Below are 288,358 nucleotides of genomic sequence, written 5' to 3'. Positions count from 1 at the left end.
TTAAAAATTATACCTTAATGATTTGCGCTTTTTTTTAATTGTTATAAACAATCGAACACAAAACACATTTACCCATTATGATTTTATTATGTTGGAGTCAGAGGAACCTTATCAGTAAACCAAACTTGTGATCTCTTTATTATAAGAAAGAAGGGCTATAAATCAGTTTTTCCAAAACTAGATTGTTCCTTTCTGATACACATCACCTAACTTTTCACTAGATTACAGATTATGTTTTATCTTCTTATCTTGGGGTTTATTTTACAACCATATTTTTTGAAGAATATTATTATAAAAATTCAACACTTTGTGGGTGTTTTATTATTTTTTGCTTACTTTATGATTAAGATGGGCCTCTAGTTTACCTAGAGAATTTTCCATGCTTACTGGACATTGCAGTCATGGCCCACTCAGTACCTCCTGTTAGCAGAAATTGCATAGCCCACAGATCAAATAATCCTGCCCTTCAGCTTGGGGAAATAGATGCTCTACTTAGGAGTGAGTACATATTGCATTAGGCATGAGCACCTGACCCAGTGATGGTTCATCCATAGACGGATTTTAAACCCATAAGGCGGCTGGTACATTAGCTAAGCCAAGCAAACTAGTTCCCTCTGAATTTTGGATTAGAAAATAAGCAGAGTATTAGTTAACAGGCAGAGAAGAGGGCAGATGAAGAGAGAAGCAGAAACACTTGGGTCTGGTTAAGGATTAGCCCACGTTTTCTTAATCGCAGAGCTGCGGCTACAGATACCCTCTCATCTCTCTACCACTCTCCAATCCAGGGAAGACTGTCCAAGCTTCAATACTACTAACACCAGCAGCAGTATTGATAATGGTATCAGCAGCAATTGTGGCAGAGAGCATGATGTACTAGGCAGGAAACAGGTTGATGGGAATAGTCTACTCCAGTAAATGACAGAATTTCCAGCACATGGTGATAAAAAATCAGATCAGTAACCTAGACATGAGTGTTCATAACAGCTTTATAAGTAATAGCAATAATCTAGAAACCACTCAGATATCCTTCAATGGGTGAATGGCTTAACAAACCGTGGTACATACATAGAATATTACAAAAAAAAAAAAAAAACCTATTGATACTACAACAAATAGCATGAATCTCCGGGGAATTATACTAAGTAGAAAAGCCAATCTCAGCTGGGCGCAGCAACTCAGGCCTGTAATTCCAGCCCTTTGGGAGGCCAAGGCAGGAGGATCAGTTGAACCCAGGAGTTTGAGACCAGCCTGCGCATCATAAGCAGACCCCCATCGCTACCAAAAAAATAAATTAAAAAAGTGGCCAGTGTGGTGGTGTGAACCTGTGGTTCCAGATACTTCGAAGGCTGAGGCAGGAGGATCGCCTGAGACCAGGAGGTCCAGGCTGCAGTGAGCTGTGAGATCATGACACTGCACTCTAGCCTGGGAGACAGAGAACTTGTCTCAAAAAAAAAAAAAAAAAAAAAGCCAATCTCAGCAGAATGCATACTGTATGATTTAATCTATATAAAAATTTTTAAACAATAGTTTAAAAATGGAGAACAGATTAGTGGATGTCAGAGGACAGAGATGGTGAAGGGAGAGGAACCTTCTCCATCAGGAGGCAGGAGGGAATTCGGTATGGTTATAAAAGGGCAACACAAGGAATCCTTGTGTTGGAGCTGTTCAGTATCTTGGCTGTGGTGGTGGATACACAAACCTAGACTTCATAAAATTGTGTAGAACTAAATACACACACAAATGAATACAAGTAAAACTGGGAAATCTGAATAAAATCAAATTTTATCAATGCCAATATCCTGGCTATTACATTGTGCTCCAGTTTTGCAAAATGTTAACCACTGGGGGAACTGGGAAACGAATACATAGGATCTCTCCCTATTATTTCTTACAATTGCATAAAGTCTATTTATCAATACAAATTTCAATTAAAAATGAAGGTGAGATAAAGATAATTTCATACCAAAAACATTTTAAAAGCAGATCAACTTTTGGTCAGTTTTATTATTGTCTTTAAATTTCCTCCAGACAATGCACCCTCTTATTGCTTATACCCAGGGAGGACCATTCTGACTACCCTCCTTGGTACAACCCTGGGTAGAGACATAATGAAAGATAAAGTGAGATGCCAGAACAGCCAAGCCATATTGCAGAGGGAAGGATGTGCCATCAGGGAACAGGTAGGTAATATATACAGTATTAGAAAAATTAGCTTCTGTGAATAGAATTAAGCTTTATTTTTTAAGCTTTGATGTCAGTATTAATAATTTGCACAACATTGGAAATTATGTTTTAAATTTGAAATTTAAAAACCAACAGAAACAGGAAAATTTTAGTTTTGCTTTTGTAATGTTCTAATCCTTTCATGTGAGTCTAACAACATTTTTCTTCAGGCCCAAGATGTCAGTGTCAAGGTCTTTTATTTCTCTTTGTGATGTGCAGTAAAGAATTTAGCCTAGATTTCTTTAACTGGGAGCATTATATAGTTCTATTCAGTTCTTAGTTTTGTCCTGAAGAAACAGCTGTTCACAAATGTAGTTACTTCCAAACATGAATAAAAATTTTGCAAAATGGCCCAGGATAACTTCTTCTGAGGCACTTCTAGCATTCTGATTGCTTGATGTCATCATCTTTAATTTTCAACACTGCATTTCATGAATTTTATCTGTTGCTCTTTATTCACTCTATCATTGGTGATAGAGTATGATGTATCTAAAATAATTAGAAAGCATGTTTTCCAATTCAGTTTTCAACTATCCACCATTTGAGGAATGTGGATCAATTTATCACTGTCAATCCTAGAAGGAGTTTCTAGGCCAGATTACTCTTTGAGGTTTTGTTTTGTTCTTTTTTAAAAAAAAATCCTCCAGCCAGTTTCACCAAACGTTAACATTTTGCCCTATTTATTTTTATTAGTTTCTCCTTCTAAAATATAAGATAAACATTACAGATCCGGATGAAGATCTCTTCATGCCCCAATTTTCATTTCTAGCTGCTCTTTTCCAGAGGTGTTCACTGCCATCAATGTGATGCTTAGCATTCCTTTGCATGTTTTTTTACTATTACAATTTTGTATGTACCAAGAAAAAATGTATGGTATTGTTTGGTATGTTGCCATACTTCATAAAAAGAGTATTATTTTTATGTATTACTATGCATTGTATATTATTCTTCAACTTGTTTTTCTTACTGCACATTATAATTTAAAGATCTAATTATGTTGATACATATACTCTATGTCATTCATTTTAACTGAGGTATAATATTCCAGTGCATCCATTCATCCATTCTCCTGCAGAGGGACATTTATGTTGCTTATTATTATTGACCATGCTGCACTAGTCATTTTTGGACAAGTCTTCTTGTGCACATATATGGATTTCTCTAGAGTACATAGCTAGATATTGCTAAATCAACATCTATAGCTATCTCATTCTTTATTAAATGCAGTGTAATGCCAAAGTACCCTCTGAAGTTGTTGCATCATTTTACATTCCCTCTAGAAGGTACTATTTCTCCATATATTTACCAAAATGGTATTGCTAGACTTTTTCATTGTTGCCAATTTATAGGTATCTTGCTATAGTTGCATTTCTCTGATTACTACTGTTACTAGTGAAGTTAAATATTTTTCATATATTTTGCCATGTGTTTTCTTTCTTTTTTCTTTGAAGCACATTTAGTAAATGTCAGATTGTGTTGAACAGATTGGCAGGAGAGAGTGTTGATTGAACAAGCTTTGATTAATAATGCACTGATGGCACAGCCATGAGTAGGAAGGAACTGCCTGCACAACACTCCCCAGGTTTGTATGATGACTGTGGTTCTTACTTCAGAGCCTATAATGTCAGAAGAGAAACATGTGTCCAGAGATTTTTTTTAAAATTTATTTTATTTTTTATTATACTTTAAGTTCTGGGATACATGTGCAGAATGTGCAGGTTTGTTACATAGGTATACATGTGCCATGGTGGTTTGCTGCACCCATCAGCCCGTCATCTACATTAGGTATTTCTCCTAATGCTATCCCTCCCCTATCCCTCTACCTCCCGGCAGGCCACGGTGTGTGATGTTCCCCTCCCTGTGCCCATATGTTCTCATTGTTCAACTCCCACTTATGAGTGAGAACATGTGGTGTTTGTCCTCAGCCTTCCAAGTAGCTGTGATTATAGGTGCCTGCCACCATGCCCGGCTAATTTTTGTATTTTTAGTAGAGACGGGGTTTCACCATGTTGGCCAGGCTGGTCTTGAACTTCTGACCTCAGGTGATCTGCCTGCCTTGGCCTCCCAAAGTGCTGGGATTACAGGCGTGAGCCACCACACCTGGCCACCATTATTACTATTATTATTATTTGAGATGGAGTCTCGCTCTGTTGCCCAGGCTGGAGTGCAATGGCACGATCTCAGCTCACTGCAACCTCTGCCTCCTAGGTTCAAGCAATAATTCTCCTGCCTCAGCCTCCTGAGTAGCGGGGATTATAGGCACGTACCACCACGCTGGGCTATTTTTTGTATTTTTAGTAGAGACAGTGTTTCACCACGTTGGCCAGGCTGGTCTCAAACTCCTGACCTCAAGTGATCTGCCTGCCTCAGCCTCCCAAAGTGCTGGGATTACAAGTGTGAGTCATCAGGCCTGGCCAGATGGAGGCTTCTAAATGGCCATCTGACTCCACCTCAAACTCTATATATGCTGTATCTAAAAGGGCTTCCTGCACAAGCAATTTTTTTTTTTACTTTATAAATAACTGTACTTCCTAATAGCATCACCAATTTGCTTTCCAAAGCAAACACTGTTGACATTTCAGTTCTTTTTTTTAGTTTATTATTTTTATTATTAAACACTTCCATGTTTCTATCATAGTTCTTATGATTTGTTTCATAATGGCACTTTAAGTTACACTCTGTCAACAGACATCTTTTGCATGTTAAATATGCAGTAATGGAATTCACTTGCCGTATAGTTAGAATGCTTTTAATTAACTTATTTGGAAGTCCAGAAATAAAACGTATTTCAGGTTGACTTAATCCTGTGGACTAAGGTCTGTTTCTCTGTGATTGCTTCATTTGTGTCCCACTGTTTGTTGACTTTATCCTTAGCCTAGCCTACTCTGTTAGTTGACTTTATCCTTAGCCTGACTTTCATCATTGTGCAAAAATGGCTAAAGCAGATCCAGGCTTCCCATTCGTATACCATATTGAACAGAGGAAGAAAGAAAATATATTTGAATAGTTAAAAATAAGAAAATTTATTTCCCTTAAACCTCTGCTAAGCATTCCTGTGGTGGATAGTGGCCTGCAATAAATCTCTTCTCCTGGTATTCATGCCCTTGTGTAGTCACTTTCTTCATTGACTCTGAACTTGGACATATGACTTGCTTTGGCCAATGGGACATATGATGAAAAAGCAAAAGTTTATTTACACATTGTATTTTTCTCTTTGTGTTCTTGCATCCTTGTCTCTTGGAATGCTCCTCCTTGGAATCTATTAACCATACCATAAAGAAGCTCAGGTTAGACTACTGAATGAAGAGAAGTCATCTGAAGATGGACTCCAAAGAATAAAAAGCCACCTTTGGAATTTCTACCTCCTGCCAAACTCCCAGCTAAATGTAGGCACATTAGTAACTCTGTTATACCATGTGGAGCAAAAGAATCTTCCAATTGACTTCTGCCAATCCATTACATTTTGAGGTTGTTTGTAATACAGAAACAGGAAACAATTTCACAGACTTGCACTGGTAAAAATTAGGTCACTAGCTAGAAAGAATACAGGAAGAAAAAAAAAAAACAAAATTAAGTCACATGCCCAATATTGAGCCAATCTCTTAATCTGGAAATTCTATTCACTGACTTTCTTAAATTTGGGCTCCTGAATGATTCATTGTAGCAAGGATAGAATCACGTTTAGACCAGAGAAGCATTAGTTTTCCCTAAAGTGTATCAAAGATATGGGAGAGCATTAAATACTTAAACAAAAATCAGAGTACTTTTAATGAAAGGTAAGGGGAGTATTGGATGCTGGCTAAACAATCAGCAATGTAGGCTGGGAGTGGTAGCTCATGCCTGTAATCCCAGCCCTTTGGGAGGCTGAGACTGGAGGATCACTTGGGGCCAGAAGCTCAAGACCAGTCTAGGCAACATAGTGAGACACGGTTTCTACAAAAATTTTAAAAGTTAGCTGGCTGTGGTGGTGTGCACCTGTAGTCCTAGCTACTAGGTAGGCTGAGGCAGTAGGATTTCTTGAGTCAGGAGTTTGAAGTTACAGTGAATGCCACTACTGCACTGCAACCTGGGTGACAGAGTGACACACTGTCTCTTAAAAACAAAACAAAACAAAGAAATACTCTCTCACATTATTACTGAAATGTATAGCCATCTTGATCTAATTTGTTTTCCCTCTTGTGATAGGTGTACCAGTATAAGAAGTGTTTGACTTTCTCCTTAACTTTTGTATTAGTTTCCGATTGCCACTTAAACTTGGTGGTCTAAAACAACACAAATTTATTCACTTACAGTTCTGGAAGCCAGAAGTTCAAAATGGTCTTACTGATCTAAAATCAAGGTATAAGCAGAGATGTATCCTTTCTGGAGCTTCTAGGAGGGAATCCTTTTTCTTGCCTTTTCTACTTTCTAGAGGCTACTTAAATTCCTTGGCTAGTGATTCCTTCTAGCACCCTCAAAGGTAGCAGTGTAGTATCTTCAAATCCCGTTCCTTTCTGACCTCTGCTTCCATCATTTCTGACTCTGAGCCTCTTGTTTTCATATTTCCCTTATTAGGAACCTCATGATTATATTGGGCCCACCCCAGATATTGTCCCTATACTTAATCACACCTGCAAAATCCCTTTTGCCATGAATATATTGACAGGTTCTGAGGATTAGAATGTGGACATCTTTGTGATGGTGGGGGGTGTATTACTCTGTCTACTACAATTTTATTATCACATGAGGCTCAATGTCAATGAAAGGTATCAGATAATAGGGAATAGTAAGGACTGTGATGAGTTAGATAGCACACAATTTGGAAACAAGGGCTCAGGGTTAATCTTCCAGTTTTTTCAAAAAATCCAGAAATATCAATTATGATGCACAATCTCTCAATTTCAAAATTTCCATATTTTAGAACATGGTGTTTGGGTTTAAGGAGGTCCAATAAATAGTACATCTCTTTCCTAGTTTAGTTCTGAATCAATTGGGAGACGAAGATAAAGATAGCTTCAAATAAAAATATTACCTTTCTGTTCCAGAATGGAACTTATCTCAGGGCAGCTAGTCTTTCTAATGTTAAACTCCAGAATTTGAATTATTGCCCAGTTGAAGGCAGAAACATGCTCTTCTGGTGAACCAGCTACAAAGAAAAAGGGAAAAAGGAGCCATTTTACCTCTCATGGAAGGAGTGAGGAAATAAAGAAATATCAGGGGTTTTATATGAATTGATAAATCTATACACAGAGAACGACATGAAAGAAAACATCACAAGTTGGGGATTAAGCACTGTTCCTTTAATGCTTACCACCAAGTCATATTTTTTTACACACTGTGTAGCCCAACATTATACAGGCCAAAAGAAACATGTCTGTGGGTCACATGTAGCCCATGGGTCATTAATTTGTCGGCGTTTCATAGCTCCTGCAGATTTAGTCTTCTAGTAGCCTCTCCCACTCTACCCCAGCTCCCTCTATCGATTGGGCCATCTGGTCAGACGTTGCACTTGTTCCACCAATGGTCAACAGACAAAGGGAAGGAAATGAAGCCAGCTTTCATCTGGACTTGAGGCCCCATCAGAACGTCTGGGTGCAACTGCTATTGTAGCAAGCTTGGTAATGTAAACTAGGGAGTTTACATGGACAGAACTAATGTTCTATGAATCATTAGCGTACTCTTTCTAGAGGGCAATTTGGCAGCATCTGTCAAATTTTTAAGTGCTTATGTTCCATGACCAGAGTATTAGAGATCTATACTACAGAAATAATAACATGAGTGAGAAAAAGAAAAAAAGCAAACAAGAATTTTCTTTGTAATAACAAATTTAAAAAATGAAAGCAACTTCAAAGTGTCCACCAAAAGGGGAAGGGATAAATAAATTATGGAAAAGTAAAGATGAAATATCGTTTTTTACTTTATGTATTATATGATTTGAAATAGTTAAACAATTATATGTTAATTTTTAATACTTAATTTAAATTACACAATACATGATATTGTTTTTCAGCCAAAACATCATGATATAACAAAAGCCTAAAATGCCCCTTGCCCTTCATCTTGTCTTCTCTTTGTCCCCCACCTTCCCATGTACTCCCATGAGGTAAAATATAGTGTCATTTTGATGTATAAGATTCCAGGCTTTTCTGCACATTTACATGAATAAATGAATGTATATTTTTTATTGTAAATAATATATATGATTCTGCAGACTGCTCCTTTTATGGAACAGTATGCCTTGGGGATTTTTTTTTTCATGTCAGTATATACAGACTCACTTTGTTGAGGTTAGCTGCCATATTGTATCTACAGTATGGATAGGACACAGTTTATTCATTTTCCTATTGATGAACATTTAGGTAGTTTCTACTGTTCCACTCTTACAAAACAATGCTGCTATGAATATCTTTGTACAAACTTCCTTGGGTCCATGTATCCACTTTAGAATTGAGATTACTGGGTTATAGGATGTATACCTTTTGAATCTTAATAAATAGTATTTCTTCTGTAATTTGAAAACAATACTTTGTTTTAAGAAGCGAGAAAACAATATTCTTAAAAATAGCAAGTGGCTCTCTCATGTACAGATATACAATGTATACATATATAGCTAAAGAGATCCTGTGCCAGCCCTTAAAATTATCATTCTAAAATGGAATTCATTGTGAATCACAGCTTACCCCCCAAAAAAGCACAACAGTTATACACACTGGGCCTACTGTTTTTGGCATGCTTGGGATATAATACCCGCCGTTCTCTTTACATATACTTATGGGTAGTGTGTGTGTGTGTTTGTGTACATGCAAGCATGTGTGTGTGTGTGTCTCTGTGTGTGTGTGTGTGTGTGTTGGCACATGTGTGCTGCATGGAACTTGCAACAGGGTTTCTTCTAGATGACTCTTCTGAACCACAGCAATTTCTGTGGAAGTTGGAAGAAAATTGATGAATGTAAGAGATATCATGGAGTTGGAATCCCCTGGAAACCATGACTGGTAGGTCTAGGCAGCCAGGCACAGAGCAAAACTAAGGATGTCATGAAGTTTAGTTTCTTGTTTGCTGAGCTGAACGAGGTTTGTTGAACTACCTAAAACTACAGGGAGCACTATTCACTGGGGTCAGCTTCGTCGATGCTCATAGCTTTGTCTCTCTGCTGCCAACAGCAGCATTTGGTAAGGTGTAAGAAGGCCTGCATTCTACTCCTGGCTCTACCTCCAATTGGCTACGTGATCTTGAAGTAATCATTTCACTGCACTTAATTCATCTATAAAATGAATAGGACCTTTTTCACCTTTAATATAATGGACTAACAACTCCAACCCAAGAATTGAACAGACATTTAGATATCTGTTACATATACCTAAATCTATACAAGCTTGCATCTAACGGATATACAATGCTAAATTAATTCTTTTCATCTGTGCAGGATCTATTCTGGTATTTTTTTCTTCAACAATACTTGTTATAGGGCTTTGCAGAACTAAAATGGGACAAATAGAAGTGAATCCAAAGAGGATGTAGATGCTTCCAACAAGTGAAAGCCTGAAGTGGGAAAATTTGGGATGCCCAGACTCATAGACTGGAAGGGGATAGAATGAGAAAGAATCATCATAAAGTTGTAGAATCCCAGACTTTAAGGTTGCCTATACAAACCTCCAAGCTTCAACAGATATCAGTTCTACAAACACACCTGGCAGATGGCTATGAAAGGAGCTTGTTTGTGGTCTGGACTAGGGGGTGTGTTTTACAGCAAAAGGTAGCTGTCAGGATAATGTCTTCCATTCGACTGGTCCCCTTTAATGCTGAACTCAGAGTAAGGCAGCACGGACATGTTTCATGAAGAAGAAACCTTGGGAGATCTTTATGCTAAAACACACACACACACACACGCATTGCACACACATGTATGGTTGGTACAGGCTTTGAAAGATATCACCTTGAAATTATTGTTTTGTTTTCTCTTCAAAGACTTTATCTTTCATGCAGTTTAGCTGTGTGGCCACCAGGGGACAGAAGGATGCCATTGATTGTACTGTGAATGTAAGCCTCGAAGTTTGTGCTCTCCCTAAGATTCAAAATGATGGCTCTCTGCTCATTTTGACCCCCTACCCAAGATATATAGTCACAGATATCCAGCTTTTTCTATAAAACGAATGCCTTTGCTAAGTTGATTAAAATATGTCAAACTTTAAACTCATCACGCTGGAACCACATTTCCTAGGCTCCTGAAAAACAGCAGCAGTCTCTGGTTTGTAGCAACTCTTTTTCAGAGAAATCACTGGAATTCCAATTCCTTCTGTTGTTTTAAGGTCTCTCAGCTGTGTCTCATTTGGATTCCTCAGTGGCCTTTCCAAGGCCTCTTTTGCCTAACTTCCCAAGACTCATTCTCCTTCGCTGGTCTCTTTCTACACACAACACGGGGTTAGGTCAGTAATTCGTGCAGTAAATATTTACTTTGTATTCACTGTGTGCCAAAACAATCCTAAGCTCTCAGGAAACAAATAAAACTTTTCTGTCCTACAGCTTACATTCGAGTGAAACGGCAGACAATAAACAAATATGTTCAGATGGCAATAAGTGCTATAGAGAAGTAATAATAAGAAATAGGAGAGGGAGATTGGGAGTTATTCAAGGAGGGGATGGTGGCAGGGCTGCTATTTTAGATGGTACTGTCAAAGCATATTTCTCTAATAAAGATGGCATTTCAGCTGTGACCTGAAGGAGGTGAGAGAGCAAGCCACATATTCCAGGAAGTTGGGGAGGGGCACAAATGTAAAGATCTTAAGGTGGCACTAGTTTCAGTATGTCTGAGGGGCAGCAAGATGGCCAGTTTAGCTGGAGCTCAGTGAGAAATGGAGAGAGTGATGGGAAATAAGATCAAATAGGTGACAAGGAATCTGATCTTGTAGGACCATATCTGTGAGATGATGCAGCTCTGGCAATTTTGAGCAGAGGATTGACATGGTCACTGTGGCTATAGTAAGAAGTGTGGGAGAAGGGATCATATTCTGGAAATGGCTTGAAGGGAAAGTTGACAGGATTTAATAATGAATTGTATGTGGTAAGTGTGAGAAAGAAGAGTCAGGGGTAGGCTAAATATTTGGCCTAAGCAAATGGAGTTTCTATTTACCGGGACAGGAAAGACTTGGGGACAGGCAGTGAGGTAAAAAAGAAAACTAGAATAGTGTGTGTGTGGTCCTGAAAGCCAGGTGAAGAAAGTTTTGCAAGGAGGAGAGAGTGATCATCTGTGTCCTATACTAATGAGGTGGATGGCATCCCTTCAGGCTGTAGCTGTCGCTACAGGTGTTACCTGCCTCACAGACTCACTGACATTGCTGTGCTTTTCTGCCATGTCAGATACTTGCTGGGTTGGGAAATGGTCCTCAAGTGTTAGAGACAATTCCACATGACCTCAAAACACGATGGTCCTCTATAGTCTGTTCTCAGTTCCCAGTTTCCTGGAGCTCGACTAGATAACAGACACCTGAACTCTCATCCTGCATCAGGGGACAAAGGGACACACTACTCAGTGCTGCATTCAAAAGACTCCTCTCCACCACACTCTGTTCAGCTTCCGGAGCAAAGTCTGTGAGACGACCCCAGCTTTTTCCATTTATAGTGGTTCTTTTCCACCTAGAATGCTGCCTGGGGTTGAGCGTCTACCTCAGCTCTCCCATACAAATCCTAGGGCGTCAAGCAATATTGCCTGCTTCATGGCCATTAAACCTTCATGTCCAATCTGCGCAGATAATCCCAGGCACTCCAGGACTCACAGTGGCCCTAGACATACAAGCTATACTGCACTAAATTAAAGAATCATGCCTTAAGCATTTTGCTGAGTAAATGGAATTACTAAAATAGAGACATGTTATTCTCACCCAATTTTTAGCTGTTTATTTAACATTGTAACATAATTTTGCTTTTATATACTGTCACTAATTAAAATTTTAGGTTTGAAATTATCATTCTCTTCCAAGATCAGTTTTTGAGATAAACCCCTACCCCTTCTTCCCATCCCAGTCAATTTCATTATCTCCATTCATTTACCATGACTCTTCATAAATATCTTACGAAGGTATAGGGTAAGCTTGAGGGGAAACACATTGTCCAGATTCAAGTCCTAACTGATTTGTTTCTTAGATGCATGACATTGGGAAAATTGTTTAATATCTCTATGACTTGGTTTTCTCTCCTAGAAAGCACAGATAATAATTGTTGTGAAGATTAAACAAGATGAAGTATGTAAAGTTCCAGGCACATTGTAGAAGCAAGAAGATAGAGTCCATCTTAGCGTGGGTCCATAAGAAAGAAAAATGTTGGCCCCAGTCAACATGCAATGATCACATAATGTAGCAATAAATAAGCTCTAGTTGCTTTAAGCCATTGAGATTTTGGGGGTTGTTACTTCAGCAGAACTGGATGCTGACTAAGTAAAACAGAAATTGATACAGTGGGTAGGGCATACTATATCAAAAACTAAAATGAGTGACTTTGACAGAGTGGTAGGTTGGTGGGTGTCAAAGAAACATATTGAAGACTGAAAAGATGAAGATCCCTGTTAAGCAGAGGCAAAGCATTTGTTATAAATGTTGCCTATAGTCACTTGGGAAGAAAATCATGTGCCTATTGAATGTGTAGATTTGGAGGGAAAGATGGAAAACATAATGCTAGTAGTCTATTGTTTGCTGTTAACAGAATTGACTGGCTTGACAGTAGAAATGATGGAACCATCTCAGTATCAACTAAAGTTTATGGACTTTGCACATAATGCTGTGACAGGTTGGAAGAGCTTTGAGATTGCCCCCTTGACAGTAGGTATACCATCAAGAAATGAAGAAGTAAAGCAAAAGGAGTAAACACAAGCCAAATCATGAAATATCTTTTAAGCCACATTAAAGAGTTAAGTCTCTTTCATTTTTTTTTGTGAGTGGGGTATAATTTATTAAGCAAAAAGGAAAGCTCTCAGCAAAAAGAGGGGTCCTGAAAGCAGGTTGCCGGTTGCCCCCCTTCAAAGTTCAATACAAGGGCTTCTATATATCTGCTGATGGGGCTGGGTTCCTGTATTAGTCCATTTTCATACTGCCGATAAAGACATACCCAAGACTTGGCAATTTACGAAAGAAACAGGTTTATTGGACTTATAGGTCCATGTGGCTGGGGAGGCCTCACAATCATGGCAGAAGGTGAAAGGCACATCTCACATGGCAGCAGACAAAGAAGAGCGCTTGTGCAGGGAAATTCCCCCTTTTAAAATCATCAGATCTTGTGAGACTTATTCACTATCACAAGAACAGCACAGGAAAGACCCACCCCCATGATTCAATTACCTCCCACCGGGTCCCTCCTACAACATGTGGGAATCCAAGATGAGACTTGGGTGGGGACACAGCCAAACCACATCAGTTCCCTATTTTTGTAAGGTGTGAATTCCTGGTGACTCCACCCCATACTTCCAGTGTACTTGCGGGGCCCTTACCCTGAGTCCCTACACATTGATTTATTTCCCTTACAGCGCATGTGCTAAGGGACAGAATTTTTCACCGTGGGCATGTTTAGGCAAGCCACCTGTGCACAATGAACTTGGTGGGTCAGAGGTTCTCCGGGGACCCTCTCCTATCTGTCTAGGATAGTTCTCCGCCTCCTGCCTCTATCATTAGGTCGGTGTCACAGGTTTAATTGTGTCTACCCTAAATTCATATGTTAAAGTGCTAACCCCACTATATCAGAATGCAATTTTATTTGGAAACAGTCATTGCAGATGTAATTAGTTAAGATGAGGTTATTAGAGAGGACCCCAATCCCGTATGACTGGCATCCTTATAAAAAGGGGAAATTTGGATACAGCAAGATGCACACAGTGAGAACACCATGTGAAGATAAAGGCAAACAGTGAAGTGATGCTCCTACAAGCCAAGGAATGCCAAGATGGTCAGCAAACCACCAGAAAGGAAAGGCGAGGCGTGGAAGACATCCCTCAGAATGATCCAACCCTGTTAACACCTTGATCTTGGATCTCTGTGAGACAATAAATTTCTCTGTGAGAACTGTGAGACAATAAATTTCTCTTGTTTCTACCACCCAGCTTGTGGTATTTCATTATGGCAGCCCTTGAAACTATGGCTGCAAAATAAGTTACCCCAAAACTTAGTGGCTTAAAACAGCCATTTATTAGGCTCATGGATTCTGTGGGTCAGGAACTTTGAGGTAATGACTTGTCTCTATGTTAAAAGATTTGTGAGATGGAAGACAAAGGTTGGGGGTGGGAATCATCTGAAGTCTCATCCCTCACATGTATGGCACTTGATACAAACCATTCACTGGGGACCTCGGTCCTTCTCCCTGTGATTTCTTTGCATGGGCTAGTTTTAGCTTCCTCATAGCATGGTGGCTGGGTTCTAAGAGACAGTACCCTGCAAAAGAGCCTGATGATAGCTAAATTGCTTTCTGTGACTTAAACTTGGAAGTCACAAAGTGTTATTTCTACTTTATTCTGTCAGTAAAGACAGTCACAAGGCCCATTCGAGTTTAAAGACTCCTCTTCTTGAGGGAGGAGTGACAATATTCTAGTGGAGTATATGGGACCAGAAATAATGCTGTGGCCATTTTGGAAAATACAGGAGAAGCCTAGGAAGGTACTCCTTTCATTGAGCTCTTGGATAATAAGCTCATCTCAGGCTCTGCTTCTAGAGAACCCAACTGCGTTAGTTTTAAGTCTCTTTCTTGTAGCCGCAGGAAGCCTTCGAGGGTTTTTGAAACAAGGATGACATGAGTGGCCTGGGATGAATTTCTTATCAAAATTTAGAAGAGGCTAACATCTTGTAAACAATATATGTGCACAAATCAGATCATGCATAATCTGAATTAAAATATTCACAAACAACAAAGCATACATAATATAAAGTAAAAATGAAAATTCCCTTTCACATAATGCAAATTCCTCTTATTTCCCCAGATTATCATATTAATACTTTGATGTGTGTCTTTCCAGATCTTTGATATGCACCCAAACACATGCATGTGCGTGTATGCCCCCATTCCCCCATGCGTGCACACACACATAAACGTAGAGTGTTGTTTTGTAACATGAATAGAGTCACACATATAGATCTAACTATATAACTATTTAACATGTATTCCAGTGTGTGGATGCACTATAACTTCTTTTTTTTAAATTCTGGGATACATGTGCAGAAAGTGCAGGTTTGTTACGTAGGTATACATGTGCTATGGTGGTTTGCTGCATCTATCAACCCGTCATCTAGGTATTAAGTCCCGCATGCATTAGGTATTTGTCTTAATGCTCTTTCTCCCCTTGACAGGCCCCAGTGTGTGATGTTCCCTTCCCTGTGTCCATGTGTTCTCATTGTTCAACTCCTACTTATGAGTGAGAACATGCGGTGTTTGGTTTTCTGTTCCTGTGTTAGTTTGCTGAGAATGATGTCTTCCAAGTTCATCCGTGTCCCTGCAAAGGGCATGAACTCATTCTTTTTTATGGCTGCAGAGTATTCCATGGTGTATATGTGCCACATTTTCTTTATCCAGTCTGTCATTGATGGGCATTTGAGTTGGTTCCAAGTCTTTGCTATTGTAAACAGTGCTGCAGTATACATACATTGCACTAGAAATTCTTACTGATGAACAATTAGAATGTTTCCAATGTTGCATTAAATAACTGCACACATCTACAGTAGTTGTAAAGCTGTCTCCAAACTGAGGTGTGCACGATGTATGACTCTATTTTTCTCTAACAAAGTGTAATTCTCTTTTAAGCACCTTCTATCATGTAGCAGGAAAACTAATCCAAGTCTTTTTAGGATTATGGCCTTACTGTCACCCATGGAATTTGAGTCATGGTTCCAGAATCTTATATAAGTCAACAGGGTTGGGTGGGGCCCTTGGACATAGTGTCATCTGTCCATTTTCCCTATCAGATCCAGTGTATTTCAGCTACTTCTGTGACACATCTGGGCATGTGAAATTCTTTCTATGAAGCTTCCTGTTGTCATATCTACATAAACAGATGACATATCCGTTTTCTCCCTCAGGTGTGGTCAATATTCCACCCATTCCATTGTGCTTTTATATTGTCAAGGTTGATAACTTTACATTCTATTTTGTAATAGTCTAAGTCTTCTGTAATTTGTCTGTTAATTAATTTTAAAATTAGAAAATCAATACACATTTACATTATTATGAAAGACATCTTTTCAACATTGACCTGAGTGGTGTGCTAGGAGTATTTTTCTTTCTCTATGAATCTAATATCATGACTACACCACTCAAAGGGAATATTCCTAGAGTGATGTTTGAATAGATTCTTTTTTTAAAACTCCCACCAAATGCTTTCACCATATGCTCAAGCTGTTCCCAGTTCTCTATCACTTTACTTATTTCACCAAGTTCCTTTATTTCCTGTAGATCTTGTTGGAGAATTGTCCCCTGCTTCTGTCTGAAATAGTTGTTCTTAGAGCCAACTGTCCAGCCATAATCATAGAACATTCTTTGCTCTCCTTGGGTAAAGCCATTGCTTTTTAGGTCTTATTTCTTCATTCATTTTAGATTACTTCCTCGGTTTTCAAAAATACAACCTCAATGACTTCTCAAGAATGATGCAATTTTAGGTAAGGTTAATTTTAGTGTACCTTCCTTCCCTCTATGGTCAGAGCCCCATCTGTGTGGGGTTGCTCGTCTTCTTCCCGATTTGGATGTAATGTCCCAATGCAAGGTGTAAGGTCTAGTTCCTGACCTGTCACTGAGGCTGGATGATGTAACCTAGAAATGTATATGGGTGGGGAGTGAGGGTGTGTATTGTATCATGGAGTTAATCTTGACCAATGAAAAACAGATAGGAAGGGTACACTGGAAAAATAAATTCCTATGCCATTCTCTCTTCCCTAGACTATTTGGAGATCTTCACTGCTCACCGAATGCAGGCCTGTTCTCCCCCCTCAGACGATGATGCCTGACTCAGCCAAATGCCAGTTCTCACCCCTGGTGCCACTGTTCTTGGCCACTCGGGTTTAAACCTTGTAACGAACCTTTCCTCTAATCCCTGCTGCCCATAACCCAGGTCCGCAGCTTTTCTCATGTTGAAATGTCTTTTCATTCATGCTTTTCCCTCTTGACTGAGAGGCCTGCCGTTCGTGGCTTCTTCCCAGGAGCTGTGGGGGCCTCTGAGTTCCTTCCCGCATTCGAGTCTCATCCCCTTCCTTCTGTCCTTTCCAGTCCCTTGCCAGGCTGGTCTCGCCTCACGGGAACCAGCTTGTGTCCCCGGGCTCTGTGGGCCTCAGAGCCGCCCTGTCTGGAGCATGGAACTCGCTCCACTGCCCTGCTTTCTTTTTTTTTTTTTTTCTTTTATTATTATTATTATTATTATACTTTAGGTTTTATGGTACTGCCCTGCTTTCTGCTCTGCGCTGGCGCCGGACGTGGCTGTGGGGGCACCTCCAGCGTTGGGTGCGGCGGCTTCCTGAGAGATTTTCGTGTTGTGCAGCACCGGGTCCTGTCCTTCGGCGCAGCCGCCACGGGTTGTGCTGCCCGGCAGGGTCCCACTCTGCAGCCTGGGTCCGTGACGCCCTGGGGGCGGCGGATGAGGCTCACAGGCCTCCTCACTTCGGGCACCTGCCCTCTCTCGAAACATTCTCTGTCCTCTGCCGGCAAGTCATTGTGTCTCCCCACAGCATTTTGTTGAGTTCTGGGCCCATCAAACATGGAACTTCAGAGATGGGAGGGACATGGGTACAAGGGGCAGCACTGCACAGGGACCCATGGGGACAAATGACCGATGACCCACTGAGCCAAAGCCTCGACCCTGACCAGCGAGGTTGGCCTACTGGTCTTGGAAAAGGAAAAAGGTCCCTTTTGCTTTGGGGAGACTTCCGGCCCCTCCATAAGGCCTCCAGAGTCAAAGCATCATGTTTCTGTGGCCCTTTCAAACCAGGCTTTGCTCAGCCCCTTAGCCCAATTGTTAAAATCTGAGAGCACATTCCAGCAGGGCGCATGGCAGTGAGGCCCCAAAGGTTCTCCTAGAGCCGAGCACGTGGACTCCTCTATTACAAGAAGTTATTTTTCTTTTCTTTTTTTTTTTTTTTTTTTTTTTTTTTTAACAGAGCCATTCTGTAGCCCAGGCTGGAGTGCAGTGGCACGATCTCTGCTCACTGCAGCCTCGACCTCGCAGGCTCAAGTGATCCTCCCACCTCAGCATCCCAAGTAGCTGGGACCACAGGCATACGCCACACATGCGTGTGTGTGTGTGTGTGTGTGTGTGTGTGTGTGTGTGTATCTAGTGTTTTTGTTTTGTTTTGTTTTGTTTTGTTTTGTTTTGTTTTGTTTTTTTTAATGGAGTCTCGGTTTCACCACGTTGCCCAGGCTGATCTCAAAGTCCTGGGCTCAAGCAATACGCCCTCCTCAGCCTCCCCAAGTGTTGAGATTGCAGGCATGAGCCACTGTACCTGGCTTTAAGAAGTTCTAATTCCGGAGCAGACCAGTCGAATGATTCCATAAGCATCAAAAATTATCCAGCATATCATCTTGTTAAAATATCATTTTGTTTTAACCAACTTCAAGTAACAAATCTGCCCCATCATGTTAGTAATTATTAATCAAGTTGATGGCCAAATCAGTTGGCCTCTCCCTGTGGTAGCATTGCTCCTACTGTAGTGTGCTACCTCAGGAATTCAAAGGGTTCAAATTTCTCAAAAGTGTAAAGCAGAAACTTTAAACATCCCCCAAAATGTAAGCTTGCTCTAACTTGCTCACCAGGAAAAATTACAGGTTACATCCGTTTGCCCTGCCTCATCATTTTGACTTTATAGAACCTCACAACTCTCCATAACCTTTATCGCACGTACTATTTGTTAGAAGTGGTGCCATGCGGCCAGGCGTGGTAAGGCCAAGGCAGGTGGATCACTTGAGGTCAGGAGTTTGAAACCGACCTGGCTTGAACCCGGGAGGTGGAGGCTGCAGTGAGCCAAGATCGTGCCACTGCACTCCAGCCTGGACGACAGAGCGAAACTCCGTCTCAAAAAATAATAATAATAAATAAATAAATAAATAAATAAGTAAAGAGATGGCACCATGCTCCTTTCTTGGATTAGCTCACATTCCTGATAGGCTTTTGAAGCCCTTTCAGGAAAGACCCTTGAACTGAACACACACACATGCTGAGTATGGTTCTTTGGGGCTCATTGTGAATTGGTGGCTGTGCGGTGATGCTTCACATCTTCCCTTGCCTCACTTCCCGGGTTTCTCATGCTCACCACCTTAGGCTTATACCTCCCAAGCAAAGTATAAGTATTTTAATCCCTGCCTCGAACGTTGCTTTTTAGCAGAGCGCCTAGGCTAAGCTAGCCAAGTATGGTATTCTAGGTTGAGGCTGGGCACAGTGGCTCACACCTGTAATCTCAGCACTCCGGGAGGCCAAGGCGGGCAGATCATGAGGTCAGGAGTTTGAGACCAGCCTGACCAACATGGTGAAACCCGTCTCTACTAAAAACACAAAAATTAGCTGGGCATGATGGCGGGCACCTGTAATCCCAGCTACTCGGGAGGCTGAGGCAGGAGAATCGTTTGAACCTGGGAAGTGGAGGTTGCAGTGAGCCGAGATTGCACCATTGCACTCCAGCCTGGGCAAAAGGGCGAGACTCCATCTAAAAAAAAAAAAAAAAAAAAAAAAATTCTAGGTTGAATGTCATTTCCAGCAGAACTTTGAATTTCTATGAAACTTCCCATAAGTACATAAACAGATGGCATATCCTTTTTCTCTCCCAGATGTGGTCCCTGGTCCACGGGCCTTGGTCCATAGACTTCTAGTTTCCAGTGTTGCTGAAACAAGTTTGATTCTTGCTACTTTTTGGGTTAGCTGTGTCTTGATTTGTTTTGTTTTGCTTTAATATTTCCTTTCTGGAGTCTGTTGCAAATTTACTTGAACCTCGATGTTCTGAAATTTTGTAATAATATGTCTAGACATAAGAAATTATTTTCAATGTGATGGCTACTCTGTGGACTCTATCCGTATGATGACTTGTATTATTTAGCGCCGATAAAATATCTTATAATTTCTGACACTTTTCTCTTACATGCTATTTCTATACTCTCTTTCTGAAACTTCCGTCAGTTGGATGACAGACTTGACTCTTCATTTCCATGTTTCACTCTTCCCCTTCTTTGTGTCTGATATTTCCATGCCTCTAATTTCTCTGGAATTCTTCAGGGAGACAGGCATCGTCCTGAGCCTTGTCCCTTCCTCACATACTTCTAAGTTTGATTTCTTTCAACTTAATTCATAATTTACCACTTCTCTATCAATTATCCAGCTTCTAGGAACATGGTAAAAATTTTTATTCCTTGATAGTCCTCTTCTATTCTCTTTACACAGGTTATATCATTATTATTTTTATTTTATTTTTTATTTTTTGAGACCGAGTCTCACTCTGTCACCCAGGCTGGAGTACAGTGGCACGATCTCGGCTCACTGCAACCTCTGCCTCCTGGGTTCAAGTGATTATTCCTGCCTCAGCTTCCTGAGTAGCTGGGATTACATTTGCCCACCACCATGCCCACCTAATTTTTGTATTTTTAGTAGAGATGGCGTTTCACCATGTTGGCCAGGCTGGTCTTGAATTCCTGGCCTCAGGTGATACACCTGTCTCAGCCTCCCAAATTGTTGGGATTGCAGGTGTGAGCCACTGCACCCGGCAACCATAATAATAATAACATGCTAATTAAAAGACATGCTTATTATTATTATTATTATTATTATTATTATTTGAGACGGAGTCTCACTCTGTCACCCAGGATGGAGTGCAGTGGCGCGATCTCGGCTCACTGCAACCTCCACCTCCCAGGTTCAAGTGATTCTCCTGCCCCAGCCTCCTGAGTAGCTGGGATTACAGGCGTGAGCCACACGTCCGGGAATTTTTGTATTTTGGGTAGAGACGGAATTTCACCATGTTGGTCAGGCTGGTCTTGAACTCCTGACCTGGTGATCCCCCCACCTCGGCCTCCCAAAGTGTTGGGATTACAGGCTTGAGCCACTGTGCCCGGCCCCATTATTATTTTTAAAATGCCATTTAAGAGTCTTCAGAGAGAGAGAGAGAAAGAAAATTGCTTAGGATCAATTCATCATCCTGAACCGGAATTGTCTGAATTTTTATAATGTAGTTGAATCTGTGTTTTCCATGTAGCTTGTGGGTTTCAAGACTGCTTAACAGGGCTGTATTTTTCCTATATGTTAGATATGCTTTGGATTCATTCAGCCAGTTTAATATTTACCGAGTGATGGGTTTACGGTTTGTTGCCATCTTAAAGCAATAAACACCACCTGCAGCCGACCTTCATCTAGCAGATCAAGACTTCCTCATTTCTGAAAATAACTGAGTTTTTAAATACCATTCAGAAAGCAGAATGTAAAACAGTTGCTTCTGAGTATAATCTGTATTTTTCATTTTCAGCTGAAGGTTTAAAAAATTATTTTTAGAAGAATACAACTTTATTTTAAGTTTTATTTTTCTTAAAAAAGTTTAAATGCCTCAAATAAGATGTATTTTGATTTTCTTTCCCTCCCTTTTTTAAAGCAACCTAGTTCTTTATTTTTATCTTTAAATAAATTGTAAACAAATTTCTACCTTTTTTAGGCACAGTCTTCACAAATTCTTTCCTCCTTTCCTCTAAAACGTGGAGGTTCCTGCACTAGAAATGGAGACATATTAATAATACTTAAGCCATCCGAGAACACCATGAATTGAGTCATTCTCAATGGCTACACTTTTCTGATACTCTTTAAACTTAGGCAAAAATCTTATTTTGCATAAACATTTAGGCCGGCTTAACTTGAATTAACCCTTTTGTGAATGGACTGTTAACAATATCATTGCCAGATTGTAAACTCTAATTCATACTCTCACTCCTTTAGGTTCTAGCCAGTACAATGACCAGAGAAAAATCTCAGTATACGTAGCATTTGTTGAATAAACATGTGAAGTGAATGAATGAATAAATGCAGTACAATGATGCTCTTAGGTTCTATTGAGGCATTGGAGCTGCTTTTCTCTTACACTAACTGGCCCCAAGCTGCTATGCTTTTAAGTGTTTCAGTCTGCTTTGCAGTGTTTCTTTCTTTGCCCTTCCTTAGGTTCTCTGATGTCACTTGTTATCATTGTGTATGCACCTATCTCTAGAAGTCCTTCTCTCTTAACTTGCTACTTCTCATCAACTATGACTTTGGGACCAACATGACTAAGCTGGTTATGGCAAGTACACAACAACTCTGAGTGAATTTCTGACTGACTTCGCCACTGTTTAATGTACTGTTTGTAGATTTGAGCTCCTTTTTGGTTGCCCAGACATTGTCTTCACCCACTTATCCACAGTTCATACTTATATTTCAGATAGTGAGATAGCCAGGTAGCTTATTTCTACATGAATGGAATGACGTGCTAGTTATTGAAGCAGAATTGAAATAAACTACCTGTACTTTCTAGATGGCAACACCTTTTATCTGAGCCCAGGGACTTTCACACTTCCAAAACACGTATGACTCCACATAATTCGTGACAATTCAGAGGATATAGTATTTTACTCATAGCAAAGCTAATATATTATTCATGGCAATCCCCAAAAAAGGGCTATGTGGTATTAGCACAGATACAATCACCTACAGCTGTCACCCTGAACCCCCCTCTCTCTTTCAACAATTTTTGATGCCATTTGCATCAGCGGTTTTGTTATATAACAAACTACTCTGAAGTTAGTGGCTTAAAACAACAATCATTTAACATTTCTCATGCATCTACAGGACATCTGAGTGGTTCTGAGGATGTGAACTGAACTTACACATGTATCTGCAGTCATCTGTGGATGGCCTGGGCAGTTTTGTTAGTCTTGGGCTCTCTCTCACATATCTGGGGTCTTAGGGCTGGGACTAGTAGGCTGACTCTGCTCTGCCCCATAGGTTGCACCCTTGAGCATGCTAGCCTGAGCATTCTGTATGGAAAAGGTAGAGAAGCAAAAGAGAGAAGAGAAGCACACCAGGTTTCCTGAGACCTAGACTCTGGAACTCACACGTCACTTTTGCCACATTCTATTGGTCAGTTCATGTTACGAGAATAGCCCAGATTCAAGGGATGAGCAAAAGGACTCCTCATGATGGAAGGAATTACAAAGTCACACTGCAGAGGATGTGGATCCAGGGAGAAGTTGGAAATCTGAGCCAATTTGCAATCAATTCAAGCATTACTGTTTAAAAAAAAAAAAAACACTATTCATTATAATATTCCTTATCTTGTTTTTTCTATTAATATGGTTACCATTCATTTGTTTTACATTTTCCCCCGATTCCCATCCCCTCACCATTTGATAAACAATATCTTAAACAGGAAACGAATTTCTCAAAATGCATTTTTATATTTACCAAAAGGAAAGGAAAGTTTTGTGATTATTTTCTATAAAGGAAGGGCAAAAACTCATGTTCTTAAAGGCTGTTTTGCATCTGACTTTCTTTGTGAGTTGTTCATGGTCAAGCTTGCTGTTGCCTTCGATCTCAGTAAAGCCATAGGCATGTTTGTCCCAGCAGAATAAGCACTGGGTAAGGAATGCAGCAGGAAGTTGATAACGCAGATGTGAGTGTGATATTTTAGCCGCGAGTTATGCAGAGCCCCCACCTGGAAAACAGGATAATTAGATAGCTGTGCTGATCTCCAATAGCTTTGTCTGGAATAATTCCCATGTTAATAGTGTGCTCTGATGGTTTTCAGCCAATGCAAGCACATTTGCTATTCCCAAGAGATGTTTAGGTAGCATAATCTTTTTTTCTTATCAATCAACATAAAGATTTCTAAGAATTGCCCTGGAATCTCTTGGAAATAACAAAGGCGTTTTCATTCCTTATGCCCTGACTTGCCATCATCTGATCACAAAAAGTGATGTTTGGTGTTTTCTATGAGCATAAGTAGGTTAGTGATTTTATTATTACTGAAAAGAGGAAGTGATATTTAGCAATCAAGGGATCTAACATAATGCTAAACTTGGTGATTTCTTTATAATCGAATGTAATTTTAAGATTTATGAAGATCTTTTGGACTTAATTTCTTATATAAACCAAGTTTGCTGTCTTTGGAGCAGTCCTCTGTGAAGTATGAAGAAAATACTTTGGGCTATTTTCAAAAGTCAGATAGGCACAGTCTTCATGTCATTAGTTCTTCAGAGTAAAATCTAGAAAATAAGCTAACAGTGGCCTCTGCTCATGTACAACCTTTCCTAGTATTTTTTAAATCCAAGAAGAAGTGTATTTCAGGATTTAGTTTCTTCTTATAATTTATAGCATCCCACTTCCTTAAAAATTATGAATCTATTAGCAATAAGTATTAACTGGAATATCCAATTACTTAGACTACCTCATTCCCCAACCACTACAACAAGATAATAAACGCTACAAGTTTAAATGAATCTCAGGCCACTTGGTTGATCATTTTTCCAGATTTTAAAAATCTCTAGTGGTCAGATTTCCTAGCTTCTGTTAACACTTTGTTTTTTGCCCAACTGCATTTACGGTTGAGAAATTTAGCTCCCTCCTCATGCAATCTTATTACACACATACGCACACACACAGACACACATACACACACACACACACACACTATAGACAACAGCTGGCCATTCTCTGAAAGACAGAAATTGTTTATAAATAAAATAAATATAAATGAAAAAGTAGACTTAATAAATATTATTGAGTCACCCTACAGCCTTCTTTTCTCCAAGCAAAATAATTCCATTTTTTGATAGGTTCTATTTTATCATAATTTAAAAGTAAAAATGAGCATGAATCAGATTAACCAGTGTTTCTAAACTAAGATACCAAGCTACTTAAATGGTATAAACTAGAGATTTATGTTACCACTGTTACCCAGCTATTCTTGGTACATAATTTGTACCTAGCATAATTGCTTTGAAAATATCCTTAGTTTTTGGCCGGGTGCAGTGACTCACACCTGTAATCGCAGCACTTTGGGAGGCTGAGGCCGGTGGATCACCTGAGGTTGGGAGTTTGAGACCAGCCTGACCAACATGGAGAAACCCCATCTCTACTAAAAATACAAAATTAGCCAGGCGTGGTAGCGCATGCCTGTAATCCCAACTACTCAGGAGGCTGAGGCAGGAGAATCGCTTGAACCCAGGAGGCAGAGGTTGCGGTGAGCTGAGATCGTGCCATTGCACTCCAGCCTGGGCAACAAGAGCAAAACTCCGTCTCAAACAAAAAAGAGAGAGAGAGAGAGAGAGAGAAAATATCCTTAATTTTTTATACCTAGTGTAATCTGCTAGTGTAGTATAAAGGACATGGAGTTTGTCCCCAGAAAGATGTGGATTGAATGTTGACATCCCAATAGTTATGGGAACTTTTCCTTCTCATTCATCTTCGTTCAGACTGTTTTCTTATCAACAAAATTGGGATAAAACGGCTACCTTGTAGTGTTGCTGAGGGATTAAATAAAGTGTATGTAAAATGTTCGGCATAGTAGGAGGTGTTTACCAAACGTTGGCTATTTCTATTATTGCCATTTATTTTAGGTAATGTCCTTTCCCTCCATGGCAGCACCTGTTGACTCCCACAGGAACATGTCATGCCCACACCCCTATGCATTTCCTAAATAGTGGAGATCGTAACCGGTTGACTCATTTAGAACGAGGGCTATCACAGAAGCATGAACATATATGCCCACAATTGAACTTGATGACACTCAATTGTGAAGTTAGAACATGAAAGTTCAGTAGACGTGGAACAAAGATGTCACACTGGGGCTTCTTCATTTCTGAAATTCTGTCTATGACATTAAGTTGCCCTCCCTGTCCCTTATATTAGTGTTGTGAAGATCAACAGTATTCAGCACAGAACTTAGTCTTCAGCTTTCACTTTCCAATCCATAAACCATGAAGTGTTTGGCATATCATATACAGAAACACAGAGTGTCTCAACCCCACCGGGGTAGAGAAAACTGTTACTAACTGAATTTACCCTTTAATACAAAGATCAGTAACATATACACAAAGAAAGCTCATTCATTTTAATAGTTGAGCACAGTTTTAAGAATTCCCCATAGGAATTATCTCCCAGGTCCCCCGCTAGAATTATTCACATACAAAGCCTGCAAGTATTCAAAATTCACAAACACAATTGCAAAAGCAGAAGAACTAAGAAAAGCCTTCATAGTCTTAAGATTAAAAACAATGCTTCATCATTCTTACAGTACCTGTTAATAAATGCTAAATACTAAGTGCTAAAAAAAAAAAAAAAAAAAAAAAGCTGGGCTGGCAGCTGGCTGCTGGTGGATGGCAGCTGGTGGCTTGAGGGAAGAATAAAGAAGGAAGCTTTTATAATGACAAGCACTCTTATATTCATTTTTTATCTCATAACTGGAGAACACACGGCAGATCTCTCTACTTTCGTAACTTAGTTGGTTTTGAAGATAGAAAACCTTGGAGAAACATTCTTGGAGCAACAAATGAAGCTGGTTTTAATTATACACATAGGTTAGAAAGGGCCAATATTCTCAGACTCCTTATAACTGAGGTACCCTCTCCAGTTCATACTTTGGTGTAACGAATCGAAACAATAAACAGAGCCTGACTCATAGTAATAACACAATAAATATCTGTTGAATAGATGAATTGATACCTGAGGTGCAGTGTGAACAGGCTGGACCTAAGTGTCTCTAAGCAGAAACCATCCTGGTACATTTCAGAAAGGCTATATTCGCACAGCAGGCCTTATTTGTCAGACCTACCCTCAGTGCCCTGAGGATTCTGGGAGACCAAAGGAACAGTAGTATGACAAAGAACAACTGAGTTCTTATTTAGTTCATCCTAGTCCCCTGAATAATGCCCCTCAGCATCAAAATTTGTGACCAGATTTTAAAAGATTCAATACCATAGATAATCAAAACAACATGAATATGTGTATACCTCCTTCAATTATATTCTATACATATAAAACTTTAAGAAATCTGGGGCAGGGAATGACCAATATGAGACCCCCTTCCCCTCTCTCTCCCTTTTGCCTTTTTTATTTTCTCTCACTCTCCCATTCTCTTTTCTCCTTATTTCCTTTTCCTCCTAAACCAGTCTTCTGCCCTTCCCCCAGCTCTTTCTCTTTCTTCCTCATTACCAAAGTTGAAGAGTTCTAAATATTTGTGGCTCCAAGGGGTGGGGCAAATAAAACTGGTTTTAGTTCCCAGAAATGGGAGCAGTTCTAAGAAAAAAAAGAAAACCCTGCTCTTGGCCACACTAACAGTGATTTAGATACTCTCTCTTGAACATATATTCAGAACATACTATTGAGTGTGAATTTGATCTCTGTATAGAGATTTTTGTTTCTGGGTTGTTAATTTTAGGATGATGATGATGATATAATACAAATAAACCATTAGTCACACAGATGCGATCCATTTTGTGTGTGTATTTATGGAAAATAAGCGGTGGGTGTTATTTAAAACAAATGACCATATCAGATACATATTTGTCACAATTCTTAAGTTCAATATTCATAAGGGCTAGCTGGAGAAGACCACTTTGGGCAGGAAATTAGTCTGCATTTATTTTATAGCACAAGGAGCAGGACTAGATGAGCCAGAGTTGTGGCAGGAGGTTAATTCTCCACCTCCAACCCTCTTTTTTCATGCTTCAAATAAGAATGTGCAGAACCCTTCAGGCCATCCTATTGGTTAGTACCCTTAGCCTGTTCTTGACCCTAGGGAGAATCAGATTCCTTTGGTCTATAAGAGTAATAGAAGTTATTTCTTTAGATAAATTTTGTTTAAGGCTTTAAATTAATTCTATCTTGGCATTGTGTGGTTCTAAATTCATTCATTCATTTAACAAAACTTACTTGAGTATCCACTCTCTGCCAAGCACAGTGGTAAATGATGAGTATTACATTATATCCAATCAATCCAATATTCTTTTGTAGAAAGAATATCTGGCCCAGTTACCCTGCTGTATTAGTAAACTGGAGTATGCTCAGATGTCAATACTGTCACTACTAAGTGTTGAGACACTCTCAACACGTATTATGTCCTAATGATCTGGAAAATTTCCTTCAATATGATAACAATGATGGCAAAAATGACACAAAATAGAAATATATAGCTACTCCTTGGTTTCCTTCTTCTTTTGGCGAATATAAAAACTGATTTTGAGGATTCTGAGGCACCTAAGTTTTGTGGGAAGAGTATCAAACCTGGAGTAAGATGGGCTAGATCTGGTCACAGCTTCATAATCTTAGGGAAGTTACTGAACCTTTTGATCCTTTCCCTTTTGATTCTAAAACTGAGTCCAAGAATCTTTTCCCTAACTTCCACTGACATTACTGAGAGGAAAAAAATGAAATAATGTTTGTAAAAGTGCTCTCAAAACTATAGAGCTCCATATAAATGTAACATCACTATCGAACAATCTTTGACATTCCTTTAAGGGAAAACCATTACATTATAGTTTCTTTTTGTCCATTTTTAAGCAGGGGGTATTTATATTATCAATTAGCATTATTTGAGCATTTGGCAGCACAACCCACATTTATTTCCTCCTGGAAGAGACAAGTTAGAAGTTTTCCTTGTTGAAAATGAAATGTACTCCCCGAGGGCCAGACTCAGAGTTGGAGATGCTTTGTTTACTGAGGGTTTCAGCCAAGGCTTCAGGTCCACAGAGGAAAACTCCTATTCTGGTACTTTTGGGAAAGAAAAAAAAAAGACAATATCAAGCTTTGGGATGAGATGTCTACAAAGCAGGTAGGTGAATTTCCCATTAATTTGAGGCCCCAGGGCAGAGTCCCGTATGCTCCTTTGTCTTTTCCACAAATAGCAAAGGGATCATATTGCTCAGAGGGAGTGTGGTTCAGCCTGTTTGTGTGAGCATCTGGATAGTTCAAAAGGTAGTTGACTTCCCTGGCAAAAATAAAATCCAACCAAGGTTTTTGGAAACTTCTATCACAGAGAAAATGGTGGTGAATTCATGAGTCCGTGGGCTACTTTCCTTCAGGACTTTGTGCCCCCTGGCATCTTGAAATTAGGAACAAACCAACTATGCCAACCACTCGGTGTGGCTTCATTTCTCTAAATTTTAGAGTCTAAAGCCCTGTTCAAAGTGTGGTTTCTGATCAGTAGCCTTGGCGTCAGCTTTTTAAAAAGTGCAGATTACCTGGCCCTACTCCAAATCTTCTAAATCGGTATCTGCATTTTAAAGAGATCCCCAGGCACTTCGTATGCTTCTTACAGTGCAAAAAGCAATAGTCTAAAGGGTACATATATGGTGGTCTCTTGAGTTTCTTAGGTGTTCTAGCAAGACAAGGGATCCCCCTCAAGGTTTTATAATGACTAAAGTTTTAGTGAGAGCAGAAAACACCTTGAGATATCTGTCAACTTAAGATTTTAGACCCAGAAGCTTTTAGAACTGAAAGTGGGGACAGTGTCTCCTTAACAATATGTATAAATTATATTGAATCTTTAAAAGAAGTAGATACACTAATGAAATTTAGGTGACTAAAGAAAAGAACCAAGCTGTGGCCCTACTTGGGACAGGCAGGTTGAGAAAGTCTGAGATGGGGACCTGGAAATATTTGTTTTTAATAAATCTCCAGGTAATTTGGTATAATTTAAAGATCCTTCTTAAAGTTGAAGATATCTGGAATCTTCTGTTGGGCATGAATTCAACCTTTATATAGTAATACACATATTTGAGTTTCTAAAATATATAAGTTTAGATATATATAGGGGCTGCCGCTTTAGGCAGATGCAAGCCTCAAAAACATCTTGGTGACTGACTCCTTACTTAGGGTGTTGACTTGCAATTGTCTTGAATTCATTATCCCAGTTGGGCCGTCCATACAAAGTCTTTTGTTTCAGGCCTGTGATCACATCTTTCTCCTCATCATGGTGCACAGCAAAGTGATTGGCCTACAGGAAAGGACATGAATTCAGAAAAAAAAAGAGACATTCTGTAAAAGCACATACAATGTATTTACATCCTTCACAAACTATTCTAACCAAGGCACCCTGCTGGATGCCAAAAGGTAAACAAAGATAAATAAACTGGATCTCTCTCAAGCAATTTACAGTCTAGAAAGGGAGACTTCGAAGTATAAATATAAATAATCCCATATGTCGAACAGGGTATGATGAGTGTCATGAAAGAGGCACAAGCGTCCTAATGAGAACAAAGAAGGAAGGTGAAGTGGAAGAATTGGGGGGGTTAGGGCCGAAGTATTTGAGTCAGGCATTGATGGATGAGTAGTGTCTCACTGTTTTTCTCTCTGCTCTATGTTTGACTTTTTCTCTTCACCCTAATATACTTCCACTCCTTTGGGAGAATTACTAAGAGATGTAACAATTTTAGACTAAAATGCAGCAATACTTTGGTAGCATAATAAGACATCAAATCAAGCCTGAAGCTCGTGCGTGTGTGTGTGTGTGAGTGTGCGTGCACGTATGTGTATATAGTCACATGCTGTTTTTCTGATACCATTCTAGGAGGCTTCAGTTTGAGCAACAGGTATTTTTCATAAAAGTGGTTAATTAAATTTATTTTTAAAAAGCAAATCAGATTTGAAATTCACTAGATGGATGATGGGCATAGAGGAGGTTAAGAAAGGTGGGCACTCCAATTTAATAATTCTATAGAGATCAGTTTTGCAAAGCAAAATAATTACTTTTTCCATACAAATAAATAACTGATTTAAAAAAAAAAAACCTGTGCCTGGCTTTTAAAATAACAGAACAGTAAAGCAATTTATATACTATAGATTTTTTTCCTGAGTTTTATTTTTATCAAAGCATTTTTGTTGTGTTTTTAAATTGCAGAAGTGGCATTTTGAAACCACTTTTTATGGAGCAACAATTCTTATGGTTATGTTTCCCTAATCTATATTTGCTACAAGATTCCTTTAAGACTTGGATAATCTGTGATAAACAATATGTCGAAACCCAAATGGGAATTCAGTCTTCACAGTGACAGGGTGCACATGGAAGATTCCCAGGGTTGTGGAGTCAATGTCTATGTGTACCCAGTTGCTACAGTTTGAATGTATCCTCTCCAAAATTCAGATGTTGCCAATGTGATAGCTTTAAGAAGTGGAGCCTTAAAAAGGTGATTAAGACATGAAGGATCATCCCTTATGAATGAGTTAAGGGCTTTGGAAAAGAGTCATCCCACAGTATTTGACGAGCCTTCCCTTTTTCTTTCCACCATGTGAAAACACAGTATTTCTCCCACCCAGAAGATGCAGCCTTTGCTAGACAACCAAACCTGTTGGTGTCTTGATCTTGGACTTGCCAGCCTTCAGAACTTTGAGAAAATAAATTTCTGTTCTTTACAAATTACCCAGTCTCGGGTATTTTGTTATAGCAGCACAAATGGACTAAGACACCAGCTGAGACACTGGACAGAAATATGCAGAGACTCTTGCCTTAGCTCCTCACTCATGGTGATAGCTTATGCTGCTTCCAGGCCAAATCATTAATGTTTGCTTATTTACAAAGATGTTACCACTCCAGGAATCATTAACTTGTTTCAGGGTTTGTCAATTTCAGCACTGTTGATATTTGGGACTGTATAATTCTTTGTTGTGAGGGGCTGTCTTGTTAATTGTAGGATATTTACATTGCCAACTGTCTCTGGTGTGTATCTTGAGGGGGAGCAGAGCAAAATTGTCCCAGTTGAGAACTACTGGCTACTTTATTATAGTGGTCTCCAAACATTTTTGAAAGAGCACTCTCATTGTACACACACATACACACACACATACATGCATATATATCACCTTCATTAGATATATAGTAATTTATTTATAAATGATAATCATGAACTACTGCAAGATGCTGAGAGGACAGGCTCTGGCACATTCTGTCTCTGTCACTTACTTGTTGGGTGCTCTTAGGAAAATGACCTAACCTGGTCTGAGTTTTTTCATCTGTAAAGTGTGGATAATAGTAGGAGCTACTTCATAGGGTTGGTGAGATGATAAAATTAGACAATCTATGTGAATAGATACATAAGAATAATACCTGGCAATATATATGCATAATAATTATAAATGTAGTGAGTATATCATAAAACATACAAAAACATATAAATTAAATGATTTTATAAATACATATATACATAGTACATATAAATATATAGGATACATATATAAATACATATTAAAATATATATATACAGAATCCTTTATATGCTTATGTACGTTATATAAACAGATGCTCCTCAGCTTACAATGGGGTTATATCCTGATAAAACCATCATTAAATTGAAAATACCGTAAGTCTAAAATGGGTTTAATACATCTAACTTAATAAACATCATAGTTAGTTTAGTCTAGACTACCTTAAATGTGCTCAGAACACTTATATTAGCCTACAATTGCACAAAATCATCTAACACGAAGCCTATTTATAATAAAAGGTTTAAGACCACATGTAATTTATTGAATACAGTACTGAAGTATGTCTTGTACTGAAGTATGGCTTCTACTGAATGCATATTGCTTTCACTTCATTGTAAAGTTGAAAAATCATAAGTTGAACCATTGTAAGTTGGGGACTGTCTGTTTTACACACACACACACACACACACACAGAGAGAGAGAGAGAGAGAGAAAGAGAGAGAGACAGAGAGAAAGAGAAAGCTAAGTTTTCCCCAAAATAACCCTGTGCATCATCTCAATCACCTGGTTTCAGAGTGCCTGGTGGGAGAATTGCTTTAATAATGTCAAAGTGATGGCTTTTATTCCCTCACGGGCTCCTTGGCTTTGATTCTAATCTGAGCAGTCTAAATATAAGGTGGCGATACTAAATGAGAGTGAATGGACCGGATCACCAAATCCACTAACCATACTTAGAAAAAATAGTGCACAAGACACACCAATAACCAAGGGGAAGTTCGTAATCCCTGTACACCATGGGAAGGACCTGAGCCTTGGAGTCTTGTCCTTACCTGAGACTCATCCCAGCCAGTGAGGTAGATGTTGTAGCTGAGGAAGCCGGCATTGTTCCTTTCCTGCATCTGGCTCTCCAGCAGTTGCAGCAGATCTGCAAACCACTCAAAGGCATGTGTGTCCCGGCACAGCCAGTAGAAGTAGATCTGAAAATGGGGTGGATCATGAAGCAGATTATATTTGGCAGGCCCTATCAGCATTAACATGTGAAATTCCACTTTCTGTCACCTAAACTTTTTCCTGATGCTCAGAATGCCTAGAAACATAGATTTTCAGAAGGCTCTGGACATTTCACAGGGTAGTTTACAGGAATCTGCTCTGGCCTTCACTCTAGCAGGGCAGTAAATAAGTAACTTGGCCTCAGAAATACATAGCTTAAGAGAAAACTATTAGCCCACCAAGTTTCTCTCTGAGTCTGCTCTTACTCTCCCAGAATCTCTGGCTTCCTTCGAACCTCTTCTCAGAAAGCCTGATGGAATCTAGACTAGCAGGGATTGCCACAGAAATTCTTCCCTGCCTGCTACTGCCAGACATTCATGAGTTCCTAGGGGAAAAATAAGGTTCTATGCACATCTCCTCCACATGGAAAAGAGGTACAGGGAGAATGAAAAGTCAAGGTAGGCTTAATGTCCCTATTAGAGTTTATCTTTACAGTTATTAGAATGGCCTGAGGTTTATTTAGGATGCCCTTTATTACACAATAAAACCAAATTTATAGGTAACCAAAAAATCTCCTGTGAATTGATCCTGAGGAGATATTCATAAGTAGAGTTTCAGGTCTCCTCTCCTCCCTTTGCAAAAAAAGTATTGGGTGAGTGGGTGGGGGGGGGGGGTTGCGTGGCTGGAAATTGAATCAATCTCAATATCTAACACAAGACGAAAGAAAAATTATTCAATATCCTCTCAATAGAACATGAAGGGATCATTTAAAGTCATCATTATAAAGCCTGTGAAGACGTTGAAAAACACTTTCTATAATGTTTTTTAAAAGCAGGACATGAAATTATACATACTCAATATTTACAACTTTCTAAAAATATGTAAACATGGAAAATATTACAAGAGAATATACAAAAATTATAGCCATTAAGTTGGGGCTGTGAATACTTTCCCAACTTTCTTTCTTCCGAATTTCCAGCAACACTATACAAATACAATATATTCCCTTCACTAATAGGCCTACTTATCTAGAAGCACATTAGATTTAACAGATATTCTTTTGAAGAAAAGCCTGTCTCTCTGGAACCACCGGAAGCTTTTCTTCACTTCCCATGGTCTCTGCCAACCTTAGCCCTGAAAGCACTCTCAGGCCTCACATGGCAGAGTACGGTTACTGCTCTAGGCCCTCCGATAAATGAAAGGACTTACCTTTTTGAGCTTCAGATTGGTGGCGTTATTGCAATATTTGTACCAGACTGACTTGAGAATGGATGCGAAGGGTGTGACCCCAATCCCTGCTCCCACTAACATCACTACCTCATAGCTGAACACATCTTCACTGGCAGTGCCAAAGGGCCCATCAACCGCTATCCTGAAGGGAAATGGGGAGGAGATAGTTACAGAGATGTCTTGCTCTTCAGAGTGAGATGGGACACCCATAATTATTGGGGATGTGCAACATGTTAATTCAAATTGGAATAATGTATCTATTGGGTGCTTCCTTCTATGAAATAGCTTTCAAGTAACCAAACTTAGTGCCAACGTTGGGTTTGGAAGTAAGAAGAGAAATATTTGGCTAACCAAAAACATTCGGTAACTCAGAACAAGTTTTTTGTTTTGTTTTGTTTTGTTTTGTTTTTATCTCCCCACCCCTCTTCACACACAACAACGCCCCCTCCACACACACCCTATGTCTTGCCAGGACATCCCACTCTTGAAATTATTGCATACGCTGCACACTGAAGTGAGAATTTGCTGCATCATTACATCTTGTAGATTTAATGTCTCCACTTTTCATTTGTCTATTCATTGAGTTATTCAACAAACTCTCAAACCTTTCTTTAGCATCTACTAAGTGCCTGATAGTATGTTAGGCATGCAGAGAAAAGGAGGCAAAGGGGCTAATATATGGCATTCAGCCTCAAATAAATTATGCCAATGAAAATTTAAGAATATTTTTTATACACTACAATTATATTTGTTAGGAAAGTTAATATAACTTGGCCTTGACCCTTACATATTTAAAGGAATTTGGGAGTATTTATTTCTAATATTTGATTCAAAGGTTTCATATTTCACATAAGATTTATGAAAATATGCATAAACACACTACACATATGAAACGGTGACCACAGAAATAGCTACCTATATTCCTAGAACCTGTGTGTTTTGTTGGAGACTTGGTAAAACATGGAGGAAGAGGAGCTATTTAGTGCCATTTTTCCTGAACTCATATACTTTGGTAATATGTACTTTTTACTTACTTAGGTAGTTTCCACGCATCTTGAAACTCCTGCTTATCACAGCCACAAGCATTGAACAGCCCCTCTGTCCAGTCCCCAACGATGCGGATATGGATACTAAAGAAGTCTTCCTCAGGGGCAGATGTCAGTGTGAAAGGGTGCCACTCCAGCTTGGACACCTTTGGGCACTTGACAAAAATGTATTGTCCCACTTCCATTTTGAACCCCTTCTTCTTCATCTGTAGCTCGATGGTTTTGAAAGGGTGAGTGACCACCTATAGAATAAAACATGTCTGGAAATGACATTTTTCCTAAATACTTGTCTTTTTAGTGTCCATATGGATAAAAAACTGAGCTAAATTGGCCCACCTAGATCTCTGCTTTAGGGACAACACAGCAGTTCCTCCAGCAGATGTGTCTGTCACAGGGAATTGCCCTCAGTTGTAGCCCATTACTAATGATGGGCTGATTAAGGGATACTAAGGCCTAGTCCCTTTTCCTTAACTTAGGTTAACTCCAAGGGGCCATCTCAATTCCCACACTCCCTGTAGTATCAGCTGAGGCCACAGTTGCAACTAGAAAGAGGGTCAGCTTTTCTCTCTCCCCATTCCTGCCTTTCTTACTTCCTTTCCATGTTTATCTCTTATAGAATTCCTTAGAAACCTTCTGCATGCAGTTATTTCTCAGTCCTTACCAGGGAATCCAACATAAGAAATCAGTCTACTGTGATTTTTTTTTCCTCTCAGAAGTCAAAAAAGTGCTAAAAAATTTTTACAGAAAGTGATGTTTCCTGCTTAGCCTTCCTATCCCCCAAGAGGATGAGAAAGGGCCTTAGTATTAGGTTGGTGCAAAAGTTATTGTGGTTTTTGCCTTTTTTTTTTTAATGGCAAAAACCGCAGTAACTTTTGCACCAACCTAATAGCTGACCAGAAGGAGATCCCATTGACTAGTTATGTAACAACATTCCCCAAAACAAGACTAACTAAGTTGGTCCATCTTTGTCCTGAATCACACCTTGAATCTGCCTGATTCCATGCATTATTTCCACATTTCTCCCTACCTGGGGAGTACACCATCTTTTCTACCCACCCATTGCCATCCTCATCTGTCTACGTACACACATGTTTATAACAGCTTTATTCATAATAGCAAAACACAGGAAACAATCCAAATGTCCATCAACTATTGAGTGGATAATTTAAAAAAATAGAACACAGTGAAGAGCAATACAGAAAGTAATATACTGTTTCTTTGATGATTCCTAAGACTTCTAGAAGAACCTTACATGTATAACTAAACACAAACCAAGGGACATCAAAGGAAAGAAAAATCAATACAAATAAAACAGCAGCTTCCTAACGTTAACTGATACTGCTGGGTTTTCTCGAACAGGGAGTTGTGGAAGAGTGAAAAATTCTTTTTTTAAAAAATATCAAACGTTTCCAGAACTTGTGATTTAAATGCATCTTACGTGATAAAAACTATAACCAACTTCCCTTCTGTTCTGAAATAAGAAGTGGTAAAGCTTCATTTTGAAAACAGAAGATTAAAATTATGTTGAAAATTATTTACCATGTTGCAGTTTTGTGTTGTGGAAACAATTTTTACCATATTACAATTTTGCTATCATAGGCACAAATGAGATGTAACTTGTAACTAAATAAGTGGACAGCATTCTCATTGGGATACTTTTGGATAACATCTTGTTTCTCATATTTATTTATAAGAGAAGAAAATAAATATCTATTTTCTTCAAAGGAAAATAAGTTTTTCTTTTTTTTTTAGGAATTTTTCCACTTACAGTAAAATTTTATTGTATTTTAAGAAAAACCACAATTTATAACACTTGGTTTCCTAAAAACCAAACTGTGTGTAAGTATGTTTAAGAAAAATACTTGTCTGGTTCAGTCATCTCTAGTCTAGTAAGGGAAATTTTGCAGCAACTGTTTTTGCTGATCTGTGGGATTGTTCTTATAAGGCAATATAAATATCACAAAAGGAGAACTGTTGTGGTTTCCTATATTTCAAGACTTCCAAAGCCAGCTGAACTAACAACCCACCATAGACAGCAAATGAGGAAACATAGGGTGGAGGACAGGAAGAATTTGTGTGTTTTGCAAAAATAACCCATAGTAGGGTTTTGGCAAATACTTTTTGAACTGAGTTGAATTGAATTAAATTTTATTTGATAAAGATAGACTTTCCTGGTGTTTCCTGAAATTATAACAAGGAGTTCCATTTACATTTATCTAGTTGGATATTTATTTATTCTGTGATGAGAAACAGATTAGAGTTCAGGAAAAGCCACTCTAGACTTGGAATTAGGAGAGCAAATTTCAGAGGCAGCTTATTTACTAACTTGTTGAAATTTTGGGCACTTTAACTTTCCTATTAGATTATTACATACACAGCACAGAAAAGGTGGTAAAGACAACCTGAAAAACTAGCTCAGCCTCAATGAGACCTACCCTTAGATCTCTGGTTCTTTTGGCATCTGAAAATTTTAAGACTCAATTTATGCCCCTTTGAACTCACCTCTTTTTCTTTTCTGCTCTTAACTAACAAAATAATGCCTCTGTCGCCTTCCCCTCCACAAACACACACACAGACACACACACCCACACACACACATACACAGTGGGTGGGAGAGATTCATGCCCAGAAAGAACTTGGCTTCATTTTAACACCAAAAATGGTAACTTGTAGTTTCCCCAGTTAAAGGCTCAAACATTTGATTATTGAGCTAAGTAAATTGAAATAAATTGTAGGTCTTCTCTCTGCTGTAACATCTGATCAATGATATAGAGGGGTTGGCAGACTTGTCCATGATATAGTTAGACACTGACCACTAGTAATTACTAAACCGATCAATACCTTGGTGATGACCACCTTCTGTTGAGATCGCCAAAACCGCACCAACCTCTCACAGAGATACAGAAACATGGGACCCACTATCCATTTCCAAGTCTGTAATCAGAGCAAAAATGAAAATGAGATACATTAAGTGGTAATAGATAACAAAATATTCAGAGGGAGAAAAATTTTAGAAGCCAAGTTAATCTTTGTAGGCTTGCTTAAATATTTGACATTAGATAAATTTCTTCTACAATGGAATATATGAAAATATCTGAAACTAAGATAATTTTGAGCCAGTAAAAGTAAACATTCTCCTTAGTCACGTTGGGGAACTGTACTGACAATATAAAACTTTCCCAAGAGGAACTGCTCACAAGAATGGGATTTCCTCTCAGTGTTGCAACTACAGTTGCAGGAACCCCATAACAAAGCAAGGTTGGTTTCAGAATTAACATTTTTTTAAAGGATAACACTTCAGCAACACAATATTTTTAATGCAACACTGTGATTGCTTTCTCTTAGTTATGTAGTCACAGTGACAAATTTGCAAGATGACAAATTTTATGCAAGAGTTTCGCTGTTTCTCCAATATTCTGAGAAATTCTGGGAGTATGCAATGCACTTGCTGAATGGAGACAAACCTAGAGCTTTTCAGACTTCTTTAGGTATCTCTTGGGTCAGAACATGCAAAACATGCAGTGTTTCTGAACACTGGAGTTACTCTGTAGCATTATTGGCCATATAAAAACATTGAGGCCAAACAGATCCATCCTGAAACTCAGCCAATTGGATTTCTAGTTTAATACCCAAACTAGCAAAGAATTTTAGACAGCAATATTATCTAAAAGATGACTTTCCGGAATGTATTCTAAGGGGGAAAAAATAAGAGAGTGCTTCCCATAGTCTCGCATATAATCTTTCTACTAAATTACTTTTATAGGAAACTGACTGTTGGAAATTGAGAGCACCTGAATCTCCCCATCTTCAGCCAAACTTGAAGAATATTTGCCCCAAATATAAACAATGTTTTGTTGTTGGCCTTTGTTTTAATGGGATAGTTAAAACAGTCTCAAATCATCCATCTGTTTCCTGAGTGCTACCATGGAGCCCCACTGAATGGAGCCAGATTTGGATATTGCTGCTAGTATACCTAGAAACTCTTTGAGGTAGGTTTCTGTTAAGGTACTAGTACTCTGACTCCAGCTGTCATCGAGGAAATGTGCCTTCCCCTGCCCACAAGAGAACTGGCAATACAGTTCCCTTTTTATCCTTTCTATTGATGTCTGCATGTAGTGGAGCCAGTTCACTGATACGTCTGGTTGCTTTCATTAATGGGAAAGGATGCTTAAAGATGCTACGTCCTCAGATAGTATGCTGTGTCTAGAGGAAGAGTGCTCCTATGCTAAGAGAGTAGGAAAAAAGAAAGGAGAAAATGGAATGGAAAATTTGCCTTTATGTTATACTGTGCTTAGGGAAAAAAAAAATAATCCTCTTCAGAAGCCCTGCACAAATGTTGATTTTTGCCTAGTTTTATACCAATGGCTAGCACAATAACCAACAAAGTATACTGTCTGCCAATGTGGGGAATGATATGAAGATTACAAGGCCCACATCTTACTCTATGGAGCAGTGATATGGGAATACACAAAATGGAGCCCTTTAGAGCTCCCAATAGAAGAAGAAAGTGTTTCACCATGTATTTCCTTGGTCACTCTTGCCACATTTCTGCCCACCACATGATGCCATTGGATGTTGGTATGAACCTGGCTGTCCAGCCTCCTTTATGCCTCATAAACAGAAAACTCCTAATGCCTAAATGTAGCCTTATGTACCACCTCATCAATTTCCTTTTCAAATCTAAAAGCTGTATGGAAAGTATTATGTGCTGATATCTGAAGAGGCCCTTCGCCCCTTATAAGTGATTTATTTGAGCTATCCAACTCAGCTCAAGATGGAATCCCAAGTGTCCCCCTAAAAATCATTAGCTGGCATCGTCATGAAGAAAAGAGATGGAACTTCTTGAACCAAAACAGCACTTCTAAAAACACTGTTTTTCCAAGTTTTATATCAGGATGTTAATAACAGAACAATGCGAAGCTTAGTTTTCAAGAAACAATTCTATCCAATAAGTATAGCAGAGAAAAGTAGACACACGTTTTAGCTGTTCCATGACATTTGTAATGGACATCTATATAGATGTATAACATCTGTACATGTTTCTTAGACACAGGTTAAAGATTGTCAGTAATGAAACTGTAATAACAACAATGAATTGTACATACCATAGGAGGGTTTCCAGCAAACTGAGGGATTGGGCAGTCCTTTATTTTTCCCCATTCTGAGATTTTTTGTTCACAGAATGTTACATTATGCACAGCCAAACTCTCTGCGGTCTGCCCACGTACAATTCGTCTGGGAGAAAAATGTAAGTCCAGATCATTTAGTAATAGGAAATTAAATCATTTTATTAAAAGATTCTGCATATATTTTAAGTGCTCTGATGTAGGCCCTGTACTTTTCACTTAAAAGTGATAGCTTATTGCTCCCTCTGAATAGATGAAAGGAAAGAAAATGCATAATACCCAGCAACAGAAAAAATATATGTGCAATTACCAAAGGGATATTTACATGTAACATTATAGAGGGTAAGTCTTGGATCAAATTCTCTTAAGGGAGAATTTCTACTTCGGTCTCAAGTATCATTTTCATTTACAAACAAACAAAAGCAGAAAAATTGCAAATCTAACAGAGTGACTGCTGGCCCCTACAGTGCCTTTGTGCAAATTAGAAAATGGTACCCTTCCTATGAAGATAGTCCTATAAGCAAAAGGTTCAATCATCAAAGTGTGGGCTAACTTTATTGTCCTTGGCCAGTCACCCACTATAGTAGACAACTGAGACAGTCACATACAGTAGCCCTGAAGCTTACAAGAAGTGCCTTATTTGTGGGTTCGGAAATTATCTAAATCAAACCAAATTTTGAAACCAGTTTGAGATACTTAACTATATAGGGATTATAACATTCTCACAGACATCAACACTAATAGTGTGTACCTTGAAGTGCTCAGAGCCCATTCATTTCAATTCAACAAATGCTAGTTGAGCAACTACCAAATCATAAGACAATTATTGGTGATAGAGAAAGGCACAATGTTGAGTAGACTTCAAGGAACATAAATGACAGCATCTTCAGAATATATAAGAAGAAAAGACACAGAAAACCCATTGTAAAGGTTTGTTTTGGAGACCTAAAATTTATTGTGTCATTTGGTGTATTCTGAGAATGTTTTAATTCAAGTTCATTAACCACTCCTTTCTATCCTTAGGTCTTGGGGAAGAGAATTATCATGTATTGAGCACCTATCATGTGCCAGGCTTGGGGAAAGTCATTTTACACAAATTATCTCAGTTAATCCTCACGACAAGCCTGAGAGGAAAGTATTATTACCCCAGTTTTACATGAGAATGTAAATCAGAATGATTTAGTAACTCAAAGCAGAATGTTTTGGTGAAAACAATTCTGTTTTGTGTCAGACAGACTTGGGTTCAAATCTCAGTTCTACCCCTTACTAGTTTGGTGGACTCAGGCAAATTATTTAACTTCTTCTGAGCCTCAGTTCCTTCAGTTGTAAAACAGATGTAATAGTACCTCATTGAAGGTTCATTATAATAAGCAATTTGCATGATGTATAAAAAAATGCCAGACACAAAGTAAGAGTCCAAAAAATAACTATTAAATTTCAAAATGCCTAAGTTCCCATGGGAAGTAAATGATAGGAAAATAATCTGATTTTCTCCTCTTCTCAATGCCAGGACCAGGAGTCCAGAAACCTGCATTTTAAACCCAATTCAGCTGCTACAGAGCCATGAGACTGTGAGAAATCACCTAACCAGTGTAAAGAGCAGATTCTCTTCAAGTGGAGAAGGAGATAAACATATCTCCTATGTCTGCTTCAAAGGAAGATGAATATCTGCGAAACCATACAAACAGAAAGTGGTGGAATTACTAAATTGGAGAGGGGAATAAATTATTTCTCTTCTCTAGGATTACCTGAAACACTGGATTATGACTAAGTCCCATTTAAAGATACTTGAGTGCTTTAAGAGAGTCATCAGATTCTTGGTCTACATTGATTTCTCCATGCTTACAAAGAGTTTATCAGGGGTCACAGTCAGCAAGTAGTTTAAGAATGCAGTGCCCAATGCAGCTTTCCCCACCCTTCCCCTTTTTCACAGTCATGTCTTGGCCACCAACTGGGCTCTGGGCAGAGTGAGTCTTGAGCTTCTACTTCCTCCACCCCTAATTTCCTGGAGCCCTATACCCACCAGGGAACTTCCCCAGGCCTGCCTTTGTGTGCAGGTGGTATGAAACTGTACAAAAAAGGAAACTTGGTATGAAAGAGGATTTCCAATCAGGCAAACTCTCCTAACCACATAGCCAGGAACTGTGTGTCTCTAAGAGAACATTTATCACAGCCTGCTTTAGACTGCCTGGCTCCAATCTCAGCTGGGCCACTTACCAGAGAGGTGGCTTAGGCTGCATATTTTAACATTTTAGCTCCAGGTTTCTTGTCTACAATTACTATCCCCAAGAAATGGTGATAGTGAGAAATCTATACATTTTGGGGGTTAAAAGAAATATCTCATGTCAAACCCTTAGCACAGACCTTTAATAGAAGTTAGCTGCTACTTTCATTATATTAGAATGTTTGACGGCAACAACCACATATTTTTCCTGCTTGTATTTCCTGCAGTGCCTGAGATAGGTCCTCATACATGGTAGACAACAAATAAATGATTGTGGGCTTAAATCAAAACTTATTGAACTATAACAAACCTCTTCAACTGATTAATCATTAACTCTTCTAGTTTGGAGGTTTGTTTAATTTACTAGTGATTAAACCATAGAGGACATCATTGCAGATATTCCAGATCCTACCAGTGCTCTCAACATGTTTTATACATCTGCAAAGATACTCAGACTTTGGTGTATTTTTCAAGCTTGCTATATATAACTACACTATGAATAGCAATTACATGGGTGCATGAAACAAAAATGCCAATGTTGAGTGGTTTCTATCAAACTGACCTCTGCTATCCTCTCACATTCCCTTAGCAGACAGGCTAACCACACACAGGCAAGAAGGTCACTGTGCCTCTAATGGAGCACCCTGCCTAGAAATTGAGGGACATGAAATCCTTGACTTCGGAATTTAAACACTCACTCAGCTCCATGGATGGCAAGGCCAATGAAGAAGATCACAAAGAGATGATGTGTGTACCAAAAGACTTCAAAGTAAGATCTCCGGATGGTTTTGGTGGAGGAAGTGATAATTAATATGAGGCACAGCGTGATGACAACTCCAGTGATGCCTGCCAACAGGGTCACAGCCAGGTACAGGCCTCCTTCAGGGTTCTGTAAAATATAAATACACACACACACACACACACACACACACACGCACGCACAATATTATAGGTTCTCAAATGCAGGACTATTAGAAAGTGTCCAATGTATAGAACAATAGATATTTTCACCCCCTCTTTGAATAATCATAATCATCCCTCACAGAGAGATATAGATTTGAAATAGATATTTCTAAATTTTAAAATGTCTTACGTGGTTAAGATGTCATAGGAAATGTGAACTGATATACTTAAATAGTTATTTCTAAGGGGGTAGAAAATAAAGGAAATCAATCAACTACAGGATGTCCTAAAAGTGTCTGAAGGCTCTTTCTCCTTTTGATTTTGAAAGGGCCACAGTGCTTAGTTTGCAAATATATTCTGGGAATGCTGAACATCATCAGCTGTGTTCCCCAGAAGCAGATCCTGAGATGAGACTTCATGGGCAAGTGACTTAGAAAACATGTGCTCCAAGAGAAACTGGTAAGAGAGTAGGGAAGAGGATAGAAAAGACAAACAAGTCAAGCAAGGGGGTGAAATCAGGCAAAGTCTCACAGGGGATAGCTTCAGCCTGATCCTGCAAGGGAACTCTGGAGGGTAAGTTACAACTTAGAGTTTATCCTGTCTCAAGGCAAGGAAGCCAGGTTTCATAGTCTGCATCCACCAGTTATTGGCTAAGGGTTGCACAGGAACAGGTAACCATTCAGCCGCCCCCCACCAACCTTCCAAGATCTCTGAGCCTGTGAGCAAAGGGACTCTAGTAGCCCCAGGGCAGTCCTCTGAGGAGGAAACACAGTTACAGGTTATTGAAAATGAAAACATTTAGAAGAGTAGGAGAGCATAGATACAGTAAAAGTGATCCAGGAACAACTGAATAGAGCATGATAGTGTAGATTTACCTAGTTATGTTAATGTTGCCACCCTCATATATCATTGGGCAAACAATGAATAATGTAAAAGAAAAATTACCCAATATATTGTAGAAAAAATCTGTTTTTTATGATGCTGTTTAATTCTGTCCCTAAGTATATCAGGCAAGGTTTTCTCATGTAAGTCTGAGGATAATAATTATTTTTTCCAAAACTAAGGATGTTTTCTAAACACAAGAAAACATTGTTAGAATTCAGTGCATATTAATGTGATTTAGTCATCTTCCCAAGTCATTGGGTGCATGAAGACTTGGAGCTTCTGTCTTTGAGTGTAGGAAGCTTCAACAACTTCTGGGATAGAAGAAGTTCTTACTTCTGAATACCCTCCTGGCTACGCCTAGAGAAATGCTGAGTTACTCCCAGTGCACCTGTGCTTCTCAAAGAATGACAATTTGTAGACACAGGCCATCCCTCAGATGTTGTTGGTAAGAAAAGACAAAGGCATCACACAACTGTCAGCTGGTGGCTGGCCTTACACTAATACTTAGGCCAGGATGTTCCCTACTTCACATAAATAATTTCACAAAACACCAGCTTCCGAGGAGGTCACTCTGTGACTGTGATGGAGTGAGATAAAAGCAAAACCACTCCAAAATCATGTCTGAGCCTAGGCAATGACTACTGCTTCTTTGCCTATTATAGACTTAGTCCCACTCTGTTCCCTCTGCCTCCTAGAAAAAATGATTAAGATAACTTATCTGAGAAATACCCCCAATTCCTGACCATAACTGATCCAGAGAAAATCCTTGCATTCTTAAATCCTCCCCCAAACCATCTAACAGAATCCTAAATTCTAAATCCACTTTACATCCCCTTGAGATGCCAAGAGTTCCTCAAGGTGTGAGATTTCTTTTGCTGTAGCAAGTAAAAAACCAAACCTTGTTCAACTAGACATGTGTTCCCAGCTTTCTTTGACTGGTGGGCATAGTCACAGGTAAGCCTGAGTTACTCCAGGCTTCACATGCACACATTCTCATGGATGAGCTTAAAGACCTGGAAAACATCTAGAGACCTCCACACATGAGGTGAGGAGTGTGGGAGACATTTTTTTCTATACTCCCATTATTGTAACCTACAGACTTGTCCCTCTGATGGTTAGCCAACTTTTTTTTTTTTCTGGCAAAGTAGAGGTCTTCACTCACTGAAATCTAGTCCTCAATTTTAATGGCCTAGAGAATATCTAAATCAGGTAATGAGAGGCTTACCTTGATTTTCTTTCGAGCAAAATTGAGATAACTTTCATTTTTCCCATCTCCAAGTTCAGAGAGTGCTACTGAATAAGGATCAGAATTATTGACTCGGGCATTCACACACCATTCCACATTAAATAGATGTGCAATGGTGTGAATCGCTGAAAAGGGCAGAGAAGAGAAACAAAGAGAGTGAAGGGTATGAACAAATTTATTGTAAGCTGGGTTTCTGGGACAGCCTCTGACTCTATGATAAGCCACAGGGAGGCAAACGGAGGCCCAGGACACTTATAAACAAGAACTGGGTCTCCAGAACCAAGGAGACAAGGCAATTCTAGTGGGTAAGATCCTCTCTAGTTGTGTAATTGTGGGAAAATGACTTAACTCTCTGGTCTTGGTTTCCTAATTTGTAAGATGAAGATGTTGAGCTGTATGCTCCTAAAGACTCAACCAAGTTATAAGATTCTACACAATAGCCTTAGTTTCTGAAGGTGTTTAGATATGCTCTCATTATCTCTCTCCATGATATATTTGGGCTCAAACAAGAAAACGCTCATGTAATGAATGCCTAATTGCTGGCCCATTAACCTGACTCTGAAATTACCTCCAGAGAGAGATGACAAATTTGATTGAATTAATACAAACCTATGGCCATAAGGTATGAATCTCTCTGTCTTAAAAATTGCATTCTTTATTAATAAACACTTACATAGGGCTTAGTAGATGCCAAGTACTGTTATAAGTACTTCACAATGACTTAATCCTCACTTTGACTCAGTGATGTATGTACTATTAATATCAGCTCATCTTACAGATGAGGAAGCTGGGACATAGACTGCTTTAAAACCTTGTTCAAGGTCATCAAGCTAGGAAGCAGCAGAGTTAAGCATCAAATCCAGTACATTTGGCACGCAAATATGTGCTCTTAATCCGTACACTATGCCAGTTTCTAACAAGATTTTATCATATATTTCTTTTGAACTATTTATTTGCCACTGCTAAAAAAGCCTGCCAGATCTACTAGTAGAAGAGGAACTCAGTTAAATGCCTGTAATCTAAGCCTATTTTACTCAGGCTAGGAACAGACTTTTTAAGGGCTGAGTACAAGTCTGCTTTATCACTGTGCTTATATATTCTCTGGCACATGAATGATTTGTTGAGCAAATTAGTGGAATTAGATAAGGGTCCCAAATACAGCCCTTCTTGCACTGACACTACCACCCTGATAATTTTAATAATAACATATAATATCTATATACACACATATATATCCATTGTATGGATACATGCAATAACAATAACACTAACAATAGTAATAATAATAATGAAGGTATTTAGCTGATAATGACCATCTTGAGGGATTCTCAATTTATGGGCTATGGCTCCTGTAGGTTTGCTGCAAAAAGTCCACAAATTCGCACGTGCAACCAAGAAGTTTTTTTAGAATAAATAAGTTTTCATACGTGAATTAACATTTTTGACACTAGAAAGAATAGCAAAGGGTGAGGACACTAGGATTGACTTTTCTGATGGCATATTTTCATTTTTATAGGAAAATCCTGAAATAAAAATGCTCTAAAACCTAAAGGAATAAATCCTAATATTGAAGTGGCAGAAAGTGTGGTAAATACTTTTGAGCACAACTCATTAAAAAAATGCAACATATCCAACCACCACTTAATCTAACTATAAAACTGGTTGATCTCTTATATAAAAAGGTATCTATGAATAGAGGGAACTCCCTGGTTCCAAGTTTTCTTTAATAAACTTACCAGAGTGAAGTGCAATCATCCATGCCACCATTTTATGAAAGGTGAGATTCCTGTCCAGTTGTCTTCGAACTCTTGTTGAGCAGCACTTTGGATTAAGGGGGAAAGAATGGAATAGTAATTGTTAACAAAAAAGCTTGCTATATGTCAAACATTTGATACATATTATCTCATTTAATTTTCATGACCACCCTACAAACTATATCATTATATCTATTTGATAAATGAGGAAACTGAGGCTCAGAGAGATGCAGTCATCTTCCTCAGGTCAAACAGCCAGTAAGTGACATGGCTGGCTTAACTGGTATGTTTTCTGTTCTTATACTGGTGACATAAAGTCTCCTCTGGAATCCATTGCTTAACTGTATAAAAATATAAACTTGGACAAAAAAACATGTCTAGCTACATAGTTTCTAGTTCTGATTAATTTACTCATTAAACAAAGGATGTAGAAATTAATATCACATACCTCATAGTCAAGTGGGGACACAGACAAGTGAACAGTTCTAGAACGAGTGAATAGTTTTCAAACAACACTGTTCTAGGACATACACACTATGAGAGGAGAAAGAAGGGTACGCCTGCCCATGTAGGTGAACAACATCACAAAAGAGATCATTGACCAAATGCTAATAGCCAAAATAACAATAGCTAACATTTACCAAGAGCTTCTGCAACTGTTTTACATGCATTGGCTAATTTAATTCTTACATTAATCTTTAATGTAATTGATGTAATATTTAATTTAATTTAATATTTAATGTAATAATCAAATTAACTCTTTAATTCTTACAATAATGGTACAAGGGAGGTACCATTATTATTACTACATAACAGATGAGAAAACAAAGGGATAGAGAGTTTACCTGGCCTTAGGTCACACAGCTAATAAGTTGCAGAGCTGGGATTTAAACTCAGGCCATCTAATACTAGAGTTTATATAAACATTCTGATATTTCATACTTCACATGATTTCCTTTGTCATTAAAAATACTATTATACTCAGTATTTTAGTGTATTTGACGAACTTACATATGTTAGAAAATGTGAGTTTGAATCTCAATTCGTGTCAATGCTCAAAGAAAGAAAAAAAACTGATTTAAACTGATTTATGGTTGAATTAGAGCTTGGCTTTCCTGAAAACTGGCCAATGTCTTGCTCTGGTTGCTTTGTTCCATAGTCTAAATGCACTGTCACAGAGATTCAGGGAACTTTAAGAACAAGAGAGTGAAGTACCAAAGAAAATTTATGTACTTAAAATATTTGGTTCTAAATGTTTTATTCAATTTAAATATAGGTGTGTTTAATATTTGGCTTGCTTATTTTTGATAAAATACTCTGATTTTGTAGAAAATATAATTGCACAGAAAATTGTGCTTACTCCACCATCTATCTCTCAGTTAGCCATAACTAGGGAGGGCAGGAAGTTTAAACCATGAGGTCAGATTCTTGAAATTACAGAAATAGTAGTAAGGAAGACACTGAGGATTCCAGAAAAAGGAAAAATAAAAAAAAAATGCTTTATTGAATTCCTTCTGTGAACTAGGTAGTTTACCCATAATCATTACTCATTTAATGCAACAAGGTAAGTCTTAATGTCCTCATTTTACAGGTAAGAAAACTAAAGCTAAAATTGCACATTGGCTGGGATCCAAGTCTATTTGTCTATAAAAGGTTAATGTCCTTTTCTACCAAACCAAATGCAGGAATATAGTCACTATTATTCTAAGTGCCTAAAAACCTGTGACAAGAATTTAAGTGTAAGTATTCTATCCGGAAGGTGATCATAGAAAACGAGGGTAGAAACGAGACTGGGAAGGAAATTAATGAAGAGTGCATTATCATATCAACTACCATGATCATATCATATCATTGGGCTCAATCACACCAGGGAACTCTGGGAGACCGTGTAGAACTTATCCCAAAGGGTTTTTTATTTATTTACTTTGTTTGTTTGTTTTGTTCTTTGGTTTTCACCTAACGGGTTAAGAAGCTTGGGTGTTCAACCACCAACTGCCATCCATGATTGGCTGAGGGCTGCTCTGAGGGATGCTCTCAGGACATCAATCCCCTGGGATTTCAGGCTTGCCCCAGGAGAAAGCTGAAAGAAAATCCCCAGGCAGAGAGTGAATGATGCTTGCAAAGGGCAGTTGTCGCATGGATTGGAAGTGCCAGTGCTCAGGGAATATGGTGGAGCACCAATGGCATCGGTTACAATTAAATGTTCACCAGTGGAGCTGAGCAATGACTTAGACTCTCAAAACAATGGTTTCCTATTTTAAATAAAAACTTGTAAAATAAAATTTTTCAAACTTAATGTTTTTGAAATAAAAATTTATTTGTAAAATATATTTTACTGATCTGTTGTTGAAAAGTTGACCATCTTTGTTTTCTTATATAGCCGCCTTGTCTTTTGTGTTCATTACAAGTGCTGAAAGTTATTTTCTACTTTGTATTCCTTAAAATTTTGAGGAAATAACTTTTTCCTGTTTCCCAATTGCCATGTTCCTCTACAGTTTCTTTCTTTCTTTCTTTCTTTCTTTCTTTCTTTCTTTCTTTCTTTCTTTCTTTCTTTCTTTCTCTCCTTCTTTCTTTCTTTGGCTTCTTAAATTTCAACTTAATTTCCTCTATAGTTTCTGAGAGTCCTTGTGGTAGACAGAATTCTAGAATGACCCCCAATGACTTATATAATCTCCTCCCCTTGAGTTTGGACCTGTGAAAATGATGAGACATCACTCTGTGATTTTGTTACATTATATGGCAAAAGGGATTTTGCAGAGGTAAAGTCCCAAGTTGACTTTAATAGGGAGATTATCTGGGCCAACAAACCCAATCACATGAACTCTTTAAATCTGGGTTTAGAAGTCAGAGATGGAGGAAGTCAGAGATTTGAAGCACTGCTGCTGGTTGGAAGGTGGAGGAGGGCATGTGGCAGGGAATGCAGGCACATCTAGGATCTGAGTGGCCCCTAGATGATCACCAGCAAGGAAACAGGGACCTCTAGTGCTACATCTGTAATGAACTGAATTCTGCCAACAAGAATGAGCTTGGAAGAGGGTTTTTACTCAGAGTTTCCAGGTGGGAATTCAGCCCAGAAAACACCTTGATTTCAGTCTTATAATATTCTGAGCAGAGAACCCAGCAACTGGGTGCTGGACTTGTGACCTACAGAACTGTAAACTAATAAACGGGGGTTGTTTTAAGTTATTGTGGTAATTTGTTACACAATAGATGATTGATACAGTCCTTACAGGCATGGTGAAACTAGGTTGGAGTCCAAAGAATCAGAGAATGAGAATTAGTAGGGTTGGAAAGCAGTACTGAATTACATTTCGGAGCAAGTTTTGTCTTCAGATATACCTGTGTTCAGATATACCTGGGGGTCCCAGTCCTCCCACCTAGCCATGTGACATTGAACAACATACTCAGTCTCCAGTTTCCTCACCTGTATAATTATCATAGCTAGTCCCTCAAATCCCTATTGCATGTATTCATTGACAGGTATTTAATCAATATTTGATGTTATTTAGTATCATTATTTAAGTTTTCAGTTAGTAAGGCTGCACTCCCCAGCTAGCAGGTAAGCTTCCTGTGTGAAAAACAGTATGTCATGTACTTAAAAAAATCTTTTAATCATTATTTGGCTGGATAAATGAAGTACATTTTCATTGCCCTGGAACTGGAGATGATTATACTAAACCTATAGAGATGTATTTACCCCTATATCTATACTTGCCACACATTGTTCTTTTCTATTTGTTGACAAATCCTTTTGAAATTTTTTGGGGAAAATTCACTGGCTCCTGCATGCCGAATTTAAAGCAAAAGAATATGGTTTTGTTGTGGAACATACACTGTCTCCATAGTCCTATCCTTATCATCATAATCACCATGGATCATAAAAAATGTAAAATAATATATGTTGATGCCCCCTGATAGCTTTAACTGTAGATCCTTAGAGAAAATTTAACTGAAAGCCAGAACAGTGGAGAGATGTGATTGGAAATACATTGTCCATTCAATGATACTCTGTTTCATCTAAATAGGTAATTTTTAAAAAGCTAGTTAATGTAAAACACATATATTATACTGAAAGGAAAAAGTGAGATTACTAGTAACTAATGGATCAATGGAGTAGGTCCAACCATCAGGGCACAAATCCCTAATTTTTCCCACCTACCCTCTTTGGTGTGGACAGGAATGGCAAACAAATCCAAAAAGAAGCCACAAGTCATGCTGATGCTGGGCTTTTAAGAATACCATCTCCTCACCACTTCCTTAAAAAAGGAGGTGAGACAACCAGTTGGTGGCATAGGAAGGAAGGACTTTACTGTCTGTGACTGCCCGTAATTTTTTGTTCCCCATCATCATGCAGATTGCATTTATATGCTTTGAGTTACTTCTAAATTATTGCCAGCCACTTCCCAATTATCCAGGTTGCCATCATGCCCCATAGCTTCCTTACTAACTTACTTTACTTTCTGCCATTGACTTCTAAAGGGAAGTTTCTCTGTTACTGTAACCGGAAGCCTTGCCCGATTTCAATAAACTACCATTCTAATGCAAGGGAGATTATTGAGTCACTTCAGCAGATTTCTATGCTCTATTGAAACTAAGTAAGAAAAAAATATTTCAAGAAAATGGGAAGTGGAACTAAAAAGAAGTACATATTTTATGGGGTGTAACACTTAACGTTACAGCAACTCAAAAGCTCTATTTTTTGTACACTTGATCTCACCACACGCACCATTAATGTATCTGATCTAGATATTTATATGCAACTGGGAAAAATTACAAAATCCAACTTTGAATCTACAGAACTCAGGCAAATAAGTTGACAGTAATATCCACACCTGCTGGCAGTAGAATATCTGATAAATATGAATAACACTACCTTATTTGCATAGCACTGTTTATAATTTGGAAATTCCATATTTATTCTCTGTCTCTCCTGTAACACTCTAAGCTCCTTAAGTTCATGGCCTATCTATACCTTACTCTTTACTCACCACATGTCCCCAGTGCTTAGCACATAGATGGCACTCAGCAAATATTTATTGACTGACAACTCACTAATTGACAGACTTGAACAATATACTTTTAGACCAACATATGCCTTCTCACATTTGTGTTAGTTGACCTGTTTTTCAACTAAAAAAAAAAAAACTATGAGACAGAAAGCCCAAGAGACTAGTGCTAGACCACATGATTAAAGATAGAGGCACACCGAGTGCCTCTGACTCCCAGACTAAATAAGGTAACAGATAAAACCTCACCCTCTCACCTTCCTGTTTCTTTCTGATATTAAGACTAGGACTGCCATCCGGATAGAAATTAGTTTCTGCATGGCAGGTTGGGGGTTTTTAAGGCTTCCTCAGAGATTTTTGTGTGCTGAGCTTCACCCTTTCTCCATTTTTCTCAACAAAGCAATCTGAGAGCCTTTACCCCTACCTTTCCTGGAGTGGTGGGGTGGGCAACCCTGGGGCTTTCTTTCTCTAGGTAACCAGAAGGATTACAAAGGAAAGTTTCAATGATTGAGACCTCTAGAAACTGAATGCAAGTTCGTGGTTATTTTGCTTATATAGTGTCCTACTATTGAGTCCTTGTATTTATAACATCCTTGTCATTTCTAGTCTAGGTTACTTGGCATGCTCAAACACTCATATATATAATGCCTTTCTAAGATCATAATACTGCAACAGCACAATTTCAAGAAGTTTCAGCAGCATGATTTAAAGTGAATGGGCTCTGGGGACACAATGACCTGGGTTTGAATGCCAACACTTCCATTTAATTTTGTTCCCACTTTACTGGTTTGATGTGCAGATTTCATGCGGTGAATTCCACTAAGCTTCAATGAGTGGCAGCTATATGATTTCCAACATTAGTCACAGCACACTCACTCATTTTAATCACAATCACAGAAGAAGTTTTATTAGAAAAGTTCACATTTCAGGTTAGGAATCCCAGAAGAAAGTACATGCTTGATCTATAAAAGAATGTTGCTTGCTGGTAGTTTTAAAACATATTCTTTTATATAAAGATCTATGTAGTTATACAGCCAAGCTTCTCTGCAATTTGAAGGGCAGTCTCATTTCATCCCTGTCTTTAGAGACTCTCATGCAGATCTTCCCTCCTGGGTCACAGGAGGCATAAAAGCTGGCATTACAACATGTGCTGCTCATTGGACATGGTGCTCACCCGCAGTGCAATTTGGACTTGTGGAGTAACCAAGATTTCTTAACAGGCCATCTTGGTGAAAACATTGCCTGTTTCTCAGGCTTTACTTCCTCTAAATAGAAACTATTCTAATGGGGGTAGGGAGAATAAAAATGAATTGTGTCTCCTTAGAAACAAGGAACTCGCCAGGCAGGTGACTCATGCCTGTAATCCCCACATGTATGGAAGTCAAGGAGGGATGATCACTTGAGCCCAGGAGTTCCAGGCTGCAGTGAGTTATGATCGTACTACTGTACTCCAGCATGGGTGATAGAGAACCCAACTCAAAAATAAGCTATAGTGCATGGGCTTCATTTAGCAAATGTTCACTGGGCACTTACGATATATTAAACATTATACTTTACAATAGGTGGCTCATTAATAAAACTTTCAATTGAGTGTAATTTTACCTCTGTGATTTCTTAAATTTAGAAGATTTTTTGGAAATCCTTGTAATCAATGTCTAATACCAAGTACTGTTGTTAGTTTTTGGTTTTGGTTAGCTGTCAGTTTGCAAGACAACATTGTATGGCATAGAATTTATGGCTTAAGGAAAGGAACCTCATCACAGAATTTTTCAGAGGAAGATATCACGACTCTTTCTGGAACATCTTAAATTGGTTATCAACATTCTTCTTCTTTTGCTGAGGAAGTGAAGGTGTAACAGTTATTTCTGCCAACTTCTACTTTAGATTTGTGAGAGCCCAATTTTGGCAGTTGGTTTAAGATTAAATGGTATTTTGTAAATAGTTAAGTCGTGAAATAAAAGCTAAATTATAGGCTCTAGTCCTATATTAGTAAATTGAATGTTATATGTTCTTAAAGAAAAAAATTCTCTGGATCAGCATGAATTTAGTGTAACTAGGAAAAATGAGGCAGAGTTCAAGGCAAGTTATGCTTGTTATTACAGTTTAGTTCACTGCCTCCTTCAAATATTCTGTAATTGCCAAATTAAGCATGAACTCCTCAACTATACATATGCAGTTCTAGTTTACCAGTAAAATCCTACCTCTTTTCTCCAGCCTTCTGTCAGGCATCTGCCCTGTACAATCCCTACATTCCCACAAAAGTAGTTTGCTTTCTGCGCTCCTCCATAAATGATCTCTACTTAATAAGTATTTTTTTTTCAAAAAGCTTACTATACCTTTTATTAAAAAAAAAACCCAGAAGCTACTAGTCATTAATGAACCATGGAATTGATCCCACCAGGACACCAATCCCTACTTTTTCCCAGCTACCCTCTTTGATGTGGTCACAAGTGGCAAAAAAAATTTATAATAATAATACAAAGAGAAGCCAAGGCTATGCCAATTCTTGGCCTTCAAGAATATAATTTCCTCACTATTTCCTGTGCTTCTGTCCATGCCATCTTCTCCACATAGAATGCCTTTCTCTCTCCTTTACACCTCTTAGAAGCTTATTTTTATATGCTCATCTCTAATGTCACCTTCTCTAAAATGCCCTTCTTCATTCCCTGCCCCACCTGACACAACTTCTCTCTTGCTTCCCCATAGTATTTTATTTGTAAAGCTTTGTGGGACCCATCATATTTTGCTTTGTATAATATTTATTTGAGTACACTTGTAGATTTTAAGTTCCTTGTTTGTCATCTTTGTACAATAATACTAGTAAGAAATTTGTACACCATTTTGTGGGTTACAGAGATTCTTCCTACTTATTTTTTTCCCCCTTCTAGCACAGTACATTTAGTGGCTTACTAAATTGTTGAAGTGAGAGTCAAAGGAATTCTGGACATTTAGAAAGCTCTATGCTCCCCAGTTCCATGAAGCCAACACTTCTTGGTTACATTCATTATAGTGTGACTCTGTCCATTGACTCCATCTCCTTGGGATATTATCCACAGAAGATATTTCCTCTGACTTAAATTTTTTTGAATGACACTGAAAGATTAACTCCCAAATATCACGTCAACTTCCTAAAGCTCTGTATATATGCATATCTATCATATATATATGTGTGTGTGTAAACGTGTACATGTGTGTGCTACTTCATTGCTATTGTGAGGTATAGGTGGTTTTGTGTGTTTTTTCAAAATTTGTTTTCCAAATAGTTGTCTTAGGGAACTCCATCCACAAATATACAGAAATATACTAGATAATGGCTTGGCTCATGAATATTCTACAGAAGCTGGAATCCTCACAAATCATTCATTTGTTTTTACATAAAAAAGGGCATTTTGCTTGATGGCCTTTGAAAATTAGAGGAACTTAGTAAAACATTTTCTCTTACCGCACTGGAACCCCTGAGGAAGGACAGCAGATTTCGACAGACTGGCAAGAGAATCAGCATGCAGTTGAAATTCAGGCAGGCTGCAGGGGCCCTGGCCAGTGCCAGTGCTGACTAGAAGAGGCGGGAAAGGGAGCAGAGTGACGTTTTTGAGCACAGAATATGCCCTGTCCCCACTTACCCAAGGTTCTCAGCATGAGGCCACACACCAGAGACACCAAGTGATCTGTACAGGAAGGTCCTTCAGAACCAACGGTTTTTCTTTAGGGCTAGCTAGGACCCTTTGTTTTCATCTGAAATTGACCTTTTGCCCTACTTCAACATTTTATTATTAAAATGTTCAAACATAAAGACAAGTTGAAGGAAATTTACAATAAATATCTGTTTATTCATCTCCCAGATTATAACTTTTATGCTTGCTTTATCACATATCTATCTACCCATTCCTGTATCCATCCATCAACTCATCTAATTTTTGATGCATTTCAAAGTAAGTTAAAGACAACAGTTCACTTTCCCTTTAACACTTAAGGTGCATATCATTAACTAGAGTTAACTATCAAGACTTTTAAAGATTTTAAATACTTTCTTAGAACTTAGATTGATCTTAACAGTATCTTAAATTGGTATGGTATAATGCTTTGGCATTATAATTATTATATTTGTAATGTCTAAAGAAGTTGCATATTTTGGAAGGAGAAAGCATCAATGTGAATAAGCTAACAACAATTATAATAATCTAGCATACTTATATGCTAAAGTTATTTATATATGATTTATAATACATATAATAATTAATATAAGCAATTAATTCATAGTTTCAGCATGATGTAACAGATGTTTTCTGGAGGCAAGAGGCCTGACAGTTCAAGGAAACTCAGAATACTAAAGGACCCAAGGAAACTGAAGGGCCTTCACTCTACTGGCCTAGTCAACAGATGTGGCCCTTGAGCAAGTTCCTCTAGTCTCCATATGTAGAGAGAGGTTTATTTTCTGAAGATCATTTCATAACATGTGATTAGGAGCAGAGCTCTTCATGCAAAAAAGTAGTAGGAAGTAGGTGACTTAGAAAATGTGGAAAGTCCCACTTGTCCCACATGTGTCACTCCTGGATGGATTGCTCCAACCTGGCCTTCCATTTCAGAGTATTAGATTTCTCCTTTAAGCTAAACAATGGCACATGGTTCTTGGTTGGGGAAGGATGCCACTGGGCCCCTCTGCCCCACTTTTGTTGGTCCCAGACTGGAAGGCTTTAAGTGACTCTTGCCCAGGAAGTTGCAATGGAGGGAGTGAGGCTGATGGTACTGTTTGGGTTGGTCAGAATATTTCTTTAAAATGCTAACAGGAAGATGAACAAGAGTGTCTGATGAGAAATGTGAACCAGCCAATATTGCATGGGATGGAATTTATACTTACCCCAAGAAGTTTTCTTGTGTAAAAGAACTTAGGTGGAATATCATAAACCCGGTAATACCAGACAAAGAGGAAGACGTTCAACCCCAGCCAAACCAGCTGCACAAACAGAAATAATTGCATGAAGTTTCCGCATTTCAACAGTAGATTCCACAAAAGACTAGAGTCAGATAAGGGTCAGGACTTCCCCAAGTCTAACTTTGACAAAGGTAGTGACAAAGCTGGATATAACCAGCTTAGAGCCAGCTCTTTCCTCAACAGTGTCACTACAATTGTCTATAATTAAAACCTCTCCACCTCGTGTTGTTCCCCATAATTGTTTTATGATTTGGCCAGTATACCAAATTATCAGTCTTACATCCCCCGCCACTTTGTTCCTCCTCTCTTTTGCTTAACGTTGGATAGGTAGCTGATAGCAGGCCACTCTACTTAAAATGAGAAAGGAAGGGAACATGTTACTATTGCTTTCCCTCCACCAGTATGACACTGCGTTCTGTTCTCACAGGTGCTAAACACCTCCCTCTACCACACAGTAATCCAGCTAGTGAATTCTCATCAGCTAAAATGCCAAGCCTTCCATTTTCCTTGATTAGTTTTACTTAATGCTTCAAGGAGAGAATATTGAGCATAGTGAGGGGCTTGGGATTTACAACAAAAACAGCTTTCTAGATCATGGCAGTTCATTTTATCCTAAGCACTGACTGGACCAAGTGGTGACACTACCCAGTTCTCTACCTTCAGCTCCATAGTGATCTTTTCTAAACTATGCTTTGAAGCTATTATATGCCCTAGACACTTGATAATATTCTCTCTTTACAAAGAAAAAGGTGCTAAAGCAACTTCCCAATTTCCTGATCTTGTCATTCTTTCTTTACTCTGACTTTCCAAGCTGTGTTTTCACTTTCAAGTGCATGAGTATATAATTTAGAAGGAGGTCATTTCCTGGGAAAAATTGTGGCGAGAGCTAAAAGTTTAATTTGAACTTACTTTCTAGAGAAATTATTTGCTCTTAAAAATGGTGATAAGAAGTTAAGTTCACAGCTTCGAATACTCGGAAGAATTCTCTGTTGCAGTAGAATGTTGGTTTGGCATAAACATTTTTTAAAACAAAATGTTTGTTGTTTTTATTTGTGCTGCTAATTTCTATATTTAAAACTCAAAGACTCATTATTTTTCATGATAAATTTTTACAAATTCATTCATTCATAATTGTTCTTTTTAACATCTGTGTAATGCTTCTATTGGTTATTTAGAAAGGCTATTTAAAAATCATATTTCTATCTACCCAATTTGTCCATTATTGCTTTGCTGATAACACCATTTTAAGAGAATAGTTGATTTTCTTTATTTTAAAAAGTACAGAAATCATTGTGTCCATTTGTAAATTAGCTATATCTTTACTTACATAGTTTCTCCAGATAGATTATATTGATTTATATATATATAGAATTACATATAAATATACATACTACATATTTATGAATCTAGATGACTTATTTCAATTCTGTTCTTTCAAATTTTTATAAATCTTGTAAATAATTCAAGTTCAGATCTCTGAAAAAAGAAGGTACTTGTTTTTGAAAATAAATTTGAGAAATTTTATTATATTTAGTGTAATTACTGAAATAAAGGCCTACTTCCCATACATGATTCAATCTTACATTTTTTATTTAGAAAATGGTATAAAATTTCAATTTGTCATTTTTAAAGTAGTATAAACACATAGACATGTGCATATGAGTAAACATTACTAAACAACTCAGAATCAGAGATCATTAGCATGAAATATTTTCTACTCCTTCTGCGAAATGCTGGCTAATTTAGTCCTCCTAGGAATTCAGAAGTAAGCTGGAAGTGAGCCCCCAGATATGTTCTTTCCATTAAGGAATTTGGAAGAATGGACTCAGTCTGTTTACAGATAGATATAGGTTCACATGGTAAATCAGTTTCAGCACAATTCCTCAAATGAACAAAAAAGCTTTGGTCTATTTTAGTTCCAAGATAACCCCGAGAAGTCAGAGAATTTATAACTTATCTCTTGTTGGTACTTACAATGACAAAAATGGAGAGCCCCTCATTCACAGCCCAGTTCCCCATGGTGGCAGAGGTTGAATGTGTTCTGCTTGCCTTTCTTCTATACTATGCTTCTTCTTCCAATGAGGAAATGAAAACAGCAGCCCTGGGGCAATCGGTTTCCTTTTCTTTTATCAGAAATTGGCTAATAATCATTGGTCAACTGAAAAGCTTGCATCCATAACAAACTTAAATCTTGAAACCTCAACAACTACAAAAAAAGGGTCTATAATGATCCAGTCACAATTAAACATAGTGGAAAATGAAACCAATTTCTACAACTAAGAGATAAATAACAGTGCATTTTAAGGGATGTATTTTACACAGTGAAATAACTTTTTAACTAACCAGCTATTTGCTCACGATTTTTAAGCCACTCAACTAGACATGACTTGGTGCTGGGTAAAACACATTAAACAAGTGTGATTTTGACAGGCTGGAACAGCATTTATAGCCTTGCTGAGAAAAGTAGTAACAAGTGTAATGGTTGATATTTACAAGATGCTTACTATGTGCCAATTTTATGTGCTATATATGTCTATATATGTGTGTGTGTATGTTCATGTATAGATATCATATATATATATATTTTGAAACATACATATATAAATACAGATGCTTTGGCCAATGATGAACCACATGTATGACGGTGGTCCCATAAGATTATAATGGTGTTGGCCAGGCACGGTGGCTCACGCCTGTAATCCCAGCACTTTGAGAGGCTGAGGGGGGTGGATCACTTGAGGTCAGGAGTTTGGGACCAATCTGGCCAACATGGTGAAACCCCGTCTCTACTGAAAATACAAAAATTAGCTGGGCATGGTGGCGGGCAGCTGTAGTCCCAGCTACTCAGGAGGATGAGGCAGGAGAATCACTTGAACTTGGGAGTCAGGTTGCAGTGAGCCGAGATTGTGTCATTGCACTCCAGCCTGGGCGACGGAGCAAGACTCCGTCTCTCTCTCTCTCTCTTTCTCTCTCTCTCTCTCTAAAATATAATATATATAGAATATATTATATAATATACAATATAGTATAATATATAATATATAATATATATAATATATAATATGGTATACAATATATAATATAATATACAATATATAATATACAATATATAATATAATATACAATATATAATATATAATATATGATATATGATATACAATATCATATATAATTTATAATATATAATATGTAATATAATATATAATATATAATATAATATAATATAATATATAATATATAATATATAATATATAATATATAATATATAATATATGATACAATATATAATATAATATATAATATATAATATATAATCTAATATATAATATATAATATATAATATATAATCTAATATATAATATATAATATATCATATATCATATATAATATATCATATATAATGTATAATATAATATATCATATATAATATATAATATAATATCTAACATATAATATATAATATAATATATAACATATAATATATAATATAATATATAATCTATAACATATAATATAATATATAATATATAATATATAATATAATATAATATATAATTTATAATATATAATATAATATATAATATAATATACAATATATAATATATAATATAATATAATATATAATATAATATGTAATATACAATATAATATAGATTATATATTATATATACAATATAATATAGATTATATATTATATATACAATATAATATATAATATAGATTATATATAATATAATGTACATATAATATATAATATAATATATAATATAACATAATGTAATATTATATCATATAATACAATATATAATATTATATATAATTTATATATAATATTATATATAATTTATATATAATATTATATATAATATATGATTTATATATAATATATATAATATATAATTTTATATATGATATATGATATATTTATATTAATATTTATATAATATATTATATATAATATATATTATATATCATATATAAAATATATAAAAAATACATTATATATAATATATATAAAATATATCAAATATATAAAATATAATATATATGATATATTATATAATATATTATATTATATATTCCATAATATATTGTATTATATGATACATATTATATATAATGTAGATTATATTATATATGATATATAATATAGATTATATTATATATGATATATATAATATAGATTATATTATATATAATATATATAATATAGATTATATTATATATAATATGTATAATATAGATTATATTATACATATTATATATATAATATGATTATATTATACATATATTATATATATAATATGATTATATTATATATATAATATATATAATATGATTATATTATACATATATAATGTATATATAATATGATTATATTATACATATATAATGTATATATAATATGATTATATTATACATATATAATGTATATATAATATGATTATATTATACATATATAATGTATGTATAATATGATTATATTATACATATATAATATATGTATAATATGATTATATTATACATATATAATATATATTATATGATTATATTATACATATATTATATATATAATATGATTATATTATATATAATATATATAATATGATTATATTATATATAATATATATAATATGATCATATTATATATAATATATATAAAATATAGATTATATTATATATATAATATATATAATCTATATCATATAGATTATATTACATAAATATAATATAATCTATATGATATAGATTATACTACATAAATATAATATAATCTATAATCTATAGAATATATAATATATAATATAATCTATATAATATATAATATATAATATAATCTATATAATATATAATATAATATATAATATATAAAATAATATAATATATTATATAATATATTATAAATATAATATATTATATAATATATTATATTTATAATATATTATATAATATATTATATTATACATAATATTATAAATATAATATTATATATAATATATTATATTATACATAATATTATAAATATAATATTATATATAATATTATATATTAGATTATATACATAATATTATATATTAGATTATATACATAATATTATATATTAGATTATATATAATATTATATATTAGATTATATACATAATATTATATATTAGATTATATATATAATATTATATATTAGATTATATATAATATTATATATATTTGATTATATATATAATATTATATATTAGATTATATATACAATATTATATATTAGATTCTATATAATATTCTATATAATCTTCTATATAATATTATATAGAAGATTATATAGAATCTAATATATAATATATATATTCTATAGAATATTATATATAACATATATAATATTATATAGAATATAATATTATATATAATATTATACATATTATATATAATATTATATAGAATATAATATTATATATAATATTATACATATTATATTATATATAATATAGATTAGATTATATATATAATATTATAGATTAGATTATATATAAAATATTATAGATTAGATTATATATAATATTATATATTATATTATATATAATATTATATATTATATTATATATAATATTATATATTATATTATATATAATATTATTATATTATATATAATATTATATATTATATTATATATTATATAATATTATATATAATATTATTATATTATATATAATATTATATATTATATTATATATAATATTATAATATTATATATAATATATTACATTATATATACAATATTATATATTACATTATATATATAATATTATGTATTATATTATATATAATATTATATATTATATTATATATTATATTATATATTATATTATATATAATATTATATATTATATTATATATAATATTATATATTATATTATATATAATGTTATATATTATATTATATATATAATATTATATATTATGTATATATAATATTATATTATATGTAATATTATATATTATATTATATATATAATATTATATATTATATATATATTTGTGCATATGTGCTGAAAAATTCCTACTGTCTAGTGACATTGTAGCATAACACATTACTCGTGTTTGTGGCAATGCTGGTGTAAACAAACCTACTGAGCTGCCAGTTGTAAAAAGTATAGCACATGCAATTATGTACACTACATAGTACTTGATAGTAAAAATAGATAACTATGTTACTGGTTCATTTATTTACTAGACTATACTTTTAATCATTATTTTAGAGTATACTCCTACTTATAAAAAAGTTAACTGTAAAAGAATCTCAGGCAGGTCCTTCAGAAGGTATTTCAGAAGAATGCATTGCTGTCATAGATGACAGCTCCATGCATGTTGGTGGCCTTGAAGACTGCCCAGTGGGACAAAATGTGGAGGTGGAAGACAGTGATATGATCCTGACTTTGTGTGGGCCTAGGCTAATGTGTATGTTCGTGTCTTAGCTTTTAACAAAAATGTTTTAAAGGTAAAAAATAAAAATAAAAATTTAAAAACAGAATAAAGCTTCTAGAATATGTATATTAAAACATTTTTGTACAGCTGTAAAATTTTTTTTGTTTTAAGCTCAGGGTTATTACAAAAGAGTCAAGAAATTAAAAAAGCAAAAGTTTATAAATAAAAAGTTACAGTAAGCTAAATTTATTTCATTATTGAAAAAACAAAATGTTTTGTATATTTAGTGTAGCCTAAGTGTACAGTGTTCATAAAATCTATAGGAGTGTACAAAAATGTTCTAGGCCTTCCCATCCATTCAGTACTTACTCACTGACACCTAGAGTAACTTCTAGTTCTCCAAGCTCTACTCATGGTAAGTGCCTTATACAGGTGTACCATTTTTAATCTTTTATACTTTATTTTTATTGTCTATTTTCTATGGTTAACTATGGTTAGATACCATTATGTTAGAATTGCCTACAGTATTCAATACAATAAAAAACTATAAGGTTTGTAGCCTAGTAGCCATAGGCTATACCATGTAGCCTAGGCGTGTAGTAGACTATACCATCTAGGTTTGTGTAAATACACTCTATGATTTTCACACAACAACAAAATCACCTAAGGATACATTTCTCAAAACAAATGCCCCATAGTTAAGTGATATGACTGCATATATGTGTGTATTACACATACAGACACACATGCAAACACACACACATCAATTCATTTGATCCTCACTACTCAACCACTGTAAAGCAGATTCTATTATTATGATTATATTTACAGATAAGGAAACTGAGTTCCGGAGCAGTTCAGTTACTTGGCCAAGTTCACATGACTAGAAAATAGTAGAGCTGGGATTTGAAACCCAAGAAATTTGGTTATACTTTTGACCAAGATACTAGAAAAAAGCCTTACTATGCCTACACTAAAAACCCTACATTAAGTCACTCCACATACAACTATAGGAAATGAAAACATAACAAAATATAAGAAATATACCAAAATGTTTAGATGGCAATCATGTTTCCAGGCAAACATGACATCCTATATGCTAAGTGAGTAAACAGGGTCAGCACAAAGATATGTCAGATACGGTAGATGCCAAAAGCTAAATGTAGCATCATTTCCCTTGTTGCTACCCACTCTTCAAGACATGAAAGAGACAGGAGGGTAGAATAGTAACCCCATTATGAGATCAATATTGACTAATTGCACAAGGGTGGTTGTACAGCAGTTATAGCTAATATGGAGGTAAAAAAAAAAGGAATGAGAGGAGTGAAAGGGAACAGAAGAAGGAAAAAAAAGACATACGTACTCTTTTGATTGCTGTCTATGAACTACTTGGGAAGCTTCTGTAATTATAATTAGCAAAGTAGTAGTGTTTTTCACTTCTTAATATTCAAGGAAAGGTACTTTTTACAATGCTATGGCTCTTAGAGCATGTGTAACCCACATAAAGAGAAGTTAGTCTCGTGATTCTGTTCCACACAGAGATGAATTCAAAGAAACACACTTAGACAATCAAAACATGTGCCAATTATTTGCCTCTTGCTCTCAGGTCTATTCCCCACTTTCCTTGCTCTACTGTGTTTCAGAGAAAATTGTATTGCCAGGCTCCTTGGCCCTCTGGCTTCTAGTATGTTTAGCTGAATTTTAGAATGGACAGAAGGAGATAAGCCATAGTGTTTCTTCCCTGAGCTTTCTGCTTTAAGTGGCATCCATGAAGGGGCTGCATCTGCACTGAGGCTCCAACTTTCACCAGTCAGCCTCTCCCCCTGTGGCATGAGCTACTCCTGGCCATCACCACTGTAGCTCAAGATTCTGCCAGGTGGCCCTGGCTTCTGAACTCAAGTTACACCACCACCTCCTAGTTTCCCTCTAATCCCTAGGGTGGTAACCACTTCCTGTAGTTGTTCATCTTTATGTTATGTTGCCTCTGCACCCCGTGTTGGGATTCTCTACTTTTCCATAATCCATGTAACCAATTTCCTAGTATGAAATTCCCCCTGTTGAAATACAGTGGTTTCTGTTTTTTGACTGAAACAAAAAAGTTACTCATATCTGTGCTTATTTTTTCATGTAATAAAGAAGTGAGGCCTTTACACCCAAAGAAAAATAAAACATTTAAAAATCCACTTTCTCTCCTCATCTCTGCCACTCTCAAACTCCTCTACAAAGATGACTGCTTCGCCATAAGCTCTTGAAACTCATCAGTCTTTTCCTCTGTACTTATCCCCACTGTTCTCTTTCTCTGCCTATTGGATCATCTTCCTTTATCCCACTTAAATTTTCAAGCCTTTCTCATACTTTTCCACCTGCCTCCTGAAGCCTGTGCTCTGCTGGGGAGGCAATGACAAAGGGTTCATGAATCTGCATATACCAGGAAATAACATTCCCAGTTTCACATAAACTTATTTCTTGAACATTTTCCCACTCCCTTTCCTTCCCTCCACAATTTGAGAAGAAAATTCAAAAAAGAAAGAATCTTTTCCCTGAGTAATCAACCATTCCATTCTACAGATTCCCCCCCCCCCACTTTATAAAAGTAATCACAGGGCTATGAGTAGCAATTTCTTGAGAACCTTAAGCACCTCAATCAGTTTTATAGTGGGAGAAAGAGAGATCAGCTGCCATGAAGAGTAAAGTCTTTCTTTTACAGAAAGTTACTAACTTCCCCTTTGAGAACACTGGTTAAGTAAAATGTAAGTGCACTGCTCTTAGAAAGGCGGGCAGAAAGTTTGATTAAAGAGTAACAGATATTAGTTGAAAGGCATTGACTAGACATGGAGATGAAGAAAACTGAACCTGTATGCCTTGACTAACAGTTTATCTTCTCCCACCCTCATTGGCTTTCATTGTCTCCTAAGCTGTTAGTAGCAAACTAGACTGTGGTGAACATAAGGAAGTACTCACCGTACCCATTAGGCAGTAATGTCCAATATCCTCAGGCTTGTGATTGAAATCCCAAACATCTCTGGTTGAGAAAAAAATGAGAGAGGAGAAGTAGACCCAAGTCCAGAAAATTCACTGATTTTGCAGTCTAAGATTTATTCTTGAAAGCTTAAATTAAAAATTATGTTCCTCTGCAATAATCAAGTAGTCTATAGAGTTTAATCACCATTATTCTAGTTAATTAATTTGGCACTGTGAGAAACTGATATTAGATATGACACATATTTTTCCAATTTTTGACTAATTATATCCAAGATGATATAAAGAAAAGCTTAATTTAAAAGAAAAACTCTATTTAAAGCATTGCCTTGTTTATTGTTTCACTGTGGATTGTAAAGCACAAATCTTTTTAGATTTTAGATTGATGCCTGGACTATCACATAGTCACAGGACATGTTTAGCAATTGATATGACCATCATGATGATGGTGATTGATTAATAATTGTTAGAGAAAATGCAAACTTGCAAACACTGCTAGCTAAATTGAGGACTTTCTAGGGAATGCCCTAGAGGGAAGATTTGTTAACAGAGTTACGTGTACTATATTTGAAAAGTTTAACAGGAATATATAATAATATGTTCTTTTCTATTATTAGTTATTGATAACAGAATTTACACTGTGAGCAGGTTGAAGTGGTAACAATCTGAGGTAACCTTCATATTACCATAATCAATAACATTATTCTTGTCTTTGAAAATATATGGATAATGAATGTATTACTTAAAATATTTTCAGGTTATTAAAATGTAGCTTCATACCTGAGAAAAGATTATTTTTTCTATAAGCTTTTTACATTATGCATAACACTTTCATGTATATATGTTATTTTACCTTTATAACTGCCCAGTGATTGCCCAGTGGTCCACATTTTTTTTTATTATACTTTCAGTTTTAGGGTACATGTGCACAATGTGCAGGTTAGTTACATATGTATACATGTGCCTTCTTGGTGTGCTGCACCCATTAACTCATCATTTAACATTAGGTGTATCTCCTAATGCTATCCCTCCCCCCTCCCCCCACCCCAAGACAGGCCCCGGTGTGTGATGTTCCCCTTCCTGTGTCCATGTGTTCTCATTGTTCAATTCCCACCTATGAGTGAGAACATGCCGTGTTTGGTTTTTTGTCCTTGCGATAGTTTGCTGAGAATGATGGTTTCCAGGTTCATCCATGTCCCTACAAAGGACATGAACTCATCCTTTTTTATGGCTGCATAGTATTCCATGGTGTATATGTGCCACATTTTCTTAATCCAGTCTATCATTGTTGGACATTTGGGTTGGGTCCAAGTCTTTGCTATTGTGAATAGTGCCACAATAAACATATGTGTGCATGTGTCTTTATAGCAGCATGATTTTTAAACCTTTGAGTATATATCCAGTAATGGGATGGCAGGGTCAAATGGTATTTCTAGTTCTAGATCCCTGAGGAATCGCCACACTGACTTCCACAATGGTTGAACTAGTTTACAGTCCCACCAACAGTGTAAAAGTGTTCCTATTTCTCCACATCCTCTCCAGCACCTGTTGTTTCCTGACTTTTTAATGATCGCCATTCTAACTGGTGTGAGATGGTATCTCATTGTGGTTTTGATTTGCATTTCTCTGATGGCCAGTGATGATGAGCATTTTTTCATGTGTCTTTTGGCTGCATAAATGTCTTCTTTTGACTGCCTAAATGTCTTCTTTTGAGAAGTGTCTGTTCATATCCTTTGCCCACTTTTTGATGGGGTTGTTTGTTTTTTTTCTTGTAAATTTGTTTGAGTTCATTGTAGATTCTGGATATTAGCCCTTTGTCAGATGAGTAGATTGCAAAAATATTCTCCCATCCTATAGGTTGCCTGTTCACTCTGATGGTAGTTTCTTTTGCTGTGCAGAAGCTCTTTAGTTTAATTAGATCTCATTTGTCAATTTTGGCTTTTGTTGCCATTGCTTTTGGTGTTTTCGACATGAAGTCCTTGCCCATGCCTATATCCTGAATGGTATTGCCTGGGTTTTCTTCTAGGGTTTTTATGGTTTTAGGTCTAACATTTAAGTCTTTAATCCATCTTGAATTAATTTTTGTATAAGGTGTAAGGAAGGGATACAGTTTCAGCTTTCTACATATGGCTAGCCAGTCTCCCCAGCACCATTTATTAAATAGGGAATCGTTTTCCCATTTCTTGTTTTTGTCAGGTTTGTCAAAGATCAGATGGTTGTAGATATGCGGTATTATTTCAGAGGGCTCTGTTCTGTTCCATTGGTCTATATGTCTGTTTTGGTACCAGTACCACGCTGTTTTGGTTACTGTACCCTTGTAGTATAGTTTGAAATCAGGCAGCGTGATGCCTCCAGCTTTGTTCTTTTGGATTAGGATTGACTTGGCAATGCGGGCTCTTTTTTGGTTCCATATGAACTTTAGTTTTTTCCAATTCTGTGAAGAAAGTCATTGGTAGCTTGATGGGGATGGCATTGAATCTATAAATTACCTTGGGCAGTATGGCCATTTTCACGATATTGATTCTTCCTATCCGTGAGCATTGAATGTTCTTCCATTTGTTTGTATCCTCTTTTATTTCATTGAGCCGTGGTTTGTAGTTCTCCTTGAAGAGGTCCTTCACATCCCTTGTAAGTTGGATTCCTAGGTATTTTATTCTCTTTGAAGCAATTGTGAATGGGAGTTCACTCATGATTTGGCTCTCTGTTTGTCTGTTATTGGTGTATAAGAATGCTTGTGATTTTTGTACATTGATTTTGTATCCTGAGACTTTGCTTAAGTTGCCTATCAGCTTAAGGAGATTTCGGGCTGAGACGATGGGGTTTTCTAGATATACAATCATGTCATCTGCAAACAGGGACAATTTGACTTCCTCTTTTCCTAATTGAATACCCTTTATTTCCTTCTCCTGCCTGATTGCCCTGGCCAGAACTTCCAACACTATGTTGAATAGGAGTGGTGAGAGAGGACATCCCTGTCTTGTGCCACTTTTCAAAGGGAATGCTTCCAGTTTCTGCCCATTCAGTATGATATTGGCTGTGGGTTTGTCATAGATAGCTCTTATTATTTTGAGATATGTCTCATCAATACCTAATTTCTTGAGAATTTTTAGCATGAAGCATTGTTGAATTTTGTCAAAGGCCTTTTCTGCATCTATTGAGATAATCATATGGTTTTTGTCGTTGTTTCTGTTTATATGTTGGATTACGTTTATTGATTTGTATATGTTGAACCAGCCTTGCATCCCAGGGATGAAGCCCACTTGATCATGGTGGATAAGCTTTTTGATGTGCTGCTGGATTCAGTTTGCCAGTATTTTATTGAGGATTTTTGCATTGATGTTTATCAGGGATATTGGTCTAAAATTCTCTTTTTTTGTTATGTCTCTGCCCGGCTTTGGTATCAGGATGATGCTGGCCTCATAAAATGAGTTAGGGAGGATTCCCTCTTTTTCTATTGATTGGAATAGTTTCAGAAGGCATGGTACCAGCTCCTCCTTGTACCTCTGGTAGAATTCGGCTGTGAATCCATCTGGTCCTGGACTTTTTTCGGTTGGTAAGCTATTAATTATTGCCTCAATTTCAGAGCCTGTTAATGGTCTATTCAGAGATTCAACTTCTTCCTGGTTTATTGTTGGGAGGGTGTATGTATCGAGGAATTTATCCATTTCTTCTAGATTTTCTAGCTTATTTGTGTAGAAGTGCTTATAGTATTCTCTGATGGTAGTTTGCATTTCTGTGGGATCGGTGGTGATATCCCCTTTATCATTTTTTATTGCATCTATTTGATTCTTCTCTCTTTTCTTCTTTATTAGTCTTGCTAGCAGTCTATCAATTTTGTTGATCTTTTCAAAAAACTAGCTCCTGGATTCATTGATTTTTTGAAGGGTTTTTTGTGTCTCTATTTCCTTCAGTTCTGCTCTGATCGTAGTTATTTCTTGCCTTCTGCTAGCTTTTGAATGTGTTTGCTCTTGCTTCTCTAGTTCTTTTAATTGTGATGTTAGGGTGTCAATTTTAGATCTTTCCTGCTTTCTCTTGTGGGCATTTAGTGCTATAAATTTCCCTCTACACACTGCTTTGAATGTGTCCCAGAGATTCTGATATGTTGTGTTTTTGTTCTCTTTGGTTTCAAAGAACATCTTTATTTCTGCCTTCATTTCGTTATGTACCCAGTAGTCATTCAGGAGCAGGTTGTTCAGTTTCCATGTGGTTGAGTGGTTTTGAGTGAGTTTCTTAATCCTGAGTTCTAGTTTGATTGCACTGTGGTCTGAGAGACAGTTTGTTGTAATTTGTGTTCTTTTACATTTGCTGAGGAGTGCTTTACTTCCAACTATGTGGTCAATTTTGGAATAAGTGCAGTGTGGTGCTGAGAAGAATGTATACTCTGTTGATTTGGGGTGGAGAGTTCTGTAGATGTCTCTTAGGTCTGCTTGGTGCAGAGCTGAGTTCAATTTCTGGGTATCCTTGTGAACTTGCTGTCTCGTTGATCTGTCTAATGTTGACAGTGGGGTGTTAAAGTCTCCCATTATTATTGTGTGGGAGTCTAAGTGTCTTTCTAGGTCTCTAAGGACTTGCTTTATGAATCTGGGTGCTCCTGTATTGGGTGCATATATATTTAAGACAGTTAGCTCTTCTTGTTGAATTGATCCCTTTACCATTATGTAATGGCCTTCTTTGTCTCTTTTGATCTTTGTTGGTTTAAAGTCTGTTTTATCAGAGACTAGGATTGCAACCCCTGCCCTTTTTTGTTTTCCATTTGCTTGGTAGATCTTCCTCCACCCCTTTATTTTGAGCCTATGTGTGTCTCTGCATGTGAGATGGGTTTCCTGAATACAGCACAGTGATGGGTCTTGACTCTGTATCCAATTTGCCAGTCTGTGTCTTTGAATTGGAGCATTTAGCCCATTTACATTTAAGGTTAATATTGTTATGTGTGAATTTGATCCTGTCATTATGATGTTAGCTGGTTATTTTGTTCGTTAGTTGATGCAGTTTCTTCCTAGCCTCGATGGTCTTTACAATTTGGCATGTTTTTGCAGTGGCTGGTACCGGTTGATCCTTTCCATGTTTAGTGCTTCCTTCAGGAGCTCTTTCAGGGCAGGCCTGGTGGTGACAAAATCTCTCAGCATTTGCTTGTCTGTAAAGTATTTTATTTCTCCTTCACTTATGAAGCTTAGTTTGGCTGGATATGAAATTCTGGGTTGAAAATTCTTTTCTTTAATAATGTTGAATATTGGCCCCCACTCTCTTCTGGCTTGTAGAGTTTCTGCCAAGAGATCAGCTGTTAGTCTGATGGGCTTCCCTTTGTGGGTAACCCGACCTTTCTCTCTGGCTGCCCTTAACATTTTTTCCTTCATTTCAACTTTGGTGAATCTGACAATTATGTGTCTTGGAGTTGCTCTTCTCGAGGAGTATCTTTGTGGTGTTCTCTGTATTTCCTGAATTTGAATGTTGGCCTGCCTTGCTAGGTTGGGGAAGTTCTCCTGGATAATATCCTGCAGAGTGTTTTCCAACTTAGTTCCATTCTCCCCATCACTTTCAGGTACACCAATCAGATGTACATTTGGTCTTTTCACATAGTCCCATATTTCTTGGAGGCTTTGTTCGTTTCTTTTTATTCTTTTTTCTCTAAACTTCTCTTCTTGCTTCATTTCATTCATTTCATCTTCCATCACTGATACCCTTTCTTCCAGTTGATCAAATCGGCTACTGAAGCTTGTGCATTCATCATGTAGTTCTCGTGCCATGGTTTTCAGCTCCATCAGGTCATTTAAGGACTTCTCTACACTAGTTGTTCTAGTTAGCCATTTGTCTAATTTTTTTTCAAGGTTTTTAACTTCTTTGCCATGGGTTCGAACTTCCTCCTTAGCTCGGAGAAGTTTGATCGTCTGAAGCCTTCTTCTTTCAACTCGTCAAAGTCATTCTCCATCCAGCTTTGTTCCATTGCTGGTGAGGAGCTGCATTCCTTTGGAGGGGGAGAGGCGCTCTGATTTTTAGAGTTTCCAGTTTTTCTGCTCTGTTTTTTCCCCATCTTTGTGGTTTTATCTCCTTTGGTCTTTGATGATGGTGATGTACAGATGGGGTTGTGGTGTGGATGTCCTTTCTGTTTGTTAGTTTTCCTTCTAACAGTAGGACCGTCAGCTGCAGGTCTGTTGGAGTTTGCTGGAGGTCCACTCCAGACCCTGTTTGCCTGGGTATCAGCAGCGGAGGCTGCAGAACAGTGGATATCGGTGAGCAGCAAATGTTGCTGCCTGTTCGTTCCTCTGGAAGTTTTGTCTCAGAGGAGTACCCGGCCGTGTGAGGTGTCAGTCTGCCCCTGCTGGGGGGTGCCTCCCAGTTAGGCTACTCGGGGGTCAGGGACCCACTTGAGGAGGCAGTCTGTCCGTTCTCAGATATCCAGCTGCGTGCTGGGAGAACCACTACTCTCTTCAAAGCTGTCAGACAGGGACATTTAAGTCTGCAGAGGATTCTGCTGCCTTTTGTTTGGCTAAGCCTTGCCCCCAGTGGTGGAGTCTACAGAGGCAGGCAGGCCTCCTTGAGCTGAGGTGGGCTCCACCCAGTTCGAGCTTCCTGGCTGCTTTGTTTACCTACTCAAGCCTGGGCAATGGCGGGCTCCCCTCCCCAAGCCTCGCTGCCGCCCTGCAGTTTGATCTCAGAGTGCTGTGCTAGCAATGAGCGAGGCTCTGTGGGCATAGGACCCTCCGAACCAGGTGTGGGATATAATCTCCTCATGTGCCATTTGCTAAGACCATTGGAAAAGCGCAGTATTAGGGTGGGAGTGACCCAATTTTCCAGGTGCCGTCTGTCACCCCTTTCTTTGACCAGGAAGGGGAATTCCCTGACCCTTTGTGCTTCCTGGGTGAGGTGATGCCTCGCCCTGCTTCGGCTCACGTTCGGTGCACTGCAACCACTGTCCTGCACCCCTGCACCCACTTTCTGACACTCTCCAGTGAGATGAACCCGGTACCTCAGTTGGAAATGCAGAAATCATCCGTCTTCTGCGTTGCTCATGCTGGGAGCTGTAGACTGGAGCTGTTCCTATTTGGCCATCTTGGCTCCACCCCAGTGGTCCACATTTTACTTAGGAAACTAAGTTTCAGAAAAGCTTGGTTGCTTTCTCGAGATTATAGCCAGTAAGTGAGAGAATGTGCTCTGGATCTTTTTACTTCAAATCAAATACAATTTTTTATTATAAACCTCAATATTATGCTGTCCATAGTAGGTTAAAACTCATAGTCAAAAAATTTCTGAAATGGAATAATACAGTAGTTGTAGACTGTCACGGTAATAAAAATAAATTTCAACCACACAATTATGTTCCTAGTTACTTCAAGGTGCATGTATGAAATTGCTGATGAAAGGGAGATGTGTTACTATGCCAAGGTTCTTAATGAATTTTATTCCTGGTGCTAATGAAAAATGGATTTCTGTTCCCTTTATCTCTGCCATGTATCCTATTCTTTCCAGAACCATCATGCTCCCACTCTATATCCTTCTATGATTTGTGTAGCCCCACATTCCTTGCCTAAGGATGGCTACTGAGATGACTTCATTCCTCTGGACTCAGTGTTTGTCCCAGGGGTGGGCATTAACCCAAGGAAGACCAATTAGTTTTTTGCATGGTGGGGTGGAGTTTTAGGAACTCTGGAGAAGAGAAAGTCAAGCTTTTCTCTCTTTGTGAATGATGTATGCCTGATGCTGCCATAGGCCATTTGGACCACCTTGTGCTAAATAGCTACATAAGAATTATGTCAACACAAACAAATTCATAATCAGTATTTAGGGAAGGATAGAGAGGTCTGGAGACAGATGTGATTACAGTGTTTGAATTGTTGAGTCTGATCTGCCTGAGATACTTGAACATCTCAATTATTCCTTTAGATTTGGTTTCCTGGGAAGCAGATTCTGAGATGGAGTTTAGTGTGCAGGAGTTTCATTAGGGAGTGTTCTTAGAGGTAAATACCTGTAAAAGGCAATGAAAAATAAGAAAGCAGAAGTGGGCAGAAGGAGCAGTTGAATTATCATGTGGTCACAATAAGGCCTCAGCAATCCCACAAGGAGATCTGAAGCTGGGATGACCCTGAGTGATCCTGGGCAAGATCTTGGACCTGGTTGCCACATCACTGTATTTAACCTGGCTACAGAAGCCATAAATTCCCACCACTGCCACTTTCTGCTTAAGAAAAACCGTTCCAGTTGTATTTCTACTGCTTATATCAAGAAGGGTTCTCAGTAAATCATGGTATAAAGAAACTCACTTTTATTTCATCACCAGAATCTCAAGAGTTAATAAAAGTTGAAAAAGTTTGCTGGAATGGGATCCAAATGTTCTATCTCCTGTTTGAGAGAGAAAATAACAAAGTAGAAGAAGAGGTATTCGGGGAAGAAGGGTTAGCGTACTGATCTAGGCAATTAAAGGCATTAAGAATGTGGTTTTTACTGGCATTTCACTTCATAGAAAATGAAAATGTCTGGCGATGAAGATTTACATTGTAACCCTTTATGTTAAATATGACTTGTATACATTAATTCATCAGAATAAGGGAAAAAGGAGGAAATCTCTAGTTATTGATTTGAATTAAAACTTTTCAGTATGCATCCTATGTTATATTGGCTTATTTCCTTGAAAAATCTTTTTTTACAAACAACTTGGTCTTATTAACAACAGCTGACATTTACAAAGCATTTTATACAACCACATGGCTTATGTGCTTTGTCTCATTTATTTTTCACAACCACCTTATGAGGTATGTAAAATTATCATATCCATTTGTAGTAGGATAAATATTACCCCCAACCAAAGATGTCTGGGTACTAATCTCTAGAACCTGTGGATATGTTACCTTATACGGTTAAAGGGACTTTGCAGGTGTAATTAAATTAAGGCTATTGAGATAGAAAGATCTTCATGGATTATCTGGGTGGGCCCAGTGTAATTACAGGATCCTTATCAGAGGGTGGCAAGAGGCTCAGGGTTAGAGAAAGAAAATGTGAGGATGGAATCAGAGGTCAAAGAGCAGAGATGCTATGCTGCTGGCTTTAAATATGGAGAAAGGGGTCATGAGCCAAGAAATGCAGCTCTAGAATATATAAAAGGCAATGAAAGTTTGAATTATCCTCTAGAGAATTCTTAAGTCTGATCTGCCCGAGATACTTGGACGTCTCAGTTATTATTTCAGATTGGGTTTCTTGGGAAGCAGACTCTGAGATGGAGTTTAGTGTGCATTCCAGAAGGAATGAAGACCTGCTGACATTTTGTTTTTAGTCTAGTGAAACTGATTCCAGACCTTTGACCTCTAGACTGTAAGAAAATCAATTTGTGTTGTTTTAAGCCAATCAGTTTGCAGTAATTTGTTACAGCACTCGTAGGAAACTAATACACCATTTTCCAGATGTGAGATACAAGTCCAGGGAGATAAAGTAACTTTCCCAGGGTTGCATGCTACTGGTCAAAGCTGGGATTTGAATCTGGGCAGTCTAATGTATCACTGCTTACTTGAGCCACCAGAATCATTCTATAAAGCTAGGGCTTCATTGTAAATAATAAAATTATTTCATGAGCCTCAACTGCTTTCCCAAAGCCCTAGCTTGAACTCTGCCACCCTGCTTTCAGTTTGCAATATGTAATATAAGTCTTCCCCATTTAACTGATCAGAATGACCCTTGGTTTCAGTTTCCTTCTGACAACCTAGATGTTACTGACAGGTTCTTGCAGTAACCAACGTGCAAAACCTGCTCAGAAGCCTAAAAAAGTACCTTGAGGAAGAAGTGTTAGGTTCCCACGACCAGTCTCTGCATACTTCAGCTGGACCTAAAGGAGAAAGTTCTGTCTCTAAGTCTCCTACATCACTTTTCTTTGCTTCAAGATGTATCTGAGCTCTCACAGTCTCACCTGGGGAAGTTGGCAATGGCTTATCATTGTGAACATATTAACAAGTAACTTGAGTGTTAGCTGAGAACTTCAAGTGTCAGTTTTCTTAGAAATGCTGGCATTGTAATAGGATTTTGTCCAAGAGAAAAGGCATATGGATTTCATATGACCCTGAGGTGTAGCGCATTTAATACTTTCAGCACAATAATGTTTGGCCTTACAAAACTAATAGGATCTCACTGCCTGCTAATGAGAAATTGAAGATGTTTCACGTAAACATAAGTATTCATATCTAAAAATCTGTTAGCATGCATAACAACAGCATAATTGTCAAAATTAGAAAATGTAACCTGGATACAATATTCTTTTTTTTTTTATTAAATCTACAATTCATAGAGTTTGCCAACTATCCCAATAATCTTTTGTTTTGTAATTTTTTTTGGTTCTAGTCCAGGATTCAATCTAAGATCATGCATGGAATCCAGTTGTCATGTATTTTTAATCTCCTTTAATCTGGGCCAGTTCCTCAGCCTTTCTTTTCTTCACGACATTGCCATCTCTCAAGAATACAGACTGGTTACTTTGTAGCATGTTCCTCATTTGAGGTGTGTCTGATATCTCTTAAGGACTAAATTCAGGTTGTGCGTTTTTGGCTATGCATTTTTAGCACCAGAAAGCATGTGATACTGCTTTGTCACCTTACTGGTGATGGCCTTTCTCTTAGAAGATACACACTGAAGTGTGGAAATGTAGGCAACCTATACTCAAATGGTTCACAAAAAAATAATATGGGCTGGGCGCAGTGGCTCACACCTGTAATCCCAGCACTTTGGGAGGCCAAGGTGGGTGGATCACCTGAGGTCAGGAGTTTGAGACCAGCCTGGCCAACATGGCGAAACCCCGTCTCTACTAAAAATACAAAAATTCACTGGGCGTGGTAGCAGGAGCCTGTAATCCCAGCTACTTGGGAGGCTGAGGCAAGAGAATTGTTTGAACCCGGGAGGCAGCAGTTTCAGTGTGCCGAGATCGCGCCATTGCACTCCATCCTGGGTGGCAAGATCAAAACTCTGTCTCGAAAAAAAAAAAGAAACAAAAAAGAAAGAAAGGAAGGAAGAAAGAAAGAAAAAGAAAGAAAAAAAGAAAGAAAGAAAGAAAGAAAGAAAGAAAGAAAGAAAAAGAAAAAGAAAAAGGAAAATAGAGAAAAATAATCATATGGAGAGAGAGAAAATGACAATGTAAATGTGACAAAATGTTAATAGTTGATGAATCTGGATCAGGAGTACCTTGGATTTCTTTGTAATACCTTTATCTTCTGCATGAAATTATTTTAAAAGAAAATGGTTTGTAAAATCTAACACTTCAGAAGCTATCTTCAGTGTGTGCACATTTCTCTGGGAATTGGGGAATTAGTTTTGAGGAGAGGCTGCTCTTTTGGTAGGGCAGACACTTTAATGGGCTTTTTGGGAATTAAAAGGCATTGCCTAGTCTAGGGGTTAGAGGCTGAGTCAGAGAAGAGTTAAACTGCTCAGTACAGTAAAATGAAAGGGTGATGTTCTTGGGTGGAGAAACTTACAGTGTTACCTGATGTGAGGCTTGCTCTGGAGTTTGTGGAAGAGAATGTCATGGTGGATAGAAGTGGTTCTCACAGAGATTAGGAATAGGTCACGGAATAAAACAGAATATCTGTCCTAAGAAATGAAATGGCCGATAAGGGGCTTTCCTGTTCATGATGATGATCATGGAAAAAAGGGATACACAATAATTATTGCTGGTTTTCCTTTTCCTGTTTTATAATCACTTTCTGTTGTTTATATCTTCATAAAGCTAATTAACAAGCACAACACAACACCAACCTTGAATTAATGGTCATTGTGGGGGATAAGGCAGAAGCTAGTCCTAAGTTGAAGTAGATTAGCTTCCTATCAACAACATTTACAGGCTTCTATTTAAAAACAAAATGAAACCAGATCCTTGTGGTGTGCACATGTCTTCCTAATCCCAGCCAAGCTCTTTCTTCCCTATCACAGCCTCAGCCATTTTGAGGCATTTCACTCCCTCACCTCAACCAACAACATCTGCTTCCCCTCATTTCTCTCCAGTAAGACCTTACTGAGGTTGCTGTCAACTTCCTATTGGTAAACCAGGGGTTATTCATCAGCCTGTTTTATAGTGGATATAAAAAAGTAAAGCAGATAATGAATATTTATTATATTTTAATATGAGATTATTCATTTGTGGCCATTTGGGAGATTTACAGAATTGCTTTCTGAGACTGAGTATCTCAGTAATTAAAGAATCCTAAGAAAGTCAATCAGCAAGACTGCAAATGAATCACAAGATTTTACTTTCTCACAGATGTGCAAAGACATCTGCACACTCTGAACTTGAAACTATAAGTATAAAGCGTGAATACTGCCCTCAGTTCAAGGAAATGAAGGTATTCAGACTCAAATCATATTTGTGTATAATTCTGAGACTGCACCCATTTTCCTTGCTAAACTTCCCTGACCTAAATGGATTAAGTAAATATTTTAAACACAGGCAAACATTTTGGTGGAAATGAAATCATAATTTTTTAAAAAAATTGATGACTATGAAGTAATTTAAATTTTTCTATTTGCTTTTGAAATTTAAATATCTATATCTATATATAATTGGATAAATATCAGTCCTGTAAGTGTGGTTCAGTTTTAAAAGTGCTGATTGGACTTAAAAATGAAACATGCCTGGCCAGATGTGGTGGCTCATGCCTGTAATCCCAGCACTTCGGCACGCTGAGGCTGGGGGATTGCTTGAGTCCGGGAGTTCAAGATCAGTCTGGGTAACACAGTGAGACCCCGTCTCTTCAAAAATAAATAAATAAATAAATAATAAATAATAAAAAATAAAAAAATTAGCTGGGTATGGTAGTGTGTGCCTGTAATCCCAGCTACTCAGGAGGCTGAGGTGGGAGGACTGCTTGAGCCCAAGAGTTTGAGGCTGCAGTGAGCAGTGATCATGCCACTGCACTCCAGACTGGGTGACAGAGACCCTGTCTCAAAAGAAAAAGAAAAAAGAAGAAAAGAAAAGAAAAGAAAAAGAAAGAAAAGAAACATGCCCATCAAATTGGTGAAGTGTCCATGGATTTATGATACACATTTGACTATAGATCCCAAAACTCTCATAAAACAGCTAGCAATATGTCCCAATTATGAGCAATGCTTGGGTCTCAGGTGAATATATACAATTACTATCTTGATGAAATAGCTGAAATCAAAGAGGCATCATGAGCAATGCAACCCTAGAGTCAAAATGAGATTCCCTCTAGCTGTCTCCACTTCACATCTCCCCAGAATAGTTTAGTTTGTTAAATACCAGCATAGCAGGCATTGTCTTAACTATTCCAAATGTTTTATCACCTCCCTTCTTTTCTGTTGTCCTCAATATAAAGGATGAAAAACAAATAATAGCTCTTCCAAGCTTCCTTGCAAGTAGACTTCAATAATCTTCCAAAGGAGGGTAAAGCATTGTTGGGAAAGGTTTTCGTTTTATTAAAAAATAATAATAATAATGAATTCAAGATGATGTCAGCAAAAAAGACAATGTAATTTGTCCCTTTCTCCTCACACCCATTTGTTGAAGACCTAACCCTCTGTGTCACTGTATTTGGAGATAGGATCTTTAAGGAGGTAATTAAGTTTAAATGAGGTCATAAAGGTGGAGTCCTAATCCAATAATCCTAATTTTTTGTTTAAAAAAACAAAAAATTTGTTTTTGTTTAAGCCACCAAGTCTCTGGTACTCTGTTATGGCAGCCTGAGCTGCCTAATAGTCACACAGGTGGAGTAAGTAAAGCTAGGGGCCTGTATATCCCCAGAACCGTTGAAAAACCTGTGAAAAAAGCAATCAGGATAAAACTTCTCAGGACCCTGGAAGATAATGAAAGGTTTACAGCAACTAAGTGAATCCTCAACCAGGAGAAAGCACAACATGATAGCTTTGTGGCATTTTACTTTTGTTCCACCCCACTCCTTCTCAGTGGGACAGTGATCTTTAAGACAGAATTCTTCATTCTGATTGTGGGCACCTGGTTCTGAAGGGAGAAGAGCAGATATTGTTTCAATAGAGCAGAAAGTGTTTCAGCAGAGCAGAATAGTGTTTGTCTGTTTTGATCTGTTTGGGGGTTCCCTGAAGAACTGACACAAGGTGCTTAATTTTGTTTTACCTAATTTGGAGCTTTCTCAGGGTAGAGAAGTGGTTATGTGAAGGTCCTTCCTCAAAACTTTGAAAAGCAAGCCACTATCATCTAGGGCAATAAATAAATAAATAAAAACATTTGGAGCAAACAATGGACACAATAAAACTCTGGCAGGAAAATCTTTGGTGTGAGATTCCTTGGGTGAATAAGGGCTTTGAAAAGCTTCCATGTAGACTAGGAAAACTAAAAGCCCACACACATGTCCTGGGCAAGACACATACTTGGAAAATACCTAAGAAGAACTTAAACTTCTACCTCTGGCTGATTTCTAGGCTCAGAGAAAGCAGGAAGTGAGGGTAAAGGCAGAAGTATTGTCTTTATTGAATGTCTGTGTTTTATTTCTTTACTGTTTAAATTTTTTTAAATTTGTGAATTAGCTTCATTTTAGGTACCACTTTAAAAGTTATATGTAGGAAATGTATGTATAATATAATAGCATGTATCTAAGAAAAATTGGTTTAATCAAATCTTTATTTTTCTGACTGTGCCTTGTTTTATATATTTACTTGGAAACAATAAAATATTTTATATACTTGTAGAAAACCTAATTTATATTCAAAGAGCAATCTTTAAAATTCTAAGTGAAATTAATGAACTTAGCTATGTAACAAAACTCACTTTGAATAGAAAACCAAAAGATTTTCATGAGATTTTCATAAAGCCCTTGCCATCAAGTACATTTTCTTTTGTTTCTGTCACAATAAAAGAAAGGACAAAACTGAGAGTGATATCCAGAGTCTTGCTTTCTGCTAAATGTCATGAAGAGGCAGATCTAGCTATTCCTCTAATATTAGCTCAGATATTGAGAAAATATAGTCATAATTGTATCTTTGTTTCTAAATCAAGAGATAAATGGTGCTAGCGCTTTTGGTGCAAAGTTGCTAAAGAATTTAGGAGCCAAAGACAATCAGTCAAAGAAGGAACAGCCAAGAAAATTTAACTTAATTTTACAGTACTCAAGGAAAAGTCATGGGTGGAAACTGTTAGGTCAAGTTCTGAGGGAGAACAATGAAAGATTAATGAGAAAAACATATGCCTTATTTCTCTCAGTGTTAATGACTACATCTTTCTCAAAATTATATATCCTCTTTCAATGCAGCATACTTTACTCTTATTTAAATTACTTAAATGAAGAGCTGTAATATTATAGAAAAAGCATAACTGAATGTGAAAGTCAGCTACACTCCCTTCAACTGAGTTAATCCATTAGTGGAAGTCTAGCTGCATAAACCGTGCACCACATCCAGATGGTGGCATCAACAGCCACTTAACGTCTCCCATATCCACTGGTGGCACCTTCATGGATTTCTCAGCATGTTGCTTGTTTTAAGCAGGGCATTTAGTTGCAAACAACAGAAGCCAACTTTTGATTAACTCTGTCAAAACATAACTTATCAAAAAGCTACACAATGTCTTGATAGACTGACAGGAAGGTTGGAGAAATAGGAGGGGAAACAAAGCAAGAATAAAGGGAAGCCAAGGTGATGCCAAAGGAAAATATCTGGATCAGTGGCATCTACCACCAGCACTGGCAGTAGAATGGGATTCTAAACTCTCCTACTTCTCATCACCACCACCACCAAATATAAAGTCCTGGAAGCATCTCATTATGTTTTTGCTCTTGCTCCATCTGCCAAGAATCAAAGAGAATAAGTATTTCAGCTTTTCGTCTTCTGTCACAGTGGTGGATTCTTCAAGTACAAGAAGGGGCTTTATAGGATGGGCAGCTAAGGATTGGGTAATTTCTACCACAGCACCAGTGAGGAAAGTAAGTGCTAGAGTTTTGGTCACACCCACACACATAATGCCTTTTCCAGTTAAGACAGTCTGTAGAAAGAATGCTGCAGAAATTTGTGCATCCATGAGACACAGATGCATAGGAAATCAAATTTTTATATTATATTTCCAGAGATTCTACTACCTTTACCTATCTCCTCTCAGCTTTCTAATCCCTCAGGCAGTACATCTGCCCCTCTGAGAGAGGTTGAAAGGTGAGTGGGTTTCATCAATAAAATACAAATGGTATAGACAATGGTACATACACTAGTACACGTTTAATAACTGCATCTCTGGATTTAGAGAGGCAGCCCTGATTTGTAGAATTTGCCCATTTTTGTGGTGTAAATACTCCGACCATGGCAGATTTCAAAGATGGTTATATTTAATATCCAGTTTACAAAATTTCTGAAAGTTTAGCAATTAGCTTTCATGACCAAGTATGCAATGGCTTTGGCATAACACTGAGTGGATAAGAGTGACATAAGGCCTAGCAGTTAAGAGGAAAAATAAAATTGCTAAAAGTATGTGTGAAAAGAAAAAGAAAAAATGGCCACTGTATTTCTAATATATATTTATTAATTTGGAAAACAGAAAAGAGAGACAAGTAGGAAATTAGAGAGTCACAGTTTCAAGGCCCATCAACTGATAAGTTATAGGAAATGATGAACATAAATGTAGCCTAAAATAAGTGAGGTGAGAGAATTCCATGAAAACAAGCAGAGAAAATAATTGATGTACTGTTTTGGGTTAGAGAACTTATTTAAAGAGGCTTGAGAAAAAAGAGCACCTGGAACAAATCTTGAGGGTTAGATATATTTATCATTCATTGCTACAAAAATGTTGCATAGAAACTACTCCAGATCATCGTGGCTTAAAATATTAATCATGCATTATTGTTCTTGGGTCCGTGAGTTGTCTAGGTAGTTCTCTTGGTCTTCACCAGGGTCACTTATATATCTGCACTCATCTTTGGGTTGGATAGGTGGCTCTGTTGATCTTGGCTGAACCCATTCATATGTTTGAAAGGCATCTGGCTCTTAGATGGTTTAGGATGGCTTCGGTTTTTCTTCATTGGTTCCTCTTATCCTTCCAGCAAGCTAACCCAGACTTACTCTCATGATGCAACAGTGAGTGAGCCAAATCTTACAAAAGAGCAAGAGGAAATATATATGAGCTTTTCTTTTCTTTCTTTTTCTTTCTCTTTTTCTTTTTTCTTTTTTTTTTTTTTTTTTTTTGAGACAGAGTCTCGCTGTGTTGCCCAGGCTGGAGTATAGTGGCAAGATTTTGGCTCACTGCAACCTCTGCCTCCCAGGCTCAAGCGATACTCATGCCTCAGTCTCCTGAGTAGCTGGGATTACAGATGTGAGCCACTACACCTGGCTAATTTTTATATTTTTAGTAGAAACAGAGTTTCAGCATGTTGGCCAGGCCAGTCCCAAACTCCTGGCCTCATGTGATCTGCCCACATTAGTCTCCCCAAGTGCGGGGATTACAAGTGTGAGCTTTTCAAACCTCTTCTTGCATCACATTTGCTAACACTTGATGGCCAAAGCAAGTCACTTGGCCAATGACTCAGAGTGAGATGGTATCACAAAGTTGCAGCCATAAAGTGTGGCTAGAGAAAAGCCATTACTTGATTTTATTACTACAATCAATCTACCATGCTAGGTATTATGGAAACAGTGGTAACCATGACAAACATGGTTTTCTCATTCTTCATGGAACTCATAGCCTAGTGGATGGTGCAGAAGTGTTCATAGGTAATTAATACACAGTGTAGTTAGTGGTGTAACATGAGAAGTTTATATTGTATTGGTTCCATATTTAGCAACCCATGACATCTTGTTTATACATTGCTTTCAATAGTATTCAAATCATCCTGTGTCTGAAGTTAAAAATGGCCTAGTCCAGTCCATTTTAATTCGGTCTACTAGAAGATTTATATGGCCCATGAAGTGTTTTAGTTTCTGGGGAGGGAAAAAAAGACAAAGATAAATAAGAGGCATTTCCTGCCCTCCGTGAAGTCAAGGTCTATCAGGAAATAAATTTTTGTCTTTATTTTCTTGGAGTTTGTGAAGTCCTCATTCCTCATTTCTTCTCTATAGTTTATGAAAGCTAGACCAGGAAAGGAATGGGGAAACACTCTTACCAAAGTGTTATTGAGACAACTATCCATAGCTCAATGTGCTATTTGGCAATGAACCAAGCAAATCTCCCTTACTGATTTGGGAATGGAACCTATGTCCTCTGACTCATTAGTACTATTTCTATTAAGTAGGTGAAGCCAATCTGTTACATAATTACACTATGATGAACACCACTACATTTGGGGTATGGTTCCAACCACCAGTTAATAAATCCCATTTTTCAGAGAACGCTGACACCCACATACCCACAGAAATCATGTTTGAACTGCATAACCTTATCCCAGGCCATAGCTGGTTGGTTAACTGGTTAACACTACCCTAAGCTGGGAAAACCAGATTATTTTACCTGGAATTTTTGGATACCCTATCTCTGTCCTTGTGAGTGACTGTAATACCTCAAGTGAGTAATACCTAAACTCACCTGGGGGACAACAGGATGGCCATAAGTTTCTATGTGACAAAGAGCAAAGAAAGCTTGTCTGCATCTAGAAAGACACATAATGCTGATATACAAAGGGAAACAGCAATGAGGAATTGAGAGAAAGTCATGAAAGTATTTGAATTTCTGGTCCAATATGGTTTTATAATATGCCTTAGAGATATATATCTAGTAAAAACAAAGCCAATATCAAACCTCGGTGTACCACCATTACATTCATAATAAAATAAGATCATAATAAAATAAGATCCCATTAATTTGGAGGCCACTAAATCAAAGTTTTTAATGTAATTGTTCCATATTCAGCAATTCATGACATCTTATGTATACATAAGTTAAGTGGCACTTAACTAGATCTTGGAGACAAGGAATGATTTCCAAGGAAAACTGATAGCAAGGATGAGATCTGATGAATGAGTAGGATTAATGGCCAGAAAAGGCCTTTTGGAAGAGTATTCTGCTATGGATTGAATTGTGTCCCCCCAATATATGTTGATGTCCTAAATACCAGTACCTTGGAATGTGACCTTATTTGGAAGTAAGATTGTTGCAGATATATTTAGTTAAGATAAGGTCATACTAGAGTAAAATGGACCAGTTAATCCAACATGACTGGTGTCCTTATAAGAAGCGGATGTGAAGACATGAGGGAAGAAGATCATGTGATGATAGAGGCAGAGATTGAAGTGCTGCAGCTAGAAGCCAAAGAATGCCAAGGATTACTAGCAACCGCTTGAAGCTAGAAAGATGCAAGGATGAGTGTTGTTTCAGAGGGAGTGAGATCTTGCTGACATCTTGATTTCAGACCTCTAGACTCTAGAAATGTGAGACAATAAATTTCTGTTGTTTAAAGCTACTACCCAGTTGGTGATACTTTATTACAGCAGCCCTAGGAAACTAATACATATCCCTATAGAGAAAATGATATGTTTAAAGGCCTAGAAGTAAGAGAGAGAATGGCTCAGTTAGGGATATATAAATAGTTCACCATAGTTGAAATTTATAGGTGGAGAAATGAGGCTGGCTAGTTGAATAAACAGGGACAAGATTATGCAGAAGTTTGTAATTTAATCTAAAGATAAATATAAGCTTCATCAAATGGTTTAAGAAAGGAAATAAGGTAATCAGACTTGTGTTGTAGAAGAGCACAATGACTTCAGTAAGAAATAGATTGGAGGGGAGTAATGTAGCAGGAAAACAAGTTAAGAGGCTACAGAATTTGTCTAAGTGAGTATTACTGTATAAGAAAGTACCCCAAACTCAGTGGCTTAAAACAACATTTAAAGACGATTTCTCATGAGCATACAGATCAGATGATAGATGGCTAATCTAAACTTGGTTTGTCTGGGCATCTACAGAAAGCTGAGAGTCATATAGACTGGGTTTGGCTAAGATTGGCTTCACACTCTGTGTGTTTTATTTTCCTCCTGGGAACAGTGAGCAAGCTTGGGCACATCCTTCGCATAGATATGGAAGAGGTTCAGGTGGGCAAGCCCAAGCAGACAAGAATTCTATCAAGCCTCTGCTAGTATCATGTCTGCTGACATTCCACTGGGCAAGACACACCACATGGCTGAGTTAAATTTCAAAGGACAGGAAAACACATTTTGTCTTTTGATTGAAGAAACTGTAAAGTCACATAGCAAAGGGTGTACATTTAGGGAAGGGTCAAAGATTGAGATCATTAATACAATCCATCTGTCGTGGGAAATTACCTTGATGCAATGGTAGCCTCCAAGTAAATCACCAGGCAAACTATCCCAGAGGTCACAAAAAAGATTCACAGAACATAGTAAGATACTCAAATCACCATTTACCAAGTAAATTTTAATGCACACAGCAATAATCAAAGGGAAAGAGATGAGATAGGTTCACACATGTAGGACACTGTTGAGAAAAGCAGAACTACTTTACTTGAATCCTGTGGTATGGATTGGGCATTCATCCTTTCTCTCTGTTGCATCAGTCAGTCTTCCTTGCTAATGGTATGGTTATAAACACCAGAGTTGAGGTTTGAGTATGGGGTCCACAGAGGGAAGGGGCTTGGGAGCAGTGACATGCACTGTCCTCTGAGAGATGCTAAGACAAGTATGCCTGGCTACAGTTGTGGCTTGCTAATAAGGCTGCTGAACAGCTAAAAGCTTAATTGTATTTCTTAGGCAGAGGTCACATGGGACCAAAATGGGTGTCACCAATGGGTGGCCAAATTAAGACTTCATAAATACAGAGTGCTTCACATTCCTGAAGTAAAAATGGTGTGCCCCATGTACCTCATGTATATTTATCACATATATCAATGAGTATTAGTGTTTCCTTGATCTTTCCATAATTTTATATGTTCACACATATATGTTCTACTTACTTCACTTATCTTACATGCCTTCAAGGTTAATAAGTTATCTATTGCTATGGGCTGAATTATGTCCTTCCAAAATTCATATGTTGAAGTCCTGATGTCTAATATGACTGTATTTGGAGATAGGGCTTTTAGGAAGTAATTAAGATTAAATTAGTTCATAACGTTTGAGCTCTAATATGATATAATTGGTGGTTGTATAAGAAAAGGAAAAGTGAGAGAAATCCTTTCTTCACATTGAGCACACACAAACTGAGGAAAGGTCATGGGAGGACACAGCAATAAGGCAGTCAATAGCAAGCCCAGAAGAGGGCACTCACAGAACCTGCCCATGCTGGCACCCTAATCTTGATGTCTAGCTCCCAGAGCTGTGAGAAATAAATTTCTGTTTTGAAGCAATCTAGTCCATGGTATTTTGTTATGGCAGTCAGACCTGACTACAACAGTCATCTTTGCCTAGCACATTGTATGAATTTCGTTCATCCCATTTATTTTCTTGTCTTTTACAGCATAATTGAATATTCTGAAAGAATATAGCAAATACACATTACACCACCACATGGAAAGATATTAGTGATGTGAATTAGATGAGAATAGAGAGAATGGCAAGAAAGAGAAATGGAAAGACTCAAAAGTAATATTTCCATGAATTGTTGACTGAATAATAAGCTAAAATGGGGCTGAGAGGAAGGAAGGGGCCAAGGCTGGCCTCAGGTTTCTGGCTTGGGAATCTGAGTTAATGATAATGTCATCCCCTGGAAAAAATGCACAGGAAGAATAACCATTATGTGGAGAAAGAGAATGAATACAGCTTTTCACAGGATTGAGTTTAGATGAGTTGGGCAGGGACCATCTCTAAGTGGGACATATTGGCTGGTTAGTTGGATGCATAAAGGTGGAGTCCAATAACGACATCTGGCCTAGAGACATAGGTATGGGTGTCATGGGTAAGGATAAGGTAAACAAAGTCACAAGAGAGTGCAGCAGTTAGAAAGGAGGATGCCCCAAAGAAGAACGCTGCTTGGAGATCTCGGTTTGAAGGACAGCAGAAGAGGAGGGGTCTGAAATAGAGAAGAGAAAAGGCAGGCAGGGAAGAGAATGCAAATCTGCAACTATGGGGCTCGGCAACTACTGGAGTCTCAGGTACTACACATTTGATGCCAAGAGTGTAAATAAAAATGGGCTGATGAGTGACCCTTGGTTTAACAATAAGAAGTTGACAGTGACCCCAGTAAGGGGCCTACTGGAAAACAATGAGGGAAGCCAGATGTTGTGGGTTGAGGTGAGGGAGTGAGACACCTCAAAATGTCTGAGGCTGTGATAAGAACGAGAGGGCTTGGCTACAATTGGGGAAACATGTGAACACCAGGAGGACCTAGTTTTATTATTTAAAAAAATATAGGAGCTTGTAAATATTGAGAAAGAGTTGCAACAAAGGAACAGGCTAACCATGGAAGATTTTGGATGGGGTGAGATTTCTGAGCCCAAGGCAGGAAGGAAATGGAATTTGCTTTAGACAGGAGGGGTCTCCTCTCTGTAAAAAGAGGGAAGGAGCAGAGTGCAGATGGAGGAGGGTTTGTAGGGCTGGGGACAGCAGGGTGAGGGACTTCCTCTTTGTGGTTTCCATTTCCTTTGTGAAAGACAGGGCAAGGTTATCTGTTGAAAGTGAGGTAGTGGGTAGACATTTCAGGAAACAGAAGACAGTTTTCAATGTTGTATCTGCTGTTCAGAAAGAAGACTTGACTGTAGAAATACAAAATGATTTCCAGGCCCAGATAAGGGCCGAGTTGAGCCTGGAGCTCATAAATCAGTAATGGTAGGAGTCTGTGGGTAGCTTTTCTAGCTTTTCTTACCCACCCACGAGCAAGTATAGAGGACAATTGTGTTGATCAGGGTTGGTTTTTGCCTGCAGGTGGTACAGAAGGGCACTGCATGAGAGAATTCAGGATTTGTGCAAGAAAATGGCTGAAGTGAACTGAGTCTAAGATGAGTAGAATGCCAAGAAGTGAACACAAGATGGGAGCAAAGTCAAAGAGTCAAAAAGAAACTCAAAGTTTGATGAGGTTGAAGGACAGTCATCTTGGGTGTGAGTGAATTAGGAAGCCAAGGAACAGGAGGTGGTAGTCAGAGGATGGGTGTATGAGATGCAGATTTCAGAGGCAGTGCACTTCTGAGAGATGACAGGGTTCAGAGCGTGGCTATGGGAGTCCATGGAGGCGAAGATCTCTGAATGAGGAAGTCAAGGATGACTGAGGCAGGGTATTGGATCCACTGAAGTCACCCAGAAAGATGGCAAATGTTAGCGAGGAGAGGCAGGCTGCAATGCAGTGCCCAAGTTCTTAATAAAGCAACTCATGTGAGGACACAGCAGTACATGGACCACCCCCATTACAAAGGAGGGGCAGAGGGAAGTAAAGCCGAGTGGCCCACACCTCAGTGGGGCACAGGGATCTGCATGCAGTGGAAGGATTGAAAGTATAGAAATGTCAATTAGGAGCTAGGAAAAAAACAACTCTCATAGCCTAGTCCACTGTCATAGCATGGCATGTAGAGTAGTTGGAGAGCCAACTGCTGTAGCTTAGCTGTCTGTAGGCCATGGGGTCTTCTGGAGGAAAGAAGGCCATGAAGTTGTGGAGATGTTCAGAGAAGAATTGAGGGTGTAGGGGAGGCTATTAACCTGGGAGGAGAAGTACAGATGTCCAGTGGGAAGGTTTTGTAGGGGATGGGGATGACCAGGTTGCTGCCCAGATGAATTAAGAGAATGTAGAAGAGATGGGAGAATTGGAAGAGCTGTCCTCGCTTGATCCTGTTCCCTCAAATATATTTCAAGAGTTTCTTGGTTCAAGACAAGAGTCCCTCAAATACATTTCAAGAGTTTCTTGGTTCCTTTTATTTAGATGAACCACATTCAACCTTTTCCAAACTTCTCAGGTGGTTCAGTAGCCAAATACCTCCCCACCCTGTTTGCCCTCCTTTTCTTGCAAAGTGGTTTCATGATAAACTTACATAGAATTTGTTCAAATCCTGACCACTGCACTAACAAGCTATAAGACCTTGAGCAACCTATTTGACCTCTTTTAGCTTCAGTCTCCTCATCTGTACAATGGGAGGTGGGTATTAATACCATCTTCATTGGGTTGGTGGGAGGACTAAGTGTACATAGTGCACATAGTCTGATGCTCCAGATGTGGTAGCTGCACAACGCATGGGTTTTGTCTTCCTCTTTAAATGTGGTATGCAGAATTGAGAAAAATGTTCTAGGTGCAATCTGACTGGTCAAGAGTGAAGGGGGATCTTGACTTCCTATGTTATGGAGACCACACATCTATGGTGTAACCTCAGACTGATTGTGCTACCCTTTTAAAGACTTGCCTAACATTATTGGCTCATACAGAAGTGTGCAATCAACTACAACCACCAGAACTTTTAAAAATGTATTTGCAGCAATTGAGTTGGGATAGCTGATAAGACATTATCAGGCCAACTGTACACGAATTAAGAAATCTAATGGGAGGAAATGTTGTTGCATTAGTTTGACAGGGCTTCCATAACAAAGTACCTCAGCCTGGATGTTTTAAACAACAGAAATTTATTTTCTCACAGTTTTAGAAGCTACAAATCCAAGATCAAGGTATCAGCATGTTTGGTTTGCTTCTGGGGCCCCTTTGCTTGGCTTGTAGATGGTCATCCTCTTCCTTTATCTTAATATGGTCTTTCTTCTGTGTGGTCTTTCCTCTGTGTGTACATGCCTGTGCCCCAACTTCCTCCTCTTATAAGGTCATATTAGTTTAGAGCTCACCTTCTGACTTCATTTTCATTTAAATGCCTCTTTATAGATTCTATCACCAAATTAAGTCACATTCAGAGGTCCTAGGGGCTAAGACTTCAATATATAAATTTTGAAGGCGACACAATTTAGCTCTTAACAAAATAGTGAGGCTCTCTTATTTCTATAAAATACTTCCAGTTTCATCCATGTTGTTTCAATGACAGGATTTCATTCTTTTTATGGCTGAATAGTATTTCATCGTGTATATATACCACAATGGAATGAGAATTTTATTTTCAAACACCTTCTTGTCACATTTTAATATATATTAGAAACACACAAAAAATGCTGAGAGAAAATATAAATTAAGTTTGATTAACACATAATAAGGGATGGGTGCTCTTCATATGAAAGAGAAAAATCTCTGAAAAAGTATTCACTGAGTGAAGAAGTAAATAATGCATCCCCTTTACCACAGATAAAATGTACAGCTGTCAAGTCTAAGGGACAAAACAAGGCAAAATGAAAAAAAAAATCATATGGGAAGTTTATCTTTTTCTATATTTCAGGACATGGAGGAACACATGGCTGATGTCTGGCCATATGTTCCTCCTTGGAATCATGGGCATAAATGTTTCTTTAGAGTTTTAGCTATGGAAGAAGCCCTGGAAGGAATGGCTAGTCTGTTGCTGCTGCTGCCCTGCAGATATGTGCTTGGAGTTCCTGTTAAGAACTGTTGGGTAGACTGTACTAAATTATCCAAATTCTCTTGCCCAGTTCTTATGTGAAGGAGGTCACACAATTTCAAGATGACCACATAGGTATGAAAAGAGGAACAAATATTCCTCGAACATCACCAACTAGTAGGTTCTGTGATAGGTGGTTTGCATTCATTAATTTAATAAAGTATTCACATCAAGAAAAATGCCCAAATAATCTGATTTTAAAATGGGTAAGAGATCTTGATAGAGTTTGGATGTTATCCCAGCCCAAATCTCATGTCAAAATGTAATCTCCAATGTTGGAGGTGGGGTCTGCTGGGAGATGATTGGATCATGGGGATGGATTTCTCATGAATGGTTTAGTACCATCCCCTTTGTACTGTCCTGGTGATAGTGAGTGAGTTCTCACGAGATCTGGGCATTTAAAAATGTATGGAATCTCCCCCGTCCCTCTTTTGCTCCTGCTCTGGCCATGTGATATGTCTGCTCCCCCTTCACCTTCTGCCATGATTGTAAATTTCCTGAAGCATGCCCAGAAGTCAAGCAGATGTCAGCATCATGCTTCCTGTACAGCCTGCAGAACCATGAGCCAATTAAACGTCTTTTCTTTATAAATTACTCAGCCTCAGGTATTTCTTTATAGCAATGCTGGAATGGACTAATACAGTTCTGAATAGACATTTCTCAAAAGAAGACATACAAATGGTAAACAGGTATATGAAAAATGCTCACCATCACTAATCATTAGAAAAATGCAAATCAAAACCACAATGAGCTATCACCTCACCCCAGTTAAAATGGCTTTAATCAAAAAGATAAAAAATAGTAGATAATGGTGAGGATGTAGAGAAAGGGGAATGATTGTACACTGTTGGTGGGAATGTAAAGTAGTACAACCACTATAGAGAACAGTATGGAGATTCCTCAAAAAACAAAAAATGGAAGTACCATATGATCCAGGAATCCCATCACTGGGTATATATCCAAAATAAAGCAAGTCAGTATTGAAGAGATAGCTGCACTACCCTGTTTACTGTAGCACTATTCACAATAGCCAATAGCCAAGATAAGAATTAACTTAAGGTCCATCAATGGATGAATAGAAAACGAAAATGTGGTATATATACACAATGGAATATTATTCAGCCATAAAAAGAATGAAATCCTGTCATTGAAACAACATAGATGAAACTGGAAGTATTTTATAGAAATAAGAAAGCCTCACTATTTTGACTGATGGAAACTATTAATACAACATTCAATTTGCAGAGTTAATACAAGAAAAAATGTTACCAGAAAACTGGGTTATATGGGCCTCTCCATAGTTATTATCCTCTGTGAACACTGTTATGGCTTCTTTCACCATGAATTAGCTATGTGTGGCTTTTATATAAAGTAAAATTTATTTAAATTGAGCCATTCTGCATGTGTTATTTTGTGTCTGGCTTTATTCATCCGTGCATGTTGTGGTGAGAAGCAGTGATTAATTTATCTTCATAATAGTACAGTATTTCATTTGTATGAATATACATATGCAATTATTTTTCTATTAATGGCATTTGGGTTTCTTCTGTTGGGACATTTATTAAAAATACTGTTATGAATGTTCTTGAAAATGCATTTTGGTAAATATATATGCACATTTCTTATGAGTACATACAGGTAAAGCTACTAGATCATAAGATTACATTCATTTAACTTTAGTATAGGATGCCAAATAGTTTATGAAGTAGTTATGGTATCAATTTACATTCTGACCAGCTGTAGCAAAACTTACTTATTTTAGGGAAGAGCATATAAAATATTGGTGTAATTTCATGCGTTCCTTAAATATTTGAACGAATTCGCTGGTAAAGTCAAATGCACTTGGAGTTTGTTATGAAAGTAGGTTTTGAATTACAGCCTCAATTTCTTTATAACATAAAGAAAAATTCTAATTTTTATTTATTAAATGATTTTTCCATTTATCATTTTGATACTGATTGTTAATTCTATTCTCTGCAAAGACCATAATCTCCTTTAAAATGTTCTGAAACTTGTTTCATTGTTCATAATATGGCTAACATTGGTAACTTTCCAAGTACATCTGAGAAGACTATATATTGTAATTATACGGTGCATTGTTCTACATACGCCAGTTAGGTCAAGTTCATTAATGGTATTCTTTAATCCTAATCAAAACCCCAGCAATGTTTGTTTATTTATCCATAAAAATCTGACTCTAAGCAGGGAAAAACAAAAAAGGCCACACCCATCTCAATGTATATTATTACTCTTAGGACCTGGGCCTCAAAAGTCCTGACTTCTTTTATTGCCTTTTGATGTTCTTTGCATTTTATGTAGCTTTTATAGCTGTTTGCAGTGGGAGGGTTGTTGTGATATAAGCTGCTCTACCAGAACTGAAAATGGAACTCCTTCCCCGACCACCGTATTTTTATTGTTGATATTATTATTTCTAATGGAATGAATTAATTTTCTTAAAATAGTACAAAAGAAATATACTCATGGGATTTTAAAAATCTTTTCTTTTTTCATGTTGCTTGAATGTATTGTTATTTAACTAGTGTGTTTCTAGAAGACAGAATGTATAATAAATATAAATCAAAGCTCTTTCAATGCAATGGGTATTATTTACATGTGGAGAAGGGCAGCATTTACCTCAAATCATTATGTTTATGTTTCCAAAGGGCTTGCCCAACTATAGGCAGAGTAAATTGTTTCTGTTTGGGAGACATGTTGCTCAGGCCTAAGGCAAAGTTAAGCAAGTCTCATTGAACATAGGAATCTCATACACACAATACTCAGGGAGGCTGAGGCGGGAGAATTGTTCCAACCCTGCAGGCAGAGGTTGCAGTGAGCTGAGATCACACCATTGCACTCCAGCCTGGGTGACAGGGTGAGACTCCTTCTCAAAAAAAAAAAAAAAAAAAATTCTAGGTTGAATATCATTTCCAGCAGAACTTTGAGTTTCTATGAAACTTCCCATGGTCATATGTACATAAAGAGATGGCATATCTTTTTCTCTCTCAGGTGTGGTCCCTGGTCCATGGGCCTTGGTCCACGGTCTTCTAGTTTCTAGTGTTGCTGAAACAAGTTTGATTCTTGCTACTTTATGGGTTACCTGTGTTTTGATTTGTTTTGTTTTGCTTTAATATTTCCCTTCTGGAGGCTGTTGCAAATTTACTTGAACCTCGATGTTCTGAAATTTTGTAATAATATGTCTAGACATAAGAAATTATTTTCAATGTGATGGCTACTTTGTGGACTCTATCCATATGATGACTTGTATTATTTAGCTCCGATAAAGTATCTTCTAATTTCTGGCACTTTTCTCCCATGTGCTATTTCTATACTCTCTTTCTGAAACTTCCATCAGTTGGATGACAGACTTGACTCTTTTCATTCCTATGTTTCACTCTTCCCCTTCTTTGTGTCTGGTATTTCCATGCCTCTAGTTTCTCTGGAATTCTTCAGGGAGGTAGGAATCTTCCTGAGTGTTGTCCCCTTCCTCACATATGTCTAAGTTTGATTTATTTCAGCCTAGTTCATGATTTACCACTTCTCTATCAAAAAATTAAATGGTACCAGCTCCTCTTTGTACCTCTGGTAGAATTTGGCTGTGAATCCAACTGGTCCTGGGCCTTTTTTGGTTGGTAGGCTATTAACTACTGCCTCAATTCCAGAACTTGTTATTGGTCTATTCAAGGATTTGACTTCTTCCTAGTTTAGTCTTGGGAGGGTGTATGTGTCTAGGAATTTATTCATTTCTTCTAGATTTTCTAGCTTATTTGTGTAGAGGTGTTTATACTATTCTCTGATGGTAGTTTGTATTTCTGTGGGGTCAGTGGTGATATCTCCTTTATCATTTTTTATTGTGTCTATTTGATTCTTCTTTCTTTTCTTCTTTATTAGTCTGGCTAGCGGTCTATCTATTTTGTTAATCTTTGCAAAAAACCAGCTCCTGGATTCATTGATTTTTTGAAGGGTTTTTCATTCCATCTCCTTCAGTTCTGTTCTGATCTTAGTTATTTCTTGCCTTCTGCTAGCTTTTGAATTTGTTTGCTCTTGCTTCTCTAGTTCTTTTTTTTTTTTTGCCGAGTTTCGCTCTTATTGCCCAGGCTGGAGTGCAATGGCGCGATCTCGGCTCACCGCAACCTCCGCCTACGGGTTCAAGCGATTCTTCTGCCTCAGCCTCCCGAGTAGCTGGGATTACAGGCATGCACCACCACGCCCAGCTAATTTTGTATTTTCAGTACAGACGGGGTTTCTCCATGTTGGTCAGGCTGGTCTCAAACTCCTGACCTCAGGTGATCCGCCGGCCTCGGCCTCCCAAAGTGCTGGGATTACAGGTGTGAGTCACCATGCCCAGCCCCTCTGGTTCTTTTAATTGTGATGTTAGGGTGTTGATTTTAGATCTCTCCTGCTTTCTCCTATGGGTATTTAGTGCTATAAATTATGGAAAAATAAAAAAGGGGAACTTTCCTTTCGGTAAAGTTGAGATTTGGGTTCGCAGCAGTTTACATTTTTTTTTTTTTTTTTTTTGAGGCAGGTTCTCGCTCTGTTGCACAGGCTGGAATGCAGTGGCATGATTTTGGTTCACTGCAACCTGTCTCCAGGGTTCAAGCGATTCTTGTGCCTCAGCCTCCCACGTAGCTGGGACTACAGGCGCATGCCACCATGCCCAGCTAATTTTTGTGCTTTTTTTTTTTTTTTTTTTTTTTTTTTTTTTAGTAGAGACGGGGTTTCACCATGTTGCCCAGGCTGGTCTTGAACTCCTGAGCTCAAGTGATCCACCCACCTCGGCCTCCCAAAGTGCTGGGATTACAGGCATGAGCCACCACACCTGGCCAGTTTACAACCATTTTTGACCACAGCCACAGTAAGAACACATTTTATATTGTGACTCAGTGTACTCATAACTGTATAGAATGGAAACAAAAATTCTCCTAAAGGTTACTTGACTCAACATGAGGAGTGCTGTCGGATATCTCATTTGTATTTGATTCTTGTCTATTTCCTTTTTAAAAATGTTTGGTTGAGATTCACTAAATTTATATAAGGATCCATTAATAGTTTGTAACCCACAGGTGGAAGACTTCTGGAACATAAGTTACAAAAGATATAGCAACACTAGGCTAGTAGGGCCCTTCCAGAACAAGCCTTCCACAGTTTCCATGGCTACCCATTTTTCAGGTCAATAAAATTAGTGATGCAGTCAACCAAAACTATCATGGCAATCTGCTCCTCTCTTTCTTCTTCATCAGACCTGGGAATGCACCACATAATGAAAGCAGCAGGAATGTGACATCTCTTGACAGTGCTCTCACAGAGAAACCAGGCCAGTTTTTGCAAGGAATGGTTTGTTCATATACCTCACCCAGGCTGCAGAAGACCTGACCCCTTCCCTCACCTCAACAGTCACTCAGATGAGAATTTATTTCTTTATGGGCCCTTTGAGGAGTTGCCCTTCCCCAGGGTGTGGAGAATTACTGATGACTCAGAGACGCCAAACCCCAGCTCTGAATCAGGGGACATGCCACCTCTAAGCCTCCCTTTGGGTTTCCCCAGATGCCACAAGTCCGCCAGGCTCCTGCAGCCCTGCTGGTGGTGTGAGGTCCCTCGCCTTAAGCCCAGCTACCCTTTGCCACTGGGCTGATTGCTCATCTGGGTACTATAGGGCCTCTTTCCCATAATGCTGGAGATGGGACCCTGAACTAAAGGACCACAGCCTTTCCAGAGCAGCAGATCAGGTTGCCAAGTCTGATCTGCAGAGCTATGAGTGGGGGGTGGCAAAGGGAAATTGTGGGTGTGGGTGGACATGGGGGTGATGGCGTTGCTCCACTTTTAGCAGCTGAAGGGAGAACATGTGGTGGCTTGGAGTACCTCAAAAGAGTGGGAGGTTAAGAGTAAGGTTTTGAAAGTCAGATGGTTTCAACTCAATCTTGGTTCTTCCCCTTATTGTCTGTGTGACTTTGCCGTTGACCAATTTTTTAACCTAGTCTGTGGTCTCCACTTGTGTAACTTCTACTTTTCATCTTGTTTTGAAGAATACGTGTGATAATGCATATGAATCATGAATTGCCTCACATATAGCATGGGCTCATTAATGGTAGCTGCTATTATTAATGCAGTGTTGTTGTTATCATACTGGAGAAGAGAAAAAGGTGGAAAGACTTAGCCAGTGGCCTCTGGAATGCAGCTAAATGCAGGATGTAATGCCTGGGAACTGCACATATAGTGTACCCTATTACAGAAACTTGCCCTTCCTGGTTTGGCAGAGTGTGTCATGCTTGCCTGTTAGAAGGAGAAGCTTCTTGAGTAGCTGTGCTCAGAAGAACTCTGAAGCCATGGCAAGTCCCAGTGTGGCAACAGAGCCTCACACTGAGCATCTCGGCCTGTCATGGGTTTGGAGTGGTGAACATGGGCAGGCCAGCTGAGTATCTGTCTTCCCTTCCCCTTTAGGACTTAATATTTTGTGATTTAGTCATAATTTTTCAGGCTTTTCAAGATGGCTCGTTTTAAATGCATTATTTCTCATTGGGACTTTCAGGGGGTGATATGTAAGCCTCACCTACCTTCCTGAAAGGCCACATTCTACAAGGCACATATTTGAGGAGGCTGTTAGGTGCATAATAGAGATGGGTCTAGCATTGGAGGGGAACAGAAGTGGTGGGAAAGAAACAACAAGTCACAGAATAAGAAATATAAAAGGGAGAAAATTAGAACACATGCAGCGTAAAACAGCAAGCTAAAACTGCTGGGCCCTGGTGCTAAGGCAGGGTCAATATTCTGCACCTCGATGAGCAAGCACTGCCACCTGCTGGCCAAGGTGAATGTGACTGCCAAGGGATTCCTTTGGAAATGGCATACATGCATATATCATTTTGTTGTGCTTTGAACATAATTGCATTTTTTTTCTTTTTTTACAAATTGAAGGTTTGTGGCAGCCCTATCTCAATCAAGTCTATCGGCACCATTTTTCCAACAGCATGTGCTCACTTTGCATCTCTGCTACATTTTGGTAATTCTCTGAAATGTTTTAAAGAAATGAAAAATTTCAAACTTTTTCACTATTATTGTATTTGTTATGATGATCTGTGATCAGTGATCTTTGATGTTACTATCAGAATTCTTCCACAAGCCACACCCATATAAGACAGCAAATTTAATGGATAAATGTGTGTGCGTTCTGACTGTTCCACAAACTGACAGTTCCCCCATCTGTCTCCCACTCCTCAGGCCTTCCTATCCCTGAGACACAGCAATATTAAATTAGGCCAACTAATAACCCTACAGTGGCCTCTAAGTTTTCAAGTGAAAGGAAGAGTTACACATGTACACTTTCAAACAAAAGCTAGAAATGATTAAGTTTAGTGAAGAAGGCATGTTGAAAGCTGAGAGAGGCAAAAAAACCAGACCTCTTGTGCCAAACAGCCAAGTTTTGAATGCAAAGGAAAAGTTCTTGAAGGAAATTAAAAGTGCCACTCCAGTCAACATAGGAATGACAAAAAGGAAAACAGCTTTATTTCTGATATGGAGAAAGTTTTAATGGTCAAGATAGAAGATCAAACCAGCCACAACATTCCCTTAAGCCAAAGCCTAATTCAGAGCAAGGCCCTAGCTCTTCAATTCTGTGAAGGATGAGAGAGGTGAGGAAGCTGCAGAAACAAAGTTGGAAGCTAGCAGAGGTTGGTTCATGAGGTTTAAAGAAAGAAGCTGTTTCCATAACATAAAAATGCAAGGTGAAGCAGCAAGTGCAGGTGGAGAAGCTGCAAAAAGTCACCCAGAAGATTCAGCTAAGATCATTGAAGAAGGTGGCTACACTAAACAACAGATTTTCAATGTAGACAAACAGCCTTATATTGGAAGAAGATGCATCTAGGACTTTCATAGCCAAAGAGGAGAAGACAATCCCTGGCTTCGAAACTTCAAAAGACATTGACTGTCTTGCTAGGGGCTAATGCTGCTGGTAACTTTAAACTGAAGACAATGCTCATTTACCATTCCAAAACTCCTAGGGCCAATATGAATTATGCCAAATGTACTCTGCCTATGCTCTTGAAATGAAGCACATTTCTAGATGACAGCACATCTGTGTACAATATGGTTTACTGAATAAGCCCACATAAACCTACTGTAGAGAAAAAAAATCCTTTCAAAATATTACTGCTCATTGACATTGCACCTGGTCAACCAAGAACTCTGATAGAAATGTGCATGGTGATGAATGTTGTTTTCATGTCTGCTAACATAGCATCCTTTCTGCAGCCCATGGATCAAAGAGTTGTTTAAACTTTCAAGCGTTATTATGTAAGAAATACATTTTGTAAGGCTATAGCTGCCATACAAAGTGATTACTTGGATTTAGGCAAAGGAAATTGAAAACCTTCTGAAAAAAGTTACCATTTAAGATGACATTAAGAACATTCATGATTCATGGAAGAAAGTCAGAAATATCAACATTAACAGGAGTTTGGAATAAGTTTATTCTAACCCTCACGGATAGCTTTGAAGGATACAAAACTTCAATGGAGGAAGCAACTGCAGATGTGGTAGAAATAGCAAGAGAGCTAGAATTAGAAGTGGAGTATAAAGAAGTGACTGAATTGCTGCAATTTCATTTTTTGTTTTTAATTTTTGTAAGTATATAATAGGTGTATACATTCATGGGTCACATAAGATATTCTGATACAGGCATGCAATGCATAATAATCACATCCAGGTAAATGGGGTATTCATCACCTCAAGCATTTATCCTTTGTGTTACAAACAAATTACACTCTTCATTATTTTAAAATGTACAACTAAATTATTTTTGACTATAGTCACTCTGTGGTGCTGGCAAATACTAGGTCTTATTCACTCTTTCTAACTATGTTTTTGTACCACTTAACAATCCCCACTTCTTCCTGACCACACCCCCTCTGCCTCCAACCAATACCCTTACCCTTCTCATCTTCTGGTAACCATCATTCTACTCTCCATATCCATGAGTTCAATTGTTTTAATTTTTAGCTCTCACAAATGAGGAAGAACATGCAAAGTTTGTCTTTCTGTGGTTGGCTTATTTCACTTAACATAATGATCTACAGTTCCATACATGTTGTTGCAAATCACAGGATCTCATCCCTTTTTATGGCTGGATAGTACTCCAGTGTGTATATGTACCACATTTTCTTTCTTTTCTTTAAGCTGAAAGCAATGATCATTTACCATTCCAAACTCCTAGGGCCCATAAGAATTATGCCAAATCTACTCTGCCTGTGCTCCAGAAATGAAACAACAAAGCCTAGATGACAGCACATCTGCTTAGAGCATGATTTACTGAATATTTTAAGCCCACTTAAACCTACTGTAAAGAAAACTAGGTTCTCCATATTGGTTGTACCAATTTACATTCCCACCAACTGCATACAAGACTTCCCTTTTCTCCACATTCTTGCCAGCATTTGTTATTGCATGTCTTTTGGATAAAAGCTATTTTAGGCCGGGCATGGTGGCTCATGCCTGTAATCCCAAGCACTTTGGGAGGCCGAGGCGGGCGGATCACGAGGTCAGGAGATAAAGACCATCCTGGCTAACATGGTGAAACCCCGTCTCTACTAAAATACAAAAAATTAGCCGGGAGTGGTGGCGGGCACCTGTAGTCCCAGCTACTTGAGAGGCTGAGGCAGGAGAATGGCATGAACCCGGGAGGTGGAGCTTGCAGTGAGCCTAGATCGGGTCACTGCACTCCAGCCTGGGCAATAGAGCGAGACTCCGTCTCAAAAAAAAAAAAAAAATGCTATTTTAACTGGGGTGAGATAATATCTCATTGTAGTTTTAATTTGCATTTCTCTGATGATCGATGATATTGAGCACCTTTTCATATGTCTGCTTGCAGTTTGTATGTCTTATCTTTTGCCAAATGTTTATTAAGATCCTTTGCCCTTTTTAAAATCAGATTATAAAATTTTTTTCCTAAAGAGTTGTTTGAGCTCCTTATATATTCTGGTTACTAATCTCTTGTCAGATGGGTAGATTGTAAATATTTTCTTCCATTTTGTGGGTTGTCTCTTTACTTTGTTGATCGTTTCCTTTGCTGTGCAGAAGCTTTTTAACTTGATGAGATCCCATTTGTCCATATTTGCTTTGGTTGCCTGTGCTTGTCGGGTGTTTTTCAAGAAATCTTTGCCCACTCTAGTGTCCTGAAGAGTTTCCCCAATGTTTTCTTTTAGTAGCTTCATAGTTTGAGGTCTTATATTTAAGACTTTTATCCATTTTGATTTGATTTTTATACATGGTGAGAGATGGGAGTCTAGTTTCATTCTTGTTTCTGGATTCTCTATTCTCTTCCACTGATCCATGCGTCTGTTTTTATGCCAGCACTGTGCCATTTGGGTTACTGTATCTCTGTAGTGTAATTCAAACTTAGGTGATGAGATTCCTCCGGTTTTATTTTTCCTTAGGATAGCTTTGGCTATTCTGGGTCTTTTTGTGTTCCATATAAATTTTGGACTGTTTTTTCTATTTATTTGAAGAATGTCATTGGTATTGTGATAGGGATTACATTAAATGTGTAGATTTCTTTGGGTAGTGTGGACATTTTAACAATATTGATTCTTCCAATCCATAAACATGGAATGTCTTTCCATTTTTTGTGTCTTCTTCAATTTCTTGCATCAATGTTTTATAGTTTTCTTTATAGAGATCTTTCACGTTTTTGCTATATTCCTATGTATTTTATTTTATTTGTAGCTATTGTAAATGAGATTACTTTATTTCTTTTTCAGATTGTTCACTGTTGGCATATAGAAATACTACTGAGTTTTGTATGTTGGTTTTGTGTTCTGCAACTTTACAGAATTTGTTTATTGGTTCTAATAGTTTTTTTGGTGGAGTCTTTAAGTTTTTCCAAATATAAAATCATATTATCTACATACAAGGATAATTTGACTTCTCCCTTTCCATTTGGGTGCCCTTCATTTCTTTCTCTTGTCTGTTTGCTCTAGCTAGGATTTACAGAACAGTGGTGAAAGTGGGCATCCTTATCGTGTTATAGATCTTCGAGGAAATGCCTGTAGTTTTTCTCCATTTAATATGATACTACCAACTATAGGTCTGTCATATATGGCTTTTGTTATGTTGAGGTATGTTCCTTCTATACTCAGATTTTTCAGGGTTTTTATCATGAAGAGATGTTCAGTTTTGTCAAATGATTTTTCAGCATCAATTTTAATGATCATGCGGTTTTTGCCTTCCGTTCTGTTGATATAATGTATCACATTAATCTATTTCCATACGTAGAACCATACTTGCATCCCTGGGATAAATCTCACTTGGTCATGATGAATAATCTCTTTAATGTGCTGTTGAAATCAGCTTGCTGCTATTTTATTGAGGATTTTTGCATCGACATTCATCAGTGATACTGGCCTGGAGTTTTCTTTTTTTCTTTTTTTGATGTGTGTTTGTCTGGTTTTGGTATCAGGGTAATACTGGCCTCGTAAAATGAGTTCAGAAGTATTCCCTCCTCCTCTATTTTTAAAAATAGTTTGTGTAGAATTGGTATTAGTTGTTAAGATGTTTGGTAGAGTTCAGCAGTGAAGCCATTGGGTTCTGTGCTTTTCTATGCTGGGAGACTTATTATGGCTTCCATCTTGTTACTTGCTATCAGTCTGTTCAGGTTTTGCATTTCTTCATGGTTCAATCTTGGTAGGTTGTATGTATCTAGGAATTTATCTAGTTCTTCTAGATTTTCCAATTCATTGGCATATAGTTGCTCATGCTAGCAACTAATAATCCTTTAGATTTTGGCAGTATCAGTTGTAATGTCTCCTTTTTCATCTAGGCTCTTATTTATTTGGGTCTTCTCTTAGTTAATCTGGCTAAAGTTTTGTCAATTTTATCTTTTCAAAAAATAAACTTTTTGTTTCATTGATATTTTGTATTGTTTTCCTCATTTCAAATTCATTTATTTCTGCTCTGATCTTTATAATTTTTTTCTTCTACTAATTTTGGGTTTGGTTTGCTCTTGCTTTTCTAGTTATTTAGATGCACCATTAGGTTGTTTATTTAAACTAACCCTTATTTTTTAATGTAGGTGGTTAATGCTATTATTATCTTTCCTCATAGTACCACTTTTACTGTGTCCCATAGGTTTTGGTATGTTGTGTTTCCATTATTATTTGTTTCAAGAAACTTTTCAATTTCCTTCTTAATTTATTCAGTTGCCCACTACTCATTCAGGACCATATTGTTTAATTTACAGGTGTTTGTGTAGTTTCCAAAATTCCTCTCGTTATTGATTTTTACTTTTATTCCATTGTGGTCAGAGAAGATGCTTGATATTATTTTAATTTTTAAAAATGTTTAAAGACTTGTTTGTGACCTAACATATGGTCTAACCTTGAGAAAGATCCATGTGCTGAGGAAAGGAATGTGTATTCTGCAGCCATTGGATGAAATGTTCTGTAAATATCTATTAAGTTGATTTAATCTATAGTGCAGATTAAGCCTGATATTTCTTTGTTGATTTTTTTTTGTCTTGGAGGCCTCTACAATGCTGAAAGTGGGGTGTTGAAGTCTCCAGGTATTATTGTATTGGGGTTTCTCTCTCTTTAGCTCTAATAATTACTTTATATATCTGGGTGCTCCAGTGTTGGGTGCATATGTATTTATAATTGTTATATCCTCTTTCTGAATTGACCACTTTATCATTATATAGTAACCTTCTTTGTCTCTTCTTATACTTTTGGTCTTGAAATCTATTTTGTCTGATATAAGTTTAGCTACTCCTACTCTTTTTTTTGGTTTCTATTGGCATGGAATGTCTTTTTCCATCCCTTTATTTTCAGTGTATGTGTTTCTTTATAGGCGAAGTGTGTTTTTTGTAGGCAAAGATCATTGGATCTTTTTTTTAAATCCATTCAGCCATTCTATGTCTTTTGATTGGAGAGTTTAGTCCATTTACACTCAATGTTATTATTGATAGGTAAAGACTCACTCCTGCTATTTTGTTATTTATTTTCTAGTTATTTTGTGGTCTTCTCTTCCTTCTTTCTTTCCTTCCTGTCTTCCTTTTAGTGAAGATGATTTTCTCCTGCAATATGAATTAATTTCTTGCTTTTTTATTTTTTGTGTATCTCTCACTTAGCAGATCAAAAGCAAGTCTTAGAGGGCTGAGGCCACAGTGCCCTCACAGTGCAGAGAGGACACTGCTTCAACCTGGGATGCCTGGCACTGGAGGCTTGCTGGCCTAGAGCACGGAGGCTATGAAGTAGAGCAAGAGGCATTAGGCATCCACAGACTGTGGGAAGAGGGAGGCTGGTACTGAGGCCCCTGTATCCTGACGGCCTCCTCCACAACTAAGCCTGGGAAGGACACAGTAAATTGGTTGAGGCAATACCAGAGGCTCAGGGGTTTCTCTGCCTCTTCCCATTGGGCACTGTCTGAGGGTCCCTTGTCTGGGGTGCTGTCTGATCCCACATTCCCAAGCAGGAGAGGTGTGGTCATGCTGACAGAGGGCAGAAAGTGGCCCTTCGGTGAGGCAATGTGGAACCCAGGAGCCCAGCCTCATCCATGGGAGGGTGGGATGTGAAGCTGAGGGATGAGAGCCTTCCATGGTGCCCCTGTGTAGAACTGCCCAGTCCAGGCCCTTGGAAGAGGCCATGGTGTGGACTCCTGGGCCGCAGCTCACAGTAGACCAAGCCAAGCCAAGCCAAGGCCTGGAAGCAGGCAGAGGACAGGCCCTGACAGCTGAAGATCTCAGCAGCAGAGTCCAGCAGAACTCAGAGGAACCCATGTGAGCAAACTCGGACCTGACCCAGCCCTGGGCCCAGCCTCAGGCCAGTAGGTCCTGGTACCCCTCTGCCAGGAGGTGGCACGCAGTGTCTCTCCCATACACCTGGGTATGGCATCCTGAAAAATAGGGTGCTTAATTCATAGACGTGCAGTCACTCCAAAGAGACAGACGCACCTGGTGAGCAGAGATGGGGACACTGGGCTTAGCAAGGCTGGTTCCCCACCTCCCACCTTTTTTGGTACCCAATTCGGGCAGGAAATCACAAGGAAGTTCAAATCCATCTAGGATATAAAGAAGCTACATTTGCTTGAACATCTGAACACAGTGTGAGGAAATCAGTGATTCTGTTACTTTTAGATACTTATATCTGATGACTGATTCACTGTTGTAAGCCCCAGACACCTACTTTTGCTTATAAAGAAAGATTTCTGGAATACTGGAGAGCCCAGATGCAAACCCTGATGCTTGGGTCCCATGCCCAGAGATACTGATTTAATTGGCCTGAAGTGTGGCCTGGCAGCAGCATTTTCAATGACCTCATCCTCTCCAGGTGATTTCAATGGGAAGCCACGTTTGGAAACCACTTAATAGAAAACATCTAGGCCGGGCATGGTGGCTCACGCCTGTAATCCCTGCACTTTGGGAGGCTGAGGTGGGCAGATCATTTGAGGTAAGGAGATCGAGACCAGCCTGGCCAACATGGTGAAACCCCTGTGTCTACTAAAAATACAAAACAAATTAACAGGGTGTGGTGGCAGGCGCCTGTAGTCCCAGCGTCTTAGGGGGTTGAGGCAGGAGAATCGCTTGAACCCGGGAAGTGGAGGTTGCAGTGAGCTGAGATCGAGCCACTGCACTCCGGCCTGGGCAACACAGCGAGACTCTGCCTCAAAAAAAAAAAAAAAAAAAAAAGAAGAAGAAAGAAAATAAAAAGAAAAAGAAAACATCTCATTGCTCAGGACACTCTTTGAGCACATAAATAATACATTAGAGTGAGACATCCTTGTTTTTATTGTAAACACACTTTTCCTGACATGAAAGAAGGGAAATGCCATCCAAGGAACAGATCTTGGCTAATCTGGCATTTTTCTGGTGTACACTTAGTGTACATATCTGTAAAATGTCTTGTCCACTGTAACACAAACCAGATATGGGAGCTACAGAGGAAATTTTAAATTTCTTAGTAATCACAGTAAAAAAAAAAGTAGAAAGAAGTGAAATTAATTTGAATAGTATCTTTCATTTAGCCTCATAGATCCAAAATATTATCTTTTCAACATGGTATCAAATGTAGAAATTATTAAGATATTTTGAATTTTTATACTAAATCTTCAAAATCTCATGTGGGTTTTACACTTAGAGCTCATTTCAATTTGGAATAACCACATCTCACTTGCTCAGTAGTCACATGTGGCTAGTTGCTGCCATACTGGACATCGCTGGTGTTAATACTGTGGCATTAGTATTAGATGTTGAACTGAGTGCTTTTAAAGAGATGGCATCCTAGCATCAAATTTATTTTCCTTTGGAAATATGCAGATGATACCAGGGCTCCAAGAACACAATATTTGTTTTCTCCTATTACCCCAACGCTCTGTCTGGATATAAATTGTCCTGCTGTATCCTGTTAGCTCTTTAGGGCTTAATAGAAACCTTGCTTTTCTTTTTCCTTGGGAACCAGTTCTCCAGAGAAAGTACACAATAAATTCAGTTTGAGGGGTGGGAAATGAAATGTAAAGCAATGCCAAAGAATTCTAAGACCTAGAAAATAAGATCAACATTCAGGCAGAAGGATTAGGACTTTTTTCTGTAACTCACGGTACTGGAAGAAATGTGTGACCCTGGCGGCTGAAAAAGACCACTTTGCCTCCTTCCAAAACTCTTGGGACCCTCTCCATCTTTCAAGAAGGAGAAGCTCAGATTCAGTTTTGTATACGTGATACCTGGAGGTCAGGTTACTATGCTTCAATAATATGAAGACAAGCATGAAGATGGAGGAACAGGTTGAAGGTGACAGGAAAGATGGAAAGCCTCTGGGGCCCAAGGATAGTTTGCCTGCTAGAATCTAGAATCACCTCTTTCCAAACTGCTTGTTAATATAGATAACAAAATCCTATTGTTTAAGCCACTTTTAACCAGGTGTTCTACAAATTGTAGCTGAAAGCACCCTGATATTATTTATAATAAGGCTAAGGAAGTAAACCGGGAGGTGAATTGAAGAGTGTAGAAATCGTATTATTTTGATGGATATTATGATAGTAATATACATTTATTAATAATTTGAAATGATAGAAGCATTTCACCTTGATTACATACTTCCTGTGAAGGTAGATAATGTACTTTTTTAAGGTAGGACATTTACAGTACACTTTTAAAATAAAAATATTTCCTGATCTCTTGAATCAAGCTGTAAATGAGAGAAGCCACATGATTTGTGGGTGATCTATCCTCATTTTAAAAGGAAAAGACTATACCGTAAGTCCATAGGAGAAAATATTTCAGCAGAAAAAAAAAAACTTCCCAGGGTAATAGATCCCAATAACCTCAATTACAAAAGACATCCTTTAAGGTCACCCTCCATGTAAGAGTGGTTGAATTTTTAATATTTGTTCATGGTGGGAGCTGGGAGAATAATGACAAAATTACTTTGACTACAGTGACACTTCTAATCAGTCCTGTCCTATCACTCACAACAGCATTCCCATTGGTTTGAAAAAGAATTGCACAAGTGTGTGCCAAATATCTGTAGTAGTGGAGAGGATCACAATACCTCTGATTCTTGGAGGCCTGCAGCCCTACAGCCAGGCACCATTTTTCTAGAAAATTCTGCCAATCCAATTAAGAAGGTCACCTTGTTAGGGGAAGATGACAAAAGGGAATCATTCTCCTCCCTGCTAGGGTGGCGGTGGGTGTGGTGTTGCAGCACCACTCCAAAATAGAATTTCAAAATCCTGTTTTATTTCTTGAGTGCTATCACCCCTGAAAACCTAACTCATTAACTACAGAGTTTAGGTAATTAAGATAGGAAGCAAACTGATAAGAAATTAAATCAGTATGCATAATGTATATGTCTAAGGAAGATGGTATTGCCACGGCTTTAGGAAGCAGGCTAATCAGGTTTCAATCAGGAACTCATCATTCAGAGATAGAAAATTAATTCAGGATAGGAGGCAGGGAGGGAGCGAAAGCACAGGCAGAACCTCAAAATCTATTTAGCTAAATCTATCCTTCTTGGAAGGGAGGCAAACCCTCCACTCCCTCACACAAAGGTGCATGCTACAGCAGTGTCTGAGTGTTAAGTTTTCTGATAACCTGCAGCAGAGAGACACGGCTGCATGCTGCTGTAGCACTCTTTAAAGATGCTCTGGATTCTAAAACCTGATTAAACCAAGTGTTCTAGATCTCCTTGGCCTAATAATTTCCAGAGAAACAACCATGCAGAGAGGGTGATAAGACGTTAGGTCATTCCCTAGAGCAGGCTTCTGTGGCAGACTCAACTTCTTAGCATATTAGGGGTCTACTCTGACAGGGTGTGTGTGTGGGGGCGGGAGAAGGAGAGATTGGGATGCTACTGAATTTCCAGCTCTGTACAAATCTCTGCTGCTATAAAGTGCCTTTTCCTGAAAAAGAGGAAATGCTCAAAATGTTATTCATTTAATTAAAATGTATAGTTGAGATTTCTGAGCTGTTTCCCAGTTGGAGAGATGTTCATAGAAAATATAGTCTCCTGGAAGAGGGACACCCAGAGAAATATGATCATAGAAGAATAATATCTACTTATCTCACCTCATTCCTAATCTTTTAAAATTTGGGCCCAAACACTGTAAAATAGAGTTATAACAGCAGGGCAGAGGATGGGAGGGAACTATAGGTTCAAATATTAAACAGCAAACACTTGAAGCCTAAAATGGATGTTCATGAAAAAGAATTACCCAGCTTGCCAATAAACATCTCAAATTTCCAGTTTTAAGCTATTAGTTAGTACTGATAGCATCTACATATTTTCTTCAAATAATTTTTCAACGTCTGCTGTAGATCTCCCATTATTCATAGAAAAGTTAAAACTTACTCATAGTTTTAAATAAAGACAACCCCACAGAAGAGAACTGAGTTGATTCACATGGTTTTCACAAGCTTTGTGAAAACAAATGAAGTGACTGGCACAATTGTTAGCTGGAGTATGGATATCAGATTAGATATTAGTATTGTGTCAATATTAAATTTCCTGAATTTGATAACTATAGTGTGGCTCTGCAAGAGAATACCTTTATTCACAGGAAAAACACATCAAAGTATTTAGGAATAAAGGGGTGTAACGTTGGCAGTGTAATCTCAAATGGTTTACAAGAAAGACAGAGAAAGTGATAACGATAATGGGCATGGAAAAATATTAATAATAGGTGAATCTGGGTAAAGGGTATAAAGAAATGCCTTGCACTATTCTTCAGGTTTTTCTATTGGTTTAAAATTATTTCAAAATAAAACGTTAACAAACACCTAAATAATTTTATATTGACCTACTTGAATGCTATAATTGTTAATATTCAGGTTTTTTAACTGAAAATATTTATTTTAAAAGACTTCTGCACAGCAAAGGAAAAAAATCTACAGATTGGAGAAAATATTTGCAAACCATATATCTGAAAATCTCCAAAACATGTAAGAAACTCCTACAACTCAATAAAAGACAGCGTTTAATAACCCAATTAAAAGATGGGCAAAGGACTGGAATAGACCTTTTTCCAAAGAAAACATACAAATGGAAAATTGGTATATGAAAAGGTGCTCAACATCCCCAATCATCAGGAAACTAGAAATTAAAACCACAGTGAAATATCACCTCACACCTGTTAGGATGGCTACTATCCAAAAAACCAAAAAATTAAATGTAAGTAAGGATTTGGAGAAATTAGAACACTTGTATACTGTTGATAGGAATGTAAAATAGTACAGTCAATATGTGCAACAGTATGACGGCTCCTCAAAAAATTAAAAAAATAAAACTTCTGTATGATCCAACAGCCCCACTTCTGGCTATGTATCCAAAATAATTGAAATCAGGATCTTGAAGAGATATCTGCACTCCAGTGTTCATCGAACCATTATTCACAATAGCCAAGATATGAAAATAACCTAAATGTCCATTGATAGATAAATGGATAAAGAATATATGGCATATTCCTAAATACTATTCAGCCTTAAAAAAAGGATACCTTGCCATTTGTGACAACATGGAAGAATCTGGAGGATATTATGCTAAGTGAAATAAGCTAGACACAGAAGGACAAATACTACATGATTCCACCTAGATGGGGTGCCTAAAATAGCAAAACTCATAGAAGCAGAGGATAGAATGGCAGTTGCCAGGGCCTGGGGGGTAGGGGAAATGGGAAGTTGTTGTTCAATGGATATAAAGTTTCAGTTACGTTAGATGAGTAAGTTATAGAGAACTGTTGTACAACATAGTACTTATAGTTGTCGATAGTGTATTGTGAATTTAAAATATTAAGAGCATAGATCTCATGTGAAGTGTCTTACAAAGACAAAACAAAACAAAAACAAAGAGGGACAAAGAAACTTTTAGAGGTGATGAATATGTCTATTACCTTGATTGTGGTGATGGTTTCATGAGTGTTTGCATATGTACACACTCATCAAATTGTATACATTAAATATGTGCAGTTTTTTGTATGTCAATTGTGCCTCAATAAAGCTGTTTTTAAAGAGATTTATCCTATAGCTAAGTCTTGCAAATTCCAAGGCCACCTTCAGAAGCAAAGGAATTATTGAAACAGTCCGTGTCTCTCTCATGCTCTGAAATGATCCCTTTAATGACTGATGTTTTTCCCAACCATTTACATTTGATTATGTATGTTAATACCAAGCCATTTCTTTGGTGTTTTATATTTCTGAATCAGTATATATTTATGTTTGTCTAGAAGAGATGTGTATTGCCTCTCTTTTTTGTATTGTGCATGGCAACTGATGGACAACTGAACAGAATCTTAGTATCCAGCAGTGTAATTTTAACAAGTGGAGTAAATGTCTATAAAACAGAGGGGTTTTCATGGACTGTTGCTGTCCTGCAAGGCTGAATCTTAGCACTCTCAAATTTCTCAGCCCACAGAAGTAATTTCCAGGTGAGTTTATAAAACTATAATCAGTTACAATGAAACCATTTTAAAATTTCTGTTTTAAAAATAGTCCCTGAAGTAAAAAGGCCATGTAAGAATTGTATAAAGAATGAAATACAAGGAGAAATTGAAAAATTAATTTATTATATGAAGAAACATAACAATATGTATTAGCATCAATGACTGCAGAGAAGCAGTCAACGAAAGCTCATATCCACAATGCATTGACTGGTAAGTACTGGCACATACACTCATAACCATAGCACTAATGTTTTAAGGTGGTTTCCAAAGAAATGCTGTATTTGACAATCAATTTTAATATATATTTTCCCATTTACAAGGCTGAAAAGATTAAACTCACATCCAAATAATGCCTTGAATCAGCATTCAAGTTGTAAAGCACAATTATCAAAAGATGTTGCCATATTCTTTATCGAAAACTATACTAAAATGATAAATTCATTTGCCACCAGAAAGTACTTTCTCAGATTCAGTGGGTCTTTTTCTTCCAAGTGCCATGTGTTTGGGTGCTATTTTTGTAAGCAACTGGTGGTAAGAGAAAGGGCACCTGTCGAGAAGACCAAAGATTCACATATCCACTCAGGAACTCATATGAATGACACTACTTATTTCTTTTCAAACAGTAAAAAAATAAAAATAACCTGCTTATGGATTTGAATAACTATAATAACTCTATAAATATGCATAGCACTTAAAAACATTTTCAAAGCATTTTCACATCTATTATTTAATTTGATCTTTCTGATAACCTTGTGAGGTAGGTTGGAAAAGGGTATTATGGGGAAACTGAGGCATAGAGCAATTAAGTTGTAGTGCTGGACAGGGAAGTGCCAATCTCTACACTGGGCTGTCTCCAGCAATGAGAGGAAGTCTAAACATGTTTGATGAACTTACTTCAATATATTTTGAAGACATACTTCACCCCCATCCAGCCAAATGATAGCAATTCAGTTGGAGCAACTATCCTGACAAGTTATGAGATGTAATTAATTAGACAAAGCACCAAGAAATTTAAAAATTGAAATTATAACTGAAAAACACATTTTAACTCCAAACACATGAGAAAAGTTGCTGGTTTGTTTTATGCCAATAGGACAACCTAGCTCTGCAGTGTGAACTGTAATTTTGCCAATTCAGTAATATAAATAATTTAAAAACAAAAATTCTCAGTTCACCATGGCTTATGTTTTCACCACACAGAAAGAAAGTAGTGACATCCCTTCCCGAAAGTGAAAGGACATACATGTGCCCAAAGCTGGAATACCTGTATATCAAGGGTTAAAACTGACAAAATACCCAAATGAGTTACCAAATCTCTGTCTTTATAAATGTGTGAAGTGGGCTTTGGGTGTCGGACAAACCAGCACTGTTAGTTTGGTTTGGGATCACTCAAGTTGCTCACCTATCTTCTAAATTAAAGTGATTTAAAATGTATTTGAAGGTTAAGATTTTGTAATGGTTTTTGAGACAAGCTTCCAAACCAAGGCTGGAAAAAACCAGTCTCTCCATCCTTGTCTAATTCTTAACATGCCTAGTCAGTGGCAGGCTGGTGGCTACTCCCACACCTCACTCCCAAGGCCTGAGCTGAAGGCATTTCAGGTGAAAAGGGAGCACTATTGCCCCTACCATTTGCCACTGCAGAGCCTCAAGGCAAGAATCTCTTTCTCACAAAAAGCTTGAAAATATTTGGTGTTAATGAACACAAGCAACTGGTGTGATACAAATATACACTTGGAATGACTAAAGAATGGCCTTACAGCTCTCCTAATCATTATAGAGCCCTTTTGTTAATTACGAAAAAACAAAAAATGATGTATTAACATGGTAGCTTTATTTTATTCAAAGTCATTATATATTTTCAAGGATGTTTTATGTATTACGATTGTGTATCTATGCACATATGTGATTACATGAAGAGTGCATGGAAGTATATGTTGTAAGAAGTATCATTTTGATTATATATGCTCACTATTTTAGGCCTATTAAGAATAGTGCAAGTGGTAAGTGATGTGTTGGGATGGAGAACATAGTCTTGAGTGTTATTCTTATTTGGTTAAAAATAGACAAAAAATGACCTACTGTCTGGACATCCCCACAAAGTTAAACCACAAATATTGATAAATCAAAAACATTTCAAATGAGAAAAACCAAAATTGAGGCTCTATAATTTAGGAGCTTATTGATGTATTTCTATGAACTCTATAAATATTAAACAGTATGGATGCCTTGTGAAAGAATATATACTGCTTTCTTGACCTCTGAATGTAGTGGAAACTGATTATCAAATTGCATTTTCTCCTGTGTGCATGAAATTACTTAAAAATTTGACACCAAGAAGAATTAAAAATGAAAATTATCCGAAGTGCAATGGCCAGATAAATACGTTTTGTAGGTTAACAGAGAAGTGGATCCCTATTCCATATGGTAAAATCAAGTCCATAGAGTCCCTTTTGTAAATTTCTCAGACTTTAATATTCATTCTAAATTGGTGTGATCTTTATGGTCACCTCTTTTCAAGTATTTCACTTTCAAGATTTTAATGGTAGAAATAATGGTACTAGATCTAGGCATTTTTCCAAGATAATTGAGGATATGCTACCCAATCCTCTTTTGTGAAACAAATAGGGTCTCAGATTAAAGGAAAAATTATATAGAACATTAAAGGGTGTCAGAGGATACAACTGGAGATCTTTATCAAATTAACTCACAATTATGCCAAGTCAAATTGCATTCCATGAAAGACAAAAATTTTCTGGTCATTCCATCTTTATAATTTAGAAAAAGTTTCTGAAGTCAATCTCTAATTACAGGTGGTAGTGAGGAAAACTCTCTTCCTTCAAATAATGGAAACGAAAATTCCCTATATTCCTGAACTGGGTGAGAGGATTTCTGTGGGGTTTTCTAAAAAACCCTTAAGTTAACCAAGGTAACTCTTCTAAAATGGTCCTGACAGGCAAGGAATGGGGAGGCAGGAGTAAGATGGTAAGAATTCTACTTATACAAGCTGCCATCATTTTGATGTTTTAACACCCCTCCTGATCCAGAATTTCATCAACATATCAAAGAATCACAACTTTCCTAAAATTCCAGGGCTTCCATAGCCAAATTTATCACTCATTTCTGCATCCATGGATGCTAAGGAACAAAGTCTCCAAATCTAGGCCCTTGAATCAATTAGAGACAGCATGCCAGGGTGGCTACAGTTGGCTATGTACAAAAAAGCCCTAATGAGATGAAAATGAAACCTCTGTCTATTCAAAAACCAAACTTGAACAGCCCTCCCTGAAAGCTCTGACAGGAATGATGTTGCTGATGGCAAAACCCTAGTAATCTTTTCTGGTCACCAGGACAGCTCTTGGGTGTAAACTATGTTCAGGGATCATAAAACTTCAGGTTACCCAAACCAGCAGTCTGGAAAACTAGAGAACAGGTAAGCCCCTCTCCTCATTCAACCTAATGAATCTAACCAGTACAACTCAGATTTCAGGGGTAACTTGTCAGTGAAAAGGCCAGTAATGCCTAGAAGAACATAACATGGTTACCTGTGAACTGTGATGCCTTGGGCTGCCCCTTCAACACTCAGAGGTTTTCCTGGCTTCTTCCCATATAGTTCTACATACCCAAGAGCTCTATAAAGAGGAGCAGCTCACAAGGAGTTAACAACTAACTTCCTGCCTTGTTCCCTGTGTAGGGCTCATTATTTGTATGAATAACGGGTATCAAACCCAGAAAATAATATGCCTGTGCCCTGAGACCTTGGGTCCCATTAAGCCGAGCAGAGATCTTCAGCATTCAAGAACTGACCAGGCTCAGGACTTGTTTTACTGCTAGAAGGTGTCTCATCTCTATCTCTGGATGACTGTAGATCTGCCTTTCCTATCGGCTCACAGGGTTTTTGCTGCCTGCAGGCCCAGCAAAAACACCTGAGCCACCTCTGAAAGCCTTCAGAAATACTGGAGGAAAAGAGCTTTTTGCAAGGGTGGAAGAACTGATAGAATACAAGCATGAAGAGAATGGCTGTGCAGTACCCAATGAGCAGCTGCAGGACCAACAGAGGTGCACACACATACATATAGATGTCAGTCTTGAAAAGATACCACAGGAGGAGGAGGATGGCATTCTCAATGAATCTCATCATGTAATACACCAGTAGCTGGTACCAATTATGGGACTTGCTGATGAGGTCAGGGCTGTCAATTTTCAGCTGTACAGCAGACCAGCAGAACATGTTGATACCAGTATAAAGTAAAGTTAGAAAGCATAGTACAATGGTGGTGCCCACCCGACTGAGGGCCTTCTCTATGTTCTCAGGGAATGGGGAACCACTGCACCAGAAGAGGATCCAGGGGTACAAAAAGAAACTGAAGAAGTTGATGAGTATTATAACCACCACCCAGGTCTTCAGGACGGAGGTAAAGAGGACCAGGACTACAACTCGAGTGGCAATCTCAAAGCTCCTCCACAGGAAGATACAGACATAGGCCAGAGGCTTCACTTTGACTTCATACTCATCGTACTTGATTTTGATGGCTAGGATGTTGCAGCGCAAGGCTCCATACACAATGGACAACAGGGATATGGTCATGAGGAGACCTGGGGAGAAAAGAGAGAGTATCATCAAGTCTCACCTCCACAAGGAATCCTACTGCAGCAGACACTCTGTCAGCACCCCACCCACATTCCTTGGACTCTTCTGTTTTATGTGCACAGCCTGACTTCCAGTTGTTAGCATCTGCCCACTGTGCTTGAGTATGTTTTCCAGAACTGCAGAAAGCTGCTGCATCCAGGTGCCTGTCAGGCTGAAGTGCCAGTAATTAATACTCCCGAGAGCGCCCTCAATGCCCCAATTCCAGCCCAGATTAGGAGCTGGAATACAAGTACTATGGCTTCCTCATCCATTAGAGAGAATATCTCTGAGGCATGTGTTCTATGACATTTCCTAGTATTTGCTTATTGGATTAACTTCTAGTCACGCATGGTGATAGTTGTCTAATAGTTGTCTCCCTTTATTGGCTGCCTTCCCTTCCCCGCCTCATTTCTCTTCTCCCACACTCCCTACATCTTCCTCCCAAAATATATGCACTCAAATTCTTCTCGTAGGGTCTGCTTCAGGGTAACTCGCACTAAAATACATTCCTGACCTCATCTGGGCCTGTCTGAATATGTAGAGTCCTTTACATGGTGTGTTTTGTTTCCTCAATTGGCTTCTAAGCTTCTGGGGAATCAAGACCGACCAACCAAATCTGATATTTCCTTTTGATGTCCCTCAGCACATACCAGCAGTAGATATACAAACAGTAATAAGTTGCTCAGTATGTTCCTCTATATCTGCAGGATCTTTTAAACTGATACACTGACTATAGAATACTCACTGTGGTTGCATTCTTAAATTCTGTGGGGAGCTGAAGAAACGAGAACTTCACTGTTACTGAGAGTCAATCTGTCTTGGGCTGAAAGTCCTTAGCATTTCAAGAAGTTCCAACTCTACCTGTTTATTTCTTTTTTTTTTTCTTTTATTATTATTATTATTATTATTATACTTTAGGTTTTATGGTACATGTGCACAATGTGCAGGTAAGTTACATATGTATACATGTGCCATGCTGGTGCGCTGCACCCACTAACTCGTCATCTAGCATTAGGTATATCTCCCAATGCTATCCCTCCCCCCTCCCCCCACCCCACAACAGTCCCCGAAGTGTGATGTTCCCCTTCCTGTGTCCATGTGTTCTCGTTGTTCAATTCCCACCTATGAGTGAGAATATGCGGTGTTTGGTTTTTTGTTCTTGCGATAGTTTACTGAGAATGATGATTTCCAATTTCATCCATGTCCCTACAAAGGACATGAACTCATCATTTTTTATGGCTGCATAGTATTCCATGGTGTATATGTGCCACATTTTCTTAATCCAGTCTATCATTGTTGGACATTTGGGTTGGTTCCAAGTCTTTGCTATTGTGAATAATGCCGCAATAAACATACGTGTGCATGTGTCTTTATAGCAGCATGATTTATAATCCTTTGGGTATATACCCAGTAATGGGATGGCTGGGTCGAATGGAATTTCTAGTTCTAGATCCCTGAGGAATCACCACACTGTTTATTTCTTAAAATGACTTATGGGTAATGGGTTTATCCAGTTTATAATAGAAGCAGCAGTTTGGGGAGACAAGATGTAGCTCATTTAAATGGAACGTGGTATTACATTCCAGAGCACAGCACTGTTGGCCTTGAGTTGTACTATCTAAGATATATGATGCCAACCCATAAGTAGACTGTGGTCAAAACTGAAATATAATCACTTACTATAGGCTGCCAACATCTCTAAATATTGGCACAAGGAAGGATGGGAAGCAGGGCTATGAGTTAGGAACCGACAGCCTGGCTCTCATTTTTTTCTTGTCTCACCAGTTTACACTGAAAAAATGGCAGCCTCTCTGGGTTCTGTTTTCTCACCCATAAAATTGAGATAATACCTTTCTATGCCTGCTGCTTCATTTTTTAGAAATATCTTGAAATGTTTATTCATTTTAATAAACTTTATTTTTTAGAGTAGTTTTAGGTTCACAGTAAAGTTGAGCAGAAGGTACAGAGATTTCCCATATATTCCTTGACCCCACACAAGCGTATCAACAACCCCCATTATCAACATCCCCCACCAGAGTGGTACATTTTTTTACAACTGACGAACCTATACTGACAGATCATTATCATCCAAAGTTTACATTTACATTAGGGCTCACTCTTGGCATTGTACATCATATGGGTGCATTGGACATTACACATTGGACAAATGTATAATGACATGTAGCCACCATTACAGTATCATACAGAGTAGTTTCACTGTGTAAAAATCCTCTGTTCTCCATCTATTCATCCCTCCCTAGTCTCCAACTCCTGGAAACCACTGATCTTTTTATTGTCTCCATAGTTTTATGTTTTCCAGAATGTTATATAGTTGGAATCATACAGTATGTGGCCTTCTTAAATTGACTTTTTTCACTTAGTAACATACATTTAAGTTTTCTTCATCATATCTTTTCATGACTTGACAGCCAATTTCTTTTTAATGCTGAATAATAGTCCATTATCTGGATGTACCACAATTTATTTATCCATTCACTTGTTAAAGGACATCTTGGTCGCTTCTAGGTTTTGAAAGTTATGAATAAATTTGTTATAAACATCCATATGTAGATTTTTGGAGGGGCATAAGTTTTCAACTCCTTAGGGTAAATACCAATGGGTGTGATTTGTTTGCTGGATCGCAGGGTAAGAGCATGTGTAATTTTGTAGGAAACCTCCCAACTGTATTCCAAAATGACTGTACCATTTTGCATTCTCAACAGCTATGAACAAGAGCTCCTGTTGCTCTGCATCCCCACCAGTATTTTCTGTAGTCAGTGTTCTGGATTTTTGCCAATATATTTAAAGTGTACAACATAATATTTTGTTATACATATATACTATACAATGATGACTATAGTCAAGCTAATATATCTATCACCTCACATAGTTACCTTTTCTGTGTGAGAACACTTAGCAAATTTCAGATATTATTAACTACAGTCACCATGCTGTACATTAGATCTCTAGAACTTATTTATCTGACATAACTGAAACTGTATCCTTTGACCATCATCTCCCTATTTCCCAGACCCATTCCTGCCCCCAGTAACTACCATTCTATTCTCTGGTTCTATCAATTTGACTTTTTTAGATTACACATATAAATGAGATCATGCAGTATATTTCTTTCTATGTCTAGCTTATCTCACTTAGCGTAATATCTTCCAGGTTCATTCACGTTGTTGAGAAATGGCAAAATTTCCTTATTTTTCAAGCCTAAATGATATTCCATTCCAATAGTTATATAGTGGTACCTCATTATTGTTTTAATTTGTATTTCCCTGATAACATATAATGTGGAGTATATTTTCATATGCTTATTTGCCATCTTGTCCATCTTTGGCAAGGTGTCTGTTAAGGTCTTTGGCCCATTTTTTTTTTAACCTGATTGTTTGTTTTCTTATTGTTGAGTTTTAAGGGTTCTTTGTACATTTTGCATAAAAGCCCTTTATCAGATAAGTCTTTTGCCAATATATTTTTTCAGTCTGTGGTTTGTCTTTTTATTCTCTTGAGAGTGTCTTCTGCAGAGCAGGAATTTTTAATTTTAGTGAAGTTCAGATTATTAGTTATTTCTTTTATGGATCATGCCTTTGGTGTTGTATCTACAAAGCAATCATCAAATCCAAAGTCACCTAGATTTTCTCCTATGTTATCTTCTAGGAATTTTATAATTTTGTATTCTGTATTTAGGTCTGTGAGCCATTTTGGGTTAATTTTTTGTGAAGGGTGTAAGGTCTGTGTCTAGAGTTTTAAAAATTATCATTTCTCCATTGTATTGTTTTTGTTCTTTTGTCAAAGATCAGTTGACTGTTTTTATGTGGGTCTATTTCTAGGCTCTCTATCCTGTTCCATTGATCCATTTGTCTGTTCTTTTGCCACTACTACACTGTCTTGATTGTTGTAGCTTTATCCATGCTTGATTCTTAAAATTCAATTCTATGTAATTCTGTCCATGTAACATAATTGTCTCTATCTAAATGTACAATTTAAAATGTATAGGAATAAAGGTTTTTCTTATTTATGAATAAATGGAAAAACATCTATATTTAGTAGACATAAAAACTCTGAAGCTTTGGTATTTATTTGCCTGGGAGAGAAGCTCACTCTTACTCAAAGCATCAGTTTTTCTCATAGTCTTTTGGCACTGAGTTTAATTAATGATGTCATCCACTGGAAAGACTGGAATCTACTAATCAAGTAGAAACACCATTACCTGAGTTGACTGGGAAGTAATTGGACTAAGTTATTTTTCCTGAGAGGCTAATTCAATGGAGCATTGTAAAGCAGAACATATTAGTGATATACTTTGTGTATTACTTATACATGTATGTGTGGTTACAAATTTCCAAACTCTAAGGATCCAGTATTAAATCATTTTTTCATAGTCCTTATGTTTTCTCCACTATAAGAAAAATATTTTAAGTGCAGAAGATGAGCTAAGCATAAATTATTATAATCTAAGTTAAGTAGTCACACATATACAGTATTTATATTGTTATATTTACAGTATTTTAACTCCAAAATATTTATTGCTTTAAGCAATACTATGGCCCACATAATTTTTTCTAGTATCTATTCATTTTTCTCTTGTTCAGTCAATTATTTCCAAATTACATCTTTTTCTCTATCAAGAGAATTAGGCAATTATTACCCAGTTGTTGTTTAGCAGTAATCAACCACAGAAACCTTCTGGGAATGCATAAAAAATATTTTGAAATCACTGGCTTTAATCATCATTGCTACTGTTGGGTGCTCACTACAAAATGTCACAGATAGAAATGGGGTCAGGGAAGGAGACACATTTGGGAGACAAGAAGCTTGTACAAAATGATTCCAATGTACATTTCCAGCTCTATAATTAAGCTGTCATCTAATGAACGATGAGGATGATGCTCATGCAAATACCTACTGATTCAGACTTAAATGGAGAAAACTTCCCTGACAATATTTCCCAACCTTATCTTCACAGAGCCAACACAAAAGGGGATAAATTGGCAGTACTGCCTATTTAGGTGGCATTTCACAGAAGTCTAACATCCCCTAGTAATCCTAATCTCATTTCCTAGGTGTCTGTATGGATGGAGGCATTTTGCTGTTTTCATCATTATTAGAAGGGAAGACATTACTTTAGGTAAAGCTAAAAGGAAGGCTTTGGCAATATTTCAAACCCTTGGCATACTCCTAAAGCTTTCTCCTACCCAATTCCAGCCAAATGAACTCTTTCCAGATGAACCTTCCTAATTCACAGATAAATTAATTGTCACTAGGCATGGATTTGTTCATTTCCTGACTTGCCACCAAAAACTTAATCTCTGCGTAAAGTTATGGAGAACATTTTCTTTCCCAGAATTCCTCTTAGGAAAGCAATTCTATTTATAGGACAAGGGAACAGTTTGTCTGTTGCTTTAGAGAAATAACAGAGTCTGGCTGTAAGATGGAGGATGGTAGATGGTTGTTTTCTGTATTATGATTACTCTCTGTAGACAATGAACCTTCAGTAAAATGACTGAACTCATGAAATGCTTTAATGGAATAGACTTTTCAAAAAAATTAGTGAATGACTTCAAAGAGGAAACTGGGGAAGCCAAAGGGGATATGGAGTGCAGTGGCAGAGGGAAACTGGAGGAAGTTAGCAAAGCAAGCTTCTGAAAATTAGAATTTTCAACAGATTTCTGAGAGACAGTAATTTTTATCTGTTTTTTTTCAACTCAGTGAACAAAGAGTCTTTCTTACGATCTGGAGCCAGGATCTCCCCACCTGCACCACACTCTTATCACTTGCCTCCTCAAAAACTTTGTTGTATCAATTATCATCTTTCCCTTCTAAATTTTCAACTACTCCCTTAATCCTGACTCTTTTCCCCTAGTGTATGAATCTGCCTATGTCAGCTGCATCTTAAAAAAACATCCTTCATTGGTAAAAACACATAATTGTTGAAGACATGTGATAGATGCATGAGGGTTCATTATAACATCCTCTCAATCTTTTTGTATGTTGAAAAATTTCTATAATAATGAAGCTATAATTCACAAACACTTAAAGTGAACAATTTAATGATTTGTAAATATTCACATATAAGTGCAACCATCACCAGTCTATTTTAAAAAGTTTTCATCACCTCAAAAAGAAACCCCATATACTTCAGCTATCAGTTTTGCCCCCACTGGTCCTAAGAAACCACTGATACACTTTTTATCTTTAAAAATTTCCCTATTCTGGACTTTCATATGAATAACATAATAGAATATGTGGTATTGGGTGACTGGTTTCTTTCACTCACCATAGTGTTTCTAAGGTTCATCCATGTTGTAGCATGTATCAGTACTTCATTCCTTTTTATGGCCAAATAATATTCCATTGTATGAATATACAAGACATTGTCCATTCATCAGTTGATAAACATTTGGATAGTTTCTACCTTTTGGCTATTGTGAATAGTGCTGTTATGAACATTCATGTGCAAATTTTTGTGTGAACATATATTTTCTTTTCTCTTGAGTTTATAGAAGTGGAGTTGCTAGGTCATATGGTAACATATGTTTAATTGTCGAAGAAACTGCCATAGTGTTTTCCAAAGTAGGTTGCACCATTTCATATTTCAACCATTAGTCTATGAGGATTCCAATTTTTCCACATCTTCATCAACATTTCTTATTATCTAACTTTTTTATTCTAGCCATTCTAATGGGTGTGAAATTGTATCTTGCGATTTTGATTTGCATTTCCCTGATGACTAATAATTTCCAGCCTATTTTCATGTGGGTATTGGCCATCTGTATATATTTTTTGGTTGCTTTTCATTCTTAACTATGAATCAAACTCATAATAGATTTCACATTGTCCTATAGGTATCCCAAAAAGTGTGTCAGAATTCAAAGGCCAGATCTGCATAGACCAAATATATATTATAGAATAAAATGTTAAAAATGCTCAATATCACTAACCATCAGAAAATGCAAATTAATGCCATAATGAGATATCATTTTATACCAGTCAGAATGGCTATTATAAAAAAGTAATAAAAATAACAGATGTTGGCAAGGATGGGAGACAAGGGAACACTTATACACTGTTGGTGGGAGTGTAAAATGAATACAAGATCTATGTAAAACAGTGTGAAGATTTCTCAAAAAACTAAATATAGAACTACCATTTAATCCAGATATCCTACTACTGGGCATCTACCCAAAGAAAAATAAATCATATTAAAATGATACCTGCACTCATATGTTTATCATAGCACTATTTACAATAGTAAAGATATGGAATCAAACTATGTCCGTCAATGGATGACTGTATAAAGAAAATGCGATATGTAATGGAATACTACTCAGTCATAAAAAGAGGATGAAATGTCTTTTGCAGTAACACGGATGGAACCAGAGGCCATTGTCCTAGGTGAACCAATTCAGAAGAAGGGTCAAATACCATATATTCTCACTTAGTGGGAGCTAAGTTCCCACTAAGTGGGAGCTAAATAATGTGTACACATGGACATACAGTGTGAAATGATAGACACTGGAGACTTGGGAGGGTGGTAAAGGATAAGAAATTACTTAATGTACATTGTACTTAATGTACTTAATGTACAATGTACATTATTTGGGTGATGGAAGAAGAAGTAGAAGCCCAGACTTCACCACTATGCAATAAATTCATGTAACAAAACTACTTGTACCTCTGAAATTCATACAGATAGAAAAAAGGAAAAAAAAAGGATAAAACATTAGCCTTGTGGCCATCAACAAACATTTAAAATGACAAAAAGTCCAATTTTATTTTCTCATGCTTTTTGAATTCCCTAAAAAAGGATCAAAAAGCAAAAGATCTCCATACTAGCATGGCAGATTAGCTTGTTTAATCCATTATTTCTGTCAAGAACAACTAGGCAAACATCTGTTCAAAGGCATCAGAGATCTTCCAAAGCAGTGAGTACTCCTGGGGCTAAGATGTTTGAAAGAAAAAAAAAAATCTCTAGAGAAAATTCTGAAGCTGCCTTTTCCCTCAAGACATTTTCCCAAATGAAAGTGAGTACTAAGACACAAATAATATGAATACAACTTATAGAAATCTCTCAAAGCTGGTGGGTATGGAAGCAAATATTGACATTCAGGCCCCATAATGATCCTGGTGTACACCCAAAGCTTTCTAGTAGAAACTCAAAGGACATCAGGAGTAAGGACGACTGGAAAGAGATTAAGCCCTCGCAAAGATTGATACAGATTTCAACCATCTCAAGTCATGACTGAGTCAAGTTGATCTGCATCTAGTCCATCTGACTGCCATAAACAAAAGCAAAATCTTCCTGGAGAAAGATAGTTCATGCAGAGCCTCAAATTTCCTCTAGTTTTTTCTTACAAATACCTGGCATTAAATTAAAAATAACATGGTATGCCAACAACAAAAAATGACCAAAATCCAAAAATAATAATAGATAATAAAAATAGACCTGTAGGAGATACAGATTTTGTAATAATCTGACATGGACTTAAAATAACTATAATTTATATGATTTTAAAATTATGTGACAAAATTGGGAACTTATCAGAGACTGGAAACTATTTTAAAAACTCAAATGACAATTCTAGAACTAAAAAAAATACCATAATTACAATTAAGAAATCAACAGATAGGTTTAATAGCAGATTAGATACAGCTATAAAGATAATTAGTACTCACTAGAAGGTAGGTCAGAAGAAAACACTCAAATGGAGAAAGAAAAAGCATGAAAAACTTAGAGTGAAAATGTCCCAGATAGAGAAAAAGACAGAGAGAAAGAGAGAAAGAGAGAGAAAAGAATGGCTCTGATGCAATATGTGAAGCAAGGAAGGCTGAGAATTTTCTCAAACTGCTAAAATATCAAACCACAGATTGAGGAAATGCTACAAAACTCAAGTAGGTAAATATGAAGAAAACCACAACTAAGCATACCATGTTAAAATTGCTGAACACCAAAGTCAAAGAGAAAGTCTTTAAAAGCAGTCAGAAAGTATAAGTAGACAGATGAACTTCAAAGGAGTAACAATAATGACAGAGGACAGTAGCATCTCAACAGAAATAATGGAAGCCAGAAGATGAATGATAATCTAAAAGTAGGAAGTAACACAGTCCCAAAGATGAAGGTAAAAGAAATACATTTTCTGTCAAAACAAAAATGAGGAGAGGGAATTTGTCACCAGCAGATCTGCACTAAAGGAGAGATGCTAAAAGTAGTATTTCAGGCCCACAAGAAATGATCCTACGTGGAAGCATGGAGACGCAAGAAGGTATGAACAAGGACCAAAAGGGTAAATACAACTCAGATTTGTAATGAGCGAAAATACCTGAACAGTCATTTCACACGTGTGTATGCATGCACACACAGACACACACACAAACACACCCCCAAAATGGCCACTAAAGACATGAAAAGAAAATTAGTTCATTAGTCATAAATGCAAATTCAAACTACAATGAGATACTACATATCTACTCCATCACAAAAAGTAAAACCAAGTGCTGGCAAGTATATGGAGCAACTGGAACTCTCATACACTGCTTATGGGAGTGTAAAATGGTAAAACTGCCTTTGCAGTCTTTACTGAAGCTAACTAAACATTGACATTGCTTTCAGCCCAGCAGTTCTACTCCTGCATATACATGCAACAGAACTGCATATATATGTGTACTAAAAGGCCCGCACAAGGATATTTATAGAAGCATTATTTGTCATAGTCACAATCTGGAAATAACCTAAATATTAATCAAAAGCAGACTGTATCAATATATTGTGGTATATTCATACAATGGAATCCTATACAGCAATGCTAAGGAACAAACTTCTGTTACAAACTACAATATGGATAACTTTCATGAATACAGTGTGAGTGAAAGAAACCAGAACGCTGATTCTATTTACATAAAATTTTAAAACCCAGGAAAAAATAATCTGTGGTGTGAGAAGTTGGCTTTCTGCTTAGTGGTTACCTTTGGGGGAGGTGGGTGAGGAAAGTGACTGAAAAGAAACATAAGGAGTCTTTTGGGGATTCTGATACTCTTCTGTTTCTCACCTTGGACATAGAACAACATGAGTAAGTTTACTTTGTGATAAATCAAGATTTGCCCTTATGATGAGTATAGTTTTCTGTGTGTACTTTATACTTCAATAATAATATGTATTTGAAAAAACTAGGTACACTATTACTATACTTAGTAGGCACTCGATAAATGTTTATTAGATTAGAATTTTTAAAGGCAAAAAGGACTATCATTTCATTGTTATAATGAAGTTGTTTCAGATAGTGTTCCCTACCCTGGCAAAATGCCAAGTAGAAAACAGACATGACATAAACCCCTATTCAGACTACTATAGCAAAACTCATTCTGCAGATATAACCAGTATGATACCCTAGTACTGTTAAAAGAAAATTCTTAAAGTCTTAGTGACTAAGATCTCACTGTTACCAAAATCTCTCTTGAACATCTGCCAGTTTACTAGATGTTTAGTCAAAAATTGAGGACTTTTCCTTCAATACATATTTATATCTTGTTCTGTTCTCAGAATTGTGAGAACAAATACTATGGCCCATCACTCACAACCCACATGACGTGATTATAACTGTATACTCTATAATCCTTAGAGATCCTGAGTGATTTTGTCCTTTTCTCCCAGATGTATTTCGATTTCTTGCCTAAGTACCTGGATGATAAGATCTCCTGCAGCTCATCTTTCTTATGCAAAAAAATCATTGCACTCTTAATTCATGCCAAGGGACTATTGTAAGAATTTTACAGGTATGAATCACTTAATTCTAACAACAATCCTATAAAGTAGATACTGTTATAATCCTCATAATAGAGATGAGAAAGTGGAGACATAGAGATGTTAAGTAACTTCCCAGAGATCACTCAGCTAACAGAGCTGGAATTCCAACCTAAGTAGTCTTGCTCCAGAATCGTAGCCTTAACCAGTAGGCTCTTCTGTGTAAATAAATATAGTTAGGTCTATTTCCCTAGCAGTGGTCTCAGCTCCACATTTTATCTCTTTTATCACTTGATGGCAGGAAGGAGTCCGCTACCCTTAAAACTGCCCAGGACCCTAAGGAGTCTGGAGAATCCACCAAGCATACTTTGAGGATTTGTCCAATTCTTCCTTGCTTCCACTGAGCCCAAATTTCATGTCTGTCTTCTATTATGTGAATATTTCATATGTAAAGACCTTCCGAAATCATGCTGGTCAGGCACCCCGGCATGGGTAAGCCTCACTATGCTAAGCTGGTTTCTGAGAATTGCCTCTCAAGGAATAACCAATGATCAGAGAGAAGTGGGGCAGAAGCAGATCCCTCTATCTGCCCTAGCAACTTGTCCTCCTTCCTTATCATCCTGCCTCAGGCAGAGAAAAGGGGCATCAGTGAGTTGAGTTACACCAAAAAAAAAAAAAAAAAAAAAAAAAAACAAAAAACCCTTCCTTTAGATAGCCAGATCAAGGAAGTAAGATCCTAGACTCATGTATGGGGCCCTCTATCAGCAAAATGGTAGCAGCAAAATGGTATCCAACAGCAAAATGGTAGCAAGACCACTCAGAATCCCAAGAGAGTTTCTCTATTCTACAGCAGATTTTCAGGTAGGGCAAGGCATCACAAATCCTCTTAAAATGTAGCTACTCATGTACAGTGAACCTTGTAAATAATTCAGCATGACCATTAGACCCTCCATGACTGAAGCAATTCCTTGTATTTTTCCCTTTGCCAACCCTTGAACCATAGACACTCACAAATATTTGCATGCACATTCTTACCTCCACTAATCTTTTCAACTACCACAATAATCCTCAGTGTACTTTTCCTCCCAATCTATCTTCCCTTCCCTCTTTTCAAATACTTTATTTTTAGTTCTCCTTATTTTATGGTCATGTTTGATATGTGTCCATGGTTGTAAACAACATGAAAACCTTTTAGAAATAGGTAGGATATAAAGAATAAACAATAAATGGTTTGGACCTTGCAAGGATATCACTTCTTCTGTGTGTGATTATACCTGCTCAGTGCCTCTAATTCTATGCAGCACTACCAAGACCTACTTACTTTACAGAGATGTGGGTGAGGAATCAGAAGGTCTATACTGGATATTGGATTATTCAAATAGCTATATAAGCAGCAGTCACATGTTTCACTAAACTCAGGCACAGCCTTGACAAGACACCCTTGTGTGGAGGTCGGTAGGAAGCATATGTCTTCCCACTGAGTACCACTAAATAACTTCCATTGACTTGTGGCCACAAACTCCAGGAAAAAATCAGAGCCGACATCATGCCAAAGCCAAATCTAAGCGAAAACTCTTGGTGGGTGGATGGAAGCATTCTCCCCTCTGGCCCATTTGGAGGTGGGTTTAATTTAGGAGGAATGAATATGAACCCATCTTCAAGTCTTGCAGACTTAATATAATCTTATAATAGGCATACACCATTACACAATCATATGGACCACTGTTTAGGTTGCTATAGCAGCTATGTATACCATACTGACTATAGCTGAAAATGACCTCTGGTGCCAAAAACCATTAAATGGAATTGTTGTTAGAAATGTAAGCCAATAAAATAAAAAAAGTACCAGGGCATCCAATCTACTGTCAGATATATACAAGTTATTTCTTTCTTGGATTTGCAATATGTGACACAGACCATAGATGGCCTGCAAAATCTAAAATATTTTTCTTCTATACCTTTACAGAAAAAGGTTGGCCACCCTGCAATAGAACACTTTTCTGCCACAAAAATGAATAAACTAAGTTTACATTCATCAATCTGTATAGTTCTCAAAAATATAATGTTGACTGAAAAAAATGCAAGTTTCAGAATGTTATTTGCAGTGTGATAAAGTTTAAAGACCTACAAAATCAATATATCCTATTTATGGATACTGTGCCTATGCGGCAAAGTTATAAATCATGCACAAGAATGATAAACTCTGAAATCATGACAAGGAAGACTCACAGGGTGCCCCAACTATACTATAAATTTTATTGCTTAGAAAGGAAAAAAATATATATCTAAAGCAAATATGTCATATAAAGATTTGATAAAGCAAAGAGGACTATATACACACACACACACACACACACACACACACACACACGTATATATTTGGAAATATATATATACACACACATACATATACATGTATATATTTGGAAATACATATACACATATATGTATATATTTGGAGATATATATATACATATACTATATACATATATATACTATATACATATATATACTATATACATATATATACTATATACATATATATATACAATATACATATATATACAATATACATATATATATACAATATACATATATATATATACAATATACATATATATATATACAATATACATATATATATATATATATATATACACCTATATAATGCTTTTCTAGAGAATCCTAACACACCAACAGGGCTGTAGACTATTGAGCAACAATAAATGTGTTATTTAAACCATTAAGTCTTTGGTGGTTTGCTTTTCAGCAATAGCTAGCTGATACAGCAGAGATCTCTCGCCCCCTTTCCAGGCATATGGCACCACAGTCTTTATTCATTCCAGGCTATTCCCTCAAGTTTCCCTCCTTCAGGAATCTACAAATGAAAAGCAGGCCTCAGTCGCTATGCTTATAAATACTCCTAAACTCCAGGGTACACACAACAAGCTATCTCTAAGGGAGGTAAGCAACTGTGAGATAGGCCTATGGGTTCCCAGCTTCATAAGCCAGGGAGTGGCTTGGCTACCCTTGTTGCTAGCACCCTTCATCTTGAAATTCTATTTTAAGTGGCTTCTGGAAGGGAGGAAGTAACCTCTCACCATAAATAAGTTACAGAAGATCCTATTCTCTTCTGCCCCTTCTCCCCAGGTAAGTCCTTTTAGAATTGGAAGGTAGGGGTATGTGAGGTTGACTGTGGTAGTGTTAGTTTGTCACTCTCAGAAAATCCTGAAAGAAGAAGACTGGCCAGTCCTTAGTGGCTTTTTTTTTTCTGAATGTAATATATTCAGCACATGGGCCAGATGTCATTTCTGGAGGAAAAGGAAAAGTCCCACTTAATTTCTTATTATATAAGAAATAATTTCTAACAAGGAGTACTTCACCAATAGAAGTATCTTTTGAATACTGACAGCTCCACTGCTGAATATAATCAAGCAGAGGCTGGTGGAATACCTTTCAGGGACACTGAGTAAGTGGTTTCTACAGAGTGTGCAAAATCAAACATGATGATCTCTTAGGTCCCTTCCAGCTCTAACATTCTCCAACTCCACGAGAAGCAGTGTTGGTTAAAACAACTAAAATTGGGTCAAGTGTCCAAAAACTGGGTCTTGGTCTTGGCTTTGGGCCCTTAAACTTCCTAAACCTCAGTGTTGCAGATACCGTGGGACTCCAACTTAATTGGTATCCTTCCTCTCTTCTTCCTTAAAGGCAGAACTCTAATTCTGATTAGGTACTGCTCACCCTTCCACATGTTCAAGGAAGATGATCCCAGGTTTGACCACTGGAGTAAATAAAGATTAGTATAGACCAGTCTCCTAACTTATTCTCTGTCACAGACAAATACAAAAATTATACTATTTGTAATTAGTATTCATTGGGTTAAGAGGATGAAGCTGGTCTATCCATTCCAGGCCTTGCCCAGCTGTTCTGTAGGGTCAAGGATATCTACACCTCAGAGAAATCTGTAACTTCGTTTTCTATTCCTGTACCTAGAGATTGGTTTGGCATGGACATGTGACCCAATCTTGGCCAATGGAAACTGAATAGAATTATGTTAAAAAAAGAAGTATTCTTCCCCAGTAAAAAGAAGTACACAGGAAGAAACCTCCCTCTTCATCATGTCTGCATGTAATGTCTAGACCCAAAACTACCTGTAGATGTTTTAAAACATGGCTCCTGAAGTCCTATGAAATACCACCTGTCAACAAGTAAGGTCTATGTCTTCTCTTCTTGAATCTGAGATCATGTGACTCCTAATAGGATCAAGCAAAAATGATTCTGGTTTCCAGGACAACATATTAAGACACAGAAAACTTCTCCTTCATGTCTCTTGGAATCCTCACTCCTAAGATCTAGCTTCCATGTTGTAAAAAAGCCAAGAAAGGTCCACATGGAAAAGAACCAAGGCCTCCAGCCCTCAGTCCCAGCTAGGCAACCAGTATTAAACAGTACCAAATTGCCAGCCCCTAGTCAAGCTGCCTCAGCTGATGCCATATGGAGCAAGGTAAGCCCTGCAGATACCTACACAAATTACAAAATCATAAGGAAAAGAAACGACTGCTATTACTTTAAGTCACTAAGTTTTATGGTGGTTTGTTATGCAGAAATACATAATGGATACATGGTCCTCTTGCAATCATCAGGGGAGACACCAATAAGAAGTCAAGGAAGACAGATAAGAAGGTGGAAAGTGCCTGGATCCTCGACACTGTTGTGCTAGTAAGTCAACCATAGGATCACTCTGCTTCTGAACTTATTATATGAAGTAATACATTTTTACAATTTTAAATTGCTTTTAGTTGCATATTCTATCACTTGCAATGAAAACATCTCAAATGATACTCTCACTTTTTTCATCTATGAAACTGAGATTAATTTAACTTCCCTGCCTAACTCATATTCACTGACCTTACATTGAGTGGTCATATGTGCCAGAACTGGGCATGCACAAACGAGTAAAACAAAGACCCACAGCCACCCAGAGTAGCCCATGATCAATCACTCTCTCTGTTGCAACAAAAACTTACACTCATTGTGAAAGCATGAAAAACACAGATAAATGGAAAGAAAAAAAGTACCCCATATTCTCACTATCTCAGGACAACTAATTGATATTCCAGTGTATTTCCCTTCATACTTTCTGAAGTTTTGTGTTTTGTGTGTATGTGTGTGAGTACACACACGCAAAAAACAGATAATGTTGTGCCAAAAGTTTATAAGCTTATATCATGTAAAGCACCACATACAAACATAAAAAGCTATCCCTTCAACTCCCTCCTCACAATATTCCTCTAAGAATATATGAATTAAAGCTATTATCATTAGATTAGTTCATAAAATACAGTTGGTCCAGAAAACAGCAAAAAATTAAGTAAGGTTTTTTCAGAATCTAGTCAACGTGTCTGGCCAAGGTAGATCTCTGGGCAGCGACCTGATCAAATAGAAGATGATTGCATCAGGTTATCAAAGTTCAGAGAACTGTAGTATAAAATTAGACCTATGAATCCTAGCCTATTCAGCCTTCCTCCAAATACAGCAGAAGTGAAATTGCAGGAGTGAGTTATTAAGAGTGCTTTCCTAGGAATCCAAGAGTCAATAAACACCTCTGAAATCACTAATTCAAACACCCTATCCTGACCACCACCTTCTATCCATCTGACTTGCTTGCCTAAGAGCTACTACAATTGTTTTTTTTTAAAATTTTTACCAAGCCCTCCAATGAAATAAATCCTCTATTTTCCCACATCTAGCTAAGAATACTTGGTGCAAAACTTCACTCATTCTCTTGCACAAACCTCAAACATGCTTACCCTTCAATTCTGACACATCATCTGTGACAGAAATTGTCCCTGGATGAACCTAGCTGTCTTTTTCACAGCTGTATATGCCTAGACCACTGTGACTCAAATTATCATCTCTATTTAGATGACTACTCTCAAACTGAAGAGCTTGAGGCAAGCATCTGGGTGCAGGCGGTTCATTTGGGAGGTAAGCCTAGAAAGCAGAATGAAGGAGTTGGGTGGGAAGTGGGAGAGGTGAGGAAACAAGGCTAATAAAGACTACATTTTTAAACTGGTTACCACTGTGGCAAATGGGGCTCATTCCCACTGGAGATCCACAAAGGACTGTGTAAATTGTACCCCAAATTATCCATCTAAAGGACAGAGAGGCTGAGGTCTTATCCATCAACTACCATCTCCCTTAGTTTGGGGGTAGCCCCATGGGCATTACCTTACCCACACTTCTCATCAGTACCTGAGCTGCATTCCCTGCCAGAGGAGAAAGACCTGAGGCAGAAAGGAAGAGAAACACATGCTCGAGATAGGATATTGGCAACGTGCACAGAATCTTTCACCACAGCTGCATGGACATACGGCTCAGAGCATCCAAAGCCTGCTATCAGCCTATGTAGCTCTCCAGGCTACACAGCCATTCCTGCCTCCATACTAAATCTTAAAAATCTTTTATGGTATGTCTTCTTTTAGATGTCCCACAGACACCTCCAACTAAAAATGACAGAAACTGAGAGGAGTCAGAAACACATCCATGGATTTAAACTTTTTGAGAGAATTTGCTGATGGCAACAGTATGGGGCTTCCTCAACTGAGTGGTTTTGCCGATGGATGAGGCTGTGAGGACCCCTGCCAGGCTCTGGAACCCAGGCATCAGCAATTCTTCTTGAATTGGGACATGTCAGTTAGACTGACTGTCTCACCCCTAAAGAATCGGTGGCACTCAGGCCTGTGCACCGGCATTTGCACATTCTGTGGGGCGATGTAACTCCTGTTGTTGTTGCTGGTCTATTATTTTTCAACTCCAGGATATAGGCTATGTGACAGGTCACTGATAAATACTGCAAAATGCATTGTTCAATACAGGTTCAACTGTCTTCCCTCTCAAAATGTCATACAAGAAGTTTTGTTTCCAATTACATACTTATTTTGATATCTCTAAACAATCCTTTGTTGGTTCTCTTTTATTTTATTTATTTATTTATTTATTTATTTATTTATTTATTTATTTTGTATTTTTAGTAGAGACGGGGGTTTCACCATGTTAGCCAGGCTGGTCTCGAACTCCTGACCTCAGGTAATCCACCCACCTCAGCCTCCCAGAGTGCTGAGATTACAGGTGTGAGCCACCACGCCCGGCCATAACATCTGTTCATTTCCTGACAAGTAAACAACAGGTTCACATCTGTATGAGCAACATAATTTTACCCTTTTGAAAAATATATTTTAACAACTTTGGAAGTCATAATGAGATGTCCAATAGATTCACCTGTAAGAGTCAGGTAAACATTGCTGATAAGGAAGTGCACCTCATGAGCAGTTAAAGCCTAGGCATGTCCTTTCTTCGCTCTCATAGGTGAATCCAGAGCACCAGTAGAGCTTTGTTGACACCCTCGTTTTCTCATTTGAAATCCTCTCTACAAATTTTGTGTTTCTGTTTTGTTCTGGTTCACTTAAAGCCATTAAGTTACTCCCCCTTATTGAGAGAAATGGTTTGAAATCCGATTTTAAGGTCTAACAATCTGGAGATCTAAATGCATCCATGGTTTACAGAAATCTAGTCCCTATTGGGTGACAGGCAACAGAAAGTCTGGTTTGTCATCCTTTTTGTTAGTTTATTTTTCTAAGCTCAAATCAATTAAGAATTTCATGCCCTTTGAGAGGAAAAGAGCTATTAAAATCTGGACTGAGGAGATTTTCTGATTTTGTGTTCACTCTTGATCCATGCCTGAAATTGAAGAATTGAAGCTACAAACTCTATTTCTCTCTATCTGTACATCTATATGTCTGTAATATCCTCACCTCTGATTGTACGAGTGTGTAATGTTTTCCTACCTATGCACAGTATTAATATATTAGATTATAAAGTCTCCCAAATTAAAGGAGTTCTATTCTGATTGGCATATCCAGAAAAATAACTGCTTATATAAATTGAATATAACTAGAATTTCCTAAAATATGGAAATTGTACTATTGATTTTTAAATGTGCTAGTTTAAAAAATATATTATCCTAGAAACCAACTCAAAACCATTTTAAGAATTCAGACTTATATAATTTATGTAACTCTTTGGCAAATAAGACTAGTTTAAGACTTTGAGTTTAATGTAAACATCTCTGATTTATCAGTGTCATATTTAATACAAGCATATATTTTTATATTCTTGGGTATGTTTTTCCTAAATTTATACAGCTTTTTGATCAAATGAGCTAGAATTATTCCTGTTAAATATTTAAAATTCTTTAAAAACTTAAATCTATTTTTAGGCAACTTGAACCATTGTTCTGATAAATTTATAGTTTCATAGTAATGAGGTTGTGTAGTATGTTACCCTGAAGAGCATTTCCAAAATCTTTAGATAACTGAAGATCTTGGCCATTCATTGGCTTTCTAGATCATTTCTAAGTAAGATAGAATACTGAAAAATTTATTAGTAAGCACAGTTTTCATTTATACACTATTGCTTGTTATTTGTACATGCTACAAAGAGGCTCTATCTTTGGGTCTGTAAATGAACATGTTCATTTCTGCCACACTGTGGAATTAAATAAGGGAAGTATGTGGCTGGATAAAGCTCAGTGAAGTATATTCATGAGATTAGCTAGGCAGCTAAAATGACAGAAAAATTCACAATTATCTACTCCCTGGTTTTCTTTGTGAAATACAAGGGGCTGCTTAAAAGTTATAATTAATACATGTGAATGAGATTACTAGGAATCTCAAGATAATGAAATTTTTATTATAGGCAAAAAAGTATATTTCTGTTCTAAAGAAAAATGACTTGTTCCAGGATGGGAATGAGGAAGAATGGTGAAGGATAAAACCTGAATGAATAAAGAAAGTTGTAGGAGGTTTGCAGAAACAGTCTGAAAAGGAACACAATTTTGTGTTAACATTTTGCCAAATCTGGCTCAGTTTTGATGGGTTTATTTGTGAGACTGTCAAAAGTAAATAGTGGGTTATTTAGAAGCAAATATTTCATTGAAACAAATCTAGAATTAGTTTTTCTATGAAAATGAGTTTTCTTGGAGTACTGGTCTGTTCTTAATAAGAGGTTGTAAAAGATTACTTTTGGCATAAATTTGTTTCCTATGACTGCCATAACATATTACCACAAACACAGTGGCTTAAAACAACAAATGTTTGTTGTCTTACAGTTCTGGAGATCAGCAGTCTGAAATCAGTTTGGCTGGGCTGAAGTCAAGGTGTCAACAGGGGCATGTTCCCTCCAGAGGATCAAGGAGAGAATCCATTTTCTTGCCTTTTCCAGCTTCTACAACTGCATTCCTTGGCTCCTGCCTCTTCCCTCCATCTTCAAAGCCAGCAGTGCAGCATCTTGTTTCACTCCTCACATTGTCTTCTTCCTCCATGATCAAGCCTGCTGCTGCCTCTCCCATTTGTCCTGGGCCCACCTGCACGACCTACAATACAATAATCTCCCAACCTCAATCTCTTTATCCGCAAAGTTCCCTTTGCAGATATAAAGTGACATACACAGGTTTCAGGGAGTAGAACCTGAATATCTTTGGGGTCATAATTTAGCCTAAAATATTACCTATGTAATCCTGCCCTAAAAGTAGGGATTCGGCATCTTACCACAATAACACCTTTTTCCCCTAACTTTATCATGCCCTTGATTATTCTCTTCAAAAATAAAAAAAAAAATTTGCATTAAGAATGTGTTAAGGTCTTTCGGATGTTTATCTAAACATTGTACTGTCACTTTAATTAATAGATAGCCAAGCTACAACTGTTCATGTACTCAGTCACCCATGATCCTAACTTAATTCTCAAATCTCCTAGCAATTTTGCCTTTCAAAATAAAATTCAAAATTTTAAATGAAATAAAATGAAACTCTATAAATCTTTTACACTTAGACTTATCTTTGAGATTTCCAACAGAGTACCTAGAAAATAGGAAAGATTTGTTCTTTCACCTTATAAAAAGACAGATATTAGATAAAATTAGCTTTGTTGCTGTTAGTATTGATGAGTTGCATGGAAAAAAATAAAATCAAAAGAAGTGTTCTTCAGCCTGGGCAACATAAGTTAGATCCTGTCTCAAAAAAAAAAAAAAAAAAATTAGCCAGGCATGGTAGTGTGCACCTGTATTCCCACCTACTTGGGAGGCTCAGTGGGGAGGATGGCTTGAGCCCAGGAGTTTGAGGCTATGGTGAGCCATGATTGCACCACTGCACTCTATCCTGGGTGACAGAGTGAGACCCTGTCTCAAAAAAAAAAAAAAAAAGAAAGAAAGAAAGAAAAATAAAAATAAAAAAAGAGGTACTCAGCCTTCCCTAGATTAAATCTGAATATGAAATATATTATTAGTATAAATATTTCAGAAGTTCTAGATTTTATGAGAAGTTCCTAGAGATTTGTCAGTGCCCCCACTGTCCATAGTATGTTTCTAATGATCAGAGTCCTGCTGGTGCTTTCCTTCATAATATTAGGCAACAAAATTATAGTGTTAACAGTCATCATTTCAGTAGATTTCTAAAACTATCTAGTCACAACTTTCTCTTTTAAGTGTTTTTTTTTTTTTTTTTTAAACGGAGTCTCGCTCTGTCACCCAGGCTGGAGTCCAGTGGTGCGAGCTCGGCTCACTGCAAGCTCCGCCTCCCTGGTTCACGCCATTCTCCTGCCTCAGCCTCCCAAGTAGCTGGGACTACAGGCGCCTGCCACCACGCCCGGCTAATTTTTTTTTTGTATTGTTAGTAGAGACAGGGTTTCACCGTGTTAGCCAGGATGGTCTCGATCTCCTGACCTCGTGATCCGCCCGCCTCGGCCTCCCAAAGTGCTGGGATTACAGGCATGAGCCACCACGCCCAGCTTCTCTTTTAAGTTTTATGAAGCATCTTCCCTCATGGCTTTTTAAATTGAGAATAAACATCAAACCTTTTTATGGAGGTTTAGTAAAATACAGATGTCTAGAATCTACTGTAGACTTACTTCGAAATAGGATTAATCATTATGCTTACATATGTTTTGTTCAAAACTTGTTTACATTGGCTTTATTATCTTATTTTGTATGTCACAATTTCTTCTTCAGTTGTATTATGTTTGTTATGTACTTCCACTAGACTTTTCACTTTATCATAAGTCATAAGTGAACCACAAGCACTTTAAGTGTCTATCATCTCCAGATACTTTTTTTTTTTTTTTTGAGACGGAGTTTCATTCTTGTTGCCCAGGCTGGAGTGCAATGGCGCGACCTTGGCCCACTGCCACCTCCACCTCCCGGGTTCAAGGGATTCTCCTGCCTCAGCCTCCCAAGTAGCTGAGATTACAGGCATGCACCACCAAGCCCAGCTAATTTTGTATTTTTAGTAGAGACAGGGTTTCATCATGTTGGTCAGGCTGGTCTCGAACTCCTGACCTCAGGCTATCCACCTGCCTTGGCCTCCCAAAGTGCTGGGATTACATGCGTGAGCCACCACACCCAGCTGATACTTTTTTTTTTTTTTTTAAGAATTGTGGTCTCACTTTGTGGCCCAGGCTAGAGTGCAGTGGTGCAATCGTAGCTCACTGCAGCTCAGAACTCCTTGGCTCAAGAGATTCTCCCAGCTCAGCTTCCCATGTAGCTGGGACTACAGTTATATGCCACCACATCCAGCTAATTTTTAAAATATTTTTGTAGAGACGGAGGTCTCACTATGTTGCCCAGGGTGGTCTTGAACTCCTGGCCTCAAAAGTTCCTCTTGCCTCAGCCTTCTAAGTTGCTGGGATTACAGGTATGAGCCAGCATGCCTGGCTCTCCAGACAGTTTTTTATTTACACTGATGTTTCCCTAAAGACCCTACAATCAGCTACAGGAGGGAGATTTTTGTCTTCAGCAAAGAAGGATTGTCTTAGAGCACCATGAAAAACATCAGTACCTCAGGTACTTCAAAGACTAGGCTCTTGAATACAGGCTTCTCATGACATCACATCACCACATTTAAGATAATGGTTAGTGGACAGAGTCAGAATTTCCAGAACACCTTAACTGAGACAAATTTGTGTTCATAACACAGTTTAATACAATGTCCAGTGGAACAAATCTAAGTTTGCAAAGTCCAAAGACCTATACTATAAAATCAGCACTTTTCTCCTAACCTGTCTGGCCTTACCCAAATAAAGCACAAGTGAATATTCTTGGGAGTGAGTTATTGAGTGCTTCCCAAGAAATCCAAGAGACCCTAACACCTTGGTATTGAAGACTTTAGCTTCTTTTTCTCAGAGGAGAACATTAAACACTTTCTCTTTTGAGACCCCTTTTTCAGGATACAATAGAGGAAAGAGCCCCAATAACATGTAAGGAAGGCCAGGCCGTCATTCTACTGTGCTGCCCACTCACCATATGACTTTACAAGATCTGATTACTATCACTGGGCCTCAGTGGCCTCAGCTGTAAAATGGAGACCCTAAAAGAATTGTGTACTCTGAACCCTATTTACCCATTTTCCATAGAACTATTTTGTTAGGAAAAGAGCACAGTCATAATTACACATCTCTAGCTGACCTTTGAAATAATTTTTCCATTTTTCTCACTGGAAACTGATGGGCCCCCAAGTAAACTACACTGTAGGAGACCAGAACCCAGTTCTGCCTCTCCTTTCATGAAGACTCCCTTTCACAGTTGCCTTGGTGAATTCTTTTTATCCTACGTTTCAGAACTCAACAATCTCACATCTGCCACATCTAACATGCCCCACTGATGCTAATTGGTTTCCTTAATATCTTTTGCTTTAACAGAAGTAGTTCAGCAACATTTTCACCAGTATTATGCTAAAGTCCTAAATATAAGAAGGATAAATCTGTTTTCATGAAGACTCTGAAGGAGAAACAATACCAACTGTAGGTCCTGTTTACTGCTTTTCATTAGATTTAAAATCTAAATCTAAAAAGTTTGAGGACTGGTACAATGAAATATCTGTTACCAGTCAGTTATGATAAGTATGGACATTGAGAGCTGGCATTTAGGAATCTGTATAGCATCTGAAATAGCCACAACATTTAAATTAGTGGGCTCACTTTTTCAACAAGGTATATACCAGTGCAGTTGTTAAACTCGAATGACAAGTCAAATATGAGTGGCATACTAGTAATACAACCTCATATCAGTTCACAATTTACTGGAACAAGAAAAACAAGGAAGTTTGCTACTACTGGTCCTACCTCAATGATATTTTGAGAAGCAATGCACAATATACTACTTCATTGAATGAGATTGATTGTTCTGAATACTGTGAACTTAGAATTAACTTATAGTGAGAGTAACAAACTCAAGTATCTCCATTAATCAGACAACTACTATAAAATAACGAAGTGAATCAGATATGGGACTTCATAGGGAAGAGTGTGGAAGGAATGTGGCAAACCAGAGGCCCAGTCTTCATGGAGCAGTAGCTAGTCATCTCTATGTGACTGTAATCATGTGTACCCTCCTTTTTACTTCTCAAGAGAGCCAGAAATCCAGACTTTCAGGTAAAATGTTATTGATTTTCAAATGCTACCAGCTTATTAATTTTCTTTTAAGATGTCTGCTTAGAACTAGCAAACCTATCTGCCATCCAGATTGAGTTGTAAGACGCCACTTTGTAGACTGCGCTTTAGGAAATAATATATTAGAGATTAGTACTGTCAGGGTTGTCCTTAGGGCCATGTGGAAGATGTGCTTGTCTAAATCCCAGAAGTCTTTCTTGCCATATCATGTCCACTGAACCTCATATTTCCAGGCACCTCATTGTCAAGCTGCCCACCCCACCACTGCATGATTCCTTTTGGAGAACTATAGAGCATTCCCAGCCTTAGCCCACCTGCTCACTTCCTCTTCTGTGCATTTGAGCTGCAAGCAGGCCTCTCTCCAGCAGGTTCAGGTGGGGAGTCTCCTTCAGCTCATCACTTCATGGCGACAGCAGCGCCCCCTCCCCTGGCCGAAGTGAAATATCTTTGTGTCCAGGACATGGGTTTCTCACAGCCCAGTTTTTAAACACATGACCACTATTTCCTTCATTCTCGGGACACTCCTGTGAATTAGCCAAAGGCCAAGCTGGGTCCTTCTGCTTAGACAGAGGCAGAGAGAGGGCGAGTCACAAGGCAGGAGGAGAAAAAGGGACACCAGAGTGGGGACCGCCTGGCTCGTGTCCCTCTTCCGCTGTCTCCTTCCTGTGCTAGGCACTCTCCTGTCTCTCCACAGGGCTCAGCAGGATGTCGCTCTCACAGCCAGTGACCCAAGTGCCCAACAGTAACCTGAGAACCAGACCCAGATGTACCCTGGGGAAGCCTGCCTGCGTGTCTGGGGTTAGGGGAGGAGACAGATGCAGCTGTTTATTAAGGGCCACACTGTGCATATCCAAAGTGGACTCAATCTTTGGGAAAACTAAAGATAGAGGGACTCTCCGCTATTTTACACATGAGCAAACCTGCCCGGCAGGACTAAATGAAAGTCCAAGATCACATGGCCAGAAAGTGGTGAACTAGGATCTCAAACCCAAGTTGTCTGATCTGTTATTGAATCTGGCTGGGCAGCCTCTGGCCAACAGGCAACAGAATGTGGCCACAGAGGATTCAAGGAACAGGTGAAAACCTAAAATACGGACATTCACAGGCAAGGGGACAGATTGCTACAACACTTGATGTGACACCTTTTTTAAACAGTACAGAGCACAAGTTTTTAAAAGTACAGTACATGCTTTAGAGGCCATCACTCAAGACAGAATTACATAGGTTATTTGTATACCTTTTGAACCTGTTTTTGGCCATTGATAACTCTATGCTGTTCTATGAAATACATGATCATATACAGATTATTTTTCTGGGAATGCGATTGATAATTGTGTTTATAATGGAATACATTTACAAATAAGTTTTGTAATATTTCGTAACCATTAAGAACTGATTGGATTGCATGTCCTAGGCCAGAGAGCTTTTATATAATGTTACTACTTAATTTAACAGTGTCCACAAGAGGACAGAAGAATATATTCCAAACAAAGTGTCATAGTATCAGTTACTAATCCCTGTCTCAAGTCCTCTTTTGGAATGAGGCAGGGTACAAATAAATAAATAAAATAACATGACCATAACTTTTTTTTTTTTGCATTTTTCCTTATGTTTTCCCCATCACTCCTCAATCTCCATGTAAAGCCTGTCCCATGAAGTTCATGCCAGCTAGTATGCAGTGTGCCCCCTCTCCACCCACCCCTGTGGTCACTGCCCTCTGACTTCAGACCTTTGCTATTCTGAATAAAGCCTCCCGTGCCTCAGTCAGAGTCTGCAGCTCCACCCTAGGTCCCAGCATCAGGTTAGGAATTTATCAAGCCTAGGAGGCCCCGAGCAACTCCCTGGCTTCACAAGGCCTTCCAGTTCAAAGCCAATGAGGAAGTCTCTATATCTTTATCCCCAGTCAGCTCCTCCCGCCAGGGCCAGTGCTCTCACCAACCACTGGAAACTGCCCCTGCTAAAATCACTGATTCAAACATCCCACACTGGCAACACCTTCCACCCATTCAGCTCTCTATGGGATAGCTTCTCCTGGATGTCTCAAGGACACCTCCAACCCAAAATGAGAGAACCTGAGAGAAGTCAGGGACACTGTTATTAAAGACTTTAATAGCATGGGCTGATGGCAGCATCCTGGGGTCTCTCATCTATGGGAATTTTTGAGGCTGGATGAAGTTGTTGATGAAGTCCTGCCAGATTCTCAGACCCAAGCATCCCTCCTTCTCGGACTGGGGCACCTCATCAATCTAATGGTGGGTACATCCTCTAAGAGGCATCTGAGCTGCTTATCCTTGTGCATGGCCCTCTCTATGTGTTCTGGTGTGATGCGCACCCTGCAACTGTTCTGGGCCTCCTTGCCTGCCTGCTCCAGCATGTTGGCCATCAGATACTAGAGAATAACAACCAGGAAAACAGGTGTGGATGAGCTCAGGCACTGGGCATACTGACCTCGCAGAAAGCCGTCCAAGTGGCTAACAGGAAACTGCAGCTAGGCTTTTGTGGAGCAGGGAAGAATCTCCTTTCTAAGACTCCTTTTTGCCCTCACATGGTCTTGGTGAGTTTTGTTTTGATCAGCCCTCATCGATTTTCCCACTAGCCTGAGCCTCTCCAAGTACCAGTGCTTATTCCCGCCCACTGTGCTCCAGGCCCTCCTTGGTCAGGGAGCTGCCTTCATGACAACCTCAACTTTGTGATATTATTGGTGTCCACTGAGCCCTGATCAAGCCCGGCCTCGAAATGTCTCTGACAGGAACCTGCTCACCCTAATAACTGGACCGTCTTTTTGAGGAAAGTCTAACTTTGTACTTGACTTAAACATTCTAGCAACAACAAAAAAAATGTGTTTCAATCAAAACATTGTCCTGTCTTCAGGATACCAATCCAGGTTCTCTGATTCTAGCTTTGTATTGCCAGTGAGCTCATTTACATTCCTCTGTAAGCTATAAGTCACTAACAGACATGCTCAATGTCTTGTACAGTAGAGGTTCAAATGTCACCCCTCTCATGCTGTAATAAAACCAGTTTTACTTCCATTTACACACTCATTTTTATATCTCTAGTCAATATTCCTAGGTCTGTCTTTTGGGTTATCTTATAAGCTGGTCCGAACATCTGCTTGTTCTCTCATGAGTTAAATAGAATCTTTAAAATGTATTCATTTCTTTAAGTCTGGAACTGAAAGTAAAATATACCTCGCAAACCTGTCACTACCAAGACAAATGGAGATGCACGGCTACAACAGTCCATATCAGGAACTGGGAATTATTCTTGACATCTCTCACTGCCTCACCTTCATATCCAATCAATCATCACATTGTTCTGCTTACGCATTCTTAATATTGCTCCAATAATCCACTCTGACTATTCCAGTCCAGGCCATTATTCTCACCTTGACAACTATAGTAGCCCACTTCCTAGCCTCTCTGTTTCTTTCTTCACTCTCTTCCAATACATTTTGCAGAGTAATCAGTTTCCAAAACTAAATTTGATCATGACACTTGTTGCTTAAAACTCATCAGTGCCTTCCCATTGCCTCTGGAATAAAGCTTGAAATCCTGGGATGCTCTTTCCTGATTTTTCTTCACCTGGCTTCTTTTCTTCATCTAGCAGTTTTCAGTTTAAATCTAAGTTTTGGAAACCTTTGCCTCATTTCCCAGACTCGGTTAGACAACCCCCAATATACCCTCAGATAGGCTACTTATCTTTCACTTTGCAGGATTTACCTTAAATAAAATATGCATTTGATTAATAATTTGTCTGATGTTTATATATCCTATTCGAAGATGATTGGGGCCTGCCTACCTTATTCACCACTTTATCCTCAGAGACCAGCACAGGGTCTGAAACACAGAACATACCCAAGAAATACTCATTGAGTCCATAAATAAAGTCACACAAATCTAACCTCAAATTCTGGCTCCTCTATCCGACTATGAGTACAATTTTCCTCCTCTTTTTTTTTTTGAGGCAAGGTCCTCCCAGGCTCAAGCAATCCTCCTGCCTTATCCTCCCAAGTAGCTGGGACCACAGGCATGCACCACCACTCCTGGCTAATTTTTGTATTTTTTGTAGAGATGGGATCTCGCCATGTTGCTCAGGGTGGTCTCAAACTCCTGGGGTCAAGCGATTTGCCCACCTTGGCGTCCTAAAGTGCTAGGATCACAGGTGTGAGCCACTGTGTCTGGCTCAATTTCCCTCTTTAGTAAGATGGAGATAATATTATCTACCTCAGGGACACTGTGAAAATGAAACACAAGGATGCCTATCACAGTGCCTGGCACAAATCAAGGGTTCATGAAACAGTCATTTTTACTACCAACATTACCACCTTGAGTGGAATAGAGAAGGGCACTGTGAGGGCCAGGCAAGCCAAATGGCAGGCTGCAGGGGTCTTCACAAAGCACAGTAACATTGGTATGCTCACTTAGGCTTCAACCCAACCCATCCTCCAAGATCCGGAGACTTGAGCAAGCCCTTGCTGAGAACTGATTAGACTCAGGGAATCTCAGGATGTCCAAACTCACCCAAGACTGAAGCTCACAGACACAGTGTCCGTTATTCACTGACTATGAGAAAGAAAACTTCCCAATAGCATATGATTCCACTGATATGAAAGATTCATAATAGTCAAATCCATAGAGACAGGAAGTAGATTAGTAGGCTGCCAGGGGCTAGGGGCAGGGGAAATGAAGAGTGACTGTTAATGAATAGGGGACTTATTTTTGGTGTGATGAAAATGTTCTAAAACTAGACAGTGGTGATGATTGTATAACACTGTCAACATATTGAAACCTACTGAATTGTACACCCAAAGTAGTGAAATTTATGTTATTTGAATTATATTGCTATTGAAGAAAAACAATAACTCTCCAGTGACCATGTAGCTGGCTCTCCCTTCTCTCCCTCACAGCAAACTCTGCTAATGCCAAATCCATCAATGTTTGCTCAATGAGCACAGAATCAGAGAGAGAGGAGAGAGTTACAGAATTTGAATGCTGAATAGGGTCATGTTGTGATGGACTCTATGTCCTTCTGTCAAGAGGGACACATCTCTATTGGTCTGGACTGCATTTAGATGATGTGGCAGACACTGTCAGTTGCCTATTCATTTTCCATTCCTCTCACTATCTTAAGAGAACATGGTTTTGTTATGGGTGGCAATGGGCCCAACCACATGCAGGCCATGACTAGTCTAATCCAATGTTCTCAAAGTTTGCTGATAATAAAATCACCTGGAGCCCTTGTTTAAAGAACAAAAGGGAAATAAAAAGAAAAGACATAACCTTGGCTCCCATTCCAGACACAGCAAATCACAATTTCCAGAGATGAATCCTGGTAATCTATATATTTAACAAGCCCCCAGGTAACTCTAATCATCATCATCAGGGAAGTTTGAGGAATACTAGTCTAAGCCACTGGTGGCAAACATTCCTAGACCTGGCTTTCCTAGCATCCCTTTAAGCTAAATGACTGATAGTTCTGGTCAGAGACCTAAAGTCATTTCTGTTAGGGAGATTTCTGGAAAAGCTATAGTTTTTAATAAAAGGAGGAAGACAAAGTAAAGTCTATTAGGGAGATTTATGCAAAAGCTATATTCATTAATAAAAAGAGAAATATATCTACCCTTCCTTCTTCAGCCCTTCTTCCTATTTTGAATGTAGCTATGATGGTTGGAACTGCAGTAGCAACCCAAGCAAAAGGCCAATGGATTGGCAGGGACATCAACTTTGCCACTATTGGGCAGCTGAAATACTGTCAGCAACTGTCTACTTCCAATTTCCAGTTAGATAAGAAAAATAAATTCTAGGTTAACTTTACAGTTAGGTGTTTGTTCCTTGCACCAAATGCATTTCTAACCATATGACAGACACTACCAACATTTGCCTTTGTGACACACCCTAGACCGTGCTCCATTCATAAGGGTCTTACCCTTTCCGGGTGAGATATTCCTTCCTTACATATGTTAAGGCAGTGATTGGGGTTAGTCAAGACCTGCATAAATGGCAGCCATCTATCTTTTTAACAAGACCATGCTCACTTCCTTTTTCCATATCTATTTGATTTATCATTTAACTCTCAGAGGACTTCTGTTTTTCCAAGTTCTTTTGGGACATTTCAGATATCCCTTGTGACACTGACATTTTACAAGATAGATTTTATTTTTCCTGAACAGAATTATGTCTGAAAAATTATAACGAGGGTTGGCAAACTTTCTTTGTAAAAAGTTAGTAAATATTTTAGGCTTTGTGGACCACATTATGTTTATTGCAACTACTCAACTCTGTTGTTTTAGTTCCAAAACAGTCACAGACAATACATAAATGAAAGAGCAGGGCTGCGTTCCAATAGAACTTTATTGACAAAAACGGGCAGTGCCCAGATTAGGCCCATGGGATGTAGTCTGCCAACCCTTCAACTGTGAGACAATCTTCACTAAAAAAACTTGAGGAAAAAAATTGGATCTACCTCTAAAAATCAAATAGGCTATCATCACATCTGATTTCTTGCTGTATCCCTGCCACTTGGAAAAACAATAAACTGGGAAAAAGAGTATAGTGGCATGCAGCTTGGTCAAGACTCATTCCAGTTATAATTCCTTAGGGAACACGGATGTTGCTATATTCATTGAGCTTTTACTCCCTACCAGGTGTTGTGGAAAGTATTTACATATAAATGTTGATCCACTAAGGTTCAAGATCTCTACTTAAGATCCTGACTCATATTTTAAGAATCATAATCAGGCAACCTGGATAAGGGAGATGGCTCTAACATGTAAGTATCCTGTGACTCTGACACGAATTATTACCAGCCAGTCTAAAACATAGGCAGAAAGAGGATAAAACTGAGTGAAGTAAAATAAATATAAGTCTTTCTTATATTCAATGTTTTCTTACACATGTATTTTCTTAACTTAAGGCTTTTAAATCATTTTGTATACCGATAATAAAACTTACGATAATGGTTTTCGTTTACCCATAATATTAATACTTGGGAGGGGGTTGTTTCCACTTCTCATTTGTAGGCTTTTCATTAAAATCTTGACTCTGATGCAAATAGTGTTTTTTTTTTTTAACTTAACCAAAATCTGCTCTTAATCTGATGATGTGAGAATAGCCCAAAGGTAGAACATTGTCTTGACTTATAAACTGATATACCTATTACAAGTCTAAGAAGACAGAAAAGTGGCCTTGTTCCATTATTCACCACAAAGTTGTTAAGCCAACTGTCTCAACTAGTTTAGAACTAGCACTGAAAGACAGAGTGAAATCCCAAGAGGAGCAGCCTCCAGTAGCTGTGTTTTCAGCCTCTGGTAAACTATATTTTCTAAAAATGGCCACAGTGGTATTTTTGGTCCCACATGATCTTCTAGAACTCTACCATTCCACAACAAGAGTCAGAGTTTGCTTCCCTCTCCTTTCCCTTGAATCTGGGCAGAACTCTGTGAGTATTTCAACAATGAGAAGGAAGCAGAAGTGATGTCCCACAACTCCCAAGCCTGGATCACAAAAGCTGATGTGGCTTCCATCTGGCCTTCCCTCATTCTTAGAACACTCATCCTTGGAAGCAGCTACCATGCTCTAAGGAAGCCCAAACTCACCCACACAGAGAAATCAAATGGAGAAGATATCAAACTCCCAGCAACAGCCAATATCAAGACATGTGAACAACAAGACATGTGAGTGAAGGAGCCTTGAATAGATTCTAGCCCCCTACCTTTGAGCCACCCTAGCTGATCCATAGTGGATCACAGATTAGGTAACCTTTCTGAGCCCTGCCTAGAATGCAGAGTCATAAGCAAAATAAACGTTGTTATTTTAACTGAGTTTTGAGCATAGTAACTAGAACACAGATTCAGAATTAAATGCACTTAAGAACAAATTTCCTTTGAAACAAAATAAACTGCATATTTTGCTTCTCATTTTGATACCCAAATGCAGGCAGAAATAAAAAATACACGTACTTCTTCCAACAGTGACATCCTGCTGCATGACACTTATGTACAGCTGTAGGGTCAGCTGGGGGGCTGAGCCCAAGAAAGCCTGGATCACCGACGCCCGGCTGAACGCTGATCGGTGGGTGATTAGTTTGCCTTCTGCCTGGCCCACCTCCTTCTCAATCTCCTCTGAGAGGCCATTTTTTGGCATTTGCCTCTTCTTGGTGATACTGACATAAGGCTCTTCATTGTTGCCTGACTGAAAGTAGATCCAGAAGACTTCAAAACACCTGAAAACAAATCAGGAAATCATAATAATTAGAGACAGACAGGATTTTGACTTTCCATGCTCATCCTACTTACCTTTAGCCTGATTCTTAAAGCCTTGACTTGGCTACTCTGAACTATAGTCACTCTTCTAAATCAACCACTCCAAGGACCAGTTCTCAGTATGCAGTCCTCTTGAGGCTTTCCAGCAGGCCAATGGGAATTGAATGAGAACCAAATGAAGAGGTAATACCAAAGGCCACTGAAGCAAGGAAATCTCTTAGAGAATGGAAAGTGGTTCCAGTTCCAGAGCCACAGAAAAAATGTGCAGTTTCCCTTCCTGACACATACTAGCTGTGTAGCCATAGCCGAGTCACCTACTATCCCCACCCCAGCACATTCCCTCCACTATAAAGCAGATATAATACTCACTTTGTCATATTGCTGTGAAAAATGGTGATAATATAGTGTGACTGCATGCATGCATGCACGCACACACGTGTGTGTGTTCCACATCCAAAAGATGCCCCAAACCACCCAAGTTAAAGCAGAAGCTATGGCTCAGAAATCCTCCAGCACAGGGCAGCTTGCCATCTAGCATTTCACTGGGAGACCACAACATGTTACCTATCTCTGTTTTCATAAGTCCTTACAGGGCGGGACTAAAGTCAGTCCCAGACTTAATCAGTGACTTTTCCAGACTGAGAGAATACCTGGCTTTTAAAATTTGGATTTCCTCTCTAGGTAAAAATATGGATGCTGAAGCGGGAAGAATACTGATGTATGTGATTAACTTTGAAGTACATACACACACACACACACACACACACACACACACACGAATTGATAGATGGATAAATATGTGAAACAAAATGTTAATTGTAGAATCTAGGTGGTGAGTACTTGGGTGTTCACTATAGAATTCCTTAAACTTGTCTTCTGTGTGTTTGAAAATTTTCATAATAAAATTCTGGTTAAAAATGTGTTTTCCCTAGGAGTGAGAAAAATATTCATGGCCGTAGGTTTACAACTTGTTAAAGGACTTTTTGTCCCTCCTCTAACATGCACTTTTATAACAACCTTATGATGCTGCCAGAAGATTTTAATGGCTTAATCTATTTCACTGAATGTTTATGTTATAATGTTAACTTTATACTCTCACCCTGAGGCGACTACGGCAACTAGAATGTATTTATAATTTGAAATAATAAAATAAAGCTTGACGTAAGAGAGGAAATGCAGGAACCTTTCTGGTGAGTTCAAAGTGGACATATTTTGTGATTAATACCATTGTTCATTTGTTGCTAGGAGAAAGAAGGTGCATGGTGTGTGTGGGTGTGTGTGTGGGGGGGTTGATTTGTGTACGACATTTTGTCCCATGGGGTCAAGAACACTTTAATATATTACATGAAAACAATGTAAAACCACACAGACCAGTTTTTTCAGTTGGAAATAATGTCAATGAAGTTCAGGCCATGAGTTCAATCCCAAGCACGTCCAGTTGAATTTTCTCTGAAGGAAAACTCAAATTAATGACTGAGGACTGTATGAGGCCTAGAAACTTTACACTGTTGGACCACTGATCACATCAAAGATTAGAAAATAGAATGAACTGGCCAGGGGCAGTGGCTCACGCCTGTAATCCCAGCACTTTGGGAGGCTGAGGCAGGCGGATCACCTGAGGTCAGGAGTTTGAGACCAGTCTGGCCAACGTGGTGAAACCACATCTCTACTAAAAATTAAAAAATTAGCCAGGCATGGTGGTGCACCCTTGTAGTCTCACCTACTCGGGAGGCTGAGGCAGGAGAATTGCTTGAACACAGGAGGCGAAGATTGCGCCACTGCACTCCAGCCTGGGTGACAGAGCGAGACTCTGTCTCAAAAAAACAAACCAAAACAAAACAAAAACAGAATAAACTGATAATCATCTTTATTCTCAAATATGAGATGAATGCAGATGCGGTTTACTAAGTGCTGTGGGGAATGCAGACAGCTGGATACCCCTGCCTCATTTCGGGGCACTCACAATCTCAATGGGATAGTGGGACATATGCACAATAATAATAATAAATAACGAAAATTAATATTTATATAGCACTTTTAGTTATGACATATTTTATCACGTATGATCTCACTTAGAAGAAAACGTATTGCAACAATTTAAATCATAGCATTATGTATAATAGCAAAATGCTGGGAATACTCTAAAGGTCCCAAAAATGAAAGAATAATTAAATAAATCCTAATATATCAATTCAATGAAACATTATACATTCCTTAACATCAATGGTATAGAAGTACATATATCAATATATAAATTTTTTTTAAAAGACAGTCTCACTCTCTCACCGATGTTGGAGGGCAGTGGTGTGATCATAGCTCACTCAGCCTCCAACTGCTGGCCTAAAGGGACCCTCACTCCTGAGCCTCCTAAGTAGCTGAGACTCCAGATGCATGCTACTGTGCCCAGCTAATTTTATTTTTTGTGAGGAAACAGTCTCACTATGTTGACCAGGCTACGTATTTTTACCATATTTGGTAGGTGAAAGAAGCAAATTACAATAGAATCATATATTTTAAATTCCATTTTTTGTAAAAAGAAAATCACATATATAAAAAATATATACAGATTACACACACATACCCACACATACATATAAACAGTGAAATGTTTGAGCTGGCTCATACTGACTCAAGAGAGCAGACTGTTAAAATAGGAATTTTGTGAGCCAGTTGTTAAACAACTGGTAGCTTGATCAATCATGATGAGAATATACGCATTTGAGAAATCAGCAAACACTGAAAATCAGGGCTTGTTTTCCCCAACAGTTTACTAGCATACCATTATAAAAATATTAGTAAAGATATACAACAAAAACATTAGGAATTGTTCTGTCTGAGCAGTCAAATGAGAGCTTTTATTTTCCTCATTGTGCAAATCTGTTTTCTGCTCTTCTGTCATTTCAAAAAATGTTTTACTTGCATAATAAAATCAAGCTCAGAGTTTTGAAAGACTAAAACAAACAAATTAAATACCAGCATATGCTAAGAACTGAATGAACGAAATGAGGGTTCAGAGGAGAAAGTAATTGTCCTGATGCCAAGGAAGGGGCTATATGAAACTGGAAGCATTCTGCAGAATTGTAGACAAAGTAAAACTTCCATGATCATTTGATGGAAATGAAAGAAGGTCCTAAAGCTCAGGTGGAACCTCTTGTAAGCCACTGTTTTTTCCCAGGTGATACATTTGTATTAGCATAGAGTTTTACATGTAGTCATAGGTGTTTAATACATTTGTAAAAGGCCCCAAGACCTCCTGCCACTGTTGGTTAGGAAAACTGATAAGAAACAAACTACTATTCTTGGAATTCCGTAAGACTCATCTAATTACTCAAAATCTGTTCTTATTTTCTGGTTATCTTGAGAGGTCTAAATAAAGCCAGAAATTAGATACTTTTATCAAAATTGAATACTCAAGGTAGTTTTTCAGTATCATCTACACCAAGGGACAGCAAATTTTCTGTGAAGTATTTATAAAAAGGTAAATATTTTATGATTCACAGGCCATGGTCTCTGTTGCAACTGCTCAATTCTGTCTCTGCAGTGTGAAAGCAGTTGTAGCCAATATATAAACCAGTGAGCAAGGCTGTGTTCCAATAAAACTTTACCTACTAAAACAGGTGATGGGGGTATTAGGCCTGTGGGGTACAGTTTGCTTACCCCAATGTAGATAATCAGTAGGTTGATTCTTATTTTTTACTTTATCCCATTTTCAAGCATCATATATCCCATTTTTCAAGTATCATAGCAGAAGGAGCTTATTCCTTAGCTGAAATCATGCACGCTGATGTCAGCATAAATAATCTGTGGTACCAGAGACCCTAATTAAAATACTTTTTCCAAAGAAATACTATAATTTCCAATAAGCCACATTATCTTCACATGACACACATACTCTGTAAGCCTACACAAAACTCAAATTGGTTAAATAGAAAATGCTGCAAAACCTTAGAAAAGCCACTTGCTTAATCTCACTGAACCTCAATTCCTGGACTGTAAAAATAAGATAATGACAGTTAACTCACGGGGTTACATGGATGAAATTAAATACTGTGTGTAAAAACACCTTGCAAATGAAAAAAAAAATTCTCTTCAAATGTAGACTATTAATATTTTAAATTCTTTATAAAGTTTAATATAGAAAGATATACTATGGTGAATCATTTTGCAATGTTCTGGAAAGGTTTCAGGAACTTCTTAGCCTTTATTTTATAAGCTCAGATTTTTCATGTACCATTTTTTCCTCACTATACCAGTAATAAAAAAGAAATGAGGGGAATTCCTTGAACTTGTAACTCATTTATATTTATTCCTCCCAATTAATTTATAAAAATTAGCATAAATGTAAAAGAATGATAAACAGAATTTTAAAAATGTTTTTGTGTTTTAGGTAAGAGATCTTTTCCCTGCTCTGGTTTGCTAGAGTATCTATTATAATGCACAATAAGATTTTCCTTAAAATTATAAATAAATTCAAGGCATTATCCAAAGATCGTATCATTCAAACTCAGGCTTAATGTGAAAACAATCATAAAAACTGTAACTACCATTTTAAATACAAGACTGATACAAATGAAATATGGTGCTCTCCCTGTGCCTCCCTAAAGGAAATAAGGAGCAAAGCCTAGTTAGTAGTATTTAGCCCAGAATCATTAGTGTAATGTATTGCAGTTTAACTGGGCCATCGTGCTGCATGAACTCAAACGCAGCATCTACCTGGCAAAAACACGAGTTTGGCTAGTACTCATCCAAAGGCAAGAAGAGTTAAACTGTCAAAAAACAATTTAGAAATATTATTAAATCCAATCCATAAGGAAGGGGGTAAGAATCACCATGCCTCTCCTTTGTTTGAGGGAAATAATTTTTATCTTTATGTAAAGTTGATGTCTTAGAGTTAAAACAGAATCAAACAGTCAGCAGGAAGAAATTCCAGTAAGATATTAAGTCAGGCTAATACACAACAACAAACTGCTTTTCTTTTAATCTGGAAGCTAAGAGACTTGGAACCACATTTTGTATCTCAGCTCTAAGGTCATGGGTCCAATGTCTCCTTGAAATAAATCAGCTGCATTAGAATCAGTGACTCCTTGTTGATGGAAGGGGTTTGCCTGTTGTTTTGTTTTTCATCTTTTATTTTGTTTTTGCTCCAAGAAGACAATGGCCCATTCAGAACTTTCTGGAAATAGGTCTTTTTATAGTGTTGAAACTTTATATATAGCTGAGAAGTTATCTCTTCAAAGCACCAAAAGTTTTCTTTCCTTAATAAAGTTAAAATATTTTTACGGTAAAAACTGAAAAATATAGAAAAGCAGATAATTGTTTTATTATATAATTTTATATATTTTCCAGGATATTATCACTCATAACCCCACTATTCAGAAATTATTATTCTTAACATCTTGGTAGGTTTCCTTGAGTTCAGGTTTATACTTGTCATCCTGTTTTTATATATATTATGTCATTAGCTTTGTCTTGGGTTACTCTTCGTGTTTAGAAACACTTTAAATGGCAGCAATGATAGGGTATTATCATTTATTGGATTGCTAAGATGACCAAACTTTTTCTTAATTTAAAATGGAACTACTAATAGAATGTACTACACAGTCCTCTGCTTTCTCCCACTGAGCATAGGGAATATAATTAGCTCTTTTTAAGGAGCCTTGAGAACATAGTCTGAGGCCTCATTTTCCTCACCTACAAAATGGGGAAAATTACGTCTATGTCATGGTGAGTATTCAATGAATTGAGGCATGTAAGTACATATCAAACCATCTAGCACAAGAAGCTTTTGAGAAATGTCAGTTCCCCTTTTTCCTGTTACTCCACTTAAACATTATCTGTTTTCTTCTCACAGATAATGTTAAGAAATGATAAGGTCAGGCGCGGTGGCTCACGCTTGTGGTCCCAGCACTTCGGGAGGCCTAGGCGGGCGGATCACGAGGTCAAGAGATCGAGACCATCCTGGCTGGCATGGTGAAATCCCGTCTCTACTAAAAATACAAAAAAATAAAATTAGCCGGGGGTGGTGGCGGGCGCCTGTAGTCCCAGCTACTCAGGAGGCTGAGGCAGAAGAATGGCGTAAACCTGGGAAGCGGAGCTTGCAGTGAGCTGAGATCGCGCCACTGCACTCCAGCCTGGGCGACAGAGCAAGACTCCGTCTCAAAAAAAAAAAAAAAAAAAAAGAAAGAAAGAAAGAAATAATAAGTGTCCTGCCCAAAGTCAGATCACACTTATTTTACTGAGCAAGAATACAGTCCAGACCACAGGGCTTAGCTGGCTAGGAAGGACTAACTCTCTCCTCACTAAATGGCTCCATGTTGCAGGACTTTTAAAATTCCCCTCCCTCCCTTTCTTTTTCCCCAGACTCTTCCCCAGCTATCAGGAAGTCAGCAGCAACCTCCCACTCCTGCCACTGTACCTGTTTATTTTCCTTTCTAGGATTCTGCAGCTTCTGGAGGCTGAGAAATTTGTTCACCAAGTTTGCTGTGACTGTGTGCAAACTACAAGTCAGTAGTTTGTGTGTCAGCCGGAACAGTTTTCTTTAATATGAGGTGCAAAAATTTTGTGGCCAGGTGTGGTAGCTCATGCCTGTAATTCCAGCACTTTGGGAGGCCTGGGCAGGAGGATCATTTGAGCTCAGGAGTTCCTGACCATCCTGGGCAACATAGGGAGAACTTTAGGAGGCCCAGGCAGGAGGATCACTGGAGCTCAGGAGCTCGAGACCAGCCTGGGCAACATAGGGAGACTCTTTCTCTACAAAAAATACAAAAAAAAAAAAAAAGAAAAGAAAAGAAAAAAAGAAAATTAGCCAGGCATGATGGCGCTTGCCTGCAGTCCTAGCTACTCTGGAGACTGAGGCAGGAGTATCACTTGAGCCCAGGAGGTGGAGGATGCAATGAGCTATGATCTTGCTACTGCACTCCAGCCTGGCTGATAAAGCAAGACCTTGTCTCAAAAAAAAAAAAAATTATAACTTTGTAAAATTTATCTTGCTCCTCAATGTGTGTGTGCGCGCGCGTGTGTGTGTGTGCGCACGCGTGTGTGTGTGTGAGAGAGAGAGAAAGACAGAGAGAGAGAGAGATTTCCTGGTAGGGCTAGCTGAATTTTCTGGCAGCTGAGGTGTCTCTCTGGCCTTTCCATCTCTTCAAATTCCTCTGTCGCCTATGTCTAAAATTCAGTGTTATAAACTTATTTCTAATCCAAATGGACGGCCTTTGTTTTGCTTTTCCTATAGAGATGAAAGGTACTAAAACAACACATTTTAAACTCCTTAGATAAGCCAGTCTGTTTTATTACCATATATTTCTACTTGCTTTGTGTTAATAAAAATTAATTTCCAGAAATGTCACTAACAGTTTTTCTTTACTTAACACACAGCAAGTTTTGTTTTCATGGTGCATTGTGTACCAGCTTTAATGGCTACGTTTATAAGTTTGCCAGTGTTGGAAGACATTTCTAGAACCCCATATGTTTCCATATCCCATAATATTCGTAACGCCACCAAGAGAAAAGAATGGTGCATGGATTTCTTGACTTCCCTATGAGAATTAAATATTGTTAAAGCTTTTAGAACAGTGCTTGGCACACAGTAAGCTTCATGTGTTTGATAAATTAAAATTAAATCACCTGTACATGCTGTCCCCATAACCACAGCTTAGAACACACTTCCCAAGGGTTTGTGACCACACAAGCCAATTCTGTCAGAGCCTACTTGACCCCAGAGAAACCAATGTCTTTAATGAGGTTGAACCACAAGAAACTGCCATTTTTGTTGGTCAATTTCAGTTGAATGTTGGCTATTTCATTTGATGGAACCTAACAGGAATTCAGTGTGCCCCAACTTTATAACCATTATGCCATGATTCGTCGCATTCCTGACTGGAATAATGGGGCTGAGGGGCATGGCGGACCGGCTTGGGGCCCAGCCACCTGTCTCCACAGGAAAACCGCCTCCCTCCACTCGAGCAGGTGGGGAGATCAGGCCATAGGACCCGGGCTGCGGCCTAGGGCTGGCTCCGGGCTTCTGCACGCACCTGAAAAGGGGCCCAAGTTGCAGCAGGTGCAGCAGCAGTACGAGCGGGCGGTCGCGGCTGAGGTCGCGGTGTACGAAGAGGAGCGTGAGCTGCACGAGCGCGCAAGGCAGTAGCGAGAAAAGCAACGTCAGCGCCTGCCACATGCGGTCCCCGCCCGAGCGGTAGGTGCTGCTCAGGCTGAGCGCCGCCGTTGTCTCGGCCACGAACAGGAACACGGACGCCAGCACCGAGGCCGGGAATTTCATCTCCGCGCGTCAGCGGCGCTCACCGGGGACGGACGCAGTGGCGGCGGCTGTGTGGCTGTGGCGGCGGCGGCGGCGGCGGCCGTTGCTCGAGGGGCTCCCAGCATTCCCAGCCCCAAACTGCTCCCGCGCTCTGCGCAGCCCGCCGAGGGCACGCGGGCCCGGCCGACCGGCCTGGACTCTGGAGCTGGACCTGGGAGGGGGCTGCCGACCTGGCTGGGGTGGGGTGGGGTGGGGCGAGCTGCGCAGCCCCGCCGGGACACGCCCATGCGCTCCGTGCACCGCCTGCTCGCTCGCTCGCCAGTGCCGGCTGCGTCTCTGTGGTGACCGTCCCCTGGCGGGCCGCGAACCCGCGCCTTACGACGGCTCAGGCCGTGGCGCGGGAGCTCAAAAGGATACAGTTCGCCCTGCGGGCGTCGCGCGCAGCCTCTGGGTCCTAGAGTCCCTTGGGTCCTATCTTGGGAAACCGTTCACATCCCTTTGAAAAACTGCAACCACCCGGGCCCAGAATTGGAGTCCGGGCGCCTTTCTAGCCCAGTCTATTTTCTGGGCCGAGGAAACGCGTGATTCTTCAAAGGGCCAGCATTTCCGGTCTTTTAAAAATAACCAGACCACACATAGGCTTTTCAAAGTGCAAGTATATTGTCATGCACCCACCACGAAGTGGGAAAAGATTTCACTTTTCACTGTGCCATGTGAGCATGTCCCTTTGTCTTCCAAATACAGTGGTCTGAAGCATTGCTTCCAGTGGTGAAAAAGCGTCAAAGATCGTCTCTAGGAACCTATCCTTACCTCCCAGAAAAACTGCCTACAAAATGTATTCCTCTGTGACTGTAAGTAATTCAGGGCAACGATCATGGCCTAATAAGGAAGTCGTTTTTTTATTCCAAGACAGACCTTTGCTTATTGGTGTGCCAATACCAAGACTAACACAACTCCTTTTAGCCCATTGAACTTTCCACCATCTTCTTGATATCAGGATGTACTCAGCCCACCCCAGTCCCTCAGACCTCGATCAAGCCACTAAATCTCTCTAAAACTCAGGTTCCATAAAGGGATTAGACTTAAATAATTATAAGATCTCTTCCCCTGTTGAAATTGGGTGATTTCAATCTCTGGCATTTTTCTATTTAGGAAAATAATGTAAACACAAATAGAATGTAAAGATTCAAAAGGAATCAAACCAAAAAAAGGTACAGGGAGAGAACGTGGTGGGCTGTTTTTCTGTTTTTTATGTGGCATGAGAAAATCCATTTATGAGTTAAGGGGCAGATTCAGCCAGCAGCTGAGAGGTAGCAGGCCCTTTCCCTAAAAGGATTACTAATGTCTATTTATAGAACCCAGAAGGCCACCATGTCCTGGGCCAAGATACATACACTGCCACAAATACAGAATCAGCAGCAACACTCCACAGAGTATTTGTGTAATGTTTTACTTGATATCATGGTTAGCTTTAGAGGAAAAATTGGTAGCTTAGAATTATTAATCAGGACACTGAATATTTAGCATTAGATTTTATTTTAAGGCAAAGGATTATCACAGGTTTTACATTAAGTGTACTGTACATAAATGTATTATAATGAGGGGCAATAAGCCAATAAATAACATCGCTTTAAACACTATAAAGTCCAGTTTATAGCGAATTATTTTCTACAGTACAAAACGAATACAGAAAACATTTGGAAAGATCACAGTGTTTAGAACATTGTAACAGCAGTTGTAAAAACCATAAGGTGCATCTCTAAGCTTCTCACTCTATCTTGCTTATAAAGAGATTTCATTATACCATGCAGTGGGCTGTGAGCTAACTCCCACATGAAAGGGAAGCAATATCAACTGACTAGTACTGTCCCCTCCAGAACAACCAATAACAAAAGCTAAATTCTGATGAGCATTTGCAAGTTGATCCTTCTTAGTCTGCACACCAGCCAACTTGCTCACTCAGTCTGCACACCAGCTAACTTGCTCCAGTGATCACGTCTTTCTGTATTATCATTTGCCATTTTGTCCTTGAGAATAATATATACCTTATAGCTTATGATTGCTAGTTTCCCTGTCAGACACCTCAATGGGTTTTGACTAAAGATTAATGTCATGTATTGCATTATACTTTTTCACTAGGACCAAAATACCCATTATTTTTTAACATATTATGTACATAATAATAGACTTATAGAAAGTGATGTTTTGGTATATTAATATGTAACATACCAGAATACTTGAGAATTTGGTTTTATTATAAAATACAGTAGTATGACATTTTGTGATATAGTAAAATATCTGGCAAAATATTCTACTCTAAATTTAGACCTAATTGCTGCAGATGTCTTTGAAAGAGCCTCAAAGTGCCCCTAAGGAAATATAACAATTAGCAGGAGGTCATATAACCTGTTATGGCAAAGACATTTTTAAAAAGCCTTTCATTTTGTGTCCGAGTCTTTCAAAATTTTACTTGTATACAACAGATAAGTGCTGTTTGATTTAGTGCTAATGGAAATTAGTAGGATTTTAAAGTAGTAACAACCAATCACTATTATTTGGTATTTTTTTATAATTTTATGTTTTTAACTCTGCATTTGTGCCAAGGCAAATATATTGCAAAGAGTACAATTTTATTAATAATACTAATTCTTTGATCAGTTCCTCAGATTCAATAGTACTTTAAATAATAGTAGTTATTCATTCCTAGATACAATTTTGAAATAAGCAGTTATACTATATTGACAGAGTATTTCTTTGTACCTCCCCATAAGTAAGAAATTGCCCTAATGTGCAGTTTGTGAAATGTATCATTAGGAAGGTGAGCTTTGTTTTTTTCAATGATACAATTATATTTCTGTAAGTATTGTGATTTATGCCAGAAAAGCTTTTTGGAGCAGTAAATTCTATTTGCTGGGAAATATACATTCCAAAACTAACATGTGCTTGACCCAGTACATATTCCCCAGTATACGGCTTTGCAAAGTGCTCCCCCTAATAATTTGATTCTACGAAATCCATTTTTTAAAGTTTGTTAATTTAGAGCCATTGGATTAAAGATATTAAAATTCAGGCTTCCAAGAAGAGTTCCCCCAGATGTTCAAAGTTGAGAAAGGTGTACCTTTTTAAAGATTGGGCCGTCCTTCCTTAACAGATTCTAAAACCAAACTTTTGCACTTAGAATATTCCATTTCTACTGCTAGAGAGTCTATGTGCAACTCATGTTACATTTTGCATTTTCAAGAACATGGGGATTCTACTGCTGCTACAGTATTCAAAAGACATCTTTAATACTGAAATAGCAAAGTCCTAAAAAACAAAGACAAAACTGATGATCTAAATCAATCCACATGTTTGAATATATCTACATATAAGGGTTACCACATTCAATATGAACCAAATTCAGCAGCAGAATTAATTATATTGGTAACTGCCACTTAAGCATAGATTTTAAAATGAAACTTATGGGGACGACATCAGAGACCCCACTAAAACCAAGTTGCAAAAAGATCACTTGTTAAAGATTGACAGTAGTCAATTATAGTCTGTATCTTTAAAACTGACTGCTACGTCACAGCTACTTCATACATATTACTAGAACAGTACACATTAAAGCATGTACATTCTAACCACACACAAAATATAAAAATAAAACATCAGCAAGAATTACATTACTTAAGAAACTGTATGTATTTGGTGTTTACACATATACACATTCAAATATCCCCCACCACACCCCCACATCTTTTTAGAGTGTTCATCATTTCTGAAAGAATAAGAGGAAGGTATATATTTCGGTACTTTCTGAAGATCTATGTCCAAGAGCAAGACTTTAAAGCCATCTGTTGGTTTCAATTTAGGAGGTGGTTGTTCTAGAACAAAAGAGATATTGTGTCTCTCGGGTGATTCTGAATACAAAGATAAATAGAAATGGGCCCCAAAAGGAGTGGAGAAAGAGAGGAAAACACAAAGTTTTTCTTATGGAGAGATACTTGTGGCAATTTCTAGGATTCTTATAGACACAGAACTCAACAACTAAACAACGTCAAACAGGTTTTTTTACCCAGGAGAGTTTTCTCAATCTTTAATATGTTAATGTACCATGTAATCTTCAAAAGGGGGTAAAATAATAAAACTTTCCTAACTTATTTAATCACAGAATAAATTTTTCCACAGGGCAGCTCATGGTACTGCTGGGCTGCATTGGGGAAATATTGCAACTCTCATGTAATAGGCAGGTTCTGTTTCCATTTTCTCCCATAACAACAAAGGAAGGTAGGAAGACTTTATCAATACTAGGAAACAGGAATGGGACTGTCCAATACAATAGCCAACTCACATGCAGCTCTTATACACTTGAAATGTGGCTACTTCGAGGCTGGAGATGTATAGTAAGTATAAAATACACACTGGAGTTTGAAGACTCAGTACAAAAATGTAAAATAGCTCATTCATGTTTTTATATTGATTGCATACTGAAATGCTATCATTTTGGATATATAAGGCTAAGTTGAATACATTATTAAAATTAATTTCATCTTTTTCTTTTTACCTTTTTGGTAGCTACTAGAAAATTTGAAAATTGCATATGTGGTTTGCATTCGTGGCTCACGTCACGATTCTAGCAGACACTGCTGCTGTATTTATGAAACTCATGGCTGTTATCTTCTACAGATGGTTACTAATGGCTTCAACCTAGCAGAAGTTTTAATAAGCTTAGTCAAGCTTAATAAATAAGTTTAATAAACTTAATCAACTTAGCTTGAACATATCCTTTCACTGAGATCTATCTAATAGCTAAATGTCGGCTTTTGATTCATATGTGATGTTGACTCTCCTTAAGTCAGTCTCATTCTTTTTCACTCAACTACTTACACACACACACACTCGCACACAGAGGGGTAAACTTTTTCCTACAGGGACTTAGAAAAACCGAAAGGGAAGCAAACAGGAAGACTTTGCAAACTGTTTTCATAACCCTGGGTAGTTAAGCCTTATGTATCTTTACCCCCTTCTCCCTCTTCTTCCTCAGTATTGGACAGGGAGAAGAAAGACAAAAAAAAGAGAGGATAGTCTGTTCTTTTGATCCACATAACTCACCAAACCCCGCAAGAACAAAAACATGGGTGATTTGGTTATTTTAATTAATTTTTTCAAATTCAGTTCAGAGGGGGTAATTAGCAGGTGCACAAAGGCAAAAGAAGATTCTGGGAATTCTGCAGATAAGTGACTTTGCCATTTGTGGAAGAGTCTAGATAAAAATGACAAGGTTCAATGATTCAAGGAAACAAAAACAAAACAAAACAAAAAACTCTAAAGGCATCATCCACCAGGCCTCGATTCATTAGTACTTTCAATTAAAGAAACAAGAAGAGAGATCACACCTCCAGTATGTGATTTATGATAATGGATGAGGGTAAAACATTTAATGTAGCATCAACTTTTTTTGTAACATTAAAAATAAAATTACCAGGTTTATTTATGGAGGGGAAGCAGGATAAATGCCACCACCACCCTATTCTCATGAATAGCCACACTCACTTGTGATCTGACTACTAGGCCCAACTTCTGTTGCTGCTGACCTTGAGGTTGTCTGCCCTTCTGTCCAAAGGGTAATCTAGCTGTATTGAGGCTGGAACTCTTAGCTAAGAACAGACATGGATGGAAGAGATAAGGAGAAAATCTGCCCTCCCAGGCGAAAGGAGGTCACACGATAGAGCAGATACAGGAAAATACATATCACAATGAACTACAATATTTAAAGAGGAGAAGAAGGAGAAGTTGGTGAATCAGGGGTGGTCCTGGGTTAGAGGTCCCAGAAAGCAATAAAACTCATGGGTAAGAATGGACTGGTTCTTTACAGTGTTAAACATGCGTCCACAACTCACTTTGAGATACTGAGCTTCAGCAAGCTTCCCCTCACCCACCCCTTTGCCTGCCTTCTCATTTGCTTTCCTTGCCAAATTTATACCAGTATTACACGGGCTCGGCAAATTTGAGGCTCAGTCATTTAGCTATTAATTTGGGACAGTGCTGAATAAATAGCCCAGGTCCCCAAAGGAAGGCCTAATATGCAATAGAGAGTATATTTTGATCACTATATGTCACGTGGTTCTGAGACTTGAATTAAAGTGCAGATCAAACTCACCCCAGAATTACTTTATTTTCCAGTTCATTTTCTCTCTACAGACCTGGGTTGCCTGCTCCTTTTCTTGAGTTATTGGCACTGTAATCCTTTGTTCTCAGCAAGCAAAATAAATATTTGCATTAAAAGGAGCTTCTGAGCTAAATCAGTCTATTTCCATGTAGTAAGTCTTGGTGAATCAGAACCTTCTGAGGCAAAGTGCTGTGCTCAGGACTGGTAGTAGAATATAAAAAAATGTACACTTGGTTTTTATCCATCTAGTGACCCAGACCTCAAGCACTACATCCACATATAGAGATTCTATTTGGTTGAAATTCTTATTGGAAGTCATAACTGGACATGATTTTTCTGTGTATATAGTGGGTAAAATATAACATCCCTTTTAAATATGTAAAGTATCTGCACATTAAAAAACTCACTTATATCCATTTTATCATTGACAACTTTTATAACAACCTTGTGAAGTAGACAGGGTGAATATTATTATTACTACAGTGGCCCCTAAAAGTGGCAGAGCAAGACTTTGAGATTTCCAGCACAGGGCTCTTTGCACCACTAATGGTTCTCCTTTTAATTGTGTGTTCATTTAACATGGCTAGAAATCACAAACCCATTTGTTTCATTGAAATTACTGAGATTTGCTCTTTCAAATTTGAAACAATTTCAGTATTACCATGATTAAAATCTTAATATGTCAAAAAAAAGTTAAAGAAATAAGCTGCCACTGGAAGAGATGCAATTTAGCACAGACCAAGAAAATGACTGTTTCTCGAGTTATCAGTAAGCAAATACTGTTATCTTAATAGCATAGTCAACTACCTAAAGAAGCACAGGGAAATATACTCTATCAAACCCCTGTTCTACTCAGTTATCAAGTTGCAAGTGGAAGTAAAAGACTACAAACTGATGACTGAAACAGGCTTGGGCAAAATAAAAATGTATAATATTTTGGGGTGTGTGTGGAAGAGATGGTACGTAATTACATTAATGAAACAAAATATACAGAGTTGTAATGGTTTCCAAAATGTCTTGCTATCAAAGTATAATGCAGTCTCCCCATTATTGAGAGACTATTTCAATGTATCCTCAAACATTTCCACTATTACCTTCAGGGTTTATAATTGCTCATGCTGTGTATAGTAAATAATATTAAAGTCATACTAGTGGTGGTGAAAATGCCCCTGTAGCCTTTAAGAGACAACAGGCTTAAGTACTACATTAAAAATGCTACCACAGAGAAGGGGGGCAAGTTGGATAATTAAATAAGAAGTAACATGCCACACTTTCCTACAGCAAAATGTAAGAATCTTTTTCCCCTTCTTGGAAAAATAATATAGAAGAGGACCTTCCAAAATCTATAATTCTTTCAGGAAAATGAAAAGTTTCATCAACATGTTTAAGTGCCAAACAAGCCTATTGTTGTTTCTAATTTACCAAAATGTCATTTCATAAAGACAATACTCAAACATGGTCTTTGCTTAGATTTGACACACAAATCATAATGGTTAGCACATCATCATCAGACCTATCAGAACTTAAAAGGGCAGATAGGCCCGAAAGTGGTCTTGTTTTTCTGAAGTTACTAGAGATGGAACTGATATGATAATGAGCTAGAGTATCAGTTCTGAGTGCTTTAGGTTTCAGGTCTCAAGGATGAATTGTGAAAGGAACAGCAAATGGAAACAGAAGGTAGCTTTGAGGGAAAGGTTATTTTGTTCACTATTGTATCCCCAGATTCTGGTCTAGAATACTGAATAAATAAACTTAGAAAGTGAAACCCTGGGTTTGAATCCTTGTTTTGTCCTTTTCTAGCTGTGAGACTTTGGAGCATTTACCAAACACATCTTGAGGGGTTCTTGGACGATAAAAACCGCATGTGTTCCATAAAGCTCTGTATATAGGATGGTTATTATATTCAGCCTATATGAAAGAACTTCTAGACCCAATGTGGGGAGTCATCTGAAAGCTGCTATTTATGTGGTATCACCCCAAACTGAGCATTTTCACTGATGAACAACTGAGGCCAATTTGATATGGTTATATCTGAGGATGTACAAATGAAACAGGAAGCTTAAAAGATGTATGCATTTCAAAATCATTTTGTCCTACTTTATTGCAATAAGTGCAAACATACACAGTCATAAAATACACAAAGATAGTTGTTACCTTTCTTTGGTCAGATCCTTTGAGAATGTTATGAATGCTAGAGATCCTTGTCCCCTCAAAATGAACACACACACACAAACAAACTGGTCCATACACATACACACACCAACATACTTGTAGGTTTGCTTTTTAGGCAACAGAGCATTCCCTAACTCGTTCTAAAGTCTATGATTCAAGTTAAGAATTACTGAAATAAAGAATAAGTATTTGGATTTACATGGGAATAGATATGGAATACCCACCATACACACACACACACACACAATATATCCAACTATTTAATGACTATTTAAATAAGTCTTATACAGTACACAATTTCCTAGTCAATCTGATATATGCAATTGCCACTGACAAAATTCTAGGAAAAGGGTCAACTTATGCTCTGCATAATGAAGTGACAGATGCTCCTATAGTGTTCTGCAAACCACTATTTGCTTGAAGCAGTTTCACAACTTCTATGTGTTTACAGCAGGGTTGAATTTGATATGACAACTTGGCTCAATGAGTATTACAGCCAATTTCTAGTGGACCCTGTATCTTGGAAGGTAAGGTAACCAACCACAGAATTCACTCATCTCTTCATTTAATACTATAAAATGGAGTAAAATTATTTCCACAATCACTGGTGACTTCCTCAGCCTGTCTGCCTGTCCCAAAGGCAGAAATGACACATCTTTGTAGTGGTTCCCCGATCTTTGAAATTAGTGATATTTACCAAGAGTATATTTTATAGTTTAGCTAATAGCTCCATCAAGATTATGTACATAGAGGCATTTTAAAAATTATTAACAATAGACAATACACAGTTCACACTTCCTATCGAGAAAAACACTTTACAGCAACACTTGCTATAGTATAAGTTTACTAGCTTATAAATTTTGCTATTCTAATTGAGCTTTGAGGAAAAAAAAGGAACCAGGAAAAGAGATGTTCTAAGGCCTAAGAAAACTTCAAATTTTAGTATCTGAACTAAGCTATGATATGATTTCTTTAAATTGCCCAGGGTAATGAAAAAAAATAGAGATTCATATGCAAATATCTTTACTCAGTAAAAACCATAAATTTCAATAAGTATAAGCACAGGACAACCAAGAGTTTATTTTTATACTTCAGCAACCTGACAATTCATCCCTCATAGCAGTTTTCAGCTGGGCAATTATTTTAATTTTTTATTGCCTTTATTTCTGAATTTAAGGGTAGAGGGCACACACAAATGGTCAAATTCTCATTCAGATTGCAAAGGTATTAGCGTATTTTTTGTCATAGTCCACACTTGCAGTTTGGTTTTCTATGTCATAACTGAAAACAGATCATTTCTCTTTCCCCTTTTCCTATGATCCCTTGTTTCACATCTACTCCCTGACACATGAAATCTCTGCAGTTTTGAGATGAGTTGTGGTATCTTTATTTCGCAGATGCTTTCTCAAATCTGGCATCATGTTTCTTTCACCTGCCTGATTCCTTCCTTCTGGTGGCAATGTTAAGGCTCATGGTTGCGATACCATTGAATGTGGCTTATGTGGAAACTGCCTCGGCTTGGCTCAGGGGATCTCTGCAGGGCCACAGTGGAAGATGGAGCCTTCTAAACAAAGACGCTGAAGAGTGGGAATTCAGCCTGACTGGGCTGCAGCAGGTCAATCAGAAAGCACACTGTCCCAGAGAAGCCTTCATACAAGCTGTATATACTTTCAAGGACCCGAGAACCGGCCTTGAATTCCTCGGTAAATAAGAATTGAGCAAACCTAAGAGAAGAAGAAAATATGAACAGTTTAACATGAGTGTTTCCATATTATGGACCTTGGGTTGCTTCTTCCTCTTCTATTAAAGTTTTAGCATAATTTTCTTTCCAGAATTATATAATTAAGTATTTTTAAGAAACACATTTTCTCTGTTTAAAAAAAAGAAGATCTATTATATAACTGTGTATGTTTCACAACAAATTATGCTGGCAAGCAAATCCAACTATTCTTAGAGTTTGCAAAGCAAAGCAGTTTGGAATTTTCAAGGATTTCATTCTTTCTGTCATCCAGTAATTAAAGTAAAAACAGACAGATAAATTGCTCTACTTTTATTTATCTTGAAAAGAAGGAAAGTGATACGTGACTGTTCCTTTAAAAAAGTAAATATGCTGTGTTTCTGCAGACATATTACTTCTGAGCTGGGTTTTCGTTTATATGTGACAAAAAGCAGAGACTGTAAAAATAAATGGGCAAGATTTTATACAATCTGTGCTGTGAGCAAACAAAGGAATAAGATGAATAGGAAAAGGCAGCAACCCTTCACAATGATAACATCAAATAACAAACGCAGCTACAAGACAGATTATTTTTGAGACATTCACCTGAAATTAAATCACAGGCCTCTAAATTCCCTATGAAAGACCTTTTTTTTTAAACCCATATTTGCCACAAATATTATTCAGATTATTTTTAACAAGTAATATTTTTACAGTAGTTTACAGCTTCCAAAGTGCCGTTACCTACATCATCTTTTTTTACTGACTTGTTCTACTCATTCCCATCAAGAACACAAATAATCACCAATTCAGAGGCTGGAGTTCACAGTTTGGTAAGGCCCAAGCGCTGATACTGTCATAAATTTAGGTTACTGCTACTACATAGGGGGTCTTACAAAGGGTAATTATTTATTTGATTTTTTTAGGGCTCTTGGAATTACATACAGCAATTTAAATTAGCAGAAAACAGATTGTAATTATATTTGTTACAATTTTTCTATAACTGTTTTCCTGAATATGAAATGATTCTAAAACGGAATTTAAATTTTTAAACAGTAGACTATTGATGCATTGTAAGAGTTACTTCTAAATTTGTAATAACATAGCCAGCATCATGATATAGCTTCAGTTGGGCTCCTCAGAAAAAAAGTTTTCAAGTGTATAAAATAAGCCACACAGGATTCCAAAGGAAAATAATTATATTAAAACACAACAAAAATTTTAAAGCCAAATTTGTGATATAATAACATACATATTATTTGCTAACACATTAAATGCCAAGGTACAATAGTGGATTTAGTAACTGCTAGCATTTCTGCATATTGTAAAATGAAGATTTTACAATATCTGCAACAAGAGTAATATGACATGAGAATATCTATGAATTCTATTGTTTGCAAAGTCACAGCTACTAATACTTCTGTGACTTATTACCTACATTCAGAAAAGAAGGAAATGTTACATTTAAGTTTGAGATACAATCTCTTTGTCAAGCAAACTCACAAATCCTAGATTAAGAACCCCTGGTATAGTAGAAAAAGCAAGGGCTTTGGAAGTGAGATACACAGATTTGATAATTTCATGTTGTATGACTTTTGGCAAATTTCTCAATTTGACTTTAAAATGGTGAAGTTGCAGAACTGGATAGTGTTATATGTAAAGGTAAAGGATATTATATATCAGGTTCTGAGAATATAGCAAGCATTCAATAAATAGGAAATATTGCTTTTTACATAAACATACAATAAAAGAAGATTTATAAAACAAAAAGATGATTTATAAAATCATAGTATAAAAGAAACCCACAATGTTGCTAGCTCTTCTTCTGACCTTTCCCCCATGCACTCATTTATTTGTTGCATTATTACATGTTATTAAAGTATATATGATTTGGTATCCTGTATTTTTTTCACTTAAAAATATGCTAAATATTTTTCTATGCTTTTCAAAATAATTTCTAAATGATACATAGCAACTTAAAATAGTACCAGCAATGTCTGAGAGTAGCAGTTTCATTGTATTCTGACCTGTATTATGTGTTATTATTTGTGAAAAATGTTTCAAAAATCTATCCAGTCACCGGTGCAAAATTAAACAAATTTTTTTCTAAAATGTTCTCAGTCAAAATAGAAGTCAGCATGCTAATTACAGGACTAAAAAGAATAGAAGACACAATAAAATATGAAAACATTTCATATCAAAACCCATTGATTATGACCAAAACTGAATGCAGAAGAAAATTCATAGATCTGTGAGTTACCATTATTATTAATAAAATGATGGAATGCTTTCTAATTAAGCATGTATAAACTCTAGAACATAACAAAATAAAAGGAAGTAAAAGTGGAAAACAAAAGAGAAAAACAAAAAAAATTAATAAGCAAAACCAGGAGCCAGTTCCTTGAAAGGATTAACAAGACAGAAAAAACACTGGTGCAGCTCACCAGGAAGGAAAAGCATTAGAAATCACAAAGGGCACATAGCCTCAGATATAGGAAATTAAAAATATTATGGAACTATATGATTAGAACTCCATGTCAAATATTTGAAAATTCATAAGAACTAGATGGTCTTATAGAAATACATGCACTACCAAAAAGAAGAGGTAGAAAACCCGAGTGATTGAATAAGCATAAAAGAAAATTAAGAAGTTGTCAAATATTTTTCTGCAGCCATAAAATCCTACTGTATGTTAAAAAATAATAGGTGACAACCAAGTGATATTCATTTTAGGGAGGTACATATTTTTTTAACATGCAATTGTTAAAGTATGCCCCTAGTCAACAGACAAAATGGGCTCCCCATGGCAAACTGAGGTGCTCCAAGTTAAAACAGAACCAGGCAGCTATGGCTGGGTGAGGGAGTGATCATGTACTCTGTGTTCTGAGAAAGACGTTGTAAAAGCATCACAGGACCTTTCTCCAAACCAGTTTCTGTTGGGAGTGCCAAGATATGCCAGCCCTCCACCTGCCATTTGGAAGAAACAGGTGACAGAGACTTCTGGTTTTGAGCTTGGAAAGTAACTAATCAGATCACACCTAAGCCAAACAATCAGAGTCACCCGCCATGGCCAATCAGGGCTCAGCTGCACTGACCAATCGGAACTGAGATTCAATCCTTCATTTGCATAAAAGGACCTGACCCTGGGCAGGCAACTTTGCTATAAAACCCAGCCCTGAAAGGCTGCTTCATTTTACACCACAGGCTGTGTATCCTCTGTTTGCAAACTGTTCACTGGAATAGTCTCTTTCCTACACATTCCGTTTCAGAGAACTTTTGTTCACACAATGCCCGAACAATACTCAGATATTACCTCCACATTTCCAGTCTTCTACCTGCTAGTGAGAAATGTAAGTTGTCTAAATAGACCTGGACCCTAAATCTTATAACCAAGACTCTGTAAACTAGGGCTGGCCTCCCAGAAAATACTTAATGGGTACAAAGTTCATTGAGTGATGGATACCCTAAAGCCCTGACTTCACCACTATGTAATCTATCCAAATAACAAAATTACACTTGAATCCCATACATTTACACAAATTTTAAAAAATTAAAATATTAAAAATTACAAAAAAGAAAATAGAGAGGTTGTTCTGATCCCTTTTAATACACTTTATAGGGAATAAATGAATTTCATTCATTTCTGATGAAATTTAGCCCAAAGGTGAAATCCCACTAGCCTAGATGATATCCAAAATTACTTTCTTTTTCTATATTTGGGAAACAACAGGTCTGGCTTCCACCTAAAGAGATTAAGAAACCATGAATCAATTATATTAACAGATTTCCTAAACAACAGAGCTTCAAATCGAAGACTTACATAAGTTAGTATTTGCCCTTCAGTGCATTCACGTAAATATCACAAAAAATAATTTATGTTTTCTAAACATTAAATATTAGATAAGTTGACTTGGGAAGGCCTTTCTGAGAAAATGACTTTTGAGTGAAAGTCTGACTGAAATGGGGGAGCTAGGAGATATATGTAGAAAGTGAGCATTACAGGTGGAGGGAACCAAAACTTCCAAGGTCTTGAGGTGGAGTGTACCTGGCATCCTAATGGAATCACAAGGAAGCCACAGTGGTAGACAGAACCAGGAGGAAGAAGAGTAGGGAATGAGATTAGAGAGGTAATGGGAGGCTAGATCATGTAGGACCTTTCATTCGTAGGACACTGGCTTTTACTCTGAATCATATGGGAAGCCATTGGATTACACTGAACAGAGAAGTGTTATAATCTAACACTTATAATCTAATGTTTATAATGATAAACATTATAAGAAGTGAATATAAAAGACCATGGTAAAACATAGGAGCATTCCTAGTAAAATCAGCATAAAAGCAAGGGTGTTTACTATCCCTGTTATTATTGAACATTGTTATAGGGTTGCGTTGTTATAGAGAAGAACCATGTAGTGGAAAAAAAATACCGTGCACATGAGAAAGGAAGTAACAGAATCATAGTTGTTTGCAGATATGTGTGTATCTATTTAGAAAATCCAATAGAATCAATAAAAAACTAATAAAAACAGTAATGGAGTTCATTAGGGCAGCTATATTATTATGATATTTGTGAAAAGTAAAATACTTATACAATCTATACTTATATGAAAAATTACATATTAGAATTGATAAACTTCAGTGATGTGTATGTTTTAAAAGCTTCCATAAATACCAGTAATAAATGATATGAAAATATAATGAAGGAAAAGAGTCCACTCACTATAAACCTAGAAACATAAAATACCCAGGAATAAAATTAACAAAAAACATACAAGATGTTCTTCATAAGATCAAAACTTTACCAATGACATTTGTTTAAACTTAAATAAATGGAAAGGTATACCATGTTTCTGGATGGAAAAATTCAATATTCTAAAGATGTTGATTCTCATTAAGTAATCTGTAAATTCAATGAAATTCCAATCAAATTTCTGTGAGCTTTTTTTTAAATATGACAAATTGACTCTAAAATACAATTAAAAGAATAAATAAGAGAATGATAGGTGGAATATGGGGAAAGTATGGAACTCATATATTTATATAAATTCAGTGTATAAAAAATGGAATTTCAAATCATGGGGGTAACTGGTCAACAGATGCTATTAGAATTTTTTTAATAAACAAAAATAGATACCTATCTGAGACCATTTAAAAAGTAATTTCTAGCAGAATCAAAAATTTTAATGTTAAAATAAAATCATAAAATTATTACAAGCCCATGTAAATTAATAGTTTTCCAATCCTGAAGTGGGAAGGGTCTTTTTAAGCATAACATAAAATCTAGAAATTTTAAAGAAAAGATTGAAAATTTTGACAAGAAAAATACTTAAAACTTTGGTATGACAAAGGCTACAAACAAAATTAAAAGAGAAATGGCAAAGCAGGAAAGTATTTACAGCATACATTGACAAAGAGTTACAATTCTGAATAGAAGCATCACAACAGGAAAAAAATGGGCAAAGGATAAAGACAGGCTATTTATAAACCAAGAAATACCTATGGACCTAATGACTTCAATTCTAAAATTTCTGACAAGTGCTTTCACAAGTGCACAGAAATGTATGTATTGGATATTTGGGGAAATTTTGTTTGTGTTAGTAAAGATTACACAAGTGTCAAGTGTCCATTATTTAAGGATTGGTTAATTATCATACATGCATAGTGAATAACTATATAGCCATTTTAAAAAATGCAATAGGGTCATACAAAATGAAATAAAGAATGTCCCTTAAAAATTGTTCATTTAAAATTATAAACTGCAAACATAGCAGGGAGGTGGTGGGCTCACACCTGTAATCCCAGCACTTTGGAAGGCCAAGGCAGGAGGATAGCTTGAAGCCAGGTGTTCAAGGCCAGCCTGGGCAACATAGCAAGATCCTGTTTCTACATAAAAAAAATTAATAGTTGTTGTTTTAGTCCATTCTTGCACTGCTATAAAGAAATACCTGAGACTGGGTAATTCACAAAGAAAAGAGGTTTAATTGGCTCATAGTTCTGCAGGCTGTACAGGAATCATAGCAGCTTCTGCTTCTGGGGAGGCCTCAGGGAGCTTCCAATCATGGTAGGAAGTGAAGGAGAAGCAGACACATCTTACATGGCCAGAGCAGGAGCAAGAGGGGAGGGGGAAGTGCTATGCACTTTTAAACAACCAGATCTCTTGAGAACTCTATCACTATACAGTACAAGAGGGGATGGTGCCAAACCATTCATGAGAACTCTGTCCCCAGGATCCAATCACCTCCTACCTGGCCCCACCTCCAACACTGGGGATTACAATTCGACATGAGATTTGGTAGGGACACAGATCCAAACCATATCAGCCACATATGGTGGCATGAAGCTGTGGCCCTAGCTACTCAGGAGGCTGAGCTGTGCCCACGAGTTGCAGGCTACAGTGAGCCATAAATCACACCACTGCACTCCAGCCTGGGTGACAGAGTGAGACCCTGTCTCAAATAAATAAATAATAAATAAATAAATAAAATTATAAGCTACAAACAGTATGTGTAGAACTATTATACATATATAGCAGTAGGAGCTCATTAAAATATACATGTACATGTACATTTACACATAAAGCCTGGAATTATAAAACTCAAATTTATACTAATAACAGTGAACATTTACATTGCAGTTACTATATGCCAAGCATTATTTCTAAATGATTTTTCATACATTAACTTGTTTAAACTGCCAAACATCCCTATGAGGTAGGCACTATTTTCCATATTTTATGAATGAAGAAATTGAGAATCACTTGTTAAAATGAGCTAAGTGACTTGTTAAAGGTTGTGTGACCTTGTTAAAGATCACTTAACAGTCACTTAGCTCATTTTAATAAGTGATTTGTTAAATGTCACACAATCAATTTGATAATCATCAGTTGTACACTTCCAGTGGGAATCTTCACAACGGTACAGGGGCTACTCTAGCACCCCCTCCCACCTCTGCCAAGTGACAGCTCAGATTCATGGGAACCAGACTACATGGGTGGGTATGAGAGAACACTCTGGCTTAGAAGACCTAAGTGCCACAAAGGAAAACAATATCTTTTGTAACCATTCATGGTTATGGACAGCTTCTAAGTCCTTTCAAAATGAATGCCACTTTCATGCCACTCTGCATTCAGGGAAGCCCCTACTTGTGCTTTCTATCAGATTATTTATAGTTCATTTATGGTCCTCCTGGTCCAGTTTACCCAGCTTACCAGTCAGAGGTAATATCTATTAAAAGCAACGTTGTCTGGTATACAGCAGATGTTCCATCTTTATCAAGTTTACAGGGAATGAACTATAGAGGAAAATTTTATATTGTCAAAATTACAAATATATATATTTTTATATATAACTAGGATATATATATATTTATATATATAACTAGGATATATATATATAAAACTAGGATATATATATTTATACATATAACTAGGATATACATATTTATATATATAACTAGGAGATATGTATATATAGTCCAGCAATTTCATTTCTAGAAATTTATCTTTCAGATATACCTATACATGTGCAAAATGATATATGCACAAGATTAGTCATCATAGCATTATTTGTAGTACACAATATTGGAAATAACCTAAATATCCCCCTAATACACACACACACACACACATATATATGTATTATAGTTTAGATATTTGACCCTTCAAATCTCATGTTGAAATTTGATCCCCAGTATTGGAGGTGGGACCTAGTGGGAGATGGTTGGGTCATAGAGGCAGATTGCTCATGAACAGATTGAGGCCATCCTCTGGTAATCAGTGAGCTCTCACTCTATTTGCTCCCAAGAGATGACTTTAAAAAGAGCCTGGCACTTTCCTCCTCTCTCCCTTCTTCTCTCCCCATGTGATGTCTGTTTTCCTTCCCCTTCTGCCATGAGTAGAAGCTTCCTGAAGCTTTCACCAAAAGCAGATGCTAGTGATGCTTCTTGTAGAGCCTGCAGAATCATGAGCCAGAGGAAACTTTTTCTTGATAAATTACCCACCCTCAAGTATTCCTTTGTAACAACTCAAATGGATTAAGACATTTACTTATACACTATGTACACAGAATATCTTTAGGAAGATAACCAAGAAACTGTCTCTAGGGAAGTCAACTGCATGGCTACAAGGCACAGTTGATGTATTTATTTTTACGCTTTTCAAACCATGTGACTATACTACTAATTCAGAAAAATAATTAGATTAAAATTTTGGAAAAAAAAAAAGACCCATAAAGAACAGCTGACCTTTGAGCTCGGTAGATGTATTTAGAGTTTCCCGTGAGCCGGTACAGCAGCAGGAAGACATAGGCACTGCCGGCTACTCCATGGCAAATCCCAGGCCCCTTCTTTAGCAGGCCTTTCTGCCATGTGAGTTCCCCACACCGAATACACGTGTCCAGGTACTGCGGTTTCTTGGAAACCAGATAAGCTTTGGCAAACAGATAGGCAATTCCTGTGAAAACATCAAAGATATTAGAGGTGACTTTCAGGATTTAATACTTTGGAGCAGAACTTCTAGAACTATAAAAAGCTCATGAATCACCTGAGTACTGGTAAAACACAGTTTCTAATATTGTAGTTCTGACGTGGGGCCTGAGATACTGCATTTCTAACAAGCATCCTTCTAAAGATCACACTTTGAGTAGGAAGGTGCTAGAATGTTCTATAAGAGAATCTTATTTTCCCAGTGAGATTTTAATTTGTTTTAATTGTATTGTGGGGTTGGCCCCAGGAGAAAGAGCAACATTTTTATTGACGTACATAGATTGATAAAATCTAAAATTTAATTTACCAACGGGTTAATATTTAATGACGCATACTCTAGTAAGCATTATGTATATTTGGTTATTTGAAATGGCTAAATATTTGTATTGTAATGAATTTGTAGTTTAAAATTTGTAATGTTTAAGTACTTATAACTATACACGTTTTCTTAAGAGCAAAACTGGGAGTTTTTCGAAGAAAAACAATGCTCCACAAGGACCTTGCCAAGACTTCTACTTTAGCTTTGAAGTGAGTCCTTCCCACCCTGATTGTTCCAAGGAAAGAACTGTTCCTTCAAAGCTCTTCAACAAAAGTAGTATCAATTACAAGAGAAACAAGAGAAGCAACAGCTATTAATAGTAATGATTTTCCCCAAGTTCTGGGTGTTCATATTCAGTGAGGAGGTTGGTATCACAAGATCACATTCTCTCCTGCATAGCCTACCTTTCTCCTATATAAAAAGTGTGAAAGACTGAAATATAGCTGGTATCTTGACTACGTCATCAATCAGGGTTATCATTGCCTTTCATTGCTTTGACTAGGCTATTTTACAACTCTGTAGAGATAGAAATTGTCTTGTAGAAAACTGATAGTAATGTAAATATTTTTTGTCCCTAGAAACTCACATTCTGTCTGGTAGAGGTTGACTTCCCTCTGCCTCTGTGGAAGAAGCCAGTTTTGCCTCTATTAAGCAAATTTATTTCAGCATTCCTAATGGCCTATATAAATATGTCTACTCTTTGGATTTCCCTTTGAAACAGTTGTAACATCTTTCTGGTTCCCTCATTAAATAATGAGCTCAGTATATTTTTATATTTGTATAAGAGTCATGATTTCATACTCTTTTTAAGTGTATCCTTTAATATACCCTGTGGTTAATACTTACATAGCAACAAGCTCTTTGCTCAGTCAATGCTTTCCAGTCAACTACTGACAATGTTTACCTACAGCATTCTCCTACCTCAGTTTTAGGAACAAAGTATCTTGCACAAACTAAAGGATCATATTAAAAGAATTGAACTTATTTAATCATACATTCATTCATTCATTGCATCCATTCATTTGAGAGTAGTCATTGATTATGTACTGTACGCACAGCCCTAGGCAAGGCTGGAATCATGGGCATGCCACCTGTGCAGGCCTACAGCCCATACTCCTTAAAAGGGTCCCATGTTGAGTTTAATGCTCTGCTATTACCACCTTGAAATTCTTAATAATTTTTCTAAAAATAACTTGCATTTTCATTTTGCTATGGGCCTCCCAAATTATATAGTCAGTTCCAGCCCTGGGTGATATTAAATAAATGCTAAACGTGACTCCTACCCTTCAGGAAGGCACTCTCTAAAAAGGGAGATAAGAATATATGCATATGACTGATACATAATAGGACATATAGTTCATGATGCTGCTGGAACATAAAATAAATGGTTCTCTCAATAATACTAGTAGAATCAGAAAGGTGGAAGTTCCCTACGGAGATAGTTAGATGAGGCCTTAAATGGAAGGAGCACTTTTTCAGAACTTTGAAGGATACATAGAAACTTCCAGGCCCAAGATGAAGCAGGGAGGGCATTCTATCTAGCACTAAGATTAGCAAGGGCAAAGACATGGAGGCAGGAAGAAGCCACATGAAGGCTAGTGGGGCAATGTTCTAACCAACAGACCAGTGGGGAAGAAGGCTAGACTGGGTTCTGATTATGGATGGTTTTACAAATCTAATTAGATAGCTTGGACTGTACTCTGTGGTCATCAGGGAATCAATGGAAGTGTTTTTGCTGTGGATTGGTTGGTTTTTATTTTTTGTATGACAATGTGATTATTATGGACAAAATGTTCCAATTTTAGTGGTGCCAGGAGAGACCTAAAGAAGGGTAACAGGGTAGCTGTGAGCTGGTTATGTTAGCAGAAAGACAAAAATGAAGCCAGTGACCTGTATGTTCATCACAGCACTATTCACAGTAGCAAACACATGGAGTCAACCTAGATGCCCATCAATGGTGGACTGGATAAATAAAATGTGGTACATATACACCATGGAATACTATGCAGCCATAAAAAAGAGATCATGTCCAGGAACATGGATGGCGCTGCAGGCCATTATCCTTAGGAAACGAATGCAGGAACAGAAAACCAAGCACCACATGTTCTCACTTATAAGTGGGAGCTAAATGATGAGAACACATGGACACAAATATAGGAACAATAGACACCAGGGCCTACTTGAGGAGGGAGGGTAGGAAGAGGGTAAGGGTTGAAAAACTACCTATTCGGTACTATGCTCACTACTACCTGCATGACAAAATCCTTTGTACGCCAAACCCCAGTGACATGCAATTTACCCATGTAACAAACCAGCACATGTACCCTCTGAATCAAAATAAAAGTTGAGAAAATAAAAAATAATAAAGTGGTTAATTGTATATTATGTAAATTTCACCTCCATAAAAAAAAAGAAACAAAAAAGCTTCTCTAAAAAAATAGAAAGCCAATGAAAGAGACATTTCGCAGAACTTGGTGTTTCTATATTAATTGGGCATCTACTATATGCCAGGCACAGTAGTAGGTGCTAAGCTTTTAAAAAGCATCTATCTTCATGGTGTTTTTCAGCTTAACTGGAAGTATTTTTTTTTTCTTTTTTTAATTTTATTTTTCCATAAGTTATTGGGGTACAGGTGGTATTTGGTTACATAAGAAAGTTCTTTAGTGGAGATTTGTGAGAACCTGGCACACCCACCACCTGAGCAGTGTACACTGCACCATATTTGTTGTATTTTATCCCTTGTCCCCTCCCACTCTTCCCCCCAAGTCCCCGAAGTCCTTTGTGTCATTCTTATGCCTTTGCATGAGGCCATTTAAACCTCTTCTTTTTCTTTTTTTTTTTCTCTTTTTATGTTTGTTTGTTTTTTTTCTTTATTATTATTATTATTATTATTATTATTATTATACTTTAGGCTCTATGGTACATGTGTGCAACGTGCAGGTAAGTTACATATGTATACATGTGCCATGCTGGTGCGCTGCACCCACCAACTCGTCATCTAGCATTAGGTATATCTCCCAATGCTATCCCTCCCCCCTCCCCCCACCCCACAACAGTCCCCAAAGTGTGATGTTCCCCTTCCTGTGTCCATGTGTTCTCATTGTTCAATTCCCACCTATGAGTGAGAATATGCGGTGTTTGGTTTTTTGTTCTTGCAATAGTTTACTGAGAATGATGATTTCCAATTTCATCCATGTCCCTACAAAGGACATGAACTCATCATTTTTTATGGCTGCATAGTATTCCATGGTGTATATGTGCCACATTTTCTTAATCCAGTCTATCATTGTTGGACATTTGGGTTGGGTCCAAGTCTTTGCTATTGTGAATAATGCTGCAATAAACATACGTGTGCATGTGTCTTTATAGCAGCATGATTTATAGTCCTTTGGGTATATACCCAGTCATGGGATGGCTGGGTCAAATGGAATTTCTAGTTCTAGATCCCTGAGGAATCGCCACACTGACTTCCAGAAGGGTTGAACTAGTTTACAGTCCCACCAACAGTGTAAAAGTGTTCCTATTTCTCCACATCCTCTCCAGCACCTGTTGTTTCCTGACTTTTGAATGATTGCCATTCTAACTGGTGTGAGATGGTATCTCATTGTGGTTTTGATTTGCATTTCTCTGATGGCCAGTGATGGTGAGCATTTTTTCATGTGTTTTTTGGCTGCATAAATGTCTTCTTTTGAGAAGTGTCTGTTCATGTCCTTTGCCCACTTTTTGATGGGGTTGTTTGTTTTTGTCTTGTAAATTTGTTGGAGTTCATTGTAGATTCTGGATATTAGCCCTTTGTCAGATGAGTAGGTTGCGAAAATTTTCTCCCATTTTGTAGGTTGCCTGTTCACTCTGATGGTAGTTTCCTTTGCTGTGCAGAAGCTCTTTAGTTTAATTAGATCTCATTTGTCAATTTTGGCTTTTGTTGCCATTGCTTTTGGTGTTTTAGACATGAAGTCCTTGCCCATGCCTATGTCCTGAATGGTAATGCCTAGGTTTTCTTCTAGGGTTTGTATGGTTTTAGGTCTAACATTTAAGTCTTTAATCCATCTTGAATTGATTTTTGTATAAGGTGTAAGGAAGGGATCCAGTTTCAGCTTTCTGCATATGGCTAGCCAGTTTTCCCAGCACCATTTATTAAATAGGGAATCCTTTCCCCATTTCTTGTTTTTCTCAGGTTTGTCAAAGATCAGATAGTTGTAGATATGTGGCATTATTTCTGACGGCTCTGTTCTGTTCCATTGATCTATATCTCTGTTTTGGTACCAGTACCATGCTGTTTTGGTTACTGTAGCCTTGTAGTATAGTTTGAAGTCAGGTAGTGTGATGCCTCCAGCTTTGTTCTTTTGGCTTAGGATTGACTTGGCGATGCGGGCTCTTTTTTGGTTCCATGTGAACTTTAAAGTAGTTTTTTCCAATTCTGTGAAGAAAGTCATTGGTAACTTGATGGAGATGGCATTGAATCTGTAAATTACCTTGGGAAGGATGGCCATTTTCATGATATTGATTCTTCCTACCCATGAGCATGGAATGTTCTTCCATTTGTTTGTATCCTCTTTTATTTCCTTGAGCAGTGGTTTGTAGTTCTCCTTGAAGAGGTCCTTCACATCCCTAGTAAGTTGGATTCCTAGGTATTTTATTCTCTTTGAAGCAATTGTGAATGGGAGTTCACTCATGATTTGGCTCTCTGTTTGTCTGTTATTGATGTATAAGAATGCCTGTGATTTTTGTACATTGATTTTGTATCCTGAGACTTTGCTGAAGTTGCTTATCAGCTTAAGGAGATTTTGGGCTGAGACAATGGGGTTTTCTAGATATACTATCATGTCATCGGCAAACAGGGACAATTTGACTTCCTCTTTTCCTAATTGAATACCCTTGATTTCCTTCTCTTGCCTAATTGCCCTGGCCAGAACTTCCAACACTATGTTGAATAGAAGTGGTGAGAGAGGGCATCCCTGTCTTGTGCCAGTTTTCAAAGGGAATGCTTCCAGTTTTTGCCCATTCAGTATGATATTGGCTGTGGGTTTGTCATAAATAGCTCTTATTATTTTGAGATACTGGAAGTATTAATTAGACTATGTGAGGGGAAACAGAAGTCTCATGGAAGCACACAGGAGGGCCCCTAGCACACACTTGGTAGAAGGAAATGACTACTAGAGGGATGACACCATCTAACCTGATTATTGGGGGTTGATAAGGAATTAGCAAGGTGTACTGGATGCTGTTGATGACCTGCATGGATCAGCTTTACCTTACCAGCAAGTGCCTCATTTCCCAGTTCCTGTGAAAGTTGGCAACTAACAAAGCTCACTGCTGCATCTTCTTGAGAGATTCGCCCTCAGACAAATGAGAGGCTATGCTATGCAGCCACCCCTCACAGGGATGACACAGGGATACAAAATATGGCTTCCTTGTCTCAAGAGAGACCCAGCTTCTTGATGTCATCTGTGTTTCTTAGCTTCTCCTCAGACTCAGGGTGAAGCTAGTCTCCAGGTAAGACATGCTCCTCTTTGGCCTATTCTGCTTCCCTGCTCCCTTACAGGTTCCTCTTGATACCAAGCTCTAATTCTAGACCCTGAGCAAAGAGCTTGGTGAAGAAGGAGGGCATTACAGCCAATCAAAGGAAGGTGGGTGGGAAGGCCCTGCTCTTGCTGGCCTCCCTCAGGCTCTAGGTGTCCTTCCTAGATGATTGCTTTAGCCTCCTGTCCCCAGGTCTGCCACGCCTTAAATTCATTGTGTGGCAGAGTGAATGACTTTTCTAGGACCGTAATCTGACCATGACATTCCCCTGCTTAAACTACTAAATGACTCCCTGTTACCCAGATGCCTTAGCGTGACACAGAAAGCCCTTTGTGACTGAGCTCCTTTTCTATTTTCCCACCTCTTCTCCTCCATTCCCTTCTTGAAACTTTTCACTTCAGTAGAACCAAACCACCTACAGTGCTTCCATGCTTCTTACTACCAATGTGGTTCACTTTTCTTGGAACAAGCTTTGTACCTTTCTTGATCTGGCTAACTTACCTGAGGCATCACAACCTCCAGGAAGCCTTCCCCGGACCTGGAGGCAGCATGAGGAACCCCTCTGAGATTTCACTGATCCTATCCAAACTTTAGCACTTACACAGAACCCAGTTAAAATTATCTATTTCCATGGCTGCCTCCCCTAATACAATGCAAACTACTCAAGAGCAGAAACTGTATCTTGTTCACTCTTGTTCCACTAGTGTGTGGCATGGTGTCTGGCAAATACCAAGAACCTCATACATGTCTGTTGACCATAAAGTGCCCCATTTCTCAACCCAGCACAGGCTGATACTGGGGTATAGATGAGAGATGTAGAAGGAAGAAGGGTGAGATGGTCTAATTGCTATACCAGGCTATGAGCCCCAGACCACTTAAAAGGTATTGATCCTGTGGTTCTGGCCAGGGTGAAAGAGCCTCTTCCTGCATCCTGGATCACAGAATGTTACATGGAAGTGACCTTGCAAAACTTCTAAAGTAAAATTTAGTAAACCTGTTGGCTCCTAACCCAGCATAATGGAAGCCACAATAAGGCTGCTTAATTAAAAAAAAAAAAAAAAAAAAGAATGGTGGGTTTCTTTGCTTTTGATAGGAACCAGGAACCACATCATTTCATCATAGGAACACTAATTATTGTGCATTGATAAGAAGCCTGAGTCAGCAATGATGTATGACTTTGCCAAATGCAACTGGGAAAATGAATTAATTATTACTTAATAAATATGTTTTGAGAGACTAAACTTTTGAAAATACGGGATCTAATAGGACCTTGTGACAGCCAGACTTGGCACGTATAGCTTCAACACACTGGAGAATCACCACTCAGGTCCATTCTGGGTTGTGTAATTTCACTGAGGCATGCATTGTACAGTGTGCACTACAGAGCTTAATGACCAATGATATCTGCACTGCAAAAGCCTTGTTGTTCTTTATTCAAAGTCACCTACCCAAGAGCCTTTATGAAATGAGTTTTTTAAAAAAATACCCACACCTGTACTTCATGCAGAGTCAAGGAAATGCATTGTCAGTGTTACCACAGCAATGATGTAACCTAATGCAGTTGAGAGTTTCTTTTAGCCACAGCATTTGTTTTAATGATTTTGTAAATGACTTTGGTCCTGTATTTCAGAATTGTCAAGGTTATGAAGGGATCACATTAATCTTCCTGTAATACTTTACTGCACTTATTGAGAAAAAAGCTATATGCCACACAAGGTATTTAAAAATGTCTTGTTCACAAAGCTCTTGAGGAACAGCCCTCAGGAATGGCAAGGGACCAAAGTATAAAAGGGGGTCTGTGGTGATAAAAAGATTGAGTTCCACTACTGAGTCTCAAAGTGCTCATTTCACAGATAAAGAGACAAAGGCACAAAATAAACAAAGTCACCCTTTCTTAAGGTCAGTAAACTGGTTAGTGTTGGAGCTGAAATTAGAAGCTGGAGTTATTAACTTAGAGTAAAGAACTATTTCTACACTGCATAAATGATAACTAGGCTTGTCACCTGTGGAGGTGGGTTGAAGAAGCATCAATAGGAAACAATTATAGGAACAGATAAGGTATCATTAATGAAGCTCCATGTTGTGGATTATTTCTGGCAGGTTTTTAATCACAGAATTAGTCTGCTGCCTCAAACCATCTGCACTGTTCATAAATCTACTCTCAAAAATGTTTTCCTTAAATAAATGAAAATTATTTTATAGTTCGTTTCCTGCATAGAATTTTTGGAGAGTTTACTGTTGCCAACTTCTGCAAAATCTTGGTGGTCTTTGGACTGCACTGATTAGACTTATAATCAATCTTGATGCTCTTTTTAGAGCATCTCTTCAAAGAAAGACCAATACCCTTGAGGTGGGGATAGGGGTTGGTAGAAATAATGGGCCCCACTTAGTTTTTTATTCATTTTTGAAGTGGTTTATTTTTGGTAGTCCAGTGAATATGTGGACTGAATGATTTTTTTTAAAAACTTATGTTTAATCTTCTCTAGATACTGAATATGAATGATAAAGGAGGATATAGTCTCCAAAGTGATGAATCCTATGCTGCACTGTTACAGTAAATGATTTACAAAGACAGATGGTATTTAGTATACAGAAAGGATGGAATAATTGCCCTGCAAGACACCCACATCAATTAACTGACCCAGTCATTCATTTTAGTAGATTATCTTCCCACTTTTTTCAGGACTTTTACTAGCACATTGAATCCTTTTAAGATAGTCTGTGTTTAAATTGGGATGTCTCCAAAATTCAAGGATCCTTGCTGGTATGCTTGGAGGATATCCAGAGACCATCACTGAGAATAATTAAAACAAATGAGAAATGGAAGAATTGAGCCTAACAAGAAGGAATATCATTTCCAGCATGGTAAATAACTTGTCTTTTTTTTCCCCCAAAAAGGTCAAATTAAAAAGAAATGGGCTCAAATCATAATTGGCAGAAGTTAGCCTGGACATAACACACAATGCATGGATACTGGTACAAGCACACATTCTGAATTTCCTTCCATAGGTAAATGTAGCAGGCAGAAAAAATATGACCAATACACTGTGACTTACATTATTCATCAACTCAAGACTATACTTTCAAGGATTATTATTCATCAACTCAAACTGTACCCCCCAAAATGTAATTATAGTTGGATTAAAGACCAGCAATTAATGGAAGGAAAAGGTAATGAAACTCAGGTAAAAAAGTAAAGAGAAATCAAACATATTTTAAAACTGTGCTTGTGGGATTGAAGCATGGCCTTGAAAATTAAATCGACTCAGAATCTAAGAATTTTGTATTATTTTGGTATTTTAAATCTCTCCCCTGGCCATCTAACCAATATTAATTTATTTGAATTTAACTTTTTTTTTCAAATTACCCCTTCTGTGAAGGCTTAATTAGCAGTGTGATGGAATTTTTTTAAAGTGGGGAAAAGATAGGGTTTGCTAAATTTCTAGCCTCAATTCCACAGAGTTTACTGGGGATGGCTATTCATGTTTCTAGACATTTTGTTTGGTACTGATGGAAATTCTCATTTGAAGAAGTTGTAGAACAGTGCATCCCAACCTTTAAAGTGCATACGATTTGCCTAAGGATACTGTTAAAATGTAGATTTTGATTCAGTGGGTCTAGGGTGGGGCCTGAGATTCTGGATTTCTATCAAGCTCTCAGTTGCTCATACTGCTGGTTCCAGGGGCCACATTTTGAATTGCCAGGCTCCAGATCTGCACAATCCAATGTAGCTACTGAGCACTTGAAATGTGGCTAGTCTAAATTGACATTTGACATAAGTATAAAGTATATGCTGGATTTCAAGGACTGAATACTTTTTAAAATGTGAAATATCTCAATTTTTAAATTGGATATACATGGAGATGATAATATTGGGGGTACATTGGGAACTATAATATATATTATTAAAATTAATTTACCTGATTTTACTTTTTTAATGAGGTTACTAAAAATGTAAATTACATATGTGGCTCATATTATACTTCTATTGGACAATGTTAGTTTAACTTTATAAACAAATAGATATAGATTGTATATTTTAAAATGTAGAGGACCATTTTCAGAAGTTGTTTACTGATCAGGACATTTGGCTTTGAAAAATCTCATCTTGACCCTTTTATCTCACATAGTAATGACATAAGATTAGCTATCCTCACTTCTCAGAAAAGGAACCACCCTGTGGCTAACCTAGATGAAACGCAATATTTTTAGATAACAGAGTGTGTGAGACCTGGAGCGCCATGGCACCAGTGCACCAGCTCATTCTCTCTCTCGATGGTCTCGCCGAGCTCAGGTGGCCAGTTGCAGTTTTGTTCCTGTTCCATGAGAAAGTCCACGCTCTGCCATACCAATTCCCGATCTGAGGGCTTGAGATGCTCATGGTAAGAAAGAAGCATCTGAAGAATAGACGACAAGCCATGAGCTGCCCCTGTATTAACAAACAAGGCATAAAATTCACACAATTGGGAGGATAGCTAGTTTGATTTAGTGAAAAGATCAACAGGATAAAAAACAATAAAGCCAATGTTACTTGAAAGCTCATATAGCAATGTGATAACTAAGTTGCCTAAGAACTAGGCTTCTAGCAAACTGTAGCCTGCAGGCCAAATATGGCTCACTGCCAGTTTTTCTAAATAAAGTTTTATTAAAGAATAGCCATACTCATTCATTTGCATATTTTCTATTGCTGCTTTCTGGCTACAACGGCAGTGTTGTATTTGTGACAGAGACCATATGGCCCAGAAAGCTGAAAATATTTACTGTTTCTAGCCCTTTACAGAAAAAATTTGCTGACCAGTCTCTGTTTTAGAGAAGAGTTAAAATTTTGTAATTTAAATATCAGTAGCTTTCATGAAAATGCTCCTAAAATGCTTGAAAATAATTTGGTCTAGGTATCCTAAACATTTATTTTTTTATTCATTCAACACACAAGTATTAAGCATCTACTCTGTACAAGATACTGTTCTAGGTACAGAGGATAGATCACTGCACAAAACAGACTAAATCTCTCTTTTGTAATGTTAACACTAGTTATTGATATTCATTTACTTAATCCTTTACATTTAGCACTTGCATATTAGGCACTGTCTAACCCTGGTTATACAGATAAACATGATTTGGTCGATACACTTGAAGACCTCTCCATCCAGTCCAATGAGACAGCCAGATTTGTAAAGAAGTAATTAGAACATGATGTGATAAGTGTTCTATGAGTGATGTGTACCAGGAGTATGATGGTTAATTGTGTGTGTCAACTTGACTTGGCCATGGAGTGTCCAGATATTTGGTTAAACGTCACTTCTGGGTGTGTCTGTGAGGGTGTTTCTGGATAAAAATAACATTTGAACCTGTTCACTGAGTGAAACACATTGCTCTCTCCAATGTGGGTGGAACTCATCCAATTCACTGAAGGCCTGAATAGAATAAAGAGTCTGAGTAAGAAATAATTAGTTTGTCCTGCCTGACTGTCTTTGAACTGGGACATTGGCCTTCTCCTGCCTTCAGATTCGGACTCAAACTGGAACTTACATTATTGGTTTTCCTGGATCTGGCTTTCTCAGCCTCCATAATCATGTGAGCCAATTCCTTACAATAAATCATTTAGTTATATAAGAAATCATATTCTGTTTGTCTAGAGAACCATGACTACTACAAGGACTAATAGAAGGAATGGAGGAGAGCTTAACTTGGCCTAGGGGTGGAGGGGATGCTGAAGGTTCCATACAGACAGTGTCATCTGAGCAAAGTCTTGAGAATTCTGAACTAGCAATGGGTATTGAACTAGCAAAGGCCTGAACCTGCCTTTGGAAAAGAAGTTAGCTTAACAAAGGTAAAAGTCCAGTCCCTCTAGGAGTTTTCACTCATTCCCAGTTAGTAGAATCCCGATTAGTGGGCAGTACTAGGGTCAATATATTCTGAGGGCTTGCTCTTTAAACTCAACTCTATAATTTTAAAGCTTTCTTTTTGCATTCAGGGACCTTTTACTTTGCCATACTCAGAACTCTTGACTCCCCGGAAACAGCTTTACAGTTTGTATTCAGTCAAAATTTCTATTGCTCTTAAAATTTGATCATGAAATTTGAAAATACCTTTATTTTGCTGGATTCGAAATTGTTGTGGAAAAAAGCTTGCTTTTCAGGAAAATATTTATGTACTAGATAGAAATCTAGTTTAAGCTATATATGTAAAAACCCAGAATGTTAATTTCTGTAAAGAAAACCTGAAAAATATTGGGAGACTGAGGTGGTAGGATCACTTAAGCCAGGAATTCAAGGCCAGCCTGGGCAACATAACAAGACCCTGTCTCTATAAAAAAAAATTAAAGATAAAAATTTGACCAGGCATACTGAAGCATGCCTGTAGTCCTAGCTACTTGGAAGGCTGAGGCAGGAGGATCACCTGAGCTCAGGAGGTCGAGGTTGCAGTGAGCTATGATCACACCATTGCACTCCAGCCTGGGTGACACAGCGAGACCTTGTCTCAAAAAATAAAACCGGAAAAATGAATGGAATAGATTAGGGGACTATAGCAGACACTGTCAGTGCCCTAGCTCATCACCTCATCTACACTCACCATTCAGATGAATCTTTGCTCCCGCTTCATATCTCAAGCATCTATCATTTTGCCTGAGGTTTCCTCTGGCCACAGGAGTATGCCCTGCCCAAAGGGGCAGGACAGAATTGCTAGGGAATTAATACCTCTAGGAGCAGCCAATCAATAAAGCAGAGAGTTGGTAGATAAATACCCCAGCTTCCTCACCCCTTGGGTGAAACAATTCTGAGATGTGTTCTATGAAGTCTCTAAGATTCCCTAGGAGAACTGAGCCTCAGTTGTCCACAGTTGCTCATTATTACACACTCAATTAGCTTCTTTCTCTTTCTTGTCTCATTTCTCCACACCTCTATCAACACTTTCTGAAATTACCTTTCAAATAAACCTTTTACACCCAAATCCTTGTCTCAGCATTTGATTTTGGGGAAACTTAAACAGACATAAAATTTCTTTGAGAAAACTCATTGAAGTTGTTTATTAGCTATTCATTCATTCATTTGGGTTCCCTAATTATGTGCAAGCTCTGTGGTGAAGGTCTAGGAATCATGAAGATAAATGAGAGAAAGTTCCCATCCTGAAGGTGTACAAAGCCTGCTCAGGCAGTTAGGCAGGTAAGCCACTAATTACAGTGTAATAAGGGCTCCAATAGAAGTATACGCAGGATGACAGCATGTTACCCAGTTTTGCTTTGGGAGAAAACCTGAAACTTGTGAATCTTTCTCCAGAGAGGATTCAACAACCCTTTTTCCAAAAGCACGGAACATTTTTCAGCAGATTAATGATGTTTGAGCTGAGTCTTGAAATCTGGGTATAATTATTACAGATAGATAAAGGGGTTGGGGGAAGTAGGGCATTCTAGGCAAAAGGAACATGGACAAAGGTGGAAAGAGAACTTTCCATGCAGTCTCCACACTGCATGTGGGAGATTATGCTGGACAGAACCTGGAGGGTAAAGATGAAGTTTGAGTCTAGAGAAAGAGGCAGGTGGTCCATAAAGGGCCTTGCAAATCTTGCTCAGTAGTAATGGTAAGCCACTGAAGGACTCAAAAAAAGAGTAACTAATTTCCTTTTTTTTTTTTTTTTTTTTTTTTTGCATGGCCCAGAGCTCACCATTAGCCATTACAATTCAGTAGTCTGTTATAAATACACTACTATTAAAAACTTTAAAATGTTAGTGGCTGAATCCTACTTCCCTATGCAGAGGCACTACTTTCAATCGTGTGTGAAAAATTTTCACAATGTTTCAGCAAAATCAGGCCAATGAGCTTACAACCTAGAATAAAGATATTAGTCTTTAGTAAAAGCAATTGTTAAAATAGCTACATCTCTGTCAGGTAGACTATGAAAACAAATATTAACTTGTGATTTGTGTTATGTATCAGTATAGGTTTTTAAAGAAAATTTTAAAGTATTTCTTATTAAATGAATAGTAATGACCTATGGCAAAAACAAAATCTTCCAGCCTTTATTTGGTATTATATTAGAGACTTTCTCCATCCTACAGGCCCATGTCAACACCTTCACTTACCCAAGTATTCGGTTCCATAGTAAGAATACATCAGGGGGAATGGTTTCCTCTTCTTTATGGCATACTGCTTCCCAGAGTCCAGAATTGCCTGACAAATTGACTTGATCTGTGCTGGAGTCAGCACCTGAATAAGGAAATCCAGAAGTAGAAGTCAAAGCAGGATCTCCTTTTTCCTTAGATACTGAATTTTCTTGCTTAAGAAGTCTAGCATCATATCCACAGAATCCTGTACTATATGTAAATAAACTTAGTCAACGACAATTTATTCTTTTTTACCACTAATTCTTTCTTTGTTGTCAAGTTGTCAAACCTACCCTCTTTAGAAAACTTGCTATTTCAGTGGAAAACACACACCTTTACTGCTATAGGTTGCTATAAAATACAAAGACTACCTTATGGCTGTCATACCATTAATCCTTGTCACAGGAACAAGGATTTGCTCAGAAAAGAACAAATAGCGGTCCTAACTGATTATGCTTAACAAAGCTGTTACTCCTGGTATATGATGTAGGTCTGGCCCAAACATCGGACCTTCAATTTGTGTTATTTAGACTGTGATTATAAAGACTGTACTTATAAAGCCATGATTCTGTGATAAGCTGCAGTATGACGGACTCACTCTAGGCATTTGTACTACCTGAATGAAACCAAAGTCCAATAGTGTCAACACAAAATAACTTCTAACATCAAAATGACTCTGAATAGAGAATGGCTAAAATGTAATGACTTGCAGTCTTCCATGTTTTATTCAATCTGTCCGCAGTCGGTTTTAGGACTATAGAGATTAAAAGGTTCTCAGGCCTTCAAAGCATCATTGCATTTATTAAGATTCTGCTCAGGTTAGCCATATGTTTTGCATCCTGCCCTTGCTGGGACAAATTAGATGTTCCCTTTGGCACACTCCCTTTATGACAGTGACATTTGTTCTGCTGCACAGCACTGTTGTGTTAGAGCTCTCTCTTTCTCTCTCACTAGACTATCAGTTCTTTGAGAGCAAACACTGTGGCACCTCATAATTTTGGTATCCTTGGTGCCTAACACAGAATCTGAGGGGGGTCCTTCACAACCGATGAGTGAGTAAATAAGTGACAGCTTAACTGGTATGAAATTCAGAGCCCTCCCTCCCTTCGTTCTTTATTCCCTTCCTCCCTCCTTCTCTCTTTCTCTCCCCTCCACGATTGTTTCTTAAGCCCCTACTACATTCCAGGCAAGACTGTTCTAGATGCTGGAGATATGACAGTGAGCAAGATAGACAGGACCTGTGCTCTCATGAAGCCAATCTTCCCAAAAGGTAGACCTGCACAGGAAACGTACTGGTCGGATTAACCAAAACTAAAAAACATCTAAGTTTGGTCTGATTGAATGAATCTGGGATCAATAAAAAGTCCGTTGGATTTTGGCCTCTCTCCTAAAACTGACACATTTAATTTTCCTACCCAATATCCAGCATTAGACCAGCCAATTCCTTTTGAAATAAGTCTCTAATGATTTATTCATAAATTGCTCCTCTGATTTACCTGGTATTAGAAGGAAAAAATATAATCCAGTTTTGGTGTCCCAAAATCTAGTATTTAATTTGGAAAAATAATTACTTCATGAGGATACCATTCATTAATTAATTCTGCCTATTAACATTTATTGAGCTACTATTCCAGTAAGGTCCCACACTAGGTGTTGTGCTGAAATTCGAGAAACCACGAGACATATTTTTTCCCTACAAGGAAGTTACCATCCAGAACTGGAGATGAGATATAGACAAGAGTCTACAATAGAGCAACTAAAGCTCATGAGCCTAGAGATAGAAAGAAACAGTAATGCAGAGTAGGTAAGATGGACTCGGCTTCAGTAAGACTACTTTCTCTCTTTTTTTTTTTTTTCTATTTGCTGAAATAATGATGTCATGGCTTTCAACTTAAATTTCCCTTTTATTAATCACTCTCTCTGTCTCTTAAGTGTACTCCTCCTAACATTCCTGAAGACCCTATCTTCCTATGCTGCATCCCCACTGTCCTATCATATCAGCCCCAAGTCTTCTTTCCTTAGCTTAATAGCAAATTTCTCCTAAATGATTAAATACAACCATTCAAATTGCTACCATAATTTTCATTTGCTATTGAAAACATTTACTCTTTGTGCCTTTATCAGTGCCAACTAATCTTAAGTTTAGTCTTACACTACTTAAAATCTGCATCATCATTTGTCTCAAATCAACCCCTCTTTCTCAGAAACCTGCTAAAAGCCCTGAAGGGCTTGCACTTAATAGGACTCTATCCTGATTGAATCCCATAGTCTTCTGGGAATACATCTGGCTCTGCTCAATATTGATTTTGAATCCATATGACAGAGGAAGTTTTTGTGGCAGGAAACAGTCACTGAATTTTCAGGGATGTATTCATTTGCACTACTAAAATTTTTCCTATTTGACTTTCATGCCTATAACTGAAAATTGGCTTATTATTTCCCCAGCTGAACATTTATTCATATGTTGTGTGTGTGTGTGCATGTCTGTGTACGTGTGTGTTTGCCGGCTTATTTTTAACCCAGAAAAAAATCAACTTATGCTATATGTGGTGCCCTCCCCCTTTCTTTCTATCCCGAATCCACAGCTTAGAATAGGGAACGAGTTTATAAAATATTATTTCAAAACCTCCCATGGTCATGTATCATGTCTGGGTGGTTTCCTCTTATCTCTCAGAAACACTGTGAAAAACAAAGAGAAACCGGCGCTTGTTCGGCTGGATAGAGACCAGTTATGCATGCAGTTCTTTATCTCTGGGAACAGACAAGACCTACCCTTCAGTTTATTGATCAGCAAATAAAAACTAAAAACCGAGCTCATTAAAAGCCTATGTGTGGGGAACACTGAGGAAGAGTATTTTTTGCCCCCGAACAAACAGTACAGAAAGAAGAAGGGAGTTGAGATTCTGGGGTAAGGGCTTGAGCTTGTTCTCCTGTGTGTCTGCTTTCTCAAAGATCCCTCCACTCTCTGCCCCTAGTATACAGGAGCACATGCATGAGCACACCCACTGCCTCCAAGATGGCCTCTGTGCTTTTGAGATACTCTGAGATCCTGGGAATGAGGGAGCAGCATTTCTAGTGGGGGAACAAAAATGACTAGGAATGGCAGAGCGGGGCTCCCTGGCCATCAGGCCTTCACCAAACAAACCCAAATTATTCCCTCTCCTGTAGTTGTAGCCCCTAAGATCAATGCATTTGTTGATATTTTGGATGGAATAGATTCTTTTCTTTTTACATTGAATTAAAATAAATTAAGATATCTCAAAAATACAAAGCAAATCTGAGGTGGTTTGGTTTAAACCATTTTGTTTAGTTTAACTGATTCACTTTACTGACCTTGTGAAATATTCCTATTGGTTTGGCCTCTGAGTATGAAGAGACAAGAGGGCAATAAAGCTCATACTATATTTCTTGGCCCTGCCTGAAAGTCATGCTATGACTGAACTACCTCCATGCAGGGGAGAGATGACTTTCTTTAAAAAAAAAAAAAAAGTGAATAAAAAGGACCAAACCACAGAATGCTGGCCTCACCACTGACTCCTTCCCAAAGCAAGAGTCCTACCTACAGGAAGTGGCAGTCTTTGCTAGCTGTATTTCTTTTTCTAGGCATCAAAAATCTCCTGCCCCTCCCCCATCAGCATTGATTGAATATGCGAATAGCAACTAAGTCTTGGGTGTGCCAGTGTCCTAAGGCATACAATGCCAATCAAATTCCTCCTCTCAACAATTTGAAATGCATGTTCAAAAAAAAAAAAAATGAAGCTGTCAGCAATCCCAGCTGCTGCTGAAGACAGGTCAGGAATGGGTCCATGCATAAACTGAGGTCAACAGGGAGTAAGCAGGGGCTGTGAAGGAGAAAAACAGAATAAACCACCCAGCAGTGAGAGTGAAAGGCGACTGACCAAACACCACATGTTCTCACTCATAGGTGGGAATCGAACAATGAGAACACTTGGACACAGGAAGGGGAACATCACACACCGGGGCCTGTCGTGGGGTGGGGGGAGGGGGGAGGGATAGCATTAGGAGATATACCTAATGTAAATGATGAGTTAATGAGTGCAGCACACCAACATGGCACATGTATACATATGTAACAAACCTGCACATTGTGCACATGTACCCTAGAACTTAAAGTATAAAAAAAAAAAAACTTGCAAAAACCAGAAAAAAAAAAGTTTATTATATCAGTAAAGAGGGATTAGGAAAAAGGACACAAATAAAAAGAATGTGAGTGTGCACATTCACATTATTTCCATTTTCTAATATTGGTAAGTCTTTTAATTAGTTAAAAAACATAAACTTAACTATAAAGAATAACAAAATTGCCAACTCTAAAGACTTTAAAAAGTCATAAAATGAAACAAATTTAACTGCATGTCAAGTTAAAGGCATAACCTCACAGATAAAATAATTAATTTTTTAAATAATGGTTTTTTTCATTGTGGAAGACAGTGTGGCGATTCCTTAAAGATCTAGAACTAGAAATACCATTTGACCCAGCCATCCCATTACTGGGTATATACCCAAAGGATTATAAATCATGCTGCTGTAAAGACACATGCACATGTATGTTTCTTGCAGCACTATTCACAATAGCAAAGACTTGGAGCCAACCTAAATGTCCATCAATGATAGACTGGATTAAGAAAATGTGGCACATATACACCATGGAATACTATGCAGCCATAAAAAAGGATGAGTTTTTGTCCTTCGTAGGGCCATGGATGAAGCTGGAAACCATCATTCTGAGCAAACTATCTTAAGGACAGAAAACAAAACACTGCATGTTCTCACTCATAGGTGGAAATTGAACAATGAGAACACTTGGACACAAGGTGGGGAACATCACACACAGGGGCCTGTCATGGGGTGGGGGGAGGGAAGAGGGATAGCATTAGGAGATATACCTAATGTAAATGATGAGTTAATGGGTGCAGGACACCAACATGGCACATGTATAGATATGTAACAAACATGCAAGTTGTGCAAATGTACCCTAGAACTTAAAGTATAATAAAAGAAAAGAGAAAAAAAAAAAAAGGAGAGTGAAAGGAGACTGGAGCAGATATGCTAAGAGAAACAATGATACCAAGAGAGAAAGTTAAAGAAAAGTAGCTTGTCCTTATAGCTCCCTCTTCCTAACAGTTTAGGGCTACTCCCTTTAGGGCTTCCTACCAATTTTCCATACAATACCCACCCCCATACTCCGCCCTTTCTTTTTAGTCATTTGAGAGTCTCAGTTTCTTGCAAAAAGAGCCTAACTAGAATAGACATGAATATAAAGCCAAACCTTTCATTTGTCACTTCATCCCTCACATAAACACATCAGCTTTCCTACCTACCATACTAGATCCTTTCAGTCAAAATAACAAAGATACCTGCATCTAAGGTGCATGATAAGGTACATGCTAAGACTCTCTAGGCATGGGACCCGGCATCGGGATTTTTTTTCTTTTTTTTTCCCTGAGATGGAGTTTCACTCAGTCACCCTGGCTGGAGTGCAGTGGCACGATCTTGGCTCACTGCAACCTCTGCCTCCCGGATTAAAGCAATTATTCTGCCTCAGCCTCCTGAGTCACTGGGATTACAGGTGCCCACCACCACACCCGGCTAATTTTGTGTGTTTTTAGCAGAGATGGGGTTTCACCATGTTGTCCAGGCTGGTCTCAAACTCCTGACCTTGGGCGATCTGCCCACCTTGGCCTCCCAAAGTGGTGGGATTACAGGTGTGAGTCACCGCGCCTGGCCGGGATCTTTTTTAAGCTCCCCAGTGGATTACAAAGAGTGGTCAAGGTTGAGAACTACTGCCATAAAATACTAAGTGAATGCAAAAATAGTTTTTAAAACCAAAGTAATAATAATATAATACAATATAATAATAATGATGAAGAGGAGGGCTAAAGGGAAAACTAGCAAAAGAACTCCCAGGTATAAAGAAATGCCTTTGGTCTGAGTCATGGAAGACTCAGAATTATCTGTCCAGTCTTAAATTATCTGTCCTCAAACTTCTGTCAATAGCCCATTTGAGACCTCTGATATCTCTAAGAGGTATCTGCTCCTCAAAGTGTGGTCCATGGACCAGCAGTAAAGGTATCCTGATAGAAATTCAAATTCCCAGGCCCCAGCCCAGACCCAGTGAATTAGAAACTGAATTTTATTTGTTTTAATTTATTTTTTATTGTTTTATTTTACTTTAAGTTCTGGGATACACGTGCAGAATGTGCAGGTTTGTTACATAGGTATACATGTGTCATGGTGGTTTGCTGCACCTATTGACCTGTCCTCTAAGTTCCCTCCCCATGCCCCCCATCCCCCAACAGGCCCTGGTGTGTGTTGTTCCTCTCCCTGTGTCCATGTGTTCTCATTGTTCAGCTCCCACTTATGAGTGAGAACATGCAGTGTTTGGTTTTCTGTTCCTGTGTTAGTTTGCTGAGGATGATAGCTTCCAGCTTCATTCATATCCCTGCAAAGGACATGATCTCATTCCTTTTTATGGCTGCATAGTATTCCGTGGTGTATATGTGCCAGATTTTCTTTATCCAGTCTATCATTGATGGTCATTTGGGTTGTTTCCATGAATTTGCTATTGTAAATAGTGCTGTAATAAACATACATGTGCATGTGTCTTTATAGTAGAATAATTTATATTCCTTTGGGTATATACTCAGTAATGGGATTACTGGGTCAAATGGTATTTCTGGTTCTAGATCCCTGAGGAATCACCATAGTATCTTACACAATGGTTGAACTAATTTACACTCCCACCAACAGTGTAAAAGTCTTCCTATTTCTCCACAGCCTTGCCAGCATCTATTGTTTCTTGACTTTTTAATAATCACCATTCTGACTGGCATGAGACGGTGTCTCATTGTGGTTTTGATTTGCATTTCTCTAATGATCAGTAATGTTGAGATTTTTTTCATGTCTTTTGGCCATGTAAATGTCTTCTTTTGAGAAGCGTCTGTTCATATCTTTGCCCACTTTTTGTAGTGTTGTTTTTTTCTTGTAAATTTGTTTAAGTTCCTTGTAAATTCTGGATATTAGACCTTTGTCAGATGAGTAGATTGCAAAAATTTTCTCCCATTCTGTATGTCGCCTGTTCACTCTGATGATAGTTTCTTTTGCTGTGCAGAAGCTCTTTAGTTTAATTAGATCCCATTTGTCAATTTTGGCTTTTGTTGCAATTGCTTTAGGCGTTTTCGTCATGAAGTCTTTGCCTATGCCTATGTCATGAATGGTATTGCCTAGGTTTTCTTCTAGGGTTTTTATGGTTTTGGGTTTTACATTTAAGTCTTTAACCCATCCTGAGTTAATTTTTGTATAAGGTGTAAGAAAGGGGTCCAGTTTCTGTTTTCTGCATTTGGCTAGCCAAGAAACTGAATTTTAAAAAGATCACCAGATGGTATGCATGTGCCCATTAAAGTTTGAGAAGCACTGGCTTAAGAAACATTAGCTATAAATTCTTTAAATTTCCCAATATTAGGTTAGGTCCTGACAACACTGTATATCTGGAGTATATAAATCTGGCTTTCCACAGATTATTTTTTCTAACTATGACTATCATGGCTTTGGTTTCTACATAAAGGAAAGGTTGACTTTTTTAAAAAGACAAGTTTTTGTAAAACTGCTGTTGAAGACATCGTTCACAGTTTTCTAACGCCTCTATATGAAGGCCCAAGTGATAAGCTATCCTCATAGCCCACCTAACAAAGTGAAGTGAGAGTTTGTCTTAGTCTTGAGGGCCAAGAGGCAGAGTTAATTCCTGTGCTTAGTGCAGAAACTTCCTTTACCCTAGGGGTTTTGCTATAAACATTTTACCTCTTAAACCTTAATCCATGTTGAATGGTTAATGGTTTCACTGTATTTGTGAATTTTTGTTGTAAACTACCCCAAACACGTTTTTGGAAGTGGGTAGAGCCCAAGGAAACATTTTTACAATATACGGAATATGCGTCTTAAGGTGACAATGAATTATTAGTGCAGAAGTACAGTTCTAAGTCTGACCTGACAGGCAATCCTCACAGAGTCTGAAACAACTGTAAGGAGGTGCTAGATTTCCCACCCTAGGCCTTGATCAAGCACCACCAACATTATCATGCAATAGTCTAAAATGCTCTGAGTGCCTATCTGCATAGAATGCAGGGTCACTCTGATATCATAGCAAACATATATGTAACAGAGTAAGAATCGGATATTAACTTAATGTTTTCCCCCAGCAATTTATTTCACCCAATCCTTTGCCTCATCATCCTGTTGGTAGGATAGGCTTCTGCCTAGAGAAAGAAGCCATCTGACTACCCAATAAACATCAAAATGACTTTTTTGTACCTCTTTTTTTAAAGTTAGAGCTATTAGAATGAGACAAATGACTTTTGATACGCATGAACAATAAAGAAAAACGTTTTTGGGTTGTTAGATCCTGGGTTTTTTTTGTTGTTTTGTTTTTGTTTTTTTGATGAAGTCTTGTTCTGTCACCCAGGCTGGAGTGCAGTGGCATGATCTCAGCTCACTGCAAGTTCTGCCTCCCAGGTTCATGCCATTCTCCTGCCTCAGCCTCCCAAGTAGCTGGGACTACAGGCGCCCGCCACCACGCCTGGCTAATTTTTTGTATTTTTAGTAGAGACAGGGTTTCACTGTGTTAGCCAGGATGGTCTCGATTTCCTGACCTCATGATCTGCCCGCCTCGGCCTCCCAAAGTGCTGGGATTACAGGTGTGAGCCACCACACCCAGCCTCCTGGGTATTTTTAATACTTAAAATTGATATCATAAAACAATGGATTTGAAGGATAGTTCCGAGTAAACTCAAGATGGAGATATAAGCTGTCCAAGGTGGGATGAGTTGACATAGAAAAGAAACCAGAAGTTGAAAGTCAGTGTGAGTGTGGTGTTCCTGCTTTCCTACTTCCACCCCATCATGCCAAGCCTTAGGAGTCTTACAACAGGCCTCCAGACAGGTTTGGGGATCTACAGTTTGTTAGGATATGTGCCTCCCTTTTGCCTGGAACTCAGGAAGATGGCAGCCTCAGAGGTGTGTCTCTTGCTTCAGGGTCTGGGACCAGCAAAAGAGATACCACCACGTGGCCTGTCCCACATGAAACAGCAGAAGATAATCCTGAGTTTCCTATGGGCACCAGAACAGAGTAGTAAAACATCTCATCCCCAAAATTAAACTTATTTTTTAAAATTCCCAGTCCAAATTATTTCAAATTAAAAAGTTAGAAAAATTGTTTATACAAAGTCAATATTCACAAGTGGTTAAATTTTTACTTCCTATATCTCTTTGGGGTTGTAGTTCACTTGGAATCCACTAGGTTACAAGAAAGAGCCAGGCCTTTCAGGAAATCTCTGTAGCAGATAAAGATTTACTTAAGGTATTGAGAAGACAGAAAGTTGGAGGAGCTTCTTTGAGGCAGAACATCATGAGCACTCTTACAGTGCATAGTGACCTCCAGAGAACATCATGAGCAGAAAAGGTGTTGAGCAAGCTTAAAGATACAAAATAGGGCTAAAGAAAAACCTTCAAGTAGGAAACTGATCTTGACAAACTGAATAATTCATGAGTATTATGTGCAAAGCCTATGCTAGGTTGGAGAAACATGGAATCTTAATAATGAGACTAAATAGACATGCAAAACATTTAAATAATGAAATACTCAGCATTCATTTAAATTCTAAAAGTAGTACTGTAAAGGAGTAACGTGAATGGAGTAAATATTGAGGGCTTCACAGAGGAAGAGGAATATGAGCTGAGCTTTGAAGGACAAGTAGGAAGTGGGTAAATGAAAGCATGGGGAAGAGAGGATTTTTAACCTATTGGATGATGGGGAGAGTCCTGTGTATTGGGGCAATGCTTCAAAAACCTCAAGGTGCACACATATTACTTGGGGCTCTTGATAAAAAACAAAGATTCTAATTTGGTAGGTCTAGGGTGGGGCCGGGATTCTGTTACTAACAAGCTCCTTGTTACAACAGTAGTGATGCTGAGGCTGACACTGCTGGTTCATCAACCACACTTGAAGTAGCAAAGGATTATGAAAATAGAGAGGCTGGTTGCAGCAGAGGATTTCTTTTGGAAAAGGTGAGAAGTTAGACTGAAGGAACAATAGAAGTTCCCAACGACGTTCAAGGCAGCCAGAGGAAGCATCAAGCAAAAGTGTTGCATATTATCATTTAAATGATTAGATTACCCAGAAAAGGGACACAGCAACGATAAGAAATTCTCTTCCAATATTCTGCCTGTAAGACAGACATGTCCATATTTGCATGATCCACTGAGGAGCTCTTTTAGCCAGTGTGGCCAGGTTTGTTATTTTCTTAATTGGTCTCTAAATGGGGCATGTGTGCTGGTGCAGAATGAGCAAGTCCCTTCCATCTGGTTTTCCTGATGCTCCCTGATCATTATTATGCTGGGCTATGAGGAATAGGAGGCAGGTTGCTCTATTTGATGATTATCCTCCAGTCATTAAAGGGATTCAGCATGGAATTTCAGTTATAAACATTTGGTCCCAGGTACCATTTCACAATTGTTTCTTTTCCCTTCTCATGTGAAGAAACACAAACCTAGAAAATACTAGAAACCAGAAAAGAAAAACAGGTTTTACCCCATTCTTACAGCCTGACTGCTGGCTTTAAAGATTTATTAGAAGTAGCTGGTAACCCAGTCTGCACCAACTGTCACTAGATGATTTTATTCTCTTTCCTCTAAGACACTAAACATCTCAGAGCACAAGCTTCCTTATCTACAAAAACAGGATTAGGTTTGCCCCACCTATCTCCTCGGGTAATAATGAGACTCTTATGAAAAAGCAGTTCCCCATGTTTGACTGCATACTGCAATCACCTGGGGAGCTTTTAAAAATCCCAATGCCCTGTCCACACCCCACACTGATTACATCAGACTCTCTGGGCGTGGGACCCAGGGATGAGTATCCTTTTTAAGCTCTCCAGGTTATTACAAAGAGTATCAAGGTTGAGAACTGCTGACATGAAATACTGAATGAATGCAAAAGTAGTTTTAAAAAGCAAAGTAATAATACTATGATTATGATAATGAAGAAGAGGAGGGCTACAGGGAAAATATGGAAAAGACCTCCTGAGTATAGAGAAATGCCTTTGGTGTGAGTCACGGAGGAATGGAAAGAGAAACCTGATGTGCACATGAATGAACATACTGGGTCAGGCCAGAAGTCCACTAAATGCCATCCAGTGTTTCCAGCACAGGCACCAATGCACATTGTGGGAAGCTAATGAGGAAACCACAGAACACAGCAGACAGTACACTGGACTAGGAATCAGGAGATCAGGGCTTGAGGCTCCTTTGGCACCATACCCATGGTTAAGTCATCAGACCTCCATTTCTTCATCTGTAAAATAAAGGGGCTGGACTAGTATCTATTCACTAGGCCACAGTTTCTTAAATGTTAGTGTTCCTAAAAACCATCTAGTGGTCCTGCTAAAACACAGCTTCCCAGGCCTCACCCTCAGAGATTCTGACTCAGTAGCTGTGGAGTGGGGCCTGAGGTCTTGCATTTCTAACAAGATCTTGGGTGATCGTGATGCTCCTGGCCAGAAAAGCACCTCTTGAGTAGCACTGTACTAGGTGACATCTAAGGTGCCTCTAGGTTCCAAGCTCTATGGTTCTCCAAAGCATTGAGGAATCTGGTTTTTGAACATAAAAAGGAGAATAGCATGGTGATAAACAGGGACTTGGGGGTCAGATACACCTGAGTTCCAAACTTAGCTTCACCACTTTCTAGTAGTGTGAATTTGTGAGTTACTTATTCTTTCTTAGCCTCATTCTTCTCATTTGTTAAAAGTAGTGATAATACATGGACACAGGAAGGGGAACATCACACTTCAGGGACTGTTGTGGGTTGGGGGGAGGGGGGAGGGATAACATTGGGAGATATACCTAATGCTAGATGACGAGTTGGTGGGTGCAGTGCACCAGCATGGCACATGTATACATATGTAACTTACCTGCACATTGGGCACATGTACCATAAAACCTAAAGTATAATAATAATAATAATAATAATAATTACAATAAAAGAAAAAAAAATTGAAAAAAAAAAAAAGAAAAAAAAAAAAGTAGTGATAATAAGATCTACATCACTGGGTTGCTGTAAGGATTTCATATAAGATACTTAGCACGGTTCCTAGCATAAAGCACATGCACAATGCCTGCAAGCTATAGTGAAAAGGGACATCTGAAGTCCAATGGTGACTGAACTCCAGGCCTTGGAGGTTTGAGCTCAGCATATTTCTCATAAAATAACCATGCTGTTGCCTACTTCCTACACCTCACCTTCCACCCAAGGACCAGCTTATGTCAGCCTGCATTCCTAAATTGTTCTAACTTATAATTCATAAACTAGCAATGTATGACCCTTCATGTCTGTGTATTTACTTTTATCATCACCACACTTGCAGCCTCCTCTGTCCCACTTTTCCCAAAATGACATTCCTTTGCTCTTTCAAAATGTCTCTCAAGTTTATCTGGTTTCTAGATACTAACTAACTATATAACTTTAGACAAATCATGCAACTTCTCTGGACCTCAGTTCCTCATCTGGAAAAATAAGAAGTCAGGCTGAGGTGGTCTTTAATGTGTCTTTCACATATAGCATTTTATGATTCAAGTCTTTATGACATTTATAAATCTATATACTGTATATATATTTGGGCTGTAATTCTGTAATGTGAACATGATAGTATGTTTCAGCAGTTTAACTTCTTAGAGAAAAGGCAAAAAGTCTTTTGTGGTGAAACTAGAACACAGGTTCAACTTGTCCTATTCTAGGCATTTTATTTTATCAATATGTCTATTTTCTTATGTACTTTCTTCCTAATAGAAAGCTTAGAGGACTAGAACTCTTTGTAGCTTCCTGGCATCAGTTACTTGAATTATCTCCAGTTGTCAGTCTCCTGATGTACCCAAAGTGAATGATGACATTATTAAGGCTGAATGCTTTGTTGACTATTTCACATCATACCTTTCTCTAAACCACTGTTAAATGAGTATGTCATTACAGTATTCTCAAACCATGGTTCAAAATGTTCAAGTGTCTGTTTGGTACATGATAATGTACTAGAGAGTATAGAAATATAGGGATGAATAGTTGCTTATTGTCAAATATACAGTAAATGCCCTTCCTATTTTGAAAGGCCAATTCTGAATTCATAGTGGCTTGCACTATTAGTTAGCGACATCTCTTTTCCCTTTATTTCTTGCTAACTGAATATCAGTTTTATTAGGCTGGCAATTGTGTCTAGCCCTAAGTGACGGTAATTAGCCTTAGCCAAACATATAAATCCCATTGTCCCTTGCCAAGTACCCTGCATTCCTTGTAGCTAGGGTTGGCTATGTGGCCTCACTTGATCAATGGAGGAATCTGCAGGAGCTTCATGGAAAGCTTTTTGTTTCATAATACATGGAAATAAAATGGACATACATGGCTGTTATCTTCCTTTCCTTTTTTTGGCTGCCTTGAATGTATATGTGAGGCCTGAAGTAGTAGCAGCCAGTTTGCATCCTGCAGATATGAGCACATGAATGAAAGGCCAACATTCTGAGAATGATGGAGGAGAAAGAAAAATCCTGGGATTTTCGGACATTATTGAGTATCTGTACCACAACCAGGACCACCTACATCCAAACTCTTGTTATAAGAGAAAATCTAATCCCTTTTTAAAAAGTCACTGTTCATTGGGTTACTTACAGCCAAGCCCACATAAACTGGGCAGCCATAAAGTGCCAATCTAACAACATTGCCAGCCTTCACTACCCTGCAAAACAATTTTTGCCCACGTGCACCTCTGTTGCCACAGAAACCTCTAACTCTAAAGCTTTTTAAAGTGGGGCTGACTGCCTGAGTAGGCAAATTTAAATGCAGTTTCCAGTTCTGACTGCACTCACAAGGTTGCCATTGATTTTTCTCGTTAAGTGCTATCCTAGAGCCCAGGGACAAAGAGTAGAAAACACTCTTTGCTGCCATTGCCCTGGGTGACCTCCCTATTTCTTCCACTTATCCAGCTTCAGGTCAGGGGCAATGGACACCCTCCAATCCATCACCATGACAGTAGATCCTCAAATCCTTAAAAGTCACTTTGGGAAGACAAAGAGGAGGCCTGTGGGAGCTTCAGCACCACCAAGTGCTATGAAGCAATTATCTTCTTTTCCAGGAGCCACAGTTCCCTCCACTCAAGTGACTCTATTATGTACTACCTATTCTGTCATCATCTTAGAGAAGTATTCACAAAAATGGTCCTGGTTGAACAATATCTGAACAATTTGTGACATTTTAAGGCTTAATAGCTCTTTCACCTGGATGCTTTCAACAGACCAAGCTGAAAAGATATCTTTTCCCATGTTCTTTGACATGTGCCTGTAGGATTGATGGATGCCCTGAAGGTCATAATTGCAGAAGGGAAGGCAGAGATACTTTAAAATTGCTTAGATCTTTCTTCCTTTTTCCTTTAGTACCTTAAAATACATTTTAATAAATGTATTCCTTGGATGTAGAGGAAGCAGTGTGACATAGTGCTGGTTGGGCCATGAATGGTAACTTTTCTGTGTATAACATGAAACCTAAAGCTACGGGGTAGATGGGGGGTCTGGTAACCATGGTTGGATAATTCAGAACTTCTAGCTTTGTCGTAATATGGCCCTGAGTAAGTGATTTAACCTCTCTGGCTTCACTGTATTCATCTGCAAAATGAGGTAACTTCCCAGGTCCTTTCTGGGAAATATATTATATAACATATATATATGAAATAAAATGGACATATATGTTTCCATCCTTCTCCCCTTATTCATTTATGTACTGTAGGGAATCCATCCTCTGTGTGATCATGTCCAAAGCAGCAGTTTTGTTATGTTGACATTTTCTGGTATTTTAAAGGGAAAATATTTCTGGTTTCTCTTTTTATGGCTTCTTTTAATAATTTTAATCAGTAATCTTTAGGAGAGCTAGAATATAAAATTCAGATAGAATCATTTTCTATGTAAATGGCATATCTAAAAAGGATATTTGAGGTGACCAGAGCATGAAGGTGTGATAAAGGGAGTTGCCACCACCATCTGCATCCCCTAACTACCAGGAACAAAAGTGACACCATGGCTAGATTCAATTTTTGTTTTATGCCTAGTGGAAGGAGAAAGGAATAGAGGACTTCAGGGGGAGCTGGCTCTATGGCTGAAGAGGAGAGAAGGTAAATTGACACCCTTACTCTGTTAAGGGTAAGAAGTTCCCCAAAGTCTCTTCCTTAGATTTAATCTTTGACAAGTTTCAAATGGTCACTGTCAAATGAATGCAGCTGGGGAGCCTACTGGCCCTGGAATGGCTGAGATGAGCAACTGAGATATGTAACCAGTAGTAGGCAAAGCAGGATTTATAACCTTGTAAGTTAGTAACTAAGGTCTTTGTCTTAGACAAAGATTTATTCTATGATAATTATCGAGCCCTGCTATGGCTTACTAGGAGAACATCAGTGAGCAAAAGAGAGAAAAGTCTCTGCCACTATGGAGATTACATTTGATATGGTTTGGCTCTGTGTTCCCACCCAAATCTCATCTCAAATCATAATCCTCACATGTCAGGGGAAGGGCCTTGTGGGAGGTGATTGAATCATGGGGGCGGGCTTCCCCATTGCTGTTCTCAGATCTCAGTTTTCAGGAGATCTGATGGTTTAAAAGTGTGGTACTTCCCTCTTTGTGCTCTCGCTCCTGCCGCCATGTAAATAGGTGCCTACTTCCCCTTCCACCATGATTGTAAGTTTCCTGAGGTCTCCCCAGCCATGTGCAACTGTGAGTCAATTAAAGCTCTTTTCTTTATAAATTACACAGTCTCAAACAGTTCTTTATAGCAGTGTGAAAACAGCCTAATATACTAGTGGGGTAGTCTGAATAAACTCATATCATGCTCCATGTTTTATTTCGCCAAATGTGTCTTATTCTGCCACGGTCCATAATTTGTTATTATTTTAATGAGGGCATGTTTATTAAGTAATCAATATTAAGTGAATCATGTACCGTCATCTCGTGTTGCCTGGGGAAAGTTTAACAGGAGATAAAACTCATTCATAGTCTCCAATGTGAATTCAACTGAAGGCAATCGCCAAAATTGTAAGGATGGACATATGAAAGAAATGGCCAGCTGCTATAGCACATAATTACATGGTGAGTTAAAACAAAACAAAACAAAACAAACAAACAGAGATCTCAATCTAGACCAAGACTTTGGGGGAAGGGAGAGAGAAGAATCAGACACTCATTTTTTTAAAAAAGCTCCACATGTGATGCTGGGACACAGACACTGCTTTACAGGGCTTTGCATAGCAAATCCAGCATTATTTAGTATTGCAAATAGCACAGGTGGTTAGAACAAGCAACTGAGCTTAATCTCATGTGGTTCACGTAGCATAGCTGGATATATTCCTAGTCACAGACTAGACTTTTAATTATAAGCTTAATGCCAGGTACCCTCACAATAAGTTTGCCTCATTAGTTGTAACACAAAATACTACTGACCATTTACCACTTTTTAAATAAACCAAAGCAGGCTTCCCCATGATACTGAGTAGCCTCATGTTTAATACGTAAAGAGAACATGTTCACTAGATATGTAATTGGTCATGAAGCAGTACTTTAAAAATATGGTCTCTCAATTACAATGTGAAGGAACAACTCAAGACAGAATTTACCTACATACATGCATGTTATATATATATATATAAAATATACATATACACACACATATATACATGTATGTATATATATGTATGTGTGTATATGTAGGTAGGTACATATATATAAAAAATATGGATATCTATTACAGTGTGTCAATGTCCAAGGGAAATAAATGCCTAGGCCCATTTGTACAAGAATGTGTACAGCAGCTTTATCCATAAGAGTTAAAATCTGGAAACTTCCTAAATATACATCAACAGAATGAATAAATAAATGATGGTATATTCATACAATGGACTATTAAGAATAAAAAGAGAACCAATTACTGACACATGCAGCAACATGGCTGGATCTCATGAACAATGAACAAAAGAGGTGAGACACAAAAGAGTATTTGCTGTATGATTCCATCTCTATGAAGTTCAAAGTATGGTGATAGAGGTCAGAAAAGTGGTTACCTACCTGTTTGGGGGTTTGGGTGTGTGTGTGGGGGGGGTGAATGATACTCATTGGGATAAAGGAACCTTCTAGATTGATGGAAATGCTCTGTATATTGATCTGGTTAATAGATATATGAAATGCACAGTTAATTCACTGAGTTATACCCTTAAGATTTGTACGTTTTGCTGTATGTAAACTATACTTCAATTTTTTTATAAAAAAGCAAAAATAAATCAGGGTATTGAACAGCATATCTGTTATATGGTAGTATGAATAGTTTAGCTGTCTGTTAATACATTTTGTCTGAATGTCAAGGCCCTTTGGTTGTAAGTAGGAGGTACCAACTTTACTAGGTATCCTGAAGTAGGGTCTTCCTAAGACTATTGGAAATAGAAAAAAGTACACACCCTACTGGGAAGAGGAATTACATAAAAGAGCACATTACCTCCAGGCTGATACACCCTCAGGCCAGGGCTTGGTAACCAGAACACCATGACTGGATTTCACTTCCCCTGCCCTTTTGACCAGGTGCCTTTATACAGGGCACAACCTTGCCTGTCCCCCTATCTGGAAGAAAGCTGAGTCAGCTCCTGAAACCTGAGGGCAGCTAGGACCAAGAAGGAACCAATGCTTGGACCCAGAAATCCTCCAGGCTGTAGCCAGTGTTCTCTCTCTTGGTGACATGGGTCTCTGCCTCTCTTTCACTTTCTACAAGTCTTCTTTCTCTACTTTTCTGTGGCTGAAGATGACCTCCCATCATACTATCTCTCTCTTTCTCTCTCTCTCTCTCATTCCAAGTTTAAACATATCCCTCAGTTTTAGTCACATTACAGGACCAAATAGAGTTACTGAAACCCAATTTTAAATTCCTGGGAGAATCTGATACGCTCAGTCTCATTCAGGTTCAGCCTCATTCAGGTGTGTTTACACAATGGCATCCACTCTAGCTGAAGGAGCAGGGCCAACTAACTCAAGATGGCTGCAATGATCCACCCAGAGGAGAAGTAGGACGAAACTTCACAGAGAAATGGGGTTATTCTGAGCTAGGCAGACATTCCCAGAAGGGTCTACTCTATTTGTATCAGGAATGTGTTTAACTTAAATGAATAGAAAATCTCACTTCTAGTGGCTTAATCAAACAACAGGTCATTTTTCTCATATAACAAAAAGTCTGAAACTGGCTGACTGCTGATATTGCTTAGTGACTTGTGATGTCAGAGCCAGGATGACACAATTTGCATTTCCTTACTTCATGGTGGACTATAGGCACAAAATGGCTGCTGTCAACTCCAGACACCATGTTTACATTCAAGGTGGGAAGAAATGGGAGGGAGGGGCCACTCACATGTATTCTCTTTTATCAGGAAACCAAAAGGTTTCCCAGAATACCCCAGCATATTTACAATGACATGTCATTAGCTAGTACTGTATGACATGGCAAACCTGACAGAAAGAAAAGCTGAAAAATCAAGCAATTATTGGCAAAAATCGCTATGTCAAATAAAAGTAGGGTTATATTAGTAAGGGCAATATGGCAAAAAGAGCTCTGGTCGGCAATAGTGTCCGTCACCACACTGAACTGTAGGAATCCATATTGTCTGAAAATTTATGTTAGCCATTCATGATCATGTCTGAACACAGATGATGGAAAGCACACTTAATTCCTTTTTCAAAAATGCACTGCTTCTTGCCACAAACTATGTCACTATATATTCAATTTTGCGCTCCACCACCTAGAATCCTTTGGCTAGGATTTGCATTCTATTTCCAAAGCTGTTGTGGAGATAACTGGTCAAGGCTGCTTTCTCAGCTCTGAATATGACTGTCTAACCACTACACAAAGGCCTTTTCTAAACCAAAAGTAATATAGAACTGTAGAAAGCATGCTTAGAGGATGCTTGGCTTTCTCTAAATATACTACTTCAGAAGTGATCTAAAGATAACTATTATTCTGATATATGCAAATAGATAATATTCCATTTAAAATCTGTTCCTTACTGTGAAACAGGTGCAAGAGATGAAGAGAGTGTTTAAGTAACCAAGTGCAAACAGTCTTCACCTTTAAAAGGAATAGACAGGACTAGATGGCTTCTAGGCACCCCCCCCCCTCCATGCTTGATATTATACTTTCTAAATGGACTGCAATCACAGTCGCTCCACATCATGAGGGACATTTCTAAGAATTGTCTAGATTAGCATTATTTTTCAATTGAGAGTCAATGTATTCTACGAGGTAACAAAAATGTCATGGAAGAGGACAGACTGTACTTACCCATATAATAAGTGAAGAAATTCAAATTTCTAGCTGACTTTCATATAAGATTGTCATGAAAGACAATTACCTAAGCTTTTTAAAAAGTTATTTTTTCTAACAGATGCTGGTGAGGTTGCAGAGAAAGGGGAATGCTTATACACGGCTTGTGGGAATGTAAATTACTTCAGCCACTGTGGAAAGCAGTTTGGTGACTTCTCAGAGAACTTAAAACGAACCACCATTTGACCCAGCAAGTCCATTATTGGGTATATACCCAAAGGAATAGAAATCATTCTATCATAAAGACACATGCACATGTATGTTCATCACAGCACTATTCACAATAGCAAACACATGGAATCAAACTAAATGCCCATCAATGGTAGACTGGATAAAGGAAATGTAGTACATATACACAATGGAATACTATGCAGCCATGAAAAGAATGAGATCATGTCCTTTTCAGCAGCATGAATGGAGCTGGAGGCTCCATCCATTATCCTAAGTGAACTAGCACAGGAACAGAAAAACAAATACTGCATATTCTCACTTATAAGTGGGAGCTAAACACTGAGTACACATGGATGCAAAGAAAGAGACAATAGACACTGGGGCCTACTTGAGGGTGAGGGGAGGGAGGAGAGTGAGGATCAAAAACCTACCTATTGAATACTATTGCTTATTACCTGGGTAATGAAATAATCTGTACACCAAACCCCCCGTGACACACAATTTACCTATGTAGCAAACCTACACATGTACCCTTGAAGCTAAAAGTTAAGAAAAAAATTAAGTAATAACTATACATATTTATACGGTACATAGTGATGTGTTTATATATATATATTAAATATAGTTATCAGATCAGGGTAATTAGCATCCATCATCTCAAATATTTGTGATTTCTTTTGTTGGGAATGTTCGAGAACCTCTTTCTAGCTATCTCAAACTATACAATAAAAAAGTTGATCTCATAAAAATAAAAAGTAGAACAGAGGATACTAGAGGTTGGAAAGGGGAAGGGGAAGGTGGAGATAGGGATAGGTGTGTTAAATGATACAAAATGACTATGCTTACCTATGCTTTTTAATGTTTAAATATTTTATTATACACATTTAAGGACAAAATTTGGGGGAAGAACATGTTAACTGTGTGTGGGGAAATGTTTAGATATTTGTTTACAGAATATATATTCATGTTACAGCATATTTATCATTATTTGTTAATTTTGTCCTTACTTCATCTCATATTCTAACTTAAAAGTGTAAGAAAGAGAACAAACTTTGGGTATCCATTCAAAAATCAACAGGAAAAGGAATCCTAAATGTCTGCAAGTGGAAACTATATTAATTATCTTTGGGCAAGTTACTTTAGCTGTCTGGATGTCAGTTTTCTCACTCATGAAACGGATCTTAAAAGTCTTTTCTTGCTCTAAAGTTCCAGGTTTCTATTATCCCTGTCAAAGAAGTCTGTCCAGATCAGAATTGTTCCGGTGGCATCAAGTTTTCACTTCCAGTTTTCAAGGTTTCCATGCTGCCCTGAGTCTTACGTCGCTCTTTTTTTCAATTCTGTGAGGTTTCCCAGTATCTAGTAATAACATCCCTTTGAATTTATTTTTATTCCTATAATTTTTGTATATAATTCCAAAGAGTTTTAAGAATAGTACAAAAATTCTCATATACCATTTACCCATGGTAATATTCTGTTCACATTTTGCCACATTTGCTCAATCATTCTATTTGGGGAGGAAAGGTGTTTTGGAGTAAGTTGCAGACATGATGCCTCTTTATCCAGAAATACTTCAGTATATATTTCCTATAAACATGGACATTCTCCTACCTAACTACAGTGCAATTATCAAAATCAGTAAATCTAATACTTATACAATACTATTATCTAATCTAGTCTATATTTAAATTTTTCCAATAATCCCAATAATATCTCTTACAGCTATTTTATTTTCTGTCACAGGAACCAATCCAAAATCACACATTACATTTGTCACTTCCCTTTATATTTCATTAATGTAGGATAGTTCTGAGCCTTTCTCTTTCTTGACAGAAATTTTTGAAGAGTGCAGGCAATTTATTTTACAAGATGTCCCTCAATTTGGATGTGTATGATGTTCCTCATGATTAAAGTTACCTTACGCATTTGGGGCAGGAAGATCTCAAAAGTGATGTCCTGTCCTTTGCAGAATATCATATTGGGAGAGACATGATATTTGACCCATACTGGTTTCCCTTCTTTTAAAATTATGTTATTTCAAGTTGAATTTCTATTGCCTAAGATTGAAAAAGTTATGACTAATTTAAGGATTTAGCTGTTAAAGACCCACAGGTTCTCTTAACACTATCTCAACAGTAAGGTGTGGTTACATTAAGCCTGGTTACATTCAAGCTGGGAAGGTCTAGAACACAGGAGTTTGACAAAGATCACCAGCTAATAAATTAAACATACTATGGAAGTCAGCTAAATCAGCCAAGTCAGTGGAACATAGATTGGTAGGTGCAAAAGGTCAGGGTCCATGAGGTCAAAATCAGGAAGTACCAGTCAACAAAGATACTGAGCACAGATTTCAGGGCAGAGGTTGTGGGCTTACTGCCCACTGTTATAAAGCTAATGGGTGGAGCTGGCCCTGGGCCCATGGGTGTTAATCATAGACCTCAGTGGAATACAGGCGTAAGCTGTTCCTGGCTATAACAGATTCTGAGGTGCTAGCACTCTCTCACTGAGTAATGCCAATACCTCAGTGTTGGCATTACTGTGTGCTTTCCTCTTACTCTAGACCAGTATTTCCCACATTGTAATGTACATGCTGATTCCCTGGCAATCTTGTTAAAGTGCAGAGTCCGTAGGTGTGCTGTGAGGCCTGAGATTCTGCATTTCTAAGTCTCCAGGTGATGCCAGGGGATGCTGATTCAGAGCATCCTTTGAGTTTCAAAGCTGTAGGAGAACACTGTTTTTGGCTATGGCAGGACTGGAGGTGTTACCACTACCTCACATACCCTGGAGTCAGCATTACTGTGAGATTCTCCTGTATTCTACACTATCACATAGAAGCTTCTTTTAATCAATCAGTTCAGATCTCGCTGAAATATCCTACTATGTAATTTAAATAGAAAAAGTGACTCCAAAAATGTGAAGAGGTGAGAAAGGAGGAGACATATATGGCATACTGCCGAGCCAGAAATAAAGAGAAACTCCATAAACATTAAACAATGAATAATGGCTTTATTTAAAAGATTCACAAGAAATCTCATTTTGACAGCCCTGACAATGTGTATGCCCCAAGAAAGGATGGCTCTCCCTGGCAAAGAAGTGTTGGCTTTGCATCCATCCTCATTTTTTCTATGGAAAATCATAGTCTACCTACATAACATAGCAAACCTGGTGACTAGAGATCATTTCCTCTTAGCAAGCACTCTAAATAGGTCCAACACAGCCTTCCCATAATACTCACAGATGTTCTAAAACTGAGAAGGTTAGAATTGAAATAACAAGGGCATTACTTACAGGGAACAAGAAGTTGCTTATTATTAATTCACATTCCTGGACCATTCTTTAAAATCAGTGCCTTTGGTAAAGCCCTGTTTTAAAAAGAAGTACCAGTCAGTATTATAGCTCTGTGACAGGTAAATTTGGGACATGGCAGAAGAAACACTATATGAAAAGGCAGTCTAGCAATGCAGCAAATTGTTTACTGCATGTGCTTTTGATTAAAGTGAAAATATCTTGAAGTCTTCAGGAAAAAAAAGATACCATTTTACTCCAGCAGAGGGAGCCTATAAAGCAGTCAAAATCAGTCTTAAAATATCAGTGTTCATATGATCTTGTCAGAGTGAGTTAAGGGTCATCTGCCAAAAAAAGAAAAAAATTCCAGTTATTGAAGCATGAAAAAGCATGACAATGACCTTGAAATAATGATTTCAGGTGCTCAATACTTGCTTGGCGAATAAATGGTTTGCTTCCTCCCTCAGGGAGCTGTCATATTGGTGACCTCATTCACTCATCAACCCATGGAATGCCAACATTAAATCACACACCTATCTTCTGGGAGAAGCTTAGATAGTAAACAATCAGAACTGAGTTGTGGGAGTGAAGAGCTAACTTTTGTTAAGGGTCTCCTATGGCAAATGATTTCTGTTTATCTTTATACCAACTCAGAGAAAAGGGCCCACTGCCATCTTGAGGATGAGGAAACTAAGTTTCTGAGAAGCTAGTAGCTTGCTTATGTTCACACACCTAGGAAGCGTGAGAAGTGAGAAGATGAAATGGAATATTGTTCAGTCTTCATTCTATTGTAATAGGCTTATATATCCACATCTTTGCCATGTAACTGTACTGCTTTCCATTGTGGCTGAAGCATATTTCTGTGCCCTATTAATGGTCTTGGCCATCTGAATTGCTTTGATCAACGGAATGTTAGTGATACAAGCAAAAGCTTGAAATGGGCTTGCACAGTTTGTCTTGTCTTGAAACATATAGAGTTGAACCCTGCATACAGCCTGAAGCAGAGCAATCCCAGATGACCTGCAGACCTATTGGCAAAAAAAAAACAATATTTGTTATTGAAAACCATTGAGATTTTGGATTGTTACAAAGCAAGAATTGACTAGTACAACACCTCTGTACATTATACCTAGCCCAAATTTGCAGATGAGAACACTGGGGTACTGAAAAGTAGCTTGCTCAAACAGGAAAAAAAAAATTTCAAGGACACCTGGAAGAGCTCTCCTGATATCTCTTTAGCCAGAACTGTGTAACACGGCTACCTACAGCAGCAAGGAAGGATGGAGAAGTATCTGACATTGTGAGTCTCAACTCTAGGAACTAGGATCCACCACCATGGAAGAAGGAGAGATAACAGTGTCTGCCATTCCAGTGTTGTGAGGCTCCAAAATCCATTATCTTTATCAGTACCCTGTGCTGTGTTCTATTATGGGTATGCAGAAGCTACCAGGAGGTCCCTTCAACTTGGCATTTGTGAGCTCAATATGGTGGTATGGTTTCGGCTGGTCCTTTGGAACTTCTGCAATTTCTGTAAAAAGAAGATGCTTTGGGCAACTCACAGTCCAAGAAGAACAGGACAGACACACATGCGGCCAAGCTGAATCCACACAGAGATGCCCCATGAGTGAGGAAAAATAAAAACTTTTTGTTGTTGTAATACACGAAATTTAGGGATATTTGTTAGATATTTAAATATAACTAACTAAAACAGTGTTTTGAAGTTCATCCAGCCCTATTCCAAACTAGTGATACAGTTGAGCTTCAATTTGTAACCACCCAGGAGTGTCACCACATGGTACTGCATGGTAGCTGCCATAGTCAATGAGCTCTCCAAAGAGTCTTCGATAACTTCCTCTTCTCCCTAGTGCCCGCAGCCTGACCAGGATACAATAGTGTGGGTTTTCCTCTATACACAGGCAGTTGAAAAGTGGCTAAATCTCACATGGGGGTGCCATGAAAGTGGTGAATGTGAGCTGATACACTTATTGGGGTTACTCAAGGCTCTGAGCATCTTGAGGAGGAAGCAGTGAAGGCCAGGGTCAATGTTGACTCCCTGATCACTACTGTCACATCCACCACTGCCAACCAACTGCTGATGTTTCAGTAAACGGTGGTATGACCTCTTATTCCTCAGAACATCAGGTGAGAGAAGCTTCTTAGAGGAGGCAGATAAGAAGAGCAAAGAAAATCCCGGAAATGTGCTACCCATTATATTTTGGCCACAATTAGTACTAAATAAATGTGTCTGACACTAGGTATACAATGGCTAATGGAAGAATCTTGGCCTCTGTTTTCATGGAACTTACAGTGATTTAAATTGTGTTATTTTTACATTAATTTAATAAATGAATTTCCAGATGGACAAAATATTTAAACATCAAAAAAGTAATCATAAAAGTTACAGTAGAACAAAACACAGAGGAATGATTTTATATATGTTAGCAAAATACATAACATGATATTAATATTTTAAATTTTACAAAGTAGTTAGAAAAAGAGCAACAATTCAATGGGAAAAATGGGAAAGGACATGAACAAGAAATTTGCATACAATAATATGCAAAAGACTTAAAACATATGCAAAGATTATCTTCATTCATAACTTGAGAAATGCAAATTAAAATGAGCTACCATTTTTAATCTTGCAGAGTGGAAGAAATGGGTAAGTAAAATTTATAGCACAGGCGATTTGTGGGTAAACAGGCACTCACACACTGCTGAGAGAGGTCAACAGGTGCTACCTCTTTGGAAGGCAATTTGGCAACACTGATAAAAAATTGTCTTCATTCCAATAAATATTTTCCCAGATATACAAAGATGTATGTATAACTCACTGCAGTGTTATATTCAATGGCAAGACTGGAAACAACCAAAATGCCTGTTACTAGGGTACTAGTTAAATGAAGTGTGGTACATCTATATACAATGAAATACCATTCAACCATGAAAGCAATAAGGCAGATCTATATGTATTGATATAGAAAGCTACCCAACATATAATGTCAAATAAAAAACAGGTTACATACAGTATGCATAGCATGTTTCATTCACATATGCATGCTCATGGATATGTTTAGGATATTCCTGGAAAGATTCGCAAACATGTAAAATTGGTTGCTTGTGGGAATGAGAACTGGATACTGGGAATCTGAGGTGAGAGAAAGACTTAGCTCTCATTTTATATACTGTTTTGTACACTTGGATGTGTTTTTATTTTTATTTTTACCAAGTACATGCAATACTTTGAAAAATGAATACTAGTTAATAAAAATAAATCATATAATAAATAATTGAACAGTCCTAAAAGTATATTAAAAAGCAAACAAAAACAAAAACCAATAGTCTTTAAAAATCAATGCTTTTAAAAGAATCACTTTTTAAAACAATGATCTAGTGATTAGGTTGTGGAAAGCTGAATTTTCAAGGACTATTGAATTTCATTCAGTAGACAGAGAATGACCTGAAATGCAAACTAATGACAGTTTTTCAGCTAGGAAGGGAAGTAGGGTTATTTACATAACTGAGGACACAGCAAAGATAATGTCTACATTATCTTGGTGCATCTTCTACTATAGAAAGGCTGAAGGGACAATACCATCAGTTTACACCTATGTTATAGCTGGTTCAGGAGAATTAAATGTTTCTCAGGCACTGAGACACTATAAAATTTCAAAGTGGCCACTTCTCTTAAATTAGAAAAAGTAAATAAACCCACAACATTCATGCTCTCCTTAAAATAAAGTGGAAATAAGTGCACTGGCTTTCATGGTGGTGAATGCAGGATAGTTGCATTCTTAGGTAAGAACTGAACTGTACCTAGCTAAAAGCAAAAAACAAACAACAACAACAACAAAAAATGACCCTGCACTCAATGCAGAAAAACTGCCTATGAAAAGGTGCCAATTGTACAGTTGAAATAATATCCTCATAATCCATCAATCAATGAAGTGGTGTTTAGTGAATTTCTTATATCCTCAGAAGGAGCTAAGGAGTAATAGTGCAGTTGGATGTGATATAGCCATGTCTTATGGGAATGTACAGTTGTAAGGACAAAAGTAGGTTTTAATCTGGTGCAGTAATGGAGACAGAGTATAGGCAGTTGGAGAAGGGATTTGGAACATAAGCTGTGCCTAAAAGTAAGAACATCCAGGTGGGGAAAACAGCATTAGCAAAGGCCTACTGATGGACCACCAGCAAACTGATCAAATAGACACCAGTGCAATAACATATCATGTTGTGAAGGAGAAAAAGATAACGTTCAGGTTGAGTAGAGAAGCTCAGTTCAGTTTGCAGCAGGCTCGAAAGACATGAAGAAGTGTGCAATTCATGTATTACTCATGCATTTACAAAATTTTGTGCTACCAGATGATAATAGATGATTAGTATAAGGGAAACGGTGGGGAGGCTCCTGTGGTTAAATACTTGGGAAAGTTAAAAAAATTTTTTTTCAGTGTAGGATTTCTCAGTGTGTATGAATCTCTAAGAGTGGGACAGAGTTTGCAAAAAAAAAGTATTTGATAGTAAGTCCCTCTTTTTGCACAATCTCCATTATCATGACAACCCTGTTTGGGAAATGCCAGAGAAGACACAGGGAACCCTTACTGATTCTAAAGAAAGAAAATGACTTGCACAAGATATACAGGCTGTGGGTTGCAAAATGAGCTAAAGTATTGACATGAAAGCATTGGAAACTTTCCTTTATGGGTATCCAAGTTTCTCTCCAACTTGAGTTCCTTTCATGTACGTATAATTCTGACACCTTTTTACCACTATAAGAATTGTGATTCCAGGGAAATGTCAAGTTGAAGGGAACAATCTCAGGGGACGGGGGTGGTTCTTAGAAAAAAAAGAGACCCGAGGATTAGGAGGTAAAACAATGGTAGAGGAGGAGAGTGTTTGGCAATAATGTCTTGGGAAAGATGAAGGAAGATGAGAGTCATCCCAGGCCACAGAACTGTGAACTATCCTCAGGGGGCACCAGGGAGAGGTGTATGTGATGCTGACAGGAGGCAATTTGGCCTAAAGCCATGAAGCAGGGCCAAAGGGATACCACCAGTCAAGGGGAAGGGGGCTGAGTGCAATTGGCTCCAATGCAGCTTATTCCATTTCAAGCTTCCAAGTTCCTTCACATCCCTGGAATATGGTGATTAACTATGGTGGGCCACTTGGAGTTCGGGGTCAACTATTTCATAAAATCAGAAAGACCGAATATTTGGACATATGACCAGACACAGTCCAAAATTATCTTTTAACTAATGAATATTTTCTTCAACAAAGCAAAACAAATCATTTCATTGAAATAGCAGTGAGCTGAGGAAAATAGAAAAAAGTAACCAAATATTAAAGTGATAAAATGTTATTGATATTCTCTTTAGTTAGAGTGCCTCTTGTAAAATTTTATTTCAGTGAATGTGAAAATATCTGTAATGGGTTGCTATTGATCCACCAACACTTATTTTCACCATAAAGATGACCTTCAACCAGGTTTTTCTTAAGCTTAATTCCTATAGCTAAGGATCCCAGAAGTGATATCCTTCAGAATCAACCAAGTATCTTGAATTTTCTTATTAAGCAATGGTATCTATGTGTTCTGCCACTGCTGTGTCAATCTCTGTGTGGAGTCTGAAAAACTAATAAAAGACAGTGCATTACCTCAAGGCATGTATAACTGGACAAGAATAATAGGGACACACAAATATTGCAAACTGAGGAGCTAAGTAATGATGAAAAAGGACAAAGTAGCTTGTTACTGAGATATCCAAATCCCGATGGGTCAATCTGGAAAGGATGAAATCTCATATTAAGATGTTCTTAATTTGGATATAAATGAGATGGGGGCACTACTGACTACTGATGTGACAGAAACAAGGATGTGATCTGTGGAGATCTGGGTTGAGATGTGAGCTGAGTGCCCACTTCTCCAGCCCTTCAGGCCACTCCAGAAGTGTACTAGGAGAGGAGCATGCATGCGATGGTGAGGGCCTCTGAGCTTTGGAAGGGACACCTTTCTAAGTGAGGCATGTGGGGTTCAATGATAATGAATAACCAAAGCCAGATGATTGTTCCAGAGACAAGGTCTCATTTATATGTTCCAAATGGCTGTTATCTCTGGTCTGAAGGTACTTAAGAAAGTAGCTGAGCCCCTCAGTCCAGGCCATGATCTCATAGTCAGTCTGGCAGTCTTGTCCCCATTTCTGTTTCCTGGGGCAATGGAAAGTAAGACCGCCATAGGAATGTTGGAATTTCTGGTTCTGGAAGTGGGGCCATAGCAATGAAAACCTGCATGAAGCAGGGAGGAATTTGTGCTGGAGTAGTGCCCCAAATCCAGGGTATACTGGACTTAAAAGTCCTCGAAATTTCTCTGCAACTTGCTTCAGCTTCTGTAAGACCATGTAGACTCTGCAGCTTATCCCCATCTCCCCAGGCCTGATGGGAACTAGGTAGATGAAATTCACTGACTCTATCACAGGCCTGAATATCTGCCTTTAGGAGGGGTTTTATTCTAAAGCAGCCAAGTGTTACCAGTTATCTTTCCATGTCTGAGACTCCAAGAGTTACTTACTCTTTTGCCTTGGGCTTTCTTTCTCTGGAGATTCCTACATTCTGTATTTCACTCTAGAAGTCAACTGGCTCTTAGGAATGTACAGTTCCAGAAAACCCCACTCGTCAATATTGAGGAGCATCTTGGGAATGGCACATTAGGAGTCTACACAGAGGAGAAAACCAGGCTGTGTTCCCTGAGGATTTGTCTACCTTCCTTCCTGGGGGCTTCCCCATTTCATGCCTTCCCAAATGTGCTCCAGAGCTCTCTCCCTGGCTAAGTCTTGAAGGAAGATGGGGTACATTTTTCCAAAGAAATTAAGAGGGAAAGACATTTCTAGGTAGGAATGACAGTATAAACAATGGCTAAGTGTCATGCTTTTATGAGGATGGGGCATCCACACTGAGGGAGAAAAATGTTCTGAAGAAGAAATGTGAACTTAGTTTATTGATAGATTGGGATAGAGAAAAGCAAATAGTTGATGATGCAAATAAGAGCCTTTAGTACAGAGGATTGAATGAAGGCTCTGCGCAGCTTTTTCCATTTCCAGGAAAAATAAGCTGAAGGAAATTTCCACTGAATGAGAGGAAACAGTCTTAACATTTGACAACAGAATTGAATGTAAGAAAGTGGAGAGACTGATACCCGCAGAGTAACTTCTCCTTTTTGCTTCCTTGATCAAGGGCAGATTTTTGTCACCAAGAACTAGTATTTCATTAGCAAGTTTCAAAATTTAATAATAAAGTATGTTGCCAAATTAGGACCACATAATCTAAAAACAACTTGGTTCAACCAAATTTTAACCCCACTTTTGTAAGTGCCCTTACCCCCCTAAAATTTATGATTTTTAAATTCCATTTTATATTTCTTCAGTGTCTCATTTATTCTCTCTGTCCATCTCCCTTACTTGGGTTTCAGCTCAGTGTTGCATGAACTCTGCTAAATTTAGGAAGATTCTGGTTACAACTCTAAGTAAAGGATTTTCTGCAGACAATCCTGTCAGGAAACATCCTCAAGGAGAATTTATTGTCAAGCAAAAGTAGATGTGAAAAGGGGATCTTGATTGCTGGTAGAAAAGAATATGCTTCCAAATGAGAATCTGTGTGAAAGTGCTATACATGGTAATGTTGGTAATAATTGCGATAATTTTTATTTGGTCTTTTGATTCTGCACTTTTTTATTCAAACTTAGGATCCCATGCACAAGATTGGATTATAATTCAATCTTGAATTGATATAATTGAGTGCTAGTGTTTCTTTTCAAACATTATTCTACACAATTATGTCTTCAAACAGAATAGTGAGGATGAAACATTCCTTGAAATAACCCACCTTTCCCACTCAATTCCACCATAATAAGAGTTAAACAATGGGAGCATAGCCACTAGGATTAAGAGTGAGAGGAGAAGGCCTCAGAAAAAGGGAAGCAAAGGTTTGAAATATAGGATGTGTTAGGGGTTGAATGAAGATGGGATAAATCTTCATTGCCACCTTCCACAATTCCCTGGTTGAATTGTGTCTCTCCAAACAGAGATGAAGTCCTAACCTCTAGTACTTGTGAATATAACTTTATTCGAAAACAGATGATCAAGTTAAGATGAAGTCATCAGGGTGGGTTTTAATCCAATATGACTGTGTCTTATAAAATGAGGAAATCTGAACACAGAGACAGTCATGCACACAGGGAAGACAATGTGAAGGCATACAGGGAATACGTCATATGAAGATGAAGGCAGAGATCTACAAGCCAAGGAACATCAAAGACTGCTAGCAAACCATCAGAAGTTATGGATGGGGCATAAAACAGATTCCCCTTACAGCCCTCAGGAGGGACCAACCCTGCCAACACTTTGATCTGACATCTGGCCTTCAGAACTGTGAGATAATACATTTCTGATGTTTAAACCACCTAATCCATGGTACTTTGTTATGACTACACTAGGAAACTAACACAGGGTTGAAAGGGCAGGAGGTAAAGAGGCAAGCCACTAATCACCACTAACAGTGTTCCCCTTCCTCTAGTTGTTTTCCCACAATGCTCTCCTCAACTACTGTTTTAGCAATTCAGTGTCAGGAATGGAATTAAGAGGCACAGGGTCACATGTGGTATCTGCAAAAAGCAACACCACAAAAACGCATACACACGTACCCCTAGCCTGGATTATTATATTTCCATACATACCTGTGAAGCTCCAGTTTGGGGCCAAATGAGGGACCTTGATGAATGCCTTGTGGCCTCCTGCAGGGAGAGGGGCCCAGAGAATCCTGGGTGTGGCAGGGTCAAAGTAGCAGTTTCTGGGGCATTGTTCTTCAGTTTGGCTTTCAAGAAGCCCTTTCAGGTGAAGTAGGTCAGAGACAGAGCAGGCTGGCTCCAGGCATCCCACCCTACTTCTGACCGAAGCAGGTATGCTTTCCTCTGTGAATTAGGTTTCTGCACATGATTCCAATTGAACAAAAGGTTCCACAGATTTTTTTTAATGGCTAAAAATTCCTTTGTAAGACTCATATGCTTTAGTCAAACTCATCTAGTAATCATTCTTCATGCACACTTCACCTCCATGCCTTTGTTCATGCCTTTCCCTCTTTGGGGAAATGCCCTTACTCCTGATTCCATCTACTCTAGTCTTCCTGGCTATAGGCTGTTGGTGGCTTACTCAAAAGCTTTCCCACTGAAACGCACTTGCTCCCTGCTAACAGCAGCTCTATCCTCCTGGAATATTGGGCTGAGATTACTAGAAGTCATGGAAAGTTGAACAGACCTTGGTATACTGGTAGTCTTATGTTCTAGTTCTAGTAAATCAGACATAGTGAAGATTTGCTGGGAGGTCTCTAGAAAAGAGTTGCCACCTTGATAAGAATGCAGAAGAGGGATCTTTTCGTGCTATGCCTATCTGCTTCTTGCATTTGAATACGGTTGGATGAGAATGTGATTTTCAGAGCTACAGCAGCCATCTTATGATTGATCATAAGGCAGAAAGCAAGAGGTCTAAGGAGACGCTGACCCAGAACCCTGGCATCCTTAAATAACTGAATCAGCACTGGAGACTGCCTACCTCCAGGCTACTTATGTGAGAAACAAAAACCCTTCTTCTTTAAATCACTCTCAGTCAGGTTTTCTGTTACAGCCAAATGCACTTCAAACTGACAGCATTTCTTCATCCTCCAACGCCCCCTCCAGGAAACATTCACCAGTCTCTCCAACTACCACAAGGTTAAATCAGTCAATATCTATCTATCTATCTATCTATCTATCTATCTATCTACCTACCTATCTCTCTCTCTCTCTCTCTCTCTCTCTCCCCTCCTTTTCCTTGTTCCTATAGTCACATGTGTGAGTGTTTCTTATCAGATTTGATTATTCACATTCAAATGTCATTTTTTTGAGTTATAAGCTCTCAAGGACAAGACCTTAATGTGTTGTTCTTCCTCTGATAGAAGTGATCTTTCAAAAGAGCAGTTTTAAAGTTTTAATGTACATACAAATCACCTTAGGATCTTGTTAAAAGTCAGACCCCTGGGGTCCATCCACAGAGGTTCAGATTCAGTGGGTCTGAGGTGTGGCCCAAGAATCTGAATATCAAACAAGTCCCTAGATGATACTGATGTGCTGGCCCAGGGACCACTCTGATAAAACACTACTCTAAGAAACTGTGTACCATTTGTATTATCCTTGTCATATACCATCTCCTACTGTTAACCTTGTTCCTGTTTGTATTATATCCCTAGTAATTTTCTGATCTCCCTGAGGGCAGAGACCATATGCTATTCTCCTTGTTACCTCAAGTTCCTAGCGTAGTGATGCTCAACAATCTTTATTTAGGAACTGAATGTATGAATGAGTGAATACAGCCACTGATCTTCTAGTCAGGTTTATTATTCCCATCAGTGATAAATGAGCCAAGCTAGTACCTCACTGACATTTCTACAGAGAAAGTAACAACTTTAGAATGCTAGTCAATAAAATCCAGCCAAGAGTCCTTTTTTAACATTGGACCCTATTACAATGTAGAGATGCTAGCATTTTGCCCCTGATTTCGGTTGCGTGAAGTCACATATTTTTATGAGCCACATATTTTATATTATATATTTTGTTCCCTCCAGTTCTCTGAGCCAAGAAGTGCCTCTTAAAATAATCTAATAAGTAAATAAATTTTCTTCCAGGCAAAGGCTCTTTGTCACATATATGCATTATCTGGTTGGAAAATATTATCCAGAGTGGTAGGAGTGGATAGAGAGTTCTTCCTGGAACATTAATGGTTGAATTGTTATAGAGAACATTAAATTTGATTCTTGTTTTGATCTCTGATGGGCCTTGTTCTCAAGAGACCCTTCATGGAGGAAATCTGTGGTATTAGGACACAATAGGGACTGGGAGCCTGAATCTCATCCACCACAAAATTGCACTGAGTGTGAGTCAAGGCTACCGATGAAAATATTTCCTTTCGTACAAAAGTGGAAAATAATATTTTTGCAAAACCTTAAATAGTGGCATTATTTTTTAATTATTTTGAATAATATTGCTTCTATATCTACTGGGATTGCTATTCAGACAATTTAATGAGAAACATTTATATCAGCAGGATTCCAGTTCTGTGCTATTTTTTCAAAAGCAAAGGCAATGGTAAACAGGCACACAGAAAGACATCCTCAACGAAAACTTGCTGAGTTGTTTCCTTTGTGTTCCCTGCTAACAGCAAGGGTGGAACAACCTGTTTAGGCTATGAAGAAAATGTGGTAAAGATGAAAATTGATACTAGATTCATTTCCAAGGTGTAAAAAGAACAGACGGAAGGTATATAATTATTTGAGTTCTATTCAATACATTCCAACCTTTGACTATATAATAGCCATCTGTTAGACCCAGCAGTAAACTGAATATCAGTTTAGTTATCATTCAATAGCCATTTACCAAGCACCTAAGCAGAGCAATTAGGCAATCACACTTGACACCCAACTGCAGGAATTCTAATTAAAGCTTCACTGTATATTTGCTATGAGAAGCTGGTAATACCACTATCCTCTTTGAGCCTCAGAGTACTTACCTGAAAATGGGAACAATAATAGAAATTATCTCATAAGTTATGTTCTTGCCTCTCAAAATGTGGTCCATAAATCTGTAGCATCAACACCGCCTGGGAGGTTGTTAGAAATGCAGACTCCTAGGCCCCATCCCAGATCTACTGAATTAGAATCCAAATTTTAACAAAATCCCCTGGGGACTTCTACGTGCATTAAAATTTTAGAAGCACAGGGTAGATGATAAGGGAGCAGGCTCTGAGGCCAAACTGCATGAATCCTAGCTCTACAATTTACCATCTGTGAGGCCTTGGCATGGTACTTAACCAATGTGTGCCTCAGTTTCTTAACCGTAAAATGGGGATAATAATAAAAACCCAACTCATAGGGTTGCTGAGAAAAGTAAATGAATGAATATCTTTAAAGAGCTTAGAACAGGGCATAACACATAAGTGCTCGGTAAGACAGCTGGTATAATAGTGAGGATTGAGTTGTAAATGCTGAGTAGTAAATAACAGAAAGTACTCAGTAAATGTTAGTTGCAGTATACAAAATGGTGTTGAATGTTGTCAGGAAAAAGATGATTATAAAATGGACCCTGGCCTTATTACACTTGTAACCTAGTAGTGCTAATTGTGCTTGTATGTGGCACACATTTTTTTAAAAATCACAAGTCTTTCAGAAGTATCCACTCAATGCTAGTCAAGACATCCCTGCCACAGCTTGGAGTTTGATCTAAATTGTAATTCATGAGCCAAATTTCAACTAACACTTCTCTTGACACCATAGAGTGACAACCGTGGTAGAAGAAAAAGCCACTTCCTTTGACACCCTTGTTTTTAAGCAGTTCTCATATAAATCGCTCCCTAAGATTTATACAGTTGACAACATTCAAGAGTCTCATCTGGTAAGTTGTGTGGAAACAAATTGGTTGTGCCCGATGCCGGGGGAAAGAAGTGAGTTGATTCTACACACCTGCACTATTTCCTAAAACAAAATGTGTCCCGCAGTGGTGCTCAAACTTGGCTGCCCATTAGAATCTCTTGGACAGTTTTTCAGAAATACTAATACCCAGGTCCCAGCCCCAGAGATGTTGATTTAATTGCCTTGGAGTGGGGCCCAGGCATGGGTATTTTTTTTACGTTCCCCAAGTGATTATAATGTGCAGCCATGATTGAGAATCATGGCTATAAAACACATTAGGCCTAAAGGTGCCCCCAGTTAGCGGAGGGAATTAGCAGAAAGCAAGCAAGAACCAAGGACAAAAGAGGAAGTAAAAGAGAGGATATCCAAAGAGAAAGCTAATCAGCATTCTGCTTCTGTGTCCTGGGTGTCCTGGGATGAACTGGCAGGAATGCGGGTTTACTACAACACTAGTCCAACTAGGGGTTTTGTAAATGTGACTTAGTTCCAGAGAGACATCCCAGGTCCAAGCATAAATCAGAACCCTGAAGTAGCAGGAAGAAAGGGGACAGTTCGAGAAATGTAGGACTGACAAAATGGGGTAATGAGGAAAAGCACACAGAATAGTTGCTATCGAATCCATGCCCTCTACTCATGGCACCTTTCACGGACTTTCTCAAAGCTCATTTTCTAAAACACCAAAACCTAGAAACAACACACATGTGAGTAGAATGGACTAAACATACTGCAGTAAATGCAATGAATATTACAAGCAATAAGGCATGAACTGCTGCTTCACACAACACAGACATAATGTTGAAAAGACTAACATACAAGAGCACAAACTACATGATCCCATTTATACGAAATTCAAAAATCACCAAAACTAATCAATTATGATAGAAGTCACAAGAGTAGTTATCTTTTGGAGGAGGTCCTGTCTGGGCATTGTTTGAAGGAGCCTGCTGGTTAGGTGCTGGAAATGCTGCATATTTTTGTCTGAGTGTGGTTTATAAAGTATGCACATTTAACCAATATTTATTGAGTTGAATACTTAAGATGGGTGCACTTTACTATATACAAGCTATACCTCAATAAAAAATTTAAAAAGAAACTTATTTGCTACTATTATAACTCATCCAGTAAATATTTATTAGAAGCAAACCCTGAGCCAGGCCATGTCCTAGGTGCTAGATATTGAGGTGTGCTAAACAACAGAGCCCCTGCCTCCTTGACACTTATATTCCAATGAAGAAAGTAGACCATGGAACATAAACGAACATATGTAACATGATGTCAGGTAGTAATAAAGGCCATAAAGAAAAATCAAGCAGGGTAAGGAGATGCAGAGTTTGTGTGTGGGGTTGGGGCATGCTATTTTAGATAGCAAGGTCAGAGAAGGCCTTTCTAAGAGGGCAACCTCTCGGCAAGTTCAGGGTATCTGGTTTCCAGACCACAGCAGAATAAAAGCAGCACAGTAGATGAGGATGGGAATGTCCTTTGAAGGCAGAAAAACTGATAGAAACAGGGAGTGTCAATTGACAGCGAGGGAGAGACATAGTAGCTATAAGATAGCAGGCCCAAGCACTCAGGGGGCTCAACATCAGGGTAACATATCCTTCCCACTTTCATAGCTGTTAGGAATTCCCTGTAATAAAGCTCAAAACAGTCTTCTATTCTATCACTTCTCTCACTGTATCAACATTTCCTGATCTGTTTTCTACTAGACAGTGAAACTCTTGAAAGCAGGGATTTGGTCCTGTTCATCTTTGTATCTTCAGCTCCTACCAAAATGAGGGGACAGAGTGAGACAGTCAATAAATATTTACTATCTTCCTGGCTGTCTGATGATAACTAAGTCACTCCAAAAATATTGTTATAATACTACTTTCCAGAATTCTCTGTGTAAGCATGTGATATATCATTTACAGTTAAGCATAATACATCAAGTGTTAACTTTTGAGATTGAGTGTTTAAAGAGAACAGTCTCAGCCATCTAGAGAACTCACTTATAGGAAACTCCTAATTTCCCCAAGTTGCTAGGGAAATGAGATGTTACTATGTTAATCAATCCTGTCTTGACATCACGTGATCTCTCTCCTGGCCTCTCAGCTTGAAGCACTGGTGTTCAAACTTCAGGATATATAAAAATCACATGGGGAAGGGGGGTTAGAAATGCAGATTTCCAGGTTCCATTCTCATAGATTATGATTCACTATGTCTAGGATATGAACTAGAAATAACAATAAAAACAATAGGCCAGGCATTGTGGCTTACGCCTGTAATCCCAGCACCTTGGCAGGCCAAGGTGGACAGATCACCTGAGGTCAGGAGTTCGAGACCAGCCTGCCCAACATGGTGAAACCCCGTCTCTACTAAAAATACAAAAAATTAGCCAGGACTCGTGGCCCATGCCTGTAGTCCCAGCTACTCGGGAGGCTGAGGCAGGAGAATTGTGTGAATCCGGGAGGCGGAGCTTGCAATGAGCCGAGATCGCACCACTGTACGATCGCACCACTGGGTGACGAGAGCGAAACTCCATCTCAAAAAATAAAATAAAAGGTACATTATTAAACACTTAGAAACTGCCAGGCAGTATACATTCATTTCACGTTCTATGTCACCTAATCCACAAAACAGTCATATGACCTAGGTGCATTTTACAGATAAGGAAAATGAGGCACAGAAGGCTCAAGTAATTTCCCGAGGTCACACAACTAGTAAGTAGCTCAGAGATTCAAACTGGCACTCTGGCTCCAACGCCTATGCTCTGAAGCTCCTCAGTCTGTTGCTTCTTGGTATAGATTTACATCAAGCAGTCCAGTTATGCTGGCGGCCTGGGAGCTTCACTTTAAAAACACTGGTCTATATCAGTCCTTTCCTTTCCCTTATGCATCCTTTATCTATAACTACTGGTTGCTACCTTGACCCTGGCCATTCAGGGAACCTTTACACTTTCCACATCAGAAGGGGACCACAGGCCCTATCCTCCTTGTTTAAAATGACAGGATGACTATGCCTACATTTGTGGCAAGGATGGAGTATGATAAAGGAGCAAAGGTACCTCAAATCATAGCTTGGGACGGAGGATCAAAAAAAAACCCACCACAGCCACGGAGCAGAGGAGATGGCCAAGGTATAAGGATACCCATCGGAGGAGAGGAGGAGAGAAGGCTAATCAGCACTCTGCTTTCTGTTTTGGTCTGTCCAGAAGCATCATATGAAAGATAATGGAAAGATTTGTTCAATCTGCCTAAAGCCTTTGTTTGGCTTCATGAGCGTGTTTGGGCTGGGATAGGACAAGCTGCAAGTGTCAGAGCAAATGCCCCCAACCAATGAGGGACAGGGATTGGTGTATAAATACTCTACTTTCCTAATTCCTTCTAGGGGACAACTCTGGGTGTGTTCTACACCATCCGAGTCTCCATGGGCTCGAGCCCTAGTTGTTCATGGGGACAACCTGCTTATTATCACACACTTTATTGGCTTTCCTCCCTGCCCAATCTCACTTACCACTCCCTCACTATGTTCCCTGGGATCACCTGTCAGATAAACTACTTATTCCCAAATCCTTGTCTCAGGATGTACTTTGGGGGAACCCAAACTAAGATAAGGACTATATATGGTATAATAAATGTGGTGGCTACTATAGGTGAAGTTCTAATCTTGGTGAATCTCTCAGTGTGTCAGGGAGGGCCACTGCTGGTTAGAAAGGCCACTGATAAATACTTGCAACTTCTGCTTCTCTTATTTAATTCTTTTTTGACTGTTTCCTTCTCAGCTCTGTGACCTGAAGTGTTTGTAAGTGGCCAAAATTGGCCTCAGGAACAAAGATGGGGGGAAAAGCAGGGTTGCATCTGGGACTGGCCTTGTAGTAAGGGCCAAGCATTCTATCTACGGGCACAGAGGGAGAAAAAGGAGCAAGATGAGAAACACTGAGCCATCTCTTTGGCTGTTGTAAATACTAATTGAAAACACAGAACATGCCTTAGGGTCCCCTGTGTGGCAGACTGTATTATCCAAAAATGGCTACAACAGCCCATCCACATGTTTTTGTAGCACCTTGCCACTCTCTTTCCCCTTGAGCCTCAATGGCCACTGTGATTGCTGTGTGATTATCTGACATTTTATGATATCCAAGGCTAGGTCATGAAATGTCATGCGCTTTTGCTATATTCTTTTAGGATGCTCACTTAATTCAGCAACCATGCAATGAAAAAGCCCAATCAGTTCATGGAAAGGCCAATACAGGGAAGAACCAAGGCTTCTAACCCCAGATGAATTCCCAGCAGACAGCCCGTACCAACTTGCCACCCATGTGAATGAGCATTTTGAAAATGGTTCCTCTAGCCCCAAGTTGAGCCCCTCGGCTAACAACAGAAGGAGCAGAGACAAACGATCCTGCCAAATCCCACCCAAATTGCATATTTTCTAGCAAAATAAATGATTGCCATTATTTTGAACTACTAAGTTTTTAGGTGGTTAGGCAGCAGTAGATAACTGATACCTCTTGGTTTCCCAATAATGGAAAGCTGACTCAGGGTTTTACCAAAACATTATTTTTTAAAGTCACAGTATATTTTCCACTTTATGAAGCCTGTACTCTCAGGTTCTCCCCTCAATCTGCATGCCCCTACCTCTTTACTAAGTCTGCTGTAGCAATAGGGAAAGCTTCACATCTCACCAACTGCAAGAGCTTTCATGTGACTGTAAATATTTGTTAATTTATAGATATGTATAGTGAGTTTTTTTTTATCCCATCCACTCTGGTTTTCTTGGAAACTTAATTTTCCATGGATTTCCTTGATTCCCTCTAAGAAACAAATGTTATTAGAGCAGAGATTGAGTCTTAGGTACTTTGGGTAAACTTAATAAATTCAAGGACCCATGTGGTCCAATCTCAGTGCAGTATCTCTTTTAGCATCTACAGATAATTAAAAAGCAGCTCTTTCTTTACTTGGCTTTCAAAGTACAATAATAGAAATCCATTCTTAATTTACAATAACACTTCCTCATACCCTTTCCCGATTCTCCAACTCCTTTGTCCCTCATAGCTGCTTCAGGACCTTTTACACATCAGTGCTTTCTCAAGCTCCAGAATCCATTTAAGTTTTATTCTCCCCTTCTCCCAAAACCTTAGTTTAGCCTCCAGATCAACATGGAATATTTCTTCCTTCTCTAGGAGGATGAAAGGTACAATAAAGAGGGCAGCTAAGTAGGCAAATATGGATTTCTTTTTAGCAGGTGGAAGGTTGCTGAAAGGAGACTTCAGGAAAGAAGGTTGTTACCACTAATTTACCTAAAAATTTTGTCTCAATATATTGTAAAGCATCTACTTGAATGTAACTAGCTGATGAGTACTGATCAAAAGACAAAAACAGAAAATAAGTGGAAATAAACTGTATGTTAATGAAAATATGTGCTTAGACTCTCAGTGGGAATTTGTTTTTTAGACTTAATCTTAGTATCAGGAAATCTTCCCATTCTGTAGCACCAAGGAAAACTTAAAGCACATGTCTGACAATAAATTTGTTAACTGGCCCAGACAAACAAAATCGGAGGGAATCAAATTCTTGTTTTAAGTTTAATTCTCTTTGTCAACTCAATTACCCATTTTGTTCATTTTCAGTCATCATTTCTGGTTCTCTTTTTTCCTATGTTAATGCGAATATTCAAGACGAGTAAAGGCAATTTGATAATTTTTAGTGAGGATTTGGATTCTCAAGAAGTATATTTACAATTAATCATTGTCCCTAGTGGGTCATAATTCTGAGCCAGGCAAGAAATTTCTGAGGCATTTGTGCCAACAGTAAAAACCTTATCTAGTAATAATTACAAGGGCAATAGGAAAAGTAAACTTACTAACAGACCCTTCCATTCCCTGATTACTAATACTTAGTAAAATACTTGCTCCAATCAAAGATTTCCCCTTCTGCAGGAAATTCCATATTTATTCTTATTTTCCCGCCTATCCCTGCTATCCCTTTGACCAGTGGTTCTCAGTGTGATCACTGGAGCCACACCATCACCATTCCTTGGGAACTTGATAGAAATGTAAATTCTGTGGCTCTATCCCAGACCCATGGAAACAGAAACTCTGAGGTAGGGCCCAGCAACCTGTGTATTAGCAAGCCCTCCAGGTGATTCTGATGCCTGCTGTATTGTGAGAACCACTGCCTTAAAACATAAAATTGAATTAGAATGATACAGTGACTTGAAAGCCAAAAGACCTGAGTTCCGTTCTGTGTTCTGCTATTAGTTTACTGTATGCCCTTCTCTCTGGACTTTGGTTTTCTCATCTATAAAATGAAGGACCTGGGAAACAAATTGTTTAAGGCTTTTACTAGTTCTAGGAAGCAATAAAGTCACTGCCTTCCGAAACACTAGCTAAGTACTGTAATATCTTGGCATATGGTTCCATTTTTTTCATGTCAGATTTTTTAAAGTTTCAGGAATGGCTAACCCAGTCTTGTCAAAACGACTAAATACCTTAAACAGCTAGAAGCTGTATTTAAAACATTTCTGTCAAGACCAAATCATTTGTTAAAGTTGCTGGTAAATGCGCCCTGACAGTTTATCTCCCTCAGAATTTGTCATTTCTCAGCTAGCCAGAACATTAATTCGTCTGATCAGCCCAGGAATTTTGATGTGCAATTATTTTTTATTTGACCTAAGAATAGATTCATAATTCCTCTTCCATTCATAACAATATTCTCCCTATACAAAATGACTCAGCATTAGAGTTGTTATTAAGATGCCAACCTAGCATATTCTATTGGTAGGAATATTTCAACACATTCTTGCAATAATATTAAAACAATTTTGATGACAAATGTTATGAAAGATTTATATTCTAAGCTGGTACTATGATATTTGTTTTGAAAATATTTCTTTTTTTTTCTGCTGATAAATTCAATTCGGTAATATTGAGCTGAGATTAGTCTTAAGCAGAGACATAGAACATGGGCTGGGTGCTCTTTGTTGAATTTCAACAAATGATTCATTCCATCAATTTGTCAAACTTCAGAATGTGACAAGCAAACCTGTGATGACATAGATCGACTTTCCAGATTGGATGAAATCCTGACACAAGTAGCTTTGAAATTAGCTTAATCCTTCCATTACTGATGGCACAGAGAATGAAAAATGAGATTTTTACCTAAAGAGTCACTGATAATAGGTAAATGGAAGAGCTTACACAGTCACAATGAAAAATGGTTCAGGAAGTAGAAAGAGAAGAAGGAAATGTATGTGGTGGGAGAGGGGAATCATTTAACTTGGCACTTTTGCCTTTAAAAATAAACATTAGAAGAAGAAACTGAAATCGCTGACATAAATGTCAAAACCATGCACTGGTAAAGTCAAATGATCCCCCCAAGCCAGTTTTCAGTCCAAAGAAATGTTTAAAGGCAATGTTGCATTTATTTAGCACAGTGCTAGGCACTGTGGATGGCAAAAGACAAATGTGGTGAAGAGAAAAAATAGATGAAGAGAACTAGACCCTCGCTAAGCAACTAACTAGGTTATTCTGAACATGTTGCATTTGAGGAAATGGGCTCTTAAGGGAGAATATTTTTTTCCAGCTTGTATGCTGCATAATTCCATCGAAAGTGTTTGAAACACTGTTGAATAGGTAGACTTACGTGTGAAATAATCAGAGGATCAGATTAGGGCGTGGAAATTGAGCTCATTTCAGCCTCCTTGGACACAGAGACATCTGGGTAGGAGTGCATGTACGTGGGACTGCTGGTTCAGGTAAAGCCTCGTGGGGGTAAATCAGGAGCTTGTTCCTCCTTTGTGTGGTATTTCTGCTATACAGACAGTTAACTCAAGGGCCTGGGTTCCATCTATTCATTCAACAAATACTTACTGCACACCGAGCAGACACTGGTTTTAGGGGATGCATTATGGAACAAAACAAAGATTTCTGTCCTCAAAGAGCTGATATTCCTGCATGGTGCAGAGAAATGTGTTAACATAGCAGCACTGGGAATGCTATTCTTAAAAAGGCCTGCTTGCAAGGTTGGTCCTTGGCTGGCATTTGGGAACTTGAATTTTGGGACGACCATTCCCAGAACTGGTAAGACTGGCTCACTGCACCTAAATTGTGCAAACAACGTGACTTATGCTGAACACCTAATTTCCTTCTGGGAGTCTGGAATTTTGATATGTGTTGGGCAGGGGGTGCCTATGTTACCACCCCCCAATAAAAACCCTGGATACTGAGTCTCTAATAGAATGCTCTGATAGACAACATTTCATGTATATTGTCATAACCCATTGGTAGAGGAATTAAGTGCATCTTATGTGAGTCCACTGGGAGAGGACCCTTGGAAGTCTGCGCTGGTTTCCCCAGTATTTCAATCCATGAACCTTCTCCCTTTGCTGATATTGCTTTGTGTTCTTCCACTGTAATAAATCATAACTGTGGCTATAACCATATGAGTCCTTTGAGTTCTCCCAGTGACTCACTGATCCTGGGGTGGTCTTGGGGATCTCCAAAACACAGCAAGAGGAGGTTCAGACAATACGAAATTTATATTATAAATGAACAAGCTGTCTAGTATACTAGAAGGTGATCAGTGTTCAGAAAAAAAGAAAATGCAGAGCAGGGAAGAAGGACTGAGATGTTTTGGTGAGAGTGTGGCAGTGTGTTGTATTAAATAAGAGGGTCCATGTAGGTCTCGTCAAAAAGGTGTCATTGTATCGAATACCTGAAGGAGGTGAGCATGTCAGCCAGGTGATGTTTTCTAGGCAGAGAGCACAGTTCATGCAAAGGCCCTAAGTGGGGAGTGTACCTGTGTTTCAGGAACAGTAAGGAGGCCTGTGTGTATGAAGCAGTAGAAGCCTGGGGGACCTAGGTAGGACATGAGGTCAGGGAGGTAATGCCAGGAAGGGCTGTTGCTCATCCTTTAGGGTCCTGTAGGCCATCATGAGGATAATAAGAAATCAAAATAAGAGTAGGATAACTAAAATGAAGTCAGGGGTGAGATGAATATAGCGAAGATGTGCACCACTGACCTTCATAGTTGTTAAGTGGGCTGTATACTTGCATTGGTCTAAGAAGGAAATCTCAGAAGTTGAGTCATTGTATTTCAGTCTTAAGGTGGGAACTACGTCAAAAGCAACAATATAATAGCTTAATAATGGGGTTGCATAATCACTATCCAGTTTTTTTTTTTTTTTTTTTTGCTTTTCAAAAGAAAGCAAATAGCAAAAGCACATAACTGAATAATACCACATCCACCGTGGCCTCAATCTGCAGTTTAATACCTAACATTGGCCCTTCGGAGGCCTAAGGATAAATGGTCCATGACACTTGTGAAGAAAGCTGTCTGGGATTATTTGTGGCAGCCCTAATGAAAGATGATGGCAACAAAGGGGATAGAGGGGTGTGAAATACTCCTCAGCATCTGCCCCTCCCCTTCTCCAGCACACACATCTCACACTTCACAGAAATGCAGAAACCGAGAACACACATCCACACATCTCAATGCATCTCTCATTTCATGCTGCCTCTGAGACCACATGCTGTGAAAAATTGCAAAGACTGCCACAAAGTCTTTCCCTCTCTGCATCAATGACTTTTGCTATTTTACTTTGTAGCTCCTTCCATCAAAAAGTGGAATCCAGTTGTCCACCCTTCACAACTGAACTGCCTGCATGACTTGCTTTGTTTGAACTGGCTACATGACTTGCTTTGTTCAACCAAATGCAGCAGAAGTGACGGTGCAACACTTCCAAACTTAAGTCTTAAGAGGCTTTGCATGCTTCCATCCCTGCTCTTGATTTTGAGCCACCCCGTCACACCAGTCAATAGCTGGCTAGCTGAAAAACGTATAAGTGAGCCTGTGCCAGGCCAGCCAGTGTTAGCTGACTTTTCACCTAACTGCAGACACATGTGCAAATCCAACCCAAATAAGCCAAGCCTGACCCAGCTCAGCAGAACTATCAGGTGACCTATAGACATACGAACAATAATAATAAACAAAACCTAAGCCACTCAGTTTTGAGGTCATTTGTTATGCACCAGTAATAACTGACACATGTGCCCAAGGTGGAATATCTCTGAAAAAGTTCTCCAGATGACTCATAACAAGAGTTCCAAATCTAAAACTACTGCAGAACCTCTTACAGCACCTCATAGGACAAATGCAGATCTGACTGCCATTTCAAAGCCAGAAAGACTTGGAGGGAGGCCAATGACTTCAAAGATGGGGTGCTTAGCTTCAGAACAGCTCTGACATTTTGGCTTGAGAGTACAACAGTTTTCACACTGCTTCTCTCTTCTTCTCCAGCTCGCCAGGAGAAGAGCAAATGAAGTGTTGGGAACATTCTCTGCTCAAGTACAACAAAGGGCAGATTCTCACATGGCTCAGGGAGGCTGAGCCTTTGGCAAAGTGGGGAACAGCAGGAAGGGCAGAGACGCCAGAGTAGCTGAGAAAGAATTCAGTGCCTAAGTGAAATGTCGGCAGGCTGCCCAGCAGGGAAGCTGGCATTGTTTCAATATTGCAGCCTCATTTTGTAGAGGTGAGATAATATTTTCATCTCCCAATAATAGCAGAGCTGCCCATTTTTTTGGTATATTTCTTAGGCAGCAACTTGTAAAGTTAATTAAAAACCTGAATGTGCCCATGCCTATCAACTTCAACACTTCTTTCTTTTTCCCTATCCCCGCCACCTTTTTTCCCTTTTCTTCTGCACAAGGTATCCCCACTAATCATTGTGCTCTGAAAAGAAAAGTTCAAGATATTTCAATAATTTTTCAAAGTCATACCAAGGAGTCTCTCAATACAAGTTGACTAAAGTATAGTGGAATGTAGGCATGATTGCATGATTTGCCAATGAGAATGTAGATCTTAAAATGAGATACAAACACAAGTCTAAGAACCACAGTGAGGTTCTTCATTCATTCATCAATTCATTGAACACCAAGTATGGTGGAAAACAAGACAGGATATACTCCTTACTCTTTCGGGTTTGAGGTTTTGGATCTGCTCTCAAAGAACTCTCAGCACTGGCAGTGCTCAGGACCCAAAGTGCCAAGTTCTGTGTAGACACAAAAGAGGGAGTAATACTTACAAATATGTCAACAAAGGGGCAGTGGAACCAATGGGAAGTTAGAATACAGCACTCCACTTCAATGTTCACATCTCCCCCAGTCTGTGAATTCAGCTCATTCACTCTGAGGCATGCATAAAACTCCTGGAAAATCTAGTTTCTGATATCTCTACCACATTGTCCCACCAGGACCCTGCTCATCTTTTAGATCCTGGCACAAGTTATTTCACATTTTCTTTTGGAAGCAGGAAAGTGATTCTCTAGTGAGAACCAATCTCCTGATTCAAGATCTATCGAAAATGGCCCACCTGTATCTTTTCACAATTGACATTCCCTGCCAGACTTCCTATAGGAATCTGTAAAACACTTCTATTTCCTTTAGATCAGTGAAACAAAATTAAAATTTGTCTTTTATCTCACTTTTCTCCCCAAATTCTAAAATCTACACAACACAGAAATCATTCCTTTTCATCCGGTGACTAGACTACAGATAAAAAAGGTATGAGCTAATTCAGAAACAGAAAGCACAGAGAAAGGATTAAACAAGGCAATCACCTTCAAAATGTTACAAAACCAAGTTGAAAAGACTGATTTTGACTGTACATGCTGTTTTTAATTAAGAGAAAAAAAATCACCCCTCCAACCAAAATTGCATTTTTCCTCAATTTCAAAAGAAGAGTTACCTCCTAGTGATTAAATTATTTTAATAAGATTAAATGAAAAAGGGGACAAAAACAGTTACCCAGGCTCATCTATGTATAAAATCCTACTCCAATACAGATCTAATTAACTTTAGTTGATGCGGAACATTGACTAAGAAATCAAAAACAAATATATACTAACATCATTAGAGAAATATTTATTATTCATATAATCAATGTCTAAAGAAAATTTTTTAAAGAACTATACCCCAAGATGTTCATGTTTTATGCTGCTTCATTCTTTAGGAAAAGACCTTATGGATTGCTTCTTATCAAAAATGGAATCTTGAAGTGTCCCAAGAGGCATTCTAATGATAATTAATGGTACAGAGTTTTCTTTCAAAATCATTAGAGATTCATTAAGCTGACAACATAAGCTGTTTAATACTTGAACTTTCTAATAAGACTGCAGAATAAGGGGAGCTGCCATAATTATGACTTTAGAAATTATGAATTTAGAAATTCTGTTGTTGAATTTGCAAACTGCTTTGCATGCATAACATGATATCTGTTTGCCTTTCCTTTTGAATTCAGGTATAGTTTGTTACTCCAAAACTATATATATATATATATATATATCTCACTGGGAGGGAGTGTAGTTTGGATGTCAAAATACTGTTTGACCTTTGCTTCTTCTCTCTACCAAATCTCCCGACCTGCCCCAATACACTCACTCTTTTTCCTAGAAATGATTACTGCATTCTGCTAAGAACGAAGTTTAATTACATCAGGCAGGGAAATTTTACTTCTAGTTACTTTTGGCATGGCACTAGTTTGTTGCCTACCCAGTAGCAATCTCTCCCTTCTTTCTTGCTAATGGGACTCCAATATTTTTCAAGGTAGGCCAGATAAATGCAAGCTTTCCAGGTTCCCTTGTGTGGCCATGTAACAGTTCTGCTCAATAGACATAAAAAGACATTTTCTGGAGATTTATTGGATAGCTTTCATTTCCCTGATAAGTTCAGACATATGTGGTACAGACTTCACTCTTCTTCCTGCTTTGAACATAGACATGGTATCTGGAGCTTCCACACATCATCTGCAACCATAAGGCAAAAAAGGCAATGAAGTCCAGAGACACTGGTCTTGACATCACCAACTCATTGAACTCATTTGCTAGCAGCCACCAACTTCCAGACTTTTTTATGTATTAGAAAAATAACCCTATTTTAAGGCACTGTAAGTCATATTTTCTATCACTTGCAGCTAAAAGCATTGCTAACTGACATTCATCCAGGAAAGGAATCCAGCATTTGCCCTCAGATCTGGGTAGATTTCATTATTTAAAATAATTCTTGTTAGTTTCCTGTAATGTGCTCCTTGAGAATAGAAGCATACTAAGTATCCACAATGAGCCATGACTGCACACAGACTCGATAATATCTTGTCACTTGAGTTTCACCCAAGACCAAAGGAAGCAATGAAATTTATCATTTTATTAAAGCAGTACTCATCCCATGCACCACTGATCATTGATCATAAGTTGAAATTTACTAGGGAAAGCTGTGGCTTTCTGAGGACATCATTAAGTGGCATATCACAGAGGCTGCATCTTTTATCTTTCCTTAGAATTTGGGAGCTTTTCTCTGATATTATGCTATGCAATTACCCACAATATGCTATTCATGACAACTCTTCCCCCACCAAACAGCATTTTCTGATGGAAATAAATTTGACATTTTTCATGCCCAAGGTAAAAAGATCTTAAAGTATACAGACATAAAAGGAGTGGTTTCCAACACGAATAGTATCCCTAGTGTCAGCTGAATGTTTTTACTGAGTGGAGACACAGGCAATAACCACTTTGGGTGAGTGGGCTAAGCTTCTGGTAAAGGGTTATACCACTGTCCCACTTGCTAGTTTGTCAGACAGGCGACCTTACAAAAGCAGGGGTTCAAAAGTGTTTTGCATCCTGTCACTTAACACTTTGTCCTCAGACCAGGAACACAGATATCAACTAGGAGCTTAAAAGAAATGCAGAATCTCAGGCCCCATCCCAGCCGTCTAACAAGTTCTCCAAGTGATTCAGGTGCATGAAAGTTTGAGAAGTACTGAATTAGTACTCTAATAAGGTTCATAGCAGGTTACAATACCAGGATGTTAATTATTCCCACCCCAGTGAAAGGCATGCATCATCTAATATTCAAAGGGCTATAGATGTTGCCTGTGGACACTGAAAAGATTAGCAGCATTTGCCGTGGTGGCAAGAAGGAAGGTTACTCTGCCTGTGGCACCAATAATTAATATATTTGACTCATCCAATGATATTAATTTTTCCCTAATGGGTCATTTATTAAGGTCTCTGAGGTTGATATATACTCTAGTTCATCCTTATCCACACGGGATACATTCTAAGATCCCCAGTGGATGCCTGAAACCTCAAGTACTACCGAACTCCATGTATACTGTTATTTTTCCTATGCATAACTACCTACAATAAAGTTTAATTTATAAATTTGTCATAGTATGAGATTAACAAAAATAATTAATAATAAAATAGAACAATTAAAATAATATACTGTAATAAAAGTTATGTGAATGTGGTCTCCCTCTCTCTCTCAATATCTTATTGTACTATACTCACCTATTTTCAGACTGTGGTTGACCAAAGGCACCTGAAACCACAGAAAGTGAAACTGAGGATGGGGGGGGCTACTTTATTCTTTAAGATGACAATGATAACAATATTTGTTTCTGGGAAGCATGTCATGGATACGCAATGCCGATTTTTTATAAACAAACTTCTTCCTGTCACCTTGATGAGCCAACACAAATATCTCAGAAGTCTGGCAGGCTGCCTGGTTTATGCCACTGGAAAGGGTTACCTTGGATATTTGTGCTACTTGAGCAGCCAGTCTCTAGAATGCTGTCAACAGAGTGCTCACAGAATTCTCAGAACTGGGCGTTTAATTATACCCATCATAGCACCAATTCACTTGAAAAATAAAATTCATGTTTTGCTCTTCTAAGAAGACTGTGAACATCTAACCAAACATGATCACATATACTCTGCAGCCTACAGTGATTATGCCACTGTATGTTGTCATGCTCTGAACAGTGCACCAAGGAGAGGAGATTAAACTGAGTTTTAAAGAAGTTATTCTAACTTCACTAAGAGTGATCGCTGGAAGCTGAAACTTTCCAAGACAGCATCAGGACTTTGTGTTCTACAAATTAAGCTGGAAACCGTTGGCAAAATTTCTGCTGCCAGCATTATAGTGGTCTAGGACAGTGGTTCTCAAAGTGTGGTACTTGGATCAGCAGCACTGGCATCACCTAGCAACTTGTTAGGAATGCAAATTATCCCACCCTACCCCAGATCTATGTAAGGCCAACAACTTGTGCTTTATCAGTCTGGGTCAAGTGACTCTGATGAACACTAAAATTTGAGAACCACTAGGATCAATAGTATTCAAACTATCATCGGTGAAGAAATAGTCATGTTTTTTATTTAAATGTCTAATCCATTATGGACTGATATTTTCACAAAATAACATACTGATACATTATCAGAGAAATTACCAGAGAAAACTCAGTCTAATTGTTCATAAAGTGCTTACCTCAAATTTCTATATTTATATCATGTAGACTAGTAACAAATTTGCAGAATGGCACTGACCTGCAAGCCATACTTTGAGTAGCACTAGTCTAGACGCTTCGAAGTCCCTTTTCCTATTATAAAAAAACTACATAATTTTATCAATTCCAAGATATACTTCTTTTTTAAAAAAATCTTAATATCTTTGAAATTGGAATATATCTCAAAATCACCATCGGCCAGGAGGCAGTAGGACGTGACTCTCGTGGTCTGTGCATGTGCATCAAAACCTTCAAACTAGGTGTCAACTACTTGGGAAAAAATGCCACAGACAAAGTGGAACACTCTTTTAAGAAATTCTGCATCACTACTGCTTTTGATGGTACAAAGGAAGATACTTTGTGAAAAATCATGGAAATCAGTGACTAAGGAAGAAATGATTCAGGACTGTAGAAGTCCGACTGTAAGAAAGTTTTATGAATATCTTAATGAATGTATCTTGCTTATATTTTTCTGTTAGGTATACACGAGTGACACATGATAAAAATCAATGTCTAAATAACTTTAAAAGATAAGTTATACTTGTCCTTCAATAAGTATAAAATCCTAAGTGATAAGAAGGTATTGTGTCATTTTGATTGACAGTGATTTTTCTCTTTCTTACTGGAACATAAAAATGCATCTTACAAAAGACAGATTATTATAATTGACTAGATACTGCATATCCTTTATAAAACTTATTTACCAATACATAGTTAGGCTCAAAGAAAGTAGGAGAAACCTCAAGGTCTCCTAACAAAGCAAAACAAAACAAAAAAACTTGAGCTAAAATATATGTGATAAGCAAGGCAAGGTTGCCCTGATGGCAAATGTTGGTATCTCCTGCATCAAGCCAGGGAACCTGGATGAAGGCTAGACTGGTCCCAGATTAGCAGTATCTCTGGCTCCCAGAAGCAGTAAACACAAATCTCTGTGGGGAAACATCCTCAATTTAGGCAACATATATTTAAATCAACCAAATATGTGTGCATGGTGAAAGATGAAAGACCCAAGGAAGCAAGCCACCATGAGTGACAGTCTGCAGAAACTACAAACAAGAAAATTAGACCACTGAGGACTTCTAAGATTGAAATTACAAGATATAGAATTTAAAAATCCATTGACTACTTCAAAAAAAAGGTAAAAATCATAAAACTTGGCAAGCAATATAAAACCATGAAAAAGGATCACCTGGAACTTACAGAAAAGATAACTAAAATTGATAAATATGAAATTCAATGATTGTGCTTGACAGCAGATGAAACATCACTGCTCGAGAGAGAACTGGTAAACTGAAAGATAAATCTGAAGAAGATATTTAGAATGCAGCACAGAGAAATAAAGTAAATGAAACATGTAAAAGAGAGGATAAGCAATATGAAGTGATATAAAGTTATAATATACGTTCATTTGGAATCCCAGAGGAGTATACAGCAGAGTGCTCTACCTTGGTTGAACACTGGAATTACCTGAAGAACTTTAAAATTATTGATGCCTAGGACCTGCCGCAGGAGATTCAGATTTAATTTGTATGGAGCATGGCCTGGACTCAGAAATTTTTAAAACTCCCCAGGTGATCCTAATGGGCAGCCAAGGTAGCAAAGCATTGATACAAACAATGGAGAAGATCATGAATTCAATTTAGACAAAGTTTTCTTAGATATGACACCAAAAAAATGAGCAACAAAAGATAAAGTTGATAAACTGGACTTTATAAAAATTAAGAACTTGTGCCTCAGAGGAAACCATCAACACAGTTAAAAGACAACCTACTTTTGTAGGTTGGCAGAAAATATTTACAAATCATATTTCTGATAAGGGACTCATATCCAGAATATATAAAGAACTCTTACAACTAAATAAAAATAATAATAGCTCAATTAAAAATGAGCAAAGGATCTGAGTAGACATTTCTCCAAAGATGTGCAAATGGCCAATAAGCACATGAAAAGATGCTCAATATCATTCGTCATCAGGAAACTGAATATCAAAGTGATTATCAGATACCACACTTCATACCCAATGAACATAACTATAATTAAAATGTCTGATAATAATAAGTGCTGTGGCCAGGCTTGGCAGCTCACACCTGTAATCCCAGCTCTTTGGAAGGCTGAGGCTGAAGGATGGCTTGAGCCCAGAAGTTCGAGACCAGCTTGGGCAATATAGCGAGAACCCTGTCTCTACAAAAAAAAAAAAAAAAAAAGGTGGCATGTGCCTGTAGTTCCAGCTACTAGGGAGACTGAGGTGGAAGGGTCACTTGAGCCCAGGAGTTCAAACTGGCAGTGAGCTATGATCACCCCACTGCACTCCAGCCTTGGTGACAGAGACAGACCTTGTCTCTAAACAAATAATTAACTGTTGGTGAGGGTATGGAGAAACTGAACGCTTCATGCATTGCTGGTGGGGATGTAAAATGGTGCAGCTGCTGTAGAAAACACTCTAACAGTTTTTGAAAATGCTAAATGTACAGTTGCCCTATGATCCAGCAATTCCATTCCTAGTTATATACCCAACAGAAATAAAAACTTTTGTCCACATAAAAACCTGTACACAAATGATCAGGATTATTCAAAATAGCATTATGGCAGCATTATTCATAATAGCCAATAACTGGAAATAACTCCAATGCCCATCAACTGACAAATGGGTAAAATATGACGCATTCATACAAAGGAATATTATTTGGCAATAAAAAGGAACGGAGTACTAATACATGCTACAACATGCATAGACCTTAAAGACATTTTGCTTAGTGAAAGAAGCCAGTCACCAAAGACCATATATTATATTATTCCATTTGTATTAAATGCCCAGAATAGGCGAATCCATAGAGAAAAAAAAACTAAATTAGGGGTACCTAGGTCAGCAGGAGTGTGGGATGGGGTTGAGATGAATAGAGAAGTGACTGTTAATGGCTTCAAGGTTTCTTTTTGAGGTAAGGAAAATCTAAAATTGACTGTGGTACTGGTTGTACAACCCCATGAACATATTAAAACCATTGAACTGTATACTTTAAATGGGTGAATTGTATGATATATAAGCTATATCTCAATATAGCTGTTAAATGGAGAAGAGGCAATATTTGAAGGGACAACAGCTGTGAATTTTCTAGAAGTGACTAAAGATGTGAATCCACAACTACAAGAAGCACAACATATAACAAGTAGGATATTTTAAATGAAATATACACAAGACACACCAAATGAAACTTAAGAAAGCAAAAGACAAAGGAATTCCTGGCAATCAAAAATCAGAAGACACTGTGAACATACTGAAAGTACGACAGAATCGTAACTGCCAGAGAACACAGCTTCAGAATTCTGAGAAAGTACTACCTTTGGCCTGAAATCTCTTTTAAAAAACACTACACAGTAACAGAAATCACAATAAGATTGTTCTGCCTTTGATTCGCATTTGGTTCATCAGGACAGGAACACAGCTCGCCTGATGAAAAACATAAAATCCCTTAAGCTCAAAAGCAAAATGTTAAAAGCCATTTGACATAACAATTTTAGTAGAACCTCTAAGAAGTCACTTGCACCAAAGGGAAGAATTGGAGATTTTTCTCTGACTGCTGGAGATACTGATAGGGAGTTATCTGTTGTTCAATTATCAACAGCACAACTCAGTTCTTCCATACAGGGTGCCACCTTGCTAATTGAAGCTCATGCTATCTAAGATGGAGAAATATTATATTAAGTCATAGTATGCTTCGGAAAAATTCCGAGGACCCATTTTTCCTTCCAACTTCTGATGTAATTATTTCTTCAGGTGTCTTTATTCACTAGGAGAAGGATATGATTAGATATTCGTTTCTTAGCTGTGGTAAAAGTAAACTTACTGGAAACAAGCTTTGACTCTTCCATACATATATAATTCATGAACATTGAATTTAACAGCTATTTGGGGAACAACATATTAATATAAAATTAAAGTGACAATTTTCTATATTAGTCTCCATTTTTCTTTACAGGAAAAGTGCAAGCCCTTCAAAAGAAACAGACAAAAAGAGAAATTCTAATAGCTGTAAAGTGCATAGCTAGTCAATGTTCAATTTATCAAGAGTGAATGCAAGCTTTAAACATAAGGAGATAAGAGTCCAGAAATATATATGAAATTTTATCACCTGCATGAATATAAAAGTAATGATGATTACTTTTAAAAGCCAAACAAAAGCCTTTTTAGATGTCAGGTATTGTACTAGGACAAAATTACAGTTTCCTAAAAGATATTTACAATCAGAGAGTTCTACTTGTCAGCACAGAAACGCGTAAGTGGATCATTTGGATCTGTCACAAGCTAGGGATACTTCCCATTTTATAATGTACAAGTGGTAGAATTTTACCATCTTTTGGCTGTCAAAAGGCAGATTGTACATGAAAATGTGACAATATTCATGACCAACTAAATATCCTGTCCATCAAATACTTAATCCTAAGTGGCTGTGCTGTCAGACCTATAAAAGTGAAAACACATTTAAGCAGGAGCATGTAAAGAGCTAGTTTTAAAATGTAGCTTGTCCTTTCTTTAGATTTTTATACTTGAGCCTCAAAGGGCGTTATTTGGTTTCATAAAATTAAAAACATGTCATCTGTATTCCTTCCTTCCTTCTGCAAATATGTATTGAGCATATTCTGTTTGCCAGGAAGGTGCCTATCATTCTGCTCTCTAGTAGTAAAAAGGCAGTGGCAATTAAGAGCTTGGAGTTGCCTCGGCTGAAGGCTCCCTAGGAAACACGTAAGATGAAAACAAAAGTGATTCTGTATGTGCAGTGAGCAATACACCCAAAAGGGCAGCCAGAAATGCCAGGGAAAAGGGAGCAAGAAAATTATAAAAATGGCTTGTGAGAAAAATAGCAGAAGAAACTCAGGGAACAAATTTGTTAGAAACTTTTTGCTTTGTGGTTTATTGCACAACTTGCCATCTAATTTCACTCCACTTACTTAACCATACATGCCTGTCTCCAGCATCGCACTACCAGTCCTTTTATTATGTTCTATTCAGGACTTCTAACCTGTACTTGAATGACCCCCAGACACCTTCCCTCTACAAGATTTCAAGCTACTTTGGTGAGTCTAGGGTGAGAGTAAGCAACTAATTCAGCCCTGAATCCCCAAGACTGGTTTAGAAGCTTTGCCCACTCCCATGAAAGTTCTCTCAACAAACAAAAACAATTGCCATTCAGTCAACATTTATTGGTATAATTAGCTAATGGGGAATTTTGTTTAACACTAATGATACTACCAACCCAAGGCAGCAGAAAGTTCACAACTTTGGAGAAGAACTTGAGTTCTGGACTAGGCTCCATCTCTTATCAATTGGGGGCCATAAGTCCTATAGGTAAATCTTGGGTTGTATCTGTTGTTAGATTCCCCACTGGTTGGTGCCTGTGAAAAGTATCCTGCTTGGGCAATAAATGTTATCATTATCCTACTTCTCAACCATATAACCTTTGGAAAGCTACTTAACCTCTCTGCAATGTTTTCTATTTTCTATTCTGAAAATGAATGTGGTAATAATATCCAATTTGAGGAGATATTGCAAGAATTAAATAGGACAGCTTATGTAAAAAGCACTTAGCAACTTAGTGTTCTATATAATTATCAGTTTATCTTGGTTGCAATGACTTGAAAGCATTTTAAAAACTTGGAGCATCTTAGAGCCACTGCCATGAAAAACTGTTATTCTTGCTCTGCTTTATTTAGGTAAATGGTTCAACCAGTCTTTATTGTATTCGAATCATCTATCTTTTCACTTTTAATTATTTTAACTGGACCCTATCCCCATACCCATTCTCACTGGGTAGAAGCTTAATATAGGTCCAGTACTCATTTTTAACTCAATACTTTACTAGGGAAGGCACAACTGTGTAAATTAAGCCATATGAAGATTTGAATCAACACAGAGCTATTCAACTCCGTATTCTACTAATAAAACATCATCATTAAATCTTAATTTAGTATGGCTTATAAGGATATAATGGATATATTAAGCTATATTTTTGATGGGGAAATGTTTGCTGACAAAATTTATCTATAAATGACCACATCATTTCTGTTATTAGATGGCATTCCATAAATGTTCTCCAACAATGCTGTTTAATCATTGAGCAGGAAGGGGGTAAATGTGAAGAACAAAACAAACTGTGTATAAATAATGGCCAAAAAGCACAGGTAAAGTCAGCTAAGGAGCCCTCATTTATTTTCTTGATGTTTATATTTCTCAAAGAAATACATGTTCATTGTTTTAAAAGTCAAGAGCTCTTCAAAATAATAGCAGACTCCTGCCCCCACCTATTCCCAGCCATATATCAACTCCTTTGAGGCAAAAAATTAAAACACTTTTATCTGTGTATTTTTCTAGCAACTTATCTCCATATTTTAAAAATGACATCCTTATACAACTATTTGTTCATTTAGGCATTATATATTAATCTGCTAACATGGAAGATGAAACTTTAGCTTTTTTTATGATCTCTCCATACATACTTCTCCTTTCTTACCTACCCAAAATAATAGTATCACATTATTTGGCTAAATCAATATTCATTGAGCAATATCATGTGCAATTAGTCCTACTTTTGTCTCCTTTTTCTCCCTTTGGTATTAATACTCAGCTGTGATCCTGGACTGTCCTTTTACGACCACCCTGGAAATTCCCTGTGACCCCACTGGTATTGGGGCCTCAGGTTTTGTGATCCCACATTTTCCAATGTTTTGGTTCATTCCCTCTTTTTGACAAACTACAAAAAGGGTATCTTTTTGGAGACCTTGCATAGCTAAAGATATGTTTTCTACTTTCACACTTGATTTGTAATTTTGGCTGCTATAGAATTCTAGTTAAGAATTTTCTCTATGAATTTTGGAGACCTTGCTTCATTGTCTTTTAAATTTCTAAGTTGCTATGACAGTTCCAATGCTAATCCTTGTATGGAACCAGGTTTTTTCCTTTTTGGAAATTTTTAGAGTCTCTTCTTTATTGTTTTCCCATCCAATATGCTGGTGGGTCTCTTAAATCTGGCAACTCATGTATTTCACTTATAAAAAATATTCTTGCTTTTTTTCATAATTTTCCTCTTTCACTTTGTTTTCTTTTAATTGGGACCAACCACTAGACAGAGGTTAGACTTTTCTAATTAATCTTTTCTCTTATTATCAACCTCATTGTCTTTTGATTGAACTTTCAGGGACATTTATTCAACCTAATATTCTAATTTTTGCACTGAATTATTTTTATTTCTGCTATCTTTTTTTATTTCTAAGAGTTCTTTTCTGTTCTCTCAATAGTCCTTTCAGTAATATCCTGCTTTCATTTCAGACATGTGATTACTTTCCTCTCTGACAATATTAATTATAGATTTGGGCATTTGGGAAATTTTCTTATGCAGTATTATCTGTTTCCTCCAAGATTGTTTTCCTATTTGTATATTTTGTTACCATCATTGCCTTTTAAATCAGACACGTTCCTCAAATGTCTTTTGAATGACAGTTCCTATTTAACAGTTTCATCCTAAAAAGCTCACTGGCAATTCTGGGTATGGGAAAGGGGTAGCCAGTTGATGGGCTTTAGCATAGCGCGATGAGACAGTGTACCTGCATTTACACTGGGATGGAGTAATCCTCCAAATGTCTGTATCTGTCGTTCTTTTTTCGTGAATGTATCTGACAACCACATATCGTCCTTCAACCTACTGCTTGTTGGAGGCAGTGGCTGCCAATGTTCTGGATGTGGATTTGAGGAAGAGGTTAACTAAATGTGTGTGTGGGAGGCAGGCGCCCACAATTCAGCATGTAAACTTTCATGTCATTCTGCTTTCAGTGAAGTACCACTGACTGTGCCCTTGACTGTGCCTTGGGCCTCAAAGCTGAGTTTCTTTAATTCAATCTGTCAAAAAAGTGAATCTCAAAGCTTCTACTAAGGTGTGGAGGGCCCAGGTGGAGGAACTGCAGGTTTACCTATCAAACCTTCTCAGATGCTTCTTTATCAGTTCTTTGAATCCATCCCCCTATGTCCATATGCTTTGCTTCTCTTTTTTTTTTTTTTTTTCTCCAACAGTTTATTGACTACTAAAATACAGTAGGTACTAACAATCTTCTAACAACTCTCACTTGCAGGCTTCTTTAGAGCCCTACTTTTGGGCTACAAGTACAACTTCAGCAGCATGCCAAGAGAGTCTGTAGTACCTGAAAATTTACATAACCCCCACCACCAGCTGGAGCTCATTACTGGTACAACAGTGTACCTCTAGCCTAGAGTGTAATACACACTCTAGAGCTTCCCTACAAGATGAGACAGAGGCTGGAATTTAGCCTAAGATCACACTCTTGCTTCATTTCCTTCCATTCACTGCTTCCTACTTTCCCCATTCTCATACTGGTTTCTCCTTAGAACACTTCCTTAATCAACAATTCCATATGAATCCACATCTCAGGGTCAACTTTGGGAAATCTGGCCTAAGACCATCATCTGGTTACTCAGATTTGGGAAAGTATCTGGGAGTCTAACCACTGTTTATCAAACTTGCAACTAATTCTGTTTTCATACATGACCCACACCCCCACTACCACCAGAGATGCCTAGAACCTCTAATTCCTGAACCTTTCTAGTGTTGAGTTCAGGCTATTCTTCCAAACATCTTGGGGTGCAAGCCCAAGATCCTCTTGGAAGTGTGTGCTTTAGTAGAAAAACATGCAGACGGATTACCTGACTTAAATCTATAGAAATTAAGAAGTTATATAGTCAGACAAATGTGGGTTCTACTACTTTACTAGCTGTGTGATGACAGGCAAGTTACTAAACCTCTCTAAGTCACAATTTTCTCACCTGTAAAATGAAGAAAATATGCTTATCTTAGTGCCTGTCACATAGTAAGTCTTATCCTTTGATTTATTTTCCGGTGGTAATAAGTTTATGGTACTGCCGCCATATGCTCTCACCTAGTTCCCACATTTCAGAGATGTCTGGCCAAGGTTAAGGGTACAGTCTAAGAAATTCGTTCTCGAAATGTATTCCCCAGACCAGCAGCAGCAGTAGCAGTATCACTGGGAACTTGTTAAAAGTGAAAATTCTCAGGCCCATCTCCAGAAATTTAGGGAGTGGAGCCCAGCGATGTGTGTTTTAACAAGCCTTTAAGGGATTCTAATGCATGTTCATGTGCAACAAACTCTTGTGTCAGAAAAAAAAATAACAGACCCACATGGAGATTAAAGCCAAGACTTAGAACCCAGTTGGTGTGGTATTGAAGATCATAAGCAGAGCTAATCAATACACATGACACCCCCAGCCCTGATTAGGGATAGGGGAAAGTCATAATTATAGCTTTATTATTAGAGTAGTGTAGTTGTTAATATCAAAAGCATTATGTGATACATGAATATAAATAGGAGCTAGGAATGAAAGAGTGAAGTGCAGATTTAAGTTTGTAAAACTGACAGTGAGTCACATAGCTTTATATCACACAGCTTTCAAATACTAATAGAGGAGTCCATTAATGCAAGAAAAAAATAATTTCTGAGCCCAGTAGCTGAAGAAACACTTGAAAGAATCCTTAACTGTATTAACCGTTTTCTCAAACAAGCTAATAAAGGTACATGACCTGGAATATTTGCTGAGGAAAACTCATTCGAAGTTGTCACTTTGACAGTGTCACAACTGTTGAAATTCCTCTGAAAATCTGAATTAGTGCTATGTAAGCAAATTATCTCTAGAAACAAAGAAGAGAACTTAAGAGCAAAAAATAGCTTATTGAATCCACCACTCAGAATAGGGGGTTGGAGTAGGGAACAGAGCAAGAAGCAAATATTCCAACATCACCTGTATGGCAATTTACCGTATCTTCAAGCCAATCAGGTGATTTACTCCAAGGAGCACAAATCAGAGACAAGAAAGCCAATTCTTATAACACTGCAAAGATCCTACAGTTTTTAAAAGAGAAAAGAGCCATTTCCCTGGAGGAAGTGCAGAGTAATTCACACAAGTTCTTGTTTAGGGCTGATGCCCACCCACTCAATTTACTTTGACATATAATCTGCCTGAGCAACTCAGCTTAATCTCCTGCATAGCAGAGCAGAGGATACTTCCCTCCAGCCCTTTATGGCCTCTGTGTTAAAATCTCAAAGCTTTGCTGTTGTCATCCAGGACATAGCAACTTTCAATACTACCACAGGGAATATTAGAAAGACTGGCTGAACATCCAAAAGAATACATATGCTATTTAATCAATGGAGAGTGTTTTAGCATCCTATGCTAAAGCCCAACAATAATCAGAATCAACATCCAGAACACTGGCAGCCACTGTCTCCACCAAGTAGTAGGTTGAAGGAGGGTTTATAGTTGTCAGATAGATTCAAGGAAAAAAAAACACACACATACTGACATTTGGAGGAGTACTCCATCTCAGTGTAAATGCAGTTACACTGTCTCATCACCCTATGCTGAAGCCCACCAATACTCAAAATCATGGCTGACATAGCGAATTCTTAGTCTATGCCTGGGAACATCCTCTGCCAAGCACGTTACCACACATTCTCAGTGGCCCTTCATAGCACACCTATGAGGTAGGCACTGCTTGAATTGCATTTTGTTGGTGAAGAAATTAAGCCTCAGAGATGCTAAACAACTTGCTTAAAGTCAATCAGATATTGCAATGGAGTCTGACAATCCCAAGGCTACCTGAATCTGAAAAGGCTGTTCTTAACTATCATGCTTTAATGTCTTCATTGAGAGTCCAGAGTATTTCAACAATTGCAATTTGTAATAAATGTGCAATTCTTTTTGTCTCAGAAGAAAAAAAACATTTTAAAAAGCAAGATTATGTTAATGACATATGCATAAGGACAATATATTGTTTCTGGTTAGACACTGGATCTCTTTGGCCTTGGATAGCCAAAAAGTCTGTCAGACTGTGTCTCCTTCCTAAAGTTGTTGTGTGAGTGGAGATTCAGCTGGTACCGACAGTGCTTGCTTTGAGATTGGTGATGCTTTTGTTGCCATAGACACCAGATTTCAACACACCACTGAGCATGGGGAATCCATTCCATGCAAAGCAATGGAGCCAGCAGATGGGCACCGTAACAGCTAACTGCACATAATGCCATAACCAATATTTATTTGGCCACTTCTCATTTAGATGTTCTTACCAATGAAGTCTGTAAGACTTTGTGTCTCATCTGAAAAACAGCTTCTTTATGAACCAGATAGCCATACTTACACTTTAACAGGCCAAAGTCATTCATTTCTCTGGTTCATTGAATGGTTAAAGCTATTCAGAAAGGAAAATCTGATCTTACTCAAAACACTCCTTTATTCAGCTTGCAAAAAGAAAGATCAAATACTTCTTGAAAATTCAGTTTGATCAAGTGGCTAGCACCCCAAGAATAATGGGCCTGTTATCTTGGTAGGTTTCCCTAATAACTAAAACCATAAAAAAAAAATTAGAAAGAGTTTAGTGATGTGTGCATGTGTGTGTATCTTATATACACATGCATACATATATCTGTATGCGTGTATGTGTATAATGAGAACAACTTGTTTTTTTATGAGACAAACCAAACAATCAAGACATGGTACTTGACTGGTGGTCAGACATGAACTTGTAAAGTTGAATCATGAAGAGAAAGACTTGGACACATCATGAACTGTTGGACCAGTTTACCTAGAGACCATTACCATGTGGGGATACTACAGGACCACCCTGTCACTTGGAGGAAATCCATTGTATATTGTGTTGCAGCCAATCACATGACATACATCATTTACTAAATTAACCAGCAAAAGTGTAATTAGTGAAGAAGTTAGTAAGAAATTAATATAATCTATCATTTTCACATTCAAAGGCCAATACATTTAATAAAATTCCATTAAAACAATCTCCTTACAGAGCACTGTGAGTTTAGTTATTGGCAAAATAAATCATTAAGTTCATTTAAAACAAGTTTTACTGTATTTATTTTTCCATTTACTCTGTAACAAAAAATTACGAACTATGTTCTCTTTAAATAATTATAATACAGATGTGGTTCCAAGATGGCCAAATAGGAACAGCTCCAGTCTACAGCTCCCAGCATGAGAGACGCAGAAGACGGGTGATTTCTGCATTTCCAACTAAGGTACCAGGTTCATTTCACTGGGGCTTGTCAGACAGTGGGTGCAGGACAGTGGGTGCAGTGCACCAAGTGTGAGCCAAAGCAGGGCGAGGCATCACCTCACCCGGGAAGCACAAAGGGTCACGGAATTCCCTTTCCTAGCCAAGCAAAGCTGTGACAGATGGCACCTGGAAAATCGGGTCACTCCCACCCTAATACTGTGCTTTTCCAAGGGTCTTAGCAAACAGCACACCAGGAGATTATATCCTGTGCCTGGCTTGGAGGGTCCCACGCCCACAGAGCCTCGCTCATTGCTAGCACAGCAGTCTGAGATCGAACTGCACAGCAGCAGCAAGACTGGGGGAGGGGCGCCCGCCATTGCTGAGGCTTGAGTAGGTAAACAAAGCGGCCAGGAAGCTCGAACTGGGTGGAGCCCACCGCAGCTCAAGGAGGCCTGCCTGCCTCTGTAGACTCCACCTCTAGGGGCAGGGCATAGCTGAACAAAAGGCAGCAGAAACCTCTGCAGACTTAAATGTCTCTGTCTGACAGCTTTGAAGAGAGTAGTGGCTCTCCCAACATGGAATTTGAGACCTGAGAACGGACAGGCTGCCTCCTCAAGTGGGTCGCTGACCCCCGAGTAGGCTAACTGGGAGGTACCCCCCCAGCAGGGGCAGACTGACACCTCACACGGCCCAGTACCCCTCTGAGATGAAATTTCCTGAGGAAGGATCAGGCAGCAACATTTGCTGTTCAGCAATATTCGCTGTTCTGCAGCCTCTGCTGCTGATACCCAGGTAACAGGGTCTGGAGTGGACCTCCAGCAAACTCCACCAGACATGCAGCTGAGGGTCCTGACTGTTAGAAGGAAAACTAACAAACCGAAAGGACATTCACACCACAACCCCATCTGTACATCACCATCATCAAAGACAAAAGGTAGATAAAACCACAGAGATGGGGAAAAAACAGAGCAGAAAACCTGAAAACTCTACAAATCAGAGCGCCTCTCCTCCTCCAAAGGAATGCAGCTCCTCACCAGCAACGGAACAAAGCTGGACAGAGAATGACTTTGATGAGTTGAGAGAAGAAGTCTTCAGACGATCAAACTTCTCCGAGCTAAAGGAGGAAGTTTGAACCCATCGCAAAGAAGTTTAAAACCTTGAAAAAAGATTAGACGAATGGCTAACTAGAACAACTAGTGTAGAGAAGTCCTTAAATGACCTGATGGAGCTGAAAACCATGGCACGAGAACTACGTGACGAATGCACAAGCTTCAGTAGCCGATTTGATCAACTGGAAGAAAGGGTATCAGTGATGGAAGATGAAATGAATGAAATGAAGCGAGAAGAGAAGTTTAGAGAAAAAAGAATAAAAAGAAACGAACAAAGCCTCCAAGAAATATGGGACTATGTGAAAAGACCAAATGTACATCTGATTGGTGTACCTGAAAGTGATGGGGAGAATGGAACTAAGTTGGAAAACACTCTGCAGGATATTATCCAGGAGAACTTCCCCAACCTAGCAAGGCAGGCCAACATTCAAATTCAGGAAATACAGAGAACGCCACAAAGATACTCCTCGAGAAGAGCAACTCCAAGACACATAATTCTCAGATTCACCAAAGTTGAAATGAAGGAAAAAATGTTAAGGGCAGCCAGAGAGAAAGGTCGGGTTACCCACAAAGGGAAGCCCATCAGACTAATAGCTAATCTCTTGGCAGAAACTCTACAAGCCAGAAGAGAGTGGGGGCCAATATTCAACATTATTAAAGAAAAGAATTTTCAACCCAGAATTTCATATCCAGCCAAACTAAGCTTCATAAGTGAAGGAGAAATAAAATACTTTACAGACAAGCAAATGCTGAGAGATTTTGTCACCACCAGGCCTGCCCTAAAAGAGCTCCTGAAGGAAGCACTAAACATGGAAAGGAACAACCGGTACCAGCCACTGCAAAAACATGCCAAATTGTAAAGACCATCGAGGCTAGGAAGAAACTGCATCAACTAACGAACAAAATAACCAGCTAACATCATAATGACAGGATCAAATTCATACATAACAATATTAACCTTAAATGTAAATGGGCTAAATGCTCCAATTCAAAGACACAGACTGGCAAATTGGATACAGAGTCAAGACCCATCACTGTGCTGTATTCAGGAAACCCATCTCACATGCAGAGACACACATAGGCTCAAAATAAAGGGATGGAGGAAGATCTACCAAGCAAATGGAAAACAAAAAAAGGCAGGGGTTGCAATCCTACTCTCTGATAAAACAGACTTTAAACCAACAAAGATCAAAAGAGACAAAGAAGGGCATTACATAATAGTAAAGGGATCAATTCAACAAGAAGAGCTAACTATCCTAAATGTATATGCACCCAATACAGGAGCACCCAGATTCATAAAGGAAGTCCTTAGAGACCTAGAAAGATACTTAGACTCCCACACAATAATAATGGGAGACTTTAACATCCCACTGTCAACATTAGACAGATCAACAAGACAGAAAGCTAACAAGGATATCCAGGAATTGAACTCAGCTCTGCACCAAGCAGACCTAATAGACATCTACAGAACTCTCCACCCCAAATCAACAGAACATACATTCTTTTCAGCACCACACCACACCTATGCCAAAATTGACCACATAGTTGGAAGTAAAGCACTCTTCAGCAAATGTAAAAGAACACAAATTATAACAAACTGTCTCTCAGACCACAGTGCAATCAAACTAGAACTCAGGATTAAGAAACTCACTCAAAACCACTCAACCACATGGAAACTGAACAACCTGCTCCTGAATGACTACCGGGTACATAACGAAATGAGGGAGAAATAAAGATGTTCTTTGAAACCAACGAGAACAAATACACAACATACCAGAATCTCTGGGACACATTTAAAGCAGTGTGTAGAGGGAAATTTATAGCACTAAATGCCCACAAGAGAAAGCAGGAAATATCTAAAATTGACACCCTAACATCACAATTAAAAGAACTAGAGAAGCAAGAGCAAACATATTCAAAAACTAGCAGAAGGCAAGAAATAAGTAAGATCAGAGCAGAACTGAAGGAGACAGAGACAAAAAAAAACCCTTCAAAAAATCAATGAATCCAGGAGCTGGTTTTTTGAAAAGATCAACAAAATTGATAGACCGCTAGCAAGACCACTAAAGAAGAAAAGAGAGAAGAATCAGATAGATACAATAAAAAATGATAAAGGGGATATCGCCACCGATCCCACAGAAATACAAACTACCATCAGAGAATACTATAAACACCTCCATGCAAATAAACTTGAAAACCTAGAAGAAATGGATAAATTCCTCGACACATACACCCTCCCAACACTAAACCAGGAAGAAGTTGAATCTCTGAATAGACCAATAACAGGCTCTGAAATTGAGGAATAATTAATAGCTTACCAACCAAAAAAAGTCCAGGACCAGATGGATTCACAGCCGAATTCTACCAGAGGTACAAGGAGGAACTGGTACCATTCCTTCTGAAACTATTCCAATCAATAGAAAAAGAGGGAATCCTCCCTAACTCATTCTATGAGGCCAGCATCATCCTGATACCAAAGCCAGGCAGAGACACAACCAAAAAAGAGAATTTTAGACCAATATCCCTGATGAACATTGATGCAAAACTCCTCAATAAAATACTGCCAAATCGAATCCAGCAGCACATCAAAAAGCTTATCCACCATGATCAAGTGGGCTTCATCCCTGGGATGCAAGGCTGGTTCAACATATGCAAATCAATAAACCTAATCCAGCATATAAACAGAACCAAAGACAAAAACCACACGATTATCTCAATAGATGCAGAAAAGGCCTTTGACAAAATTAAACAGCCCTTCATGTTAAAAACTCTCAATAAATTAGGTATTGACGGGACGTATCTCAAAATAATAAGAGCTATTTATGACAAACACACAGCCAATATCATACTGAATGGGCAAAATCTGGAAGCATTCCCTTTGAAAACTGGCACAAGACAGGGATGCCCTCTCTCACCACTTCTATTCAACATAGTGTTGGAAGTTCTGGCCAGGGCAATCAGGAAGGAGAAAGAAATAAAAGGTATTCAATTAGGAAAAGAGGAAGTCAAATTGTCCCTGTTTGCAGATGACATGATTGTATATCTAGAAAACCCCATCGTCTCAGCTCAAAATCTCCTTAACCTGATAAGCAACTTCAGCAAAGTCTCAGGATACAAAATCAATGTGCAAAAATCACAAGCATTCTTATACACCAACGACAGACAGAGAGCCAAATCATGAGTGAACTCCCATTCACAATTGCTTCAAAGAGAATAAAATACCTAGGAATCCAACTTACAAGGGATGTGAAGGACCTCTTCAAGGAGAACTACAAACCACTGCACAATGAAATAAAAGAGGATACAAACAAATGGAAGAACATTCCATGCTCATGGATAGGAAGAATCAATATCGTGAAAATGGCCATACTGCCCAAGGTAATTTATAGATTCAATGCCATCCCCATCAAGCTACCAATGACTTTCTTCACAGAATTGGAAAAAACTACTTTAAAGTTCATATGGAAACAAAAAAGAGCCCGCATTGCCAAGTCAATCCTAAGCCAAAAGAACAAAGCTGGAGGCATCACGCTACCTGACTTCAAACTATACTACAAGGCTACAGTAACCAAAACAGTGTGGTACTGGTTCCAAAACAGAGATATAGACCAATGGAACAGAACAGAGCCCTCAGAAATAATACCACACATCTACAGCCATCTGATCTTTGACAAACCTGACAAAAACAAGAAATGGGGAAAGGATTACCTATTTAACAAATAGTGCTGGGAAAACTGGCTAGGGATATGTAGAAAGCTGAAACTGGATCCCTTCCTTACACCTTATACAAAAATTAATTCAAGATGGATTAAAGACTTAAACGTTAGACCTAAAACCATAAAAACCCTAGAAGAAAACCTAGGCAATACCATTCAGGACATAGGCATGGGCAAGGACTTCATGACTAAAACACCAAAAGCAATGGCAACAGAAGCCAAAATTGACAAATGGGATCTAATTAAACTAAAGAGCTTCTGCACAGCAAAAGAAACTACCATCAGAGTGAAAAGGCAACCTACAGAATAAGAGAAAATTTTTGCAATCTACTCATCTGACAAAGGGCTAATATCCAGAATCTACAAAGAACTCAAACAAATTTACAAGAAAAAAAGAAACAACCCCATCAACAAGTGGGTGAAGGATATGAACAGACACTTCTCAAAAGAGACATTTATGCAGCCAAAAGACACATGAAAAAATGCTCATCATCACTGGCCATCAGAGAAATGCAAATCAAAACCACAATGAGATACCATCTCACACCAGTTAGAATGACGATCATTAAAAAGTCAGGAAACAACAGGTGCTGGAGAGGATGTGGAGAAATAGGAACAATTTTCCACTGTTGGTGGGACTATAAACTAGTTCAACCATTGTGGAAGACAGTGTGGCGATTCCTCAGTGATCTAGAACTAGAAATACCATTTGATCCAGCCATCCCATTACTGGGTATACACCCAAAGGATTATAAGTCATGCTACTATAAAGACACATGCACATGTATGTTTACTGCGGCACTATTCACAATAGCAAAGACTTGGAACCAACCTAAATGTCCATCAATGATAGACTGGATTAAGAAAATGTGGCACATATACACCATGGAATACTATGCAGCCATAAAAAATGATGAGTTCATTTCCTTCGTAGGGACATGGATGGAGCTGGAAACCATCATTCTCAGCAAACTATTGCAAGGACAGAAAACCAAACACCGCATGTTCTCACTCATAGGTGGGAACTGAACAATGAGAACACTTGGACACAGGAAGGGGAACATCACACACCGGGGCCTGTTGTGGGGTGGGGGGAGGGGTGAGGGATAGCATTAGGAGATATACCTAATGTAAATGACGAGTTAATGGGTGCAGCACACCAACATGGCACGTGTATACATATGTAACAAACCTGCACAGTGTGCACATGTACCCCAGAACTTAAAGTATAATAAAAAAATTATAATACAAATAATAAGTTTGGGTTTTAGTGGAATGTATATTAACAGATGAAAAGACATAAATAGACTGTATCTAAAGCTTTCTAAATTATTTTGAGTCTGTTAAATCATTGTGATTAGAAAATAAAAAGGAAGATGTCTGATCATTTTAAGTTTAAATTAATTTAGAGTTGGAGGAGAAGCACTACTTTACGTCAAACAGGTAAAATCAATGGAATGACTCTAAAATAGGCTTAGTATCATGATTATCAGGCTCATGTTTTCTGTTTGGGAATGATGTAATAAGGTGTCTCTTGAATTATCATGAAATAATTTAAAATTGCTGGGATGTGATTTGTTTGGGCCTTTAAAGGAATTCGAAAAACTTGCTGTATACAGTGAAAAATTACATCTATTAGGAAAAAGAAATCCATGCATTTGCTCATTCATTCAATAGATGTCAACATATCCCTTAAACCTACAAGGAGAGGCAGCAGGAAGTGATTCTTTCCTTCAGTATAACCCACAAACCAGAGAGCTGGTATTCTTGCACCTATGGAAGAAGTCATCCTCAGTACAGGAAAAAATGATGAAAATCATGAAGTTTGCAGGAGCAGTTGCATTTGTTGACAGGCAACCCCATAAAATTGGGGAAAAAAATTGTAATTCAGAGTGTTGTACTTAAGTTTGTTCCATAAACCAGCAAGAGTGGCATCACCTGAAGCTCAGTAGAGATGCAGAATCATGAGCCACACTCCACGCTCACTGAGCTAAAAGCTGATTTTTAACAAGATCGCTGGGGTTTGTATGCACATTAAAATATGAGGATCACCAATTGAAATCACAGATTTGGCAACCAGCCTGGGGAAGATGGAACCCCATCTCTGCCACTGACTAGCTGTGTGATCTGGAACAAGTTTCTCAACCTCTCTGTTCCTCAGTTTCCCTACTGGATATGATGGAGATAATAATGGTGCCCATGTTATAAAGTTGTTGGTAGTATTATGTGACATATATGTAGAACCTCAAAAAGTCAAACTCATACAAGGTGAGAGTAGAATGGTAATTGCCAGAAGCTGGAGGTGGGTGGGGGGAAATGGGGAGGGAAAGGGGAGAAGTTGGTAAAAGGGTACAAAGTTTCAGTTACACAGGAGGAATAAGTTATGATGATCTTCTGCACAGCAAGGTGACTATAGTTAATAATAATGTATTCTATACTTCAAAGTTGCTAAAAGTGGATTTTAAATGTTCTCACCACAAAGAAATGATAAGTATGCCAGGTGATGGATATGTTAATTAGCCAGATTTGCTCATTCCACAATGTACACATGTATCAAAACATTACATTGTACCCCATAAATATATATAATGATTGAGAATTAAAAATAAAAAATTTTAACAAACAAAATTACACTTAGGTACATTTTGAAAAGTGACATAATACATGAAAAAAACTTACAACAGTGTGTGGAAATAAGTGATCAGTCATCGTTAGTCCTTATTACATCACCGCATTTTATCATTCACTGGGTTCTGGGTCATGGATAACAAAGGGTCTAAGCTGTAGCCCATAGAAGTGCCTGCTTCCTGGTAGATCTGTAATCAGGCAATTAGGAATTGAATCCAGCCTACAAAAATCCAGCTTGCCCCACCCTGCTGCCATTTCAAGCCAAACTTCAGGGTTTACTTAGGCAGTATGAAACACACACCTGCCTGAAAAATGGGAACCGCTCACATCCAAAGACTGAATGAAATCCTACACATGCATTTTGTTTGGTAAAAGTTGAAAGAAACAATAAGGGAACTCAGTTTCTACCCTGGAAATCTCCATCCTAATTTTCTACTCGTCAGTTTAGCATATATTAAAAACTCTGATGAAACTCAGTGAGAACACAGGCACTCCCAAATGCTGATGGAGAGAACAGAAATTGGTAGAACATTTTTGGAGGGCAATTTGATAATCCTCTATCAAATAAAAAATATTGGTAAACTTTGACCCAGTAATTGTGTTTAAAAAATTTACCCTACATAGATACTTGCAAAAGTAGGCAAAAATACGTATATGAAAAGATATATACATATACACACATATATATTACATGTATACATTATATATGTATATATGCATTTTACAGCAGTCCTCTTTTATCCAAGGTTTTACTTTCTGTGGTTTCAGTTACCAGCAGACATCCGGGGTCCAAAAATACTACCTGGAAAATTCCAGAAATAAACAATTCATAAGTTTTAAATTTCATGCCATTTTGAGTAGTATGATAAAATTTGGGGACATCATTCTCCTTCCCACCTGGGACATGAATCATCCCTTTTTCCAGCATATCTACTCTGTAAACCACCTGCCCCTTGGTCACTTAGTAAGTGTCTCAGGTATCAGATCAGAAAAGCAGTATATATAGCGTTTGGTACTATCCATGGTTCCAGGCATCCACTGGCGGACTTGGAACATATCCCTGGCAGATATGGCGGGACTACTGTATATGTATATGCATGTATATTATTTATGGCACTATTTGTGATAGCAAAAAAAGGAGAAAAACTGGAATCAACCTAAATGTCCATCAATAAGGGTTACAGTATAACCATTAAATGGAACCAGTATAAAGAATGTTACATCTCTCTATACAATATGCAAAGATGTCCAATGTACATTAAGCAAGAAAGCAAGCTGTATAATATATGTATAATATGATAATTTGTATAAGTGGATAAAATACAGGTATTTTATGGAATAGACTGTTCTAAAAAAAGAAAAAACATGTTAACTTTTGAAATAAATTTTTTTTTTTTTTTTGGAGATGGAGTCTCACTCTGTCGCCCAGGCTGGAGTGTAGTGGTGCAATCTCAGCTCACTGCAACCTCCGCCTCCCGGGTTCAAGCGATTCTCCTGCCTCAGCCTCCTGAGTAGCTAGGATTACAGGCACCTACCACCATGCCCAGCTAATTTTTGTATTTTTAGTAGAGACAGGGTTTCACTATGTTGTCCAGGCTGGTCTCGAGCTCCTGATCTCATGTGATCTGCCCGCCTCAGCCTCCCAAAGTGCTGGGATTACAGGCTTAAGCCACCGTGCCCGGCCTAAAACAAATTTTTAATAAATAAAGACTCATTTTGTTTTATATCTTTGATGAGAGAAATAAATTTTAAGAAAAGGTAGGAAAAATGCAGTTGCTGCCATAAAATATATTCCCCAAACTTTACTAGTTTAAATCTTAATTAATAGTTAATATCTTAGCTTTTATTTAATTGGCAGCTAGCTAACAGCAAAAACAAGATACCTTACAGGTGTCATGACACATGGAGGTGACCTGGAAAAGGGAAGAGAAACACCACAGAGATGAAAAGCGAATGGATAAAGGAAGTCACAAGACAGACCTTGCCAAGGGACGCCAAATGGCAGATGCTTTGGTAACCAACCAACAACCATTTCCTTCTCCCTTTTTTCGTGTCGGTACCTGTCAATGATCAAGCTTAAAAATAAAAACACTAGCCTTCCCAGCCTCCCTGAAACTAGAACTGGCTAATGACCAAGTGCTGGGCAATGAGTCAGAGGGAAATTCTTCTAGGATAGAATGTTCTACATGACTTTAGAAAAAGATGCACGGGAAAAAAAGCCTCAGACCTTCCCTCACTACTTCAGTTAGGGGAACACGATGTTTGCAATGACAGCAGCCATCTTACAACATTGAAAGGTGAAACAGCTCAAACACTGAGAATAGCAGAGAAAATGGCTGGAAAGAGCTTGGATAGAGCTTGGATTCAGATAACTCTCCTGAGTTGCTGAAACAGTCCTGGAGTGGCCTAGTTTTCCACTCCTTGCTAAGTGAGGTAATAAATGTTCTCATTATTTAGATGACTTTTTATTGGGCATTTTGTTATTTACAGCTAAAAGCATTGCCCTTTATACAGCTGCCAACCACCTACCTTAGAAATGAGCCAAAGACCCAATTAACAACTTTGCAATAATTTGTTGTTGTTGTTGTTTTCAAATCACAGCAGGAAGATAGATACGTCATATTGAGTATCATTTTCTATCTGATATTCAGAATTACCTTAGGTTTTCTGTTAGTAGTAGCAAAAAAGGCTACCATTGATTCAATTTAGCAGCTACTATGTGCTAAGCACTGTGCTAGGTACTTTATTTAGGACTGGTCATCACAGCAACTTCCAAACCAGTCTCCTTTGGCTGGGGAAATAAAATCACATCTACATGTTTCCCACCTTACTTAAACAATTTAGCATTTCGTTACAAATGTAAACCACAAACCACTAGTTGTACTTGTGACTTTGTCACCTACAGAAATCACAGATATATGCATACCACACTGGAGCTGTGGAGGGTATCTCAAAATATCATTGACTCTCATCACTGTTTCAAAAGTATCATCATTAGGCCTGCTGTAAATCTTATTTAATGCGTTAATAAAGGAGCACATACGCTACTACTCACACATTTTAAAAATGTTTTGGTAACATTGTTGCAATATAATTGACTTCCTTTGTAATTCTGTGTGTTTTATTTTATGCATTTAAAAATATTATTCTAAGACGAGGTCCTGTAGGTTTCACCAGACTGACAAGCAGTCCTTGGCACAAAAGGGGTTTAGACCCCCCATAACCAGTCCCCCTTGTTATCATTCTTAATATTGTCAATCCACTCTTAATACAGAAAACCAGGGCGATCCTTCTAAAAGGTAAGTCAGATCAACATATTTCCTCCTTTAAACACGAAACAAATGCAGACTCCTAACTTTGACTAACTTGGACCTCCAGGATCTGATTTTACCCTGCTCATGTCTCCTTACATGGTTTCAAACTCCTTTATCCCCTGCTCTCTCTCTGCTCCAGCCATGCTAGCCTCCTTCTATTTATTTGAAATGTCCAAGTCATTTCCTACTTTAGGGGCTCTTGCCCTCTGCTTGGAATGCCGGTTCTTAGAGCAGCCACTTGGTTCCCATGCTCTAGTGATAAGCCAGGACGCCGCCTCCACAGAACTTTCCTACCAACAGCAGTCCTCCCCTTTCCCACCTGTCCTCAGTTAGTTCCTGATTACATCCCTAAGAGCCCTTATCTAAAAGGACTGATGTTATTTTTTTCTTCACCAACAGACTTTTATTTTTGGTTCACTACTGAACCCAAGCATCTAGTAAGTTGCCTCACACCATGTAGAAATCTGACATTTACTGAATGAATGAATGAAAACCAGAATAAGTCAACGAAGAAGCTCTTATTAATCAATTTACAGGTGAGGAAATTAAGCCTCAACGATGTTAAAATATTTTTCCAAGATCACTCAGTGGCAGAATTATTATTTTAACTGAGATCCTAGGTCTCCCCCGAATCCCTCTGCCATTGTCCGCTACATTTCCACCAATCAGTGGAAAGCCGAATGGGCCCAATATAAGTTTTTATGGCATGATTTCTTGAGACTTCAATGCCCCATTGCTCAAGGATATCTGCCTAAGAAATCCTTGGAGCTACTCCAGGAAGGCCAAGTTAAGTGAAAATACATGCCTGGAGAAAGGGATTCTCTGTCTCTTGCCACATACACATACATCTTTTTCTTATATCTGAACCTTGTAAACATAAATACAAACAACAAAATCAAATAAAAAGAAAAGAACCTAGAAAAGGGTAAACTAAGGAAGAAACAAATTAGATAAACCCAGGGGAAACGTCTACATATAAATATAGATCTGCTAAGGTACTGTATGCTAGCTTATATGGACCACAATTCTAGCCATACACTCCCTAGTAGCCAACACAAAGTGAGAAATAGAATCAGTTACATGACATATTTTGAAGATTTTAAAAATTCAATCAATTGCCAGGAGTCACACAACTATTACTGTCTCTACAATCTGAGAGCAATTCCTCTTGTGGGTCTTTAGAGTGAAAGGTAGGATATAGTAATCAGCATTCTAAACTACAGACCTTTTAAATAAACATATCAAGCTTCATAGAATGGTGTCTTATAGTATGCCTTAATAGAGGTGGCAGGTATAATGCCAAAACCTATGCAGCACAGTATTGCCTTGCTATTCAAAGCATGCTCTATGGACCCGCAACATCAGTATCACCCAGGAACTTGCAGCGCTACAAGATCTGCAGGTGATTCCTAAGCACATTAAAGTTTAAGAAGCACTGCTTTACTGGTTGAGCTTAAGCCAAGAAAAATAATTGGAAGAAACTATAACTCATTCATTCATTCATTTAACAAATATTTACTGAAATTTTGGCAGTAGGAAAGGATTTCTTTAAACATGACACCAAAACTACCACCATAAAGGAAAATATTGATAAATGGGACACCACTAAAATTGAGTGATATTTGCAAACACACACAAAGCTGGGTATCTAAAAATGTGTCAGGCAGTCTTGGCAATGAATATCAATGAAACCAAATCCTTATGAGCTTACATTCTAATAGGCGAAGACATAAATAAACAATTTAAGTAAAACAAATCACAAAAAGGGGATAAGTTGAGGGTGGGGTTGCAATTTTAAATAGGGTAGTCAGGAAAAGCCTCATTGAGGAAGTAAAGACCTATACAAGGCCAGGCACAATGGCTCATGACTGTCATCCCAGACTTTAGGAGACTGAGGCGGGCAGATCACTTGAGCCCAGGAGTTCCAGAACAGCATAGGCAACACAGTGAAACTCTGTCTCTACAAAAAATACAAAAAATTAGCCAGGTGTGGTGGCACATGCCTGTGGTGTCACCTACTTGGGAGGCTGAGGTAGGAGGATCACCTGAGCCTAGGAGGTCGAGGCTACAGTGAGCCATGGTTGCACCACTGCACTCCAGCCTGGGTGACAGAGTGAGACTCTGTCTCAAAAAAATATTTTATATATATATATATATATATATATATATATACACACACACACACATATATATACCTATACAAGGTCAGAGATCTAGCTATAAATATCTAGAAGGAGTGTTCCAAGTAGAAAGAACTGTAAGAACAAACAGCCTGAGGCAAGAAAGTAACTAAAACAGTGAGATGGCCAGTGTGGTTGAAGAAGAATGAGCAAGGAGTAGAGTAGGTGTGTAGGAGGCTAGATCATGTGGGGCCTTCTCGGCTATTTTTAAGAATCACAACTTTGTGAGATGACAAGCCACTGGAGAAAAAGTAATAGAGAGCCACTGCAGTATGTTGAGCAGGGAAATAACATGATGAAAAGTGTCTTTTGAAATATTTGTTTCTTAGAGGTGGATGGAACGGCTTGAGTGGGAGATTCTAGCTCAAAGTATATTGCACCAATCCCAATATATGGTGATTCATTCATTCATTCATTCATTCATTCATTCATTCATCTACCGGCAAAGATGTCCCCAGTAATGTGGGGAGGATCTAAATTAGAGCGATAACTGAGGGAATTGCCAGAGGAATGTGAATATAAATGACATCGGAGGGGAAGAAACCCAGGACATACTGAGAGATTATTTATAGAGAAATGACACAAATATGCAATTCAATCTAATCAAGGTTTATGGATCACCTACTGAGGGCAAAGTCCTGTGCTGGCTAGGATTTGCGGGGTGGGGATGGTGTATAAAACTTGTACTTTCCCCTCAAAGGGCTTCCAGCCTGGCATGCTTAGCCCCTGCCCTACACCTTTCAAGCCAGAAAATCTTGAATTGCCACAGCTGCAGCTGGCACTGGAACTAACTGGTTTGCTCAGGCTCAGGTTAAGACCTGTTTTTGTTGTTGGTGGTGGTGGTTTTTTTTTTTTTCTTTTGCTATCCTTGAAGCTTGTTCCATCTCCTGGGAGCAGGGGCCAAAGCACCTCAACTCGATTAGTAAAAAAAACAAACAAACAAAAAAAAAAACCCTGGTTTCGCAGGAGGGCAGAAGAGAGGTCTTAATAGATGTCTTTTGTGGATCAATGTTGCAGATTGGCCCGAACCACCAGTTTTTGGGCAGAGTCCTTCTGGTCTGCTTCCAGCTGTGTGACCTAGTGGTCACACACTCTTCCCATTCCATTCTGGAAAAAAGGCCTCAAGGCATGGAAAGGGGAAGAGACAAGATTAAGGAAAACAATTGGAAAAAAAATTTTTGAAAATCGCCTGCTGCCAGACTACAAGGTGAGGGGAGCAGATGCAAATGTAATGCAAATGATATGTAAATATCTCTGTGGCCTTCTAAAAGGTTTTCTACAACTGGAAGGGCATTTGAAAAACTGCTGGCAGTTAACAGTGACTCAGAAGCAGAGCAAACTATTTCAAGACAACTTTGTGACATGGACCTTTGCTGCCCAGCTAACACAGTGCACATTCTTTAGTAATCTTTTTTCTCACTTGAATCAACCTCACCTGCTATTTAAAAAAAAACCTGTCTGCTTCTGTAGAGGTGATCTAAGTTAATTACTTTTAAAACACTCTATATACCTTTAATTTTTCTTCAAACGCCTTTCTTACCTAAATAAAGCCAAGTTAAATGTGTCACTTCCTCCCTAGAACAATACTTGGCTCCAGTGGATTATGAATGAAAGTGCCTCTCTCTCAGTTCTAGTCACTGTGATCCTTCAGAGTTTTGTTCTTTTTCCTACTCCACAGGAACTGGCATATTCTCTTCTAATAACCACATGCTGATTTCAAAGTGAGTCCAGGAAAAAATATGTATGTGAAAACCAATTCACTTTAGGAGCCACTGTAAAGTTATTCATCAAGAAAAGCTGCCCTGTCAAGAAAGCTGTGGTCTTGCCCATCCTAAGCAAATATTTTTAAGTGAAATAATGCACATTCAACCACAATGGGGTACATTTCCGGGTACGTTTCCGTCTATATTTATGTATTTTTAAAGGGGACACTCTTATAAGATATGCATTTAATAAGAGCCATGGGTTGAACTGAATAGTAAGGAAGACAGTAAACACATCAGACCCACAGCTGAGCAGTTATTCTTGGTTACAGACCCAGGGCTCCAGAAGCAACTTAACTCCACATCGGCCCCGAAAAGTTCCATTACTTTCTAGCACTCTAACATTCGAGGGTGCCTCAGCTTTTGACAGCAGAGTCAAAGGAAAGGAAATCCCTTCCATTTCTGAGGTTTTCATCTTACTTGAAAGGGCCACACTGTCATCCCCCAGAAAGCTAACAGGCATCCGGGGCGATGCCACGTTCAGAGTGAAAACAGGAACAAAGCGCAGAGACGCCGAATCTCAACTAATGAGAGACTGAAAAAGGAAAGAAGACGGACGAAAGCAGGAGATAGACCTCCAGAGACTGAAGAAATGCTAGCAACACACGAAGAGTAACAAAGACACGGAGAGCAACCCGGGACAGTGCTGCCCGAGCCACGGAGTCCGGGGAAGGGAGGCCGGGCAGGCGGCGAGCGCCCTCTCGCGGCCGGGGCTACCTCTTACCTCCTGGGCGAGTTTCTGCTTGAGCACCAGCGCGGCACACAGGTAGCCCGCGCGGCCCACGAACAGCTCGTCGGAGCCGCACTCCAGGAAGGAGACCGGCGCGCAGACGGCACACAGAGCCCGGAACTTGCCCAGCGGCTGCACGTAGTCGGACCGGCCCAGGGCGTGGTATACGAGCGTGGCCACCGTGTACACGCCCGCGCCCCCAAGCAGGAAGGCAGCGCGGGTGTCGGCGTCCGGTTCGCCCCACTCCTCAGCGCGGGCGCACGCGTCGATGAGGCGCTTAGCCGAGCGCAGGTAGCGTTCCCGGGCCGTGGCGAAAAGCGGGCTCTGCGAGACGTGGTAGAGCATATACGCCACTCCGGCCACGCCGCCATAAAGCCCCCCCTGGCAGGCGCTAGCCCCGGCCGTCGCCCCTCGGGCCTCCGCGCCGCCCCCGAGTGGGGGAAGCTCCTGGAGGATGCGCTCGATGGTGGCGGTGACCAAGGGCGCCACCGCCTCCTCACACTGGCCCGCCAGCAGGCTGCCCTGGTAGTCATCGAAGCGATTGGCGAAGCAGCGCTTGGTGTCCATGCTGTTGCCCGTGACCCCTAGTGCGGAGCTGAGGACCGCTTGAAGTCTTGCCCTGCAGCCCCGCACACCACCTCCGGCTCTCTGAGGCACTCGGATGGCGGTGTATGCGGCGGGGAAGGAGCGAGAAGGATGAGACGGGAGGTGACAAGAGGAGGCGGGCAAGGAGCGGATGGCCAAGTGGGGCGCTGGGTTGCTGCGAGGCTCCCGAGTGGCCGGGGCGATCGCGGGGGATGCGTGTCGTGCGCCCCCCCTCAGAGGCCGCGCCCTCGCTGAACCCGCCCCCTCCTGCGCCGCCGCAGCTCGGCTGCCTCTCCAAGGGGCCGAGGTGATCTTTGGCAGGACCCACGCGGGGCCCGCGCCACTCCTCCCGCTCCGCCCCCGGCTCCTCCCCTCCTGGCGGAAGGCCGAGGACGTGCGGGACACTGATCTGGAACGCTGGGACTCAGCATACACACACCTGGCGGTAGAGGTAACGATCTCTGGTCCCTTGTATACTCAAAGTGTGGTCCTTGGGTTAGAAGCATCAACATTACCCAGGATCATGTTAAAAACGCAGCATCTCAGGCTTCGCTCCAGACGTATTGAATCCAAATCTGAATATTCAGCAAGATTCTCAGGTGATTCGCATACACATTAAAGTTTGAGGCGCCACTGTAGGCTAGAGTAGCAAGACAAAACTGGGCGCCTTCTTTGAAGTTTGTATTTCATCTTGGTCGCTTCGGAGTTCTCATTATGAATGTTTCAATCCCAAAGGCTGGGGCATTTGAGCACATCATGTTTAATGCATTAAAACGGTGAAATATCCCATACAGGAACTTTTTTCCCAGCTTTGGTTTTTGTATTGTTTTCTTTGAGTATACAGGAGTAAAAGCTCAAAGAACCACACCAGGTTAAGGCAAGGAAGGGGCACTCCCCTCCTGCCATGCGTGCATAGTAAAAGTTCAATACATATCTTGAGGTCATTAGTTAATATTAGGATAAATGCTCTGTGAGAATTTAATTAGGCTTTTTATCTCCCCTTTCCCTCCGTTCTTTCCCATGTTTGTTCCCATGCTTTTTTCCCAAGGGCGTTATGGAAGGTCTTCTATGTGTCCTGAAACCTGGAAATAGATGGATGAATAAGATAGACATGGTCCTAGATCCCTTGTAGCTTACAATTCGGTAGAAAAAAACAGAAAATGAACAATTACACAAGCTAGTTGCCTTTCTTGTGCTCAGCTGTTTGAAATAATTCTGCCTTTCCCAAAGTGTTGACTCTTGAAGACTAAAGAGGTCACGTCTCCCAGAAGTATTTGCATTTTGATAGGGACTATGCAAGACACAAAGGAGTAAGTGGCTCATAGAACAGTTTCTGGTACTTTGTGAGGAGAGTAACTACACTTACTTGAAAGGCCAGTTTGGAGGCATTTTTTTTTTCCTCAGAAGTGTTAAATGTCACCATGATTGGGAAGCAGATATTAAATACCCTGCCCCTCCACCCTTACTTAATGTAGTCTGGGAAAGAACCTTAGTTTGCCGACATGATTGCCAGGAGGGACACATCCACATAGTTCAAGGACAGTATGGCCGTTGTCTCCCTTTGATGCTGCCAAAACAGGTTTATTTTTAATAATAATGATAAAAGTCCACTTTTAGGCAGGGAGCTTGATATGTTAAAGGAAGAAAAGGCATCAAAGAAGCAACAGAATGTTGAGTTTCTCCTTGAGACTTCCTTCCTCATCCGTCAACCGTAACAGGCATTAGAGGTGATTTTTGTCCCCTCAGACAAGGAAGCATAAAATAAAGCCTTTACCAGCAGAAATGAAGACTTATTCCACTACATTCCTCCACACCTCATTCACCGTTGTCATGAATCTAGAGGCAAATCTATTAATTTTGACTCTGATTATTCTTCCAAACACTCCAGCCTAGAGGTAGCGCCAGCAACAACAACAGGGATCTGTTAACTCGCTTCAAAATAGAACTGTATGTAAACACGTCTCCAAGAAAAGGAGCTCTTCTGCTTTTTCCCAGTTGTGTCATCTGTCTATTGCCCCAAAATGCTGTATAAAAAACAATCACAAAATCTTATAGCATATGATAGTAAGTTTAATGTTTATGCATCTAGGATCTTGGCTGAGCTCATTCAGGTGTCTGGAGGTGGGTTAGGTCTTGCTTGGGGAGACTGAGGTGACTGGGCTATGGCTCATATGTCTCTTGTCTTTTAGCTGGCCAACCCCAGCATGGTTGCATGGCAATGGCAGAGGGGCTAAAGCAAAAGCAGAGACATGCAAGACGTCTGAGGGTCTAGTCTCAGGACCACACACTCTTTTCTGCCTTAGTCTATTGGCAAATCACATGAGGAAATATAAGGTGTTTTTGTTGAACTTCAAAGTTGCATGACAAAGGGTATGGATACAGGGTAGAGTGAAGTGTTAGGATTTTTTGAAACCCCATTGTCCTTTACTTAATTTGCATGCAGCATTATTTATTTTAATATGATTACTCCACTAGAATATACTCTCCATGAGGGTAGGGCTTTTTCTTGCATTTATTTACTGATATGCAAGATCCTAGAATAGTCTCTATTCTACCACTACTACTGCTACTACTACTACTACTATCATTACTCCTTGTAGTAGATATTTACTGAAAGTTTATGAAATAATGAATGAATTACCATGAGAGTGCCATGAGGGACTTAAGGTACCCTAAAGTGCAGAATACAGAGTGAGGCCTTTTTTCAAACCTTAACCTGACATGTCTAAACTCCTCCTATATTCTTAGACCCTTTTCCTCTTGTGAGCACAAGAATGTAAACATTCTGCAGTTTTGCTCTTGTCTGTTTCTCTGCGGGATATGGTGACCTCTATACTTTACCTTGAATTCAGGGCCTTCACACATTCTACTTTTGCTAATTAACCCTGTGTGGCAGCTTATATTTTTCAAATATGGCCACAACAATATCTCCTATGCCACATGTTCCTCTACAATCAATGTGACCTTGACATTCCTCTCATCAGGAGGGAGGTACATGTAACCTCTTCTGAATTCTGGGTGGGCTTATATCTCATTTGTAACCAATAGAATGTGTTGGAAATAACACTGTATGGCATCCAAGGCTTAATTATAAAAAGTAATGCAGCTTCCATTTTAAATGTTGCAGCACTCACATTTGGAGCCTTGGGCTGCCTTGTAAGAATCTGACTGCCCTGAAGCTGCCTTATCGGGAGGAAGCCCAGACAACATGAAGAGGTCACTTGGAAGTGCTTGGATTGACAGCCCGAGGACAGCATCAACTGACAGCTATGTGAGTGAACCACTTTGGAAATATCCACCCCAGTCAAGCCTTCAGATTACCACCATCCCAAACCCTTCCAGAATTCCTGACCCAAAAAATTACAAACAAAAATATAGTTGTCATAAGCCTCGAAGTTTTAGGATAATGTGTTATGCAGCAAGGTAACTGGAATGTCCTGCTAGCTTCCCATAATCCAATGCTCTGGAAGTCCCCTCTAATCAATAGTCTACACTCAACAGGGCAATGAGCAGTTAGGAAGATAAATATTTTAGAGAAATCTGGAAGACAGAGAAGTATGCAGGCACCCAAAATGTTGTGTTCTGAAATAACAATTCCAGTTGGATTCTTTAAAAGTAGTGATGACCCCACAAGAAATATGCAGTCTATACAAAATCTTGCCAAGGCCATTTATTTTACCGTTATCTGCAAGATTTGTCCTGATAGTCACAGAATTTCTAGCAGCATTTGCTGACAGGCAGCTCCCAACACATGTTTCTGTGATCTTGCTGAATTGCTCACTTCCCAGTTCTTCTTCAGTATGTCCTTATTATGCAGATTATGCAAAACTATGGATGGAAGAGAGTATTATTGGGTTCATCAAGGAAATTGCATAAAAATTATGCAAAACTATCCAGAAAAGAGAGTATTAAAATCAGGATTTCTCTTATGCAAATTATTGCTCTCTATGGGTGAATATGAAAAAAATCAGTAATTGTATAACTGTCAAATCTTACCAATTAAGATTTAATACATTTTATGGGATAATGCATCCTAGAAATGCTTTCAAAAAGTTTTCCAAAGTTTTGTTCAAAGGGTGCATCTTAGAAATGCTTGAGATAACTGAATAGTGCTTTATTCATTCCTTATAGCATATCCTCTGTGGTGACTCATCCCTATTTTGTTAGATTAACAACATAATTGGAAACTTCCCCCTAATTCTGCTCTTTCCTTTGCAGTTTTCTGTCCTTGGAATACTCTTCAAAAAATTACCTCATGGCTTGCCTCTTCACCTCTCTCTCAATGAGACTTTCTCCAACTTATTATTTTAAAGTTACTACCCTTCCACCAACCATTCGTATCTAATGACTATATATTTTACTTATTTGTTTTGTTTCCCATCTATCTCTCTCCACTAAAATTTAATCCCCATAATAACAGGAAATTTTGTCTGTGTTGTTTCCTTTTGTATGCTTGGCATCTAGATCAATGCCTGACACATTATATGTGCTCAGTAGATATTTATTGATGTTTGTGATGCTCTTCATAATGTCAAAATAAATTTTCTTTCCATCCATGGCTGGGTTTTGCTGCCTTTTAGCTGGCCAACCCCAGCATGCTTGCATGGCAATGGCAGAGGGGCTAAAGCAAAAGCAGAGACATGCAAGACTTCTGAGGGTCTAGTCTCAGGACCGCACTGAGGGTCTAGTCTCAGGACCGCACACTCTTTTCTGCCTTAGTCTATTGGCAAATCACATGAGGAAATATAAGGTGTTTTTGTTGAATGTCAAAGTTGCATGACAAAGGGTATGGATACAGGGTAGGGTGAAGTATTAGCGTTCTTTGAAGCCCCACCTCTAGTTGTCCTATACTTAATTTGGATGCAGCGTTATTTATTGTAATATCATTACTCCACTAGAATAATTTCCTGACCAGTTGCTTGATTATGCACCTCTGCCAAAAGCAGCCACAGAAATGTGCATTCTAACATAGTATTTGATTCTCTTTATTGTCTTTTTTTCCCTCTACTTCCAGTTTTATCAATTTAGGGCACTTTGTTAGCCATTATAGGCTAATCATGATAGCCAGTACACATGTAATCCCAGAATTAAAAGCCACCTGAAATAAGCAAGCAAATTGGTACTCGCCACTCCACCTGAAGGAGAGGCAACTGAGTTTGATTAGGTCACATTGGCCAAGAACGAGCAATGGTCCACACCCTATCTTAGTGGATATGAAGAAAGTATATGTCAATTATACCTTTGGGTATTACAATGTGTGTGTATGGATGAGTGATTTGAATGACTTATAATATAACATTGCTGTATGGGACACTGCTAAAACAGGTATTCCTCTGTTGTAAACTAATGTATCTGTGTAAGGTACATTAAATTGGCAAGTGGGGATGTAGATGTTCCTTTAGGTAGAGTAAATTATTTAACTGGAAATGTTTAAGAGCTTCCTACATGTGGTCATTTCTAAGGTTTTCACCAGCATTCAGAAGGGTAGAAGGAAAAGAGTGATTATAAATTCCTATGGTGGTATAGTTCAATGGCTATTAAATAACCTAATAATAGCCTAGTGTTGATAATGCATTAACACATCTGCTTTTTGTCTTATTTCTTTTTCACTTGTACATTCACAGTTCTCCTTATTGTAAGAAATTCCAATGTCAAACATGTAAGGTCAAAGTAATTCTCATATACAATTTTTAGACATTTGCATGAATGCAAGAGGTGGTAGTTAAAAGAGCAGATATCTTCCAAATAATTCATATTATGACTCTGGAATGGCCATAGTCACACTTAGCCAGCTGTTCTCAATATGCGATGACTGCTCGACAGGACTTGACCCAGCATTCTCTTGAGATACAGAAAGGGGCAATAACCAGCAAAAAACAGGGTCTCAGTCCGTAATCCAAAAGGTAGACAAATCCATTACCAAATGATTAAACAGAGCTAACTGCTTTAGGCTGGCAAGGATTAACAGAATCATGGAGCTGGAGATCATCTCCAAGAGATCATCTCTTTATGCCTTTCTTTTATCGATAAGGAAACCAAGGTCCATGGGAATCATACAACAGGGAATCACTGAAAGGTTCTGAAGAGGAGAGTCGTGGGATCATATCTATGCTTTAAAATGATGAGTTTTCTTGAAAAATTAGAGAACATATTTAAAGGAGGACCATATGTCAGAGCAGTAAGTAGAATAATCAAGAAATGAGGAAATCTGGACTAGGGCAATAGCAGGAAGGGTGGCGAGACTTGGATGAAGTCAAGAGATCTGAAGCGAGCAGGTTTACAGGGTTTTATGAGCAACTGGATGTGGGAGTAAAGGAGGATAAAAGTCAAAGATTATGGCTGGTTTCTGCTCTGGACAATTGGACCAACAAAGGTACTATCCACCATGCCAAAGAATACATGCAGTGGAATAGATATGAGGCATAAAGACGAAGGAAAATAGCTAATTCAGTTTTAAAACCTGAGTGTGGCTTTACAGTCTCATGATGTAAAAAGAGAAAGAATAAAGCAATAAAATGTTAACAATATGTCCTGAAGGTTAAAAATTCAGAACAACAAGGAGGTTGATAGAGGTGAGCTTTGGAAATTGGTTAATATAGGGATAGTACAGAGAAAGGCATGTAGCTAGACTTCAGAATGAGGAAGCTTGACCACCCAGCTTTAATGGTCTTCTACTATCAGCAACATCTTGAGTTTATTTTGAGATACCACCATTCCCCATTCCTAGAACATGTGATTTAAAAGAAGCTATACCATTTCCATGTCCCCAAGGGGGAGCATATATCCCAGGTCTGCCCAAGGAGAAGCAATTCTGAGCTTTCTTGGCTAAAACCATTGGGAAAGCTAAGATTGCTAATGTAGAAGGATTATACCTACAGCTACTTCTGGCTCTCTTATGACTGCAAGGAGAAAGCATGCTTAGGATTAAACTACACAGAGGAAAGCAGAACTGAGTAATAAAAAAAGTATGACATGCTATAAATAACAAGATGTCTTAGAATAAAAAAGAAAAATAAACCAATAAAACAAAAATTATAATAAAAAAAGAAAAAGTATGACAAAAAGTGTGACCCAATGACATTATTAAAATGCCTGCATCTGGCCTTCCCTGAAAGAGTATTCAATTATGGAACCCAGTACATTCCTTCTTTTACTTAAATAGGGGTCTGTCACTTGCAAAAGAAGGAGACCTGGAATAATTCAGGGTTTTTTGGCCATTTGAAGTACTTTGCTGTGATTCGATTAGAGCAGCTAGGTAGGTGTGGATGGGAGCAAGAAAAATATTTGCTGAACTCACATTTGAGAGGATTATTGACAACAGAGAATTCTATGAGCCTTTGAGCAATGAACGAGTGCAGGTATTGAAATGAGGCATGATGTCAAATTCCTGCTCCACCAAGCCTCACTGTGTGACCTAGGGAAAGTTATTTAACCTTCCTAAGCCTTGGTTCTGTCATCCATAAATTGGTAAAGACAATGGGATCTTTCTCGAAGCATGGTTAGGATAATGCCTATAAAGGGTTTAACTTGATGTCTAGCTCTGAATAAATGTTAGCATTTGTCCAAAATCATTATTATTCTGTATGTAGTTGCTTGGAGAAGTGGATTATCACTGCCAGCTTACTGCCTAACGTCTTGCATCTTCCTTTTTCTAAGTTGGTTCTCCTTAGAAAAGAGTCATAGGTTTTTGGTTTGTTTGTTTTCCTTATTCTTTCTTTCTTTTTTTTATTATACTTTAAGTTTTAGGGTACATGTGCACAACGTGCAGGTTTGTTACATATGTATACATGTGCCATGTTGGTGTGCTGTACCCATTAACTCGTCATTTACATTAGGTATATCTCCTAATGCTATCCCTCCCTGCTACCCCCACCCCACAACAGGCCCCGGTGTGTGATGTTCCCCTTCCTGTGTCCATGTGTTCTCATTGTTCAATTCCCACCTATGAGTGAGAACATGCGGTGTTTGGTTTTCTGTCCTTGAGATAGTTTGCTGAGAATGATGGTTTCCAGCTTCATCCATGTCCCTACAAAGGACGTGAACTCATCATTTTTTATGGATGCATAGTATTCCATGGTGTATATGTGCCACATTTTCTTAATCCGATCTATCATTGATGGACATTTGGGATGGTTCCAAGTCTTTGCTATTGTGAATAGTACCGCAATAAACATATGTGTGCATGTGTCTTTATAGCAGCATGATTTATAATCCTTTGGGTATATGCCCAGTAATGGGATGGCTGGGTCAAATGGTATTTCTAGTTTTAGATCCCTGAGGAATTGCCACACTGTCTTCCACAATGGTTGAACTTGTCTGCAGTCCCACCAACAGTGTAAAAGTGTTCCTATTTCTCCACATCCTCTCCAGCACCTGTTGTTTCCTGACTTTTAATGATCGCCATGCTAACTGGTGTGAGATGGTATCTCATTGTGGTTTTGATTTGCATTTCTCTGATGGCCAGTCATGATGAGCATTTTTTCATGTGTCTTTCGGCTGCATAAATGTCTTCTTTTGAGAAGTGTCTGTTCATATCCTTCACCCACTTGTTGATGGGGTTGTTTCTTTTTTTCTTGTAAATTTGTTTGAGTTCTTTGTAGATTCTGGGTATTAGCCCTTTGTCAGATGAGTAGATTGCAAAAATTTTCTCCTGTTCTGTAGGTTGCCTGTTCACCCTGATGACAGTTTCTTTTGCTGTGCAGAAGCTCTTTAGTTTAATTAGATCCCATTTGTCAATTTTGGCTTCTGTTGCCATTGCTTTTGGTGTTTTAGACATGAAGTCCTTGCCCATGCCTATGCCCTGAATGGTATTGCCTGGGTTTTCTTCTAGGGTTTTTATGGTTTTAGCTCTAACATTTAAGTCTTTAATCCATCTTGAATTAATTTTTGTATAAGGTGTAAGGAAGGGATCCAGTTTTAGCTTTCTACATGTGGCTAGCCAGTTTTCCCAGCACCACTTATTAAACAGAGAATCCTTTCCCCATTTCTTGTTTTTGTCAGGTTTGTCAAAGATCAGATAGTTGTAGATATGTGGCATTATTTCTGAGGGCTCTGTTCTGTTCCATTGGTCTATATCTCTGTTTTGGTACCAGTATCATGCTGTTTTGGTACCAGTACCATGCTGTTTTGGTTACTGTAGCCTTGTAGTATAGTTTGAAGTCAGGTAGTATGATGCCTTCAGCTTTGTTCTTTTGGCTTGGGATTGACTTGGCAATTGCGGGCTCTTTTTTGGTTCCATATGAACTTTAAAGTAGTTTTTTCCAATTCTGTGAAGGAAGTCATTGGTAGCTTGATGGGGATGGCATTGAATCTGTAAATTACCTTGGGCAATATGGCCATTTGCACAATATTGATTCTTCCTACCCATGAGCATGGAATGTTCTTCCATTTGTTTGTATCTTCTTTTATTTCATTGTGCAGTGGTTTGTAGTTCTCCTTGAAGAGGTCCTTCACATCCCTTGTAAGTTGGATTCCTAGGTATTTTATTCTCTTTGAAGCAATTGTGAATGGGAGTTCACTCATGATTTGGCTCTCTGTATGTCTGTCATTGGTGTATAAGAATGCTTGTGATTTTTGCACATTGATTTTGTATCCTGAGACTTTGCTGAAGTTGCTTATCAGGTTAAGGAGATTTTGGGCTGAGACGATGGGGTTTTCTAGATATACAATCATGTCATCTGCAAACAGGGACAATTTGACTTCCTCTTTTCCTATTTGAATACCCTTTATTTCCTTCTCCTGCCTGATTGCCCTGGCCAGAACTTCCAACACTATGTTGAACAGGAGTGGTGAATAGGAGTGGTGAAAAGTGTCTTGTGCCAGTTTTTAAAGGGAATGCTTCCAGTTTTTGCCCATTCAGTATGATATTGGCTGTGGGTTTGTCATAGATACCTCTTATTATTTTGAGATATGACCCATCAATACCTAATTTATTGAGAGTTTTTAACATGAAGCGTTGTTGAATTTTGTCAAAGGCGTTTTCTGCATCTATTGAGATAATCATGTGGTTTTTGTCGTTGGTTCTGTTTATATGCTGGATTACGTTTATTGATTTGCATATGTTGAACCAGCCTTGCATCCCAGGGATGAAGCCCACTTGATCATGGTGGATAAGCTTTTTGATGTGCTGCTGGATTCGGTTTGGCAGTATTTTATTGAGGATTTTTGCATCGATGTTCATCAGGGATATTGGTCTAAAATTCTCTTTTTTGGTTGTGTCTCTGCCCAGCTTTGGTATCAGGATGATGCTGGCCTCATAAAATGAGTTAGGGAGGATTCCCTCTTTTTCTATTGATTGGAATAGTTTCAGAAGGAATGGTACCAGTTCCTCCTTGTACCTCTGGTAGAATTCGGCTGTGAATCCATCTGGTCCTGGACTTTTTTTGGTTGGTAAGCTATTAATTATTCCTCAATTTCAGAGCCTGTTATTGGTCTATTCAGAGATTCAGCTTCTTCCTGGTTTAGTGTTGGGAGGGTGTATGTGTCGAGGAATTTATCCATTTCTTCTAGGTTTTCAAGTTTATTTGCGTAGAGGTGTTTATAGTATTCTCTGATGGTAGTTTGTATTTCTGTGGGATCGGTGGTGATATCCCCTTTATCATTTTTTATTGTATCTATCTGATTCTTCTCTCTTTTCTTCTTTAGTGGTCTTGCTAGCGGTCTATCAATTTTGTTGATCTTTTCAAAAAACCAGCTCCTGGATTCATTGATTTTTTGAAGGGATTTTTATGTCTGTATTTCCTTCAGTTCTGCTCTGATCTTAGTTATTTCTTGCCTTCTGCTAGCTTTTGAATGTGTTTGCTCTTGCTTCTCTAGTTCTTTTAATTGTGATATTAGGGTGTCAATTTTAGATCTTTCCTGCTTTCTCTTGTGGGCATTTAGTGCTATAAATTTCCCTCTACACACTGCTTTGAATGTGTCCCCTCCCCTAGCCTCACTGCCGCCTTGCAGTTTGATTTCAGACTGCTGTGTTAGCAATGAGTGAGGCTCTGTGGTCGTGGGACCCTCCGAGCCAGGCACGGGATCCAATCTCCTGGTGTGCCGTTTGCTAAGACTGTCGGGAAGGTGCAGTATTAGGGTGGAGGTGACCCAGTTTTCCATGTGCCATCTGTCACCCCTTTCCTTGGCTAGGAAAGGGAATTCCCCGACCCCTTGCACTTCCCAGGTAAGGCGATGCCTCGCCCTGCTTTGGCTCACGCTTGGTGCGCTGCACCCGCTGTCCTGCACCCACTGTCCGACAATCCCCAGTGAGATGAACCCCGTACCTCAGTTGGAAATGCAGAAATCATTCGTCTTTTGCATCGCTCACGCTGGGAGCTGTAGACTGGAGTTGTTCCTATTTGGCCATCTTGGCTCCTTCCAGTCTGTTTTCCTTGTTCTTTCTGAATGGTTCTTAAATAAAATGTGTTCCGTTTACAAGCCTAGCAATTTTTTTGAGGATGACAAATTCAACTTCTAGGTGAAGAAAGAAATCATGTTGTGTTTTTCAGCTTTTATGTGATCACCGGTAATAAAGATTCAAGTTGACAAATTGTGTTGTTGATGCATGACACAGAATAAAGTTAATCTTTTCAAGGCTATCTGGTTCTGCAGCAGAAAAACAGGAAAGTAAAAGCATGTGACAGAAAGCTATGTGAGTGAGCAGATCTGCAAAGAGAGGATAAGCAGACAACATCTGAGGGGGGACTCTTAGTTGTTTTCAATCTTTTAAGTTCCATAGAAGTTTCCCACAGTTTATATTTACCAAGCTCTCACAACTTTGGGGAAAAAAACCTCTGCAAGATGTCCTTGGATATTTAGTTATTAGAGCTGCTTCTGGAAAGACTGAACAAGAAATTTGCTTTATTTTTGGCTAGAAGGTATACAAACCAAACTTAGTTTAAAAAGAAAATTACTGTCTTCAGTTTCTAATTATATTTTCTCTTTCAATTAAGATGTTCCAGAAAATTATTAATAGTATATTTCTGTGTGTCATCCAAATGGGTGGCTTACTCATATTTACTTGAAATTCACAATTAGAACCTCCACATAACTCAATCTCCAGGCCACCACTACTCAGTAAAATTCTTTTTTATTTAGATAGTGACATTCAGCACTCCCCCCCATCTTTTTTGGTCAAGAAACTGCACAGTTGGATTTTGAGTTTTGCATGAGACATACAAAATTTGAATTCAGACATAGAGTACTAGTGATGCAGAAGTGGTAAGTAGGTAAGTACATATAAATGGTGATTGTAAAGGCATTCAAAATATCTAGTCTTTTAAAAAAGGGAACCTGGAGATAAGTCAATGGAATAGAACATCATAACAGTCTAATAGGCTCCTGCTTCCAGAAAAATGTCATGGAAAAGTAAAGAAATTTATTTTGCCTCAGTATTTATTTTTAAAACTGAGGTCTATTATCTCTTCTAATGGTTATATTTCATTTCCCAAATGATTAAATATAAATAAAGTGAGACCTTTTATTTAATACAAGCTGATTCTTGTTTCTGATGCAGGCTAAGTGTACAACCCAAAAAAGAGAGATGTGGAGTATGAGGCTAGCTAACAGGTTACTATCCAGACATCTCCTCTATTTTTCCCAATTAGCCAAAACAGCATGAGGCCCATTATTTTCCTGTCGGTAAAACCAAAAATAAAGAGGAGGATTTTCTTTCCTGGGAATTATATTTGTATATATTCTCATTATTATTTTAAAGTTCCTCTTTTTCATAAAATATTTGGGAGAAAAAAGTACACTGAATCTTAGACTTATATACTCCTAGATTTGTAAAGTTTTAAAGTATCATATTATCTACCACTCAAAGAAGGGATCTCTTTGTATCCATTAGGATTAGATTTAGCTGCATCAAAAATAAAAATGCAAAAAAATTGTAAGCACAATAGAAGTTTATTTCTCTCTCCTATTAAAAAAGCCCAAGGTACAGAGAGTGACATCATAAAATGGCAAAATGGGAAGCATTAGATCCTCCTTCCTCCCATGGAGACAGATTTGGCAATAAAACATGGACTAACTCTCTCTGTGAGAAATCCAGACACCAGTTAAGGGGCTCCTACACTCCAGACAAGTACAAAGCCAGTCACATCCAGGCCTATATGAAAATTCATGGCACTCATGCTATAATCTCTCCCCCAATAGAGTGCCATATGCTTGGGAGAAAATTCCCAGCTTTTAGTTTCTGGCTTCTCCCTGGGGAGGGAAATAAAAGACTGGGCTGTACTTCCAATGTTTTTACTTTCCAGGGGGCTGGATGAGGGACTGGTTTTTGCCCACCTGTCTGGGAGCACTAACAGGGGCAAGCACATTCTAGATACCTGGGGGACCCTGACAACAAAAAAGAGCTGTGCATCACGCTGCTGCTACCCAGGAAACATGGTACAGCAGACAGAGGTCAATAGAGGTTGGCAGTTTCTTATTCAGGGAGAAATAGAAGAGTAGAGCATGTTTTCAACATCTGGCTTTTCATGGGACTGCCTGAGGTACTGGTTTCTGTCTATCTTGATGTGGGGAGCTGACAGAACCCAGCATACTTTAGATACCTGGGGTTCCACTGCAAGTAAAAAAGGGCTTGACTGTATGGTCATGTTTCTGCTTCAGATGACTCATGGTGAAACAAAAAGACACAGAAGGAACAAGAGATTACAAGCTCCTTAAAACAAGAAACTGGCAAATCCCTCTAATTAGGAATCTGCACACATGTCTAGAGAAGACACATTCACAGAAAAGACTTGAGAGGCCCCCAGAATCTCTAGCCAGGCTTGTTGGTTAAGATTTTTCCAGGTATAAAGCTAATCCTTAAAGACTGGGAGAGTTGGCTGATTTTTCAAATACCCAGATACCAACACAAAATCACAGAAAGTACAAGACACAAGGAAAAATGGCCCAATGAAAAAGAAAGAACAAAATAAATCTCCAGAAATTGACCTTAAAGAAACAGAGATATGAATTACCTAAAAGTGAATTCAAAATACCTGTCATGAAGATTTTTAATGAGCTCAGGAAAATGATGCATGAACAAAATGACATTTCAAAGTAGAGAGAAATTTTCTTTAAAAAAAGAATGAAGCAGAAATTTTTGGAGCTAAAGAATGCAATAACTACAATGATAGAAAAAAATCACTAAAAGGGCTCAACAGCTGACTTGATCAGGCAGAAAAAAAGAATCAGTGCACTCAAAAATGAGTAATCTGAAATTTTGCAATAAGAGAAACAAAAAGAAAAATGAATGAAAAAGAATGAACAAAATCTAAGGGTCTTATGGGACACTATCAAACAGACCACTGTATGCATTATGGAAGTTGCAGAGGGGAAAGAGAAAGAGAAAAAAAAACAGTTTATTTAAAAATTAATTGCCCCAAACTTCCCAAGTCTGGGGAAGAAAAAAGACATCCAGATTCTAGAAGCCAATGGATCCCAAAAAAGGTGAATCCAAAGAAATCCATGTAAGATACATTATAATTAAATTGTCAATGTCAAAGACAGAGAATTTTGAAAGCAAGAGAAAAGCGTTTTGTCCCACATAAGTGAACCTCAATAAGACTCAGAGGATTTCTCATTAGAAACCTTGCTGACCAGAAGGAGTAGGATGATATATGTACAAAGTGCTGAATGGGGAAAAAAAAAAACTTGCCAACAAAAATACTATACTTAGCAAAACATTTCTTCAAAAATGAAGGAGAGCTAAAGACATTCCAAAATAAACAAAATCTGAGAGAGTTCATATCCACTATACTTGCCTTACAAGAAATGCTAGATGGAGTCATTAAAGTTGAAATAAAAAATGCTAAACAGCAAAATGAAAGCATATAAAAGTATAAAGTTTTCTGGTACAGGTGACTATAGATAAATACAGAATACTGTAATACTGTATTGGTGATGCACAAATCACTTTTAATTTTTGTATGGAAGTTAGAAGACAGAAGTAACAAAGTATAAAAATAACTATAACTATAAAATAGATTAATGAATAAAAAATATTTAAACAAAACAAGATTCAACTATATGCTTTCTACAAGAGACCTACTTTATATTTAAAGACCCACATAGGCTGAAAGTGAAAGGATGGAGAAAAGATACTTCATACAAAATATTATAAAATGAAAACACAACATACCAAAACTTATGGGATGCAGCAAAAGCAATACTAAGAGATGCTAAAAGAAAAAATATAGCTGAATTAAATTTAAAAGAGTTTAATTGAGCAAAGAATGATTTGCAAATTGGGCAGTCTCCTGAGCCAGAGTAGGCTCAGAGACTCCAGTACGCCAGGTGGTAGAAGAAGATTTATTGACATTGAAAGGAAAGTGACATACAGAAAACCGAAGTGAGGTACAGAAACAGTCAGATTGGTTACAGCTCATAGTTTGCCTTATTTGAACATGATTTGAACAGTTGGCCAGGTTTGGCCAAAACTTGGTGATCAGCAGAAAAGTAAGGTATGGTCTGTATACAACTCCATTTAGGTTATACTTTATAATGTACAGAGAAACCTTTAGGCTGAACTTAAAATATATAAGGAGGCAGCTTTAGGATAAACTTGAGTTAACAGAGATAAGTTCATAACAATACATGCCTGCATTAAAAATGAAGAAATATCTCAAATAAACAATCTCACTCTACACCTAAAGAGATTAGAAAAAGAAGGAAACACTAGCCCAAAGTTAGCAGAAAGAAGGAAACAACAAAGATTAGACCAGGAATACCTAAAATAGAGAATAAAAACAATAGAAAGAATAAAAAAGATTTGGTGTTTTTAAAAGATCAAGAAGATTGGCAAACCTTTAACTAGACTAAGTAAAAAAAAAAAGACACAAGATACAAATAAATAAAATCAGAAAATGATGAGATAGTGTTACAACTGATGCCATGGAAATAAAAGGATTATAAGAGACTGCTGTGAGCAATTATATACCAGATCCAGGACCTCTAAGTTTATCTTGGGACCTTAAGAGACAAGGATTGCCCAACTCACAGGTATTTGAGGTTAAACCCATGGCTGGGCTCACCTTTAAAAGGTCTTACCTGAGATCCCTTGGGGAATAGAGCTCCATCAAAGCCAATCCAAAAGACCTATGTAGAAAGAATCATTCTTGCTGCACTTCATGCAAATAATCAGGCCAAGTATAAGACTAAGGTCTGTTTTAAAAACCACCAGTCCTATGATGATTTGTTTTTTTAACAAACATAAGGACTGGAGAGAGAGAAATTATGTTCTAAAACTTATCATACATTTGTCATTAAATTCTAAACTCACTAGTTGTTTTTAAGTTTTCTCTTACCTTTTAGACTAACCCTGCTTGTTCCTGCGAACCAACCAGCAATCTCTGGCTCCAGCTCAGAAAGAACAAGAAGGATGGATAATGTAAAAATCTGGATCAATATTCTAATTCTGAGCAATTATCCTGCAAATCCTGCCAGGGGATTGGAATCAATAGGATGCTCACTACTCAGAGGTTTCCTTTTGGGAAAGTAAGAACAAGCCAGCTAACCAAAGACAAACACCATGCACCCAAATCCTAGCAAGCGTAACTATAGCCACCAGGTGTTTGGGTGTGTCACAGGACATCCTTTTCTCTCTCCCTTGTTGAAGGAGGACTCAGTTCCACAGTTTCACCTTAGCATTCAGCTTATGATAAGGAGTCCATGCAACACCCCCATGAGATACATTTTTGTCCCAAACTAATTCCAAGCTTTGAGTCAAAGCTCTAGGAAAGAAGACTAGATCTAAGGGATCCAGAGGCAGACGACAACAGAGGTTAAAAGGCACAGTGCAGGTGAGTGTGGCTGATTCCTGCCTATTAAGCCAAGCCTAAGCTTCCTGTTTCATGGATAAAGGCCACATTAGTATCCATGGCATAAATGAGGTCTAGGGAATTCAAGGCTACTGACAGCAGGGAAGATAGGACATACGTGGGAAGGAGCAGATGATTCCCATCCGTTCGACCCCCTGCTTCATGGGTGCAAGCCACTTTTACACTCATGGCCACATCTGCCAAGGTTGACAGGACTTGGGGATGCAAGGACAGAAGAGGCAAAGAGGACTCTCTTCCCTGTCTCTCTCAGGTACCTTGGGTGTCTGTCAGGCAGAGAAGGGAACCAGGGATGCCTGCTCCCCTCTTTCTAGATGGGTAGCCATTCATCTTCAGTCTATACCCCTTTCAAATGCATCCTGAACCCCTGGGACTCCTTTGAAAAAAAAGTATCTTATTTTTTCTTCTCTCCTCCTCTGTCCTCTCTTCACTGATAGGTAATTGTGTCCCCGTACTATGGAACACTTCCCTCAGATGCATCCTCCAAACTGGAAAGAGTTAATTTCCCAAACTTTAAGCTGGTTGGCTTGGGGTTAGGCTCAGGGGAGGGGGAACCGAGAAGCCCAACATACTGGCAAAAGGGTGAAGTATTTTACCAGCTGGGAATTTGGCCTCCCTGTCCCCATGCAAACTGATAAAAGGGCCTTATAAGTTCTGAGCTATTGTTACCCTTCCCTTTGTTTTGTTTTGATACATGTTTTCTTTTTTCTTTTTTGAGGAGGAGTCTCGCACTGTTGGCCAGGCTGGAGTACAATGGCGCAATATTGGCTCACTGCAACCTCTGCCTCCCGGGTTCACGTGATTTTCCTGACTCACCCTCCCGAGTAGCTGGGATTACAGGCACACACCACCATACCCGGCTAATTTTTTGTATTTGTAGTTGAGACAGGGTTTCACTATGTTGGCCAGACTGGTCTTGAACTCCTGACCTTGTGATCCGCCTGCCTTGGCCTCCCAAAGTGCTGGGATTACAGGCGTGAGCCACCGCGCCTGGCCAATACATGCTTTCTAATAACCCAGTTTGTCTGTTCTTGCCTTCAGGCCATCAAACTCCAAACGGTCATACAATCAGAGCCTCTGACTCTGCTCCTTCTGCTGGGAACCCTTAGATAGGCCTCTGAGGGCGATCTGGCTGCCGTTTCCCCAAAACAGCACCCCTTGTCAGCAGGAAGCAGTTAAGATCGGTCTTCGTTCTTATCCTTATCCTTATCCTTATTCTAACAGCAGTTAGATGTACTTCTTTAGAGGGGGGAATGAGACAGCCAGGTGGGAGGGGGTCCCCCAGGAAAACACCAACCAGCCTGCACACTGGGGTGGAGACACAGGAGTTCGCACCCTTTGCAGCAGGGAGAAGCCTGGCCCCACCTCTTCCTGTGTAGAACCTGGGATTTAAACAGCATGAGGTGGGAAGTGCAGGGGCAAGAACTCTGGCCTTGCGGAGAGTCCCTCTTCCCCCTTTTTCCCTTTTCACCCAATAAGACTCTGCTTTGCTCACCCTTCAAACCATCAGCAAGCCTGAATTTTCGTGGCTGTGGGACAGACAAGGAGCTAGTCTTTAGCTGAACTAAGGACAAGTCCTGCAACACTGAGAGCAGCTACTGGTGGCAGAGCATATGATTGTGTTGTATGTGCAGGTATTGTAACATTGCTTAGCATTCCTAAGACCTTAAATCACTGTCAAGGACTAAAAACTCCAATGATGACTGGAAATATCTGTTCCACATCCAAAATAATCTATTTAGAATTGCTTCCCTAGTTCACCAGGTCTCTATCAAATGTCGGTGCTTTTAGTTCCTTCCAAATCATCACTTTGACTTCTAATCCAATGTATTCCTGAATTATGCTGTAGAGAAAAATGCAATTTCCTCCATGTGAGTCTCCCTCCTTAAGTTTTTCTTCCTCACATCAAACATCTCTAACATTTAGAAAAAGACAATAGTTTGTAAATGAATCCAGGTGCATAATTGTCCAAATCATGAAAATAACTTCCTAAATCATTATTCATTGATAAATATATTGACCAAATCAGTGTAAGTATTGCAGTTGATCAGTTTGTCTACAGAGATTGTGGCTACAAAATGAAAAATCATATTCAGCTTATTCATTTGTTATAAATGTAAAAGGAGCAATGGAAATAACAATCACAATATCCTGTGCAAAACCAGAAGTCTACTTCATTTTTTTCCCAGAGACACTGGTTTTTAGACTATGGGGCTGATTTTCCTAGCCATGCTATTAAATATAATTGGTTAGGTTACATTCTAAATTAAACCAGTTCATTGGACTAAACCTCTGTATGGGACACTTGGCATCATAAAGCTGTTTCACAGCTGGATAATGTAGAATATCCTTCAGACTCTTTTCTTTGTAAGGAGTACTGTCAGGTCAAATGAACACACAGATAGTAGTGTAATATAATATTAGAACTATTTTTATAAAATCACAACTCAATTAACATTTTGTAAAAGGTTCAATAATATCTTAGAAAACTGTGGTGTATTCACATGTGTATTGAATGCATACATTTGCCTATATATATTAGGCTTTGATCACTAATGTTAAAAC

The 288,358-nt window shown here is 38.4% G+C and overlaps 3 protein-coding genes across 3 annotated transcripts; all 3 read right to left on the bottom strand.

Annotated features, from left to right (window-relative positions):
• Positions 1 to 25,756: 25,756 nt before the first annotated feature.
• On the bottom strand, positions 25,757 to 59,812 carry LOC129025088 (cytochrome b-245 heavy chain). The gene is made up of 13 exons (XM_054472578.1): positions 59,656 to 59,812; positions 57,607 to 57,702; positions 56,194 to 56,304; positions 47,728 to 47,812; positions 45,971 to 46,116; positions 43,656 to 43,846; positions 40,713 to 40,842; positions 38,449 to 38,541; positions 35,596 to 35,849; positions 34,541 to 34,703; positions 33,172 to 33,318; positions 30,013 to 30,137; positions 25,757 to 28,912 (listed from the first exon to the last, which is right to left on the bottom strand). Exons 1-13 carry the CDS (start codon positions 59,698 to 59,700, stop codon positions 28,786 to 28,788), a joined length of 1,713 nt encoding a protein of 570 aa, XP_054328553.1. The 5' UTR covers positions 59,701 to 59,812; the 3' UTR covers positions 25,757 to 28,785.
• A 52,606-nt stretch (positions 59,813 to 112,418) lies between these two features.
• XK (X-linked Kx blood group antigen, Kell and VPS13A binding protein) lies at positions 112,419 to 158,025 on the bottom strand. Its single transcript, XM_054472775.2, has 3 exons — positions 157,488 to 158,025; positions 149,155 to 149,417; positions 112,419 to 116,917 (listed from the first exon to the last, which is right to left on the bottom strand). Exons 1-3 carry the CDS (start codon positions 157,730 to 157,732, stop codon positions 116,091 to 116,093), a joined length of 1,335 nt encoding a protein of 444 aa, XP_054328750.1. The 5' UTR covers positions 157,733 to 158,025; the 3' UTR covers positions 112,419 to 116,090.
• A 7,939-nt stretch (positions 158,026 to 165,964) lies between these two features.
• Positions 165,965 to 269,293, bottom strand: LANCL3 (LanC like family member 3). The gene is made up of 5 exons (XM_054472774.2): positions 268,395 to 269,293; positions 190,155 to 190,278; positions 186,306 to 186,503; positions 175,996 to 176,203; positions 165,965 to 167,761 (listed from the first exon to the last, which is right to left on the bottom strand). Exons 1-5 carry the CDS (start codon positions 268,965 to 268,967, stop codon positions 167,602 to 167,604), a joined length of 1,263 nt encoding a protein of 420 aa, XP_054328749.1. The 5' UTR covers positions 268,968 to 269,293; the 3' UTR covers positions 165,965 to 167,601.
• Positions 269,294 to 288,358: the final 19,065 nt, after the last annotated feature.

This window comes from Pongo pygmaeus, chromosome X (genome assembly GCF_028885625.2).
Source record: "Pongo pygmaeus isolate AG05252 chromosome X, NHGRI_mPonPyg2-v2.0_pri, whole genome shotgun sequence".
Taxonomy (NCBI): Eukaryota; Metazoa; Chordata; class Mammalia; order Primates; family Hominidae; genus Pongo; species Pongo pygmaeus.
Note: the sequence above shows the minus strand (reverse complement) of the source record. Positions and strands in the feature narration are given on the sequence as shown.

Coding starts and splice junctions, on each gene's coding strand:
- XK (XM_054472775.2), bottom strand. CDS start 157,732: ATGAAATTCCCGGCCTCGGTGCTGGCGTCCGTGTTCCTGTTCGTGGCC. Junction 149,418..157,487: donor CAACTTGGGCCCCTTTTCAG/GTGCGTGCAGAA, acceptor ATTTGTTTTCAG/GTGTTTTGAAGTCTTCTGGA. Junction 116,918..149,154: donor GGATGTCACTGTTGGAAGAA/GTACGTGTATTT, acceptor TTTTCTCCCCAG/GTCTCCTCATGACCATATCC.
- LANCL3 (XM_054472774.2), bottom strand. CDS start 268,967: ATGGACACCAAGCGCTGCTTCGCCAATCGCTTCGATGACTACCAGGGC. Junction 186,504..190,154: donor CTATGGAACCGAATACTTGG/GTAAGTGAAGGT, acceptor TTGTTAATACAG/GGGCAGCTCATGGCTTGTCG. Junction 167,762..175,995: donor TACATCTACCGAGCTCAAAG/GTCAGCTGTTCT, acceptor TTCTTCTCTTAG/GTTTGCTCAATTCTTATTTA.
- LOC129025088 (XM_054472578.1), bottom strand. CDS start 59,700: ATGGGGAACTGGGCTGTGAATGAGGGGCTCTCCATTTTTGTCATT. Junction 56,305..57,606: donor ACACAAGAAAACTTCTTGGG/GTAAGTATAAAT, acceptor CGCCTCTTCTAG/TCAGCACTGGCACTGGCCAG. Junction 38,542..40,712: donor TTGCTGGAAACCCTCCTATG/GTATGTACAATT, acceptor CTCTGATTACAG/ACTTGGAAATGGATAGTGGG.